The sequence below is a fragment of the Gallinula chloropus genome, assembly GCF_964237585.1.
Source record: "Gallinula chloropus genome assembly, chromosome: 13".
NCBI classification, from domain to species: Eukaryota; Metazoa; Chordata; class Aves; order Gruiformes; family Rallidae; genus Gallinula; species Gallinula chloropus.
This window is the reverse complement of record NC_140098.1, coordinates 4,481,489-4,712,877: the sequence shown is the minus strand read 5'-3', so window position 1 is coordinate 4,712,877 and position 231,389 is coordinate 4,481,489. Positions and strand designations below refer to the sequence as shown.

The 231,389-nt window shown below is 41.9% G+C and overlaps 8 protein-coding genes across 8 annotated transcripts; 4 read left to right on the top strand and 4 right to left on the bottom strand.

The window, feature by feature from the left end:
* Positions 1-633: 633 nt before the first annotated feature.
* SLC7A9 (solute carrier family 7 member 9) lies at positions 634-11,450 on the bottom strand (the record flags this gene model as incomplete). Its single annotated transcript, XM_084270150.1, has 12 exons — positions 634-777; positions 1,653-1,827; positions 2,461-2,610; positions 3,397-3,493; positions 4,256-4,359; positions 6,017-6,140; positions 6,449-6,493; positions 7,610-7,709; positions 8,049-8,174; positions 8,973-9,215; positions 10,123-10,270; positions 11,349-11,450. 12 exons carry the CDS (start codon positions 11,448-11,450, stop codon positions 713-715), a joined length of 1,479 nt encoding a protein of 492 aa, XP_084126276.1. The 3' UTR covers positions 634-712.
* A 13,477-nt stretch (positions 11,451-24,927) lies between these two features.
* CEP89 (centrosomal protein 89) lies at positions 24,928-55,677 on the bottom strand (the record flags this gene model as incomplete). Its single annotated transcript, XM_084270048.1, has 19 exons — positions 24,928-25,165; positions 31,606-31,775; positions 35,357-35,446; positions 38,248-38,389; positions 39,043-39,210; positions 40,009-40,189; positions 41,607-41,718; positions 43,226-43,333; positions 44,249-44,332; positions 45,424-45,474; positions 45,838-45,980; positions 46,353-46,571; positions 47,827-47,881; positions 49,019-49,047; positions 50,613-50,718; positions 51,813-52,014; positions 52,606-52,761; positions 53,948-54,054; positions 55,639-55,677. 19 exons carry the CDS (start codon positions 55,675-55,677, stop codon positions 24,928-24,930), a joined length of 2,400 nt encoding a protein of 799 aa, XP_084126174.1.
* A 1,059-nt stretch (positions 55,678-56,736) lies between these two features.
* FAAP24 (FA core complex associated protein 24) lies at positions 56,737-58,933 on the top strand (the record flags this gene model as incomplete). Its single annotated transcript, XM_084270154.1, has 4 exons — positions 56,737-56,848; positions 57,471-57,610; positions 57,914-58,066; positions 58,691-58,933. 4 exons carry the CDS (start codon positions 56,737-56,739, stop codon positions 58,931-58,933), a joined length of 648 nt encoding a protein of 215 aa, XP_084126280.1.
* Positions 58,934-60,515: 1,582 nt separating this feature from the next.
* Positions 60,516-86,447, bottom strand: RHPN2 (rhophilin Rho GTPase binding protein 2). Its single transcript, XM_084269955.1, has 15 exons — positions 86,364-86,447; positions 76,873-76,988; positions 75,313-75,441; positions 72,954-73,029; positions 71,886-71,963; positions 71,229-71,353; positions 70,164-70,330; positions 67,814-68,001; positions 66,396-66,552; positions 65,834-65,953; positions 65,545-65,739; positions 64,739-64,815; positions 63,824-63,970; positions 63,232-63,387; positions 60,516-61,967 (listed from the first exon to the last, which is right to left on the bottom strand). Exons 1-15 carry the CDS (start codon positions 86,430-86,432, stop codon positions 61,716-61,718), a joined length of 2,052 nt encoding a protein of 683 aa, XP_084126081.1. The 5' UTR covers positions 86,433-86,447; the 3' UTR covers positions 60,516-61,715.
* Positions 86,448-92,879: 6,432 nt separating this feature from the next.
* GPATCH1 (G-patch domain containing 1) lies at positions 92,880-109,160 on the top strand (the record flags this gene model as incomplete). The annotated part of the gene is made up of 20 exons (XM_084270251.1): positions 92,880-92,961; positions 93,968-94,102; positions 94,382-94,467; positions 94,734-94,894; positions 95,244-95,341; positions 95,506-95,564; positions 95,901-96,146; positions 96,870-97,017; positions 97,775-97,854; positions 98,877-99,081; positions 99,673-99,960; positions 101,486-101,667; positions 101,946-102,073; positions 102,299-102,432; positions 102,774-102,949; positions 105,030-105,234; positions 106,048-106,158; positions 106,625-106,749; positions 107,264-107,412; positions 108,616-109,160. 20 exons carry the CDS (start codon positions 92,880-92,882, stop codon positions 108,635-108,637), a joined length of 2,820 nt encoding a protein of 939 aa, XP_084126377.1. The 3' UTR covers positions 108,638-109,160.
* Positions 109,161-109,785: 625 nt separating this feature from the next.
* WDR88 (WD repeat domain 88) lies at positions 109,786-125,666 on the top strand (the record flags this gene model as incomplete). The annotated part of the gene is made up of 11 exons (XM_084270047.1): positions 109,786-109,881; positions 110,501-110,611; positions 114,061-114,149; positions 115,862-115,925; positions 116,415-116,553; positions 117,560-117,689; positions 119,961-120,145; positions 121,520-121,602; positions 123,597-123,665; positions 124,057-124,149; positions 125,532-125,666. The coding sequence occupies 11 exons, from the start codon at positions 109,786-109,788 to the stop codon at positions 125,664-125,666; spliced, it is 1,194 nt and encodes a 397-aa protein (XP_084126173.1).
* A 14,473-nt stretch (positions 125,667-140,139) lies between these two features.
* Positions 140,140-172,254, top strand: LRP3 (LDL receptor related protein 3; the record flags this gene model as incomplete). Its single annotated transcript, XM_084270046.1, is given in 11 exon segments — positions 140,140-140,155; positions 140,273-140,391; positions 147,426-147,967; positions 148,104-148,401; positions 148,404-148,497; positions 153,578-153,625; positions 159,137-159,275; positions 167,596-167,804; positions 168,084-169,170; positions 170,383-170,515; positions 171,417-172,254. Coding segments are annotated over 11 exon segments (3,498 nt in total). The 3' UTR covers positions 172,230-172,254.
* Positions 172,255-181,017: 8,763 nt separating this feature from the next.
* Positions 181,018-222,882, bottom strand: SLC7A10 (solute carrier family 7 member 10; the record flags this gene model as incomplete). Its single annotated transcript, XM_084270045.1, is given in 12 exon segments — positions 181,018-181,145; positions 182,104-182,281; positions 182,599-182,748; positions 186,421-186,517; positions 187,591-187,694; positions 187,790-187,913; positions 189,674-189,827; positions 190,814-190,939; positions 191,698-191,849; positions 196,333-196,537; positions 222,767-222,839; positions 222,841-222,882. Coding segments are annotated over 12 exon segments (1,533 nt in total).
* Between the last annotated feature and the right edge of the window lie 8,507 nt (positions 222,883-231,389).

The window sequence follows — 231,389 nt, the reverse complement described above, 5'->3', positions numbered from 1 at the left end:
AATTCAACTAGAGTTAATATGAGCTTCATATTAAGCAACTGCTTTATAGTCTTAATTTAGGGTGGATGTGCTTAGTTCTTGAGGGGACTTGTCCTTTCAATAAAAACAGCCTTTCTCAAATGGAGGACTTGAAAATGCTGGCAAGTGACTTGATAAATTCCTTTGTTTATCCATTTGCACCTCAGGAAAGTAGTAGTAAAGAATGTTATCCAGAAGTCTAATAGGCAAGGAATTTCTGGATACACAAGAAATTAAGATAACTGGTTTCAATTAAAAATCAATCTCTTGCTTTTCATTTTTACTCGATTCCTACTTCCTTAAACTTTTTATGGCAAGTTTCTCATAGTCAGAGAAACTGAGGAATGGAGTTGGTCTGGTTTTACAGTATTTCTGTCCTTTCTGTGTGCCAGCTGAATGTGTTGCTTTGTTCTTTCAGCAGTCTGGTTGGAAGCATCTTGACACTGTTGCAGGCAAGTTTTGCCATCCTCATTATTGAAAAGTTTGACTGAACAAGATACCATAGCATAGTGGCAAGCAATGAACACTGCTCTACTAGACACTGTGGTCTGTCTCAGAAATCTTTTATTCTTACACATTCAAGTAGTAAAGTGTTGCAAAAATAATACACCAGTATGAACAACAACTTAGAAAGTATAAACTCAATTGGTAACTTACATAGCACTTAAAAACAACTTGGAACATAAAAAATACTTTATTCAGTAGCTTCCTCTGCTGGAACAACTTCCATAAGCATCTGAAGGTGCATGGTGATAGGCTCTGTGGGGAAAAATAGTTGTTAAGAGGCTATGAGAAATCACTCTTCTTTAGAGTTAAACTATGTTTTTAAGTGAGAAAATTATCTTTGTGAGTAGCTGTCTCTTCTGTATTCATATCTCAAACTTAGAAAACAAGGGGTGGGGAACAGATATTAAAATCTAAGATGCAGCATTTCAGAGTTTCTAAACATGCACTTAGTAGTGTTTCTCATTGTATAATCATAATATCTAATAACCCTGGGGGGCAGGAGACAGATTTTTAATTTTTTTAATGTCTGCAGAAACCATTCTGTCCCCTTCAGCTGGTTCCACCTTCCTTTTTTAAAATGCCTGTGTATTCTGTTTTTCCTGGGGTAATTGCAGAGTCTCTCTTGAGACTGCAGAACCATTTTATAAATGGTCACACTGGATTCTTGAAACTTTACTCAGCGGCACTGTAACTATTTTTGGCCTTAACACTGTTAACATTTTCTTTAGTAAGTATAGTAAAGTTAACCTGAGCTGAAAGCAGAGTATTTTGTGGCATAACTTTCAGTTACTGGCTAAAGCAGTATTTTGAAATATGGACAATCAAAGCTCTAAATATGTTCATTTTACACATGAGGTTTTGTTCCTCTACAGTGATGTATTGCTTTTTTTGTCAAGTTTTGCCTTTCCTCAAGTCAGGCATTGCTTTTTCCACAGGAAGGAATAAAATACAGTCTTTAGTAAAAGTCACTGTATGCCCCTCCCTGCACATCTGGAGGACTGCTTCCACACCCCAACCCACCTGACTCTAGATGGAATGAAGCATAGAACGAGCTTCACTACATTAATTAATCTAAAGTTTAGCAATGTTCTGTTGAATTTGGAGCTGCCTGTCTGACGTATACTTACTTGATATTTTTTGGGGCCAGCTGAATTTATAATGAACAAAAAGCACGTAAACTATAAGTCCACTAAGTATAAATAAAACACAGTACAAATAGGCCAGTTCAGGTGCACTGATGATTGGTGCCAGGACCAGTAGAATGGAGACTAACGTCACTATGACTGGAATAACGATGGGTACCTGCAAGGTACAAAGTGCAAAGTTGTTAATTCTTTTGCAGTTTTTACAAGTTACATGTATAAAAAGAATATTTTAATTGCCTTATGCAGTTTTTAATTTTATAATTTGAGGAAGTCAGTGGGGCAATTCCAAGAGTAGCGAACATATGGATAGGGGAAGCTTCTCTGCTAAATCACTGACAAAGACATCTTTGTTTATATTGTACATGTATACATTATCTGCTAAGAAAAATCCCAGTCTAGATTGCAGTGTTAAAATTTGCATTTTAATGTATCTGGGACCAGAGTCCAGTGCAATGACCTGGGATATTATTTTAAGTACTCTTTCCACCTAGGTTGCTGACTACAGTTTCCCATCCCAAAGCCTGGAGTCTGCCTGTGCACTGTACATGATGAATGAACCTGGTGCAAGCTTTTTCCCAGTCCTTAGGAGCTTTTTCCTAGCTCAAAAGTGGAACAAAGAGAAGAGCTACAAATAAATGGCTAGGTCTCAGGTAAGGGCAGGGGGGAACCCAACTAAACAAGGAGGGATTTGCTTGAGGATGCTGTATGAAAATCCAGCTATTTAGGATGACTTTGTGTTTCAGTGCCTAATGGGAGTGGGGAAAAAAGCCATACTGGGTGCTGAACTTACCCTGATTGGTCTCTTGAGTTCTTTTCTTGTAAACCTCATAACAATGAGTGCAAATACGGTTAAACCATAAAATATCCAGACTGCAAAGCTGAAATAATTTATGAGTGTGTTAATGTCACCAGGGATAATATAAATAATGGCAATGGCCCCCTAAAAATGAAAACAAAAATTGGAGTGGTCTGTTACAAAAGAAGGCTACATTTTACTTATGTGTCAGTATAGTCATATGTTCAGCGTGATCTGTAAATGCTTTTGCTTAAACTTTTCAGTCTACTGCAGCAGCTTTAACAAGAATGTCCACATCCTGCCAGCCTGTGTTGGTGGGGTTTTTGTGTATGTGCAGTCTTAGTTGTAATTTGTATGACTGAAAATGGAATTTGCATGTATTGATCTGTTTTATTGTTGCCTCTGTATCTTGGAGGAAGTGGAGATAATAAATATATTTTTAGGCTTAGTAAAGTTACTGGATGTCAACAGAGTAATTGAATTTTGAACTTAACCTTGTTTTACCTTAGATAAATGGGTAGGTTATATAAAACCCCCAAGATTACGTAAATTTATTTTTAAATTATAATACTCTACTCAGTATAATTAATTTTTTTAGTGACTTGTGGATGCATTCTTACAGGGAGGAAATGGGATAGTGATAGCTTGCTTTCAGGCACCCTGTAAAATAAAGGATTTCCCCGTACTAATCATTCCTGTATTTTAATTTGTTTTCATGTTGTGAATTCTTAAAAGCATTTTGATTTTAAAATGAAGTTCTGGAAAGAAAACTGTTAAAACTGCGAAGTTGGGGAGTTTTTCATATAACTTTCTCTAACGTGCATTTTAGGGTTTTCTTGTGTAGACAGTAAACGTGGGTGTTGAGCTGCTGCTAAGAAATTGTGAAGCATTTATTACTGGAGAATTGTAGTTTGTTGTTTCTATACTTACATAAAATATGATAGCAGGTGCTGGTGTTAAACGCTTCACACTAATGTAAGAGAGCACCTTCAGCATGTGCCCTTCACGACCTGCTACATAAACAAGTCTGACAAAACAAATGGCAATTCAGTTAGTCTGGCACCCAGGCTTCCAAGTGACATTAGTAAAAAAACCCTTTAATTCTAGGCTTTCTTGTGGGGCTGCATGTGACTGTAATGTTGTCAGGGTTTCGCTTGATAGCAGTGAGACTTAGGGAATACTGTAGTAGACAGCAATAAGGAAATAACCAAACTAATTCTCATCCGAAATTCAAGTAGTGAATTAGAAACTTAAAGTTCTGAGTCATTAGTTTGCACACTTCACTTGCAATTATTTTAGAAATGAAATGTTAGCTATTGACTCCCCACTGAATGTGTTTTACATCAGTAAGCTGGGCTGACAACCTTGTGCCAGCATTGGTCTTCACAGCATTATTGTATTCAGACGTATGTGAAATTTAAACTATTTTAACTAGTAAATTGAATCTTTTGAACTGATAAAAAGGAATAGCTTTTTCCAATTCTTTATCCTTACTGGTAACTTCTTTAACTGTTTAATTCCTAGCTTTAAACTTGTTAAGACTTGGGGAAAAAAAAAAACACCTCTTGTGCTACACTTGTTTGGAATTAAGAATAAGACACTTCTAAGCAGTCACTGCTGCTTTTTGAAAATGAAGCATAGCTAGATCTGCAGGTACTTTTTAAATTACAACTTGTACATTTTGATCAGAAGAATGTCCATATATTTGTGTGTAGGTTCATAAATGTATATATAAATTATTCCATCCTTTATAAACTTTCACTACAAGATCTTTATTATGGAAGCTTACCTGCCTGCAGTGAAACAGGTCCCATTGGCAGATCCAATTGTAGAAAAGGCCACAAAGAGAGGAACTATCCATGAGGCAGGATAAAGGACTCTGTCTCCAAATGTCTGGGATGTGGGATTAAAAGGAATCACTTTTGTGATTATTTTTTTTTTTAACTAGCATTTGGTATGTTCAGCCACGTTGAAGCCTCTTTACAGTAAAAAGGGTATTTAAGGTATGTTACCAGTAAAAACATCTCTTGTATGGCTATTAAGGAATTCCTTGCCAAATGAAGACCCAGATTAATACATCAATCAGTCTAAAGAGTGGAATACTCTTTTGGTATGTGAAATGCAGTGTGTGTGGGAAACACTGGGAGGTGGGTTTTAAAGAACAATACAGAAATAAGATGCTGGTACTGGCCTGGGGTGCGTCTGCAAAGCAGAACAGAGGGGAGTGTTGAGCAGGTACCCAACCTGGCTTTAACCTACTATAGGCATACCAGTAGTAGTGACAGCACGACAGCCTGGGCCTTAGGGCTGAATGAGTAAAGGACAAACTTGGTCAGGTCTTCTGACCGTTGCTTTTTACCTGTGCCATGGAATGCTGGTTCTCACTGTAAGACAGGTGAGATCCATTGGAGGTGCTGTGAGCTACTGCAAGTTTGAGTTGAAACTTTTTGGATAGGTTTTGGGTGGGAGGTGCTCAGCTCTCCTCCTAAGCATAAAGAGCTCTGGTTTTGCACCAGTGTAACGTCAGTGGCTTATTTGTCCAGCAGTGGGACACTCAGCAGTGCTGAGCAGGAATCTGCTTAGGGATGTACAGACCTCATGCACCCTTCTGCCTCGTGCTGTTTGCTGTGCTCCTCCTGTGCTGCTCAGTAGCTGTTAGAACTTTGCTGTTATTTAGTTAAAGTGCTAGCTGATGTGTGACATTCAAGATTGTAAGGTTAGGGGTGTATTGAAGAGGGCTGGTTCTTAACATAGAACTCCTATATACATTGCTGCACTCTGGGTGCAAACAAGATGTTGAAATGCACCTAAAGTTCTACTTTTTTTTACATTTACAAGAATTTCTATGTTAATATTTTTCTTCAGCATGCATGTACATGACATAAATACTGTTGTTTTCCCAAAGAAACCTGACATGAGCAAACATTCCACAACCTCTCAGCACTTGTTTCAGAGACAAATCTACTGAGTGGACCTAAAGGGATAGATGCCTTTAAGATTTTAGAAAGTTATTTAATCCATAATTTTGTCTCTAATTAGTATCTGTTTCAAAAATGCAAAAAGGGTATTTCTCAGCTTTGTTAATACAGGAATAAGGAGGAGGTGAATTACAGACTGCTTTCTGTTATCTCCAGAACAGCAGATTTTCATCTGCTGTAATTTTGCATGTGGGTATTTCTCAGAAATCCCAGAAACACTGAGAAGGGTGCAGCAGCAGTCAAGAGTTACTTCTCCTTCAAGCTTTTTGGTGCACATGGAAAACAGTCAACCTCTGAGCTGCAGTGTTTACAAAACGTTAGCTGAAGATGGCATTGCTGTTGATTCCTCTTTTCCCCCCACCCTCAGGATATGACAGAACTACTGCTTAATGAATTAAATTTTGGATTAACAAGTGACAGTAGGTAACATGGAAAAAATGACACTAACCAGCTTATAAATTAATTGTATCTCAAGAAAAATTACAGGTTCCGCATTACTCATGTTACTGCTGCAGACACTTCAGTGCACACAGCCTCCTTCAGATGCTCTATTACAAAATAAAGTGGCTTACCACAGCAACTGCCTGGGACTGCAGGAGCTCTGTTGAAGTCATTACGGTGAAATATGAAATGTTTATCAGAACGTAACAAACTGTAACCAAGGGGATTCCAATAATTATAGATAGCGGTAGATTTCTAAAGGATGCAAAAGTAAGACTCCATCAGCATGGCTGGATCACTGGTAGAGTTGTCATAGTAAACTGTGGACTCTTACTTTTCCCCATACTCTTTTTTTTTTTTTTTAGGTGTATTTACATTTCTTATCTGTAGAGCCATTGCAATCAGGATTTTAATAAAAAATACAACTTCATGTCAATTTATGAAGCCTATAATAGATGCTGTTTAGCTCTGTTAGTGCTCAGACTTTGAATTGTTTTTAAAACCAATCCAAAATACATGTCTGCATCTACAATAATAGTGTTTGATTTCAGTGGTAGCTTTACCTGTAAGGATTTTTAAGTTCTTCTGTGATGTAATTGAGTTGATTCCTGGAAGGAAAAACATTAATACAATGTATTAGCAGTATTTTTTTTAAGTGGAAAAATTGCAGGACAAAAAAACTGAGCTCCTTATCCAAATGTCAGCCTCTTGATTTGCTATCTTTTCCTCCTCAGTTTTAAAATATCTCTGAGATTTTTTTTAAATGAGATTGTCTTGGATAAAATAGCCCAGAGTAACAAAAAATGGGCAGGCACTTCAAATTGACAAGCCTGACTTTGAACCTCAAGGTTTGTAACACCTGAGTGTCTTCAACTCACAAGCACACCCATTGCAAGGGCTGAACCAAATCTGCCAGTGTTCCACAGTGGTTGTGTGGGTCATACTACAAAACCTCTCTAAGGATTGCACTTAGGCGAATTATAACGTGCATTCCTGCCAGGAAACAAGTTCATTGTCATTAAAATAATCCTGGAAAACTCTTCTAGCATTAAATTTAACTCCTCTCTAGAACATAAGTGGAAGGTTAAAGCCATCCATGTTTGTGATCACTTCGCAATGTGTCTCTGTAAATCTACCGTGGTAGGTGGTAATGGATGAACAGATTTGGACTGAGAACTGAAGGCTTCTCAGGGAAGAGGACTTCAGGTGTTTTTACGTTAATTCCAAACGAAGCTGCATAAGGAAAAGTTACCTCCCAAATTCAGGGGTGGTGGTGGGTGTCCTGTAGGTATCAAATGCTTCTATGTATTGCCCAAGGAATAGAATTTGATGGGGCAGTTTGTAGGGGCTCTAGGAAAGCTGTTTTCCCTAATAATAGTATTAAACTCTTATATACTCTACCATGGTATCCAAGCCTCTTGAGCAGCAAAGCAGTAGCCCCTTCAGGATCTAATTCCCTAATTAACATTAACTTGAGGATTTGGGGTTGGGTAGGAGATGGGCTGGTGGGGTGGTTTGTTGGGTTTTGGGGGTTATTTTTAGTGTTCAGTTTTTGTTGGTGTGTTTTTAACCAAATTGATATTCTTTTTCCAAAATTCATTAAGAAATTCTTAATAAGCCAGATGATGTTTACTTTTTCAGATCACATCTTTGAGTTCTATAGCAAGAGAGAATAAAGCAGTGAAAGGCTGTTAAACCCATTAACACTTGTAAGGACACCTTACCATCCATCGTAGGCCCAGAGCCCGTTATAAAATGCCAGACTGATCGAGCTCACAGAGATTTTACTGTCCTTGAAAGAGTCCTTGAAGTTTTCAGTTTTTCCTGCAAATAAGACACAGATTACTGATGGATGTTGAGTTAATTATTTTCATTCCCACCAGATGAAGAAGCGTTTCACTACTGCATTTCATCTTTGAAACATCTCACTATTAAAGTCACTTAATACCAGTTTTTAATGAAGTGATCTCAGTGTTGCGTTTCTTCCACTACAGGAGAAGTAGTATAGTTCCCAAGAGATCTGGAACTAAACTAATCAGTAAAGAACTAAAAGAACCACTAAATAAACAACTTATTGTTGTGCCACTCCTGTCAGTAGGAAGTGATTTAAATGGTCACAGCAGAAGCTAAACTAACTTCTGCAAGTAAAGTGTGTTTTGTTACCTTGTGCAAGGAGAACGATTCCGCTTACAATGATGATTGTGACAATGATCATTTTAGCAGCTGTGAGAAAATTCTGGAGGTAGCTTCCCAGCTTCACACTCAGTGAATTCACTATTGTAATTACCACTGCAAGAAAGACATTCATATTTTTGCATTAAGTTTTTCAGAACTGAAAGAACTTGCCCCTTAAAACGTTGCCCCCTTATTTACTATATGTACTGCTTTTTTACTCCCAGTTTGTATTATTCGCACAGGTTTTTAATACACCATGTTTGGATAGCTTTTAAAATAGTGAGGGAAATGTTTTCTGAGTGAGACTTTGCTAGTGTTTTTAACAAAGCAAACCCACAGAAAAGTTGCACAGCATCCTGATAAATACAGGAGTAGTAACTCCACTCTTCAATTGTTCTTCCTTTCCTGGTAGAGATAAGCCTGCATTCCACAGCTGTATTTATAAGCATAAAAGAAGTGTGGACTAGGAACAAACCATTTTTAAACCCATCATTATTGTGAGGAAGGCTTGTGCTGTGTCTCAAGTTTTTCTTTGTTTTCAGCGTTGAGTCATAGGATCACAGACTGGGCTGGGTTGGAGGGAACCCCAAGGGTCAGAGAGCTCCAGCTCCCCTGCCACAGGCAGGGCCACCAACCTCCAGGCCTGGAGCTACACAAGGTTGCCCAGTGCTTCATCCAGCCTGGCCTTGAACACCCCCAGGGATGGGGCATCCACCCCCTCTCTGGGCAGCCTGTTCAGCCCCTCGCCACTCTCCCTGTAAAGAACTTTCCCCCAATACCTACTGGAAGTCCTGATGTCTTTGTGACAGGTGACCTGCTGAGGTCTCACTGTGCTGAAACAGCACTGGGTGGTGGGACTGAATGGGAATCGCTCTGCAGTTTGGATGAAGCCTGTTAGAACGGGGCTCTTACCAATGGCAGCTGCTGCCAGGCACTTGATGACAGCTTGGGGCGGGTCGCAGCCGGGGTAGAAAGGCGCCGACGCGTATTCTGCGAAGCTGAGGCAAATGATGGCGAATGAACTGGGCTTTGTGACCAGCAAGCTGGCCCAGGAAAACAGAAACGCTGGAATTGGGCCAAACGCTTCCATGAGGTAAGGATATTCTCCCCCAGATTTTGTGATCATCGTACCAAGCTCAGCAAAACAAAGTGCACCTGCATAACAAGAAAAGCACTTAGGGGTTGGTAATTAATGCACTTCTAGCAGAGATTATCACTTCTTAAGAGGTAGAAAAATTAAGGAAATGGGCATGCAGAACACGTCATTATTCACAGTTCTGTGTGTTTCACTGTATATCTGAAGTTTTAGTTACTTGTGAGCAATTGGAAAAAATACACTGTTACAGTCTAGAATTTGTTTCTGTTGGTGTTAAAGATTTGGATAAATAAAGCACAAACATTCTGGCTTCATATTAGATTTCTCTTTAAGGAACCAACACCATAAAATGCATCTGGCAGCTGCATTGGCTGACCAACCTGCCCTTTGGAAGCTTGGGCTGGGGGAAGGCTTCCTGCACAATTTTGCAGTAAAATGTCTACTAAAAACTTGAAAATAGGCAGCTGGCATCTGCATGGAGCCTTTCTGCCTGTGCTGTGTACCTGACACAATGCACAAAGAATTCCTTTTTGGTTTGCTTGAAATATCTTGAGGTGCTTAATAGTAAATTTTCAGATTATAGGATGTTAGGTCTACACAATTCCAGGAGTAGGAAAAAAGTAGTGGAAGTGCCTAATTCACTGCCAGTAAATTTGACATTTTACCTGTGATTTAAATAGAAAAGTAGCCTCTTTATTGCAGTTAATATTGCAAAATTAAAACTTGCCTTCACAATAAACTGAAAATGGGCTTTACAATTTTAGAAGCCTAATTTATCTTTTATAAACAGCCCGTTTATAACAGCTCATTTATTTTTTTGCCTGAGCAGTGCTACACTCATCTCAGGATGATTGATCTTGGCCTGGGTGCTATTAGCTCATTTCTCACATGTGCAGTACAGAGCAGTAGACTTAAGCAAATACAGAGACTTAAGCAAAAACTCAGAATCTTTGTTGACTCATTTACCTAATGTTGCAAGAATTCCACAGGCTGCCCAGATGGTTAAACAAGGACCCACAGCTCCAACGTTGGCAAGTACTGATTTTGGAGAAACAAAGATACCTGAGCCGATAATTGTACCAACAATCATACAGATGCCACTGATGAGGCCCACCTGGGAACAAAAGGAGACATTTGGGTAATTTCTAATAATTTAAGAATATTTTTTTTGTTTAGAACAATCGTAGTAATTGTTACTGCTGATCCTAGTTTTCAACACGGAGCTTGTACAGAGTAACAAACTATATGAAGATTCCCTCTTCTTTCCAAGATGCATACATGCCCTGTAGCAAACTCCTGTTTCCAAAGTGCAGTTATTTGGAGCTTTCCTGTGTATTTGCTTTGTTAAACCATCCTTTGGATTATGTGGGTCTTAGATCTAGCCTTGTACAGGTGAACATCTTTACATTCTTTGATTAAAGTCTGAAATTCTTCTGTAAGTGCTTTGGAAATTCTGAGTTTTGTACACTTCAAAACCTAGCTTTTGTGGATAGAGACTATATATTTTTTTCTTTCAAGAGGTTTTGTTTCTTTCCTCTGCTTGCTTCAGGTATTTGTGCACAGGAATTACCTTGATAGTGCTATGCAGTGAAAGATGATGTCCTCCTGACTTTGCAGTGACCTATGCATTGTGTGAAACTTATGCCAAAACTCAAGGCATCTCCTGCTAAGAAAAGGTGGCACAGGTTACTTGCACTTTCCTGTTAGTTATGGCTGCTCCAATAACATACTTTGCCAGTCTTGGCACCAAACTCAAAACCACTGAAGACAATCTTTTTCTAGGTTACTAAGAGGAATTCCACTCCCTCCTGAGAGGAATTGGCACATCTGCTTTCTAAAGCGTCCGTAACTTTCTGGAGGACGCGTTGCCTCGTCTGTCTGAGCCAGCGGCTGCTCTGTGGCCATAAATAGGGACAAGAAGTATGTTTGGAAAGCAGCAGTTTAGGTTTGTGAAGCGTCTCTACTTGATCAAATAATTCAGGGACTTAATGCACTTTCTAAATTGAGTTTCTATCAGAGCTATTAAACTAGTAATCAGCAGTGTCCTAAAATGTAAACTAAGCCCAGTGTGCAGGGATCAGTACAGCGCTGCTGGGCTGGGAGGGACACAGTGATGTGTGTGCCCCGGGCCCCCCTCCAGGCTGCCACCCTCCCTCGCATGCAGACTGAGGGGAGAAGAGAAAAAGGCTTGCCTGCTTTTGTAGGTTCATCGTTTGGGGTTCCTGGCTCTGAACAGACTGTCCATCCTCTTTTCCGTTGCTCTCTCTTCTCCTCCTCAAGGTTTCTTCCCCCATTTGACTCTCTTGTTGAAATCTCTGGTGAGATAAAACCAAAACATCAGTCCCGGAGGTTCAGGTTTCCCGAGTGCTGCTGCTGTGTGTGGGTCCGAAATAATGTAGTTAAATATTGTCAGAAAAGGTACTCTCACAGGCAGAGGGAGGACTTCTGCCTAACGTAAGGCGTCTGCTTCACCTTATTCCTCTGCCTTGCCCTGGATTCCTCGTACCCACCTGGCAGTCAGTGCCCTTCTGTCTCCGGTTACTCTCAGCTGAGGGCTCTCCTCACTGAAACACTCTGCCTTTTATAGCTAGTCCCTCCCTTGAATTCCTCCAGAGGTCCAGGCAGAGTCTTTCTCCTAAAAGCCAGCCTGTTTCCTTATCCAGGAGACCACCTGCGAGATCTTCGGGACACGGAGCCTTGTCTCACTCAGTTCCTTGGAGCTGCAAGTATCTGCCAACCCGAGCTGGCTCCTGGAGCTGTCTAATTAGCAGCTCTTTGCCTTAGAGCGTTGCCAGTCTTGTCCCTGTTGCCTCAAGGTGAATTCCGTCTGCTACGGAATGTTTCGTTCTGCGTGAACAGTTTATTTCCTAATGTAAATGGGGGCTCAGGGTTGTTTTGGGGAGGATCTCGCTTGTCTCCCGTAGCTTTGGGGTAGAACACAACCTGAGATAGTGAAGGAAATGCGGCGTTAGGGCCTGATTATTAAATTGATTCAATCAAACCTCTCCTTAGACATAATTACTCGGATCAGATCGCTCAGCAGGTACACAGGCAGTCATTCCGGAGTGCTCTGGCAGTTTAGCCAGTGGCCAGTAACTCTTGGCTACAAAATCTGTGGCGTTTTAGACTGATAAAGAGAGATTTCAGAACTGCTGGTCTTAAGAAATCCTCATAAATCCAACTTTGACCATTAAACCTACAACAGAAAAGTTGCCCGTGTAAGGAATGCAGGGAGGGCTGGGGTCACTGAATTTTGTTACAGCTTGGTGCCCATCTTCCCTCTCTAAAGTATTCAGAATGATTCAATCATCATCTCTTAGCAATTCATGCTCTCACTTACCTTACTTATTTATATTTGGTTGGTGTTACTCGGGCTCCAGGAATCTCTGCACAGTGTATCCCTGTATTTCCCCCGTTAGATTTACCAGCCAGTTAGACAGCAAGGCAGGTCCATGTCTGAAACCAGAACACGCAGAAGCAGCCCCAGCAGCTTAAGTACAGAGGTTATAAAAGGTAATCATTAAACCCATTCTCAGCCAAGAAGCTTTGAGATAGGAGCCACAGGTAAACCAATAGTCCAATTAGTTTATCTTTAAAAAAAAAAAAAAGGATTTGTTCCATTGGTGAGAATGTTTGTGCAGTTCCTAAGGAGTGGATCACAGAGTGAGAGTGAACTGCAATTTGAAGAGTCTGTTTCCATGAGTTTACATCCAGCACTTGGTCATTTAAAATTACTTTGGGAAGAGAACCTTGAAGTGATTGTTGTATTATGGGTGCGTTAAAAGCATCTGTCCAGGTGTCAGCTGCATCCTGTAAAAATGCTTTATTTCTTTTATTTCTGAGAAGGTAGAGAAGTGTGAGTAGAAATCTCTCCTTTGTTTTTCATTAACCTGAGGGCGGCTGAGTGTGCAGATTGCATTCCCTTCACTTGCAGCTCCCATTAATTTTTCATTTTTTGTAAATGTTTAAAAATCTTGCTTTAGTGAAAAATGCCATTTCTGCACTCCTATATCCAGAGAAAATGAATTCTCACCCTGAATGCTGCAGTAAGATAGCTGCTTTCATTTCTGCTACTCATCCCTAAAATATTTGCAAAATGCCTCTTAATCATGTTTCGCTTGATTGGTTTTGGCAGTGATGATGCACACCTCCTTTCTGTGTGGCATCCAGACCAGTAAGACGTGATCAGCCTGGTCTAACATCACCTGACTCTTAAATACACATCTGCTGTTAAAATCTGAAAGATGTATTGGTCTTAGTCACTGATGTTAAGATTTGTTATCTCGTTGAGATAAGCCTCCTGAACAGTAGTAGTGCAGGATTGGAAATAAAACCAAAGTGTTGGACCTAAGTATCAAAACAAACTGTATCCTGGCATGGTTTGACAATTGTTTGTATTTATTTTTTAACCTGCTGACCCATGCAGGCTTGATAAACAGGAATTCCTGTCTTTTGTAGTGTTGTTGTGAATCTGTGACTAAAATTGTGCTCTTAGAAAATGTGCAACAGACTTGTGTTGCTTTGTATTTGCCGCCTTTTGTGACTGCTGAGCCAGTCTGTTCTGTGAATGTTTTCTAAGATTCTATTTGCAAACTAATGCCAGCACTGAAAACAAAACTAAAGCTGTATTTTTCTTTATTTTCTTTTGTTTAATTCTCACAGAAATAGGGTTAAGCTTCAAGAGAAGCTCTTCCATCTTAACTAGCTTCTTGTTCAAGAGTTACCACCTGAACGATGGTTGGACACAAGTTCTTTGATTCCTACAGTCAAAAAGAATAAAGTGTGTTAAAATTATAGTCTTCTTAGAGGCACATGAACAGCCAGATACTTGTAACTTTACTCCTTTTTCTGCATCTTTTACAAAGCAAAATACTTTTCATGGGCATTATGTTGTAGGATTCAATAAGCTGATGTGTTTATATCCATCAGTTGCAGACACCTCGTGTGGGATGGGGTGTTACATAAAGTACTCTGATGTTCTCTGTAGCTGATGATTTTGCAATTGAGATTTGCAGTCTTCCTGTCGTTCCTGTGTTCTTCCTGAAGTGCCATGGGGACTATTGAAATGTGAAAAGAACAAAGGAAGGGGAGAATCATACTATGTGGATAACTTTGTCCCTCAAAATGAAGTAGACACACCTTTCACATCATCTCTATCCTGGACTTTCTAAGCAAAAAAGGGAGGGCCAGGACAGAACTGTGGTGACAAGATAATGGAATATGTTCCCTTTAATTCCTTGTTTTGCATAGGAATTTTTTTAGATTTAGTGTAGGTAATATTTGAATTTGTTGCACAGACATATGTTCTACACGTGATGCTTTCAGCTGTCTTTCATTCCTGCATCAGAGTTATACTCTGCTTTGTTTCTTCAGAAAGAATAAAGGCAGCATTGAAAAGATGGTGTTTGAATTTCTGCCTCAGTCAACCTGGAGTGCATGTTAGATGAGTTCTCATCTATTCCACAGGTGTCTCTAAATCACTGCTAGTGACTTGACCTTAACTTGCCTGTGTTTCCTTATAAAAATGGCCAAGTATATTCACTTATTGTCTGGTTTTGTTTTAGGGATTAATCTTCTTGGGATGCTATGAAGTTGTTAAAGGATTTGTGACTTTACCAGCAATCCTTCTCTTCCTCAGCCACTTCAGGAAAAGGTAAACGTTGAGTCCAAGGATTCTACTGTTGTTTTCTTCATGGACAAGAGAAATGGCACTTTTACAGCCATGGGAAAAGACTTCTTCCCCCTCAAATGTATACATAGATGAAGGGGTTCAAATTCCAAGGGGCTGCAGAAGCAAACACTCTGTGGGCTGGTCCTGTCTAAACAGTGTAGTTTGAACCTTTTCAAATACTATTTACCAATTAAATCGTAAAAAGTAATTTTCAACTTTAATTCGGGGAATGGCAAGGGCACAGTGTATAAATATACCTTTTATTGTCATTAGTCACTAATAATAAAAGTTAATGTTTCTTGGAGTTGGTATTTATTGCTTGCAGTAATGTACCTGTTCTGCTTGGACCAATGCTTAAGCAAATGGTAAGGATCATTCTAACCTGCAGGTTTTACTTGTAGCTTAGCAGTATCTCAGGATGGGTACTTTCCATTCTAACCTTGCTACTTCACAGGTTACTTAATTTTAATCAGAGGACCAGTCTGGGCTGTTTACTTGCACTTGCTCTTCTTTTAGTCCTACTGTGAAGAGATGTGCTGCTGAAGGTATCACTTGAGAAGCCATCTCACTGCTGTCATCCTTCAATGCACTGTGGTGTTTATCTGGCTAGGGGTGCTGCAGGTGGGGTTCTGAGAACACAGGCAGCTGTGCTGATGCTGGGTTATGCTACTAGACTGTAAGATCTTTGCTTAGATGTCTGTGAAGTTCTTAATGTCTGTAGATACGTGTGGAGTTTTTTTAAAGTACCTGCAGCATTTCCTTCCTTAAGTGTTGGTTACAGCGTAGTTGGTTTTGCCCCTGTGACAAGTAAGACTTGTGAGAAGATCTTCAGGTTTGCTACAGGTTTTGTGCTGCACCTGCATCAATAGTGCCCCTGTTTTCAGTAAGAAAAAGATTTTCTGTTTTGTTTATGTGTTTTAAGCACAGCTGTTTAGAGACTCTTCATGAACTTGTAAATGCTGGGGATGTCATTCTGTCCAAAAGATCACAAAAAATTAACAAACCTCTTCCCAAGAGTATCCTGAAGGAATTTTTATGGCCTCTGAAGAAAACTGGCTTGAGTGTATCGAATTAGTTTTTATCAGAGCATTCAGGAGCTGAGGTTTCAAAGCCTGCTCAGAATCTGCAATGTCCATAACACACAGTCAGCTTCTCTTCTTTTTCTGACGGAGGAGTGAGCGCATCACTCTGCTCTGCTCTTGAACCCAGGACTCGGGCTGTGTTCCACCCGTGTTTCACCAGGGAGGGATCACCTGGGAACGCTGGCTGTGGAAGCCATATGGTGTCTTCATTGTGCCCACTTCCAGCTGGAGAAGAAAGCAGGACATACTGAAGCTCTCCCTGGAGGTCACGGGGCTCTGTGCTACCTACTTTTCAAGTCTTGGTGCCATTTTACATTTACCAAACCCAAACACTTGTTATGTACAACAAGTTTAAATTACTACAGTATTACATCTTTAGATAGCATAGCTGAACGTGTGCATATAGATATGTTGAAATTACTGACATTTTCTTCCTATATGGAAGAAAATTCACAGCTAAAAATAATCTGGAGATCTTGGGGAGAAAAGAGGCTTTAACAAAGGTAAAAAAAGCCATCAACATGGATCTAGATTCAAGCTGTAGAATTTTTACCCTTTTTGTTAGATGTGCAGAGTAGGTCCTGTGCTCAGAGCTTTCCTGAATGGCAGAGCTGTGCCTGGTCAACCAGGGATTTGTAGTGCCAGAGGAAGAGCTCCTGGAACTCCTGGTGCAGTGTGCCACTGCAGAGGCATGGATTTTTCATGGTGACAAATCTTGGGCATCTCTCTTTTCCAAGCTGTTAGCGAGCAATGTTTGGCCAGAAAGATAACAGCACCTTTCTGGCCTCGAAGTAGGGGAAGGAAAAAGGAAACAGCCTGGTTGATATGACTTCTAAATGGGTCAGTTATTCCAAGAATGTATTCCTTTATACTGCAGATAGATTACAGGGTGCCTTCGGGCAATCATTACACCACCACGCTGAAACATCAGTGCCTTCTGGTTTATCTCAACTTAATGATAAGGTTTTCAGAGAGTCTGTGACCAACTTCCATAGGTGATACTTTTCTCCTGTTCTAACACTTGTGGCCAGCAGTTCACAGGACATTAGGGCATCCTTATCTTAATGTGTCTGTTCAGGGTCAGAATCTCCCTGGTACTTACCCCAACTGAAGCACAGAGTAGGAGATGCTTTGCTCTGATAAAGCCAATGTACTTGGAAAATGTTTTGGCACTCCTGAGGTTTACTCCAGACTCTCCAGTGGGTTTGGAAAAGTGGTGGTGGTGTTTGTTTTTCAATTCATAATCACATTAATCCAAATGGTTTTCTAGGGAATAATTATGTTCAATTACTATGGACAGAAAATGCTCTGGCTCTGTAAATCCAGCAACAAACTTCAGTGTGATTACAGTTCCACAAATTCTGAATTGTTTTCCCAGTTTCCTATCAGGAGGAAAATCCCCCCTTGTGTTTCTATGTGTTTTTGTGAAAGGAAGCTGAAACTACTTCATTGGCTCCATTTGCAAGTGGAAGATACTGTAAATAGAAGGTGCTGTGTGTCAGAACCCGTGCTCTCTGTCAGCAGTGCTCAAGGTCAAACAAAGTTGCTCATATCAGGTGGGGAATGGAAAAAAAGAGATACTGGAATGGGTAAAGTTCTTGTAGTACAAAACCCAACCGAACTGTTTATCTGGTATCCTGCCTATATTTAGTATCTGTGAAACAGGGAGAGATAATGTGATTGTAAAATCTCATTAAGTTCTGGGACTTACAAGTAATGAGTTTTCTTCAACACCCAAGTACTAACCGAACTCGTTGGCTAGATTATGCAAAAATCCAACACAGTCACATTTGAGCATGTTTGGAACTTGTTTCTAAATACAAGCTGATCATTTACTCCAACAGGTTAGTTAATTTGTCATTCCAGCACTTTAAAGATGCATAAAAGCTGTTACCTGTGTAAATAGGAAGAGTATCCTGTTTGTTTCTTTGTAGTACTGTAGTGCCTACCAGCTATAGCTGTGACACTGGACTGGAAAGAATGAGTTGCAATGAATATGAATTTGTCAGTAATTCTGTCAAACTGGTTTTATTTCTGAGTACTAAGCCAAGGGAATAGGAAAGAAACAGTAATATATACATATGTACATGAACATAGGTGCTTTGGAAGGGCTTTTATTATTTATAAATATATATTATTTTTTTATACAGGGCTCACTGTATTCTCACCAGTAAACTGCAGGTGTATTAAACCAAACTGAACTGTAACAGAGCTGGTGAGGACCCAGTTGAGACACCGGGGTAGAAAGCAGCAGTGGGTGGCTGTCAGGCTGGGGGAGGGTTCCTCCTGCAGCAGCGTGTCCTCGGTCTGTTCTGCTCAGTGTTGTGTTGCTGCAGCTGATGGGAAACACTGTGAACACAGGAATCACCCAACAGTGCAGACCAGGGAGGACGCAGTAAGGGAGTGGGCTGGTGAAGGGCGGGGATGTTTTGCCCCAAGAAGTTAGAAGGATTCCTTGATCACACACTTTTTGATGAGAGACCAAGCCAGCATCTGCCAGTAGTGGCCCAATAAATCCTTCTCTAGGGATGCTTTTCACTCATCCTGAAGCTTGTGGAGTGGGCTGGAAGCTACACCAAACGTGCAAGAGAAATCGGAACAACTGTCGCGGCTTCCTAAGAGGTGACGCTCGAAATCACCAGCCAGTAGCTTTCCTGGCTGCTTAATCACTGTGTGTACAAAGCATCCTACAAGCTTTTAACACGTGCTTGTGAACACCGAGCAGGACGTGCAGTATGTGCTTTGGTAGGTGTGGGGTGACTTGTAGGCAAATGGTGGCAGCTGGAGAGAAAAGGAGACTTGTGCTTCTCTGTAGGATCTGCAGCAGGAGGTACAGCTTCCAAGGTTTGCAAGGGGTGTAGTATGCTCAGGGCACACAGCAGTACTTTGGAGTTTAGGTAACCAGTTCTGGGTACTTTTACCCAATGCCATTTTCTTCCCTGAACTTCATCCCATTACTGAGTGTGGCCTGGTTCAAAGGTTACTCAAAGTAATTTATTTCCATCCTCAATGTTAACAGAAAAGTGAAGAATGATTACAAGTTTTGTTTCTTCCTCAGTTTTCGCCCACTAGTTAGGGAAGAAATCTGTAACTTTGTGTTTCCAGGAGCTCCCTCCAAAGATGACTCTTCAGTAAAGGAGCTTTCGTGGTGGTTTAGTGCTATTGCTGTTCTGTAGGTAGTAGGAAGCAGTGGAAACAAACTGGTGATGGGTAGTGGTGTGTTTTTAGCACTAGGGAATTAAAAAATCCTGTAGTGGGGGAAGCCATTGTTCACTCTGTGGAGAAAAAAGGTGAGATAACCAGATCCCAGTCGTTAATATGGGGTGAACTGCAGCCATGTCTAATAGTGGAAGAGGTAATAGATTTGAATTTTGTAATTATTTGAGGATGTTCTGTAGTTAAAAAGACTAAATTGTTTACTTTTTTTGCACTGTTTGCTTTCATTGCTTCTCTCAGCTGGAATGAGGTGAATGGAGCTTTCACTTGTGTTGGGCCAGGTCAGCTGAACCACCTTTTGCAGGAGCTGGCAGAAGGGCTTCACCGTGTGTCAGCTGGTGCCTCTTAGATGTTCATACAAAAGCAGCAGGCAGCAGGCCCTGTTACATGGTGAGCGCTTCTCCAATGTCCCTTGCAACCAAAAACACCCTTCAGAACTTCCAAAGGTGGTAAGATCATACAAGATCAGCTACTATTTGATAGAGTCTCCAGGAATACTGGAAGCTGATGGCTTTGGTCTTAAAGACCATTTAATGATTTAAGTCATTGTCATAATCTCTGTCCATAAGGGTCACAGACTTTGTGAGGGCAACTCCTCTCAAAACTAAAGCTTGACATGTGAAGTTGGAAAGAGAGGTGAATTCCTACCACTTCTGACAACATTTGTGTTACAATGTGTGTATTTAAAGCAGGGTGACATCAGTCTCTCAGAGGAGAATCCTGCTGTTTATGTGCTGTACAACTATGTCAAAGCCACAAAATGCAGATTTCTCCTGATACATTATCTTATCACCCAAGCACTTCAACCTCATAAAAATGCTTGTTTCCCCTTGCTAGGGACACGCAGGTCTAAAGTGGATGGGTAGGAGTTGCTTTAGTTGCTCTTTGCTTTTGTATCAGGAAAAAAACAGTCGCACTGGTAGAACAGCTGCCTCTGATTCCCAGCAAACACAGTGCTGTGAAACACCCTACTCACTGCCAAAGGTTTCTCTGACAAATGTGGGGTTTAAGTTGGTATTTGAAATACCTTCTGTCACCTGTACATTGTGATGTGCTAACGCAGACTGGTTTAGTTCTTGTGTTGGTGCTAATAGTTCTAGTTAGAATGAGTTCTGTGCCTTAGCTCCCCAAGCCATCCCTAGCCACTGCTGAAATGCAGGGCATGAGAAGCAGGTGGGAGCTATTGTGTAGCACTGTTTTGATCCCCTGTCCTTCTGGCTGCATTATTTTAGATTATATAGGCTAATGAAGCTTTCACAACAACATGTGAGAAGTGAGTGGTGTTCTGCTCGGGATGGCAGGATGATGAACATCACTCAGCCAGGGGCAGATCTGAGCAGGACTAAATGCTTGCACGTATGTGCCTGCAACCTGACTGCCACAGTGAAGATGGAAAGGTTCAGCTAGACTTCTTGTAGTGAAAGTGATGCACTTGTCACCTTTGATCTTCAGCCCACAGTTTATCCTTAATTAATTGGGGTTTTGTAAGACCATTCTCTTAAAATAATCTGATCCTCTTTTGAAGGGAAGAACACATGCCAGCAACTTGTCCCACTTGCTCCCAAGTTCTCTTTCCTACCTGCCTGTGGAGCACTGTGCAGAGGGTAAAGGGTCACAGTCCTCTGAAGCACAAGGTAGCAGCGTGGTTGAGTTGGGGTGTGAATGTGGCTGTAAAAGGAAATGAAGTTGGATCTGACAGAAGAAGGGTGGGATGCTGCCGTGCCTGGCCAGCTCTCACGAAGTCTTTGGTGGCTGTTCTTTAGAACTGCCCAGCATCCCAGACCTTTACTGTTTCACACTAGGGTGAGGTGCCTCTCTTCCCTTAGCACTGTCTGCCTGAGAGCCTTCATTTAATCTGTCTGTTTTTGCTGCTCCTTGGATAATATAAAATCAGGAACACTGTGTCAGCCTCTTACTTCACTGGAACATAATTTGAAGTGTGTTCTAGACTGGGCTTTCCAGCAAAGGTGTGTAATTCACTGCTTGTGTTGTTACCATGTTAATGTTCCATTGGCAGTGCATCTTTGTGAAATTAATTTGTAATGAGAAATTAATACCAGAGGAGAGTGTTGGTTGTTCATTTGTAAGGGATGGATCTTAGCTGTGTGGTACCTTGTATCTGGTATGAATACACAAAACAGAAGTTTTCAGTTTTCCACGTTTAAACCTAATTTTAACCTTAACCCATTTGAAACTTCCTTCTCTTAGTTCGATCAGAACCAAAGTATCCTGTAACCTGGTTTAGTTACCTGACCTGGAGCAGTTCCTTCCGCTGGGTAAATGCCAATTCTGTGTCAGCAGGCAACTTTCCCTTTTTGAATAGTGTGTAACTGCCCATAACTGGACCTGTAAAGGTGAGCTGTGGAAGTGCTCAGTGCTGCCTATCTGTGCTGGGTGCTGGCAGGAGTAGCACCTGTCTTGGTGGCGTTTCAAGGAGCTCACTTCAGCACCGTGAGTGCACGTATTGGGGGATGGATGCTGAGTTCAGTTACCAAATTGTGCAGTTAAATGCTCCTTAATTGCACCTCCAAGAATTACTTCAGTTTTCAATATCCTGAAGCTGGAGTCAGTAACTGCCAAATTACACAAAATGCCTCTACTTGGGTTGGTTTAGAATTATCATAGAATCATAGAATGGTCTGGGTTGGACAGGACCCCAAGGATCACAGAGCTCCAACCCCCCTGCCACAGGCAGGGACACCAACCTCCAGGCCTGGAGCTACACAAGGTTGCCCAGGGCCCCATCCCTGGCCTTGGACACCTCCAGGGACGGGGTTTATGGTGGTTCAGTCTGTCTCTTTTTTCAGTGCCCGAAGTTATTTTGCTTTTAACTCCTGCTTAAGGGTAGGAGTGGTGGTGAGCCTCCCTGAAGCTCTTTAAGGCTTTTCTTTGAGTTTGAGATACTGGTTTTTTGTTTGGTTTATGCAGTTGTATTGCCTGCTGGGCAACTCTGAAAATCAGCAACTTTCTTAGTAACTTCAGTGAGATTATTTTTTTTTTGTCATGTTTTATTTTTAGTGTTTAAATGCTGTGTTTTAATAAACATACTGGACTTTTTCCAAAAGAATATTTATGCCTGTAATGCCTGTCTACGTTTTTCCTAATCCTGAAGTTGAAGGTCTGCAATAAACATGTTGTACATAAAAGCAAATTAAAAGCAAGTGTTTAAATGCAAGGTGAGAAATAGCCTTAAGGGAAAAACAATTCTTTTAGCTGTTCATAAAGTAGAAAATCAGCTTCTGTCCTGTCTGTCCGAAGGAACTGGAGAGAAGCACCTGTGTAATCATTAATTCTATTTGAACAATACTTGACACTTTCACAGATGCGTTTGGTTTTGTTAACCTGAAACAACTCCAGGATCTTACTGTGCAGGAGTGCCCAGTGGGTGCCTGTCCATGTGTGTTTAAAATACCTCTTCAGAGGATCCTTTGGTATGCTGAGAAGGTGGTCCTGAGCCACAAAAGGACTTTCATCCATGGGACAACGTGTTTTCTCCATTATCTTGCAAAACTATGGAAAACAAGTATGGATCATCTGCTGGGGATGTGATTAAATGTTAGCTCATGTAAAGTTTAACATCATGTTTTAACGATATGCAAACGAAAAAGCAAGGGTAGCATTTCTGAAGGGTAGCAGTAGTGTCACTGGCAAGGTGCTGTCCTTTGGCCCATATATTGAAGCCTACTCTGAAGTGAGAGCTGCGAATCCGGGATGCAGGTGTGTCACCAGTGTAATGCCAAGATGTTCCCAGTTGCTTTCAGTGGAAGAACAGATGAGCCAATACTGAGGGAGTTTTGAAAAGCTCACTTCTATTTCTAAAGAATTACCAACATGTTTAGTTTTTTCCCTGTGAAGTCATTTATTTTTACAAAATCTTGAGACTTATTCAAAAGGCCAATGAAGAACAGACGAGAAGACTCATTTACACATGCAGCTCCAAGGTGGTATTTGCACACTTAGAGATAGATGCTTAGCTTGAAAAATATGATATATGTGGGTATAGCCCTGTTTGCTTTATGTTCTCTGGGAATTGCTGAGCATACTTGCTGGTTGGAGCTTCTGTGGCAGTTCGGGGCGGGTGTATGTCTGTGCAGTCTCTCTACGACTTGTCTGACTGGGGATTTCAGACCTTCCATTTCACATTACTTATGGTAGACAAGACATAGAACTGGTTTAGCCATAGACCACCCCCAGAAACCTTGCAAACCATCCCCCTCCATCAACAACTTGATGTATTCAGTTATTTAAGGCTTAAAGATCATTTCTAATGTTTTAGTGGTGGTTGTGAGTTGCTGAGGAGACTGTAAGTTAGAAGGGCTGGTTTCATTAGTCACAGTGCTCATGTGGCATGTGGAGGTTTTATCCTGCAGAGCTGGTAGGGTTGTTGCACTGGTTTTATCCCAGCCAAACTTAAAGTCCATAGTAAAACCCCACTGTTTATAGGACACCCGTATGTATTTACAGCTTGGCTGCCTCTGTGGCTTGTCTCCCAGCAGGGTGATACCTGACTGTGCTAAGATTCTGCAAGTGCTTTCAAAGTCTGTAGAGGCTTCTGCTGTCCTACAGCAGAGGTGGCTTTACAAATGTTGCACGTGCCCCACACTGCAAAGAAGGGTATGGTAGGAGGTGTCCTCTTCTGCTGAGTCACGGCCTTACCCTGAAATAAAACACCTCAGCAAAGCAGGAAACTTTCTAGATGCAAACAGTACATACTCTTTTCAGTATCTGATGTTGTTTTCTACTCTTTTTGTTAACTTTGATCAAAGCCAAAGAGATTCTTCCTTATTTCTAATGTTGTAGGGCTACTATACATACAAGGGGGTTGTACAGTTAGAGTTTCCTTGTACTGCTTGGGTTTCGTTATGGAAAAGAAGCAAAAGCGAAAGGCTGATCCAACAAGTTAGATGTGAATCCGAAAGAGCCACTTCATGGTGGCAGAGGCTGCGCAATGCTGATGGGCAATGCTGAGAAAACCCAAACGTTAAGAAAGCCAGGACAAATCTGTGCTGTAACGTACAGGCTGACACTGCTGCAGAGTGCTTCTGGAAGGAACATCAGCGGCTTCTAAGCTACTGAAGTGGGGTGAAGACGACCGTCTGGAGGAAGGCTGCATCCTCTGCTGACATCTTGTCCCCTTGGCAAAACTGTGGTAGGAACTCGCTGACTCCTGGGCTCCAGTAAATCCACGTACTGGACAGTCACAGGTTCAGGCACCACCCGTCCTCACCAGGAGGTTCCTGCCCCGTCTGTTCCGCAGCTGAATTCTGCTCCGTCCCCGGGGTGACGAGGCCTTCGGCAGACAATCTGGTACCAGCACACTGCAGGATGTGAAGATGCTTCATCACCAGCACTGAGGACAGGCAGCACGTGTTTTTTCCAACTTTGGTCATACTCCATCTATGCTCTATTTGGTGAGAATTTACTGAAATTTGTCCTTTTAATTAAGACATCTGTAGCAGACACAGCATCTACCACATGGGAGGGTTTCTGTCTTGCTGTTTGCTTTGTGGCAAGGTGTGTGTCTGCGCTGGGACACTGAGCTTCACAGCTGTTTATCTTAACAGGGTACCTGTGTTTTTCTGTTAATTTAGAGCTGTGCTGCACTTTGCCTCAAGGAACATCCTTTTCTTCAAAAAGCTGAGTTTATTTTAGACTGTACTGTTGACAGTACAGCTGGAGAAAATGCTGTTGGCACTAAAATAGAGGGTAAAAGTTCGATTATGTCTTGTGTTGTTGAAAAGGTTACAGTCAGGCACTGAGGTCTCCTCCCTGGATGAGATGTGTAACACATCTTTATACTTATCACTGAGATCCCTGTAGAATTTCACTTTTAGAAGAGGACGAAGGTTTCACATCACAATAGCTAAAATCATGTCCATAAACTGGGTCTCTGAGAAAGATTTCATCCAAGTGTGGCTCATGCACTGCAACGGTGCTCCCCGTGTTGTTCTTCCCTAGGGATTCATGTAACAGTTCTCTCATTCTCCTGTTTTCTTTGGATGTGGATTCCCAAATGATTTCAAGTTCCCCTTCCACTTTCCTAGAAAAAAAAAATTAAAAAAATCATAACTTTAAACCCACTTTTCAGCAGTGTGTCATTCCAGCACTGGATAAGCACGATACAAACCACATGTATTTAGGTGCTGGGGATTATCTGACTGAGTTTTGTTCCTGGTTGTTCCATCAGAGCCCGTGTTACCCAACACCTCGTGGTGGAGGTCAGGCAGAAGTGGTGCAAGCTCTTATTTTTTTGGAGGGGAGGTAAAGATAATGAAGGACAGTCATTAAGTCAATCTAACCTTATGGCCGGAGTTCTCTGGCTGCCCAGGCATAAATGAATGAATGATTTAATGTTTTTCTCAAGGAAAAGGTTATTTTTCAAATACAGCAGCTAAGGTGGGTTAAGGAGGCCGTGCATTCCAGGCACAGGCATTTCATAAGTCATATTTGGTCAAGATTAAACTCTTGGGTTTCCTCTGACTGGCTTCTAGCAAAGGTCAAAACAGAAGACAGTCAGGAAATGGAGGTTGTCTCAAGTGGGAAAGGAAAGCTGTTGCATGGGGAAGGAGCACAGACATCTCAATGCTACAGGCTTCTCCAGCAGAGAGGCTCCAAGCTGCTCCCTGAAGCACTCTGATAGAGCTAGGCTTTTGTACCAGTTCTCCTGAAGACCAGGTTCAAAAGGAGGAATGAATCAATGCAGTAGGTAAGCATGTTGAGATGAAATACTGTTGGGCTGTTTCTGGCAAAAGGTGTGTAATACCAAGTAATCACCAGTGGCCCAGCCACAGCTCCAGCTCATCACAGTGGATGGATGGATGGATGGATGGATGGATGGATGGATGGATGGATGGATGGATGGATGGATGGATGGATGGATGGATGGATGGAAGGAAAATGGACACACCTTATTGAAAAGGTTTCAAAACACATGTTTTCCTCATATGTATTGCTTGGAAAGAGCTTGGGTGGTGGTGGTGGTGATCATTAACCACTACAAACGGAAGTAAAGCAAAAAGCAGCATGTAAAAGCAGTGCAGCAGCTATGAGTAGCCCAAGACTCTGCCAAAGAACATGAGAAGACACTTTTAATGAGTTGGACCGTTTCTTTTCTGCCAAGTCTCTCAAAGCTACCAAGAAACAATCTCATTTTTTGGAACACCAAGAGGGCTGATGACCTTGTTCTCACAGAGTGTTTCTCCTTGAGCCAGCAGTGTGTATGGCTGATAGTACCAGTTACTCAGTACACGTTTTACAAATGCAACTGGTGTTGTCCTCAGCTTACAGCTGGGGGGATGAGGCACAGAGTAAAATTACATGACTTAACTCCCCCACAGAGCTGGGCTGTTTCACGCATGGGTTGACTCCAGCCCTTTGCGCCGTCATCTGGGAACGTTTTCAGCATCTTGGTTTGGTTTTTAAATGAGCTTTTGTATCTTGAAAGGAAGTTCCTGTTCTCTATTGCTGCTTCTCTCCAACTGGAGTCTGTATGCAGCATGCACAGAACTATTCTGTCTTACTAACACACGGGAGCTTAATCTGGTTTACCCTTACTGTAGTGCCCAGGTTTTAGTTCACATGCTAATTTCTAAAACCAAGACATTTTTTTAAGATTTCATTATTAATGTTTGTGTGAGCTTGAAGCAAAGACAATTTGAAGCAAGAAGGTGAAGCTGAATATCAGAGTTCTGAACTGCAGTTTGATGCTGTCAGCAGGCCAGAGCAGCAGGATGCTCGTTTTCAGCCCCTGTGCTCAGTGCAATGGTGACCACGCTGAATGATGGAAAAGATAGTTCAGAGAGATCACTTTAACAGTACCCATGTGGTTGAAGTTCCTTCAGTGGCAAGGGCACAGGTGCCTTTAGAGGGTGTCTGAACTCTTCTTGGAGAATTAATTTTTAAACAGAGCTGAGAGACACCGAATCTGAACGTGCTCATTGACTTTGCTTTGGCATGGGCAGTGAAAGCTGCGCTGCCGGCGCACACGGCGGCCACCCCGGCTTTGCCCGTGCTGCACTGCAGTCATGGGTGAGTCTCCCTGGCGTGGCAGCACCTACTGCTGTTGTAGTTCTGCTGGTTTCAGGTGAGCATCCCAGCACTAGTAGTTTTGACCCCCACCCCGTAGTCAGACAAGGGGGGGGTTGTAACTCTGGGGTTTTTGCTTTAAAATTCTGACCAAAACAAAATCTAAACCCACTCAGCAGATGAGTAGGGGAGGGGGTGTCTTTATTCTTGTTAGTCACAACCTCCCTGCCCTCAGGAACTCAGTAAGCAAGCTGCTGTGCAATCCACAGCTGCTGAAGGTCTCTCTTGTCCTTCTCAAAACTAGGATGTCCTTGTCCCGACTTGCAAAGGAGCTCAGTGCCTTCTCTTGCATTTTTCTGGGTATCACCAGAAATTCCCTGCCACTCTGCAAAGCATTACTGTCCCTGACAGACTGCTGTGACGTTACCCTGTACAGATCACAGCCTGACATGAACCCTTGTTACTCCACGGGGCCAGCAGCAGATCCTTCACCTCTTCAAACGAGTCTGTCACTTGGCATTTCAAACCAGATCTGGACTCAGTAGTAAATGCCTCTTATTTCCAGGCAAAAAGCAATGAAGTTTGTTTTTCTCCTAAGTGTAGGCTGTTGTTACTTATGTAAGTAAAACTTCCACTCAACTCCAACCTAGCCAAAATGTCAGGGTTTATATCTTGTTAAGAATAAGCAGAATGCTAAGGCTGCACTGATGTTTGAGGATAAAAAGCTTACTTAACAGGAGGTCTGAAAGTAGATTCTTCTTTACCAAAGTCAGCTTTCTGCCCTCACTGAACTGAATTCACTCAGCCTTCATCTCTGCAAATCATATTTGGGCTGTTGGCTTAAGCATTAATTTCTATGTATCCTGCAATAGTTTATTTACATAGTCCTTATCACAAAGATCAACATTTTTATCATAACTACAATCTTATATGTAACCTTAGAGGTAAAAGCTGCTCTCCTTTGCCTCTGCATGGCTGCAGAGCTTTACTGGCTCTGCCCCTCTTCCAAGGACAGGCTCAGGCAGTTTCCTTAGTAAGGCTCTCAAACCTGCATGTAACATCCAAAGTACAGCAGATGCAGGAATCCCAAAGGACTCTCCCTCTGCAGAAGATGCAGGAAACACCTTTATGAGTTTTCTATGTCACAACGTGAGTGTCCTGTGAAATGAGACTTGAGGCGCTCACAAACCTGGCTTCCTACCCTAGAACCACGTTAGTAACTTTGGTCATATCTGAAGCATGCAACATTTAGGGACAGGTATGTGATAATGATGACTTATAAATCATCCTGTAAAACAATAAATGTCATAATGATTATTAGCTGTCAGAGGAGCAGAGAATGTAACTGCTTTCTCATCAGTCCCTTTAGGTGAAAGGCTGTAGCTATGGAGAAGGGTCTGAAGATCCACTTCTAGGAAGGTAACACTTCCACATCTCTAGACACTTTAAAAGCCCTTATTTATCAGAAGAACACTGATGTCTCTATGCATTTCCTTTTGGAAACCACATGGAAAAATTCTGTTCCTTGGACACAACGGGTAGGTAGTGCAAGCCCTGATTTGTCATCAGGTGAAGGGCAGTGCAGGAAGGAAGCAGATTTCCAACTCAGGTCACCTTTGTTGTGTCTGGTGAAGCCCATGTTAGTTTGGAGACAGGCTGGTTAGAAGTGAGGAAGCACAGGTTTGCTTGGACATGTGCAGAGTCATGACACTCGTTGCATGTGACTGTGCTGCACTCCGCAGTGCCCCCACCTCTGGGCATGCTGGTGCTGTGCCGCGTGCTGTGGGAAGGGGCCCGGACCCGCTGCAGGTCGGGCTTGCTGTAGTCCTGTGCAGATGTACATGGTGGGGCTGTTTATCCCCAGTGCAGCATCTTGCTGAAAGAACTGTGTTTCAGGGTTTACAGCCCTGAAACAGTGGTTATTTACCCTTGTTTTACAAGGAAACTTGTCCCTGCAATAGAGCTGGTAAACCTTCATGATAAAGGATTTCAGGCAGCAGCCAAGTCACACTTGGTAAACTGTCCCAACTCCAACACTATAAAACAGAAGTGCAAAAGCAATCACATTAAGAAGTTTCCAGTTTTCACCTCCTTAAAGTGCTTTTGATGAGACTGACCGTGGTTGGTGCCTTTAAAATAGCTCCATTTGGTTTACAGCCTCCCTAAAGAAAACTTGGAACTTTAATAAAATACAAAGTCAGTTTTAGACATTAGGAAGAAATTCTTCACCGAAAGGTTATTGGACACTGGAACAGGCTGCCCAGGGAGGTGGCTGAGTCACCATCCCTGGATGGATTTAAAAGGTAGATGAGGTGCTCAGGGATATGGTTTAATAGAGGATGGGTATGGTTGGACCTGGTATCTTCAAAGGTCTTTTCCAACATAGAGATTCTGTGGTTACCACAACAGTCAGCTAGATTTTGAACAAGACCAGCTTTCCTGCTTAAAATATGGCATGCTGCTCTGATTTTTCATTACTTAAGCACTGAAATGAGATCATCTATTAGACAGTGTAATTACTGCATGCACTCACCTTAATGCCTGTACTTTTGCTGTAAATGAAACCCTATCAGCTAGACAGTCTTTGGGACTATAGCACTATCCATAAACAGCGGGTGGAAGCCAGTGCGAATGGTTGGTGCAGCACGGGTGACCTTGGTTGCCAAGATCTAAAATAAAAATAACCTTCCCCTCCCTACCCCTGGGCCTGGGTGGAGGGAAGGGTGGGAGAAGATAATATGGTCTATAAGACCAGAAATACAGGCAGCTGGCCAAATGACAAGTTGAAAGTCTTGTAGATAGACATTACAGGGCACGTACATATTTGGATTCCCCTGGGAAACTGTATCACCACAAGACTTGAGAGTAATGAAGGAATGTGGGGAAACTAGTTTATAATTACTACAGTATGTGGTGTTGGTTTATTGATTTTTTTTTAATAAGAATATAAATATATTCTTTCTTGCACAGGCGTAGAATTCAGCTGACTTCTCAGTGACATTTCACTTTTGTAATCTAGATTTTTTAAATACAGTTACAAAGGAAATAGCAAATGATGAGATGAACCAAAATACAACTTGAAAGATGAGCATAAAAATTATTTTTTTTACTTTTTTGTGACTTTTTACTACCACTAGAAACAGGCAGTCACCAATTGCACTGTTCATTAACGCTGGAGATGCTCATGAGGTTCATCCTGGGCTTGTTTCCATAAAGTGTTTTTCTACATCATCATGTTGTCAAATTGACTACTATGGTGTAGTGCCAGGTGCAGACCTTGCTTCCTAACTCTTAGCTGCAAATACTAATTTTGGGTGTTTACTGAAGGGAAAATGAGTCAATTCAGACTTGAGGGGAAGAAATGATTTCATGTAATTTGTGTGGAAAGTCTGATTTTTGACATGGCTGTGTTGTATCATCTCATTTACCTATGTGGGGCTCAAAAGGTAAATGCTGAATGACCATGTGATGGGACTTTGATCTGTGCTCTATCCTATATTGAAAAAACTGGCTGTTCTCTACTATAAAAAATTGTAACCAGAGGTATGAAAGGCACTTAATTAGTTACAAATCCTAAGCATTTCCAGAGAAATGTAGAATATTCAAAATACTGTTTTCTCAAATTTCAAATTTTAGTGGGATGTTTATTGTTCAATTCCCAGCTACTCACACCTGTTTAATGCCCTGTATAAAGTAATTGAGAGGAGGAACCCATGATACAAGGATATCAAACCCTGGTTTTCTGTTGTATTTAACTACTATTTCATAATGGCAGAGATGACTTGCAAAACACCTGCTTAATTACCCCTCTTCACTTGTAAAAAGCCTTTCCTGTATGCTGGTAACATGACTGTGCTGTGAAGCTTTCCATTGCCAGAGGGAAAATACCTTTAAAGAGTTCTCTGGCAGCCAGTGGTGAAATATCTTTTTAATATAACCTTGAATAAAGCTGTTAAATTATGTTTTAATCTTTTTATTCTGCATGCAGCCAGTCTGAGTCACTTATTAACAGAACAGTGAGGTAGACTCAAAAGGAAACCCATCATATGTGTACTCATTAGGTTATTTTAATTTCCCATTATTCTGGAAACGCTTGAGGGCTGCAGAGGGGGTAATATTCAGTAAAAAATGCCATTAAATAACTGACATATGCCTTGATGAGTTATACACAGCCCCCAAACTCATCAAAGATTAGGCTCAGATTGATATTCTTGGGAAACTGTTGCAAGAACAGTAGCAGCCACCCAGAATAAATTCCTCCTTTCCTGGAGCTGGGAATTAGGAAAAATGCTTCAGCACATTCAGTAGAGCTACAACAGGAGAGACACAACACAGCTGGAATAGGCCATGTGGGGCTCTGACAAAAAGCAGGAGCTCACACCTGTGTATAGCTGCCTTCCCCACCCCTTCTCCCATCAGATCTCCCTGGGCTGTTCCTGCTTGTGCCTGTCTTACCTCTTCTGCTGCAGCACTTCATCAAGGGTTTCCTGTTTGTCTTGCAGGAGGCACTGGAGGTGCTTCATTTCTTCCAGGTACTGAGCTGTCTTCCCAGCAAATTCTTTCTCCTGCTCAGACATCCTGAGACTGATATCTCCAAGCTTTCCAGCTGCTTTCTTTTTATATACCTGTAAGGGTTAAAGATAACAGGAAAAGTGTGATTGAGGAGAAATAAGGACAATACACTGCCAGCAAAAGAAACAGCTAGAGATACTAATTTGCAGTTTAATCTTTACATTGCTGCTGCCTTGCTTAGGCATATCAGGTAGGTTGTGTTGTGGGGTTCTTACCTATTTGTTAATTTGAAGACATTACGCTTGTGATTTGTTCTGTGCATGAAACCAGTGTGTATAATGACTGTTACACCATATGTCTCCTTTATGAGTGAAAAGAATTAGCTGCAAAAAACCTGGTTGTTTTCCAAGATGCAAAGCTAGACTTCATAGCATGTCTTGCTTACCACTTGTCCAACAGTCATGTTTATTCATAGAACCATAAAATGCTTTAGGTTGAAAGCAACCTCAAAGATCATCTAGTTCCAACCCCCGACCTGCACAGGGATTGCCAATCCCAGTGGATTTCCAATCTGTTGATTGTTGATGCATTACCAAGAAAATGTGTGTGCTCTGTTAGTTGTTTAATTTCAATACTTAGAGAAAGAAAAGAGGGGCTTCATATTCTAAAATACCTTGCCACTTCACACAATGGTTCCTTCTATGCAGTGAAGCACAAGTGCTTTTTTGTTCATTTGCAATAATCACAACCAAAGACACTGGGCTAATCTCAGAAACATGAAATGCTTTTTGTACAACGTGATTCTGCTTTCTGAAATAACTTCCCCATTAAATTACATCAGCACGTGAGGAACTGAAAAATACAACTTGTGTAGTGTTATGTGTTACTACATGCTGGTGCTCTCCTCAAAAACAAGAGGTATTCTCCAAGGTTAGCTTTGTTCTCACCATTACAGAGTGCTGAAACTGTTCCTGTATCTGCAGAATGCTGTGTTTGATACAGGCTACAGGATGGAAGCACTTTCTTTAGTAAAAATACAAGCTACTTAGTGAAGCTTTGAAAACGTTACTCATTCATATCTTGTTAATGCAAGGTTTTATTTAAGGTGTTAACCACTAAGGTGTTCTCTTCATCTGAGTTGGAGCAGAGTATGCCTTTTGCAGTTAGATGCTTGCAGCTGTAACGCTGTGGGAGGATGCAGGTGCTCCTCCTGAGCAGGGCATTGCTTAGAGCCAGCCTGGAGGAAGTGCAGAGCCAGGAAAACTGCTGAACTTTCACCTGTCAGTAACTCTGGACCCAGAACCTGGAATGCTCTTGTTAGGGCAGGTTTCTATCTTGCACAGAACTTCCTCTCTCTTCTAACAAATAAAAAGCTGATAAATAGTAATGATGAAATCCATCTTTCATCTAGTGGTCACAGATCATCCAGCTACTGAGAGGCCTGTGTTTTAAGCTGCACTGAGATGGTTCAAGCCTGCAGCTCCTACATGTTTTATCCCACCGCTGCCTCCAGCTTGGCAGAACGGTTACAAAATCAGTGGGGCACAAAGGGCAAAAATGCACCACTAATTTAGGGCATGAAATTAGATATGAGGGATACACAGTTCTGATCTTGCTCCTATGACTGGTTAAGTCTATTTGAAACATGTACATGACCTCAGCAGAACTTCAGCAGGATGGGTGACGAGTGCCCAGGCTGCCCCTTACCCCTGTGGGGGCCAGGTCAGGGCGGTGCTGGGCACACTGACACACATGAGCTGCTGACACTTATAGAATCCCAGAGTTCATAAAACTGCTGTCTGTGCTTAAAAAAATTCCCTTTAGGATCTTTCCCTGTGAGTGGTTGGGGTTTTTTAGGTTTCTAGAATCAACACACAAAATACCCATCGTGGAAGAACAGCATACAGGGGGGAAAAAAGGGTATTTATGTCAAGTTTCCTGTCAGGGCTTGTGCTGACTTTTCGGGAATTCAGAAAGTCTTAGAGGGGTTAACTTTCTGCAACTTGCATCTTTGTCACCATGAAATGACTCTGTACTGCAGCTACAGGCCAGGATTATACCTGGAACAGCCCAGAGGTCTGTTCTGACTGAGAAGAAAAGGACAAACTGTTGGAGAAGGCACTGAAGTAGTGCACTCCTCCATTTCCCATGGACAAAAGCCACTTTCTAGAGATGAAAGTGTGTTTCTGTGGAAACCCAAGGTGACTTCCAGCTGCTGGTCATCCTCACAGTCATCACCAGCGTTAAGCACAGTGATTTAGATGGAGCAAGGTACAATTAATCTGCTGTGACACAGACAGTGCCTGTTGCAAACTTACATGTGTTAGAAAACTGCCTCTAAAATGAATACACTGAAACAGGTCAGCAGCTTTTAGTGGAGAAGTTTATGGTACTATCCTGTATGCTCAGAACAAGCCACCTGCAGTCACACAGGGTCAGCACTGTGTAATTGTTCCATCTAGTCCAAGAGGACCTTGTTTCCTGGGTTTGTCACAGCAATCTTGTAAACTGATGATTCTGCAGCAATGATAGAAAGACAGGTTCCACTTAGCAGGTGGTTGAGAATGCCACAGTCACATGGCCAGAGTTCCTGGGGATATCCACCTCTTCTCTGATTTGCAGCAGTACTTTTGACTGGCAGAGTATGTGAGAAATTCAGAGTTACAGTGGGAGTAGAGGTATGAGGAAACTGAAATGGTTCAGACAAAACTCTAAGTAAATTTGGGCACGTGTCTCCCTTCTGTGCATATAGATCATTGTGCGTGCGTGAAGAGAAAGCTTTGGGGAGAAGTACTTGATGATGATGATGTTTCCTTACCCATAAGATGAATGACTTTCCTTTCAACTTCCATTATAATTCCCATTTTCTATGCAAACACTGTTAACTCTGGGGAATGAGCTACCTAGTACACAAAATAGTGACATACACAAAGGAGACTCTTTAAGGGACTCTTTTGGAGTACTGTGTGCTGTGCTGCTTGGGCCTTTGTTTCTCAGTTGGTAATTTGGGACAAAATACAGGTGTGTGTTCTATCAGATGCTTTCCTGCCTGATAATTAAAAAATCTGGACAAAAATAGTTCTGTGGGGGTTTTTGGTTGGTAGGCTTTGCTGAGGGTTTGCATGTAAGAGAAATGTATTTCATGCTACACACTGTTATACTGTGATTACACACTATGCTTTGTATTTGTTTAGGCAGTTGTAAAGATAACCTACAGTCTCTAATTTGGCTACGTCTCTACATCCTCTGAGCTTCCAAACCTCCCACCCTATGGCCATATGAAAGTACCTGAGGGTAACTGCACACTTGAGAGATGTTTTTCATTTTCTTAAATGTAATTGTAATGGACTTCAAGTTGAAGCGTTAGTACAGCCCCAAAAAAGCAGAGGAGAGAATAACAGGGCTACCCTACAGAGCAAGAATGAAATACAAAGTATAGTTGTTTTTCTCTTTATAACTAGTCATAATTCTCCAAGTACTGATATAAATGCAATGATCTGGCAGACATGCAATGTACAAATATGATGGAAATAGATATTTCTAAGAACTATAATGATGATATATTTTGCTTTTTTAAAACTTTTAATAAAATAATCTGTAAATCTCATGAAACCCCTGACAGATTAACTTCTGTCTCTTCTCACTGAAAAACCAAAACATTTTACATAACATTTAGCTCAGAAAGACTGCTTACCTTAACTTTTTCTTCCAATCTCCCTAAGCGTTGACTTCCTTCTACCATTTTGTTGAGAACACCATGGTTCTCCTTTTCCAAACACCTGGCCTGCAAATATACAGTATATGTAACTCAGTGTGACCATTACTTCAGACAGGGCAGACAAAATACATGGAGGAAGACAAAGTTACTCCCTTTTGAGCTCCAATAGTCTGAAGAACCGAGATGGAAAAGGGATCCTGAAAGTTATTCTAATAATGGCTTATTAATAATTTGTCATCTGATTGCAAATAGTGTCTCACTAACAAAGTATCCTGAAAGGGTTTTATTCTGAAAGGATCAGAGCTGCTGATGATGTAAACCCAAACAATTCTGTGTATTTTTCCAGAGATATATATATGTGTATTTAGGGATCCTGTTTGTGTGCATGAGACTCATCCTTCCCAGTCAGATTGAGTAGTCTGCTCTCAAGAGCCCTTGAACTCGGCAGGGGTTCAGCCAGGGCATCTGACACGTTGCATATGAAATGCTTCTGGCTTTTGATTGTTTCCATTGTTTATAAGCATTACATTCTCTCTCAGATAGAAAAAGTAAATCAAAGGAAAACTGTAAACAATTAAGTAATTTTAAAACTGTAAGAGGTTTCAACTGTTAAATCCAGTGAAAGCTACAATAACCAGGTTTAGGAATCAGTGATGTCTTGCCACCTTGACCTACCCCTACCACTCCAGAGACACTTCTCCTTTCATGGAAGTCAAAATTAACTAGCATCACTGGAGCCTGTGAGCTTTGTGCTCAGTGACATTTTGATTTACTGTGTGGTAGCTGAATCATACAACACAATAAAAACCCCCATTTTGACAGCAGCTAACTTGGGATTACAGTTCATCATCAGTGTTGCTCTACCAAAATTGTTTTAAATATAAATTTGTGCCTGCTCTGTTTTCCAGGATTTATCAGTAGGCTGTCACTGTTCCTGGAAACTAAATTTAAAGCTATCCATTTATGTTTGTGGAGATGTGGTTACTACAGTTTTTGATTTTCTGAATCCTGCAAGTAAGAATATAGGTTAATTTCTTTGAGTGCTGTACCCTTTCTCCTCTCCCTGTTTTCCTGGATTAAATCTGCATTAAATTAATTTAAATGCTTTTATTTAGTTAGTGAATTAAAAAAAAACCCATAGGGCAATAGCAGTAGCTGAACTGAGTAAATAAACTTGGTATTAATGAGTTTTGAGGTTGGGGGAATGACAATACATTTTTAATTATGCGTTATGGTCAGCAATGGCTCTTCATAATCATTAGGGTCCAGCTCTACTTAATTATTTTATTTTTTAGGCCTTCCCTTTAGACAACCAAATCCGATCACCTGACTACAAGGTATGTACACTCTGACTTTCAGCTAAGGTAGGTTTTAAATTCAGTGATTAAAATTAGGAACAGATTGTTCTGATTCAGCTCTACGAGTCAGCAAAGTAAATTGGCTATTTAAAGGGTTTGCTGATATTAAACTATTTCAATGGAGAAGTTTGTCTCAAGGTACCTCTGCAGTCAGCCCAGACACAGTGAAATCATAAAAAAGTAAAGCTAGACTGTGGACTGACTCATCTAAGCCACAAAATGGAGAAATGATGGACAGCAAGTAAGTGTATATCATCATACACGTACACACAAGAATGTGATCCAAAAGAAAGACAGAAATTCTGGTTTCCACAACAGACCTGGGTTCCAGTTGCTGGATCAGCTCATACCTATCTAAAGAAAGACAGCCCAGAGCTGACTGCCTTTTGGGCTACTTCCCACACAACTACTCTGAACTTTTTGCACATGCATGAAACTTTGTACTTTCAGGTGCAGGTTTCAGAGGGAAAGAGTATGATGTCAAATACTGCACACATGCAAAGATGGGGTTTCTACCACCTTGTGGTAATTAAGGGTATGTTAAGACACCTTTCCCTCTGAAACAGGCTGTTACTGCTAAAAGTATTCTGAAGATCTACTAGGGTGCTATTAAGGCAAATGGCACACCTTGCAATTCTGGATGTCTCTGGTATTTCTAACATGGTATGCTGAGTATTTGAAAGTAGCCATACCAGAGACTGAGAGATAAGAACCCATCCCCCTATTCCTAGGAAACATTTCTTGTGCCTAGTTTCACAATCCTGAAGTCGTTTGCAGTGGACAAGGATTTGAGTTGGGTCACTACAGTTACTCTTCTAGAATTAGGAATGAACCACTACAGAACGGTTTTACCCAACGCTGATGACAACCTTTGTCTACTACTTGAACAAGGGAGGCAAAATAAGCTTTACTTTAAGAAAGCTTTGTGAAATTGTTTTCAGGACCAATTTGAAGTACCAATATGTAAAACTGAAATTGTGTTTGAAGAAAACCAAGTGTGCTTATAAAAGGCCCAGTAACTTTCATACCAGACACTTTCTCTGAGAGGACTGCACCAAACTTCTCAACCACTCTGTCGAAATGACTGCTCGCCACAAAGGAGCAATAACGTCCATGTTCTTCACAGTAGAAGGTCCATACACATCACTTCAAGGATAATAGTTTAACTTTAGATTCAGAATTGTGTATTAAAATTTTATGATTGTGTGCCCAACACTAATATCAGATTAAAAAACACTCTTAAACTTGATGTATATCATTGCAAACCCTAATACTGATATGAGTTAAGGTTTAATTATGTTATCTCCAGAAATCAGCATAGTTATTTTTAGCCACTCCTCTAGAAAATAATCTTTTGCTGCTCCTGTCCTTTTATTTAAACAGCTAAATCCTTAAATGGAAATTACAGCTTTCTTTTTTGGTAATTCAAATTAACAATAAATTGTGCTAATAGGATGTTAATTGTGTAAAATGCCAACTAAGTCGTGTTAATTATTTAAAGGTAATTACCAAAAAAATAAGATGATCACGTTCTTGAGCTATCTTCTCCACCAAACCAATCAGGTTTGTTAGATAGTGATTGGCTGTAACTTCTTTTTCCATTGCTTCCTCTAACCGCAGTTTCAAAAGACCTATTTTCTTCTTTAATCGCCTATAAAATTAACAGGAAAAGGAAAATCTTAGATTGGGAATTAACAATGGCATTGAAAGAACTTCCACTGCATGTGCAAATCAGCTTGTAAAAGTCTCAATCAATCTCAATTGTTAAAGATGTGCTGGCTCAAAGTTATTTGCAGCACTGAAAGTGTAGTTTCCCACTTTTGGAGGCTGTTTTTCTTTACAGTGTGTTGTGTGAGTAACAGTATTCAAAAGAACAGTTTGTGCAATGGCTAAAAGCTCATATTTCTTCAGAAATATGGTAATAATACTGGTTTTACTTTTTAAAGTACTGTGAGCCCAAGCATGAACCACTTGCGTGCATAAGAAGGTCTGCAAACAGTTTAATAGCCTGTTTTTCAAGTGAGTACACGAATGATTGTTATAGCTAACTGCTAGCAGCAAAGATATATTCTTAATTGCACGTAGAGATGGCAAGTATGCATGAAAATACATAAAGCTTAGGAAAGTTGCTTAGTGACTAGGCCTTTAGATGTGACAAAGACGTATTTAGGAAACATGGCTTTTCTGCGATAGGTAGAAATTACACACTGTGGGACGTCAGACAATACTTTTACAGGTATTTCGGCTATTATTTTTAGAAATACAAGATTTTCATTATATAAGAAAATGAGAATGTGAATTGACCTGTTTGTCTTTTGTGTCGTTTCCAACTCAGTTTCCAGGATCTTCTTGTCAGCTGTGAAGTTATTTTTCTCTAAAAGCAGTTTCTTGTTTTGAGTTTGCAGTGATTCTATCTTTCCCATCAGATCTTCCACCTCACAGCGCTTTTTCTCCTGCTCCCGTTGTAAACGGCTGCAAAAACCAACGGTGTAAATGGGCACCACGTATAGAGCTACTTCACTAAAAAGCTACTTTACACTTAAGTAAAGGTATGGAAAAGATACATTGAGAATGCTTAATCTTCAATGGTGATGTCAGAGAGGTATTACAGTCTTGTGGTATGAATGAAACATAATGCAAACAAAACAATCCAAATAATTCAGCCTAACTGGAGAATTTAAATTATGGAAATGTTGTATGTAGTCTGAATCTATTGGCTTCAGGGAAGAACTCCTCCTCAGGAGGGCACTGTGCCAAGAAACAGTAACTTGCACTATCAGACTATCTTTAGGAAAAATGTTACAGACTCTGCTAAATGACAGCACTTTTGTGCTGTTACGTGTTATTTCCGTATTTGCAAAGATTGGAGAAACTTAGTATTTTTGATTTATAATTTCAGGTTCCTTCAGACAAAAGATGGGAACAAAAGAATGAGAACATTTTACATACAATGTTGACAGAAGAAACGAGGTTTGACAAAAATTGCTATTTAAAAAGGTAGGTTTAGCAGTACATACTCCATGGTACAAACACTTGTACTGATGGCTCTAGATCTGGGATTTCCTTCTGTAATTGTCTCTAAAAAGCAAGACAGTACTTTTGAAACATTTCTTTACCTTTCTTTGTACTTTAGTAGTTACCTTCCTAGATTACCAGCCTAAGTTTCCACTAGCTTCCTACCTTCAGAATGCTCTGTGTGTGTCATGAATGCTTAGCAGACATGAATGCTTAGCAGAATTGTTTCTCTGTGCACTGTATGTAAACTCATACCTCTTTAAATCATTCACCAAAGCAAAGTGCTCCTCTGCTGCTATTCTGCTTTCCAGTTTGCCTTTCAGCTCTTCACAAGTAGAACGCAAAGCATTCAGCTGTTTCTGGTATTCTGCTATCTCCTCTTCTTGACTCCGTTTCTTATCTTCTAACATTATTACCTGCTTGGTCAATTTTGAAGCTTTTGGGAGGGGAAAAAGAAAAACAACAACTGGGTACAGCACAAGTAATTCAATCACCTACTGAAACTCCAACTAAGCCAGTAATACGTTTGTTCCCAGTTATTCACAGGATCATGTAACAGTAGATTTATCAGTTTGGGTTTTATGTTAAGAGTTTAACATCCCCCCTACCCCAAGCAGCCTGTCTTGGCAAAGTGCCCAAACTTAAAAGACTGCTTCTTTTCAGGGCCCTCAGTTACTTGCTCACTGAAACCTCACTTCACTCTGACAAATCCTCTGATGCAGATTTTACTAATTCATTACAAGAACCTAAAACAGAACATGACTTTTGTAGCCTAGTCGGTGAGGCACACATCCAGACACTGCCCAGTGATCAGAGTTCTTCCTGTAATATAATCACTGGATACACTGCCCAAAAAGTTGAATAGAATATTAGGGCTCCTGTTTCCTTGTGAGAACTCCAGCAGTAGATGACACAATCTGTCAGTCTTTCGGAGGGATGTTCTGACAACTCATACCAGATCATGCTATTTCAAGATTTGGAAAGAGGAACACCTGATTTTGGGGTCTTGTCTGGCCTTTGGCATCACAAATTATCTTCTAAACACAGACATAGAGATAAAACTTCACACAAGAAACTCAGAAACTTTAAAAGCAGAAAGGATTTATGCAATTAGGTGGCAGATTAATGAAAAATTTCAGAATTGAAGTTTTGCTATAAAGGTTCCCTTGAGGAAACTCTTCTCATCAGTGACATGTTAATTGCACATAATTAAATGTTTTTCAGAACATCCTGATGTGAAAATTAAGATTGAATTTTGCTTTTAAAAGTTCATAAAGACATCTCACTTTCAGTTTAGGGATTTTATTCTATAAAATGCTTTTCTTACTAACATTCAATCAGAAAGCTATCCAGAGCAATCTGCCAATGCAAAAAGTAACTCCAGAAAAGTGGTCCAGAAATAATATATACAGGTAAGACAAGGAATATCAATTGTTCTGAATCCAAGCAAACACAAATCTCTGATTAAACAGCAATAAAAAACAGATTACTTGAAGGTGCTTGTGAATTTAAGCAATATCAAATTATGAAAGTGTAAAATCAAATGCTGCTACTTACAATTGCTTGTATTAAGTGATATGCATTGATTACAAAGCAGAAAAAAAAAGAAAATTAAACAAATAAGCAAATAGAATACCCATCTGTAAAGTTTAAAGTGTTCTTTAAATTATGAAAAATAGCATATCACTGTGTTACAGGTCTTGTCACTTTTTCAGAGGAAGCAAGTCAAAATGGAGTATGCTGTATAGTGTCCATAGGCAATACTGACTCTTCTTGTCACTCCAAACCAAAAACCCAAACTTGCAGTACCATTTTTTGTGTAGTTCAAATAACCACCAACTCAAGCACTTTACCTTCTTGAACATGTTGTCTGTGACTATCTTTTGCTTTAGCTTGCTGAATTTTAAGTTGCTCCATCAACAGTCCATTTTCTTCCAAGACGAGTTTGGCCTGAGTTTGCAGCTGCTGCCTGCAATGACAACCAGCTTATAAATAAAACATAACTCAAATATTATTTAAATATTTAAATATTATTAAACTGACTTTTACCAGAGTAAATCTGATAATTTTTTGGACAGGATTTGGATCTACTTGGCTTTGATCTCTGGAAAATACTGCTGGTGTGTTTTATAGGCTTTTAAAGAAGATGGACATTTAAACCGAACTATACTCACCAGAGAACTTTGTTCTTTACAACAGGCACTAATTAAGCTTTCAAGAAAACTAATCCCATTCTTTCTGATGTTAATAAAAGCTGAAGGAACTATTTGCTGTTCTAGTAACAGCTTAAAAAGTTGAGAAGTATTAAGCAGGGTGCAAGTAGAAATATAGTACAAGTGCCAGATAATATCACATAATTTAAACTCAAGAGTTTCCATTAATCAATCAGCAAGAGTAGCCTAAACCCAAACAGTGTAGCAAAATAGACTGACCAAGGGTTTCTGATGACACTAACTAACACAGTGTATATCTACTGTGTTCATGTGTGGTCTGACCTTGATAAAAATGCATATATATAAGTGTATAGATATAGATAGGGACAGTTGCCCCTACATCTAATGGTACTCTGACTAAAATCAAGCTGAAACATATAGCTAACAATTTCTGTCTGGCATCTGACAAACAGAGTCTTACACAGCCTATCCTGAAGAGCTCTGCACAGACATGGAAGCCAGCTCACATTTGTATCCATGAGAACATCTACATGCAGGAACTTGCAAGTTTAGCTGACTGACTTAATCTACTCTGAAATTTGCTGCAGTGGGCATAGGAGAAGGAAGCAAATACACATTTGTGACAGGAAGGTCAGTGCTGATGAAAGATGCTAAGCATTACCAGTTGAAAGAAAAAATGGAAGCTTTTTCCCCATCAAAACTATCTAGGCTGGAGTTAAGGTTGAGAAAATAGATTGTGTATCCACTGTGTATCTTACTGGACAAGCCTTTGAAGTATAATAACTGTAAACAAAGAACAAAATAATTCTCCAGGTAAAACAGTAACTTTCAATTTGTTATCACTAAGATTTAGGTTTCAGCATAAGGAATCTCTCCCACACTGACAGGCTACATCCTCACCCTCAGCTACTCCTGGCACCACGAAGCAATGCTGTGAATCAAAATTTTTAAAATTGCTAGAAAAAGGAGATAAGGGGAGCAATGCACTGCAACACTGAGCATGAAGAAGCTGGTGAAGGTACAGAGAGAGCAAAAGCTTGGAAAGATCTGGGGCAATTCTGTAGTCTTCAGCTGCAAAACTGCACATTCACCATTTAACCAATACTCCAAAATTTTTCTGGGCTGATTGCAGATCAGCATTGTTCCAACAACACAGAATCATGAACCTTCTAACTCTTCAGCAAAACTTCATTTGCTTGAGGAGAACGAAATTTTTCATTATGATCTGTAATCTTAAAAGTTTGCATCCAACAGGCAAAATAATGAGTAGCTTTGAAATTAACTTCTTGAAGTATAACTTGCCATTCTGTAGGGGTAATGAAGTTATTTTTATTTAATTGCTCATGCAGGTCTTCATTCTCCTTCACCAACTCTTCAACTCGTACTTTAAAATTCTTCATATCCTCCTGGAAGGCAAAGGACTCCACATAAAATTCTTCAGAAGTATTTCAGTTTAATTTTTATATCAACAACAACATTTTATAAATATACATGACCAGGTACCTTCTAATTCTTCTGCCAATGGGATATTATCTCACTACTCATCTTTAATTCAAATATTCATACTTCTAAATTGCTTCATCAATCAAACCTGATTGTGCCAGATATTTGCCAAGTGTCATTTGAATTAAGCAAGTTGTAGATCCTTAAATGTTGATTTAAAAAAGTTAATTATGGAAATTACTTGATCATACGAGATTCAGTATGAATGACATGAATTTGAGTATGGTTGGACAGTATACTGAATTTACAGTAATTTAAGTCCCTTGGTGTTTTCTGCTCATTTTATGGTTTAATTTTTTTGAAGGAAATGAATTATCCTGAAAAGCTATGGCAGTTCTGCTCTGAAGCAAATCACCATTTTTTAAAGATTCAGTGACAAAAAAACCAAACCCAACCTACTTCTGAAGAGCAAAGAGTACTTATTGCTTCATGTCCATTACTTAAACAACAAGAAATAAATATTCTTCTACTACAAAATCCACAGGCCAGTAACTGGAAGAGTTACTGTGCCCTGGGCTCTGCATCCCCATTAGCAATGACAACAGCAAATTCCTTCTACCACTGATTGTGTTTATGGTTTACTCTATTCAGTGAGCACAACTCTTGTGTATCTCAGGGCAGTACCTGCTTCTCCACGTGAAGCTGACAAAACCACAGAAGCCACGCAGGGTAAGACAGCACAATAACTATGCATGGAAGAGTAAAACTACATCACTTCTAATCTTAGGCAGAAAACAGCTTTGACAAATTCCTGAAAAAATTCACCAATTCATTCCTACTTTAGTGTAGAAGTGCATTTTCTTTAAATGGCAACTTGCCTCATGTTCAAGATTTAAGTCTTCCTTTTCTCTTATTCTGTCTTCATATGCCAACAGAAGAGGTGACAAATACTTCATATCCAACTTTAAAAAAAAAAATCTATATAAGTAAATTAAACCATAATCTCATTGATATTTTTTCTACTTCTCATGCTATATATTGCCAGTTTTAGGAATTATTAAGGGGTGTTGTATATGCCTTGCAGACAAAAGTGCAGGACATATAGAACCATAGAATCACTAGGTTGGAAAAGACCTTTGAGACTGTGTCCAACCTTACCTGTCCTCTACTAAATCATATCCCTAAGCACACAGAGCCATATGCAGAATGATGCTGCAGAAGCGCTTCCCAGCGCCACTTCAGCAGCACGCTTTGGAAAGGACAAGGCTGGATGCTCCACTTCCAAACTAAAAAGCAGCTATTAATTATGGGTATATGTAACACAGCAGAACAGTTGCAAAAGAATATAAAACCAAACTGAAACACTACAGTGAATACAGTTAATAACAATACTACAATTTAGCCCAGATTCCTTAGTAAGTGGGAAAGGATTTTTTATACTCTCACATCTGTATCTTTAAAACTGAATACACAGATGTGTGATTCTTTGATGTCACAGCTAGAAAGAAAAAGCAGAAGCAAGACTTTCCTATTTCTGTATAGTTCTGAATAGCAATAAGGAAGGAAAATTTAATATCTCATTAGGATTTCAAGGAGAAACTGCTTCACATTTTAAAAATGCATTAAATTTCACAGACTATTTGCCTTCTATTGCCAGAAATTCATAGGCCATTAGTGGACCTGTGACCATTCCTACCACCAGAATCACTGAAATATAGTATTTTCTTTGCTTATCATCTTTAAAAAAAAAAAAAAATCACAACACATTAGCAATTAACCAATAGACCTTGAAGCAAACTATATGTTAGGCAATACAAAGGGAAGGTGGCATCTGTGTTTCTCAGGGTAACAGTACTTCTACTTAATTTGCATTCAGTAGTTCAAAGTTGGTGATTTTATCCAATCAGTAGCATATTGTAAATTCAACTGGAAATGCACACATTCCTTGCAGAGTAACAAAATAATATCCTGAATATCTTGGTTTCAGTAAGGAAATTCTACTACTTTACTTAGAAAAGAACGGACAGGTAAGTGAAAATATTATTTTACTTACCAGCCATGGTGGTGGTGGCCCTTTCATGGGTAAACTTTTCAGGTTTAGATGCTAAAATAGATTTTTAAAAAGGTACTGAAGTTATTTCCTGCTTTTTGACGAACCAACCTCCATCCACCACAGTCACAACCACTACCCCCAAACAAACTTTTATTTCTAACTACACATGTGGCATATGTAACACATGCTTAAAAACCAACAAAACTGGAAATCCAGTATCTTACTAATACAGGAAAACATCTAACTTCTTAAAGTTAGACTTAATGATAAATGGTAATTTTAACTTTCAGAAAAAGTGAATGCCATTTGTAGCCTTCGTGGCAAATTTGGAGTAAACAGTCTCAAAAAGTCATAGATGAATGAAAGGACAATGGATAATTCAGTACAAACTGCCTTTATAACCAAGATTCTCACCTCTTCCTGGGACAATGGCCTGAATTTAGTTTGATAGCGACTTAATTCAACATTTAAACGATGAACTGTCATTTTCAAAGCATCATTTTCATCTACCAGTTCTTGTGCTTGTTGTCTGAGACTATGTAATTCTGTAGACTCCTCTATTAAAACAAATATCCAACAAGAAAGTTCAATCAAAATTCAAGAAATGTTCACAATAATTTCTTAATTATAAGGAAAATAAATGAACCTCAACGAGCTGGAATCATAAGAGAACTTATCTCAAAATACTATAACAGAATAATTCCATGAAAAATCAGTAACATGAGAAACGTAAACAACCAAGTAATTATTTTGTTTCATGATCACAGAAGTATTCTTCCAATGTTCTATAAACATAGAAAATACTGTTCAGAAACGACTTCTGCACAGATACATTGCTCAAAGGAATGGGTGGAAACCTACTACTGCTGGAATAGGTTGTAAGAAATTAGAAAAATCAAACAAGGTAACAGCTTATACATTTCTCCCACCTTCACTATCTGACTTCTCTGCAGCTTCTTTAAGTCTCCTGTTTTCTTGTTCTAGTCTCTTCAGCTTTAATTGCTGTTCTTCCATTTGCTGTTTTGTTCCTTCAAATTGTTGAACCAGAGCCTGGTATGCCTTGTTCAGAGACCAGTTTTCTTGGTTAAGTTCTCTGAGCTTTTCTTTAGTTACATTTTCTCGTGCTTGCCTTGCCCGAACAGACACATCTGCAATGCCACAGTACCTTATATTTAAATGGTGTTCAGACTTGAATACAAGTTTCAGCAAAGTACAGTAATTTTTTTCCAGTATTAGCATTATATGAGTGATACTTTGTAAGAGAATGAAGAAAGTGGATTTGTAAAGAGAGCTGTACAGTGGAGTGGCTGCAAGTTCCCATCTTTTCTCTCAAACACTAAAAACATTCTTTCCTTAAAGGGCAAAGAAAGCACCACCAGATCTCCCTCTCCCTAGCATGGGTGACTAGAGAGATGAAACAGACACATCCACTGCCGTAAGCAAGTCAGTCCTCTTGCCCCCTTCTTAATCACTTATGCAATGAAAGCTTTATCCTCCCTCCCACTGAACAGACTTCAATCTGTTATCGAAGCAAAGCTACTTAACAGTCCTTGCAAAGTTAAAGTTTTAGATCACCTGCAAAATCATTAATATATTGTTGGATCAGTAATAATGCATCACACTTCCAAATTTGTCTTTTCATCTGCATGGGCTAAAAAGCTTACTGTTTCATAAATGAAGGCTGAGATTTTACCTTTCCCATCAGACTTCCAAGAGCCAGTATAATCTGATAGTGTACAGGGATGAATATAACTTAGTACAAAAGAGTTCCTTAGTATAGAATGTATTTGAAACCAAATAATTGGTTTTGAAATCTACGCTTCAAGCGTATATAGTCACTGTTAAATTTCATGTGAGAAGACGTAAGATACTTGAGACAGCACAGAAATACACAAACTACACAAAGACTCATGACCTTGTGATAGGCACATATCCTGTCCATGTGACAAAATTCAGAGGTGCTGTGCCTGGAATTGTTACATGGATGCAGTAAGAGACAAATAAGGCACCAGCTGAAGGTAGACCACCTTTCTCATATGACTGTATGTTTACTACTTAAGTTGCAATGGGACATTTAATAGCTATGACATCCTCTACTGTAGATAAAACTTAAGCAATTGGAGAGATCCAGTATAATTTTATCTTCATTATATCAGTTCACAGTCATTTACCTAAGACTTCAAAAGTAACTCTGATTGGAAAATACAAACCTAACAAAAAAAGCTACATAACTGTTGTTTTTATATGTATTACAGAGCACTCACCACTGTACAGCAGAAATACATTTCACAAACACACACACATGTGGCTTAGAGAATACAAGCAAGAAAATGGATTTTTAAATACATATGTATATTATTAAAGTGATGTTTTATAGTAAAGTCACAGAAAAATCAGAATTACCTGGAGATGGTGGAGGCTTTTCACATATCAGATTTTCAGCTGATGACTTTTCTTCCTAGTAGAGAAATTTTTTAAATGAGACAATTTGCTTTAACAGTCACCTGTTCTGAAGTACTCTCAACAGCATCACTGTTGGAGAACATAAGAAACAGTTTATTTAAACAAAAAAAATTAAGGTTGGATTCACTGCTGACAATTCACTACTCTCACTGTCATCAGTCACTTGTGGACACTTGAAACTGGTAAGATTTTTACTGATCATATTGAGTATAGTCCTCAAAACCTTTTTATGGCTGACATAAAAGCTACAAAAACATAAAGCTCCTTGACTAAACAGGATGTATATTGCTCCCACTTGTTAGGTTTGTATAAAGTATGACAGTTGATTATGGTATGAACTTTCAGTCCCTAACTGGGAATCAGCAAATAAATTAAAAGATGTTCTCCCTTTCCTGGTTAACAGAAAAAGAAAAGTACCTATGTTTACATTTTCTGAAGGTTCTTCCCTTAGGTAGGAACCACAGGCTGAATTTATACTTGATGTATTTACTTGAGGCGAACATGATAAATATATAAACTTTCTCTGTGTTTTTATGAAACAGGAGTTAAGTACTGTAAGGATACAATGCCATGTAATTTAATGTACCAAGACACTGATGACTAAATGGGTCAAAACTCAAAACAATTCTGAAAGAAAATATATGTGGTAAATAACATGAAGGGAAAAAAAAAAGGCTATGTTGACAATGGAAGAACTGACCATTTTTGTAAATAATATTCCATCAAGTTGATCTGAGAAACTAAACTTTTGGATATTATTTTTCAAGCTTATAAGGCAGCCAGATGGGCCCAGCTGGAAAACTGGATAAAAATCTGATGAAGCCAGGCTCAGCTTTTGAAAATTATCAGTAAGAGCTATCTCTTGCTATAACATGATGACTCTCACTCTCAGTTTCTTTCTTGCACAAGGAACTACAAAAGATCTATTTTTAGAAAATAAGACTGTTGTGTGGCCTATTTACCTACATAGTGGGGTTTCTTAGCCATTCTTGTACTTCAAAAGAAAAAGATTATATATTAAATAGAATTGATTAGGCAATATATTAGTTTGAAGTGACTGCAAGTTACGAGCTCTTTATAACACCCTTTTTTTCCAAAATCCGTCACAAATGAACCTTCATGTAACTCCTACCTTTATATTCAAGCCATGATGTTGCTCTTCTGGCAAAAGAAAAAAACAGATCTTTCAGCCAATTAAAAACAAAAGTATCTGTAAATCCGTAAGTTATACCAATTCATAGGGATGTGTAAGTATATCTGTTATACACTGCAAAAAATCCAAGACAGTTCTCCCCAAACCACAAATTAGATCACAAACTTCCTCTCTTTCATGGTGTGTCAGGAACTGGTGTGAGACCATACTTTACCTCACACTGTATAGATGCAACTATAGAAGAAATTAAGTTGCATTGTTGTTTTCCACTGCTGTTTAGAATTTGACTAAAGGACAAGTTAAGTATTTTCACTGATTTTACTGGGCTTGAATCCTATTGTATCTGTGAACAAGGCAAGTGCAAATTTGACAGTTTCTGAAATCTGCAGCACTTACTATGTAGAAGAGGGATTAGAAATAGTTTATATAGCCTATTCTTTTCAGTTTAATGGTTCCACTTCCCCAAATGGTTTTATCAAAGCACCCTATTCTTTCTGGATATTGTTCTCTATAAAGCTTTACAAATAAGTCCACTAAAATAATACTGAAACAACACACTGGGATCCAATATGCATAGAACTCAGAATGACAGGGATTTTTCAAAACACACTTGATCTTGCTTTCTCTTCCTATCCCATGGCTGTTAGAGTGCTGCCATCCTCTGTAAAAACTGAGTTTTGCAGCTCTGGAGCAAATTCTGGTTCCTTGTTTTTCTGATTTTAAAATAACAGATATGCTAATTATGCAACTTTTATGCAGTTAGATTTGTCTTGTTCTCATCATATTCTTTTCCTCAGGATATTCTATTGCTACAAGAAAACAGCTTAGTGACAGATCCAGTTATGAAACAAATATCCCTGATCTAATCAAGTTACTTATTGCAAAAAAATTATGTGTGAAGCTTAACAGCAGTTCAGAGCTTAGGGTGATAAGTGGAGACAGATTTTCATGTTCTCTATTCTGGCAGAACATCCTGTGTGACCTGATGTACAATTTTAAGGTTCAGACTTTAAAAGACAAGAAAAATGGATAAATAATCCCAGTCCTGTGCCATCTGATTATTAAAAAACCCCAAAGTTCTTACTGCTGACTTTTTTAAATCCAAGAAAAATGACTGTTTACAAGTGTCATCTTCTCTCTCTCTTTGTTTTTTGTTGTGGTTTTCTTTTACCAGTGGTAGTTTCTACTTTTGTCCATGTTTTGAGCACAGTAACACTCCAACAGTTTACAGAGTATAAACCAGATGGATTCTGGCACATACAATAGAGAATGACTGTACTAGACAACATAAAGAGTTCACAAAACTTCTCCCCACACACACCTCTTTTTTTTTTACCCCATCTGACAGTGGATATCTAGGAATTTCAGTTATACAGTGAATATAGACCTATCTTCCCTCATTATGCACGTTACATTTTCTGTAATTACTAGAAATGGTAAGTATTTAGTAACGTTTCTTTCATTGAGTTAAAAAAGAGAATATATCTTTGTCATATAGTATGAAGTTTTATTAAGACATTTTTCCCCATGGTATTAAAATGTACAGCATTTTGACTACAGGAAGTTTATTTACCTTTTATTTGCACGTTTGACTCATCTACCAGCATGTGAAATTCAGTTTCATGAGAAGGTGTCTCTTCCTTGTCAGCTTTAATACTAGGAGATGGTGGAAACTCTTCCTATGTAAAAACAAGACAAGCCTATCCCATTATGAGACTGTTAAAATAGGTGACGTGTCAGTATCTGTATGAAACCTTTAGTGTACTCATGTCCTGGTAACATTCAGAACTGTGCTCCAGTATTTTAAGGTAATAAATAAGACATACATTTTTTAGTTTAATGTTCTATGTAAATAAAATATAAACCATACATTGATAAACAGCAATATTTCCTTATTCAGTCACAAGTCTATAAAATTATCCCACATTTGCTTGTCGTGTGTCATAACCAAACTTGTTCTTAAAAGATCCACCACTTATCTACTGTATCAACTGCAGGGTTTCATGAATAATTTTTAACATTACCTTTGCTGATTTTCCCTGTTGACTGCATATTAGTGTTCCACATATTCCACTCACTCCCTTTGCCCTCCCTTTCTCTTACTGACTAATATTTTTTCACCTGGGGTGTTTTCTGATTTCTTTCATATACATAGCATGTTATTGCCTCTCTCCTTTTCAGTTACTTCTTCCTGTTTGTTAAATTTTTTCTATCATTTTGGACAGAGATGCAAACTGAACTTTAAATGTGCCTTAGGAGTATCAAGCTACTCATTGCTAGCTAGGAATATCAAAACCTTAACCAGAGAAAAATGCACTGGTCTTCAAGACAAGATAATTCATTTTGTTTGATTCTGAATCTCCCTGCCTCTATATAGGTCTCTGCTCTGAATCAATACTGAAGCAATAACTAAGCTTTCACCATTTGTAAAAGTAAAGTTCCTAGCACTTTTAACAAGTAACCTACCACATATCACATTCAACATAAAATACTCAATATTTCACAAGACTAAATTATGCACAATAATTATGCACAATACTAGTGTTTTCCTAACAAGGAAAGGTTCTTAACCATCAGAGATACAGAATCTGTGAGGATCAACAAAGAAATTTAACTTGTTTAGGAGTAAACAAACCACTAAAAGAAGCATGTGAAATATAAACTCAGTAAATGTCTACAGAGTACAAAGATAATTAAAAGCCTTAGAAATAGTTAATATTTGCATTAATATATTAAAACATGGTAAAGGAATTAACATATTTGAAAATGCTACCTTTTTTTTTTTGCAAGGAACAGCATAAATAGCATTGGTGCTAAAGCTTTCTCCTCTTTTCTCATTACTCTGACAGCTGGACTCAGCCTCTTTATCAGCATCTGAAAGGTAGGTAGCCATGTCCTCATCATCACAATAATTTCCTGATATTTCCAGTGATTGTTCAGGAGATCTGTCACTGCCATCACGTTTCCAGTTGGGCCTGCAAGTAGAAAGCAGTTTGAAGACTGTTCCAGTGTTGCTTACTCTTCCAAAGCAATCAACACTTGTCAAGTACAATCATCCATCTCAGAATATACGCAAGTCCACACAGCTGACACAAACAGACATCTAGGTTTCTGCCAGCTGCAAACAAGGAATCTAGCTTATACATATGCTTTAAAATAATAGTACTGAAGATACATTTCCTTCTCTACCTTAAAGAAAACGCCAGATTAGAGATAGAAGTTTGCTAATTCTACTGAAAGAAGAGTCTGAAATAATTATTTAGCACAAAGGAAATATCTGACGTGAATTCAGATACCTCCCCAGTAACTGTCTGTATAACTGACAATCATTTAGCAGAAATAATACGTTTTCATTTGTGACTGCTGTACAATCCAAACCTCCCTCTCTAAAGATCACAGGTGTAGCATCACTTTATAAGACTGTAGACACTAAAGACCAAATTTATGCTGTGGTGAGAAAAAAAGTAAGTGGCTGTAACACCTGGAGTTGAATTAGTTTGCTGTAAAATTACATTGTTGACAGATTCTACTTCTCATATAAGACATCAAACCAGAAACTATGTTACCCCATTCCGAGCTCTGTGACTGTCGCATATGGTTCGAAGCATTCTTGTTCCACATAGGTGGAATCACTTTCAGAAAGTGATCTTTGCCGAGGCTGAGGAATAGCAACAGTGCGCCCTGTTAGTGTTGTTGCAAGGATAGCTGCTGCTAGAGCAGATCTGGAAGAAAACAGAATAAAGCAATGAGACAATACTGACGTCTTCTTTGTGGCCCACTTTTTTTTTTCACTGCAAAATGTTCTAGCTATTAAAGCAAAGCGAAAGGTTCACAGTCAACAAGCATAAACACCACTGAAAGTGCTAAGGAACTGGTTAAAACTATTAGCTCCTAAAGTAAAACACAAAACTGGGAAAGGTCTTTAACACATCTATCTAAAAGGAAAGTACAATACCTATCAGTTTTCCCAAATTACATGCATGGAAATCATGGAATATACAGTTACATTCCCAAAATTGACATCAATAGTTTACAAACTTTCTATTCATTTTAGCCATAACAATATTACCTGGTGCTGTGTTGAAAAAGTGTTCCATGTTCTATTTTGTCTCCTACTTTATGTTATCCTCTACTCTGAACCTTTTATTTGTGACTTTTGAAGCTGTTAATAAATGCCGGTGAACTGCAAACTAGGGCAAGCATAAGGAGATAGAAGTGCCTATTTATGAGATACTGTAGAGTAAGATGAAGATGAAAAAACAAGTAGGAACAAAGATTAAAGGCAAGAAACAGTCATGACTGTAACAGGAATGACAACTGGAGGTCAAAAAGGAAATAGAATTGAACTAAGATTAAGTAGGAATGTTACAGATGGTAGAAAGACCATGGAAAACAACCAGAATTAAACACAGACAAAACGAAAAAGAAAAACTGTAAGGTGTTACAAATTAAAAGAAAAATAAACTGAAATCTACTCCAACATGAGTTTACGTGCTAGATTTCTAAGTCCCAGCTTTTTTTAAAATAAGCAATAAAGTGATACATCAGTAATGTTTAATTTATGCCTTTCTAATGAATTAAAATTTTCTGACTGATGGTACTAGTACTGCTAATGTCCTACTAGAGTCTAGCAGCCAAATTAAAAATGGTCCTAGCTTTATAGAGTGCATTTTTCTTTAATTGTCTCAGATTTATCATGGTCATTGTCCTAATTATCTAGCATGCTTAGGAGAGGGGAAAAAATAGCTAACTTTAAAGTTCAAAGAAAGAAACAGTCCCAATGAAAAAAGAATCAGTTTATGAAAAGTTTTATGTAAATACTGAAGGAAAGACATGCAATTCTTCTAATCATGCTTTTCTAGTATGCTATTGTAGTTGATGAAACAAAATAAAAAACTCAAAACCTACCTGGGCCTTTCTGGAGAAGGGTTTGGACTACGAGGGGGAGGGGTGCGGGGAACTGCAGGTTTAGGAGCTATGGTAGCAGCAGGGACCAGGCCATGAGCTATATGTTTCTAAACAATTTAAAATAAAATTAGTTGATGATGACTTTAAGGAACACAATGAAAAAAACCACATAATTGAACGTGCACAGAAACTAACAATGCAAAATAATACAAAAGGGAAGAACAATTACATGCAATAAATGTAAACAGGAGACTTGAAATGGTTCCAAGTTTAAGTTTTTGATATGTATGGACAGCTGCTAATGAAGGTTAGAAATGTAATTTATGTAAGACCCGTGACTGTAGGTTCTCCACCCACTATATCCATAATAATAGAACTTTTGCTTCCTCAATTCAAGCTTTTTTTTTTTCTTCCTTGTATGTACTGGAAATTAAGCTTTTTCCAAAATATTTGAAACCTAGTTTGGAGTAACAGTATTAGTCCCTTTCTTTTAGAAAGAATCTGTCAGTCAGAAGTAATCTGCAATCATAGCCATATGAGATGGACGAAAAAACTATTACTAAACAAGCCTTGGAATCAAAGTTTCAGTCTGGATAATAATAATAATAATAATGATAATGATAATAATAATGATGATGTTGGAATGGAGCTCAGGACACTGCCTGGTCCAAGTCAACTAGAGAGGGTTGCTTGGGTTCTGGCCAGTTGGGTTTTGCGTATCTCCAAGAGTGAAGACTCTACAACCTCTGTGGGCAACATGTTCCAGTGCTGGACCACTCTCACAGTAATTTTATTGGGTTTTGGCAGGTTTTTAAGTCGACTTTTCTGTGTTTGAGTTTGTGCCCATTGCCTGGTCCTCTCTCTAGGCATCAAAAAATACTATGTCATAATAAAGTCCATCACCTACTGATAGATACTAAGTACCTTTTTATGGCATAAAACAGGGTAAATTTCTGCTGCAGATTCTTTTGTTGTTGTTGTTGCTGAAATTATAACTATCTTCTCCAGGAGGATAATGAACAAGTGAACTGGGAAGTACTTCTGTCTTTACAGGAAGCCACATCAAATAACTAAACGGTGCATTACGAAGACTGTCGTTTTACGCAGACCTATCTTGCAAAGTATTACTTTATTGTCACTCTAATATTATTTAAAAAAAAGCTGGCAAACCCCAAACCCTTCGGTTAGTTCCAGCCATTAAAAGCCAGCATCTGCGCCGTCGCTGACATCCCCGCAGCCCGCGGCTGCTCTAAGCTTTCGCCATGGACTTTCAGTAGCCCGCTTTAGGGCAGCGAGGATGTGCTTCAAGGACCATCACCTCGGCAAGAGCGGGAAGCGAAGGATCTGCGCTTCCACATCGGGGCTCCGGCCCCCGCCAGGCCCCAGGCACCTCCCTGGAGGGGCAGGGCGCCAGAACGCCGCCCCCGCCCCGCCACAGCCGGGCGCTCCTGGAGAAGAGGGGCAGGCCCGGGGCTGAAGGAGAGGAGAGCTGGTGCACAGGCCTCCAGATGCCGCCTTTCCTCTTCCCGGGATTTACTGCTCTCCCCGTCTCCCGCAAGGCACACTGCTCAGCCATCCCCCGCATCGGCAGCGGCCGCCTCCCCGGGGGCCTCCGCTCGTCCCGCCCGGACACGGTCCCCTGCCTCCCCCGGACGGGCTGCTGCACCGGCCCCGCACGGGGCGATACTCACGAAAGGGCCCTTCCGGCTTCTCCTGAAGCTAAACGCCATCGCGACCGGGTACGCCTGAGAACGGAGCTCTCCTACCGCCGCCTGACTAATTTCTGCCGGCTTCGGACGCTTCTCCCGTCGCGACCAGCCTGGTAACAACGGCGCAGCGGATTAGCTTCGACTTTAAGCTCCTCCAATCAGCACACACCTTACTCATCCCTCCTCCGGCCATAGCAACCTACCAGCGGAGGCGCCCGCCCCAAGCCGCCTCCTCACTCGCTCATGGGAGGCGGCGCTCTCGCTTTCTATTTGCCGCCGTCGCTGTCAGCCAGGCGCGCGCTTTGAGGCGGGCTGTTCGTCCGGTAGTCGCGAGGCTCCCCTGAGGAGTGGCGGGGTCTGCATCTGCCTTTCAGCTGGTCTTCGCTGCGTCCCGTGAGGCCTCCGAGGGAGAGGCGGTGGCCCTGCGAAGTCGAGACGCCCGGCCCGGAGCTCAGCCTTTTCTGGGTGGGTCAGCGGTGGGCCGGTGGCCGCCTTCAGGGCCGTCACCTGCTCCCGCCATCGCGGGCCTGCGGCGGGAGCTCTGGGCCGGGCTGCAGGACGGGGCTCAGGGCGGTGGTGTTGGCGGTAGGACGGGCTCGTCTTTGGCTCTCCTGCTTAGATCGTGCCTTAGCCTCAGGGAGTCCCGTTTCCCGCTTAAAGTCAGGGCACCGCGTAAAGCTGGCAAACCTGAAAGCGATCTGTCCCTGCAATTGCTTCTAATCTGTCTGGAGACGCCTCTGAAGTCAGCTCAGTAGCTGAGGCAGGCTTTCTCCCAGCAAGGGCGGGAGAGGGCATAGAGAAGGCGGTGTCGGGCTTCTTGTGGTGTTTTTTAGATTGACAATGTTGGGAGTGGAATTTGCAAGCTAATAGCCTGTGTTCAAGTGAACGGCGTTGCTTACTGATTTTGATACCTTACAACTGTAGGGTAGCTTTGGGGAGGAGATAGTGTCTCTTCCAGAGTATTAAGTCTTTTAAATTTTAATCATTAGGTTTGGAACAGGTTTATGAAATTTGTTAATATCTTCCACGTTTCTTTCTAAGGCATAACTGCTACTGAACTACAGATTTAAAGGAGGCCTGATGACGACGAAAGCAAACTTTCCCGTGACAGCAGGATCTGTAATCGTTCCTTTTGGGCATGTGATTGGAAATGAGAAGTGGAGAGGGTCAGAGATAGCCCAAAGGTTGCAAGGTAAGCACAAACAAATTAAAAGAGGAAAAATAACGCAAGCAAAGCATTCCTCTTAGTCACTCATTATTAAGAATGGCTGGGATATCCTTTATTCTATATTTGTGGTACAGCTTATGATAGCAGACTGAAAATTCCTGTTTGTCTATCATGTATCTACATAATCAGTTCTGTCGTATTTGCTGAGCACTGTAGAGGATAAGCAGAAGTATCTGTTTCTTGGGAATCACAGTAGTGGGACTATGCATCTCCACTGACGTCCCTTCAATTTACATAGGTACTGGGACTGTGCTATCATCACAGCAAAGTAAATTAAGATGATTATTTCAGAATAGCATGTGAAGTTTTTGTTCAGGTCCAGAGTTTACTGACAAGCTATAGCAGTTTTCAACCTGTTATTTGAAAGTGCTATTAATTGGCATTGCTAAAGCCATCACACAGTACTTGGGATCTCTTGTACTAGCTTTGCCTAAAGAAAATAAAGGCTTTCAAAGAATATGAAGTTTGTTAAGTCACTAATACTGCTGACATTAGGAAGGTTGTGCTGCAAAGTAGTTATTCAGTTTTGGTTAGGGTTTTTTTTAACTACTGTATTTTTTTTTTCTTTTAACAATCTCACCCTAAGGAAAAGTTAGACTCATTTTTGAAGATGGCTTGGGGCTTGTGGATTTTCATCTTTCAAACAGAACATGCATTTTATATGTTTCTGAAGCAGATTTGGTTGCAGGGGATGAATTCAAACGAAGATTGGTTCGGTTTAGAAATGTAAGTACTTCATGAAGAAAAAAGGAAAAGTTCTCAATTGGCATTTGTTTATTCCATGCTTTGGAAAACATTCTTGTGTTATCTTTTAAATTCTAGGGGAGCTAAACTTTGGGGTAATTTCTACCAGGAAACTAAAAAAAAAATAAATGCAGGTGTGTAATAATACTGTATTAAACCTCAGTACTGTTGCTCCGATTACTGTTCTCTTTGATTTGCTTTGGCTGCTCATACTTGACAGAATTTTGTGCTGCATTGCATCAGCTTCTCATTAACATGGTCTTTTCTCTTTTCCTTTCAATACAGGCCAGTAGTCTTATGGGAATTGTAATCGTAGAGAAAACCCAAATAAGTGATCAGTACTTCTTAGCAGTACAAAAGCTTGTTGTGCTGGAACTTGGAATGGTGTTGCTTCCTGTGGCAAGTCAAGGCGAAGCTGCTCAACTTATTACTCAGCTAGTAAGTTGCAAATAGCAGACAAACACTTACAAAATGTGGGGCATGAGGAGACTGACCTGTTTACCCACAATCATCACTCATTTCAGAAACAATACCTGGAATCTTGTTGTTTGAATGTAAGGAATAAATACCCTGCAGCAGTAATATGGTAGTGTAGTTCAGTGGAAGGGCCTTATTTGGGAACAAAGAAAAAAAGTTGAAGAATATGGTACTGGATTTTTAATGTGTTCTTGTACTGAGCTGCTAGTGTGTTAGGCAATCTTCACTCAAGTTCTTTGAAAACAGACTCGAGAGATTTTGTTTTGTCTCAGGCTGGAGAAACTGTGTTCTCATGTTCTATTTCTCCTTTATCCTTCCTTTGATTACATCCAAATGCTGTGAGAAATTCATTGTTTTATTACACGTTTGTTCATAAAACTGTTGGTTTCCTAGTGAGACTTTGCAGATATGTATCAAAAACCTTAATAAGGGCACACACATAAGGAGGGATCTTATTTAAAAAAAAAAAAAAACAAAAAACAAAACTTCCTAGTAATTGAATTGAACTCAAATGTATTTTGAAATCCCAAAGCAGAGCTCCAGTAGAGGGCACTCATTGTCACTTACGGTTTTCTTTTGCTTCAGGTCCGGGAACAAAGTAAGGATCAGAACAGTAACCCCTTTCTTCATAAACAGTGTTCTCAGCTGGCAGAGCCATCAGTTTTTCGAACTGTGCAACAGATTCCAGGGGTTGGCAAAACAAAAGCTCTGCTTTTACTGCAACAATTCGGAAGCATCCACCGGCTTTGTAATGCGTCTGTCAAAGAGCTTGAGCTAGTAGTGGGACAGACCCTAGCACAACAAATTGATGCTTTTTTATGTTCCTGATGTGTATGTGTAATGCTGTTTTGGAAAACAGACTTTTTACTTGTTCATTTCTTGTGAATTATAAAATTTTGGTTTTAATATTCACATATTATGGTAATTTCTGTAATACTGGTAACAACTAGAGCACATTAACTGCCTTCCAGAAATAAAGACTTTGGTAGTATGTGGGTGGTGTTATCTTCTCAGTAACTGGAAATGTGAGTTGCAGTGCTTTAAAGTTAGCATGTGTTGCTTTATAGTAATATTTTGGGTTTATGACTTTTTGGAGTTCCTTTGGGAAGTCCTACTAGAATATATCATTGACTTCACACCAACTTACTTCTCTGGTTCCTTTTTCAGTTCACAGGGTGTTTATCAAATTTACTCCTTTGTGTATAACAATGAATTGTCATTAAATCATGTGCTTTTGAAAGAGGTTGGGATAATTATTTTTAAATTATATATTATAAACTGTAATTCACAATTAATATATCAGAAATAAATTATAACATACAAGGCAAAAGATTGGGGAAGCTTTGATAATGTAAACATCAGTATTTCCAGGACAAGATACTTTTTTTTATAACTAGGGAATGCTTAACTGATTTATGAAGATGTTTTAGATGTTATTGCCTCTCTTTCAGGTTTAGTCAATTTGCTATGGCAACCAGATTTCACATCTAAAGGTATGTGGCTATTGATGTTGCAGGGCAAAAGCCGTTTGACATTGTAAAAGGTCAATCAGTGCATTAAATGAAGTTCAGTTAAAGTAGAAACAATTAGTACTAATGAAATTATTAGGCTGAACTAGTTCTGTATTGCAAATCTTTATTTTTAGGGCTGTGAAGCCTTGATGTAGCCCTTTACATACTTTTAGATAGAAACTTGTTCCAAGTATCCTTACGGTGTAAGAGAGAATGCATCTTGCTGTGAAATTAGTATTTGCTGATGTGCTCCGTGTAGAATGAGTCGGTTAGCTGACAGTGCAATACAAACACAACATATTTGAGAAGCTCATTTTGACCTGAGGGGGATGGCATAGTTAAATATGAAAGACACCCACTCCAAGCCTTCCTCAAGGATAAGTGAATGTGATAGTAGAAAAGGCATTTAACTGTGGAGGAGCTAAGAAGGAAGATAGTTGTAGGAAAACTCTCACAGTGGGGTAAGAGATTAAGAGCTGGAAGGGTCATTCAAGTGACTTTGCTAAAGATTTCATTAGCAGGACAGTAACCTTAGCCACACACACAAAGTGAATCTCTTCTATATGGAATATTGTATGGCAGGATCTTGCATATCAGTATGAGACTACTGCTGCTCATGATGTGAAATAAGTGCTACTACCAACATGAAGAAAAACTACTAAGGACAGGTAAGTCATAAGTAATTTACAACTTCTGTAACCTTTCTAGGGAAACTGTATAATGCTTTTTGGAGAGGAGAAGGTTTTTAAGACTGTCCAGATCTGGGTCTAAGATGGGGTCTAAGGAGGGCAGACTAGAGGGGGAGAATTGCCTTGCAATAATAGGTCTGGCTAGCACATAGATACAATACTAACTTTTGCTGTATCACCCAAGCTGTAGCAGAATCAAGAAGCTACTAGTAAAAGGCAGCAACTGATTTTTATTCTTAAATAAGCATCATCAATATATTTACACCTATTACAAAATAAACTAAAAATGAATGACAACTTTAAAGTTCACACCCAGATGCAAACTTCCCCTTAAGTTTTGAGTATCAAACAGCATATATCTACTCTGTAGATGGCAATGTTAACTAACACTACAGTGTTAGCAGTTCTTAATTTCAATTTTAGAAAATAGAAGAATCTCAGAGAAATGCTCACAGATTTTGTCTCCTTCCTTATATATAACCACTACTCAATTGTCTAAGAGGAGGAGAAAGGTTTTCTTATCTATTTGGTTTTTTACTTCGTGTGGTAGTAAGTATCCTGCTGCTTAGACTCCCAAGCACTTGTTTTCTCATGTGTTAAAAGCATCACCACAATTTACACACTCTTGATCAATGTACTAGAATAGGTCAATTTTGTGACTTGTTCCACAGCTATCAATTTTATCAAGACTAATGAGAAGTCTTATGGTAAGTAGGTTAAGTAATTTCAAGTTGGAATAATGCCTGTTTTTAACAATTGAATCAGCAGGCATTTAAAATGTTCTTTTTCTGATCTGGTTACAAGAGTTAGAAAGCTTTTTGTAGTTCAAAAGATCTTTTGACTTCTAAGCCTTCTAATTCTCCAGAATTAAAATTAACTATTCAGTTTACTCCCAGAAAAGATAGTGTCTGTGCATAAAAGCACCAACTATGTGACACTGGTACTTGGCACAAGGTTAGTTACTCTGAATATTCTTTTCCCTAGGGTTTAAAATAATTCATTTAAATACTGCTAAGTGATTTATTGACTCAACTTTTATGGAAAATCATCTTTTAGTGTCTCCCCTACTGTTTTTCATGCAGCATCAAGTTTGTAATAAATAATTCCCATCTATCATAGTTACAAAAATTACCCACGATACTGTATTTTGGAATTCCAAAAGGAATCCAGTCCTTATTTAAGCAATTTTATCAGCTACACACTGTTACTCCATACCTCCCAAGCCACTTTGTTCTAACCGTTTTACAGTTTCTGCCAGTCTCTGAACTTCATTGCGGCTCAGTACACAGTAAATGAAGTCAAATGGCATTTGTCTGAATTTACACACATAGATCTAAAGGTAGAATTGATCAATACTGTATATACATTTTAAAGAAAAAACTTTCATGGTAACAGATCCTTCTGAAAGATTCAATACAATGAACTCTCTGTATTCAGAAGCGTGAAGGGAGAAAGCTTCTTCTTAAACTGAGAACTTCCAGCCACAGCTGAAGGAAGGCAAAGGGTACTTGCAGCTTTCTGTCTATTTTTAGTTCCCCAACTTAGAAAAGGTAGTTTCAGTGGGGCTTTCTTGGTCTGATCGATCTTATCCTCTTCCATGGCTAAACAGATTAAGGAGTAGGTCTTCTGCATTCCCACAGAGTAAGTTGCGCTCTTACTATGCTGTAGGAAAGAAAGAAGCATTATAAAAATGAAGTCACCCAAAATAGGTCAAGGTTATGAAGATAACAAAAGATTACTATGCAAATAGTTTTCCAATGCAGATTAGAGCAAGCTTTCTGTGCTAATGACATACTAATGGGCACAAGGCCCTTGAGTGCTGTGATTCTGGGATTTTGCCCACATAGACTCAAGGGTATACTATGCAAGGCGTGAAGGGATTCATCATTTTTTTTTCATGGGCTGTGTTGTAGTAACCACTTGCTGGTATCTTTTGTAAGTTTAGTATATACTGTACACTTAAGTATGCAGTTCTTGCACAAATCTATGAAGGGGAGTCTTTTTGCTGTCTTTGGACAGGTTTCAGGCTGACTGCAACTATGACAACAAGAGCTACTGTAAGACATTGTTTTGAGATACCTGAAAGGCATGACCTCAGTGCTTCAAGGCACCTTGAGCTGTACCTTAAAGCAATTTGACTATATTCTAGCCTTTTGTTTCCAGTAACAGGTTCACAGGGCATCTGTGCACTTACTGCTGTCTTGTTTTGTTTAAGAAGTTGTGTTTTCTTAGTGAAAATAAGTAAGAGCACCTCTATCACTTCTAAGGCGACAATACTCCAGTGCCTAAGCTTGCCAGGGAATGTCAAAAGCACAAAGCAGTGGATTTAGCATAACTACAGGTTCTCTCACGCTACAAGTAACTAAGTTATTTGGAGCTTAACATTTTTAAGTCTTGTGATAATTTTTCATAAGTCTAAACCTCCGATAGCACCTTACTAATGGGCTAGACTGTTAGAAGTCCACGCTAGAATATACATACACTGCTATGTGATCTAATACAAAAGCCACATATGCACTGCTACCAGTGCACTGAAAATAGAACATTCAGGTCTACATGTTCATTTTGTTCCATTACTGTTTCACTGTGGCTTTTCCAATGTTAAACAGGATAATATCTTCATACTCTGGGACAAGTTGGGGAAAATAAAAATATTCCCTAGAATTTATAATGCAATGTGTGGTTCCATTACAAAAAAACACCTTATCACTCAACCCTCCTTATGCATACAGACATACTGTACTTGATCTTGCTAAGGCATGATAATTTAAATGGACTGTTTAAAACTGAACACATGCTTTATATAGTCACTGAAGGGGGGGATATCTGACTACATGAAAGTAAACATTAATCAGGGACTAAAGCTGGGAAACAGAAAAACCTCTCAAACATTCAATCTGTAAATCATATTTGCCTCATTGCATACCATAGATGCTGCTGTATCCTGGCAACTGATAACCTCCATCTCAATGGGCTGTTCTCCCATGCTTCTGAGTTTTTCCAGCACCTCATTCACTCCAAGCCACTTGCAATCCACACCACCTACTGAAACAATGTAGTCACCTTCTTTTAGGCCCATCGACTGCAAAAAAAAAAAATTGCACAGGTTATTGCATGAAATTATAAAGTATTTGTGTCATCATACAGTATCTGCCTTAAAGGCATTTCCCTGTTAGATGCCATAAAATCATTGCAGACCTTTCCTTCCCTTCCTGAGCCTTGTTGTTGTTGTTGCTACTTTCCAAAGCCTTTACCTCTTCTAACTTCCTGAATTAGACAGGGAATAACACTTCCTATTTAATCTTTAAGTGTGAACAGAAGAAGAAATCAACTCCAGTTTGATATGATGTATGGGATACGGATAGTCTAACATCTAAGGTGTATAAAGCACTGAAAACATATTCAGGTTATACAGATTGACTATGTATAGTAAAACTCAGTAAATACTCCATACAGCAACGTGAACAAGCTAAAGTTACCATTAAAGGACTGTATAGCTAGAGCTTGGATGTACTTACTGCTGCAGCACAAGCTGGATCAAGACAATAAATCTGCACTGGCGAACCTCCTTTAAGACTGAATCCTAGTTCTCCTGCCTCGGGGTGGATGTGAATGGTACGTGGAGCTGTCCATCTCTGCTTGGCTGAGAACACCGTCAGCGGGCCCTGGAGGTAACCAACATAGCAACAGGCACGTTATGGCTACTCTAATTCGTAAGTAACCATTTCTATTCTTTGAAGCTATAATGCTTTAAGCTCATCTGGTGTAGGTTTTACTCAGGTTAGCTTCTAGCTATTTCCACTGAAATTGAACAGTGAGATTTATCCCAGAAGTTTAGGATGGCCCCCTGAAGTGCTCAGCCCTATTGCCTAACTGTTCAGGTGATACTTCAAACAGTAGGATGATAGCAACTGTAAAGTCTTCTGAGGTATCTGTTAAGGGGTGCAGTCTTCTAGTTGCAGTAGACTCTAAGGTCTTCTATTACTCCATTTTGGAAGAGACAAATTGATTCACGAAACACAGATAGTTGCATTTAGGACCAGTATATGCAATTCCCTTTGTCCACCAACAGAGAGTTGTCTGAAAGACTGGCTTTGTAGCATACATTACGTATTCTGCACAGCCATCTCCAGCTACTACACGTTTCCTCCCAGCCTTTAAGTTGAATGCAATTATCTATTGAAGCTTTGTGGGATGTTTATAAAGGTTATGATGAATAAATGGTGTGCAAAGCCATATGCAAATGGAACTTTTATTCTAGTCTCAAGTTGATTTATACTTCTGAAGCTAGGAGTGATCTCTCCAGTAACTTTTGAAGAAAGCCCAGTTACTAAAGGACCATTTTTCAGGCTAAAATATTTATGCCCCATGTCTCAGAGTGCATTTACACTTGTTAACAAAATGACAGAGGTTGATAGAAGCATGTTACGTACCAGCCTGTGGAAGAAGTCTTTAACTTTCACCTTGGAAAACTGAGGAGCAATTGTTTCTATTTTGTGCTCTGTTTTAGCTAAAAAAGAAAAACAAATAATTTTTCTCTCAAGTATTAGTTAAAAGACATACAAGTTGGTTTTGCTTGGAGTTTTTTTTCCTCACATTTCAAGCTAGATGAAATTTTCTCCTAATCTCTTACCAGGCTTTAGAAATACTCATTTTCATGGAAATGTTTAAAACAAGTACCTGAATTTCCTTAAAAATGTCTTTAGAGCTCACAGTATCAATACAGATAACTTAAAAATAAATCCAAACAAAACTATGCTATTCTCCTCTTTATTTTTCTTTAAAAATATTTAAAACCAGCACTCATTCTTTCCTACTGCTTTCAAAGAGGAATGAGTTGGATGAGCTGGACTAATGTAGGAAGAATCAATAGCAGTCAAATTGAGTTACATGAGTCTGAGAGTTGTTCTACAAGAAACAGTTGTTAGTTTTCCCCCAAACAATTTTAGCTTTTAAAGTTTCCCCACTTCTTTCCTCACTAATGAGGTAGATTCCAGCTTTTTGGTTTTTGTGACTAAATAATAACCATTGTTACCTATCCCAGAAAGTTACATGGCTAGAGACAGAAACACTATAAAGCATCTATAACAAAATAATTTATCTGTGATTGAGGAAACACATAGTGTACAGTATTTAACTTGTACATTATTTATATTATGTATGTATACATATATAAAAAATAAAGGCATATCCCCCTCCAAGCTTATACACGTATGGTTAGATAGTTGTGTATACTTACGAACGACATCTGGAGCCTGGATTAGACTGAGGAAGTCATCTTCTGTCTCTTGCTGAGCATATTTAAGAAGTGAGCGTTTGTGTGCAGCTGTCAGAACCTCCTGAAGAACATCAATGTTTCGAAGCTTTTTGCACAGACCACAGACTCTTAGAGCTTCCTCATGGTAAACAATGGCTTTGCGTAAATGTGCTTTCCCTGAAAAACATTAGAAACTTGTTTGTGGTCCTCCACAGGCAATACAAGGTAACTTTCAGACTGTATCCAGTAGCTGTGTGAAACTGGCAGTTACCTAATTGTTTCCTTTGCACTTTGTCCTTTAAAACTGAGAGAACCGTCAATCCTTCAGGCACGTTGTCATATAACTGGGACAAGGCTTTCTCCTGCTGATCTTCATCATCACCGGGCTGCACTATAGTAATTGATACAGAACATAAACCATTACACATCTCCTGGTGTCCTGTTCCTTTAGGTGTATTGTTGTGTGGTGATTACTACCTTTTTTCCACATGCATTCCCAGATTGGTGGGAATTTCAAGTTTTTAGGAGTTTTACTATTTTTATCATCTGCAGCATGCAAGTAATACTTCTATAACAGAACATAGTTCAATTCTTTTCTATACTTAGTAGCAAGTAACAGACATGTTTCTCTTGTTTCTGCAAAAATTAGTGTTGAGCTTTCACATTCTTCTGTTAAGGACAAAAAAGCAGGGACTCACATCAACACGAAAATGTCCCAGATATATATATAAACATCAAATTTTCTGGCTCCCAGTCTAATTCATAAACAAAATTATTACTGTTTACATGTTTATATTCATATAAATAATAATAATAAGTAGTATAATTCTTACATTCATGGTCACACAGAATAGTAGCAATGAAGTAATGTGCCAGAGCTTTGTAATGGTCTGACTTTATTTGTGCCAGTTTTGACCAGGAATAGGGAATATTCTCTTTCACTGGTTCCTGATTCATTGCAGTGTTAACCAGCATGTAAACCTCTCCCACCTGAAACAAAGCACAGAATCAAAGTATGAGAATTTAGCACAAGTTATTAGGAGCTCAAGTCAGGGATAGTATATTCAGCCTCAAGATAATGCACTTAGCCCATCTGTTCTTGTACAAAACTGATTTGCTTTTCTTGTAGGGGAAAAATCAGAGATGGAATTTAAAGTTTTCCCCAAACTTAATTCCAGCCCTTTTGAACAATGTTCCCCCCACCCTCTTTAATGCGATGCACATTAAATTAGTCTATATGGCTTCAGAGTTCAATAAAAACCCCATATAAACAGGGTTTAATTTACAAATCTATTTCACCAGGTTACTTGAGCCAAGACAAAGGGTATAACAGTAGGCTTGTGCTTCGCTTCTGAAGCTGTGGAGTCATACTTAACTTGTGTGGTCTGGTTAGAACTGGGTTATTATCCTTTACGCAGAAGAAATACCATTTTAAGTAGTGAATGCTGCTTTAATGCATCAAACTACTCCACCTGCCAGAAGACAAAAACCCTTCCCCTCCGGCTGATCAATCCTACAGATAAGTCAGGGTGGCCTTACAGGTAGGAGAGGCTTTGCCTGTTTATCCAGTATGGAACCAGTTATATGTCTGCTACTATGAAATAGCTCAGAAAGCATGTGAATATTTTGTTGGCATATTCAATTTTAGATGCCAACAACCTCAATCAAATATGAACACTACTGTCTGGCACCCCGCCTGCCTCTCCATTCTTCAGGCACATCCCAAGACAGCTCTGCAGCTTCCAATCCGACTCTGCTCATCAGGGTCCCTCCCCCAGTTACAATCCAGTTATTCTTTTCGACGTAAGCTTTTTAGGTTTGCATAACCTCCAGCTGCTAGGAAATAACAGACAGGTTGTGTTCAATACTTTGAGAACTACACAAACAACCCTGTCCTTTTGTACATTGTTCTGTGGACAAGATCTGTACTGATTGAAAGAGCAATATGATAAATAGCCTGGGGGAAAAAAAAACCCTTCGGTCAATTCACTGCTCAGGTGTTTCTATTAAACTTCATGAACTAGGAACTAATACCAAATAGTAACAGTTCTGAAATAATGATATTTAAGTTGCAGCTATTTGCATTTAATCTTCTGAAAGGTTGTGAGCTGTCCCTCGATATTTTTGTTTCAGTAACAGTTGGTAACATTTAGGTTTAATAAATTCTGTTAATATTGCTAGAGGCTGTAGTTAGTAACACAGCACTGTAAACAGTTATCTTTAAGACTAAATTTAAAGTCTCTCATTTTACCTTGGCAACTTCCTGTGTCATTTTCACTAGTGTGAAAAACTCATTGCGTATTCCAGGAAGACCAATCTGCTCAAAAACACACTCTTGAGCTTGTGCAAGCATCATTTTTACTAGTACATTCAGCATAGCTGGGCTCATATCGTAACTTGGTGTGTGAGTAAAGGTCTCCTTTAAGTAGCTTAGGACTCCTGAAATTACAAAACGATTTTGTCAGCATTACAAAGAGAGAAACATGTGAACTTAGTTCTAGCACGTACCATAATTATTAAGACTGAAAGCATGCTTTCTAGGTACTGCACTACAGCCATCTGAAGGAATTCTCAGTAAATATGAAATTAAACTGACTTAGAGGTTTTGCTTTGCATTCCCAACATCTCCAGGCAGAGTTCTCAAAGTTACAAATGAGAAGAGCAAGTTTTAAGGGCAATACTTCCAGTTTTGTTTGTAACAGTTCTTGTAATTGACCATAAAACTGCTGAACTGAATGCGACTTGTACATGGGAGTGCTAGTCTAGGGCTTATACATGTGACAAGAAAGAGAAATCTACACCAGTGTAAGGAGGCACTCCTTGGATGGAAGGAAACTTAAAAAACCCACACAAAATTAATTATTAATCTCTTTGCAGATGTTGCCAAGTACCTTGTGTGCCCAAATGAAAGCTCAGTTCTATCCCTGTAAGTAACCTAACAAGGATATATTCAGTAGGGTGAAATTAGATTCTGCTCTAGACAGAAATATTAATTATTTCTATCATTTATCAGATTCCAAACACTAAATGTAGTGCAAATATTAAGTAACAGGGGATAGGAGCGTAATCTTCAGCATGCACGTCATCCAGCTGGTTCAGTGAGGTCTAATAGCCTGCTAATTGCTGATAATACTACAGAAGTATTGCTTTTTAAGTGTCCTAGCTTCTATAACCTACTACTTGCCACTATATGTGGTTCTGTCCATGTTGTGCTGCATTTCCCTACCACCAGTTTCTAAGGTTTTTCATTTTTGTTATACTTGTATCTTAACTTATGTTCTGACACGAGTTTGATTTATGGCCATCCCTGCACATCCCAAGTACTGACACAGCACCCTACTGAAAGGGCCTGCAAGCACAGGGTGGGGAAAAAAAGTTTTTCTTCAACATATTTCAGCTTATGCAGTAAGTATATACACACTGAGAGCTTTGTTGAGGATAAACTCTGTGCAACAGTTTCCATTCAGTACAGAGAAACGGTTAATTCATGCTCTATATCATGTCTCTACCAACATAATGAACAGTGTTACAGAGCCATGCACAGGTACAATGAAATGCCTCCTGAGCACATTGCTTTGGGGCCCTGCAAAGGTATTGTGGTAGCAAGCGATGCATTTCAATTTCTGAATTAATTCTGTTCTACAAGAACACTGCAGTGAAAAAGCAATTTTTTTTTAATTTGCAAAATGGAAGAAGTTCCTCCATTTTGTTGCTGCTCAAGTAATGAAATTTCGATGAAATACAAAGGTTGAAAATCAATTTTTAAAATAAATGCATAAAGAAAGACTTTTTTTGTTTTTCACTGCTGTATATCAAAGAGTTTTTATGACTTCAACTCTGGTCCACAGTTTGCAGCTGATAAAGCTACCCATACAGTGGAAACCAACAGCCACAGATGGTTAGTGCAGAAATAAGTTTTACAGTACATATTAATTATGTAGGTCACGTTGTTAAGCATTATGTGTAGCACAGATGACGTTTACAAAAAAAATAGAGAAAAGAAACTACTTGGGGAAAAAAAACCAAACAAAAGCTTCTATAACATTGTAGTTCAGCGGATATGATTCCCCTTATTAGAATTTGTATTTTTGTTACTTGGGACAGAGATAGACTGAGTATTTTGGACATGCTTGCCTTCAGAATCTATGAAAAATACGTAGTCAACTTCCAGTGAAATGTAAAATTCACTAGAGAACACAGTAAGATTAAAGAGACCATATGGAAAACTAGGTTTCAAGTAATTTATCAGCCCTTTAAATTGGTTTCTTTTATGGGTTTTACATCAGTGTAGTAACACTGAGGTAAAAGCAGCTATGTTGGCAAAATGAAGAACGAACAATGAAGCAGTTAATATTAGGGCTATTACTCAGACCTTTGAACTTCAGTTCATTAATCATTAACCACAGTATTCACTGCATGTTCAGACTACAGTTCCAGGATTTGAATTAAAGCTTCACTACAGCTCTTCACCAGGCTTCCTGAATTCCCCTATTCCTCCTTTTTGTGTAAAGAAGTCAGTGGGAAATTAAGAAATCTGCAGGGTGTCTGAATGAGATTAGGACATTTACATAAAGATCTTCCCAGTACTTTTAATTTTATACCTGCAGCTCTCTGAAAAGCCTCAACAGCATTTTCAAGTCCAGCCTGGGTTTGACGATTGCATCGTGTTCCGATCTGTGTGTAGAGAGCTCCAATATTGAATAAAATACTAGCTTTTTCAAGAGACAGATTTTGCTGACAAACTGGGACACCTGTAAAGGAATCATACCTTGGGAAACAAAATAATTGTTAAGATTAGCAGAATCCAGCAAAACTACAGATATGTTCATTTGTTTTTTTCCAACAGAGCAATAGCATTCTTAATTGTTCTGCTACAGCAAAAATGAAGGTGAATAGAAGATACCTTTATGTACTACTGCATGTTCAGTTTACGTGCTGCAAGCCAGGGAACAGCTTTATTTGGGGCTTAGTTTCCAGCAGGTTTTATACTATGCTTATGGAGGCACTATTGCATCAAACTCAAACATGCCTATAGAACATCACAGAGGCTCCAAGTATACTGGGGAAGTATCCATATGTGCTGCTATGTTCTCGTACTTGGATGTTGCCAAATATAACTATTGCATGATTAGATCCTCTACAGCTTGCATTTTAAAGTTTCTTTTTGCAGTTATGACTCAAAATTTAACAGTTCCTATTGGCTGCTTGGTAACCATCTTTTCATGGCAAAAAATTCTGAATTCAGTCAAAGCTTTGCTCACAGATGTAGTAAACACTCCACTACAGTAAATTAAGCTACCTCTCTTCTGGCCCAAATATTCTTCAACAAATTGAAGAAGGGGAATTAAGGTCTGACCCATTCCCCATCTGCTTTGTGCACCAAAGTTCAGATTCCAGGACAGGTCTGCATATTGTACCCCTCACCCTGCTAACCTGTAGCCCGAATCATAATCTAACCAATGGCTTCACTCTAAGAATGAACAGGGTGTATTGTAGTCTGGTTTACTCGTAACACTAAAGTTTTTAAAAGAAATTGACAAGGCACACTTCAGGGAGTGGGGAGGGAAAAGGCACACTGACATACCTCAATTTAAACATTAATCATTAATTGCCTTCTAATGTTGGGGGGTGGGGAACAAACAAAAGCATCACTAACTACAACTTACCATGTAAATAAGATTCCCATGTGTCGGGTGGGTGGGAAAAATCTGTTTTCTACATAACCAAGTTGAAGGAAATAGCTTATCAACATCTCAATGCCAGCTTCATCTCGGCTCGGGGTGCGACAGGCCTTAAAATACAATAAATTAAAGTGTATTCTCTTGAGTTACATAATGAATACTGAAACACCAAGGATAAAGCTCCACTTCCTTTGGACTTCTGTATGTCAGAGATATGTGGAAGCTGAGAACATTAAGCTTAAGGCCATATGGATGCAATCCAAATAAGAGTTTTTCAGCTGCACAAAAGTAGCACATAGGGAAGCAGGAAGGATCTGTTTGGCAAGTCTGAGAGTTAATAAAGGTTGTAGGTATTTTATGAAAGCAACGTTAAAAAAAAGTAGTTAAGACAAATCTTAACTTCAAAATATTTACAAAGTTGTGTCAATAACTCAATCACTGTATAATTTAATCCTTTTCTTCACCTGTTCTTTACTCAGATTGTACAGCTCTTGGACAATGGAGATTCATGCAACATATCTCCAAAAAAGTCAATAAGAATACGGTAAGGAGTAATAACAGAGGCATATTCTGATTTCATAAAAATGTTATTACTTGCAACTTAGACTGAAAGACCTCATGGTATGTCATACTTGAACTTACTTGTCTCAGATCCATGAGATCTGCTATTTCATCTTCATACTCGGAACTGTCCTCACTATAATGTTCCAAAATAAAGTCCTAAAAAAAAGGTAAAAAATTGGCATATCAAAAATTAACCTTAGCTATTCATTTTTTTTTCTGCAATCACAAGCAGTACAAAATTGATTCAGTTGTGATTTGCATCTATTCCCTTCCAGTCAATACTATAGCAACATGTATCAACAAGACTACAGGACAACAGAACTAATAATTTGATATCTGAGACAAGAAATTTCAGTCTGGTGTAAAGGAACCCAACTCCTATAACATCAACTCCATTGGATTTTAAAACAACAACTCTTAGTGGTTTTGAAAGGGACAAATGAACCCTGTTAGCTAAAATAACAAAGGAACCAAGTGACCATAAAAACTTGTTAACAGAAAGAGACTGCCAAATTCTTGTCGGCTATACTAGGGCAATTCCACTTAAATTAACAAAGCTGCAATGGCATCACATAGTACTAAAATCTGACCGTGGAGATTACAGAAGTAAAAGCAGAGACACATTCTATGGTGATATAAGATGGTTTACCATGAGGTAGAATCTACATTGCACAATACAGGGTAGTCAAAGGAAAAAAACCAACACAAAACCCCAAAAGGTGGCTCAAATAGCTAACAACGTGTATTAGCCAACAAACAAGAAGTGTTAATGCTAATAGTTTGGTCAGTGCAAGTTGGAGTGTCACTGCATAATGCAGTGTAAGATCTTCTTTACTATTTGCCTTCACACTGAGTAGTAATAGTCTTACTGGAACCAAAAACTGTAGAAGGAATTCTTATTCTCTTTGGTTAAACTCTGCTGATTCTAGAATGGGATTATTTATCTTCTGACTCCTTGCCATAGCTGGATGCTAGCAGTGACCCAAATAATTGGTGGTTAGTTTTCTAACATATTGGGATCTCAGTTTTAGGGCAAATGAAACAAAAAATAATTTGTACATAAATTACTTCTGCTTCTTTGAACAGATCTGAAAAGGAAATTATTTCTTTTAACTATTCATCCTGAACTAAGTCTCTGAAATTTACCTTAAGGGGAAGTGTAAAGTCTACTTCTTTGGTTTCCTTCAGGCCAAGAGGTACCAAGGGAATGCTGAAAGTCTCTCTATGGGGAAAAACAAAAACAAACATCAAAACAAAAATATTCAGAAATACTTATTTTCTGTTTGTAAGATTTTTGTTTCATCTGATGAGAGAAAGTTAGTATAGTGATGGCTGTTCAGGTAAAAGGTACATAAAAGTTCCTTCCTGCCCAAGAATGTCTGCTTCATGTCCTTAAACTCCTCAAAAGAGTGAGGAAAGCTACTTGCCAGCACTTTAATTTTCTTCAAGGAAAGAAAGAGAGACTCTCAAAGGCTGGCTTACCACATTTTAACTCAACTGTTACACAAACAGAAAACAGCTCTACAGCTGCTAGAAGACCTGTGATGGTAAGAGCTATGGATCAATAGCTATCATCAGTATTTTACAGGCTAACAATGTTTTCATATGTAGAAGTGATACATGTCTAACAGAGAGAAGCAGGGCCAAAATATACAAACTTTAACAGCGAAAGGACTAAGAGCAGGAAGTATGAGAACGACTTAGTTTGTAGACAATGCTAGGTGTTAACTACTAAACAAGTCAGCCTCTAAAATACCACTTTCTGACTTGAAAATTCCATCTTGGGAAGGTGGGAGTAGGAGTGCAGCTTCCTCAGCAGAGGAAGAGTCCTTAAACTCTGGCACAATCCAGAAAATGGCTCGTCTAGCTTGAAAAGGACTTCCAGGATATAAAGCCAAAACGCTACTACAGGTAGTACAAGAGGTCTGATTTCTACTAAGACCTTTGGAGAAACCACAATGCTTTTAGAACAGTGTCTTTTTTCCTAAAAGGAAGTGAGACACATGCACAAGAAATCCTAACTTACTGATTTAATGAATTCTAGTACCACCCACGGTCCCTGTGGACAACAGCATTTGTCATTCAAAGGAACTGAATTTCTATTTTTTAAGTTTCTAGAGGGCCACCACCCATAGTGTCAACATCATGGGGGCATTGAATGGGGAGGTGATCCTGGATTTCCAGAACTGAGTAGAAACATCATCATGCTTAATACAGCTGGACATGTGTGCAATTACTGGGAAGGCCAACCCTTTAGGTTACTAGGCTAAGCTGTAATGTGTTAATTGTGGGTGTGACCTCATACTGATGACTATATGCGCAGTAGCTATTAATAGCTGCTCAGTGAATTTATTTGCTATTAAAGGCTCAAGAGCAATTACAGAGGGAGTGAACTATTTTAGCTGAACATTAAAAGCATTTAGAGCTCAGAATGAACAGCATCAAAAAGGTAGAACACCATTCAGAACAGACTGGGGAAGCAGGGTCAGGAGAGAAAAAAGCCTCCAGCTGCAAGGTTTCTACCTGCCTTGGGGTCTGATCTGCTGCTCACCCTTCATTGAGAATCCAAATATTTCAAATATTCTTTAGCTTTAAGGAACAGTGCTTCTGGAGTCTTGTTTTAATTCACAAAGCCATAACTTTCATATGGCTCAACACTTTATATGCCTAAAATCTTGGAACCTCCCCCTCAACCAAAAATAAACCAACCACATTTTTGCATAGGGATGGAGGGCAGCAACTTCAGCACAAGTTTCTTTTTGATAAAAATGAATGTAAGTATTCTGCAGAGTTCCCTATAGTCCACCTGGAAGTTAACACCTAGCTAAGAATAGTGCTAAGGAGGACCCAAAAATTATACCACCCTCATATGAAGCACTTCAATTTCTGTCTTAAGCTGCTAATGGTAACTGAATAATAACATGTTTACTTTTAGGAGTAGCGAGAGATCTAACCAATACAGAAATCATCACAGTATTCAGGCAGTTAATAATCTTTAACTTTGAAGTTTGATCTCTGAGGCACCCATTTCAATTTGAAGTTTAGTGTACCCTTTAAAGTTGGAAAAATGAAGTTGCAACAATTCCGGCTTAATCTACTTAAAAAGTCTTCTGCTTTAGTCAACTAGCTTATGGATTTCTATCACTAGGTTTACTCACTCCAGAACACACAGAAGCAATTAGCCATTCTAGTACTGGAAATTCTACTAGGTTCTATATATGTGTCTCCCATGAAGTCCCCAGCGCTTTCAATTCTTGCAATACCCTCCTCCATGGAGGAACTCTGTATCTAAGGATTAGTGGTACATACCTTTCCCAAGTGAAAGACAAATATGCAGACTAACCCTTAGTCAACAAATCTACCGTCAAGTATGTTCTCTTCCTATCAAGCTCTCTGTTCCTTCACGTATTTATTGTCCAGCATTCACATTCACCTAGAAGCAATTTTGTTTCCAGTGGTAAGCAGAAGATCTGTTAATAACTGAGCAACTTAGCTTTATACTTACTCTGTATTTTGATAAACCTCTACTGAGATATTCAGTCCTTCCAATTCCTCCTTTAAGATCTGCAGGTCTGAGTTTACAAAACTCAGTTCCAGTAGTACCTGTTCTCGTACTTTGTTGTTGGTGGTGGCTCTGCAGAAAGTAAAAAACAGATAGGGTGGGGTTTTTTCAAATTGCTGAGGAAAAGGTTTTCTACATAAGCCTTGTTGACCTCCTTGCCAGCATTCTCAGCATTTTTAAGATTTTTTTATTTATCTTCTTAAGAGATGATACAAAACCTCATGTTTCAGAATTTATTAGGTTTTTCTATCAAGAGCGAGCCTGGAATAGTTTCCAGATAAGAACAGGCAGACACATGGAAGGTTTTCTATGCTAAATTTTCTGTTGTGATTAAGGGTCGGGCTTATTTTCAGACAGATTAATCAACAAAACTAAAGCATCTTAAGCAGAATCACTATCCTCTTTTTATATTATGTGATCTTTTCCTAAGAGATACAAGGGTGGAGGTGGGGGAGTCAGGAGAATTTTTTTTCCCCAAAGACTTCCTCACTTTATAAATCAAATAATGATCTGTTGAGACTTATGAACTTTTATTCTTAAGAAAACAACTTTCTTGTAAGACTGTTAGTACAGGATATTTTACAACCAAACATACAAGTAGAAAGATATTTCCTGCTAATACAATTAAATTTTCTCTAACTTTGTTTTATCAGATGCAAATAGGATTTTATCAAGTAATGGCAAGTTTAAGAAAAGTTAATTTATCCAAACATTTTCACTTCTCTAAGGGAAGTATATTGATTAGATTTTTGTCCTTGGAGACCCATTGTTGCTCCAGTTGCAGAGAAACAGACTCTATAGGACACTATTGCAGATAGATTGGGGAATTTTTCAGTTGTTCTGTTTGCTAACCAGTTAATGACTGGATGTAATAGCCTCGAGACAGGGTCAGTGTAAGGCCATTCCTATGGAGACAGCCACATAAGAAACTGTGGCTTAAAAAAAAATAATTTATTGTTCAAAATATAATAAAGGGCAAGTCTTCCAGTTACTTCAGACTGTAGGAGAATTTGGTGGTAACTGTAACCCAGTTCAAATTAGATGTGTGCTACCCTGCTACTCCTCCATCACTACTACACAGAATAAAGGTAGCTGATGGCAGAGCCCAGATCTAAAGGATCTTGGAAAAAGCAACAGTATAGCAACAATACCTTTAGTTGATCGAAGATGTAAGGAGGACTCATTACAATATTCAGCAAGGTTCACTTGCCATTATCAGTAGCAATAAAGCTGATCAAAGAGATCAACACAAGATAGCCTAACATTCAGCACATTCGTGGAAACCAGCAGCTTTGAAAGTGCACTTTATAGCAGCTAATTGATTCTACAGAGCTACAGCATTAAGAGAACTTCAGGGAGATTCACAAAGCACCCACCAGTAATTCATGTGGCATGTTAGGGGAACAGTTAGGCAGACCAGGGAAAAAGCAATAGCTAAGAGACAGTTAAAAATTTATCATTTTTGTCACTCAGCTAAGAGGACTATGAAGTTGTGACACATACCTTAAAAGGTTTTCAGCACCAGCTCTCATTCTTACTGCTTTTAAGATCTGTTGGTTTAGGACAGCTCTTTGATTTTGCAGTTTGCTTCGACCAGTCTCAGCAAGAGGATTACATCCCTAGAATTTAGGAAAGAAATTTCTCGGTTGCTGTTGGAAGAGACTGAAAAGGGACTGAGTTTGAATGAACTTTAATGGCCTGGGCTCTGTATGAATACAAATTAACTACATTAACATCAATAACGAGTGACTGACAGTGTTTCTTTTCTCAGACCCTGGTTATGGCAACCAAAGTATTAACACCGAGGCTAAACTTTTTTTTTTAAAAGTTTAGGTACATGTGTGAGCCAGTCTGTTCTCCCCTAAAAACCTTCTGAAGCTATTTTTCAATTACAACCAAATCTGAGTGTTACTACGTTTCTGTAGGCTTCAATAAAAGCAATTATCTGGCAAGGCTTTTGCTTAACCTTTGCAAAATACCAGAGTGCTATATTGGGATGTATGCAGCTGTACAACTTACCAAAAACAGGCTTTATGTGGTGGCACCATTGCTCACACTTCTAAGAAGCTTTATAAGGATCAGTGTTCATGTTCCTTCAGATGCCCAGACATTCAGTACAATTCCTAGTCCTTGTCCCCTAGGTTCTTGCCTTTAAGCCTCAAACTTGGTTTTGACACAATACTATTGACCTGCACAGCTCTTCTTTACACCCAGGAAACACTCTGGAATCTTTAGGTCTCCCCTGCCCTAACACACCAGCACCTTTGAATACCACACCAAGAACATGACTGAGTTTCATAAGTTATTTTATCTGCATATGATCACAGCACCAGATGCAGCCATTTATCTGCCCATTAGTTTTTCTTGTTACCTGTTGGCCAAGATTTCCCGATAGCTCAGTGTCAAGCAAGATGGGATAAGACAGAATATAGAATAACACAGTTTCACAGGGTTAGGTGATGATTACACATTCAGATACTAATCAAATGAAGCGCCTTACAAAGTAAAGCACAAAATCCAGAATTCACAGGACATGCATACCTTACACAAGCATCAGACTCAAACTACTGCAACCTGTGTTTGAGCAGGACCGGGCCATTGTATTCTGGTGAGTGCTGATAAGCTAAAACTGTTATACATGAATAGGACTGCATGGGTGGGGTTTTTTGTTGGTTGGGAGAGGGTGTGTGGGTGGTTTTTTTTTTTTGTTTTTAAGAAACACAATATTAACACCTTATTTAAATAAGTTCCACTTATTCTTTGCCCTTCTCCACCCTCTTTTTAAAGCATCAAATGTCTTTGGATATTAATACTCATTTATAGGCAACCAGCACATTACCACAGCCTTAAGTACTGATTTGAAGCAAATGAGAGCACTCTGCTTAAGGTTTACCCTTAAATAAAGCATGTCCTCTTGAGTGGCCTTGCTGAGTATTATTACAAAGCTTATCAGGATCCTACTGGATTGTGCATTACTCAAGAAGGAAGATCAGATGTATCTGATACAAGTCTTCCCTCAAGTACCCCACGACTAAGTTATGCACTATTTTGGACCATTTACTTCAAGCAGCCTTCCTAAACATATCCTTGCCTTGCCCGTTTTCATTTTCTCTGTTAAACTGAAGCTTCTTTCCAGCACTCCCTGCCCTTCCTGCATGCCAAACAAGTTTCATGACATCATTCAAATACTTCTTTACTGCTCTGCTACTGGAAAATTTTTCAGGCAGGTTAACTGCCTGCTTCCCAAGACCACGTAGCTCAGTAGAAGGGTTGTGTTTACTTCAGTGGACCTTTGATCAAGCTCCAGCCCAAAAATCAAACAAGCTCCCATTGAGAAATGAGATTAAAAACTGTGGTGATCTTAAACTCTGCAAAGAGAAAAAGCAGCAAAGATGTTTCCTTGCATTTCAGGACCAGGCACATTAATGTCTGTATAAAGCTCTAATGCAGAAACAGCCCTGGTGCCTAATAGGACAAGGTATGGACACACTGAGGGATCTCTATTCCCTCCCATGTACCTGGAAGCACTGTGCTGTGGTTTCTTGGAGAAAGGCATCTTGTTTTCAGGAGAGGGTCACCTGCTACCAGCATATACCTCCCATCTACTTCAAAGCTTGCAAGGAACTCGTATTCTATCTTTTGGAAAGTGTTGCTTTTTACATCTCCTGCACAGGGGGTGTGGACACTCAACTAGTTGGTGTTCATTTGCAGGCTTAAACTCTTTATTGTGATTAGGCTGACAGAAAACTCATAGCTAGAAATCTGTATAGAGGACAGTGAAAATAATCAGTATCTGCAAAAAGACATGGACAATACACAAATGGGAGAACACACACCCCCCCTTCTGTAAAAGTACAAAATCTATATACTATAAAGTTACTTAGCAGACAGGTCCAAGAGAGTGCTTATTTCGGTTTTCCTCCACGTAGAAGATCCCTTTCCCAGACAGTATTTGTACTCATTTAACATTTGGACAATCCCAAGAATGTTAATGTTCAGTTCATTATAGTATCTGGCAGCCAAATTTCCCAGTGGTTTCCACACCTACTGTTTAATTTCTTGTCAACAGGATGCTAGATGCTTCATTTAATTACTGTTTATATCTTTGCAGAGTCAAGACAACTGTGAGACCTAACTGAATTTTACCCTGGCTTTTATACTATCAGTAAAATTACTAATGAAATAGCAACAAAAGATTGGTTGCAAACTAAAGAAGTTGCAAAAGTGACCAAGAATGGAACATGATTTAAGCTTTCATTCATGCTTTTTTCCCTTTGGGGAGAGGGGGCAGAAGTAAACTGAGCATCTTATCTGTGAAGACAATTCAAATGGTAAACTCAGATGTCAGTTTTAGAACTTTTTCCCCTTTCAGAACACTGCTGCACTTCATGAAGAAGCATTTAAAGTACTTAAAAAGCTTTTATTGGTTGAGGAACTAATAATCATAATGATGTTTAAAATCTAAAGTTACTTTATTTCTTCCTGCTTGGTTGAATAGTACTATTATACTGCAGAATTAGGAAGCTGGTATGTTTTATCTATTATCAGAGGCAATACCTACACAGAGTTATAGATTCTTGCCATGTTATTTATGTACCTGGTCAGGTAGCATCTTGAAAGGAGACGCTGATATTATACAAATATCAGGCCTCTATGTTTAACAGCAATCCTCTGACTAATCATTGGGGCATGCTGACAGATTCCAATGGGATTGCTGCCCATCTCTCTTTAGAATCTATGCCTCATTTTAGGTGGCAGAATATCCCACTGAATTTTATTTTTAAGTTTGTAAATATTATCACACACATGCTTATTTGGCAAACAGTTGTATTATGGATGTCAGAGGGATGTCAGTGTGATGCTGTCTCTGACAGACCAGGCACAGCCAGCCCAACAGCTCAAGCTGGGTTAAGAGACAGCTGACTGACTGCTCAGGACTTAGGTGGGATTTGGGAAGATGGTATTCTGCAGATGGCAGGAAAGCAGAGGGTAGCAAGGCAAGCCTGTAGTCAGGTACTTCAGGTTAGTTGTGGATGGATGGTATCTTGACCCTGTACAAAGCACCAGAGCTTTGAGCGTCCCATGTGAAAGAGAATTAAACTCCCCCAGTCTAAGTGGTATAGGGAGTTATATTTGTGGTTTTCCAAGTTTAGGCTCTAGGCCTTGAGAAACAACATGCCACAGAGGGGAGATAGCTGTCAAAAGCGTGGTGCTCAAATAAAGAAGCAGTTCCATTTAATTGGGATGCCAGGAAGTTCTTTCTTTAAGACAGAAGTATTTTTAACATCAGAAATCCAATTGTGAGGGACACCTAAATCATGACTGTTTGCTAAACTATGAGTAATCACAGTAAGCATTTGAAATTAACATAAATATGATTTATGAAGTAGTGGTTTGAACTTTTAAGATGAGCCACACACTATCTGAAGGTGACACAGAGTTGAAACTGGGTGTGCCTTCTTACTTAAACGAAAGCATTCCTTTCCAGCCCGCGCAACTTGTGCTGCCTGTCAAGCCCAGCTGCGTACGCAAATGGCCATATCCTCCAGATATTTAAACATTTGTGTCATTTAACTTACGTGCTTAACTTCTTTGGCTGTAATAACAACTGTAAACCGCATGATTCACACAAGTATTTCTAGAACTGATCCTAAGTCCTGCTAAATTATTACTTTTATTTCCTTACCTTCTTCCACAACTATAATTAAAGTTTCTCCTTGCATGTTTTTACTGGTTTGATTTTGACATTTTAGCTTTGCACTGCAAGTCTTTCGATAGTATAAGGTCCAAGTTTAAAAAAAAAGTAGATGGGAGAGAGGAGGAAAGTCTGGTCTTCTAAAGCCTGGTCTACTTGTGCTATGAACATGTATTTTTACAGTTCTAAGTACCTACCACCAAAGGTCAGTATGAAGGTTTAGAAGTAATTATTATATTAAATTCCAAACACACATTTTCTAGACAACATTCTATCTTGCCACACTTCTCACTAAGCAAAGTGAGAAGCAGTATTTTGTCCGAGATGCCATGTCTTGACTAACCAAGTTTCAGATGATTCTTAGTTTCACAGGAAGGCCTACTTTCAGTTTTAGGTTTTATGAGTGTCTGTATGATGAGTGGACATGCATAATAGAGGGGGTATGAATCATCACAACATTGTTTCTGTCCTGCCACACAACTGCAAAGAGAACAAACAGGCAAATAAATATTCCTGTGCTAATGCTAATGTTGAGGTTGCCTGGCTACTAATGACTAAAAAGAACCACATGAGTTAAACCCCAGTGGAAGCACAAGTGTAGCAGGTTGGAAAACTGATACATTAACCACAGCTGAGGGGAAGCCCTGCAGAAGAAACCCCAAAAAGTTATGGGAGGGAAAGAGAGAGAGTAATTAGGGAAGTGCCAATTCATGAGCTGGTTACCATACCTATCATCATTTTCAGCCTGGTGTTTCATTTATGGGAGTGATTGCTTTCTGGTTTTAGCCTTTTCCCCTGAATGGGAGGACTAATATATATTGCATGTCTTTCTGAATCACCATCTTGGTCTCCAGGTTATCTACCCTCAAAGATAAAACCAAAGCTTTAGAAAAGGTAAAAGAAAAGAAAATAACCATCTTCATTAAACTGGTTGAAATCTAAAAGACTTATTAAGCGAGCTGTCCCACTGCTCTACCTCTATACAGTATGATGGACTGCTACCCAGAACAGCCAAAGTGAAGACAGAAAGCTTAGTGCTGCTTGGAAAGGTACAGAAAGGGTAACCCTGGAAAATTAACTATGGCTTTTTTCTTATAATTTATTGTAACTCCCTGACTGAGTAGGAAATTTGAAGAGTTATGGACTCTGTAAGGTTTTACAAAGCAGCAAGCTAAGATGGAAGAGATAAAATAACTTGATAGATATCTATCTCTTCCTTGCTCTGCTCCTACCACCAAAAAAGCCCCAAACCTCCCACTAATAGAGAGCAGGTGTAGCCCTACTAATAGGTCCCCAACACAAGTGCTGGATCCTGGGACTGGATGAGTACTACTTTGTAAACATCCCAAGTTCTGTACTTTGATTGCCATGGTTTTGGGGATATGTATTTGTGAAAGCTTACCAGTTACATGGAGTGGTGTGTTCAAACAAAAGAGGAAGAAAAAAAAAAGACAGATAACAGCTTGAAAATAAGAGTTGCTTCTCCCACAAAAATTCAGAAGTAACTAAAAAGAAACCCAGGAGGAGGTCTGAGAGGCCAAGCAATCTACAGAGATAGAGCAGGCTTAAGGAATAACTTTCCCAGATGTAGGAGAAGCATCTGGCAAAAGGAAAGCAGCACACAAGGACAAAGCTGCTTTAATTACTATCAGTCTGTTGAAAAATCTTTTCTATCTTAAATGCCTTGCTCTTTTAAAACAAATTGTTCTCTGGTCTTATCAGTAGTTTTGTCACTATTTTCTGCTGACCACAGACTCTTTCACAGGGAAGAAAGACTGGAAGCAGAGCTTGGATGGACATGCAGGATACGCATGGCTAGTTCACAGGTTGCTGCCAGCAATACTGAAAGAATGTGGAACTCCACACAGAGGAGGTCGAGGCATGAGGCTGACCGTCCCAGAGCATGTGCACCACCCCGGAGTACAGGTACAGTTTGCACTGGCAGTGTACCATGGAACACACTGAACTAAGCTATCTGCATGTGATGGCTGAGATAAACAAAACAGTAGCAGAACCAGTTTCCTGGTGTGTTATCTTGCCAGAAAGTAAAAAGTTCTAGACAGAAGCTCTATCTTCCTCTTGATGGAAAGGAAGGTGCCATATGCTCTTCAGGACACCAGCGAGGATTTTTTTGTTGCTGCTGGGTTTTGTTTTGTTTTTAAAACTAAAATCCTTCTTACAAGCCAAGTTGCAGCTAATGAAATGGTTAAAGAGGGTTCTTTTGGAGGGGAAGATAGAAGGGGAAGGGAATAAGGCACCACAGTCAGTTGCATATACCCTATATGGCAGCACAGGTAATTGCCTCAAAACTAGATATTTAAAAAAAAAAATTCCAAGCCAGCTCAAAGCATCTTACAGGTTGAAGGAAAACTTAATTTTGCCTACATAAATGACAAACCTTTGCCATGGGGGAAAAGGAGATAATGGACAGAGACAGGGTAAGGGAATGAGGAAAAAGGTCACTACAGAACAACTCTGACATCACTGGAAGGGAAGGGAAAGAGGGAGTCTGACGAGTTAATGGTGCAAGCAGAGTGCAGTAGCTGTCACATCTCATACTCATCTACCTGTGTCACAGTAAGCCCAACTTCCTAGTGTGGTAACAGAAGTCAAAGCAGGAAACAGGATCATGTATCTCTTTTGCCCGTTTCTCATCACAGCCCTTTACACAGAGCCTGTCATAGTTTTACAGGGCCTCCTCCCTACAGGGAAAAGAGCACACTAAGCAGGAATTAAGTCATTTTACGTATTGCATCTTGGGTATACTTAGGGTGTTTTCTGGTATGATGAATTTAAGATTTCAAAAAGCATAATACACAAAAGGGGCAAAAAAAGCCAGGTTGAACCTGGTTCCTACAGTAATCTGTTTTATTGAAAGAAAAATACCAATATCCTGAAACATAGATACTGTGTGAACTGCTCTATGTTCCTCAATTACAAAATTGCATTGTGTACAGTGTTCTTGAGAAGTATGGAAGGCAATCTCATTGTGGAAACCCTTTTCTGAGCAGGACTGACACAAAAAAAAAGTGTTTTCACATTGCTCCACGGCTTATAGAATAAAAAGGTCAATTTAGCATCCTTTAATCTTTTGATGAGGACTAGCCTTGGAAATTTATGTGATTCTGCACCAACAAAACTGGTAAATCAACCCTCCAATTCTTTCAGAAAAACAAAAGCAGTATGACTTTAAAAAGAGGGGAAAGTGATACAAAGGAACTGGGGGGTAGTTTATGGACACACGTGAACAGCTCAATCACTAGTTGCCAGTGCAGGAAATCACCTAGCATACCATTCAGATGAACATGTAAGACCGTGTACAAAGTGTCTTTTTAGGTTCCCAACTTTATGTGTTCAAGATTCCAGGAGTGGGTTGTTTTGCTTGGGGTTGTTTTTTTCCTCCCCCCCTCTTCTAGAGCTACTGAGTCAGAATGAAAGCTCTGATCTTTGAGACCATTCCACTAATGTATAACAAGGAATACTGGTTTCCTGCTTACATCTAACATTTAGGGACAGAAGGCTTTGAGCACCCAGCCTGATCTGAAGTTTACAACTTCAATACAGACATTTAAGAGCCAGATGAACTTTTCAAAGATCTGAAAGAGCAGAGGAAAGAATGTTCTACTGCAACACTGGCTTACCCAGAATTACTTAATATTTGATTCGTATAAATTTTCTAATGCTTCAAGACATAAGTAATTGAAAACTGGGAAAAATGCTTATGATTAGGTATAAAATTGATATTATGGTATTTTCATGTGAGAAAGACTTATTTCCCATCCAGGAGATGGGGTTTACACTGATCTAATGCCATTTAGTGAACTTAACCCTAACAAAATTTAATTGAAAATAAACTCAGTCCTTTAGCGAAACCAAGTATGGAAGATCTACTGCTCTTACGACTTACGAAGCATAATTTGACTAACTTCAGTTAGTCCCTATCAGTAAAAATGAATGGGTGGAAGAGCTGATTTATCGAACTTGACAAGGTCATGAAAACACAACTTTTACTAAAATGCCTCAAAGCAGCCTATGAGCATCTCATACTACAGAAAAGAAATGTGAAAACTAAGTAATTACAACTTTGCCACACGTTTCCTGCTACAGACTACTAGGACAGAAGTGATTACTCACTAGATGTTACAGTAGGATTACTCAAATGAACAAACCAGACAAGATTTGGTCAGTTTGGTTTCACGCTGTCTGTTTTATATAGAGCAGTACCGATTCCTTGCAGCATGGCTGGCACAGGTAAACCTTCACTTTCAGCTGCAAGCAGATCTGCTAAAGGGAAATGTCGTTGCTTAGCTACTGCGGGCTTGTGAATTTGGTAAATACTGGGGGGACAAAAACCAGACAGCCCTTAAAGAGGGCAACGGAGCAAAGCCTATGTGACCCCCTACCACGTAATCCAGGCGGTAGCTGAAACGCGTGCAGCAATAACCTGATGTATGAGGCGCTGTATTTTTCCCTATAAAGAGCTTATGGTCTCCACACGAAAATCCAGTGTACCTACACCCCTATTTGAAGCCCATCAAGAGAAGTTACAGGTGGACCAAACCTAAACAGCGAGGGAAGGGTGAATCAAAGCTCCCTGAAAACGGCACTTACTGCCCTTTACCTCCGGTGAAGTTCACAGAAGCCCACAGGGCTGCATTAGAGGCGATACTTAACTATAATTACGGCTGTGCAGAAAGAATTCAGGTGCAGGCTATGGCATAAGCCGCCCACTCAGTCTGCAAAGTAATTAGGGCAGATGTTCATTAAAAACTTCCTACGGAGCCTGTTAACTTCACCGCCTTACTCCAGTAAACTTTCTTACAGGTACACAAGGCAATTTACTAGAGAGCGAGCGAGGGGACAGAGCGAGGAGATAAGAGTGCAGGGAAGAAAGACAGAAGGTGGAATCCCGCTCGCTTTGTTGAGGCATGAGCGTTCCAGGCCTACGAGGTGAGGCGAAGCCCGGGCCAGCAGAGGGTCGTGCGGGTGTCGGCACCGCTGCGGCCGCCCGAGACCCCGCGGAGCGCCCCGTCCGCGCCGCCGCCAGCGCAGCGCGCACCCCGCGGCCGGAGCCCGGCCCCTGCAGACACGCTCAGCCACAACCGAGGTCCGCATCGCTCTCCCGCCCCCCTCTCCGAGGCCGGTCCCCGCTGCCGAGGGACGCGGCTCAGCATGCTCTACCACGAGAAAGCATCAGCCCGCCAGTGCCCTAAGAACCCACGGGGGAGCTGCTCAGGCCACAGATCCCACCGGACACACTGCCCACCGCCACCACCGAGCCCACAGCCGCGCCTCCCACCTTCCGAAAGTAGCCGTCCTCCGCCGGCTCCGCTGCCTGGCAGCCGCGGGGCGGCAGGGTGTCTGTCATCTCCGGGCGAGCGAGCCAGCTGTCCCTCCGCTGGTTCTACGAGGTAAGAACTGCTGCGGGAAGCCGCGACCCTGCGGGAAATGTCGGCGCTGCCCCACGGCGCCGCCCCGCTCCACCTCCGGTGGCGGTGGGGAGGAGCCGCCCCGCCCCACAGCGGTGTCTCTCCGCCGCCCTGACGGGTGACTCCAGCGATGTCTCAGCGGCGACCTTTGAGCTGCTGCCCGTGGACGCTCCAGGGCCGGGCAGCTCCTGGCAGGGCGGGTGTTTCCCCTCGTGCGGAGACAGGCGGCGGCTGTGACTGACTGGCAGCGGAGCTCGGTGCCCCGACGCCCGGTGTCGGCTCAGCCTGCTCCTCCCCGGCCCCTCTGGCTGTGCTCCGCTGAAGCGTGGCGAACTCTGGCGGGGTTACCCCGAAGGGACCGTTCGCCTCTTGCCGCTTCCCCACAGCCTCCCCTGGCCGCCGTGCCCGGCGATGCCCCTCTGTTTCGGCAGCCTAGAGCCGCCGCCAGCTTTCCCCGGGGCCCGCCTTGGGGAGATAAGGTGTCCCGCGGGTGGCTGTCCTAAAGCGTGGCCCTTGTCCCTCCGAAAGGGGTGCCCCCCAAACCCGGCGGGTGCCCCTCGCAGCTGGGGGAATCACTGGGGCGGTGCCCAGCGCTCGCACGGCCATATCGCGCTTCAGTGTTGGGCTTTGCCGTGGTACAGGCCTGGCCTCAGCCCCTCTTCCTGGGGGAGGGCAGGAAGCCTGGAGAGCTGAAGGGGCCCTGGCCCCGGGCCCTGATAAGGGCAGCATCTCGGTGAGAGGCAGAGCTGGCCCCGGCTCCTGGAAACTGCTGTGGGATCAGCCTCAGCATTGCAGAAATCTGCAGTGTTTGCACTGAAAGCCTTCTGTCTTCAAAGCACTCTTGTGTAACCAGTTTCACAAATGTTGTTATTGGAAGCTCATGTAAGGAAATTGCCAATATTGGTTCCTATTACTAGCCAGGCCTTACCTGCAGTTATGTGGGTATTTAGCATTTAAAGGTGCAATATAGGAAAATACTAAAATCACTTCACCAAACTTCTCTTTCCCCTTCCCTTCTTTTTTCTTTTGTCATCTCTCTTAAAAGTATGGTGTAGATGTGTCAGGAAAGAATCTGCAGAGACACTGCTTCTTTATCAATGGAAAGCTATCTTTGGAATTACCTCTTTAGCTGAAACTGTGTTTGAAAATGCTGGAGTCTCCACAGGGTTAGGGAGAGCAGTCCAGTTAAACTGTCTACTGCCTGTTTTTAAGGAGGAAGACTAGAGCCAGCAACTCAAAAACTGGGATCCAAAGATCTGCTACTGTCTTTTGAAGTCAGGTGAATTTTGTTCTTTCTGATTTTGTTTGCTGTGGACATGGTACTTCGGGGTTTTTTCAGTAATTCTAAAGATTCTGGACAAATCTATCCAGTTACATGTTAAATAGAAATTGCTAAAAGTAGAAAAGTTGTTTAATTTAATTTCTATGTAGATGGTGTAAACAGTTATTTTTTTATGCTATTAGAAAATATTTATCTGGCAAATTAAAAGGGATTTAAGAATGTAAAGATCAGTGTAAAACTCCAATGCATTACATATAGTGTAAGCTAATACAAATGAGCAAGAAATTAGTAATTTGCCAGCACAAGTCATGCTGATACAACATGGCAATTAAAACAGTATCAATGTGACCACCTTGGGAGTTTGCAATGCTTTCATTGGCTTTGTTGAAAACTGGGCTCACTGAAAGGCTGCTACAGTTAGTAGTCTACATAAAGTCCTATGAGCTTTTAGCCAGGCTGAAGGGTCAGGCAGTTACCAACATGCTGAGTGACAGTTATCGTGGCTGTGTGTAAAATAGGTGTTCCTGCACGCAGTAACAAAGCTGATCAAAATGCAGCCTTTATTCGTTGCTGGTGGAGTCGTTGAATAAAACAAAGTCAGCAGTGCTACATACAGCAAATTTCCACAGCAAATCCAATAGTCTGAGATCGTTCTTACAGGTCTCCTCCCCCAGCGTTAGTGTCCAGGGCTCCCACAAGTGCCAGATTTGACGGTGCCTTTCCCACACTTGGACGAAATACTTCACCGTGGCTGCGCCAGGGCTGATGTATTGCTTAAGGAAGTCGCTGTAGATTCTGCCTGCACGTGGTGAATATGCTTTTATTGCAAAAGGGACACGTTGATTGTATGGTCTGAGTAGTTAGGGCTGAGCTGTGTGATGGCTGGGTAGGAGTGCTCTCTGACCCTGGAATGTAAATTGCAGCTTAGAACATTCCAACACCTGATTTGCTCTCAAAAGAACTCACGACCCTGCTCTTCTCACCAGCTGATTAAACATCTTGTCTCCAGTAACTTTTTGGTTGCTATTAGAATTCCTAAAGAGGTGGGTTCATGCTGCAGACTTTCTCAGTTTCTCACGATTATGTTAATTGTAAGGTTTTGTTTGCTGCGTGGTAAAGATTGAGTAATAACAGGATAGGAATTCAGAACACATGCACCCAGAAAAAGGGGCGTGTAGAGGCAGATGTTTCGCTGATATTTAATATTAGAAGAGAGCAAGTTCAGTGATCTGGTGCACTGGATGTGGTACTATCTCTGAATCTGTATCCAGAGACCAGATTGTTGTGTCCAAGTACTGAAACTGAAAGCGGTAAATCTTATCTCTGCTCCAAATCTCTCTCTTTGTTTTACAGATCCCGGTGCTCTCAGGCGCTGTGCATCTTTACAGATTAACCAGCTAGGTGATCCCAACAATGACCACCCGAAAACAGGCACAGAGTGTCAGAGGTTCTCGCAAATTTTCTCCCACAATAGTGAAGGTAAGAGAGACCAGAATTTAGATAGCCTGACCACAGCCACCCGGTACTGCACGTGTACACATTATGTGCCATGTTGCTATGATGTTTGTATTACTCCACTTACTCAGCCAAGCTTGTCCTTATTCCCCTCCCCCGTCTTGAAGAAAAAAAAAGTGAATATATGAAATTCCATCTTTATCCTTCTCTTTGGCCACTAGGAAATGGTCTCCCTTTGGGAAATTAATTTCCTGCTGGGATGTGTTCAGGCACTGTTACATACTGAAGAGGAGAATCTAGTTTGACTTAGTAAGGGCAGGTACTGTTCCCTGGAAAGGGAATGTTTCTTTTCTGTGATTTTTACAGACCTTGCAGCTACAGAGTGGTGAAAGGTGCCTCAAACACAGCTTTTGTCCCAGATGGACACAGGGGCTTATCAGCAAAAACGTTAGCATGGCCCTGTATGATGGGAGAAGTACCCATCCACACTCTCTGCTCTCAAGGTAGGTTGTAGGTTGAGTTCTGAGCCTGACACACGCTTACATTTCTCCTGTTGCTGGTCGCTTTGAATATTAAACCTCTGTTCTGAGCCAGAAGACCATAAAACCTCCCAAATTGTCAGTAATCCTGGCAGCCTGTAGCTTTACAGTCAACGAATTCACTGCAGGGGGGTAGTGTCATCCTTTATTTCTGAAGTTTGTAGTTCTTAATGAGCACACGTCTGACTTTCCTAAGGGAAATTTTAGATGAGAATAGAGAAAAAGGGATCATAGGTTGATTTTCCTCCCCTAAACTCTTTCCAAAGATTTATTTCGGGGGAGAGGGGAGAGGGTAGAGAGAGATTGTGCATTGCAAAAATAAAAACTAAAGAAAGGCATAGAGGCACAGCAGCAATAATGATGTGACTCTGCTCTGAGGCCATTGTAAATTTACAAGATGTAGGAGATTTTCAAGTTAGAAGTTTGAGAGTAAATAATGGGAATGTGTTCTCATAAACAAAAGAAGTTCTTCTGCATTTTATGAGGGGTGAATTGAAAAGTGACCAGACAGGAACTGCAAGTAACAAGTGCCAGTAGTTTTCCTTACCAAGAAAATCACTAAACAATAGCAAAATGTTATAAAAATGGTGCAGAAACCAAATATAAGGCCATTTGGTGGCTGTGATGATACTGGCCATAGCTGCAGCATTTCTCGGCTGCTTCTTCCAACTTAAATGTGGGGCACGTGTTAAAGGTAGGTTTGTCTTCACTGACAATAAATCCCATTTGCTATCGAATAGCTAATACGCTTTCCCTGTCCTGCTGTGAGCTCATATCGGGAACAAGACATCGCAGTTTCAGTGGGAATTCAAATGTGTAAGGCCAAAGGCGGGTAAAATCATCACCACTTCTCTTAGATAAGGCCTTGCCTTTAGATAAAAATCTGGGTACTTAAGAACAGTATTTGTTATCTCCTTTTTTTGTTGTTGTTTTAAAAATGAAAATTAGCACTTTGTAGAAGCTAAAACAATGCCTCAGGGTCTGTACTTCTTGTGTCTGTTTCTTCAACTGATACATAGCCATGTGTCCGCAGGGAGAATATTCAGAGTACTCCCACTGAACGCTAGATAAGGCAGAGGTGAAGTCAAGCCGTTTGTCACTTTTTGCTACTTTTCGAAGAATAAAAAGGTACTGTATTAACATTGTATTTTCACGCTCCCTGTACTTGTTCTCCCATTTCAACGTATTTTTAACACCCCTGTAAAAGAATGAATTTTCTGCTTCCTCCTTTTCTATATTGATTATGGTCCTTTTAGCCTAAAGTTCCAGTGACTCACATCACTTAAAACTAACAATCAAGAAGTTACACCGGTTTTAAAAGATATAGCAAAATATGTAGCAAGACACTTTTATGGTAATCTTGTGGATGCACCGATTAAAAACCAGATGTTTAAAATATACTGGGAAACCAAACCCTGAAATCCACCTAGGTTAAGGGCTCACTTTCAGCCTTGTACTGGCAAGTATTTGAGCTTTCATTCAAAAATGTTGACCTTTTTTCCACCGGCCAAATGACAGTAAAAATTTAAATGTAAACTATCCAGCCCCACTGATATTTTAGTTTCATAACAATTACCAAAACACAATGACTGCCTTGTTTAATAGCTGCAAATAGCAATCGTCACTTGGTTTAACAATTGTAAACAGAAGATGGAGTTTAGCGTGGAGAAGGAAATACCACTGGGGTGCAAAAGTAATTCTAATCTGATGAAAGCCTTAAAAGGAAAAAAGTCAATATTTGGTTACCTCAACTCTTTGAACATAACAGACAAGACCCCCACAAGATTTTCTGTTAACATTGTGCAGAAAAAGCCTGTGTGTTAAATCAAAGTTACATAAAATTGACTATTCAGGAACAATTATTTCCTAAACAAAGAGCGCCAGCAACTGTGCTAACAACTCATTGTGCCACAGTATGTTCTAGCTAACTGCTTACTAATGAGTAATGATGAGAAAAGATAATACACGTAGATAAATGTCTCTATGTATTCTATGTAACTCTACTAGATTGTTTTTAAGCGATCTAAATTAAACAGAGTACTCCCTGTTTGCATGGAACCCTGTAAATATTTCCTCTGGAAACCTGAAACCACATGAAACTCGGGTAGTTTCACTGCGAAGGAAACCAGCTCTGTGTACACAAACAGAGACAAACAGGGGACTGGAGAACCCGCCACAACCCTGCGAGCGGCAGCAGCCGCTCAGGGCAGCGCGGCGACTTGTGCGCGAGGATATCGGGAAACCCGTGACACTCGCTCACCGGAGTTGGGGATGGACAGACTCTGTCTCCGGGTGGGTTTTGTTGGGGTTTGCTGTGGTTTGGTTTTTGAAGTTAAGAGTATATTGCGATGAGTTGTAAAGCCTGAGGAGTCACAGGGATGGGTATCAGCGGGTGAGGTTCCCCGGGGTAACGCTGGGGAAAAGCTGCAATTTAAAAATATATTTTTTTTTCTCAATTAAAACGCAAACTTTGAACCTTTGGGTGTTGCTGGCTAATAATGAATTGGTCCTTAGGCGGTCTGTGTGTTGAACACAGCAGCAACAGCTCCCCTCCTGATACGGGACTCCCGAGGGGCGCAGGGGCGCCAGAAGCCGTGAGGGATTTTACCAAGCGTCGGGGCGCGGAGACTTCGGCACTGACTCCTGCGCACGTTCTTATCAGCTTTTGAAGGGCCGTGGCTAACCAAAACTTGCCGTGTACCCGCCAGCGCCTGTCAGTCGGGTAACCCCGCACCTCCCTCGCTCGCGCTGGGTCAGGGCTGAGTTCGCTTCACCCCCGCCGGTTGCCCTTTCCCAGCGCTGCAGGAGGCGCCGCGCAGCGTTCCGCGCGGGACCCGGGCTCGGAGCGGCGCTTCCCACGCCGCTTCAGGGTTCTGCGGCCGAAGGAGCGGGGCTGGAACGCGCTGCCTGTTCTAACCCCTCACTGGACACCGGTTGTGCCGGAGGGACCCCGCGCGGCCAGAGCGGCCGCCGCTCCCCGCAGGAAATGTCCCCCGGCGACCGAGCGGGCTCCTGCCGCTGAGACCTGCGAGGGACGCCGGGGTGCGCGGCGGCGCCCCGCCTCCCTCACGTGAGGAGCTTTGTCCTACGCGAGCCACCGTCCCGGCAAGATGGCGGCGGCGGCGGAGTCCAGTGACAGCGATGAGGAGGATCTGGTGAGCTATGGGACCGCGCTGCAGCCCCTGCAGGAGGGTAAGGGAGCCCAGGGGGCTCGTCCGCCGCTCCTCGGTACTCCGTCGTGTGTTGTGGTGGGCGCCGGGGAGCAGCGCGGGCCGGGAGACAGCCTGGCGTGGGGCGCCGGCGTGTCTCGGAGGCCCTGCCCGGCCGGCCCAGCCCGGGGCTGCTGTCCGTGTCCTTACGGCCTTGGCTTTGGGAAAGCAGTGGTGTGCGGGCTTAGTGCGGACCTGCCTCCTGCTCCCCAGGGCCGTAGGGCGCTGCCTTGGCGGCCGTGCCGGCCTGCGAGAGGGCAGCCGGCACCGGCTCTGGGCTAGGGGCCACGGGGTGCAGCGGCCTGGGAACGGGAGGCAGGCTTCCCGCGACAGGCGTGCGACAAGGGCCCCAGCACTGCGCGGCTTTGCGGCATCGGGCGTGGGCTGGCGAGCCCCAGGGCTTGTGCCAGTACTGCTCTGGGGGGAGCTGGGGGCCTGTCTGTCTCTTTCTTTCAGAGGAAAATAGTTACAGTGCACATACAGCTAGTCACATGGGTGCAGTTATACTGATGTGAGTGTCCTGCCCTTCTGTTTGTGACACAGACTCACCATTGTCCAGGGGCTTCTGCTCAGCTGTGGCTAACGAGTTTGTGCCACTTAATTCACAGAAATAGTGAAGAAGGTGCAAAAAAAAGTTTATAGCTTTTGTGGGTTTGTTTCAGCTCTAGATACTTCTTCTGTGGTGTAATTTCTCCAAACGGTTGCTTAGGTGATGAAGCGTCGTGCGTACTTGACAACTAAAAGTGTTCTTTCACAGAATTTAGGATTCCTGTTTGAACACCACGTGCTTTTAACTTCAGCAGTGTCCAGTGACAGTGTCTTATTTAAAGCAGGGTGGGAATAAACCCAAATTGCTGATGCTTCCCCTTTCAGAGTGGCTACTCTTTGGTCCAGTTGTTAATTATAAGGAAGAAATGGTGTCTGGAGGAAGTGGAGAGTCCGTTCTTTATCTGATGTTGTGTCTTAATTTCTGATTTATTTGACTGTAGGTGAACGAATTAAAAAGCCAGTTCCTCTTCAAGAGCAGACTGTTAAAGATGCAAAGGGACGATATCAGCGTTTCCATGGAGCATTTACTGGTGGTTTCTCTGCTGGTTATTTTAATACTGTTGGCACAAAGGAAGGTTAGATACTTTTTTGTCTTCTGGGAAATTTTAATTGGTTACTGTAATTTAATGTTAGTGAAAAAAAATTAACTGTTGGTAAGTGTTATTTTTTTCCTGCTGTTCATTATACAGTAGGTAGCTGAAACAGTATCGTTAAAGATATTTCCCCTTGAGTTTTTGGACTGTGGTTTTATTGATATTCCCATGATATCTCCTTAAGGTAGAAGTGTTTAACTTGTTTTCAAATATTATGTTGCAGTTCATGGTATCTTACTTAGATAGTTACTTTCTTTAAAGGATGGACTCCTTCAGCTTTTGTATCATCACGGCAGAAGAGAGCAGACAGGACTGTTCTTGGACCAGAAGACTTCATGGATGAAGAGGTAAATTTAGAAAGGAATACAATTATTTTGGAAGTAGTTGCCATGACAGCAGGTTTTTCAGATGGTGAATACTTGTACAGAGCTTAAGTAGTAAAAATTGAAGTAACTTTAAAATTGTTATACTGCTGGGTCCTATGGAGTGTTTCGTAGATTCACTTAGGAAGCTCCTGTAATCACAGTATGAAGGATAACCCCAGAAGTACCATTACAGTAAGTAAATGTTTGATGTAAACAATATTTTCAATGTTCATTTTTCCATTTTCCAGGATCTTAGTGAATTTGGGATAGCACCAAAAGATATTACAACCACAGATGATTTTGCATCCAAAGCTAAAGACAGAATAAAAGAGAAAGCTAGACAGATTGCAGGAGTAGTTGCTGCCATTCCAGGAACCACAGCATTTGATGACTTAATAGGACCATCAAAGTAAGTATGTTTAAATAAAAGTTAACCAAACAATTCCTTTCACTTTGAAGAATTGTATTGGTTAGAAAAGCAGTGTTTGATCATTTTAACCCTTGCAAAAGACTGGAAGATCTGCAGTTTTACACTTTTTGAAAGTAGTACTGAATTTTTGATTGGTATGTGCAGACTTGTACTGGGCAAGCATTGATGAACTAGGATGTAGCGTATATGCAGATGTTGATACATTCAGGTTGGGTTTTAAAGTGGGCTATAGGAACATAATTTTGAATTATAAGTTTATATGTTATTTCTCAAGAAATATTAAAAATGTGGCTTGAGGTAATTTTTTTTCTCCCTTTTGTTTTCTTAGAATAACAATTGGTGTTGAACTGTTACGAAAAATGGGCTGGAAAGAAGGACAAGGAATTGGGCCGCGAGTCAAAAGAAAGCCATGCAGGCAGAAACCTGGTAAGCTCAGTGAAGTTCCTGAACTCATTAATAGAAAGTTAACATTCGTAGACTGATGAGAAAGTTAATTTTAAAGCCTCTTTTTTAGTTGGTCTGCTGGTTTAATCTTGGAGAAATGTAATAAAGAACTGTAATTTAATATAGTGCTGCTCTGTCTCTTACAGACCCTGGAGTGAAAGTATATGGTTGTGCCTTACCGCCTGGGCTATCTGAGGGTTCTGAGGTACTGAACAGGCAAAAGTTGTTTGTTGACTTATGTAAGAATGTGCTGATGCACTTTTTAAATAAGCCTGATGATGTCTTGGAAGAACATGTTAAAATACTGTTCCAAGTTTTGTTAAAAGTATTCATAAAAGTTCACTCTGTTTATTTGGAAGAAAGGATTTAATGTAAATAAATTTATTCATTTGCTATCTAAGCAGATATAGTTCATAAACATTTTCATATATAAATTAGGAAATGCAAACCTGCCTAGTCTCATGTTAACTAAACATTGTAAAAGGTCAAGATACAAAACTTTTAGTTACATTTGCGCTGTTACAATTCTGTTCTGTGCAAGGATGAAGAGGATGAGTACCAGCCAGAGAATGTGACATTTGCACCAAAAGATGTAATACCCATAGATTTGACTCCAAAAGAGAATGTCCATGGACTTGGCTATAAGGGTTTGGATCCCTCACAAGCTTTGTTTGGTGCATCTGGAAGAGAGCACCTCAATCTTTTCACAGGTGGTTCTGAAGACACAAGCAATTTACTTGGTGAACTGAGACACAGTAAAGGAAGAAAACTAGGTATTACTGGTCAGGTAAGGGCTTTTTTTAATATGCTTTATTATTAGTTCAGTAATATTTTTTTTTTTTTCATTGTGGAAGTCACCTAGTTGTTGTAGGGTTATTGTAAGAAATCTTTAATGGGGTTTGAGAACAGGATTTTGTGGGATTTTGACTTAATATGAAGATTTGGGCAAATATTTAGACCTCTCAAATGCCTTTACTTGTTGATATCGCTAAACCAAACTATAAAATAGCACAATCTGAGCAGTATCAACTGAATCCTTTTGTAAATGCTGAATCTGTCAACTAGAAAGATTTTGCTTCCCTCCATGTATTTGTAGTTCTTATGTAGAAACACTGTCAATTTATATTTCTGTGACTTCTTTAAATTTCATGCTGACTTACATTTTTTCCTTTTGAGAACTCAATCTGCTCTTAGATTGTAAATGTTACCTCATGGTAGATAATACGCTGCTGTCCTTGCCCTGTACAGGCCAAACTCACTGTCCTTCCCTGCCAAGAAAGTGGAATATATTTGAGTGTGTGTTTGGTGGGTTGATCAAGTTGGTTTTGTTTTGTTTCTTTTTCACTATTTGGTAGTACTGGTTTTTGTGAAGCTGCATGTTTTTTCTGAGTGTATGTATAGATTTCTATATATGTTTACTGTACTGTAGACATGTAGGTATGCTCTGACATGGGACTTAACACTACTATTTTTACAGTTTTTAATTGTCTTTATTTAACATACTTTTTAGGCTTTTGGTGTTGGAGCTTTAGAGGAGGAAGATGATGACATTTATGCCACTGAAACACTGTCAAAATATGATACAGTTCTAAAAGATGAGGAACCTGGAGATGGCTTATATGGCTGGACAGCACCTAAGCAGTATAAATCCACAAAGAGTAAGACCTGTAGTTCTATCTAAAGAGCTAGTGTAATTTGGGTTTTGGGGGAAAATGGCATAAGTGTGGTAAATCATTTTCAGTGGACTCTTCTAGCCGTGATATCTGAAACCTCATCTAGTCTTCTTTCTAAATTCAAGTCTTCAAATCTGGAAATAATTTCCAAAGTCCTTCACAGATCCCAGTGTAGATTAAACCTCCAAATTAATTTTTAAAAGGACAACATATGCTGCTTTGTGAGAGACAGCATTCAATTTCACTGAAGGAAAAGAACTATTTGAACCATGGCTACAAAATATGAGCCAAGACTTGCAAAGAGTTTGGGTTTTTGATTTTTGGGGGTTTTTCTTTTAATAGATACTGTATTTTCAAATAACATTTTAAAATTTTGTCTTGATACTATTTTTAGTGCAACTTTTACGTGTGTGAAATACCACAGTTATTTCTAGAGTTTCTGTTGATGTTAATTGTACACAATTAATAGCACTGATGGTGTTTGCTATGCACAGTAATGATGCCGTTGCCTCGCCATTAGCCGTGCTCATTTTACAGCAGTTGAAAGACTGGTAGTAGTTCTTGAATATAGAACACTAATCCAGATTCAGAGCCCTTAATTTTAAATGAAAGTCATTGAAGACAAAGAACTTCAGTTGTGCTCCATAAAATACACTGTAGAATGGAAAATATTCAAGAAAAAACCCTTTTTGCCAAACGTGCGCATTTTACGTACTGACCAACTCTGTGGTGGTTTTTGTAGGGTCTGAAAGAGAAGTTAAATACATAGGCAAAATCTTGGATGGTTTTTCCTTGGCTTCAAAGTCATCAACTCCAAGCAAGGTAAGCAGATACTGGTATTTTTATATTAAGATTAACATCAGAAGCTGACATGTAAGCTGTATGGACTTTACTGTAGCTCAATGGTTTTTATGTTCTTAGAAATAAAAGTTCTGATCAGCAGTGATGAATGCTGAGTGAGCAAAATTATAGCACTGGAGGCTATTCAATACAAACATCAAATTTTTCAGATTACTGGCAGAATTTAAACTTTGTCTGTTTACTGGCTTTTGAGCAAATGAATTCCTGCTGTCCACTGTCATTTGGTGTAAAGTTGGGCTAATGGTTTGATTTAATTTTGAAATAAAGAAAAAAGTACATATTTTGCTTCTAGATTTTTCAGGGGTAAATACTGAGTTTTCTGTAAAAATCAGGCTCCATGCTTTATCCACTCACTGTTTTGGTGACAGGTTAATTTGTTAGCCTGCTTCTCAAGTTTGCATCATTTGTCCCATATATATTTGTATAAACTAGAATAACAAAAATAGTGTGACATGGTCCTTTTTCTAATGATGAAAAAGGAAGAACACTTGTGTCATGTAAAATTACATTGTATAGGAGGCACAGGGATAACATTTGAAGTATCATCTTCAATGAAGAACAAGAGGGAAAAGGACTTTGGAAGGCATTGAAATACTGTAAGCACAGAAGAACTCAATACTCTGGTTAATTGATTAGATCATGTGACTTCTGTTTAAAAAAACCCATAGAACTTACTAAGCAATACCAAGAACATACGTTCAAAATTGATGCATAGTAAGACTTGTTAATTTATATGCATTGCATATCTTCCTAGTTTTCACAATCATTATATATTAATAATACAGGTAATTTTTGCCAAAGTTTGTATTATGCTACTTGCTGACTAGGTCTAAAGGAATCAGTAGCTTGTAGTATCTGTCTCTACTACTAACATGCAAGTGAGGAATTTTTAGATTGAGGTGACTTTTCCTGAAACACGTTTCTAAGTGTTACAGTTGTACCTCTCCCTCACTGGATTTTTGTTTTGTCTTCCCCCCACCAAGATTTATCGAGCACCTGACCTGCCACGAAATTACAGACCGGTCCATTACTTCCGGCCTGTGCTGGCAGCTGGGACTGAGAATGCCCATCTACAGAAGACACTGGAGCAATCAACAGGAAAGCTTCAGAGTGACTCAGCGCAGCAGAGCAGGCATGCCTTGAACGCAGCTCAGAGGAGGGAACGACTAGGAGAGACTGGTCTAAAAGGTATTGATATATATGACCACAACTTGCTTGTATTTCAAGTCCCCTGTTTGCTTGTAGAATGCTAAAATTTGGTCTGGCCTTGAAAAATGTTTCCTAATACAAAATGTACTAAATCTACTTGGATCAGCTGGAATACTTTGTCACTGTTTGCTTTCATCTCAACAGATGAATTGTTTACTTATCTCCTTGAGTTCTCACTTAAATCCTTTAAAGAAGAAAAGGTGGTGTAGGATTGTGTTTTGTTGATGAATTATGAGTATAGTAGGTTACGAGGTTTTTTGTTTTTCTGTGTAAAAATGAGATTTCACTGAAATACATGCAAATTCACTAAAAAGGTAGTTTGTAAATGTGGTTTGCATTTATATCTAAAATAAGAGTTTACCAATTAATATGTCAATATGTAGTAAATAGCGTAAAAGATGCACTAGTGGCTAATTTTTTATCTGCTCTGTTTATAGATGCTTAAGAGCATTTCCTATGAATGTATATGCATAGTGGTAGACTTTCTTTTTTTCATCCACTAAAGTGGCAGAAACAGTTGTTGTAATTTTTCATTTCTCCTCATCTCCTACTGCTTTTCTTTGGTTCTAGGTCCAGCTCCTTCTGTTTTAGAGTATTTGTCCGAGAAAGACAGAGAAAGACTCAAACAAGTCAAACAAGCATCTGAACAACAAATGAAAGCAAAAACGTTGCCTCAGCAGTCACAAAATAGCAGATTCCAGCCGGCCTCACCAGATGATGCTTCTCACAAATGGCAGATGTTGTTGGGGGGGCAGTTAGCAAATGCTGGAACTAGTGACTTCAAACCATTTGCCAAAAATCCAGAAAAACAAAAAAGATACGAAAATTTTGTGAAAAGCCTTAAACAGGGAGAAAAAGGTAACTTAATTATCAACATTGTAATTCTTCTCTGAGATTTTTTCCCACTTTTTCTCCCCCATTGCATTTTATGTTCATTATGAATTCCACAGCATTTCTTCCTCTACTTCTTTGTAGCACCAATATTAAAATAAATTTTTACTGATACTTACTTACGTTGACTTCAGGAAAACTGCTTAGTAATGTAAGTGTAGGCAAGATTAGATTTTATGCATGCCTTTATGCTGTAGCAGAAGTGAGGCTCTCTGTGATGTTCTATTTAATCACCTGTATTTTGGGGTTTCCTGTCTTTTAATCTAGCAAAGTAGACTTCAGCTTTGGCCGATACCATAAACCATACATGGAAGAAACGTTTTCATTTGTTTCTGTTTGAGGAGTAAAATTAACAGATCCTATAGAGGCAGAAAGATTATTTTGTCACAGGAGAACAGCAGTTTTTTTGCCTTTCCCCACACAAGACAGGAAAAAATCAAATGAAAACCCATGCCACTTCCAGAAGGTATATGGACAAAAGTTGTTCACACTTGTCAAAGCTTGTTCCATGTCCTTTGACATGAACATTGTCAGTTATGTTCTTCACAGAAAATTTGTGGCTGTAAAATTATAGCATACATGAGGACCACTTACTCAAAACAAAAAACCTTAAACAACCCCCTTCATCTCCTTTTTTTGTGGGGGTTTGTGTTTTTTTTGTTTTGGGTTTGGTGGTTGGTTTTTTTTTTTTTTTCAGATAAGAAACCTGCTTTTGTTAGTTTAGGGGTTTTTTTAACTACTATTTTTCACTGTATGAAAAAAAGGTTTTCTGTTCAGTAACCGGGTCTGGGACAGAGTACTTCAGCTTTGAACCTGTAGCTCCTCTGTCAAGGACTGGCATTTTCAGTGTGTAAAACTGAATATCCTCTTAGGATAGTAGTGCTGCCTTAGCCATAACAGTGAAAATGCAGAAATATTTAAATAACTTGAACGATTAAGATTCTGTTTGTAAGAGTGTCTTTCTTTTGCTGGTGTTAACTTCCTACTCTTTATGGGAGCAAATGTTGCTTTAAACAGGGTCTGTATTGTTTACTCAAACCTCTGTCCAAATTCTGTATTTGAGTGGCACTTTATGTACCAGGCCCTTGAAGTTACCAAAGCCTGCCCAGGCTTACTCACTGCTTAACTTTTTTTGTTCTGTGTTTTAGTTCTGTGACAAAGCTTTGGTTTGTACTATTTGTTTTAAAACACCTATTAAATATGTAAAGTATTTTGAACATTCATTAGAGGGCAATGAGTAAAGAGTCAGCATTACAAGTACAACTGTTTAACATAACTATCTTGCATTTAATAACTGCTATCATCCTTGCTATCTTGAAAAATTACCTCTGATTATCAAGAAATAACACAGTTGAGATTACTACTGTTGTTAATATAAATATGCATTAAGTACTAGCAAGGATGTTTGCTTATTATCTTATTTTTTGCCTGAAAAGGGTCACACCTAAGTAAGCTGTAATCTCTTGCTAAGCATTTCTCTCCTATCTTGTAGTAGATACACTGGAGCGTTACTTAGACCCAAGTATGACAGAATGGGAGCGAGGAAGGGAACAGGAGGAGTTCTTCCGTGCGGCAATGTTGTACAAATCCTCCAGTTCAACGCTGGCGTCCAGGTTTACCCGGGCCAAATACGAAGATGATGTTGACAAAGTTGAAGTTCCTCGGGACCAAGAGGTATATGCTGTTTGCTCTCTCTTAATACATTGGACATACAGTTGCTGCCTGTACTCTGACTTTCAAAACTCTTTTCCTTAAAGCTCTTCTGTAGATGTAATGTCAATATGCCTTGCCCTTCTCTTTAGCAAAGTTTTGGCAACACTGCACACAAAGCAGCGATTTGTTAAACTGAATTTAAATATTTGTTTCTCTTCTGTTCTTAAATCTTACAAGTAGTATAGTCAGTTTAATAAGTTGTTACTTACTTATCAGTTATAAATGTTTGCCTTTTTCAGAATGATGTTGATGATAAGGAAACTGCAGTGAAGATGAAGATGTTTGGCAAACTCACAAGAGACAAGTTTGAATGGCATCCTGAAAAGCTGTTGTGTAGAAGATTTAATGTTCCTGATCCATATCCTGAGTAAGATGATTGATAATGATATTTTTAACACTTGTTGAAAATGCTGACTTTTTTATGCTTATGGAAAATCTGGTTTGATATTTTCGTATTGTGTCACAATAGATTGAATATGGAATGGTGTAGTGTTTCTATTTGCCTCATTAAACCTGGTGACCTCTGTTAAGACAGTATGTGATTTAAAGACTACTCTGGGTTTTTCATCTTTCATCTCTTACTTCCATCTAGTTCTTCCATTGTTGGGTTGCCAAAAGTGAAACGAGACAAGTATTCTGTGTTTAATTTCTTAACTCTGCCTGAACCCACCACATCTGTAACTCAAGCAACTAATGAAAAAATCCAACAGAGTAATAGTTCCAACAGTAAGTTTGTTGCTACTTTATTCATTTAGGTATAAATGAGATACTATTATAGAACAACTGTATTTTTGTCATGGAGATCTTAGCCACCTGTTTTGGTTTCTTTTAAATTAAAAAAATACCCAAACAAACTAAGAAATGGAACAGTGATACAAAAACTGAAGTCAGTGATATTATGCTAATTTTTTTCATCTAAAAGACTTGCATAGGTATGGTATTCACTAGAAAGATTTGAAAAATGCCAAACTACTGAAAAACAAGGTAATTAAAAATCATGTAAGTCTTGAAATGCAGGATAATTTGGCATGCAACTGATTTGAGTATCTGTGATTTTTTTTTTTTAGAACCAAAGAAACCATCAAGATGGGATATGTCAGATAAAGAGAAGGAGAAAAAAGATTCTATCAGTGAATTCATTAGTCTTGCTAGATCAAAAGTTGATCAGCAGCAGCAACAGCAGCAATCAGTACCAGCAACACAAGAATGTGGAACTGGGCCAAGTGAAACACTTCCTACTGAGGTGAGTTTGCAATCATGTTTGAACTTACAGGTGATTAACTGTACACCATCACAACCCTGAAATAAAATTGGGTAAGACATGAATTGATTCAATACAGATCAGTTTGCAGAAGAGCCGACTCAGGATATGCAAAGAGGAGATTGTTCTGTGGAGAGTCTTGGAAGTTACAGTTCCAAGATGTAAAACATGTATGGTGTACAAGGACAGCAAGAGCAACTATACTTGAAGTAGCAGCTTGAGATAAAATGCAAGATCAGTGGTCTGGGAGTTAAATTCAGTCCCTTACCCCCGCTTTGCTAACAGACAGAGGGGTAGAGGGGGTGGTGGTTTCTGCTTTCAATGAATAAGGGTGCATACTTTAGGGAGAAAGGCAGTGTTTTCCTTTTGCTTAATTTTAGTAGTATATAACTGAAGTTTCAATTAGCATTTTTACTGTCCTGAGGTCTCTTTCTGGTTGTCTGCGTAGTACTGCCCTTTACAGGACATTGACTTAGTGTCCTGGTTTAGCCCTGGCTGGCTGCCAGACGTCCACCAAATTCAGTCTATTACTCCCCTTCTTAGTTGGACAGGGGAGAAATTATATATTAAGAAGCTCAGGAATCAAAATAAGGACAGGAAGAGATCACTGTCATCGACGTGGGCAAAACAGACTCAACACAAAGTGAAGAAAAGAAAAACTACTCTACTTTATTACACTACAAAGAACAGTGAAGAAACCGGAGCTGAGAGCACGACCAGATCTTAAAACAAACGTACCCAGATCTTAAAATACTTTCCCCCCACCATTCCCTTCTTAGCAGACTTTAGTCAGGATTTTGCTCCCTTCTTCCCCCTCGCTCGCAGTACAGGGGGGCAGGGACTGGGGAAGATGGGGTTCTCGGTAGCACCTTCCCCCCACCCCTCCATTCTAATCAGACTTCCCTTTGACCATGATCTTGCTCCCTTCTTGCCCCTGCTGCAGTACAGGGGGGCAGGGACTGGGAAAAAATGGGGTTCTCGGTTACTTCTTCATGAGCTGTTTTCCTTTTCCAGATCTTAAGACACCTCTAATCTCCCTCCCCGCTCCCTTCTTAGCGGACTTCACTCTAGTCATGATTTCACTCCCTTCTTCCCCCTGCTCACAGCAGAGGGGGGCAGGGACTGGGAGATGGGGGCTGTGCTCAGTCCCTTGCAAGTTGGTTTCCCTTTCGGCTTGGGTGGGGGGGGGTAGGGGGGAGGGGGGCATTCATTCCACACCTTCCCCCTGCTGCACCATAGGGTCTCACCCACAGGAGACAGTCCTCCACAAACTTCTCCAACATGAATCCTTTCCCCAGGGCTTTATCTATTCACCAGCAGCCCTGGCGTTGGGTCACTGCTCTGGTGGGCAGTCATAAATCACAGTGTCTCTCAGTCCCAGTCCTCTGTGGGGTCACCAGCCTCCCCCAGCAAACCTGCTCTGGTGCAAATCTCTCTCTCACTCATCTCTGCGTCTCTGTTTCTCCTCATGGCTGCAAGTGCTGGTGGGGTTTGTTCCAGTGTAGGGTCACAGCGTCTCCTCTATGTCTCCACCTGCTCCATCCAGCCTGGAGCCCCTCCACAGGCTGCAGGTGGGGTCTCAGCCTTTTCCATGGGTTTCTCCACGGGCTGCAGGGGCATCTTTCTCTCCAGCACCTGGGGTGCCTCCTCCCCGGCCCTATCCCGGCCTTGGTGTCTGCAGCTCGTTACATCTTCTCGCTCCTTCTCTGGTGGCAAAATGCAGCTGCTGCCGGGTTGTTTTCTCCTCTGTGTGATTCTCAGAGGCGCTCGACTGTCTCTCGGGCCATGACTTTGGCCTTGAATCGCTCGTTGATAGTTTAGGCTGGCAGAAAACTCTAACTGCTGCTTAAAGAAACCGTCTCAGCAGCACAGCCTCACAAAACTGCAACACTTAGTTTTAGCAGAGCTTTACTCTAGCAGTTCCAAAGACCATACATTTCACAGCTATTATTTGAGTGTTTTTATAAACACATGTCCACATGTCTGAAGCTCTTACTTACCAGATAGAGATTGTTAGTTTCTTTAGTGTTCAAATAAGGTTTGTTGTCCTGCTGTTTTGCAGGTAGCTAATGAAGACAAGGAGCAGGAAGAAGAAAGCAGACCATCCATGGACTTATTTAAGGCCATCTTTGTGAGTTCCTCAGATGAAAAATCATCATCCTCTGAAGAAGAGAGTGATGAGGAACAGCAACCAACTACTTCAGTAATAGATTCAGAAACCACCAAGCAAGTTGATCTACCAGACAGTTCTTCATCTAATGTACAAGGTAGTACTTAATAGATGTTCATTTTTATTAATACCTTGTAATAGCTTAATTTATGACTCAGATATTCCAGGACTGCGAGGACAGTGCTATGCTCTTGTGCAGATCATCTGGGCTGGAGCTGGGTAGGTAGAAAATGTGACTAGTACAACACTGAATAAGACCTTGCCTGTTAGAGTGTTATTTACGTTGCCTTGTGCAGATTTTACAAGCAAGCTGCCTTATGGAATATGCTTGTGAAACAGTGAGGGGGAACAAACTATCTAATGTTAGAGCATATTTCACTGTGAAGTACAGGGAAACTTTTATACCAATCTTTTACTCCACTTCTTAGTGAATTTTACTGTGAGCTATAAAAATTCCCCCATTTTGAGGATGTCATTAAATTATCAAAATGTATGATATACTTGGCTTGCGGTGGAAATAGTGTATTCACTTCCTGTTCATTCTGTACATCTGACTTTTAGTGTGTATTAGGTTGATACATCTTGTGGAGTCTTTTATTCATCCTAAGTAGTGGAAAAGTAATAGTGTGCTACTAAATTAAAGGAAACACGTAAACTAATATTAATTTAATTAGCAATTATCTAGTGTAAAAGGTCAAATTTATGTGTTTTTTCTTAAATTAAAAAAGCTGTATGTTGACATGTTTCAGAATGTCAAATGCCCAGTTGGCCAAAGCAGTCCACCGACATAGATTTTGATCAGGTTTTTTCCTTACAGGTTTTTAGAAAGCCTCCTTTAACTTTCTTCAGCATGTCTTAGAAAAAGTGTTACCTTTTCTTTCAAATAAAGAGGTTTTTTGTTTTTTCATAGAGAATGCAGCTGCTACGACTGATCCTGGTGTTTCTTCAGTGCCTGCTTTAAAGCAAGAACTGGATGCAGCAGAGGAATTTGGACCAAAGTTGCCTCCAGCATTTTCTTCCGGTAGGTTCTGTAAACATAAGTGTGTAAATTGTGCACATTGAAATTGTGCATATAAGATATATTTTTATTTAAAAACAACTTCTGAATAGATACTTCTTAAATGTCTGTGTTATGTCAAACTTGGAGCAACAAATGTTCTGATACTGTGCTATGATTCAGTAGAAGGAACCTCTTTCTACCAATTTTATTGTAGCTCTCTTGAGGCAATGTTAAAAAATTGTAGTGAAAATACAGGGCCAGCCTTGCAAATTCTTTTAATAAGAGATTGCAAAGGCATTAGTTACAATAGGGAGGTTGTGGTTAGAAGTTTTAGACATTTCATTTCCATTTAACAGCTTAGATTTGGGTTTTTTTTCAAGCTAACCTCTTAGATTAAAAGTAATAAAGAATTTAACAATAAGTTTACCCTTTTCTGATCATGGGTTTGTTTTGGGTTTTTTTTCTCCCACCTTGCTTTGTGCTCTAGGCCCTACTTGGCAACAAGAACCGGTGATGCCAACAACTTTTCCTGGGCCTAGTAAGAAAGAAAAACATAGAAAGAACAGAGAGAAACACAAGACTAAGAGAGAACACAAACGCAAAAAGGAAAAGGTATTGAATTTAAATAAACAGTTTATTGATTCTTTCATCTGCCAGTCAAGTTTTTTCATTTATGCTGAGTTCCAGAAAATAAATATACTGAGACTAGAACTTAAGCAACTGAATGTCTGAGTTTTGAAACCTGAACTTCAGAACAGAAAATTACTCAACTAGGGTGCTGCTTTTTTCCACGTATATGCAATGTGGCTACAGATGTAATATGTGTAGTTTAAGGTCTACTGAAGATGTCAGGCATATTCTGAGACCTGCATGTAATTCATAGCTTGTATACAAATAGTAATAAGGAAATTTCTGGGTTGGGGGTGGTTGGGTGCTTGGGGTGAAATGGGTGATTTTAGTACATTTTTTTAAACTCAGTCTGAGTAGTAGCAGAGTCACTGTTAAGTGTGGGGTTTTTTTCATTTAAGCTTGGAGTTTACACTAAAATCAACTTTTTGCTGATGTTGCCTTTCAGAAAACCACAAGGCTTTCACGATGAAATAAGGGATTATTTCTCTTTTTACAGAAAAAGAAACATAAGAAACAGAAAAACAAAGGAAAACACAAGAATAAAAAATCAGAAAAAGACAGCAGCAGCTCAGACACTGAAGACAGCAGTGACAGCCATAGTGATTTAGATACCACAGGCTTGTCGCCCAAAGAACTTCTAAGAAGGTAAACAGAAGGGTTCCTTAAGCATTTGCAAATTTTGCTCTGGACAACCAAACCTCAGTTTATGAGTTATCATTCTAGTGAATTTATTTGCAGGAAATATGGATCAGCCAGTCTTGTTTGAATATAAAATACTGCTCAGGCTTTTTAATAAAGCAAGGGAAGATTGCAGGTAATAGGTATCTTGGGCTAGAGGGTAAATAATTTTAGGATAGAAGCCTCTTAAGGTAAAGGGTACTAAATACACAACTCCGCTAGTTAATGGAGTTTATAAAGATGACTGTATTTCTGGAAGGTATTTTGAATGGGCATTAAAAATTGAGCATGTGCAGGTTAAGATTCATATTTCCATTACTCTGCTTCTCCTTATTTGGAAACATGGGAAGTGACATTGTCTGCTTCAGAACGTTTTGAGTCTGCTTTGGTTTATGCATAATTAGCGAAAGGTCTGATTCAAATAGATCTGTTGTGCCACACTGACAATTAAGATGATTCTGTGCTTGAGGAAGGAGCAGTGAAGCAAGCAGAACAATGCTTGAGTCATGTACATGTCTGCTAAATTTAGACTGTGCTGTTACAGTTTATAAAATTGAGACTTCAACATAGTGCCAACAGAAACGTGAAAATTGAAGAAGAACCGTTTGCAATTTCAGTTTTCTCACACACTTGAAGTACAGACAACAGTAACTGTCTCGTTCAGATCATAGTCAACTTCAAGCATACCCTTGTGGAACAGTTATTGTGTTGACTTCTGTTTAGCATTTACTAGCTGAAGGAGAGGTCTCAACATACGTCAGATATTACAACCAGCTGGCTTAATGGCAGAACGATTGGGGTTTCAGTGGTTACAGGAAGGGGTTTTATACCAAGGGAAAGGTTGGCATTGCAAAGGACTCCATTCCTTTGGAAGTGAGCATTGTTTAGGTATCAGGGTTTTCTTATTAAAAAGGAAACTACTCCTTTGATTTCTGAATAGCTAAAATAGGGTTTTATGCATTTTCACAAAATAGATTTCTTTGTACAAGCTGTTATTTTGGAAGTCTTCACATTTGCATGTCCCTCTTTATATCACTGAGAAGATGTTTTTATCTCACATTACTCAGATCTTTCTCTTTAGGTTTAAGAAACTGCTCAAGTAATTAAATGTTCTTAATGTTGCATGTTACTATTCTGTCTGACCTCTTTCTTTTTCTTTCCCCCTTTTAGATTAAAACAACTTCAGTATTGAAGAGAGAGCTTGCTTTCTTCAGTGCTGTGTGACTTTTGATCTCAAATTTTTGATCTCCTCTGTGACGGTAGATCAATCGTGTACTTTGAAGCATTGTAGATACTGTATTCATATTGAATTTGTTAGAAAGTAAACGTGCATATGTTTATTTTGTGATGCTTTGTACATTCAGAATGTATGGATTATGGAATCTTGAAAGGACCCCTCTCTGGCCAGCATAATCTGAAATACTGCAGGTTCTGATTTAAGTAACATGAAACAAGATATTTTAATAAACTAAGTCTTGAAAATATTTTTCAGTGGTAAGTCATTGCTTGGGACCTCTAAAAAGATAAAATTTTGGTCTGAATTAAGTTAAAAACTAATGCAATATAAAAGTTTTATTGGCTGCAAGTATTTTTAATGAGTCTAATGCAGAATTTCCCATTGTGTTTTGCAGTGTCTGGCTGTACGTGGAGTTACTTTCACATCTCTAAATGGTATATAGCATTTACCATAGCCATTTTAAGCTAATTAAGGCTAATGCACTAAAAGATTAGCTCCATAACCTGCCTTATTTTGTGTTGTTACAATAAAAAATGTTTATACCACATGTAGTACACTTAAAAAAAATTATCTTGTAGAACTTTTTTAATATTAAGTACAAAATAATACTGAACTTCTTTAGAATGGTGATGTTGAAATAGACCCCCAGCACTTCTCTTTCTAGGTGCACAGAAAGAGAATATTCCTGCTTAAAACAGTGAACAAAAGCCCTAAATTGAAGTTCACAGTTGCAGATGGCAGCTCTCTGGGCCCTGGTCAAGTGTATTTTTCAGTATCCTCAGCTCTGTGTGAGCAAGGTGATGGAACAGCCTTGCACTGACACACAGGTTATGTGGCTTCAAATGTCAAGGCAACAGGAAGACCTGACAGATGGAAGGACAAGTAAGAAATTGGGCCTGGAAGCTGCCTGTGTTACAGGAAAAGCATCCCGACAGCTGCCTTTCTGGGCAGCGGCTCGGAGTTTGCCCCCCTTTTAGAGCTGCCAAGGTGCTCCGGCGGGCGCAGGACCGCAGCCGGGGCAGGATCGAGCCCTTCGGCGGCGGCGGCCAGCGGGGCCGGGCCTCGAGCGCTGCCCCGCCGCCTGAGGTAGCGCGCGGAGCCCGATGGCGGCGGGGAGCAGCCCTGGCGGGCGCTCGGCCCTGGGGCTGCTGCCTTCCCCACCGGAGGCTCGCTGGGACGACCGAGAGCCGGTGGCGGAGGTAAGCTGGAGGTGGGAGGGGGACACTGAGGGAGGCTGGCCCCGGGCATGGCGGGCCGGGAGGACTGGGGCAGACAGGGCTCCGGACCCGCCGGTGCTCAGGGGCTGCTGAAAGCAGGGGGAGGAAAAGCTGCAATTTCGTGTGGTTAATGCTTGCAGCAGCTGCAGTTTCCTGTAGCTCTCTCCACACAAACGCACACGGGACAGTCACGGGCGAACTCCCTGCAGGAAACCCATGTCGGAATGGCTGACAAAATCTGTAATGGCCTCGGCTAAAACGCGTGGCCTGAGAGGGCGATAGGCTGCTCCCTGAGGGGTCAGAACCAAGGACGGGGGGCTCTGAAGGACTTGAGAAGGACGATGAGGTTTAAAGATAAATACTGCTTTTCACGAGAGGAAGAATAACGAGCAAATCAAACCAATCCACATCCATCAACCTTCCTTTCTCAACCCAATTTGGTAAATGAGCTCCAAGCTAGTATCAGGAAGAGGATGTGAACTCTGCTCAGATAAATGGAACTTCTCCTTCAGTTCCCGCTTTCATACTCCCCCTCGTGGACTAAGCTGTCAAAAACAATTTTAAGGAAAAATACTCCTAAACTTCGAGCTTTCCTTTACAGATCCAGTTTAAAATTCTGAGAGGACACAGCGATACTGTGAGCTCCTGCCATTTTTGCTTTGAAGACACAAAAATACTTTCGTGTTCTTACGATAGAACAGTGAAGCTCTGGGTATGTTATGAATGCAACAACAAGAATTTTTTTTAGAAATTTAAAGCTGAAATGAAACTGTTATCCAGGCATGAAGAGTGAATCATCACGGAGCTTTCTGAAGAAATTATATTTAGCTTAAAAAATAGCAACTGTAAATTTTTTGCAGTCACAGATAAATTACTAAAACTGCTATTTCAAACTTGGAATATATTCTTGGAGGTTAAGGGGTGACCCTTGCAAATCAGAGCTGTACTTAATTAGTATTTAAAACTAAGTTGATTGACATAGTTTACTCTTTTTCTCCTGAAAGTTCTTTTTTCTGAGTTATGTATATGGGTGTTTGCAGAGAAGTGGAAGTTAAGGATCACAGTTGTTAGCTGCACGAGTATGGTGTTTTGATACTTGTCATGTGCTTTTTCCTTTCCTTTAAATCTTGATTTGCACCCTTATTTTCTTGCCTTTCCAAGTTTCGTGTAGTTAGCTGGGCTTTCCCTAAAACTCCAGCCACCCTGGGCAGGGCAATGGCAAGATCTGAACTTGGGAAGTGTGCAGAGGATGATCCATCTACATTTAGTCTAAAACATAGTTTGCATACACATAGCTGAGCCCTTGAATTTCATGAAAGCAAATAAGCGAATGGCAATGTAGCTGTGTTAAGTAAACTGTAGTAAAAGGTCAGGACTTGATTCAAGGCTTGGTAATAAGTTATAGCAATGCCTTAATATGGTATGAATACAGATGAAATAATTTTGTAAAGGAACTAGTGTTGACTTCTTACCAGTGCAGTACTTGGTTTCTACTATAATCCAAACATTTTTTCCCAAATGTACTGAAAAAACCCAAGAACCTTAAAAATGTAAAAAGCCCAGTCAGTGTTCAGGGTTAGCAGTGTTATTTTATCCAAGAGCTGTGGATGAAGAGATCCAAGAAATCAGGAAGTCCAGAGTGGAAAATGTCCTGTCTTTTAATGATCAGTTCCAAAGCAAATACACATGTGGTGATCTTAAGCAAATATTGCAGATAGGAAAAATAAGGTGCAATAAAAAGAAGTACCTCAGTGTGTTAGTCATAACGATTACAGCATAATAAATGTTGGGTTGACAGTTCCAAACATTCCTCATCTGTCTGAACTCAGAACAGGAACTTGTATTTTTCTGTCTTTAGTGAGATGTTGTTCAGCTGTAAGGTAATCTATTCATTTTTTTAAGCATGGTACATCCATGAATGTTCTTTTTGCTGGAAAGGCTGCAATGTGCTCTTTGCCTGAAGTGTGGAAGGTGTAATCTAAGACATTTTATCTAAGAAAGATTTACTCAACGCTTGTTGAGCAATACTGACTTTTCAGAATCTATGTAAAAGTATTTGCCTAAGTATTGGAAACTTTCTGTCAAGCAAGATTATGTTCATTTATTTTGATAAGATTAATTTCAGCTGGACAAATCTAATTTCCTCTTATGCAGGAGAAGCTGAATCAATTAGAATTTAGGAGAGCAGGGAAGATTTGGTTGCAGGGGGCTAAGTCTGCCCTGACAATTTCCCTTTGGGGTTCTCTTCCCCCCCGACCCCCTTTTTTCTGTCCTCCCTTTGAAAGAGTAGATATCAAATGACTGAGTGTTCTGAGAAAGCATTTGAAGTTCCTCTTGAGAACCAACAGCATCTCACTGACAGTCCACACATCTTTTGGAAAACAAAGACTAATAGGGCACACAGCAAAGGCTAGGTAAGTCTAGAAGGACAGTTGTGACTGCCAGGCTTTTCTGACTTAGAAAAAAGAGAAGAATGACATATGGTAACTTTGATCTATTTTTTTTCCTTTGGTCTTAGAGATGTTCCTAATGATTCTGGTGTTAGATGTTAGGCTGCAGTACACTGACACACATTTAGAAAATAAGTGAAAAAGTGAAAAAATAAATTTAATTTAATTCCTGTGTTTCATTACTGTGAGCTGCCAAGTTAGCAGGGTAGCTCCTTGAAGTGAAAGTCCTTGTAAGGAAGCAGCTCTAGATCAGAGACTTGACAGTTGATGCTAAAAAGGGGTGTAGCTGTCACAAGTGCAAGTTTTTATTCTCATAATGTAGACAAATGAAAGAACACACACACACACTGAAGGGATTTCCTGTTGCTTCCAGACTGATGCTGAAACCTCCTGGTACTTACACACAAACAAAAACCTAATTGAAATAGAATCATGGAAATAGAATATTATCTACCTAGATGAAGGTATGATGACTGATCTTGTGATACTTTGATCTGTGAGTTACCCTGCATATGAGCAGTCCTTCTGTTTGGGTTTTTTTGGTTCTGATGTTTACACTCAGGGACCATGATCCATTTGGAAAACTTGATTTTTATTTGTATTACTGAAGAACTTCAAGGCATTACTCATGGGTTAGGACTGCGCTGCACTTTAACATTATGGGTATGGCAGAAAGAGTGTCCCATCCTGAAACTGCTTAAAACTCTGTTCAACAGACTAAGTAAATAGAAGATGATGGAGAAATATAGTGACCTCAGGCTGCACCAGGGGAGATTTAGACTGGATACCTGGAAAAACTTCTTCACTGAAAGGGTTGCCAATCACTGGTTTAGTGGTTGGACTTGGTACTGCTAGGTTTATGGTTGAACTCGATCTTAAAGGTCTTTTCCAACCTAAATGATTCTATGATAAATGGACCATGTAATGCAGTATAGGTTATCATCTTAGCACTTCAGCAATCTGTTGATTGCTGTTGTGGGAATCACAAAACAGACATGTAAATGGGATTTTGTATTATGAGAGAGCTTTCCAGTTATTTATAGGTGACTCCTTCAAAGCATCAAGGAGTGCAAAAGGGGACTCATAAATTTTGAAAGAGTAACTGAGTGACAAAGGCTGACCTCAAAGGTAGGGCAGAAAGGGGATGATGTCTGGGGATAAAACACTAAGAGCTTTCTATTTGAAGATGAAGCTTGTGTTTGTGACTGAAAATAAGGAATCAATTAAGCAACACGAACACATGGGCTCACATAATACAGACAAGTAAAGGAAAATCCATGAAGAGCACAGCACCTGCGTACAAATGGGGGGCAGCATTTATGAAGAAAATAATGTTGCAGTAGTTGATACAGGGATGGCAGGCCTTGAGAGTGAGAGTTTTAACTACTAACGAAAATGGAAAGTCATGTATTACTTTATTAAGAAAGACTTGCCAGGACTTAGGTACAGACATGGGTGTAAGAGTCGAAGGAAAACTCTTCAAGAAATTTCTGGTGAGAACGGTTGTGATGGGAAGAAGATAAACAGAAGTCTGGGTGTGATAGATAAAGAATGCTGTTGCAGTTAGTCTTGAAGTTAAGGAATATAGAGTAACTAAAGTAAGAGTAACTTATTTTCACAAGTTTTATTTTCCCTTACTTTGTGATGCTTGATAATTTTTTTACAACTTAGCAAAGCACTTCCTAATCAAACTCATTTGGATTTATTCAAGGATGTTGAGAAGGGTTTTTCTGTTCAAATTTTTGAAGAACACCACACTGCCCCAATTTCTGAGTGTAACGTGACTCCTGATGACAGAAGGTGACCATTTTCTATTTGAATTTATTTTTTAGAGGTGGGGATTTTCTGTGATTTCAAGCCTCAATTTCAGTGCATGTGGAAATGCTCAGTACAGAATTTAAAACGAGTTAGTTTTCCAATCCTTCCCATGGTTTCCTAACATACTATGTGAAAGTCAAACTTCTTTTGCTTACTTCTGTGCTCCATAATAAGTCATTCTGTTACAATTCTGGTTTACATCTCCTTTCTTCATACAATCCTCCTCTCTGTTCTTGCACTTTCATTTATGCTGTCCATACTCTGCTAGCAGAGTCTTTACTGCCAGACTTACCTACATGAACTACCATAAATCTCACCTTGTTCTCACCCACAGTTTGTATGGGAGCTCTTAAATATTTTCTGGTTTGCACATGATGTCAGCTAAATGAAATACAAATCTTTTTATTGTCTTAAATACATATTGCAATAGCCTGATAGATTATGACCTCTTTTAGGGCAAAAGAATTTAATTCTGTTTCTGAGTTATACAGAGCTGAAAGTGTTACCTTTTCTGTATGTTCTGAAAGGGGTCTATAAATATATAACACTTTTATAAAAGAACAACATTGAATTAGCCAAGGTTCAGAGGTTCAATTGTCAGTGAGATTTATGCCTTTCCTAAAAGTTCTCTTTTGTCTGTATTGTTTATTAATATTCTATAGCCTTTCCATTAAGCCTGTCTTGTCAATTGAAGAAGAAATGCATCTTAATCCAGTGTCAATCTGTGGAACTAATAATTAAAACAGCAGTAGCGTATATTAACATTTGGTTAAGAAGGGCATGCAGTGCCTCCAGAGGTACTATTTCTGCCATATTTTATCATTAAGTCATAGTTTAAATCAATTTTTATCAGGTTGTAGGGTTCACTGATTAGGTTTTTGATCACAGAGTAGCACACACGATATGCTGCCTATTGCATGCAGTGTATATGTTTGAAACTTGCTAAACAGCAAGTAAAATGCCATTGTGTATAGCAATGGAAATAACTTTACAATCAAAACCACTCCAGTTCATAAACTTCATGTGATCTTTTGTGTTACGTGTTTCTGTATAGGAGCAGAGATTGTATTTCTTGCAGGAAGTATACACATATGGAGAAAATAAAGTTTTTAATAATACAGTTGTATATTTTTAATTGTTAGAGTGTTAATGCATTAGGGTTTTTTTGCAAAATATTACTGTAGGTATTTGGGACTATGAGAATAAAACTGTCAGGGGAATAACTTTTGACCTCCCATTAATGGAAACCTGCCAGTTTTAGTTAATTTTATTGAATAGCTTTGTTGTCTAATGTGGCTTTGTGTTTGTGCAGAGCAGCCTTTGTGGTAGAGGATTACTCAGCAACCACTGAAAAGCCAAAAACCTGCCTGACAGAACACCTGACGTTCCTTAAAGAGAAGACACCAGCAGGGCTCAAATGTTTTTCTAACGTTAGAAATAAATGAATATCTTGTAATGGATGAAATGAAATTGTGTTGACTGCTTGAACTGAAAATTACATACAGTTTCTATCTGAAATAATCCTTTTTTCAACTAAGCTCTGCAATAATTTCTGTTGTAGCCTTTAAAAATCCATTTTGAATTAGTGGATGTGAGGATGTCAAATCATTGTCAGAATTAAACCTTGTCATTTATTTTTTCAATACCTTCTTTTAAGTGGAGATACTGATTGCTGTTTTCATTAACATTTTTAGAGTGGTAACATCATCATATGATAACACTGTCAAGGCTTGGGATATGGAAACAGGAAAAATGCTTGTATGTATCCTTTTGAGTGCATCTTGCTGAAGGCACAACGGTAAAATTCAGATTTATGGCTTTGTATTGAAAAATAAGAAAACACAACATTCTTTGTTAGCACCATATGATACAGTTAGGGCAGGTAGGGTTGATTTTAAGTTCTAGTTTTGGTGCTGATGATTGCTTGATCTTGGGTAAGTCTCTTGATGAGCATGGCTCAGTTATTTCAGATACAAATAGGCATGATAATAATAACCTGTCTCAGAAGATACATTTAAGATTGATCAAATTAATGTTTTAGGATTTGAACAGGGTGGCTTTGTCTAATTTAAATTTTATTGTTAATGCAAAAATAGAAAAACTGAATGTGAAGACATCTATCAGCTTTCACTAAAATAAAGTAACATCAAAAGCCTTCTTTCTGAACTTGCTTACAGTTTATAGCAAGTCTGCTGTAAAACTCTAGCCCTAAAGCATGTTTCTAAAACCTTCTATTTTTTTCTTTAGTGGACAGTAGAACATGAAGGCCTTGTAACTTCATGTAATATTTCTTGTGATGGTAGATATGTGGTATCTAGTTCAGACAAAGAAAATACCATACATGTTTTAGATGCAGTAAGTGCAACAGTAGTGGCAGACATCCCAGGTAAGACTTGCCTCTTCTATGTCTTGCTTATGCAGCTTTTGAATTTTTTTAATGTCTTACAAAAAGTTGAGAAAATTAATTATTTTGGTTCAAACACCCTTTCCTGAGAAGGATAAAATAAACTTAGCTGTAAGACATTAAGCTCAGTGTTTTTCAGAGTAGGTTTCTAAAAAGGAATGGGCCAAAATTAGAGCAACAGTGATTTTTTTGTTGTTGTTTTGGGGGTTTTGTGGGTGGTTTTGGTTTGGTTTTGGTTGGTTGGTTGTTTTTGGGGGCTTTCCTGGGTGGTATTTGTTTTGTTAAGCATACCTTCCCTTTGAAGGTAACTTCACTAGTGAGACTTCAGTTCCTTGAGGCTTCCACTTAGGACCTACAGGTCAGGGAGTTTGCCATTGCTGCATAATCAGCTTCTAAATAGATGAGCAGTCTTACAAATGTTAAATTAGCATATGCTTAATATAATTCCCTGAATTGGAGCCTGATGGTAAAACCACTTCTGTTTTAAAAGTGCAGGGAAAGGATTGAAATAGCTGCTTTAGAATTGTCTCTGTTAGGTGACACTATCAGGACATAGTTTGTTTATTTTATGTTATATTATTTTAATGGAGCTATTTGCAGTTTTAAAGTATAATTACATGTTTAAGTGCTCCCTAAGAGTCTGAGCAGTTAGCTGTCATTGGTATCAGGTGGCCACACTTCCAGACTTCTTCTCAGGAATGGAGCAGAGGAGTAAGTTACTACAGTGAATTTGCTAACAGTGTATGTGGAGTGCTTGGGTACAGGTTCATATTTCATACTAGTCTGCAGTAACTATGAGGCTTCTCTTTCATTGAGAGGTAGGTGAGGAGGCGTCCTAGCCAGTAAACCAGCAATTTGGAAGTGACAATGTTTTGGAAATAGATAGATGCATATATTTTATGGGTAGTTCTGCCTTTCAGACCTGTTCTGAGGTCCAGATGTAATTATTTAAAATAACTAATAGTCTCACTTGATGTTTTTTATATAGGTCATCACAAAAGTACTATCACAAGATGTTGTTTTGACCCTGAGAACCAGAGAGTGGCTTCAGTATCATACGATAAGACTATAAAGCTGTGGGATATGATAAAACAATCCACCTCAGCTGCAATCAATGAGTAAGAAACAATACCATAGTTAATTATGCATGGTATGATATGTATATTTGACAATTGCCAGTGAAATTCATGCTAAGATTTGTACTAGAGAAAACGAACAATAATTGTTGAACTAAAAGCAGTGCACAAGCCAATGGCGTGTATAGAAAGTGTGAACAAAATGATCTACTAAAGCTTCCTGCTGTAAATAACTGAATAATTGTATGTTGATGATTGTAAGCATTTCTAGTGATGCTTTTTTGGAGCTCCTACGTTCTTTGGGGTATATATACAGGCAAACGATAGCATATGCAATATGGTACTGCAGAAAATAGAACCCTTGTTGTAATTTCTTCTAATTAGGAAAAATGTATAGTCATTCATGAGGGAGATGTTGAGAATTGGTAATTAGTCATGAGTTCTTACAGAATATTTTGTGATACTTAGGCTTTCAATGGCAATGAGATGACCTTAGCCCTTCATAAAATTCAGGGGACTCCGAGCAACCACTGGATGATCCACCGTGCTTCTAGTGAGCTCCAGTGAAGACTTGACAGGCTTCCAGACATTCTGTTCCGTTGCCTCACTGTGTTGAACTTCTGTTATATCTGCTGAGTCATCTTTTCAGTAGATTAAACCATCCTTAATAACTTAATATTTAATTATAATTTCCTGGTTTACTGATCATTCTTCTTGTTAATCTCTGAGACCTTTCCACTTGGCCCACGTTTTTCTTGAATTGCATGAACCCATAACTTCAACTTTTTTCCCTCTAACTGGGAAAAAGTAAAAGTGAATTATTATTACATGCTTCTCTGTTGATGTGCCTCTGTTCATGCATCCATCAGTGAGATTTACTCTTGACAGTATGACAGTGAAGAGAACTGTATTTGTTGCATCCTTTTTTTCCAGAACTGTGATGCACTCCGATATTCCCACCCTTTATCTCTGCAGTTTATTATTTGCATGTTACTATGGAATGTCAGACTGAGCAGGCAGCACTTGTATTGGATAATTGATTGAACCCTGTAAGATTCCTACAAACTGCAGCGATAACAACTTTGCTTCCTATGGAGGCTGTTAGAACCCTTTTGGTTCTCTGATAATTCCTGAAGATAGCTTTGAATTTTAATCTTCTCCCTTGTATAATAGCTGCAGACCCTCTTTGGTACATCTGTACCCTTTATCTCGTTACCTGCATTGTTAATGGAAGTATGAAGTAGGATTCAGGACAGATGCTGTGTGCCCAACACGTGCTTTGGTTTTCACAGTGAGGCCATCGGGGCCGTTCCCTGAGTGCAGAGAATGTTTTTCCCAATCATTTTTCTTTACGTGCTCTTGGTGCAGGTCACACCCAGTGCCAGAAGCTTTGCTCTGTATGATCTCCTGAGCCTGCACATGCTAAACTCTTACATCTCCTACTGAAGTCAGTAATACAGTAAAATCATGTCAGTTCAGGATATTTTTATCATTTGAAGGAGGCAGTACGCAGCCATAGAGATGTCAAGTCAACCATTACAAATCTCAATGGCTTTAAATAAACTCGACCAATTTAGCTTTGAATGTTTAAACAATAATCAGAGAGGGAGTATGCCTTTAAACACTGTAATAAAATTGTCTTTGAGGGATTAGGAATTCCTCTGGATGGGAAATTTAACCTGCAACACTGTAATGTTTATTTTAAATTGCAGAGGCTCCAGTATTGTTTCCTGTTAAGAGATGTTCATAACCCTTCCCCACTGTAGATTTCAGGAATCACTAGAGTCCTTGCCCACTTCTGGAACATCCAGGGTTTTTTTTCTGTTAGGTATCACTGCTTCCAAAATGAGACTTTTCTCTAGAATTGTTTAACTTTTTTACCTCGAAGGGCTTGAGTTGAAATTCACGTGTGAAGATAGATGCATGCTATTTATATAATGAAAATTGGGTGGCTTTTTTTGGTAATTTGCTTTCAGGAAATTGTGGTTGTGTTTTAGCTGCTTAACAATTCCTTGTTAAACTGCTTTAAAAAAAAAAAAAAAAGCCAAGCTGGTCGTTTGTCACTTTGTCACTTAACAGCTGGGGTTCAGTCCTGCAAAGTGACCTCATCCTGTAAGAGATTAAGCCTGTGCTGGCTGTGAGGTTGTAAGCAGCTCCAGAGACTTTACACAACTATTCAAATAAGTAAAATTCACCACATGCTGATGGTCCTTTACTGGGTGGAGACACCGTGCTCAGTATTGCAGGAGGCTCTCGGGGAGATTAGTAACGGTGACAAAAGCTCGCTCTGGCTGCTTTCTGTCTGCGTTTCAGGGGACACAGCAATGCTATCTCAGATTGCTGCTTTACCTCTGATGGTCATTACTTGTGCACAGCGTCCTGGGACAGAAGCTTAAAAGTATGGGACATAAAGACAGGAGACTTCCAGTGTCATGAACCCATTTCCTTGGAGGAAGGACACGAGGGTGCTGTTAGTTCCTGCGTTTTTAGTCAAGATGGTGAGTTATCCTAATACTAGTGCATGGTGTTTCTCTATAACTCTTTATAGGACATCTCAGCTGAACCATGAGTGACCATTCTAATCACGTAGGTAATTAATTCATAATTTCCAAGATAACATGGTTAATTATGAGAAAATGATGTCCATGTAAATAAGTAAATTGAGGTTGATGGTCTGTGTTCTGTCTTAATCAAGAAACTAGAACTCTTGCTTAACTGATATATTCATCAAGAAGTATAATGAAAAGATCTTACTGGAATAAAAGCACAGTACTGTGTTAGAAGATTAACTTGGCACTTGCACATATTCTCCTAAAACTAGTCAATTAAAAAAAGTTATTAATTAAATACTGTATTGATCTGTAATATTAGGAAAATGTGTATGTCTTTGCTAGTACCCCCAAAAGTAGTGTTACTTCTCAGCCCAAACAACAGATGCTAGTAACGTACTTCTGAAAAACTCATCAGCTACACTGATGGAGCACATAAACTAACAACTTCAAATTAGATTATATTTATGAGTTATAGCAAGACAATTTGGCATCTGGAACTTGATATTCCTTTGACACTTAAATGAATACAAGGAGAACAGGAGGAAGAAACAAGACTCTCCAGTTTGCCTGTACCTGAGTGGAGGTAGTGAGGAGCTACTTCTTACTGCCCTAGTTCCATTACTCTCACAAGGTCACAGACAATTCCTAGTCCCTCCACAGCATGAAATTAGTGTTATGCCAAACCTCTACTGCACTGAAAGAGTTTCTCTTCACTGGGATGGACTAGTATGAACTTCTCATTGTGATCTAATTGGCTGTCTTCTTTTGGAACTTCACATCTGACTATTCCAGTGAAGATGACCCCCAAAGTGCTGACAGGAGGTCAGGCTGCAGTGACACCCAAACAGTGCCTTCTGAGTTATGTCACTCAAATAAGTAGCAACTCTCTGGGGAAAAATGTACCTGTGGCTTGAAGACATGCAAATGTAGATGGGCCTATGAATGCTGAAATCTGAAAGCATGTTTTCCACACTTAATTCTACCTTTTTTATTTTATTCACAGTTGACCTAGCAATTCTGAATGTATTCTCTGTAGATTTTAATTTTTTAACAAGGTACCCTTAATTTTCTAAGTCAGCAAAGTTTTTCATGTATGTTTTTTCTCCACTCGATGTGTGTTTGCTAAATTTATACATTAATATTTACAAAATTAAGAACATGAACAACAAGTAGCGGAAAGGAACTTCTGTTAAGTCATGACTAATAGCTCATTATTTAATGTTTTTAATAAAGTCTGACTCACTGTTAGAACCAGCCTCTTTTATTAGTTCTGTATGACAAAGCAAAGATAAAATATAGTGTTCTGATTTTATATTTCAGCATCACTTCTTGTGTCTGGCGGATATGACAAAACTATAGCTATATGGGATACAGAGCCAGGCTATAAAAAGCTAAGTTTAAAGGTACAGAGATCTTAATTTGGTCACTAGTTTGATGAGATGGTGCAAAATGTGTTGCTGGTTTAAAAACATTGTGTGTCTCATTATCAGACAAATACCCTTGACTGTCTCTAGATATGGCCATTAATATGTCCTGCATTTGCGTGATTTAATTTCTTAGAGCACTGTATGGTTTGCTATAGAGATATATATGAAACATGATTATGTCCACAGAAAACAGAACCTTAAAAGAGAAGCATTCAAAAAAAAAAAAGGTAAATATTGATGTTGAAGTTGTCAAGCTTAGCTCAGTCTGCAGGTTACATAGATTACATTACTGCTGATAGTGGGGATGTGAGCCCCAGTCTTACAGTACTTTCTAGGATGGACAGTTCTGTACATGAGGCAGCTATTCAGTATGTAGCTATCCATGCTTAGAACTAGGCCTCCTCTTCCATATCCATGGTAATACAACCCACAATCTGAGGCAGAAATACCTGCACTAAAAAAAAAAATAATCCAACTCTTGTTAGTTTTGGGGTGTTTTTTTGTGTCATCGTGACTTTGTTTTGCAAACACACCTTATTGCATTACATTATCTTTCACATTTTGCTAGAAACTATCCACAAGACTTGAACTAATGATCAGACACATATTCGTAAAGCTACGTGCAAGCATTGCACCAGTGTCAATTCACAGAAGTCAAGCAATGTCAGAGTTCATATCTGCACCCTTGGCTCTTTCCTATCTTATAAAACATGATTTTAAGGGACTTTTTTCGTACTCACTGCAAGCGGTATTCAGGGCTTAGCTAAAATACTCATGAGTAAACCACCTGGAAGATCTCAGAAAAGACTACTTTCCTTTAAAACCTTGGGCTTAAAACTAGCCTTCATCTGCTGTTGCATTTGAGATAGCATCTTCATACAGAAGAGCTCTTAAGCCTGTGCCTCACGGTGTTATTTTAAACCTAAGCTGCCTAACCCCTGGAATTGGAACTCTACTGTTTAAGCCTTTTCAGCAGTAACAGTAGACATTCTCCACCAGCATTGGTGCTTTATGTAATACAGCTACTGCAAATTTCCCAGGTCACAGCAAACACTGTAAGTAACTCAGTTTCCCATAAAAAACAAGGCATCTGTTTAAATGCTAATAATCTGTGTAACTATGGAGAATTCCAGTTTTGTATCTCTGCCTTGGTATAATTGTATTCTGGGCTCATAACTAAATTTAAAAACATGTTTTAAAGTTCTGCTATAAACCCCACGTTCTGTGTGTGTATGTTTGACTACAACCCTGTGTAGTTCATATTTTTATTGTATTTCTCAGGTGTGGCATTGTCTATCAAAATGATACGATGCCTTCCTCAACTCCAGGAATTTATCTGTTAATACCATTCATGTTTGAATAACCTTCCCAGATGGAATAAATAATTAATTTTTGATTTTAACCTGTTTCTGTTCTTATGCCAACTCAATGCTGTTAACCTCAAATCTGCTGTGTTGCTGTTGTCAGAGCAGGGATATCTGATACAGCTGCTTGACTTGGCCTGCTTTCAGAACTCGTTTCCTTCCCTTAAAGCTGGGGGGAAGCTGCTGTCTGTTTCCCTAGCTCTTCCCTCCATTATCACATAATAAACATAATTTTTTAGATAATGAGTATTAGAAGTCAACTCTCTCCTTACAAATCTTCAGTAGTATTTAGAAAAGATGTATGTTTAAAGGGAGCTTAGACCTGTAACTGTGTAGCTGTTATTTTTTTTTTCCTGAGTGCTGCAGTTCATACTTGGGTTTCCAGGGTTCATAACAGCCCCTGTTTTCAGGTATATGTAGAAAAGTATGAACTTCAGCCCAATGGTTTTTTTCTTCATTGGACATGAGGAGGTCTAGATAAGAATTTTCTCACTGCATTTCAAAATGGATTTATGGTATAAGTAGGTTTTTATAAAATTATGAAACAGAAGGGTTGTTTTTTTTCTTTTTCCCCTTGTGTTATAGTTAAATTTGGCTTTATCCTAGGGTCACTGGGACTGGGTGACAGATGTTGCGATTAGCAAAAGCAAGAAATGGATTCTTTCAGCCTCAAAGGTAATCCCTGGTTCCTGATGCGGTTTCAGGAGTTGACTTATAAATGGATGTGAAGATTTCATCCCTTGTTTGCAGCTTTTTTTTAAGATGAAATTTAACAATGCTGAAGTTGTTCACAGAAGTGCTAACTTGTAAATGTTACTTGCCTCGTGTAATTACAGAAAATCTGTAGAAGAATATGATAAGTGTGTTTATTTTTTGTTATTTTAAAATGTGCAGGCAGTTTTTAAGATTGCTGAAGATTGTTTCCAAAGATGTGATATTTAAATGTGAGAGTTCAGCTCTCATATTGAGAGGGTTCATATGATGAGACTGCACCCTTATGGAAATTATCTAAATCACTCTTTTGGTAATATGCAAATGCATCAAAATAATTGCATCTTTTTCTCAGGATTCTACTTTGAGATTGTGGAATATTGAAAAGATGGATCATAGTGCTCCAGTGATAGAAAGCAGGAGAGGAAGAGGCTCAGAAATTGCTCAGGTTCTCTCACTTTGGTTTTTAAACAAACTGCATACTTTATGCAGAAGGCAAATCTGAATGTTTAAGGTGTCAGATGTCTAGGCTGAAAACAGTAATTCATTGTGTTTGTTCTTTCTTTGCAAAGACTGTCAAATCCTTTTTTGGGAGTGGGATGTAGTAATAACAGCTATTTTTAAAAAATTATTTTGGTAAGGACACCAGTTTTCATCCAGGTGTAGTTTAGTTTTTAGAAAACAGAGCCATGTACGTGTACTTTTAAAAGTAAACATATTTGGGTTTTTTACACTTGATGCTTGTAATTGGCCACTTACATAGGAGTCTGACTAAGCCAAGGCAGGGAATATTCATGTGCTCCTGGACATAAATCACCTTATACAAATTCTGAGGAGTGTCTGTGAATTATAAATAGATGTTAGGAAAGAACATTAACAAGCTTGGTACTACTGAAACATGCTTTTTATTACCATCCCTCAGTTGGTTTTGGTGGTGGATTTGCAAGATCTTGTATTTTTCTCCTTGTCAGTAACCATTAGGTGAAACTGCATGAAAAAGAACTAACTTTTTTTTAATAATTTCTATAATATTTTTATCCAACTTCCTTGTTGCATAGCAGATATTCAAAAGCAGTGTAGAGTGGTTTAAGCTCTTAAGTAAGTTTTGTAAATGTGCCAGCAGTGAAAATATGTTCATTTCTTAAAGTATCAGTTAACAGAAATTTGAGAGTGTGGTTAAAATTGATCTGGGAAAGGATTTTTGATGCATTTTAGCAATACTTAAACAAACCTAACAATTAGAAAAATGTTCTAAATTTTAAAAAATATTTTCACAAGTAGTGACTTGGGAATTGACATTATGTTGACTCTGATGAAAGTGGATTAAACTTTGTGGCTATGCATGTAGAAATCAGAAAAGCTTCTTTCTACCGACTACAGTGGGTTAATATGTATTAATTTTCCTTTTTTAAATTTTCCTTTTCACATTGCTCCTTTAGTCAGCTATCAGATTTTAAAAAGAAAGTAAACAAAGCCCCAAACCACCTAGTGATTATCACCATGACAGAAAGCTAAAAAAACAGGTACCCATCAAGCCATCCACAAAATAAAGCATGCTGCTACATTAGTTGAAAAGAAATAAAATAGGAACTCACATAAAATACAGTTTTATTGAGGAAAGAAAAAGACTTCATCAAAGGAATGAATTTTGAGGGGTGTTATCTGTGTCAAGATCACAACAGCTATGCAACAGCATATTTACAACAGCAGTGCACCTCAAAGATCAGGCCTGGATATCTGTGTATGTAGTGCTGTACCTTCATGAGTGAAATAATACACGTCTGTCTCAGATATTAACTGCCCTGCCATTTTTTGTTACATTTACACCAGTGTGAAGAATGTGGAAAACCTTTCTTATGCCTGCAGCAAAGTGACTCTGAAATAGCACCCAAGTGTGTGTTCTGTCGTCTGGCTTCTCCAGTGAAAGAAATTTTGCCATTGCCACCTGTTTTTCCTGATCTTTAAATTAATCCAGCAGTCTTGGGATGTTAACACATTTAATTATAAATGGAGGTCTGTACATCTTTATGCAATACGTATCTAAAACTAAAACTCTCCTCTAACCTTGCTCTACCATAGTATTCTGCATGGAGAATAATAAAATTCAGTGTACAAATCCATTAAATAGCTGTGAAGTATCGGATAAAGAATAAAATCCCAGGAGTAGAAATCTTATTTATGCTGCATGGTACCAGAGAAGAAAATTACTTGCATGTCCTTTGGGAAACATTAAGCAATTTAAATGAATACACTAGTTCCCAGTTACAGAAAATGTGGATAGGTAAATTATTGGCAGGTTTCCTTCTATTCTTTAGATAAACAACTCTATTATGGCAAATAAAGAGTCTTTGCTGTCAGTAGACATCAGAAGGAGTTTTATGAGTAAAACCATGAATAAGACCATGAACTTTTTTTCTAACTTGTTGCTATACCCCTTACAAAGAGTTTGTAAAGGAGCTTTCAGGCATTGAGAGTAAGTTGTGGTTTATAGCTGACATGATGCAGCACAAATTAGTTCTGTGTAATAAAGGCTCCCTCCAGAAAGGAGCATGCGATTTTTTTCCCTACCCCTAGGAGGAACCCTGAGAGGATTGTATCTATTCAGTCTATGTGAAAATGTCAATTAATAAAAGATTAGGTGTTTCAAAATGTTTGGAAGCCTTATTCCTAAAAATACTGTTCTCAACCTTTTCAGTGCTTCTTTCTAAAAGGAATTTAAAATGGGGAGAAAAGTTGCAACTGGGCATGTAACAGCCTGGAATGCTGTCAAGCTGTGGAATACAAAGAAATCCAAGTAGGTAGATTTATTTTTTTTTTCCTTGTTTAAATTATGTGAATTGTGTAGTAACAATTACACTTGAATCCAAGGTTAAATGAAAAATATTCTAGGCAGTAGTATGTTTTGTACAGATTTATGGTTTTGCATAAGTGTTAGGTGATAAACTGTATTTTTTTCCAGCATTCTTTCCCCTTTACTTAATATTGTTTTGTTAGAGAAGCTAAAAGAAAATGCTGTGTCTACGCTTCTCGTAATTTTTGGTTCTGTTTTTAAACACCACAAAATATGCATTTAGTAGCTGAATGAATTTGGCTTTAATGTAGTTAGTAATACTGACCTAATTTCTGTACGTTAGAAAAGATAAGTCCTAGTATAATTAATGTCATATTGGAATTGAAAATGTTGGGTTTTTCTTTGCCCTTTTCAGCTGGAAAAATCAAATCTCCACTTTTTTCCACTGAAACATGAAAAAAAGCCAAAACCCAGTTGCTATACAAATGCTTGGTTCATTTTCCAGCAGTCATTTCAATGGGTTGCACATTTCCTTTTGAATGACTCCTCTATTTCCCAGTTTGAGAAACACAAGGAAAAATGTATTCTTGCATTCTGGTTTTAGTAAAATCAGGAAGTTTAATGACTTCTGGCTGGTTTCTGTCCATTGCCATCACCTCTTTAGTGACTGGGTGCCGTGCGACTCAGCTTGTCTTCAGCCTTGAACTGATCTGACCTGCAGCAGTAGGGCTCATACCTGTATGCAGCAGAGGGTTTGCAGAGAATGCTGTAATTATGGACAGTTTAAAAGCTGGAGATTTTACCTGCCTTTTTTGTTATTGTTGTTTTGGCTCAGTACCCCTGCAGTTTGGCTGATTCGCTCAGTCCCTGTTCTAACCTGACGAGAAAGCTGTAAGACTGATGTAGACCAAGTGTGTGCGGCTGCCCTTCTGTAGCAGTTATTTGAAGAGTAACATCTGTAATTTGGCTGTAAATATGCTTCAGGTGCCTGTCAAATTGCCGAAGCAATCTCTACGCTTTGCAGATTGATTACACTCCAGGCCTGTAATCAGGTCTATTCATGAAGATGATCCTTTCCCGATGCCGTTGGGTTGTGGGCCAGGCTCCATGGACTCTCACAGCTCATTCCTACCGTAAACCCATCCGTTTCTTGGTGTGGCACACCCCCTGTTGTGTCTCTGTGCAGGTACCGGCCTGGCTCTGGCTCCCTGAGGGAAGGCAGCATCACTTCTGTGTGAGAATTCCAGTGTGCTCTGTAGATTCCTACCCACGCTGCTTCTCCTGATTACTTAGTGTGTGTGTTTAGTCAGGCGCTCTGGTGTTAGGTGTGTGCACAGATCAGCACGGTGCAGTTAAACTGATCGCAGGATGCAATCGAGGCCTGGCCTTCCCTTGCTACCTTCTGCTGTGGGCAGTGGAGACGCAGAGGGCTGAGGCAGGGCTGGAGCCCAACCCGAAGCGATGGTGCCTCAGTGTCTGTGCGAGACGCGGGCAGTTCTGTGTTTCCCCAGCCTGTCCATACCCTGTGCTGACGTGTGCAGCGGGCAGCCCGGCACTGGGAAGTCAGGCTCGCCGAGCAGCAGCCGCAGCCCTTCTTTTCCCAGCTGCTCGTACCCCGAGCCTGTCGGAACTTCATCAGGAGCTGAGCATGCCGGACTGCGCGGGTGGTTCCGGGCCGCGGTACCGGTACAGAGCCATGGCAGGGACGGCTGGAGCGTTGCTGGACGATGTATTGGGACCACGTAGAAACTGCGCCTATCGCCTGGCGCCGTGGCTTAGTTGGTTAAAGCGCCTGTCTAGTAAACAGGAGATCCTGGGTTCGAATCCCAGCGGTGCCTGCGCGGGGCGGCACTCGCCTTTTGCCCGTGGGCTTTGTTTTGCCGCTGTTGCGCGGGGGCGGTGCGGGGGGTGGGCGCCGGGCGGCAGCGGCCGCTCGAGTGCCGAAGGGAAAACCCCCTGTGCAGGTGGGAGTCAGGGCTCCGGTGCCGCGTGTCCCCGCGGAAGGGCGGAGGGTGCAGCGCAGGCTGCAGCCCCAGCCCCAAGGAGCCGCCTCCCCGGCGCGGCGCCTTCCCAGCCTGGGCAGCCGCCCGGGTGAAGGAAGCGGTTCGTTGTTTTCCCTGTTACCACTTGTGCATCTGGCCCGGGGTCTGATGCTGAGGCTCTTGTCACCCATCAGACCGACCTTCACCTCTTCTTACTGTGTTAGGGAAAGCCTGGCTTTTCCAAGGTGCAGGGGGCAGGAGGTTTTCCGAGGTATCTGTAAAAACCAAAGGGCAAATCCTGCCCCTTAGGTTTGTGAATTAGTGAAATCATTCCAAATTTGTGTTCCTGTACATGAAGCAGAATCTGTGCTCAGATCTAAAGACAAAAGGCTGAAATCCCGTTAGTGCAAGTCCCAGTCTGGCAGCCACACCCTGGGCGTTCTCCTGGGCTGCCACAGCAGAGATGGGAGTAAATGGATTTAGGGGCATATTTGGTGGGTCAGGTTTCCAGGACTCTGATCTGAGGCCCCATCGCAGCTGTCAGTAGTTCCACGTGCAATGTGTAAGTCTAACGTCCAGAATGAGCATTTTTGGTTATAACTTTTCACCTGCAGTAATCTTTCCTCAAGTAGAGCTTGCTGCAGAAATGCAACACAGTATTTGTGGTAAACATAAGTAAACCAGAACTGCAAGTTGCAATATGGTGTTTGGTTGGTTTTTTTTTTAAATAGTATCTTGGGATTAACCTCCTATAGATTGGCATTGTCTAAAAGAAAACGAAAAGAACAGGAGGTTGAGACAATTGGAAAGTGCAAATCAAGGAAGATTTGGGGTAAAGAAGCTGCAGTGAATGTCAGCCAGGTCCCCTGCTGCTCCTCAACCAGCAGCAGCTTGGATCTTGCAGGAAACAAGAATTTTGAAAATAAAAATCCTATGAGGATGCTTCTGTTCCTCTGACCTTTGTAGGTGATACAAAATCACATAACTTTCTAGTGCTGATTTGGAGCCCCAGGTGAGGTGCAGAGTCCAGAGACCTGTGGAATTCCAAAATCCAGAAACTCCAGTGTCGAGTAAATCCTGCAGGGATGGACAGTGACACCATGGGACCAAACTCTGCTCTGTAGGGAAGAGTTAGCTGGGGTGCCTGCTGCTGCACTGGGGTGTGTAACGTGTTTTAATGCAAGCGATAGAAACCTCTGTTGAGGTGTCAGAATGCTGGTCATGCCAAAAAGACTCTATCTTATCGTGTGAAATTCTATAATGATAGGTTGATAGGTTTCTGAGGTAGTTTAAAATTGTTAAACAAACCACTAACACAAGCTAAATGTACACGTGGAGTGCGTGTGTGGGGTTTGGTTTTGTTTCTTGATTTTACATTTGCGTGTGGGAATAGGCTACATGAAGGCCACTTAAATCTGAAGTGAGGATGCAGCTATAGATTTGTCAATACTGTTAAAACTGCATTATAGCTTATGAGTGGTTTGCCAAGCACCAGGTAGTAAAAGCTGTCTTTGCATAAATATTTGTATTTTTATTTTTACTGTCATCTGGAAAAATTTCCTTCTCCCACTCCTCACCCATCAATACCCAGTGACGTAAAGCAGGGTTACTCTGTATATAATCATGTCATCAACTGCTCTAAAATACAGCAAGTGGTGCTCAGAGAGCCCTTGGCCCTTACGCTACTGGTATTTGAAAATACAATTATAATCAAGCATGATCAGTTTAATTCCCAATAAGTGAGAGAGCCTGGTCAGGCTGGCCTTGCACATCGAGAGACCTGCTCTTTGCCCTTCAGCTGCTGTTTGGCTCTGGACACACTGCTCTTAACTTTTGATCTTTTTTACCATCTGCAAAATTATAATAATACTGATCTCACAGCGTTGCTGGGAGAGTTAATTAATGTTGTATGAAGCACTTTGGGTTTTGGATAAAATCGATGTTATTAAAGCTATGGTTTTACTTTGCTCAGTAGCTCAGTTGTTCTGCAGTTAGGTCATGCTGGTCCTGAGCCTCTTCAATAGCGCTGGCAGTGTCCACAGATGCATTTGGACTATGTGTGGGGAAAGGGGCCTGACTGACTTCGTCTCACTGGTGGGGTAGAAAATCCAACTTGCAAATAAAAAATTTTTAAAGGTTTATATAAAGGTGGTCCTTGAAAATTTGCTATGTAGGCCTGTTTCAGTCTTTTTGTTGAAGATGCTCAATAGCTATTATTTTACACTTAACTACAGAAATATATGCAATGCATGTTTTTACAGGCTGGTGTTTTTCCTTTTGTAATATCTCAGAATATTGCAACAGTTTACATGAAGGTGATTGCTGTATCTGTATATGATTGATATTGCCTGAGAAGAGGCAAGTGTATTACCTAGCTTATTATGAGTATGTAGAAAACACTTTAAAACCTTTCTAATTTAAAATAAAAGGAAATGTTTTCATGCTAAGCCCAAACCAAATGTCCACCATTTGTAAGAAAGAAGGATACATACCATCTGTCTTACAACTTGTTCCCATAATGACTACCTCCTGCAAATGGAACCAATTAACACCTGGTTAAAGACAGGGGCTCCTGGCAAGTTAAGTAACACAGAACTCCAACATTTTGTAAAGGCTCATGTAGGACCCTGACCAAGTCATGCGATAAGCACAAATCCCTAGAATTGTTAATTGTGCTCTGGTCTTTTTATCCACAAACCATAGAGTGTTTGATGCTTTTAGATCTGCAATGACCCTCTGAAATCATATTAAGGTGGAACCAAAGAATAACTTCATTGCCAATAGTAAATATACTGTTTTGTTGTTGAAGTTGGGAAAGAAAATCCACCTGCCTTTTAAAATTTGGGATGAAATAAATCGTGTAAATTCTTGAGAAGTAACTGAGTCCTCACTCTGGATGTTACAGGTAATTTCACCATGATTTTTTTCCTACTGGTTCCCCTAAAATGCTCTATGTTTCCTTAATTATTGTTCATCTTTACCTTAATTTTCTAGCTGGTGTGGGGCAAGGACAAAATATGTGACACGGATTCAGCCATGGGTCAGGAGGCTGTGGATTGTTCACGTGTGGTCTGTAACCAAAGCCCCATGTGAGTAGGATGATGCAGTCTCAATCTTGGTGAAAATGGTTTCAGTTTAGAAACACAGAGGTTTGTATAATTAAATATTTGCCTTTGTGTATTCAGTGGCAGTTTATCTGACACCTGCCTTTGACTTGCTGTTGTATGGTTTAAACACAAAACATGAAAAATAGATGCCAAAAGAACTTGGTGAGGTGATACCAGCATGAAGCAGGTATGGCAGTGCTCTGTCCAGCCTGAACCTGCTTAATGGTTTTCATGTGACATTCCCATCTGTTATTAGTTGAAAGTGAAGCCTTGTCTTGAATTAGTCTAATAAAACCCTTTCCATCTGGAATACAAAAGACCACAGTTCTGGGCTTTTATGAAAGTCTTAAAAATTAACTTTGGGTGAATAAACAAAACATCTTTTTGTGTGTGTAACTGGAAGAAAATTCTATGTTCTAACAGCTTTCCATGCTTTATCCCAGTGGTGATGAATTTACAGAGGTGAGAAAGAGTGAAACAAGGAATCACAAATAAAGTATGTTTCCTTCTGTTTCCTAACAGCAGCTGCATCACAAGAAATTGTGTTCTAATGAGAACACTTATATTTTATACAGGAGAGTAAACAGCTGAATTAGAGCTCTGGATTGGGCTGAGTGATTTTGAAAGCCCAAGAACTACATTTTGAGATGTCTCAGCTTAAATTCTAGCTTTGTTCTCAGCTGCTGCTGCTGCAGGTTTTCTCACTGACATAATTTGACTTGCATATGTAATGCATACACCAGTGGTGGAAAAAAATGATGTATTAGCAGACTTTATTTGACAGAACCACAGCATATGCAGTACCTCTGAGGAGCTGTAGGAGTTATCCTGGTAAGTATATTTTTAATAAGCAAAAGCCTCACAGTTTGTACTCCTTGTTGGTTTACAGCTGAATTCAGAACACAAAATTAACCTGGTTTTGAGAATCAACTGTTGAGATTCTGTTAAGGTGCTACAGAAGAACAGCATGTGAAGTAGTATCTCAACAGCTTACCATTTATATAAAAATAATGTGAAACAGTGAAATAAAAAGCCAGTGTCTGACACTTTAAAGAAGTCATGAAGTGGCAGGAGTTGCTCCAGATGATCTTTAGCTCCTGTGCTGTTGTGACTAATAGTTTGCCTTGGAGTTTCATAACCAGCTTGCTCTGTGCAGTTGTATCCAGAACGTACCACAGTCATGAAGACTCAATGAAGCTGAGTATGTTAATAATCACTTACTTAAGAAAATAACTATACTTAAATTGAATCAGACCAAAGGTGCATCTAGTCCAGTGTCCTCTCTATAGCCGTGGCCAGTGGCCCGTGTCTAGGACAGAATATAAGCATAGGGCAAACATGCAGTGATATTTTTCTGGAAGACCCTGCCAGCCTCTGGTCATTTCCAGCTCAGGGTCTTCAACTCTCACATACAAACCTGATCAAATTTAATTTTTCATTTCTCCCTGTCTGTGAATATGGAAAAGTGAAGTGACTCCTTCAGGCAGATGTGTATATCAGAGACGTCTTCATCACAGGGACAGTTGCCTAAAGAAGGAAAATATTAGAGGCAGTGAAATGTTTAGTGGCTGTTTATTGCAGCAGTGACTATAGGCTATGGGGAAGATATTTTCCAGTGAGCTGGCATTGCTGCCTGCACGTTATTCACAAAGATTTGGGTGAAACATTTGATGAAAACATCGAGTGAAGCCACATAGCCTGTTAACCCCAGTTTGCAAGGTTCCCTTCTATATTTCCTGACACTGTTCTGTGATGTGTCATGCTTCGACAGGCATGTCGAGCTACACGGCCTCACATCTGTATAATGTGATGTGATGTATGTGTCATGAAAGGATTTGCCAGAGTGTAATGTGTCAGCTCTGAACTTTGGGGTGGGGGGATCTGTTTGGGATACTGTAGTCCGCATATGCAGAGACACGCAGTTACTGCTCTGCTGCTTGCAGGGAAAGGTGGGGTGGATGGGTCAATTTGTGGTTTGCAGTAGTGGTACCTCGTTAGTGCACCTGGTAAAAAAATAATTATAAAAAAAATATCTTTGAAACCTTCTCTGCATTTCAGTTTGGCATGAAAAATAAGATTCTTCAATCAGGGAGACAGGCTGGAGAACTGCAAATTGTGGGCCTTCCTGCAGCAAAGGGGGGAATTTTTCATCTAAAAGGCTGAAATCCATAGCTACAAAACGTGGGGTTCTGTGGGACCAGTGGGAGAAGTGAGGCAGTTTTGGAGATGTTCTATGACCACTATGTAAAACGTTACTTCATTAGCTACTTTTGGCTCTTGTTCTTTCTTGAAGGTGTTTTCTCTTCTTGTGTGTTAAATACACATTGCCTATCACGGTAGTTTGGATTTGGTTCATTAGGTGGTGAAGCCATTACAATTCAGTTTATTTTCAGTTTAACTTTCTGTTGCAGTAGGATATGAATGGATTGACAAATGTGTACTCATAAAAATTATTTTATATCTTGTTTTAGTGTAGGAGTAGTATAGATTTGAAAGCTGTGCAGCCTGACATCACAGTAGACACGTCCTTGGCATGCTCTGGGTAGTGTGAAGATGGAATGTGCAGTAAGAAATACGAGCCTCTAAAAATGTTACCTAAATCTCTACTACATGAATGTAGGCTTATTGTTCATTTTGAGAACTGTTTTAACAACAATGACCTTGATCAAAGGAGGTAAGTGTTGTTAACAACAATGAAATAAAATCCACAGTGTTAAGGCCTCCCACATGTAACATTCCTTTTCAGCCAGAGCGCCTTTCCAGCTTCAAATGAGTTGAAATTTGGTATATTTTGAATGTATTTATTAATGGCTGTGGTCTCTGCTTGGTCTCTGTGCATCTCTTTCATGATAGTTAAGGTAGTGAGGGGCAGACATTGCACACAGACCTGTGGAACCTGCAGCATCATTTCTGCAGATGAATGATGAGTCTTGTTCCAGGAATGAGTCTTGTTCCAGGACATTGCTTTTCTCATGCTGGAGATGTAATAATGTGCAGAGGCACATGTGATACGGTTGTGGGAACTTCTGTTTCATGGATTGGAAGGGCCAGCATGCAAGTTACCATACATTCAGCAACAACAGAGGAGCCAGCATCTCTGGCTTAGCTCTGTTCTAAGCCATTTGAAATGTAATGCCTGAGGTAGATGAAACAGAGAGTTATCTGTCTGTCTTTTTTGCAGCAGGTCTTTTCTTTCCTTAAAAAAACTGTAGTTAAGCCATGATTAAGGTTTAAATATACAAGGATATTTTTGATATTGGCTGGTGAGGTAATCAAGAATTGACCTCACTGACGTCAATGGCAAAACTCCCACTGACTGTGCTGTAGTCAGGTTTTCATTCAATAAAAAGATAATAATGAATCTGATTCATAATGAAGGGAAGAAAAGATGAATCAACCCAAGCTGTGTGGGTAGAGTGTTTCCTGTGTTATTAACTGTGCAATGCCATCAAAACAGCGAGGTCTGTCCTTATCTGCTGCAGTATTTATGATTATTCTTTACTTACATACAACTGAATGCTATTAGCCCTCACATTACTCCTGCCAAAGCGTGTTGAGGTCTCATTGTCGTCAATGGAAACTGTGAGTGCCAAGTTTATCTGAAAGTCTCTGAAAATCTACACAAGAACTAATTTGAAATTGCCATCTGAATTACAGCTTTTTTATGACATAAAGGTTGATTAGGTATTGTTTCTGGGTGCTTTTTTTAAAGAAAAGTGCTTTTTAACAGGTATACTATATACACTGAAGATCTTTCTCCTCTTCCCATGATAGCAAAATATAATGGTTGAAACTATCGGAAGAGCAAATAACATGACCACTTCAACCTGTAATTTTATTTGATGTTTCTCACTGAATAAACATGCTAGAATGTCATGGCCTATAAATAATTTACTACATGTCACTATTTAGTATGGATTTGGGTTAATATTTGGAAAAATACCTGATAGAAGCTATTATTCAATTAACTTTGTGTTTATTTTTTATGACATATGTAGTTCTTTTTTGATAGAATACATATTCATTATCAGTAACAGAAATCGTTCAGTAACATGTTAAGTCTCCTGTTTGGCCAGCCCTAAGTGGCTATTATTTTTGGTACTAGACTTCCTTTCTTTTCCTTTCTTTTCCTTTCTTTTCCTTTCTTTTCCTTTCTTTTCCTTTCTTTTCCTTTCTTTTCCTTTCTTTTCCTTTCTTTTCCTTTCTTTTCCTTTCTTTTCCTTTCTTTTCCTTTCTTTTCCTTTCTTTTCCTTTCTTTTCCTTTCTTTTCCTTTCTTTTCCTTTCTTTTCCTTTCTTCATGTGAATTTGCATGCCATTTTTAGGCAAAACAGGATCACTCATTTCTATGGTACAAGTTATGCTCTTCTGCTAGTGCTTCTCGTGGTCATTTGGATTGTCTTTATATGATAAACATACATTGATGCATTATCTTAATTCAGCAGGGTATCAGTAACCTATAATTTCTATACCTTTAAAGCAACCCAAGTCCAATCCTTGTACAGTATTATCTGTTAGCTGATTTGTAAAGTTTGTTCTTTGGTTTTCTAATATAATGTCAGTGAAAGTGTAAGAGCTGTGTGTCCTTGATGACTAAACCTGCACACATGTGAGTGGTGAAGGTTGTGATTGTGTAGACTCTTCAGGTACCATTATCACACGACGCCCTTTTCTTTTGCCTGGGAAAATGTATCCAAGGTATTTCTATAAAATTTCTTAAACAAAACCACAGTATGTAAGGTTTGCATATGGTAAAAAAACCAAACCCTCATGATTTTTACTTCTCAACTGTAACTAGCTGAAAAGATACATGGGTGTCTGTGTCCTGCAGCTCTTTCACTACCCAGAAAAATAAGCTATTTGGGGAACAGTTACCTTGGGGCACTTGGTCAAAATGAGCATACTGACTCAGTTCCCGTGGCCCAAGTCTGCCCCTTTCTAAGCCTGCAAGAACAGGACGAATTCCATGTGCTCCTTTAATACTGTTTCCTGTGAGGTCAATTGCCATTTCTTCTGGCAGTCTCTCTGGCTGTGGTCTCTGGAAACAGAACCTGGAAGATTAGGGGAGAATTAATGAATTAGTAGTTGCAAACAGAGATTTGGAGAGATTAGAGCCCAAGGCTGCTATGAGTTAGCACATCGCTTAGAAAGATGCTACGAAGACCCATCACACAGTAGTTTAGATGCAGTGGTCCGAATTGGGTGTTACATGACTAGAAATTAGTGAAGGATTTAGTCACTTCTTTTGACACCATCTTGTTGAATCTCTGACTTAATAATTTCCAAATGACTTCACATAAATTGATTATACAGCTGCTGCTGGTTTCTGTATTTCAGCAACTCTGAATGCAGGGCCCTCAGGAGAGCATAAAAATAGGTTTGGGGCTGTCTTGGCACCACTGGCTTTAGGCCTGCATGACACTCATCATAGCTAATTCGGCTTCAGAGCTCCTGGTTGGTACTGTGCAATGTGAAATTGGTCCAGATCTTTGCTCTGTGTCTTCCCCTGTGAAGACCTTCAGGAAGAACATTCAGTAACCACCACTGGAGTGAAAACTGACCACAAGGAAGAGAGCGTTTTCAGTATATGCAAATATTCCTGAAGCCAAGTTACAGTATGGTCATACTTAAAACTGCAGATACTTGCACATCAGGATTTATGTATCACTAATGTTTTCTGCATTAACTTTTGTCCTCTGCACTGGAGGTTGCAGAGCTTTGCAGAAGTTCTGAGGAGCACTTCTGTGCTGGAATGCGTCACGCCAACTGCCCGCAACTGCAGCGAGGCTCGTGCCGAGCCAACTGCGGGCACTGCACTGAGTCATTCTAATTGGTTCCAACTGGGATTACTGGACTTTCAGTAAGCACAGACATGGGATGAAATATTTAAAATGGCTTGGCAGTTAAAATATTTGCTGGTGTGCCTGGCTTCTGAGAGACGGGAAACCTTTGTGATTCAGACCTCTGTATCGGCGCAGGCACCGGGCACGGCTTTGCCATTAAGTTCAGCGAATGCAGGACTGGGAACAAACGAACTCATCATTGTACAAAGGTTCTTTGCAATAGGGGACACCAGAAGAGCTGAATTTGCGACTGTGACGCCTGTGGCTTTGCAAGTGGATCAATGCCATGTTGGCTTATGAAATGATGGTATTAAACATTATCTCTTTGGATTGCTATTCTTTTTCAAGCTAATAGAATGCCATTTTTATGGACATAATTACCACTATTTTTTTGCCGTTAGAGCAGAAGAGCATTGCATAAGATGAAAAACCCCCCAATTACCATAATTACTGTCACTTATGAAAGTTGACAAATTACTGTAGCAGAATAATATTTTAAAATGCATAGGTTTCCCTAAGTTGCTTTGAAATTATATGTGAGCTGCCATATTTTTAGTAGTCAACAATGTGAATGCATAGAAATATTTTTGTTCATTTGTTCGTGAATAATGATAGATTCATAAAAGCTAATTACAGTGAACTCTCAAAGCAACTGGTTGGTTGAGTTAGTAACTGAAAAATCAACACAGCTTGTCTATAAATGGTTCTGACAAAGTGAAGTATAAATAAATACTTATTCCTTTATTCTAATAGATTTAAAAACTGATTTAAACTTCATAGCACCTCCCCAGACATGGACAATCCAAAGAATATGCTGCCAGGGGAAAAAGTGCTGTAATGAATAATATTTGAATACTGATGGCTGTAAATACCATATGCCAGTGTGGGTATCATGGGAATTTTTGTGGTGTATATTGCATTACCCTGAACTCCTCTCAAATCTGTACAAAATGAAAGTACGTTTGGGTTAACTACTTTTAATTTAGAATTTGTGACCCTGCTGGTTTTGTCTACCAGCTCAACTGCTTTCTTATTAAGAGAATTCAGAAACATGTAATGTATAAATATAGAGAAACCCATGTATAAATTGGGGGGGTTTAATTGTTGCTTGCTGCAGTATTCAACCCCCAGCACCTTTGGAACATTAGGTTACTTTTGAGATGTCTCAGATTGAGAACTCTGTACAGAAATGATGTATTTAGGAAAGGTAAAACTATCTCCATGTAATGCTGATTTTAAGGAGGTACCATTTTTGAATGTTCACGTTCATCTGCCTACTACTCCAGGTACTGGTGGATATTATTTTAAGTTGTTCTAATTGCAATTTTTATTTCTTTATTTCTGTTAAAATAATATTTTCCATTAATTTAGTTGGCTTCTTTATCTGGCACCTTTATCTGCCACTGAATTAAGGGAATAGCTGGAATGTTTTGACAGTCACATAAATATTCCAGGAAGGGATGACTTCTCGGGGCAGTAGTGCATGCAGCCATGCTACTGTTGCCCTTAAGGATAAATAAACAAATGTCAGCTCAGGGGAGTACCATTGATCCCCTGTGAGAGGTTGATGCGTATCAAAGAGGATCTTGAGAGACTCTACCTTCAAAAAACGAGAAGTGCAAGGGGTAGGAATTTTCTCATATTTTTCTTGACTTCCTCTTTCAATCTTTGACAAATATTTTACTGCCTCTGTTTAGCATCATGTTGTATTACAACAATGTACAGTTACATAGTTCAGGTCTTAAATTGTATGAAGGATTTCTGAAAAATCTCTGGAAAGCTTTGTGAAAACAAGTACCTATGCTCTCTTAAAACACTTCGATCCTCTAAGTCACTGAGTATCCTCATACTCCTTTTTTTTTTACTCTCTCTCTCTCTCTCCAGACACTCTTAACACTGTGTGTATGAATCCACAGGCCCCTGTCTTCTTCATTCACCTACTTTCTTATGATGTGGTCCTTACACAACTGTTGTGACGATTTTCCCTTCACATTCTTTAGCCCATTTAAACAACTATTGTGATGATTTTTCCCTTCACATTCTTTAGCCCACTTACCACAGGTGGTTCTTTTTTTTTCCATGCTTTGGTCAGAATATACAACTGGCATTCATAGCCCTGCTGCACAGTCTGAGTCATAGTTAAAGGATATATTGGATTACAGGGTTTTCCTTACGCAAAAGAAAATGCAAATTTTCGTGGTTTTAAGCTCCATTGAAGGTTGAAGCAGCTTTGATTCTTCTGTAAATCTCTTGACTTGAGGGTTTTTTCCATGGTTTATGCTTATCCTCTTTTTTTTTTTGTTTTTCTTCTTCTCTTTCAGTAATGCAGTCTGAGTTAGCATGCTCATCTGTCAAAATGTTATTCAGTTTTATATTAATCAGATAGAGCTCATGCACATGCTTCAAACAGCTTTTACTTTTTAGAGATTTTCTACACTATTCAATACTAACAAACCAGCCCAAGCAGCAAGGAATGGAGATGAAATCATTACACCATCAGGGTAAGTATAATTTCCTGTATGTAGCTACTGTCCCACCATCCCTGATGACACACTTCCAGGTTTCTTTTGGGACACTGAGTGTGTGTACAATACCCATTCTTGCTTTTCTTGCTAACAGTTGGTAGAATCACTGAGGTGCAGGAGAGACAGTGTTTGTTTCTTAAGTGTGATGCAGCAGAGAGCAGAGTGTTTTGTATCACAGAAACATACCTGGCGATGGACTCGACATGTGGTGTGTCCCTTTCACAGCAGGTGTTGGCACGGGGTCTGTGTAATGACCTGACATTCAAGTGTGAACACATCTTGGTATTTCTGTTTCCTGGTGCTTTAAGCTTGCTCTGACTTTTAGTGAAATTGACTGAACAGAATATTGTCCTGGTGACCCAGTGCATCGTCATCCTTATGTCCTTGTTAATACAACACGAAGAGTCTGGCTGTATTATCCCTGTGGAAAACAGGGAGAATTTGGTAGGTGAGCTCATGCGTTCCTTTACAGCCTTTCTCGTTCTTCTGTGGAACAGCCTTGCTTGTGCATAGTTGCAAATTCTTGCTGTGCTTTCCATCTATGCATGTTAAGAAGAGCTTTGCAATCATTTGGGAAATAAGCTGTAATTTGCTCTTTTACGAACCCAAAAGTCTGTGCTATGAATATGTATGGAGAACTTGGAGGAAAAAATGTGGAAGAATTGTTAGTAAGAATGATTTTAGCTGATTCCAAGGAAACCTTCACACCATAAAATCTTTAGGACCTTTAAAACTGTATGGGTTATTGCAGTGAATAAGTGCAGTCCTTTGTGCAGAATGGGTTTAACAGAAATTCATACCAAAACACGTGGCACTGGAACTTTAAAAATACAACTGTAGTAGACAAATAAGGGAAATGAAACCATAAATCAGTATTAGTGACAACCCCCTGAGACAGGTGGAACACAAGTTACATTCTCTAGGACCAAGTAAAGCCTTTAAGGAAGTGGGTAGGCCAAATATTAATGAAAAAAAAGTAACCTTAGCAGCTACACTTAAGATACTGGTAATGCAATGAGTAGTAGGAAAAAAAAAAAAAAGAAGAAAAAGTATTTAATTGACAATGAAACAGCAGAAGCCTGGTTATCCTTACCCTCTGTTGTGCTTTTCCTGCTGAACAGGTAATTGGTAAATGGCAGTCTGTAAGGAGTACACTGGATAGTACAGAGCATACTGGAATTGCTGCAGTGCTGAGCCCAGCTCAGAACTGTACTGCAGCGATTTTTACCCCTGTGCTTGCAGGTGGCACTGGCAGAGCAGCAGCTCCGAGTTACCTGCCGTGACATTCCTCAGACCTCAGCTTGCTGGATGCCATGCTCTGGCTGGTTTGTGTCAATCTGAAGCCTTTGCAGGAGCTTCCCCGTTGTAAGGGTGGACAGAAGACAGCTCTAAGTACTCCTGGGGTTCCCAGCCAAGGGTACTGTTGCACCGGAGGGGCTGGCAGAGGGAACACTACAGGCTAGCGTGACCGGGGAGCTGCTCTGCCACCTCTCCATCTGCTGTACAGTGGTGTCCAGCCCTTCTCCACCCAGTACAGAAGCCACTCTCTGAACTCATTTGAAGGTGGCTGTTCAGTCCCAATTACGTTTTGCTTTTTTCAATGCATGCACGATTTTCGATATGCCTGATTGCATGCAACACCTTATTTAATTCTGTTTGGGTTATTTATTTTTTTTACCAGAATTGGAGGCTGTAAGCACATTGCTGAGCAACCTCATGCAGCTATTTTCATCTGCTCCAATAACAATATGCATACTGAGCACAGAAAATATTTGTTCTCTCCCTAGGAGATAGTTTTAATGCACATTCACTGTGTTCATCCTGTGACTTAAGAGAAGCTTTCATGTTTCTAATTGCAATCTGTTTGATCTCCTACTTAGATTCTAAAATAAGTCTGTAGTAATTCATGCAGCTAGTGTATGTTTGGCTAAGAGTGTATTGATAGGTTGTTTCATTTTCTTCTGTGCAAAAGAAGTAAAGTGATAAAGACAACTTCAGGCTTACTGAGCCCATTACTCCCCTGAATTTCAGTATGTGAAGGGGAACTGGAAATTATATTCATACACATGAAACGTGATTCAGCCTTATTTTGGCATTGCTCTTCTATCATTAACAGGTGGAAGATACTCACTTCTGAGTTACTTTAGCCCTTATATACCACAGATTGTGTATGTCAAGGAGAATAGTACATACTTTAAGGACTCTGGCTACCAGAGTAAGCCCCTAGCATAACCAAAGCATAAAAGGATTTATCATAAACTAAATTAAATCATCCAAACTTAGCTCATCAATAGATACAAAGGAACAGGCAGAAGAGAGAGATCAATTTAGCATCTTAGTGTATCAGGGTACTCGCTGTTGTCTTGCAGTGCTTCTCCAGAATGCAGATAATAAAAACTAGCATCACCACAGTTTAAATCAATCCAAATACAGTTATTAAATGATAAAGTCACCAGGGAGGTAGGAAGCGTGGTGTTGAAACAGCCTTTTAATGTGGAGTCACAAGTGAAATAAATTTCTGGGAACTCACGGTACTGGCGTGAGCTGCGGAACCTCCGCGCAGGGCAGCAGAGGATCCCGGGAAGCAGGCCCGGGGAGCCTGCTGCAGGCCACCAGCTGCCTGCATTGGCAGGTGACAGACAAGAGCCTCAGGAGACAACTGACGTCATTGCTGGCATAAAACAGCACCATGAGATTACTCTTTTGAAACTGCACCAGCTGAAGATTTTTAAAGGCAAAAAGAGAAGTGATACCGTGCCGGTCTTGGCCTGGCTTCTCCTTCAGGTGTCCGGAATGACTTGCTGTCCAGTGGAGCTTCTTGATAAAGTGCAGTTTAACAATTTTGATAAGGAACCTTAATAAACTTCCTCAAAGTATTTTTGTAAGGATTAGAAATGAAGACAATTCCTTTCCTCTGCTGTAGTTTATGCTGCATGTTTCAAAACTCTGATCTCAGTAGCACTGTTGAACATGACCCCTAATTTATGTAACGGAGCAGGTTATGTAGGCCTTCATTGAATTTTGTTTTGAGAGATAAGTTAGAAGCATTTAAAAAAACATACAATTAATGCTGCCTTGACAATAGTTACAAAGACAACTGAACCCTTTCAAGAGAGAATGATTTTATTTTATTTTTCAAGTAATTGCCCTAATGTAATTGCTACTCATAATCTGGTCTGCTTGATACAAATTCAAGATTTCATTGAAAACTCAGATTGTCACAGAGGAATAAGACTGCTTTGCACTCTCTTTGGAAAAATGCCTATACATTGGTGATCTTATTATAGCATTTCTCCATCAAACAATTTGATTTGCTTTCCTGTAATACTGAGTTGCTTATATTTATTCCAATCACATTTAAGGAAATGAATGTGAATTACAATGGAGGTTTTTTCAGCTCTTCGTAGAATACATGAATAACAAAATCCGAAGGAAAATAGTTCACTGGGAAGTTTAGTAATGATCTATAATGGATCAAGACAGGAATAGCATGAAGTCGGTGCAGCAAAGTACCCCTGAGAATTTTCTTCTCTTGCAGGGAGAGTGTAGTTGTCAGTAAACGTAAACCTTATTAAATCCAGGCTGATAGCATTGTGTGGTGGTGCAATATGAACCCTTGTAAAAACAAAACTATGGGAGATAGAGACAAATAATGCATGTTACCACATCTAATGTTTTCTAAACAAGTTTTCATTAATGCCAGATTTCAAAGGAGAGCAGCGGTGATTAAAATATATGGGATTGCAGCCTTGCTTATCAACACACCTCTGTACGGACTACCTTTGCGTTGAACCTGATTTACAGTGAAGAAGAGATAAATGCATAGAAGGAACTTGTGGAACAGGTAAAACTGCAGTCTTAAAGAAATCTTGACCAAATTAATACAAAGAAAGAGATTCTTATAAAATAAGCATAAGATTAAAAATTCAATTAGATACAGAGGGAACTGACACGGAAAATGTAAAATTATATGTAGTCAAACTAAGGTAGAGATTACAGGACAAGGCTTCAAGTTATTTTAGCATTTTTTTAGTACTAATATTGATGAAGCCCATAATCTGTTTGGCAACATTGCTGTATCATTTTGTGATGTGTTCATCTTTTTACTGTGTATTTTTAAAAATAACTTGTAATATGAATATGCTTTGATTAGACTGGGTAAAACTTTAGCAGAACTTTATCTTGGTGGTGTTACATGACTTTTTTTTGTGATCCAGTTCTGTCAGAAGCATTAAAATGAACAAATGTGCCTACAGCTTCAGCATATGTAACTTCTACTAATGAAATTTCCTAGAGCCATCTCTGTATCACGTTTTGAAATGGGATATGAAGCCTTGACACTTGGCTTGCAATGATGGTTTATAGCTTAGTGCAACTCTTTTAAAGCAATTTAAAAATGATCAGCAAACCATCCTGGAGTAGAGCACCTAGAAAGGGTGGTTATGTTTTCATGGTGTTTGTGTGTATCTTGTAGTATGATCATGAATTCCCCCTATGCCAGTAGATGCTGGACCATATGTATATGTAATTTTATATGTACTGTTCTGATTTGCACATGTATTTCTGTGAACACAAAAGCGTGTGACTGAAAATTAGGACTCAGAATTTTAAGTTAGTCTCACATGAACACTAAAGTATAAGAATAATTCTTAAACTGAGTGGGTTTAATCTTAACAAGAAGTTGATGGCATGGATAGGATCTGCTAAAAAAGAACGTGCATCTGTTGCTTTGCTTTCAGTCCTGTATACTGTTTCAGTGAGATGCAAGGATTTTATTTAATGGAAACGAGAGATGCACCTTACTCATAATTATCATAAAAAGGGTTAATGCAGAATGTAGAGGTGACTAGATAGATGATTTTATTACAATAATAGACTCACTGAGGAAAAACTTTTATGACGCATTCCATTATTGCTGTTACAGACCCGTAATTTGAAGATTACTGCTCAAAAACCCAGACAAAATGATTTTACAATCAAGGCCCCATTAAAGGTTTAAGAATTGTCTGGTTAGATTAGGAAGAATTTAGTTGTGGAAAATGTTGTGTGATTTATTATGCTACTTAAAAAGCGCACAGACACGGGTGCTTGTAAAGCAGGCTCCATCTGCAGAACTGCCAGGTCCCCTCTGTGCTGTGTGTGGGGCCTTCTCACCTACAGGTAAACTTCATTGGTATCGATCCACTTATTATTTCTACATTTTTAGCATAGCAGAAATATTTGTTTTAGCATCCAGTTCTCTCATCCCAAGTAGACAAGACGTGATACTATTGATCCTCAGGCCAATCATCCATTAGGCATCCATTAAGATCCAGAGTGATAGACAAATGTGAATTACAATTATTATAATTCCATCAAAGGGCTGCTAAGATAAGGCACAAGTCTGTAGCTCAGTGAGGATAAGGATCATGTGAACCCCTGAGATACTACTGCAGCCACACTTCATATTGTTGGAAAAAAAAGGCCTAAAGCAGTATCAGAGTGTGCTGAGATGTCCTTTGGTGAACTGCCGTGCTTCCAGGGATTAAAGCCCTTAGCCCTGTTTCACCACTCTGCCAGAGTTTTTCACTATCAAATAAGAATCAGCAGAAGGGAACCTGAGTCTGTGCTTCAACTTTCATGTGTTTTCTGTGTCCAGTGTGATCTGCTTCCTGTAGACAGTCCAGAAAGCATCTGTCATCACTGTGTCCCTAAAATAGCTTCAGCCTGCCCTGGCATTTTCTCATCCAGTTTTGCCTTTTCTTTCTTATCTGGTGTTTCCTTCCCAAGTTATAATTGTGGTCTTTTTCTCTAGTTCCCTGGCCAAATCCGACTCTGAAACTTTCTGCCGAGTGGATTAATTTCAAACAAGATATGGTGCCATGAGAGTAGCTCTGCAGAATGTTTTTATTGTAGACAGATTTTAAAGTATTTGTTCAACTGAGCTGTGCGCTTAAAATTACACTCGTGAGCTCATGGGCAAATGAAGATCACAGTCCTAATTAATATTTTTAAACTGTATGCCACCCCAGGCAAATTAAGCGTGCTCTTCGCTCGTGTTTTAACCATATAAACAGATGTTTAGAGTTGTGCAGCTGTTTTCCTTGCTGGGGCACGTGTAATTAACAAATATCTGTCCAATTGTGTACCTTCAAATGTGTGCATCAAAGGGTATGAGACCTAATGAAGTACACAGCTGGGTGAACTGTCATGGGCTTGGGAAACATGGCCGCTCTGTTCTCCCCACAGTCACTTGCTACCCTCTGCACAGCCACTTTTGCTGTTACACACTTACTAGCCTTCTGCATGTGCTTAACCTGGTTTTGTGCGGTACCTGTTCTAAACCCAATTCTTATGATGACAGTCAGAAGTTTGAAACAGCACAAAGCTCTCAACAGGGCACAGCACCTGCAGTTTGTTGCATTTCTTCAGTCAGAATCTTAACTCAGGGCATGCGTCACGTTCACTGCTGTATCTCAGCATCCCAGGGCCTCTTAGCATCGTCTCTTGCTTTTCTTATTCTTCTCCAGAAATATCTCCCTTTCCTTAGGGTCACCCCACCAGGTCTAGTCAGAGTGAAGAGCTGAACCTGGGCCCCTCGATGACAGAATAACCGAATCCCTGTGTTTCTAACTGAATTGTGCCTACCGCAACTCACCCCGAGGGCAGGCCAGCCAGCGCCTGCCCGTTCCTGCCTGTGTGTCAACCAGCACCGTTACTGCCGGGAGGAAACCCCTTAAATGGGAGTCGTACTTGGGAACTGCATCCCTCAGTACAGTAACATATGTTACTGTTTTATGATGTTGATTTTACCAATCAATATTTAATTTAGTGATCAGAGAGTTTCTGTCTAAGTGCCCACAGACTGTATGTCAGGTATCTCTCTTGTGATACAGCTACAGAATGCAAAGATGCATTTTTTAAAAAAAAAAAAGTTCAGGGAGATTCTTCTAAGGTCCCTTCCAACCCCAACCACGCTATGATTCTTTCATGAAATGCAGTAAGACCTCCTCTTAGCCCTGGAGAATTCAACTGTGCCCTGTAGCACAGCCCACATTTATGCGGTTAACAACAGGTGCTGTCACGGACTTTTACACTGTAGTTGGCATTGGTAGTGGAATTAAACTGCTGCTCAGCGTGCTGCAGCACTCACACTTCGCTCCTTGGAAGAGAAGCTGTGCCACCAACAGCTGGTACTGGTTTTCTGGGGGTGGATGACAGCATCCGCACATGGAAAACCAATGGGAAGTTCAGGCAATACATGAGGTAGAGGGGGTTCGATTTAGCAGTTTGTCACCTGAACAAGGGTGTCTTCCATCCTTTGCTGGTTTGCTGTTCTGCTCAGGAAGCTCCCCAGTCAACTGTCATCTTGCTGCCTGTTGTAGGCAGTGAGCCTTTGTCCATTTTCAGTGGAACAGGACGGTTTCACGCCGCTTATATTGATCCACGTTGTGCTGCCTTGCTGTGTATGTGTTGACCCTGTTAGCATCACCAGGTAGCTTCAGCCTCACGCCGCAGGGCCTGGGAGCATCTGGGTGCTGGCCCTTCTGTCGAGTGACCCGCAGCGTGCCCTGAGGGAAGCGGAGCACTCCGGGGACAGAGGAGTTCCCGGGGAGGCTCTCCCAGCGCACGCTGCCGCTGATATCCGATTTAAAGCCTTCCACGCGTTCGCTTCCGTGAGCCGTGGAGGAGGCAGCTCCGGCAGCCGCTCTCCCGAGTCCCCGCTGCCGCCCGCGGGCCCGCAGCGCAGCTTCCGAGAAAACTCCGACAGGGAAGGGCAGCCGGGCGCGCCGGGGCCGAGGGGGCACCCCAGCCCGGCTGCGGCAAGCCGGGGGGCCGCTTCCCCCGGCAGGGGGGGCCGGCGGGCTCGCGGCGGCGCCGGGCGCGGCCTCCCGCCATGGGGCCGCGGGCTCCCCCCAGCCCGCCCGGCGGTGGTTGGGGGCCGGCTCCCGCGGGGCGCCGCTCTGCTGCCCCCTGCCCGGCGCGGGTGGCCGGGGCGCGCCGTGGCCGCGGGCTCCCTGGCGGAGGGGGCCGGGGCGAGGCGGGAGCGGGGCGCCCCATGCCTGACAGGAAGCCCGGCGCCCTAGCGCTGCGCGGTCGGGCCCGGCCCTCGCTTTCCCTTCCGCCCCGGGCCGCGCTCCGCCTGCGCCGCCAGCCGGCTCGCGGCAGCCCCTCAGGTGTGCGCGGCGGGGCGCGGAGCGGGGCGGCGCTCCCCTCGCCCTCCGGCCCGGCCGCCGCAGCTGCACGGCGGGCCTGTCACGTGGGGCGGCGGAGCGGCGGCGGCGGCGCTGCGGTCTGTCCTCTTCCACCTGCCCCGGAGCGGGGAGCGCGGGCTGGCCATGGGGCGGCGGCGGCAGGCGCCAGCGCCACTCCCGGCCCCCCGGCCTGCAGGGGCACCGCGGGCTGGCCGTGCCGCCGGCTCCAGCGGCTCGGCGTAGAGGCGAGGCGGGCGCGCAGCTGCCGTGGTTCCCCCCGCGCTGAAGGGCAGGCGGCGGCGACCCGCCATGGAGAAGGCAGCGGCCGCGGAGCTCCGGCAGGGCGCGCTGGTGCCGCTCACCGCCATCTGCCTGGGTGAGTGCCGGCCCGGCCGCTCCCCGTGCGGCGGGGCATGTCCGGGCACGGCGGGTGGGGAGGGGGCGCGGGCATCCGCGGCGGGGCTGCCGGGCCCCCCTTGTCCGCTGCGGGACGCTGTCGGGGATGGGGTGGGGGGGAGGCGGGACGGCCGCACAGACCAGACCGGTCGGCGAATTTCCCCCCCCCCCCCCCGCCCCATCTCTCTCTCAGACGGGGCCGGGGGCGGTGCGGCCGCGGGTCCCGCAGGGTCCCTGCACGGGTGGGCACGCCTGTCCTCTTCCCGGCGGCGGGGAGGCCGAGCGGACTTGTGCCCGGTCCTGCGGGAGCCAGGCTTTCGCCCTCGGCTTTGAAACCGCTACGGTCACCCCGCGTAGCACTTAAAACAAAAAAAAAGAAGAAAAGTTTGGACGCTGTGGGTGCTTCTCCAGACTTCGAGCGTGGCGAGGCGCGGGCAGCGGCTCCGGGGCGGTTACGAAACTGCCCGCGGTGCCGCATCGCCGGCCCGGCGCTCGGTCGCGTTTCTCGCCCGCCTGTCACTTCTCTGAGTGGCAGGATGGAAAAACATTCTCTCTTCCCCCCCCCCCGCTCCGTTTCTCTGCCATATTCTGCTCTCCTCCCTCCCTTCTGCTTGAAGCAATTGCTCTCCGCTCTGCTTCGCAGCAGGTGCTAAGTTATGGCAGCGCGATGAAGCGCATTGCTAGTTCCCAGTCTGTCAGCCCTCTCTGTCAGGGAAGATGTTTTTGGTAAGGGAGGAGCGGTGACGCCTGCGACTGGGATGAGCGAGCGAAGGGCCCGGCGTATTGAGCAGGGGCGCGTAGAAACGGGGAGTTCTGGAAGCTGAGCGCCCCGTGCCTGCGCGCTGCCCAGGGCCAGGCGGAGCCGCGTTGGCAGCCGCGCTGTGCCCGCCCAGGGGTGCTGGGGCTGCGCTGAGCTCTCCGGACGGCTGCTTGGTAAACTCTTTACACCTCCTTCAACTAGGATGTGCTAAAGCCACAGCTGTTTGCTAACGAGGTGGATCAGAGCTCATTTTTAATAATCCCAAAGGACAGTACTATTTGTGTTGTAAATTATCGGAAACGGGTGTCTGTGCCCAGGCTGCTCCATCTATTTTTGTAGAAGTTTTTTGGTGGTTTCTTTTTTTTTTTTTTAACATCAGGGCTTGCCTAGAAAAATGTAGGAAGCTAAAGTTGAGAAGCTGCTCTGGTTACTTCAGATGTATCTATTTTAATTAACGGAAGTGCAGTGTAAAAAGCTATCCAAACTGCAGCGCAGTGTGAGCATCCGTTCTAGCTAGCACAACTCTCTTCTTCAGAGACTTGAGGGGATGGCAGCGATGTGCACAGCATGAGGATAATGTCTGCTGCGCTGTTTATCTAAAGTTAGAGGAAAGAGGCAAGTTTTGCCATGTCTCTGAATTTCTTGGGGTTCTTTAGCAGCCTGGACAGATCTCTCTGGAAAATTCGTTATAGCTTTTTAACAGAAATAGCACTGCTATTATCAAAATGACTAATAAGGTAATAAAAGATTATATAAACTCTGGAGTTTAAGTGAGAACGCTTCTTATATTTAGCTGTGGGTAATGCCAGGTTGCAAGTTTAGTAGATTTCTGCTTTCTATGACTTCTAGAATTTCACTGTCTGGCTCTTCTTTTCAGCTGGAATGTATTATTCCTATTCCTTGCACAACTGACAGTAGTGGAAGTTGAGAAACATGAGAGGTGGGAAGCTTGTAAGGTATTCCGCTTCAGTGAACCCATAAGAATATAACGCTGCTGCTTTAGCTATTTTTGTATTTTACTTCCTGCTTGTCTGCCCTTTTCTTTCATCCTTATTTTTGGTTCTTGCTTCTCGCCACTCTTTTCTTTTACTCTTTGTTTTTGCATAGGCTGTACGTGGTGTTTGGTGTCTGTATCAATGCGCTGCCCCTGACCATTGCTGTGTGTGACCTTGTCTGTAAACTGCTGCTCCAAAGATTGGGACTGGGTTTGCTGCGACTGTTCTTTCATGAGGCCGTTTTGTTTCTCATTCCTGAGAAATTCTGGAGGACATAGAAAGTTATCAAATGGGAAGTAATCAAAACAGTGACGCTGATGTCCCTCCTCCTGGCTGTGGGAAAAGCCTGGTAGCTGTCATTTGGTTTGGAGGTGCCAAGATGTAAATTTCCCTTTTGATCCAAATAACCACTTTCCCGGCTGAAAAACCTCACCCTGAGAATTATTTAGCAATCCAAATGAATGGCACAGTAAGTTTCCTACACAGAGTTCAGGCCAACTGAACCACTTCTGGTTTTGGTTGGTTGTTGTTGTTGGTTTTTTTTCTGGCTTTCCCATAACTGCCCAACAGTTAAGAAAAGGAGCATCTAGAAAACCTTATAGTATGCCCCTAGTCTCTCACCTAGTTTTACTTTGACAAGATCTTGTTTTGACAAGAGACAAGAAAGCCATCAGGGAATGGCTGTTCTTTCTTTTGGGTCTCTGACACTTTTGAGAGCTGAGTGCTTCAGAAAATGCTGGTTTACAGTGTTCTTGTGGTTTGATTTGACGGTCTTGAGTAAGACTGAGACTGAGGAAAACAGATACTGGAAACCATAAGCTTATTCAGCTGCTGGGGAAAGTACCTGATGCGAAACTTGGCCTTCATTTTAAAGACCTGTTCTTGTCTGTTGACTTCTTAGTGTGACAGTGTTTGAAAATGAGAGCAAAGAACTTGCAACAGCAGCCAATAGTTGTTTTGCATTTGCAGAGGTTAAAGCATTTTTAGGGGTTGTGTTTCTTGGGTATCTGCCAGGCCTGGTGTGCATAGGTGCCTCTAACTTTGTCTGACAGTCCTCAGGAGAAAATTATGTGGCTGTGAGCCACCTAATGCCAGCCTATCATGCTCCTTATCTCCGTGCTACTTAGTTCCATTAAAAGGGTGTAGGGCCCCCTCATCAGCCGTGTGAGAGAACCTCTGCTTGGGAGTGTTTTGTTACGGTCATTGGGGAGATTCAGGTAGGAAATGTGAACAAAGATTGTAGAGTGGTAGTACAGACCCATCTTCAAACACTCCCTTCATGAAAGTAAATTTGTGACACAATCACCAGTTAATTTCTTCTCAGTCTTTATGACTGTATTACTATGGTTACAGGAATAACAGTGCTTTAATACGGTGTGAGAAAACATCTTCTTGCCCTTATTGCTGTGATCCAAGGTTTGTCACAAACGGAGGGGCTGCTCTGTCACAGAGCGGGAGTTGGCAGAGCTGAGTCGTTTCCTGGCACAGGATGATGGTGTAGCTCCTAGGTGTGCTTACTGACCTACCAGAGCAAGGTAGCACTGTGGAACAAAGGAAATGATTACATGGCACACTGTCATTATCATCTAACAAATGTAACTGTACATTAATTATATAATAAAGTCGGTGCTGTTGAGGTACTTTCAACATCGTGTTAATGCTTATTAATGCAAATCTGCAGCTGAAACCTGTTCCTTCTCAAGCTGCAGCATACATACACTGCCTTTTGGTTGCCCTCCTTCCCTCGTGCTCAGTCCTGCGATCCCTTGTAAGGAGCGAGAAGTTGCTGCCCTTTGTAGTAGTACCCTGACACCCTCTGTGATGGGTGGCTGCAGGAGAGGTTTCTCTCTCTGCTTTGCAGAGCCTGGCCTCAGCGTGAGGTCGGCAGCAGTCTGTGGACCTGCCGAAATTGCTGTCTGCACTTAGCTGTCAGAGCTCTGGCCTGAGGAAGGAGAAAGTCCAGATTGTGGACAGCCAGGCTTAAGTTAGGGAGTGACTGCTGTGGGCACCTGGGCTGCTGCGGTTTGGTGATCGCTCAGATCCACCACTGACTGAAAGCCACGAAAACAGACAAGCTGAGGGGTCGGTTGAAGCTTTTCTATTTCCTCCCCGTTAGTGGTAGGCACTTTTTTCCCCTTGTGCTGGTTTAAGTTATGCCAGAAGGTGGTCAGGGCAAGGGCCATTGTTTTGTGAAGTGTTTGGACGTGTGGAAGACAATGGGGGCCTGTGCTTGTACATACTACTCTGAGACATAAATAGTGTTAATTGTCAGCAGCTTCCCAAGTGACTGTTGGGAACAGGGACAGTTTCTCTTCCTCTCTTCTATTGTTCATTTTTTAATGATGTTTTTCACTAAATACGTGCCAGCAGATTGACTATAAAAAGATTTAGGACATAACACATGCAAAATAAAGCCAAAGCGAGTGCTTGGGCCGTGATGCTGTGAATTAAGTTTTGGTAACCTTTTAAACCTCTCTAATTCTTCTGAACATGTGTCATTTTATTGATAGCTTGTCTTGGTAGATACTAGAGTATTGCTGAAATGGGAGCGGGTAGGAAATGTGCTGTATTTGTTAGAGAAGTGCCTTACAGACTGTGTGGGGAAGCTGAAGTGGAACTGGGTGTTGACACTGACCTCTGGATGAACGATGACACAGGAGAATTATTCTTTTTTTCTTGCAGTGGCCACTCTCTCAACTGTAGATACTGAGAGAGGAGATTTCTGAGAAAGTATTTGGAAACTAACTTGTCAGTCAGATGTGTGTTGCAAGCTCTGCCTCATCCTGTTTTGATACTACCAATGGGCTGCTATACGGCTTTTTTTTTTAAAAAAAAAAACAACCCAAAAACTTCTGACAACTTCATTGCATTGTGTTAGCTTTAGCAGGTGACAAGGTGACATTCACTTGAGAGGAGATGTATTTAAAGATAATCTCATTAGTTATTTTCCAGCATTTCAGGAGGTAAAGTGACTAGCTGTGATGATGAAGGTTTTAGTGATACTGTTCTTCTGTCTTCCCCAATTAATTCCTGCAGAAGACAACCTAAAATACAATGGCAGTTGTTTCTTTTGGTTGCATATTTGATGGGTAGTAAACTAATGTCATGTGTCGACTTTATGATAGTTACAGCAAAGGATAATAGTTGATTACATGACTTGCCTGTGTAGATAAGCAAAGTTCTTGTTGGAAGACTGCAATGCATTTATATTAACACCCCAGCAAACACGTAGAAATGGTTAAATGCTGACTGCCACCCTGGGCCCCTGGAATCTGTATCAACATTATTTTTCTGTCTTTACACAGTGAATCTCTTCCTGACTGGGAAAACAGAAAGTGCTGTTACCTCATTAGGTAAGACATACTTTTCTAATTTGTATTTTCAGTGCTGTTAAGTTGTTTTTTCCCCCTGCAAAGAGATCTTTTAACAAAACAGTATGACCTTCATTAGAGAGGGGGGAACAGTGATGTTTTAGGAAGTTTAGGACTTCTGAATCTTCCTAGGATTATGGGCTCCATCAGTTTCACCGTGCTAGGAAAGAAATCATAAGCTTGATGCTAAAGTCACAGTATGTTCAGGGGAAAACTCTGTGTTTAGGAAATGTGCCTGGGAGTATCAAGCCAGGGACAGTGGCCTGTTCCCAGGGGAGCTAAAACAAGAATGTTAAAAATGCCCTATGAATGTCAAAGTGGAAAATGAACCAGAATCGTAGCATTTATTGTGAGTTCCTTCTGCATAGCAGTACTGTGACTTCCTGACATTTTGGGAACATTGCAAGCAGGGTCCTCTAAGTGATAAGGAGCCTCTTGTGCCCGTCAATCCACAGTCTGTTGGTAGGCATACTTTATGCCTGAAGAGGTTGCAATTTAAATTAAACCAGAAAAAACAAATAAGGGAAACAGGAGGAAAGGAAATGGGGTAACATGGAAATAATTCTAAGGCAGCAGTTGATTAATGAGGGACCTTGAGCCTTCAAGTCAACATGGGGGTTTGAGACAAGGTTTAAATCAGGAAAAGGTAATTTTATGATTAGGTAACTTCCTTAAATTTAACTTAGGGGAAGTGTGGATGAACCGTATAGAACGTGGTGTTTGCAATGCAGTGTTTCCAGTCTTCCATTGCCAAAAATCCGCAATGTCATCTGTGTCCTGGTCTCTTCTGCCTGGATGGTTCTTGGGCTTTTGATGGAGTTTGCTGCCCACTGTCTGTATCATGTATAAGTTTACAAAATGTGAGGTTAGTAATTATGCAGTGGCTGGCCTAGAGTGGTGATATTTTTTAGACTTTTTTGGCCTGAAATATATAATGCTTCATCCAGTAGGCTCTGCTGCTTTCTAATGCTGTTCTTTTGCTAGAAGCAGAGAGTGAGTTGTAACATTTGGCTTTTATCCTTTCAAGTGTGCTGAGAACCTCAGAGTATTGTAGCCTTCATGTTTTCTTGCACTGATAGAATTTTGAGTTACTTTGCTTCCCGATGGTGTAACTGGAGCAGGGAAGAAAAATGATTGTAAAAGGTCATTGCAATAGTGTGATCCATGTGTAGCTGCTTTTACCTGTGCTTTTGAGGATAGCAGGTTAGGGGAGTGCAGTTGTAAGGCAGATGACCCTGCCAGGAATCATCTCACAGGAGTTGTTCCTTAGGAGCCCTGATAAAAGTTGGGAGGAGTGCTTGCTGTCCTCAATACATCCTGACAAAGCAGCTTATTACAGAGGAGATCTCTCTGATGAGGTATAGTGCAGTTTCATTTTAGAAAGTAGGTAAGAGCAGAAATAATGAGTTCTGGAGAACACAGGTTGAGCCACCATCCTGGAGATATTTGTAAAACGACCTTAAGCCAGAAAAGCTGCAGACAGGGAGCAGTCCTCCCCCTGATCCCCCTTGCCCCAACTCGTGGTGAGCCACTTCAGCCTGTGGATCTAGAGGAGTGTGAACTTGGATTTTGTCAGACCAGTGGGTTGAACTGTTGGGCTGTGCCTTTGCTGGTTCTGATAGCGGGGCAGAAGCAGTCTCCTAGAGACTGGATAAAGTGATGGGGAGCCTTAAGTTCTCTTTTTCTCCACAGGCATGAAGGGGTCTGCATTCAGCAACGTGTGTAAGCCCTCATTGAGGGAGCGTTTGGAGAACTTGGGGAGGCTTTCCTGCTGACCCTGACATAGCTACTGGGGAAGTGTATGTTGCCAAACGTTTGGTTTTGAGAGAAGGTTCCTTGTGGCAGGTGCAAGCTATCCTTCATCCTGGAGCAGATGGTTGGGATGTGTCCCTTGGGGCTGGGACAGGCCCTGGGGCGTTGCAGAAGGGTGTGAAACTGCATGATTTATTTTCTGCTGGGATCCTCTGAAAATTTATTTCTGCACAGTTTAGTGTTCCCAGCACTGTCCTCTGGTGGAACTCAACGTCTTTTCTGTTACAGTTACTGGAGTTCTGTTATAGGAGTAGTATTAGTCATGTAAAGTTCTGGAAACTTTCTTGCAAGTATTTGTGGCATATTTAACTGGCAGGAGGAATCCGCTGCTGTTTACAGCGGAAGAAATCCGTTTGATTATTGCAGAAAGAGCCTCATGAAGATTTATACCTGTTTGACTGAAACTCTCTGAACTTACATGATTTCAGGCATTCGTTTAAGGTTGGTTTTTTTTAATCTGTAAAAATTCATTCTTTATCTTTTAAGCCCCAACTCAGAAAAGATTTTTGATGGTTAATGATAAGGCTTTCGGAACCCAGGACTGTACCTTTCTATTTAAAGACTTCCCTTTCCTTTAGATGTTTTGGCAATTTGAAAAGGCTTTTGTTTATTTTCCTTAAGGAATCACACTGTCATGCCCAAGCCCAGCTTGTCTGTGATTCTGCAAGCTTCATGGCCAGGAGCTGAGGAGGGAAGTGGGGCCCCTTTATTGACACTGAAACGTCAGCAGTACGGAGTTGTGCCCTTGTGTGGCTTTTCTGTGTTCTTGCCAGCACTGAAGGCTTTGTTTTGGTGTGGGTTCTCTTGCAAAGTGTGTGTAGGTGAAAGAACAGCTGCAGAAAGCAGCGCTCAGATACTTCACCTTGTCTGCCACACACCAGTCAGTGCACAAGGTATAATGAGGCAAGTGACTGGTTAGGACGGAGATCGATTGATTTATTGCAGATACCATAGTAATGAGCATTGATGGGAACTGAAAGGCATTTAAATGAGGTTTGGGTAAACCCTGTAGTAGTTTTGGGGGATGGATGGGTGGGTGCCTGTCCCCAATTTGTTCTGGTAGGTTTAGGGGACCATGGACAAGTCCTTAAAATAGTGTAATTAACGTTTTGGCAATATGAACTCACGTTAGTGGTCCATTCAAATCAGGAGCCTTTGTAAGACCAAAGCAGTTGTCCTTTTAAGTTTGAGTAGGGCAAGTCTGAAATGTTTGTTGTGTGTCAGAGGGGTAAAGCCATGGGAAAGTATTGAGTGACAGTGGCCAGTGCCAGATGAACTGCCCCAAATGGCACATCATGTCAGCGCAGCCCTTACTGTGCCTGTGTCCTTAGACTTTCACAGCTACAGTTCTTCTGTTAAGATGGAAAAAAAAAAAAAAAAATTCCTTTTTTGGTCTGTTCTTCCTTCCATGTTCCACATTTGTAGCAGATGTTGGATTTTAATAACAAAACACATTTCTCACTGACAACCTGAGTGGCCATGTTACATCAGATCCACTGCTTGCAACTTCAGAAACTATACATTATTGCAAAAGAAAAAAGTGCTTGTAATCTTAAAAAAATCCTCTGGGACCCTTCAAGTAACTATTGCTTGAGATCTTTGTAAATCCTTCCTAAAACTGAGAAACAAGTATTTGGGGGAATAAAAGCTCTGCTTAACCACACTGGTGAATCCTTGAGTAGAAGTGCTCATGCAGAGTCACCAGCGTGTCAATGGGATATCCTCAGAATGGAAACTAAAATAAGCTTTGTGTAATTATGATTCTGTTCTGTGTTCTAATGCATATACTATGAATAAGGGATATTAACTGAGAACACTATTTCACACAGGGTGAAAAGAAATGTTTGCAGAAATGTTGCTGGCAGCCTCTGGATAGTGCTGTCTGGTGTATTTGCTCTTTCTGCTTTGTGCATTCTGTTTCCTTCCCATTGAGAAGTTTTAGTCATCTGGCAGTTAGGAAATGCAGTCTTTCCAGCTCCTTTGAGATTGCTAGCTCTAGGCCCTCTTTGCTGCTGTGATACGTTGATGCAGTGACAAATCTGTGGAGGAGTGCAGTTACAGACCTGAGCACTCTGAGCTGGGAAGTCCTGTGGGTCTCAGGTTTGCTTCTCTAACTCTGTAATTGCATCTGCATCTCTGTGTTGTGCCAGCACCTAGCACGGAGCCTCTCTGGTTTTAGAAATATGGTAACAGAAATGATCTTGTTTTTCTAACAGCTTTACTGCAATATCTTCCTGTTGGAGGTAGATAGTTTTGCCTGTTGATGGATGCTGTATGCTTTTGTGGGGGCCTTCTAAACTATTAGGAATTACATGCATGCGTTTCAGCAGAACGCCCTGCTTGGAGAGTACAAATAACGCCTTTTTATATATTTTACCTCAGGTAAGTTCCTCCCCTCGTGCTTTTCATATTCCTGTGGCTCTCACTTCAAAAGTGCTTACTGTGAGCAAGCGGAGTAGTGCCAGGCACGGGTCTGCTGGTGGGGGTACCGCAGCCTGGCCCCGGCCGCAGCCGGGAGCTCCGCAGGCAGCCCTGCCGCCTGCCTCCGGTGCGGCCGGGCAGCTTTGCCGGCGCTGCTTCACCCTGCCTGCCCCTCCAGTGCAGTGAATCTGATCCTGACTCTGAACTGAAACGTTTCCACTTCTGTGGCAGAATTTCAAGCAATACTGTAAATCTGTGGTTTGTAACACGGTATTTGGATGCATCTGAGGAAACCTGAGGTGCAGGCAGCATTTATTTTGCCTTGCCACCTTTGAAGCTACAGGGAAGTAAGCTGCTCTCAAGAATTGGAGTATTCAGCTGCAATCCACAAGTCATGCTCTGGATAGTCATTTGTTTTAAAAATAGTTTTAAAAATATTTTTGGAGAATGTTCAGAATAGCAATTGCATTACACAGAATTTCCCCTCTTGTAGTCTGCTGAGAGTACATTTTCCCATCAGAGCAGCTTTCCCACTTGTCCTTGGAACATTTCACTTTCATTTTTGAATTGCTTAATTACAAATTATAAGTATTTGATGTAGCCTTAATTGCCTGCTGTTTTACATAGGAAGATGTGAAAGTACTTTGAAAATACTGAGCTTTATTTAGCCCTGTTTGCTCCTTTCCCTGTCTGGAAAATTTCTCCTATCTATGGGAGTTCAGAAGGAATTTCATAGTACTGAGTAATGTTCAGTGAAAACATTTGACCAATAGTGGGGTTCAGTTTACTTTTTCCTTTCTTGCTGGAGATATTTTTAAAATCAACTTCAGGTCTGCTGTATGGTTAGGAAAATAAACATGTCCAGGAATACGTTGCAACAAAATAATCTTCTAGATACTTTACATTGAATATGGATCCTCTTCACTTGCTGGGTGATGTACCCAGGCTTTGGGAAGCCGGTAAGAAGGATTTCTGCACTACATCCTCCTGGCAGATCCATGCAGTAAAATTGATTGTAGCCTTTGGTACATTCATGCAAGGCTATTGATTGATCCTGAATTGAAATGCAGGTTATGCTTACCTACACTGAGAGCGGGTGTCTTAATTAAAATCTGGGGCAGGGAAGAAACTGGTAAGAGGATAAAACTGTTGACTCTCGTTTGTCTGCAATCCCCAGAAATTGATGAAAGCTCTTGTAGCTAATGTGAATTGTTGATTAGGCAAAGCATTAACAAGAATATTTTCCCCCCTTATTAACAGCTGCTTGCAGTGGAGAACTGGAACAGCACACAGAGAGACGAGGAGTCATCTATAGTCCTTCTTGGCCATTGAACTATCCTCCAGCTGTAAACTGCAGCTGGTACATTCAAGGAGATCGAGGAGACATGATAACAATTAGGTATGGCTTGGTACTCCGTGGAGGTAAAGCACTGCTTTGCTGAAATGAAGCAAAATGCAAGTTCTTATCTGATACACCAGTGTGGGGCTGTTTGTCAGCAGCTACTGAATGAAAGGGGCTGAAGTTCATTACATGGATGGACAATTGCAGGTTGGGCATCTCATCTGAGAAATGTTCCACTGTGTCCTGTTTCTGTGGGCTTCTTTTGACATCCATTGTTACAGGTGCGAGTCACTTGTAGTCTTTTCTTGTATTTATCTGCATAATACCTGTGTGAGATTTCATCCACCTCTGATAGATGAGGAGGTGGGAAACAGTGATGTATTTACTGCATTAAATAACCCCCCTTCTCTTCATTGCTTATAAATAGGAATGGGTGAAAGCTATAAAACCTGGAACAGCCTCAGTGGGATATGTAAAATTCTTAGAGCAAAAGTGGCTTTTTCTGTACTGTCTTGAAATGGTGCTATGTTTAATTGTCAGTTGAAGGTAATGGTTCCTTATTGTTACTTGTTTACACAAAAGTACATGCTTTCCTGCTTAATATTTATTTCCCACAGAATTAAATAATACTTAGAATTTGTGGCACAATTTCCACTCATTCTATAAAAGTACTATTTAGAAAAGGTTAGAATAAATTACAAATGGTTTGTTAAGCATGTTTAGGCTATAATACCAGCATACTGCAAATGTGCTTAATTTCTCTGATCTAATCATAGTATCCTTCTCAAACCAAGAATTTCTTATTTTAAAAGGGGGGGTAAACCTAGGGAAGGGGTTTTTGTTTGGTTTTTAGTACTGTTGTATTTGACACCATCTGCTCATTCTTTGCTCAGCTGCTTAAAAGGACTGCAAACCTCTTCAACTGCAGATGCTCAGCAATTAAAAACAAATCTGCCACAGATGGAGTAATAGGAGGGCTCCACCATCCGTAGTTCAAAATAGGAACTACTCATCAAAAGTAAGGAAGTAGATACCTGCCAGCATTTGAGATCCATAAATAGAAACATGCTTTTAAACCCCATTAAATTGTATTGGACTTGGGGAATTTGTTTCAAAGCAGAGATTGTTGGAAACTCTGAAGAAGCATACAAATTAGACACAGGAGTTGGCTCTGGAGAATAGTGCTGCAGTTTATGCTATGGAAACCTCTCAGAGCTCCCGGTTAGAATTTGGATTATCTTCTGCAAGTACAAGTGTGACAGAGGCTAAGGAAATAAAACAAGGAAACTGGTAATTATGTGTGTATACAGTTTAGATGGGTGCACAGCAATATCTTTTGAAAAATATCTTAATGGGTTTGTTTTCTGTCACTACCATATCCTGCCCTCCTATGCACATACAAACAATGGGAGCTGCGTGTTTACATCCAGGGGAGTAGTGTTGTGGTGTTACATTTCTGACTATAAATGGACTCGGAATGACTCACTCTGCTGTGTGAGATGCAAAACGTTAGAGCATCAGAGGATTTCTTTAGAAGGTTGTAGCCCTTGTAGTGCCAAGGACGTACAAGCAGCAGCTGACTTGCCTAGGCTAACCTGATGTAGGCAAACTGGGAAAGAAGGTTCACATATAAACACTTTTTTCCTCTTAACAGTTGGGTATGCTTCTTGTCCTAACAGTCTGCTGATAACAGCATAAGAGAGTGGCTTTTTTAATTTTCCTATACAGTTCTTGTGATAGCATCTGGATTTTGAAAGGTTTTTAAAAAAACCACCTCCTTTGTGTTATGTTACACTGAATGCATTTCCTTTGATCTTGGATTCTCATTGACAGCAAGACAGCAATGTTATATAAGCATCATATTTGAGATACAGCAGGAGTCATTAAGGTATAAAATTGCAATTGAAAGTAGTTTTGATTTCTAAAACGTGCAGTCAGTGGTCATTTTTTTATAAAGCTATTATTCAGCAGCTTTGAACAGAACAGTGCCCAGATCTACATGTGGATATGAGATGCTGGCTCCTGTGGGCATGTCCTTTAGAAGCTTTGTCTTGATATCTACCTTCTATGTGTATGAATTGATTTTCTTCATATCCTCACGTTTCCATGCTTATTGTTTTGCTTTACAGTTTACTTTTAGAAATCCTTGGGAGAGACATCACAGGAACAGGAAGTAGATGCTCTTTGTGCTCACAGCCCGCTGTTAATTAGGCACATTTCAGTACTTTCTTCCAAGTCTGTGTGTCTGACAGAATGGTGCTGTTGAGACCTGGGAACCAGTGTGTAGCTACTGTGTTCCAGGACTGTGGTGTCACTTTAGAGTCAGTCAATCAGTCTGTTAGTTACTGGTTTGGAAACAAGGTGATCTTTCCCACCCATTTTCTCTATTTTTATGCCTGTTTTCACAGAGGACTGCATAAAAATCCTGTACAATCAGATAAAGATGTCATATGCAGTAACTGCCTTTGTACCATCCCTTGCAGGTGTTACTTGGTGTGTGTTTCCTCATATCTGAGAAAAAGATCAAAATAATTCTTGTTTGGCAGTTCCTGTTACCTGGTGGTTGTAATTAACCCTGATGTGGGCAGAGTATAAATAAATTGTGCTTTACTATAGGGATTTGTGGAACTGAGGGTAAAATGTTCTCAGTGTTAAGAATTCAAGATAAGAGTATTGAAAAGTGATCTACTTAGTGACCAGCCAAGCTGTCTCTTATTAATTGAGGCTGGGGGTGGGGGTGGGACATTACCTTCATTGGCTTTCACTTCAGTGACTCACGTCACTGGCTTTGAAAAAAGAAATTGTCAGCTACCATCTGAGCTTCAGTTCCCCAGCAAAACTGAGGCCTGTTTATGTAAAGGCTTGCTGGTCTGTAATTGTGTGGAGAATTAAAGGGACTGCTTCACAGTCTCCTTACCAAACTCACAGTGGTTCAGAACTTGACATTAATTGGAAAAACCTCATAATAGCCATTTATTTAATTCAGTTGCATGTGCTCAGCTTTTGAAAGAGCAGCCCCTGTGTCTCTTGCCTAAGGTTACCCAGTTAGCTGGTGCTTGGGAGCTAGGAGTAGAATAGAGCTTCCCTGACTTCCAGATCCTTGTGCTTCAGTGGTTAAGCAGAAGTTTTTAATGAGCCAATTAAGTCATCAGTTGTTCACAGCCTGCACTTGCTGTGAGAGGTTGGCAAATAGAAGTAACTTTTCTTGCTTAATTGGCTGGTCTGTTTTATTTTGGGAATGTGCTCCACTGGTTTACCCATAATATTTATTCTCCAATTTTTTAATGAGTTTAGAGGGCCAATTCGGACACTTATTTTTTTAATTTGTTTTCTAATTACTTTCATTCAGATTTTATATCCCATGTTTCTCCTTTTCCAGTTAAGAATACTTTTTTCCCCCTTTAATCTGTAGTTGCTTGTGCTTAAATTTCTAAGAGGGTTGTAGGGAATTCCCTACATTATTTATAGAAGTACTTCTTATTTTTTTTTCCCCTGCTGCTACTGCTCCTTTCAGTGCAGGTAGCAAAAGGTCAGCCCTGCTAAGCTTAAGCTTTGCAGATAGCATATTTTTTCATATTTACAGAGTGTTAATGTGTATTTATAGTAATCTGTTCTAATGAAGTTCTCTCCAGCAACATAAAAATACTTTTTTCAGTTAATAGGAAAATGTCATTGTAGGGTACTGTTGGTTCATTTGAGTAAATCAGGCAGGACCTGATATATATTTGGCTGATCCTGTAATTTTCTGTAAGCTCCTGTAGTCTTGCTCAGGTCTAGAGGTAGCCTTTTTGCAGTATTACATTGCTAAAAGGAAAAAAATAAGATTATTTTACCTATTTTTGCAGAATTCTGTAAAAAACAGTCTAGTGCTGCATTTACCAGTTTTCATGGAGTTGTGATCTGCAGAGTGAACGCTCCCAGCGTTTAATAGACTGTTCCTGTATCTCTGTACAAAATTCCAGAAGCAGGGCAACCAGAGTTAGTGCCTTTGAATTGCATCTTTCAGAAGAAACGAAATCTGCAAAATTTGGTCTGGTAATTTTGAGCAGCTCTCCTCCTCTATTCCTGTATTGTGTTGGAGATCACAGGTAGCAGTGAGAGCAGCCTAAGGGACAAAGCATTTTAAAGGATGTTCTGTGAGTTAGTGATGGGTGTTTTACTCTGTTAATATTGCAGTTCTGAGTGCTCAGAGTACCAGTGTTTGATTCCTTCGGGATGGAGCCCTAGTGCTCCTGCTCTCCCTGCCCTCTGAGCTTGAGTTGTGTGCTCTGGTTGTAGAGAGGAAGCAAAGCCTGGAGGAAAGCCAAGTTATCCTTCCCTTTGTCATCGAGTGCTGAGATGCCAAAGCAGAGGAGTGTTGCCCAGTAAGTGAAGCTCGTGAGTGGAAGGGGATGTCTGCGTCCTGTGCAGCAGATGTGGGGAAGGAAGGCTCTAGTTGAGGGGTGTAAGGGCTGGAGTTTGTTGTGGCTGTGCACTGCAGTTTGCACAGTAGGATGGACCTCGGTTCACATCCTGCTGCTTCAGACACCTCAGAGTGCTTTGCTGGAGGGGGTTAAGTGACTGAGTGGAGCTGTCTCTTGCTTTTTCTCCTTGCCTCAGGTGTTCAAAAATACTGCAGTAGTGACTGGTGCTGCGTGAGATACCGATGGCATTATCCGTTAGTACCCTGTGTTTCAGTAAGACTTCATTCTGTTTCTTGCTTTAATCACAGAACATGGTGTGGGTTTTGGATACAGAGGCCCTGAGACCTCCCTCACGAACCGTAGCTACAGACTTCATTAAGTGCTTTTCCAAAGAGTGCAAGATGTTTGTACAGTCCTACAAGCAGAAGACTTTGTCCCTTATTTCCGACACATACCATCACTCATTCAACCACTGGGCTAATCCTTTTGATAGAAAAAATTGCATTCCAGTTTGAGAAAGTTCAGCTGAATAAGTAAATGTCCCCATGCTCTATTCTGTGGGTAGCAGGATTAAATTATTCTTCAGAAGACTGTAACAGCAGCAGCACTAGACCTAATTACAGACGATGAAAGGAGTGAAGTAGCAAAGGGTGAGCGAATTATTCGGGACTCTCAGGTAAAATAAATCAGCACACTATTTAATGTCAGATTAGTGTGGCAGAAGCTCCTGACACAAAACCTTATTGCACACGTGTTATAAAGTGAAAACCAATTTTATATGCACACACGTATGTATTCATGCAGCTTTGTATTTCTTTACAAAGGAGTGTTTTTTGTGGTGAGGTTGGTTGATGTCTCCTTCAAATGTATCGTGCTTTTGGTCTTGTGTAAAATCACCATCAATTTAAATGGGCGAAATTTGCTTCCAGTGGAGACAATATAACTTAAAAGGGTGCTGGAACAGAGTGACAATGCCTTAATCAAACAAAATTTGTTCAAAATATGTCTGTTGATTAGCTTGCATGAGGTAGAACATAAGTGCTTTTGTAACTGCTGTGGTATTTGTTTTATATATAAAAAAACTTTACATCTGAACTAGAACATCTGCGTTTCAGAGAAATTGTGTTTATTCAGTGGTTGAAACTCCTAGGCACCTGGGATTAAGATGTTTATTGCTTTGGAGAAGGAGTCCATTCTTGTGAATATTCTGTATTGCCTGTTTTCCAGTGCCAAGGCATTGGTTTCAGTAGCTTCTGCATCCCTGAGAGGCACAGTGTTTTCAGGGAGGCTGACAGTGCTTCCTTGCAAGTCTGTTCTGCATCGTCACCCCTGTACTCAGCTGGTTTTGTGGCTAAAGCTTGGATTTCTTAGTGGAGCTGCGTGGCATTCTGCTCTGAATCTATTTCAGATCCACAGCTGGCACTTGTGAAAGTCAGTGTGCTGGTGCTTGGGCTCTCAAAGGTGGGACCACAGTTTCTTCCTCTTCCACAGCCTTTAGAATAAACAAACGCACACCCCCACAGCCTTTACTAGCAATATACAACAATACCTTCTCAAGGTGCAGATAGAAGATACTGTTAATTATATACAAGGTCTCCAGAGGTATCGCTGTCATCTGCAAACCAGTTTGTAAACAGAGCCTCTGCGTGGAGCTGACTTCTGTACTCCTCCTTTGTGTGAATCTTGAAAGTGTTACACCTTCCCCCGCTGCTCCCCGCCCAAAGAACACGTTTAATGCAAGGTACAAACAGTGTATTATATAGGCAAATTGTCCCCTGGGTGTGTGCAGTCTGTGGTGTGTAACCACACTAGGGGGGAATTATTTACTTGATAGACAAAAGTAGCTCCTTTCAGCAGAGCAGGGAAAACGAGTGGCTGTGGGGCTCAGCTGGAGTGCTGGGAACTGGGTAGGATATGAGAACAAATTGTTTAGCTCTTTAAGGTTGGTCCTGGTACATCTAAAGTAACTATAGAAGTAAGAGATCAAAAGATTTAATAAATGATCTCGTTAGTATCACAGAAGCATAAGTTTTTCTAGTCATTCTTTCCTCCCCTTCCCACTTCTGAGCTTCCATTTCTTGATTTAGTGACTGTTTTAAAAAAAATTGTTGGGCAGATAGGTATCTCTAATCCTTACCCAAAAAGTCTTTATGAAAAAACCCTACAAACAGTCCTCCAGGTAGATGATACCAACCCTTGTTGATGTCTGGTGCCAAAATGAGTTACAGTGTGCAAAACCAATGTGGTAGCTCCATAATGCTCACATCTCTCCAGCAGACTTGAAGTGGGTGCCCACAGTTTCACTGGTGCTTTGTATAATTCCTTTTCATGCTGTAGTGCTTGTTCACACACCACCTTGGTCATTAAAACTTTTTTTGTAGTACAGTTGGGACAGAGGTACTCTTTAGTTTACCTTTGCCTGGCTGAATACTTAAATCATTTAATCCTGACTGCAAAGCCATGTAAAGCTTCCTTGCAAAATATGCTGGTTTCAGAAGCTTGATGAGATTGCTTATAGCAAGGAATTAGGTGCTGTGGGAATATTTCTTCCTAGATGGGAAGACACATAGATCGTGGTGGGAGAAGAAGAGTTACAAAATAAGGAGGACATATTTCTGGGTGGATTGGCCTTGCCTGTACCATACATTGTTGGACATCTATCAGTTTCCCAGTGCTCTCTTCTCATGCTCTTGTTGATTTTATTTTTTTCTTTTTTGAGTTACTAAGCCAGTATGTTTGCCAGAACCTACAGGTCTGTGTAGGCTGGGTCTTCTGCTTACATAAATTGGCTAGTTTACGTAGTTGGCTGCTCTTTCCCTTTAACCTTCAAAGGGCAAGATCTGGCAGGCATTGGCAGCCTTTTGTAGAAACACAGTGATATCAAGAAATTATCTTTCTATTTATCTTTTTCAAAGAATTTGTCTTTTATGTTTGTGAAAAATCCTTTGTGGAAGGAGATGTGTATTTAATAGCAGCTTGTCAGCCTTTCTGAAACTTCTGTCCAGGTATTTGCTTGGAGTACATGCAGACTTATACCAGCTTAATTTTGCACAGCTGAGTTATTTGAAAGAGGAGCAAAATTAATTTCAGAGTGTTCTGATCAGCGTGCCCTTCCCTAATGAGCGAGCTCCTCTATGCAGTGCTACTGTCCTTGCAGATTACTGAATGCAGATGTAATCTGTTCCGTCAGACAACAAATACCCTGTATGGTTGAGTATTGCTCTGGTTGTGTTCAGTGTTCTGCAAACAATCAGGGCACTTCTTGGTGCCAGGCAAGGTACTTGTGAACAATCACTGGGCTTGGGTCAGCAAAGGGCTGGAGGTTTGACTGTAAAAGGTTTTTAGGCTTGTTTGTTCTGTGTTTGATTTCCCAGAAAGGGAATGTTTTAGTCTTTGAGTTTAAAAAATAATAGCATTAGGCTTTAGGTTCTATTTGCACCCTTTACAGTCCTGTTTTCTGCCTGCCCTCTCCCTTCCTGAGGAGTTGATTTTTGTCTCTAGTATTTATCCATTTAGTGTTCTTTGTACTGCTCCCTCTTGTTTTTTTACCAAAGCAGTAGTCTCTCCTCTTATCCCATAGTTTCAAAGCTTTTAAGGTTGGAAAAGACTGCTGAAATTAATCTACCATCTGTATAATGTATTCTGGAATGTTGCTTTTACTCATATCTGTATTTTAGGAATGAATTTTTTTTGTAAGGATTCAGTAAAAGAGGAGTCATCCCTTCAGCATTGGAGCTACTTAGCATGCTGTTTACTCTGGTGAGATGGGTGCTTTTCCCAATCAAGGGAATTTGAGTGCTCTGTTTATAAGTTCTCAAGATACCGTTGGTGTTTCATTATCTTTGAATGTGATCTCTTTATGTCAGCACTGCTTGGTGCAGAAAGTCAGTTATTACAGTCTGTTACTTTTCTGTTTGGCTTTGTTCCAGATACGTATCCTCTTTGTAACTTGTGTTTTCTTTTGTTCCTCACAGTTTTAAGAACTTTGATTTGGAAGACTCTCAGAAGTGTGCAGTAGACTGGTTGATGATTGGCCCGTCTTCCAAGAGGGAGGAGTACAAAGTGTGTGGGTCTTCCATCCCTCCGTCTTTCATCTCTGCAAGGGACCACGTTTGGATATTTTTCCACTCAGACGCGTCAAGCTCAGGACAGGCTCAGGGATTTCGCCTTTCTTATATCAGAGGTAAAAACAGAGTTTTGTTGGCTTCACTTACACTCTCTGGCAAACCTTGAAGACGGTAGTAGTTTCTGTTGACAAGAGTCTTGGGCCAAATATTGATGACTGTAAGGTGTTAGTATGGTAACACTGATATTATTTCCACTTGGCTTTTTTAACAGTACTCCTGAAGTGCACTGGCTTCACCGATTGGTGATGTGCAGGACAGCAGACCTTAAGAAGTGACACCAGATGGGTCTGAAAGTTTTGATGCTGATTTTTTTTTCTCCTTGCCTTCGTTCACAGGAAAGATAGGTCAAGCTGTGTGCCAGTTAGATGAATTCCGTTGTGCAAATGGAAAGTGCATTCCCAGTACTTGGAAGTGTAATTCCATGGATGAGTGCGGTGATAGCTCAGACGAGAGAAACTGCACCCTCCCTCCGACAGAGCCTCCGTCCAGCATCTGTCCCTCAGGAATGTTCCAGTGCAGTGCAGCCCACTCCACCAAGTGCTTGATGAATGAGCTGAGATGTAATTCAGTTAAGGACTGCAGTGATGGTTCGGACGAAGATAATTGTCCTGATCTGTCCTGTGGCAAAAGACTGGGTAATTTTTATGGCTCTTTTGCTTCCCCAGACTTATTCCGTGCTGATCACAGCAGATCAGACCTTCGTTGCACATGGTACGTGAACACTCAAGATAATAGACATGTTCTGTTGCAGCTTGATTTGCAGTTAGGCTACAATGACTACGTAAAGGTGTATGATGGAATTGGAGAGAGAGGTGATAAATTAATGCAAACGTTTTCATACCACAACAACAGGCATTCGGTGAGTGTGGAGTCATCAAAGGGCCAGCTCACTGTCTCATATCATGCCCGCTCCAAGAGCACTGGCCATGGGTTCAATGCAACCTACCAGGTGAAAGGCTATTGCCTTCCTTGGGAACACCCTTGTGGGAGCGATGAGGAATGTTTCACAGATAAACAGCATTGTGATGGCTGGTGGCACTGTCCTAATGGCAAGGACGAGGAGAACTGTCCCGCTTGCCAGAAGAATGAATACCCATGTGAAGGGAACAGTGGACTTTGCTACTCAATACTTGACCGCTGTAATAACCAAAAGAACTGCCCAGATGGCTCGGATGAGAAAAACTGCTTCACTTGCCAGCCAGGAAACTTCCACTGTGGTACAAATCTGTGCATCTTTGAGACTTGGCGCTGTGATGGCCAAGAAGACTGCCAGGATGGAAGCGATGAGCATAACTGCCTGGTGATCGTTCCCAGGAAGGTCATCACAGCTGCTCTGATTGGGAGTCTCGTGTGTGGCTTGCTGCTGGTGATAGCACTGGGTTGTGCATTTAAATTATACTCTCTGAGGACCAGGGAATACAGGTAAGCATCTTGCTTTTGTGATGATTTAGGAGCTGTCAGGGGTTTTCCCTTAAACCAACAGGAAAACAAGTCAGTTGTTCACAGTATTTTGCAAATTCTCTGGTTAAACCAGTCCAAGGAATTGATGACAATTAAATAGCAGTCATGGCATTAGGCTTAGAGAAGAGTAGTTAAGATTATTCAGGAGGTGTGAGGGGAACGTCAGCTCTTCTGCAGTCTGTGTGAAGTACACATTCATTGTGCAGCCTGGCAGAACCTGTGTCTAACTTAAATCAAAACTGTTTTGAGCAGTTTCCTTTCCCACCTCCTCCTCCTGCGGCAAACCCCTTGCACTGCCAAAAACTGAATGCTGAACCGTTACAGTGAAGTCTCTGCCAAATCTGAACTGAGTAACTCTCCTCCTGTTAGCCCCAAATGCTCTAGTTCTCAGTTCTACTAAAAGCCATGTCTCAGGGTGGTGGGGTCTGTTTTGACCTGGAGTTTTTGACCTCTGCTGTTCCCATCAGCATGTGCTGTGCCCCCTTCCCCCGTCATATGTGCCTCGCTGTACAGACAGTGTGTGTTTCCATGTCTGTGGTGTGTCTGTGTGTGTGCAAGCCTGGTCCTGCCCTTCGGGAACAAGTCATAAGGGACTTCCTGAAGCTTGTCTCTTGTCCTGTGCACGAGCTCTGTGCTGTGCTGCTGACACCGTTTGTGCTTTCAGCAGTCTGCTTTACATTCTCTCCTGATCAAATCTGCATGATTAGGGAGCTGGAAAGCAGCCGCTGTGCTATGTTGGGAACCTCAGTGCCTCGGTGTTCTGGCAGAACAGCCAAAGCTCTCTGCAGCTGCAGGCTGGCCCTGTTCTGTGATTGTTTCCAGCTCTTAACATTGTCTTTTCCAAAAATAACCTTTGGGCCTTTGCTGAACAAGTTACCACTGTTAATAGCATAAGCTGGCCAATTGAAAAACATTCACTTGCTATGGAGCCCAACCTGGGTCTGCACCAAAGTTTGCTGATTTGATTCAGCAAATGGTAGATGGTTATACCTTCTACCCTTATTCCTTTTGTTTATTTTATTTTATTTTATAAGGTTTTCATGGAGCTTAGTTGAAGGTTTGCATTTTTGCTGCTAGCGCAGAGCCCTCTGCACTGCTTTCATACATTAATGTGAGGGAGGCAGGACAAACTGTTACTTCTCTTCCATGTTTTCCCTCTGGCTCTGTTTCCAGGGCATTTGAGACCCAGATGACCCGACTTGAGGCAGAGTTTGTGCGGCGGGAAGCTCCACCTTCCTACGGGCAGCTGATTGCACAAGGACTGATCCCTCCAGTTGAAGACTTCCCTGTGTACAACGCATCACAAGTATGGAGACACAAGTGCTGATGAACCTATTTGCAGCCAAATGACTATAAATGAGATGGAATCAATCTGGAATTGTATTCTTTCAGTAGCTCTGCTAATTATATGGAAGACATATAAAAATGTGTATGTTTTTCTTGGAGCTGTAGAACCACAGTTAGGCATCTTGGTGCTGTGGGTAGTTTTGAACACATTAAATGTGTTTGCTAGGGAACAGCAGTGAGATAAGCACATGCTGTTTTGCTGTACATTCAGATAGAATGAACAGAGACAAAGGGCAGAAAGTAAACAGAAAAAAGGCTTTTGAAGCTGAAACTGTAAATGTGCCTGAAGCGATAAGAAAGTAAGGTCTCCAGCAGTTGGTTTGGAAAAATTGTGGATTATTTTTCATTTACAGTTACATTACACTGAGAAGCCATTAAGTCATTCTTCCATTTCATTGCTGAGGTCTCAAAAATCTCCCGTGCCATGTCGACAGTACCCAACTGTGATACAATTCTGAGTGTGATAAAGCTTTTGTAGTTTGTTACTCAAGTAGAGAAGTAGTGTGCCTTGGCCTTTCTTCTCTGCTGTTCTGAGGTCCTGTGCTATTGCTGATGATAGAGGACTTGGTGGTCTGCAGGCTGGTTCTTTAGTGGCAATCTGATCATGTTCGTGATCTTCTTTGGCAGACAAGGAGACTTCAAAATCATAAAGGAAACACTTTAAGGGAGAGCCTTTTGGTAAAGGCAGAGCTGTCTTTGGTATTCTTAAGTAGTGCTTTAAAAGTACACATTTAACAAGTAAGTGTAGGTACCAAGTCTGAGAATTCTGGTAAAGTGGAGATATTAGTGGAAGGAGCAGGGTTTAGGGGGAAGTCTTTTGAGTGTGTGTGAAATTATAGTTTGTTACATCTGTGTTACAGGCTTCTGTGCTGCAGAACATTCGGACAGCTATGAGGAGGCAGATGAGACGCCACTCATCACGACGGAGCTCGTCTCGACGGCGCTTGGGCAGGCTCTGGAACAGACTCTTCCACAGACCTCGGGTGAGAGGACAGATCCCGCTCCTGACGCCCGCCCGCACCTCACAGACTACGCTGGGTGATGGAATTATCAACCGTGCTGATGGGACTATTCGGAGTCCTCCACCTTCCCCTGAAGGACCTAGTTTAGAAGCAGATGCCCATGGCCCGGCCAGGGGCCTACAAGAAGCTGGATGTAGCAGTTTGCAGCCAGAGACTGAAGTCACAGAGCCATCACCTTCAGATGTCTTAGCCAGTACTTGCACAGCTGCACACGCAGAGCCTGAGGCTGGACACACTGACAAATCTTTAAGTGCTGAGACCTCTGGCAGCGAGCTTAAGCAGTCCAGTAAAGTGGATTCAGGAAAGGCTTTCAGAGATCCTTTGTCTGAAAGTGCTACAGAAACGATCCGTGGAGGGTCAGCGTCCAGGAGGACTGTCCCAGAGGACAGTAGTTTAAGTAGGAATCATCCTCTGAGTGAAGAGCCATGTAGGTTGCCCTTAAAAAAGTGGGAGTCTGCTTATTCAGACAGCCCTGTGAATGTTCATATCCAGGTGGATGGACAAAACCGATGTTGCCCTAATTCATACCGGGAGGAGCCTTTGGGTATTCATGCAGCTTGTTGCCATTCTGTGGAAGTGCCAATGTTAGAGTCCTCTACTCCCCTCTCTGAAATCAATACCAGTGATGATGAATCTTTACTTGTTTGCTAATAAAAAATTTTGGTTTCGCCCTGTACATTTTGTAACTTCCTTGTTTATACGACAGTGCACTTTGATAGGTGGTATGTCTGTGCTCTCAGCTTTGTCTCTGAAAACCAGTGTGCTTTGACCCTCCAGGGAGTACAGCACAAGACTAAATGGGACAGGGTTTTGTCTTCGTTGCTATTCCTGAAATTCCAGTGGGGCAGAAGTAGGCCAGTATGTGATGTCAGGGGCTAGGAGAGCAAGGATGTGTCACTGCAGTTTGGAGGCATCTCCATCCTCTGGTATTTCTTCTGTGCACTTATTTACCCTGTGTTCAGGGAATTAGTGTTTCTTTGTGTTTCAAGTGGTGTTACTGAAGCTAGAGACAACTCTGTTGGAACCTGGGGCAGGCACCAGTCACTGTAACTACGAGTACTTAAACTAGACATGACATTTTTTGTTGTCTTAGGCATGATAATTTAATTAGACTTTAACAATTGCAATTACTTAGAAGGAAATAAAATCCTTTGCAGTTTCCTCTTTACAGAAGTTGTTCACTCCCTTTGCTTCCTTCAGAAGTGCTTTGATGGCCATATGTCCCTGAGGCAGCCATGAAAACCAAAGTTCCTGTATAGAATACCCAGAATGATAGCAGGTGTCTTACCTGCTGCAGCTTGGTAGCAAGATGAGCTGTGTTCAGTGTAAGGAGTGCACTGAAGCCTAGTTGCAGCAGTATTTCTTTTTTGTGTTGTCCTATCTTACATTCTCTTCATAGTGACGTGAAGCTTAGATAACTCTTTGCTTTCTCCCTACCCTCTTTATTCCCTCCTCTCCTTTTGTTTCCAGGGACTTTTATGATGATACCACTTCGGGTGTGCCCTGAAGGATACTGAGGCTTCACAGCTCCTCTTGCTGCAGTAGGAAGCACTGAGCATTTGGTAACTGTCAGGATCAGACTTCTGTTTTGTTTTGAAATAAATTTTGTTTCACAAGTTTGCTTGTAAATCTGCTACCTAGGTGCAGATGTATATTTCCCCCCCCCTTTTTCTATGTAGAGATCTTGCTTTGTTTTTTTCTTTTGAGAGTCAAAATAGCTCAGTGGCATTTTCAGGGCTGACACTGTGTGGATTGTACCACACTTAAATGTAAACTGGTGCCTTTTTGGGTTTTGGAGTGCAAATAAAAGCAGGCAAGCTGTTTACCTGGAAGAAGTGTGGCATTGCTTAACCAGTGGTGTCTGGGTGCAGAATGACAGAACACTACTGTGAGCTTGGCCCTGTTGCAGTGGTTGGGGTGCTGGCTGAGCCCCCCATGCTCTAACAGGAGCTCTGCTTCAGTTCCCCTGTGACACAGTGACAGAGTAAAATGCTTTATATAGGAATTAATAAGGAAGTTGGTGCTGCTGCTTTGTAAATACCTGAGTGCTCTGAAGCCTGTTTATTGCTCTAGGAATTCAAGTTGCCCAAACTTATTATGTGAACTTGTAATATTGAGGTGGACTTTGGCATCCGTGGACCTGGGCTCTGCTGTCCACAGGCTTTCACAGTGAACAGTTATGTTCACATCCAAGTGTCAAAGATTGTTTTCCTTTAAACAGGCTGTATTTTGTCCTGGATCTTTTACTAGGACTCCCTTTGGGGGAGTCACTTACAAAGAAGGAATAGGACTTTGGCTTTACTGCAACTATAACATGAAAGAATTAAATTGCAGTGGAGAATTTTCTTGTCTTCAGTTGCAAATTGGTTTCATACTGTGCATTCCAGACGCAGAATATTCACATTCCTTAAGGGCATTGATAGCAGGAAGGGCTTGGGGCAAAATGCATAACAAGTAAAGGTGGTGGTTACATTAAATAAACACAGCTCACTCATTTTTTCCAAGTGCTTTTGTGATCAAATTTCATTTAATCAAAGGAAATGTAGCTCTGAAAAAGAGATTGCTTTCAGAGTATTTGTAAACATTTTAGGTACATTCCATCTTTGCAAGGCCATGTACTGTAGTTGTTACACTGCCAGGGCTGTTGTTTGCATCTCAGGCTACAGGGTTTTAGTGTTTGGGTTTTGTGGTGGTTTTTTTTTCCTTCTGTGTTTTGTCTTCTTAAAGGTAATTTTAAATACATAGGATTGTATGTGTAAAGCAGTTAATGATAATTGGGAGGAAGACTATATTTCAAGGTCAGCATTGTGCAGGAACGAAGGACCTTGAAAATAAGTGTATATTTAATTCTGTTACAGGTTATGGAAATGTATTTCTACAGTAAAATAATGTTTATCATACTATGCCTTAAACCATCACCACTGTAAGGCTCTTAAAGTTGAAATATGTACTTCAGAATGCTGCTGTACTTTGGGCGCAGCCCTGAAGAGCTAACACTGTATTTTATCTAAAGATGTGTAATTTCACATCATTTCTTACATATACATATTTTGTGTACTGAACCATTTGGTAACTCAGTGGCAACTTCATTGCAAAGGTTTTTTATTTTTAGAAACCTAAAAAATCCAGGTTAATGAAAATTTGATGCTTGAAGTGTACAGCAGTGTTCACAGCCCTCACTACTGGAGTGGGGAGCCTCGTGTCAGGGAGAGGTAGAAGCTTGGTGCTCTTTGTAAGCCCCTGGCTTCTGTGTGCTGCAAGGCAGCCTTCTCTACCAGCTCCCCCAGGACTTGGTCCTTGGAGGGAAGAGTCACAAATTCACTGTTAATTTTGCAGAAAAAAATCTCTGTGTCTGTGCTCAGAGCGTTGTGGTGCCCGGGAGTGTCAGTACCTGAAGGGACTGCAGTCTGCATTGGTGTGTCTGCCCTTCCTCAGCTCTTGGGGGCATTCAGCAGTGAATCCACGTCCTCCAAGACACCCAAGGTCTGTGCCATGGAAGCTGCCTCCTTGTATTCAGAACTAAAAAGCCAACGAGCCCTCCCTGTGGGAGACTGCTGCTGTGCTGGACCAGCAGGCAGGAAGAGCTCACTGTTGCATTGCTTTGCTCAGTGGAAAGCATCACACTTGATGACTGCAGCCTGAAGTTAATCAGCTAACAAACTTGTTAAAATGTTGTTATTTTAATAATGCTTTTCTGCACTCTTTACAGATTTTGTAGACAGAAAGGAAAAAAAGTATTTAAGGTAGTTTCTCCACCTTTTTTTTTTTTAGGATACAAAAAACTCCATGTCCAAACAGCCAAAAAATCCCAAACCCTCCCTAAAAACATATCTCTGAGTAAGTAGAATGCCCACACTGGTTTAAGAAGAACGGGAGCTCAAGTGGCATTAAGGGAAAAGTGACACAGTTCTGTTTTCTCTTACTGCTGTTAAAACACTGGGAATATTTCTGTTTGAAATTCTGTCACTTTCCAGCTTGTGTATGACCCTGTAATGTCCCTTCAGTGTACTTTGTTTTCTTCTTCTGTTCTGTGCCTCTTTTCTAAGATGTACCTGTTGTATATATTCATTGAGAGACAACGTTTTGCCGTAAGGTCTGTACGAGTATATGGTTCAGGTATGGCATCGTGGTTGCCAGTGTCTGCTGGTTCCTGGACAATGATACTAAGCAAGTAAGATGCTGGGCATCATCATACTTTGCTCTTGCTTTGGATCTCTTAATTTTTAATAAAATTCCGCGTGCCCGAAGATGGTGGGTTTCTGACTGTCACTCAACACCAGAGATGGAGGGAGCCTCAGTTGTGCTCCCACAGCCTCTGAAGCACCATATGCCAACCTGGGGCTCAGTGTGCTGATGTGAATATGAGGGGGGGAGAGGGGAGTTGAGTTGGGTTTTGACTGGGGGTTTGAGGGTTTTTTTAATCTCTTTTTTCTGGTAGCTGAAGCTGCATCGCTATTTTAGACACTACGTGTGCACTCTTAGCTGTAGCAATTCTGTTGTATATACCTGCCTCCAAAATGCATGTATGCCTGTACCCCAAATAACAAAAAGAAGCCCTGACTCTTTATGGTTTGAAAAAGTAATTCCTGCAGTACAGCCTCTCTTTCCCATCTCCCATCGCTGAGGGCAAGGATTGTTTTGCTGATGCTTCCTCTCCCTGGTCAGTGCTTCGGAGGGTACCGCTGGCTCTGCCCTGCTGTTTGTCAGTGGAAGGTGGAGGCAGAGTTATTTTGTGTTGACAGAGATTTACTCCGCAGGCTTGGCAATCGTTATCTGCATGGAAGAGAACTGGACAGACTTTATGGTCAATGAGGTTTATCCGTAGCCGCGAAGGCTGGGAGGCCACCGCTTGGTGCAGGGGGATAATACCTCCTGACCTAGTCGAAAGTGTGTTTGCTTTGCTTTGTGATGGAGCACAGACACAGCTACTACCAGCTGTGTCCCGAGGTAAGTGAGGCCGAATTGAATGTAGCCCATAAAATGGAAATAGAGCAATAAATGATACCGGTGCGTTTGCAGCAGTTTGTTGGCAGCCTGTGCACTGCAATGTCTTATAACAAACCAAGGAGCTAACTCCAAAAGCCTTGGGGGAATGATGTATTTTTGTAGTTTGCCCTTTCTCTGGGAGGCAGAACAACCCCTTTGGCATATTTAAGATTTTTGTTCTTTGTAGGAAAACGATTTTTAATCTCCAGGGCAGACATGAGGATTGAAATGACAACCTGCCCATGACCTGAACTCGGCAGGTAGCAAAGTTCATCTCCTGTCAGTCTTATCCCAGCAATCTGTCGACTTGGCCACCCTCCCCTCTCCACATTTCAGCCCTTGTGTGCCGGGCTGCAGGGGTGACATGGTGGCCAAGGCTGGTGGGTGCGGCAGAGGTTTAGGTTTCATTCCCTCATCATTCTATAGGTTTCCTGTAGTGTTCTAGGTCTCCCTCCTTCCTGTCGCTATCTCTTACCTTTGGACTTCAAGACAAATTTCTTCTTGGCCTGTCAGCATCTCTTGGTCACTTTCTAACCCTTTTCCTTGGATTTTCGTTTTTCCTTTGTCCAAGTGCAGAAGATTCTTGTTGAAATTGGAGCACTAGAGAGAAGTGTCAAGGAGCAAGGGGGGAAGGTTTAAAAACCCAAAGGGGCTTTGCCTGAATTCAAACTGGAGTTGGTGGAGGCAGAGCACACCTGTCCAAACTCTAAAGCTAAGGAAAGACAAATTCCAAGGAAGGTTTTCTTTTTTTTTCCCTTTCACATTTTCATTTATGTAGGGTCTCTCCCAAAGCTCCTCAGGAGCTGAATAATTGCTGAGTTCCTCTCATTTGGTGCTCAGTATAAAGCGTCTGGAAAGCAAATGTGTTTTGTTTTCAAGGCTTCCAGAATTCAGGAGTAAGAGCACGAAATGTGAGAAATACCTTGAGAAAGGCCTCTGGAAACGAAGCTGGGGGTTGTTTGTTTGTTTGTTTGTTCGTCTGTTTGCTTTCCCCTCAAAGATGAGTCATTTTGTTTGGCTTCATCTCTTTGGCAGGGAGCGGCTTGTTTGCTTTCACAGCGTCAGCTGCTCACAGAAAGGCAGCAGGCCCTGTCCCTGCAGCTCTGCACTAGGCCACAGTTGGGCTCTTCTGGAGCCTCCAGGCCGGAGGCTGAGAGGTGGCTGTGCTTTCAGAAGGGGTTGAGCATGGCTAATGAAATCTCACCTGCATGGTTTTGGATACACTTTTTGCAAAGATGCTTCTGACTCAAATGTATTATTAACTGCACGGTGACTCATCAATCCTCTTGAGTTGGATGAAAGCTCTGCACCGGAACGAGCCTCCTTGACCCTGCTGAGATCAAATTCTTCTGCTTTCTGTACTAACGTGGACTGAAAACAGCTGATTCCTGCACGGAGCAGCTGAAAATCCTTGAGAGTGGCTGGGCTGGCAGCAGTTCCCCTGCCTTGTTCTCCCAGTGCTTCCCACCGGTGCCCACCCAGCTCCAGGTCCCCACCGAATGCCGCTTTACCCGGGAGATGAGCTGACTTCCCAGGCTGGGTTTGCACAGCACGTAGCACAGTCCTGTCACGATCTGTTGCTGCTTTTCTCGAAGCTGTGATACTGCAGAGAACAGTCCGACACATCTTTCACTGACTGTGCACCAAGCTGGCATGCTGGTGACACTCCTGTGAACACTCACATCACCTCCTTCTCCCTCAGAAACGCTCTGAACACTCTATTATTACCAGCACTAAAAGGATAAACAGCACAGAGCATCTGTCTGTATTACAGCCTCTAATATTTTATGCTACATAAATATAAGAGCATATATCATCTCATATAGCACTGCATTGCTTTTAAAGCTTTCCTTGAACTCTCTTTTGGAAACAGCTTGTTTTTCCATATCAAGTATTGCAATATTGTTGGCAATCCTGTAGTGTCAGCTGTCTTGAGGCTTTTCTTTTGTTTGGTGGGCTTTAAAGTACTGGTGATTGCCTCTCTTTTGGGTGATGATGTCTCCTTTGGGGCTGTTGCTTCATCTTTTGGAAAAAATCACCCTTACGCAGGGTTTGAGCCCACCGCTAAATTTTATGTAGCATATGAATTTAGCTTTCTAGTTCTGGAGATTGATTCCTGTGGTTAGAGATTGTGCACGTTAGGAACTGGCTTTTGCAAACCCTTAAAAATAATGTATGTGGTGCTGGGAGCACAGATGAAGTTGTACCTAAAAATGAAATACGACATTGTGAAACACCTTTGGGGGGTTGGTATGTGATTTGAAGATGAGCTCTACTAAACCATCCTGTTCTAAATTCAGCCTTCAGATTTAAGGCCGAAGGTTGATTTTTTTTAAGGCATGGCAGTACGATAGGGAAAATCTGAGCCAAACCCAGTTAACAGTTGGTCAGGCAATTGGTCCTTTAATGTTGGCTTTTGTTTTCCTTAAACAATAGCCAAGTAAAGCTTTGGTAGCAGTTACAGCATATTATTACTACTGCTGCTGTTATTGTTGTTATTATTATTATAACTTTTCAATACAGACTTCTTGTCTCAAGAGCTGCAAAGTTTCTATGCTGACTGATTTCCATACCTTCATTTTTAAACAAACAGAAATAAAGCCACACCAAACCTTAGCAGTTCTGAAAGCAGTCATTGTTGTCGGTGCTGTAACACATTTCACTTCCCCACTAGATAACAGAGTTATTGAAAAAATTAATCTGTTGGAGATTATAGCACAGAAGATGGATTTTGAGTTATGGAAAATAAGACTCGGCGACGAGATCCTCTGCTGTGGGGTAAGTGTTGAGGTGCTGCTCAGCCAGTACGGGTAGGGGAGGTGTGCTGGGAATTGAAAAAAAAATGTTAAAAAGCAAGCTGAATAGGTATGATTTTCATTAGCAAACCTCATGTTTTACGTGTGGAACCTCTCTCCACGTGTGTGCACACATACGCAAGAAACCACACATTTTTCTTTTAGCTAAATGTATGTTTTAATCTCGCGACTGACAGCTTGAGACAAAGAGAAGAGCATAAGCTGTGCTTCCTTTTTTGAAAGGTGGAAGAGAGATATATAGATGTTTAAAAATAAAAATACTTCTGAATAATTAATTGTGTTGGAAAGCTGTGTTCCTTCAGCTCACTCCTTATTTTGAGGCTGTTCTTAAATCTTCAAACCAGGAGATTAACGAAGCCTTAATTTTTGTACCGGGGCCTGTCACACATGGAAAGATACTTTTAAAATTAAATTCACATGGCTGTTACCAAGGCTACTGAATGTGATAGGTTTTGTTTCCAAAAGTTGTAAAAGAATAGTAGTGGTTCAAACATTGCTCGGAGCCGTTCCCGTGTTTTGCATTTTCAGAAGACTCTCTGGTGTGAAAGTGCCCATATTGCTGCGGCAGGAAATCTTGAGATATTAATTAAATACACGAACTAGACTTTTTTCCCCTAGTGTTTGGCACAAATAAAATATGCAAAACACTTTCTAAAGAGCATCTGATGTGAGAACGGTTTAGGCTTGTCACTTGGCAGAGCACAGCTGAAGTGGGGAACGTGTCTCTGGAGCAGCGCGGAGTCACCTGCCGCTTCGGGAAAAGGAAGCACCAGGCTTCCTTCCCATGTGTCCCCTGAGTCCCCCTGCTGAGCCCAGCCCCCCGCAGAGCCCTCCACATCTCCGTCCTACCCTGTCAGCACCTGGATCGTCCCAGCTTCACGCTAGAGCTGCTGGGCAGTGCTGTGAGCCCCGGCTGGGATGCAGGAGCAGCGCTCTGTGAGATGCTTCGGCCTTTTATTGCACCTTCTGCATCGTTTTTTCTCTGAACAGTCAAGCAGACCATTGGGTTGGTAGCTGTTGCTCCAAGGCTGGCCCAGACCGGTCAGTGCTCAGCATGATGACCCTGCCCTGGCCGTGCTGGAGCTTGCTGCTCGGAGGGATGTGCTGTGTTTTTACAGGGATGATTCCTATGGGTTGTAACTCTGAAAGCTCATGTAGTTCCATGGGGATTCACCCCACCCAGGGACAGCACCAGGAATTTTCCTGCCGGCAGGGGTGTCCCAAGGTCTCCTTGCTTTCTCTTGGTTTCTCCACTTTGATTTAGCACTGGGAGCTGCCCTACTTTTGAAATGCCTAAATTTGCGTGTGTCCTCTGGACCCTCATGGCAGCTAAAATCAGTATTCCAGAGCTGTGTCTGTGCTGCTTTGCCTGGCCAAGCAAGTGTGCTGCCAGAATAAAAACCAACCAGCGCCGCATTTTAGATTTTACATTTTATTTCCTTTTTTTTCTTCTTTTTTTTTTTAAATTTTTTTGGGAAAAGCTAAAAGCTACGGCTGCCTTAAAGGGTGTAGCTCGTTCCATGGGCTTCACTATTAGAGCTCTAAAACCTGTTTTTTTTTCTTTTTTTACAGAAAACCTTTTGCAAAAATCAGCATGTAAACAAGGAGCCGCTTCAGCCTCCAAGGCCGCGTCGTCGTTACTTCCTCACGGCCCTGTCGCTGGCTGGTCGCAGCGAGCGGGCCGAGGCTGCCTCCTCCTCCTCGGCAACTCCCCCCTGAGGGTAGACCACAAAGCACAGCTTCTGTCCCCAGCAGGTCATGGACTCTGCGAAGAGGAAACGTGCTGGTTAATGGGGATGCTTGAGCTCTTTGAAACAAAAGGCGCGATGCAACATGCGAACGAACACACGTCTGCCCAGTGGGGCTGCCAGGCCCCACTACCCACTGGCTGCCCCTCCGACGCTTCTCGCCTCTGGAACAAGTCCATGGTTGTGAAGCTGGGGTAGGCTGAGACTGGGCAGCTTTCGGGACACCCACCCCCAGCCCTTTCCCAGCCCCTCGCAGAGCTGTCTGCCCTGCGGCAGTGGTGGGGACCACTGGTCCTGGGGCCATGCCAGCAGCGGAGCCCTGCTGCAGCTGGGGAAACCGTGGGGTTGGAGCAACAGGCGTGGTTGCTGCTTTCCAAGTCCTCACACAGGAGCAAGACACTTAAAAGCTGACACAGCCAAAACATAGGGGACTGGGGTGCAATTTTAATTTTATGTGAGTGATAAAGTAAGGGTTTCTTATCTTCTGAGTATGAAATAATTCATCATGCCATGCAGGGCTTGTGCATTGGGACGTGGTGGTGGCACAGCAGGAGGAAAGCGTGGCTGGGGGAGGCAAAGCTCCTGGCTATTTATTAGTCCTCTGCGATGGCTCATTTAGTCCTCCTATGCTAAAAGTTACTCCCCTGTGCATCTGCTTCGGGACAGGCTGCTGTGCACAAGTCGAACAGCAGGGAGATGCACAGGGACACAAAAGGAGGCAAACGTGCCCAGGCAGTTGCCCAAAGGCAAGCCCTGCCTGGCCACAGGAACGCTGCTGGAGCCCGGAGTCACTTGGTGCCCAGGGGCTGCCTGTGCCCAAGAGCAGTCTCCGGCTCATGCTGCAGTTGCCTGGCTGCTGCGGGCAGCTCCGTGGCTGCTTCAGCACTCATGCATCAGAGGTTAAGCAGATTCCTGCAGCACTGGGCACTGCCAGCAGCTCCAGGGTCCCGGTGAGGCACCACGGTGCTGGCTTACCTATTAGCCTATTTACACACTTTGGCTTATTTCTCCAGTAGACTCCAAGAAAAAAGACTGGCACTCCAGTTAAAATGATAATGAGTCCAACTCCACAGACAACTGGCTCGGAGTATAAGCTGAAGATCAGCAGAAATGCCCAAAATGCCAGGTAAGTGATGGGGACGAGGAGGTTCACCTGCCAGGAGAGAGCAGAGCAGAGCACGACTGTGCAGAGCGTCAGCAGCAGCTGACCGGTGATGGGGGGTTGTGGGGTCCGCAGGCAGTGCTGTGGCTTCAGGACCCCCCGTGGGTTGTTCACAGAGGGTCTGCCTGTGCATCCTGGTTTTACACTAATGGCACTCTGGGACATAGTTCGGGACCGTAAAGCATTATCACTACATCCAGAAACAAACAGTTCTTCAAAATGGGAGGATGGAGAGCGTGGTGTGCCTGTCCCACCCTCCGCATCACTACTGCCACTGAGAGATTTAACATTAGCTTTAACATGGTCACCTTGATCGGTCTGAAGATTTTGGGTTTCTTCCAGCGTAACACGATCAGGCCTATAATTGTCACTCCGTAGCAGAGGTAGTTAATAAATGACACGTAGTTGATTAGTGTGTATGTGTCTCCAACGAGCATGATGACAAGAGTGGCCAAACACTTTAAAGAGAGAAGCAGAGTCTTAATTGAGTTGTTACTATAAAAGGTACCTTAGAAACAGTAAAAACAAGCAAAACACCCTAACAGCCACTAAACTCCTTTTGTTTACGGCCCCGCTGAGCTTCTGCTGTGGTTCGGGGTGTTATCCCTGAGCTGTGCTGCCAGGGCTGGTACCACAAGGGGATTTGGGGCTATCTGGGGCTTGCTGAGGGCTGAGGCTGGCCCAGACCATAAATTCCCTGGGGTGCTAGCAGAGGTGGTCCCACTGCCCATGGCCAGCCATGACCTCACGCCATCCATTTCTGCTGCATGTTTTAGAAGCTATTGAACTCCGTGATGAGGGCCCCTGGCAAAAGAGGGCTTTCCCGCAGACTAACGTGTGGGTGGTGCCCCATGCTGCTGCGGGTGCCCCGTACATCAAGAAGAATAAGAGCTTTGCCCTTTCTCCCCAGGCCCACAGCTCATGCTGCAGATGGCTGGCATCTTTACTCTTTGGAGCATTGCTCACGTTTGGAACTGGCAGATGGAAAGTGGAAATTTCCATGCCTACGCTTGCCGGTGGGTACTGTATTTCTGTTTAATTCGGCAAAGCCAGGAGAGCTGCCTCGGGGGCCAGGGGCTTGGTCCTTGGGTCCCACATCCCTGCCTGTCGGTATCCCAGGGGCTGAGCAGCACAGGAGCCCCTGCCTGCACCACGTAAAAATGTCTGTGGGGGGCCAGAGCCCGAGGAAAAATAAATATCCAAATCCCTCCAGAGAGCACTCGGGATTTGGGGCTGTGTTACTCCAGGGTCTCTTCTTGTTTATGTCCCTTTTCTTAATCATCTGTTTCGGTGGCAAACCAGCTTTCACTGCAGCCAAATGCTCCTTTGGTCCCCCTGCTCCCCTGCCCAAAGCCTCGCGGGCTTGGGGGGGAGGACTTGCACACGTTGAGCAGTCTCACCGCAGAGCAGATTTAAAACAGGACAGTGTTTTGCATCAGTGTCACATAACAAGTTCCCCGCTTTCCTCTGCCAGGCGCACAGTGTCATATGCTTGTGCGACCCTCTCCTGCCACTGACGGGTTTTGCAGCCGCTGGGAGCGGTGAGATTTTGTGCGTAGGTGACAGTGATGTGTCAGACCTGCTCTGGGCGTGGGCGTGATGCCGGGGTGGTGCGAGGCTGCGGAGGGGTGTGCTGCTCCCGCTGAGTGCCTGGCCGCAGCCTCTGCACCTCGGCAGGAGAGCTGCAAACAGCCCCAGTCTGTTTATTTTGCATTTAGCTTGGCCCCTTGATTTTTGAAAGGATTAGTAAAAACACAGGGTTTGCTGGTGATGCTAAAAAGGCCTTTCTCTTTGTACAAAGAAACCTTTCTCCATGCGGGGTTTGCTGTGATTCACTGGGAGAGAAAAAGGAACCTGATGTGTTAATGAGGTTGGTCTGAAGCCTGGCCTGGTTTGCTGCTGTGGCTGCCTACACTGTATTAGTTCTGTATTTCTATTTCTTAAGGATTTAATATTTCCTGGCAGCATTTGATATTCCCTGAGCTGCATTAAAACGCCTTCAAGTAACGAATTGCGAGGTAGCGCTGGCTGCGATTGGCGCTGTAATTGCAGGGGCTGGTTTGGGCAGCGCGGGGGCTGGTTTGGGCAGCACGGGGGCTGGTTTGGGCAGCACGGGGGCTGGCTTGGGCAGTGCCGGGGCCTGGTTTGGGCAGCGCAGGGCCTGGTTTGGGCAGCGCAGGGGCTGGTTTGGGCAGCGCAGGGCCTGGTTTGGGCAGCGCAGGGGCTGGCTTGGGCAGCGCAGGGCCTGGCTTGGGCAGTGCAGGGGCTGGTTTGGGCAGCGCAGGGGCTGGTTTGGGCAGCACGGGGCCTGGTTTGGGCAGCGCGGCTTGGGCAGCGTGAGGCCTGGTTTGGGCAGCGCGGGGGCTGGTTTGGGCAGCACGGGGGCTGGCTTGGGCAGTGCAGGGGTTGGTTTGGGCAGCGCAGGGGCTGGTTTGGGCAGCGCAGGGCCTGGCTTGGGCAGCGCCGGGGCCTGGTTTGGGCAGCGCCGGGGCTGGTTTGGGCCTGGTTTGGGCAGTGCGGGGGCTGGTTTGGGCAGCGCCGGGGCTGGTTTGGGCCTGGTTTGGGCAGTGCAGGGGTTGGTTTGGGCAGCGCAGGGCCTGGTTTGGGCAGCGCGGGGGCTGGCTTGGGCAGCGCCGGGGCTGGCGTTCGTGGATGGCTCAGCCAGCTCAGCCCCGGCAGCGCGCTTGTGTCGGGCCTGTTACACAGCGAAACAGCCTCTTGAACTGAGGGAGTTATTTCAGCTAAGGTATTTTTAAGGACAAAGGAGTTGTGCTTCACTGGCACCAGCGGAGCGAGGCTGCCCAGCAGGAGCCTGTGATAGGGCCAGCAGGCACGGGCTGCCCAGGGCAGGGCAGATCAAGGGTGGTTTATCCCCAAAACCTACACGGGCAACACACAAGGTGTTTGTGATGGGGTATAAAGCCCTGGAAATGCTGTACAGCCTCAGCTATATGGGTGTTTAGTCACAGAAGTGAAACAAGCAGAAGGATTATTTAGTGAAATTAGGTTTGGGTGCATTGGGTGTATAGAGTTGCTGCTGGAGCCAGGAAACACATAGACGTGCCCCTTCCTAGTGCATCTGGGATGAAACCTTCACTGTTCTGGTACCAGTGTCAAAGCTGCAGCTGGCAGCAGCTGATGCAGCTGACATTTCAAGCAATGCCTCCGGGGAATTCCCTCGCCCAGGCCACTCAGCTGGGGACAGCAGCACCAGGGGCCACTTTCCTCTTCAGCATCTACACCAGAGGAAAACCATCACATATTCTAGCTGCACTATGGGGAAAAGTGTAGGAAACTCTTTGTTTCAAAGAATAACTTCTGTGAATGGGAACTTGCACCGTATAAAAAGTGAGATAAATGGTTTTCCCATGGGAGCACACCAGCATCCCAGCCAGCCCCAACCCTTCCAGTCCTTGGCCTCTTACTTCCAGGTGATCTCTTGCCTGCCTGATGTACCGTTCAGCAGACATGTCATTCAGGGCCACTGTAATCATTCCCCCGAAGTGTTTTTTACAGGCCAAGACAGCAGAAGCACCCGTGGTGCTCAGAGCATTGCTGCTTTGTCCCTCACATGTATTGTGCATTGAGTCTAAGTAACATTTGGAGCACTTTGCCTTCTCCCTGGAACCTGCTGTGTCTTTGGCTTTGACGGTGGGATCTAGACCAGCCCTACTTTTGCAGGAGGTTAGCAGCGACCACGGGGATTTCCTCCAGGTTGTTAGTGGAAAGCAGGCCAAACTGGTCAAAAGAACTCATCCTTTCTTAAATGATACACCTCCGTTTCCAGACAGAGTCACTCTATATCTCCAGTGTGGGAAGGGCAAGTGGTAATGGGCTCATAGTGCAGCTCAAGTTATGTATGAGGGAAACCCTCTAAGCCTCGGGGGTGGTTGGGATTGGGGGCAGGATTGTTTCTGAGGCCGAAGGCTTCCCGTCTCTAGGGCCACTGGAGCTGCTCGGCCAACACACACCCACCACCAGCAGTCCAGGCTGACTCACTTCTCCTCCCCTGGGGTCAAATGACCTCTCCAGGATTCTTCCAGCTCCCCTCTGTGTGACTCAGTATGTCTAAGAGCTTCCTCAGGTCTGAGCAGCTTATAGGGCGACAGAGCAGGAATGGTAGAACTTACGCAGACGAGCAGGGCAGGGATGGGTGTGCAGTGCTTGACGTGGATCATGGCAAGCAAACTGGGCAAATGGCCTTCCCGGGCACCAGAGAAACATAACCTGGAAACAGGAAGAGTAGAGCTGAATCCACTGGGTGTACAACAGCCTTCTCAGTACCTAGTCACATAATGTTTCTAAGCTCAACCACCCTCACCAGTCTTGGTGGGGAAGGGACCAGTGGGTGTTGGGCTGCAACTGGGGAGACTCTTACTAGAGACTGTGTGTGTAATCTGGTGTAAATTATTTAAATGAGACCTTTGGTATACAAGACCTTTCATGGCTAATGTAATCTGTGAAATGAACTGCTCTGAGATGCATGGTTACCTCTGAGGAGGAGGAACAAAATCTGTCCAGTCTCTGCTGGCTGGCATCGCCTCCTTACCCAGGGTTGGATGAACACTCTTAAGGCTCTGAGGTGATCAGCCATACGTAGACAAGGCACATTAAAAAAAAAAATATCTCACAGATAATATTTCAGGTGTCAAAAGGGGTTTAGATGAGGTTTAACATGCCTTAAGAATGATTTATTTATTGCCTAACCTGTTACATGGGCACTTAGATTTGTCGTATCTCACGATACTTGTGAAGGTGCTGAGAGAAATAACTTTCCCAAGGCTGATGCCTCAAAAAAAAAAAAAAAAGAACTTCTAAAGTTCAGATAGATCCATTAATATAAATTATTTTTACAGATTCTGGTCCTACAATCAGCAGTGTGCATGCAAAGCATCTTGCCTGGAAGGATTTTTTCCAGCACAGGAATGAAAATATCTGTAACTGGAAACAGCACCAGGCCCTAAAACTCCTCTTTGAGTGAAGCATTGTCAGCTTGCAGCTACTGGAGCTTTATTGATGTAAAATTACTTTGTGTCCACGCTGAAGCCATGTTTGGCTCTTACTGTGAGTTATTCCACATCTGCAAACACTTTCAGTAGCTCATAAGGATTATTTTCGCTCAGTATTACGTTTGCTGATTCAAAACAGAGAAATGCATAAGTGAACATATCCAACATGCCCAACCACGACCTCATGCTCTACAACATCCAAAACATCTAGCTAGCATTTCTTTAGCAAAAGAAATTAAACCATTCCCTCCCCAAATTAGATAATGGTCATAAAATTGTACTCCATCTAACCTTGATGAGGTAAAAAGGTATCCATTTATTCCTCCAAATGTAGATAGGGCCACTGAGACTGGCATAACCCAGGAAAAATAGCCCAGTAACTTTTCACCAAATGTCTAAAGCAACAGAAGGCAGAGAAACTGAAATACACTGCAAAGCATAGGACTGAAATCAAAGTGTATCATAGACATCCAGGGAATGGTTTACTTACTACCGCCACAGCGTTGGAGGACAAGAGCTCTTGGGGTGACATGGCAGTGAAATATGCAATGTTGGTGAACGTATACACAAATGTCACCAATGGGATGGATATGAATATGGCACGAGGTAGGTTCCTAATAAAAGAATTAGGAGGGTAGATAAGAAATTACAGTCATGCATAGAGAGACCACAACAACCATGTACAGCCCGGGGGAGGTCACCCAGCTGGGTGGGCGCTCAGCTCTTTCTCTGAAGGGGAGCAGCACTTTGCCAGCTCTTTGACCTGCTGCGGGCTGGAGAAGGCTGAAAGTGCTGTGAAACACCACCTCTGCAGAGGGGAGCTCCCGGGGACAGAAGCATTCATTTCCAGCACGCCATTTACCTGCTCTAGGTGGTCCTGCTTTAGCAGGGAGGCTGGACTAGATGATCTCAGAGGTCCCTTCCAACCCCTACCACTCTGTGACTCCGTGACAAGCACCACGTGCTCCCTGTGGGCCGTTGGCTGGGATTGCGGCGTGTGTTGCTGAAAAACGAAACAGCCGTTTCTCTGAGCCCCACGTGCGGGCAGCAGCGGTGGGTGGAGTAAAGCGCCCCGGCTTGCTTTACCTTCACCTGCTCTGACAGCGCCTGGGCTCCTGATAGCCAGGTGGCTGCTTTGGCCCATCCCATGCTGTAACCCTGGTCTGGTCATACAACACTGTGGAAACTTAGAGTAGTACGGATGTACTGGGCCTCCAACCCAGAGACCTCCTGAGAGGTGGACACCTGCACCCTTCGGGATCTAATGCAATAACACATTTTTCTCTGTGTGCCAGGTTTGGAAACAAGTATTTAAAACCACTTTAACTTTTCTCATTTTGCACAAATTTAGTAAAAGCGGGAAGTGTTCTTGGGTATTCAACTTTTTTAATGGATTTTTGTTTCCCTTCAAAGGCTGCCAAAGAATAATATTAAAGGCCACTCAGGCCTTTTTATTTCTCAACTGAGGCTATGTTTGCCTTATTTATGTCACAGTTTTTCATGATTCAGTTTTGAAATCGTGAGGATCTGGTAAAATGTTGGTGTTTGACTGAAGGAACAGATTACCACACCTTCTTTATCCCTGACAAGTTCTCTGGATGTGCACTTTGCCACTCACCAGTGTGAAGGCGTGTGCAGAGCTGCTCGTAAGGCTGCAGCTTGAATTCATTCCCACCCAGGCTGTGTAACCACTTAAACTGCTCCCTGGTTACCTGCTGTGTGCATTGGATGCCCAGCTAGAACTAATGCTTCAAGAGCCGATCATTTGTCATCAGCTCAGAAACACTGAAACATTTGAACTTTGCTTTGCTAAACTAAAATTCACTTTCCCTCCAGCTTTCCCAACCTGCCCACAATAAATCACTTCCAAGCCCCTTCCTGTGCCCAGGACCGGCAGAGACCCAGCATCAGTCGCCCCAGCAGACAGGTGCCCCCAGCCTCGCTGGGGCAGGGAGGAATGACTCTAATCCCCTCTTTCAGGTACCAGTGGAAGATCCCCATTTGGGTTAAAAAGCAAATCGACTTCTGCCATAATTCAACATTGTTCCAGTGGAAGTGATTCTCCCTCTGTGGCACCCCCTCAGCAGCTGTCTGCTACAGAAGCACTGTACCACTGAACACAGAGATACTGCTTTGCCTGTAGTCTGCTCTGATACAGCCGTTGCCTTGTGCAACACATTGTTAACTGCAATGTTTCTTTAACTTGTCTTCTATCTGCTATAAACAAAAAATAAATCTCTGTTTCCTCCAGAAAGCCCAGTCTCACAGACATGGAAGGCCGTTGCTGCAGCTTATTAAATGAATAATATTACCAGATGGCTCCAATGTCTCAGCACTTGAAGAAAATGTGGATGGCGTGGAAATGGATACTTGCCTGCGGGGATCAACCAGTTCTTCTGTTACATAGTTCAAGAAGTTCCAGCCACTGAATGCAAACGACCCTTGGAGAAAAGCTAATGCTAAATGTCCCACAGATGGAGTCATCCAAAAATTGAATGCGTTGCTTGGTGTCAGCTCTTCATAGTTTCCTGCACATAGAGCGCAAGCAAGACGTTAAGCCACCCCTACCTACCAGGGACACTGGAAAATAGGTAAACTTTTGCTTTTTATTCTTTATTTTTATCCTTTTTTCCTTATGGGATTTGGGACTTTGTGCTCTCACGTCCCCATGGGCTGGTGTTGCACTCGCGGTGCTTTCTGCCGGGCGGCATCCTGCGTAGGCAGCTCAGGCTGTACGCACGGGCATCCCTCGCTACCATCTGTGCCGTGGCACTGGTGTCCCCGCTGCAACTCCTGGGACCCTTTCCCAACCTGCAGTGGTCCAAGGATTGCTCCTTGGTGGGGCAAATTCCTACCTGTTCTTAATGTGTTTTTTATTATGGGAGGCTGCTGTTGTTTAGTAGAAATACCGAAAATTAAAATGTCTATGGGGCTGGAAGGTTTGTGAGGCTTGTGGGGCTCTAACCACTGAGAAAACGAGTTTTCTGCTCTCTTGTAAATGTCAAGTTTCATCTTCCTTTGTATGACTCATCATATACACAATAAAAACATTGTGAGCCGCTCGTGTTTTCTGCTTTCCATTCAGTTGGTGAATCAGTGAGACTTTTTTTGGCCTATTTTTAATCTTATAAGTGACCTTTTGTAGGAAATCGGACTAGTGCCCAAAAACGAAGCAGGTATTCTCCTGCCCTGAGCAAGGCATCGCTTACTCATTTTACACCCAGGGCACTTCAAATTGAAGGAGCATATACTAGATTAAAAAAAAATCAGTAACTAATCCAAAACCTCCTCTGCTGCCCTCCATTCTATCAAAACTGACAAGGTGGGCCAGAAAGGGACTTGTTTAAGGGGATACAGCTTGTTTCTTTGCTGTGCCATCCTTTCCACAGCCCGCAGCCTGGCTAAACCCAGAGCTCCATTGGGTCCACTTGTGAGGAGGAAACAGTGCAGGAAGTGGGAAAAATCAAGTCTATCGACAGTACCATACCCGTGTTAGAGCTGTCTCACAAAGTACCTTTAAAGATCTGTATGAAGCCCACAATAATGATAAGGGCCAGGGCTAAGAGTTTTCCTGCTGTAAATATATCCTGAATGCGGGTTGCCCATCGAACGCTGGAGCTGTTCACCCAGGTCAGGAGGACTGGAGAGCAAAAGACTGAATTCAGTGAAACGAAATTATGTTTATTTAAGAACACACAGTCAAAGCATTTGAAAGACACAAAATGATGGACACATTCCTGTGGGAGCTCTAGTGTGGCTGGTGGTGAGGGTGAGGAGCGTAGCCTTTCCCTAGGAGAGTCCCAGCTGTGGGAGCATCCCTGGCAGCCAACAGCCTTCCCCACTTGGGTGCTGCCAGTCGAGGTGCCCCCTGCTCTAGTAACAATGTCTGGGCAGTGCTCAGTGTGCAGGGATCGCTGCCTCCTCGCAGAAGCGGTGAATGTCTTCAGTCCCTGTAGCTCTGGTTTTGCCAGCTTTGTAGGTACTTAACACAGAGCTGCTGGTGTGCTGTAGTTCCTACAAGCTGGCATTTGTGAGTGTAAAAGGCCAGGAAGGGCTCAGTGGTAGTGTGTCACCTGTGCTGGTGGGTCACCTGTGCCGGGCAGCCGTGGGTCTGCAGGGAGCACAGCGCTGCACCATCCCACAAGCTCACCTGCCGCCACTTTCCCAGGGACCTGGGGGGATTCTGGTGCCGTTGTGTCCTGCTCCAGCCCCCTGTGCCTGCTGTGGGCCAGTGGGAAGGGTCTGAATGTCCTGCACCGGTCAGAGTGCCTGTCCTGAGACCTCTCTGCTTGCCTTCTGGGTTGGGGCCGTGACCCCAGCCTGGCTGGAGCGGCCCCTTGAGTGCTCCCGTGTAAACCCGAGGCAAGCTTTGTGTGCGCGCAAGAGGCAAATACTCACGTAAACACACCATGGAGAGGATCCTGGAGGCATTATAGGGGGGAATACAGTTAGGGAAGACAGGCTGCAGGACATAGTTTGAGAAGGTCAGTGCAATGACAGCCAGACTGGTTGGGTACATGATGAGCACTGCGCTCCACAGCAGCAGGAACCTGAAAAGACAAGAAAAAGCACAAGAGAGCAGTGCTGGGGGTGTGGTGGAGGAGGTAACGCAGTGCTTCAGGATGGCTTCCGTGGCATCAGCACCACGCACCTTTGTCCTGCTCACACCTAAGAGTCACCTCCTTGTGCCTCTCCTCATCCCTTTTCCCATATTCCCATCACAATCTGGATTTTAGATTAAACATTTTTAGGCAAAGCACGGTTTAGGGATGTATGGAAGAGTGAGGATTACGTGCAGTGGGAGTGCTTTGATTTAGCTCTGTATATCAAAGTGGAAACACCTCTGTTGCTCCTGGGCTGACACATGACTGTAGCAGACATTGAAGCCATCTCTGAAGGGTTTCAGCAGGGCTCCCAGCTGTAGGCCAGCTGCACCCTTGGGGCTGCTACCAGCTCCCCACAGGTCATTGTGGGGTTTCTTGTCACCGTTCAGGTTGGCTCTGTGACCTGGGCCAGGGCAGCTCAGTGCTGCAGTATTTGGCGATGGCTGGGCTGGGGTCTACCCAGGCTGGGTGTGTGCCTCCAGCTGCAGCTGAGGGTGGGTGCACCACACCAGGTACCCTTGCAAACATGAAGTGTGAGGTATTTTTGTTTCTCACTCGAGGAAAAGAAAAGCTTATAAAAGCAGCATTGAATCTGGTTAGTGGTTTAAGATGCTTGTAGCATTAGTATTCCTGGGTGAGAAGTGGCCACTGCAAGAAAGCGAAATCCTTCTTGCCAGGCACAGACACATGGAGATACATACACTTTAGTTCATTCATACAGAAACACGATGCATAGGGATACCCAGCACAAGTGAGCCTCAGAAGTGACATTTCTGTCTCTAAGCGAGCACAATTTCCAGACCACCTGGGCTGCCCCTTCCCAGCAGCTGCCTGCTGCCAGCCCTTAAACCCGGCACAGCTGGGGGAGCCCCTCCATGGCTGCTGGCTTGGAGAGAGGGGGAGTGCTGATCACTGGCTGCTCCTTGGGCTGGGGAGGTGACTGTCTCTCTAGACCATCCTTTACTTCTGTTTCTGGGAAGTATGGGGCAATCTGACCCTTCCTTTTTCTTACTGACTACCAGAGAGGTGACTGGGTAAACTGGTATGATGCAAGAGGTAGTTATGTTGCTTTGTGCTTCTTGGAGCTGGGGTGGTTTACCTGTAGATACTGCTGGCTGGGTGAGTTAACCCAGCTTGTCCCTACTGAAGACTAAATATGACTTAAGGACTGCAGTAATAACTTGCTGATAAGGTTAGGGTGCTGAGCAAGGCTGAGTTTGGCTCTCGCTGTCCCTGTGTGTGCCCAGCAGGGAACATGGGGCTGAGGGGTGGAGAGGCTGCCAGCTCTTCCCTATCACTTTTTTCTCAGCGCACACAACGTATGTAGGCCAAGAACTGTGTTTGGATAAAAACAGTTAGTGGGGAGAATGACTCTGAAAACAGCCTTTCAGGCAGAGCTGGCCCTTGCTTCCATGTTGCAATATGGAGTGCGTTCTGGCTGGTGTTGGGGCGAATACGGTTTCATGGGAACGTGAATAATGCAGCAGCTTTCTGACAGTCAACTTCTTTCATGCTGAACTAAAAAACATGCAGGGACTGATAACACCAATTCAAGTAAATGCAGAACTTTAGTGGAGGACAACAAGGTTCCACTGTCAGATGGGAAGCTCAGGTGAGAGATGGCATTAAAACAAGAAGGAAGCTTGCCTAAAATGCAGGCTTACTTTTATCTTGTTTTTCCAGGTAAGTTTTAACCCAAGCCTGGTTCTGAGAATGAGATATCCACTCTGGTCACTCAGATCATGCTCCTGTCCCTGAACGTCTATCTGTGAGCGCCGGGGCTGCACCACTGGGCACTTGCCTTGCTCTCACAGTGCCGTTTGTGGCTGCCAGGGATGGGATCAGGAGCTGGAGGCCCAGATTGCTGCTGATGACTGTTATTGAGTTTGCTTGCTTGTAGGGAGGTGGCATTTGCTGTGGCTGGCAGGCAGGTATTAATTCCAGTATGATTACTCAACGTGGAGTCTTCTAGGAGGCCTGAGCTTTTAAAGCACCACCTTTTATCATCTCTTGTCTAGGAAGAGTTAAGAGTACAATTTCCTTAGCAAAGAACAACTGTTCCAGATCAGCTATAAGTAATTTAAGTGGCACAGGGATGAAATTTCCAGCAGACATAACTGAGTTTTGGTTGTCTTTGCTATTGTGGTGCACGCAATGTGACGAATGGAGGTGTGTGCTGAAGGGCTGGAGGTGTGTGCTAAAGGACTGGAGGTGTGCTTTCTGCCCTGGCCGCTGTGCAGAGGGAGCACAGCCAGTGCTGGGAGCCCAAAGTCCAGCTCGAAGCAGGAAGATGTCATGGTGGCACAGGTGGGGTTACTTTCCCCAGAGAATTATTGCCCTGAGGGCTGAGCTGTGGCACTGAGGGTGTGGAGAGCTGAACCCTATCTCACAGGCTTTCACAGTTACTCAGTCATTTACAGTGCTACAGGAGTAGCTGACTAAGAAGTGATCAGATCTTTAGAAACAGGCTTGTGACACTTGAATGTAGAGAAAAAGGAGGATAGATCCCCTCTTGTGATTTTTTTTTTTTCTCCCTTTTTTTTCTGAGCATTAGAGTTTGTGTGGGGAATCTGAGCTCCTGCACCTGCTGATGGTGAAAGGGCTGGTAAAATAACCTCCCTGTTTTAGAAAGTTGGAGCTAGTTTGACTGTAATTATTATTATCTGACATCGCTGAAAGAAGTATTGCCTTTGGAGCCTTTATATATTTTGCAACAAGAAGAACTTAAATAAACCATGGAAGTATGTTTGAAGCATGTTTTACTTGCAGTTTGGAGTGACACCTATCAAAGCTTTGGCTTAGAGCTCTTTGCTGATTTCAATAGTATTGATTTCTATTAAGAACATACAGTCATCAGTTACTGCTGGCGAAGCAGCTATGTTAGCTGCAACAAGTAGTTGTACTGTTTTTAGTGAAGCTGAATTCATTCACTGCCTGCTGCAAGAACCCATATTAATCCTATTATTTACTATTTTGGGTAATGTTCACTTTATGATCTGTACAGACACACAAGGCTGTGTCCACGCAAGAGGAGCGTGCTCAGACTTCTCCAGCAACACAGGATGTGACACACTCCCTCCCATTAGTGTGCTCATACACAAATGCTATTTAAAACCAAGATGATTTCTAGATGGAGATCAAAGTGGGAATTCTGCTCTCTGGTACCAGGCCAGAGCCCAGTGCTACAGGAACCCTCCCACACCTCTTCCTTCTCCCCTGGCCAGAGTTGCAGGGTGATCACTGAGTTTTGCAATCACTGCCACTTGCAGTAGCATTTCATGTGCTGTCTTTTAGCTGTACTCAAAGCAGGGCTGCTGCTCTGTGGGCAGAACTTCTGCCAGCTCAGGGGATGGCCCTGTCCTGCCTCTTCTCTTTTACTCCATCTGCATTGCCTCACACCTAGCAGTATTGCAATCTTTCCTTTTAATCTGTGCAACCAGCTATCAACACTGCCCGGCACAGAAGCTGGAGCACACAGTACTCCAAGGGCTGTTGTGATCAAATAGTATGTCTTAGTTCCATATATCAATGCAGGGAAAGGTAATAAACTGGGAGGATCTTGTGGGGTAGGGACAAGACAACAGAAGTGTTGTGGTCTGGTTGGGAACAGCACATGCTCCTGTAATAAATAAACAAGCATCTTTGTGTGAATAGACCAAGCCATCCGGATTTGCCATTGGGAAAATTGTTTGGCAGATGCACTAAAGCTTTCTGTGTTTAATTTGATGCTCTTTGCTGTAGAAGGCTTAAATTGGAAGAGAAAACTGAACTTCTGGAGAAGCAGGGTTTTGTCCTCAGGGGAGGTCCTGTCCACAGGCTCCTGGAGGTCCCTTTTTGGCTCTGAGCCCCTGGCATGAGTGCTGGTGGGGAATGGGTGCTTCCAAATTGGGAAGCGGAGAGTTCCCCGAAGCTGCAGGCTCGGGGTGGTGGCTCAGCACAGAGCAGCAGGGCACAATCCCAGCCTGGACTGAGCCCTCCCTTTTTACACCAAAACCTCCCTGGAGCCCACTTGCCTTCCCATAGGAAGGTCTCGCAGTGAATGCCACAGACGTATTTGCTGCCTTCTGCAAGATAGTTAAAGGTGGGCTTTGCTTTATGGTAAGTAGCTCCGGCCTGACACGTGCAGCTCCTCAACACAAGGTGCTGATCACTCCTGGCTCACACACAGGAGCATCACTTGGACACAGTGACATTTACAGCATCGTTCTTTCCTGTCACGGATTTTATTGAGTCAGAGAGGAAAGTGAAAGCATCTGTAGCTCTGCGTAGGGGTGATTTGGTATTTCTAATGGGAACAGAAAGAATGACTTTGAAAAAGCATTTTATTGACAAATGTTCCCTGTCTCTTCCAAGTCAGATGTCGTTTCCACACTTAATATACTTAGTATAAATGTTTTTTCAAATTACTTTGTAGAGACGGGGTACTTACCCAGCTAACCCACCAAAAATCTCTGTGACGTAGGAATAGTCCCCTCCCGATTTGGGGATGGTGACTCCCAGTTCAGCGTAACAGAGCGAGCCAAGGGCAGCCACCCCGCCGCCAAGCACCCAAATAATAAGAGCAAGTCCCACCGAACCGGTGTGCTCCAACACTCCTTTTGGGGAAATAAAGATCCCAGAACCAATGATGTTACCTGGAAAGGACAAAACATTCACAATGAGGTATAGGAAAGTGAGAAATCAACTTTTTTTGGTTTGTTTTTTTTTTTTTGTTTTTTTTTAAATGAAAAATAAAGGCAAAGAAACCCACTGCCCCCTCCTGCCCAAACAACAATCCCCTCATGCATGATTCTATTGAATCTGATTATGCCCCGGGGAAAGCATTGTCATTTATTATCAATGAAGCACAACAAGTGTGTGATCGGCTCTGCTGAAGCATGGGAAGGCTGGTGAGCACCCAGGTTTGCAATTAGCAGTTCAGGGACACAGACTCGGACAGCTGCTGTCGGCTGTCGTGCCCAAGGCGTAAGAAATGTCTTTGCAATGAAGATTTTCATCTCCTCCTGAGAGGAAACTAAACAAGGTAAGTTCCATCTTCAGGGGGTCTGGGAAGTCAAGAAAGCCCACCCTGCAGCATTTTCTGCACCGTGGGGCAACAGTGGCTCCTGCCACTATGCAGGTTTAAGATCATGCTTGAAAAGCCATCTCAAAGTCTCAAATACTATAAATGAATTAATGTTTTATGTTTGCAATACCTGTGCAGCTAGGTCATCACCCATAGGCTTTTAAAGCGCTATTCTGGGGTGACTGAAATACTGGACAATATGGACTTTGTCCTATTAATGTTGTTTGATTAGCGTGTGAGGTGGTGCTGGGACTGTGGATCTGGAGTGCTGGATATCACAGATGGTCTTTGCATGGAGCCAGGGCATGGTTGCCCTCCCAGGCCAGTGGGAATTGCTCTGCAAGAGGTGCTTCACAGCTGCTGAGGGCCTGGAAGGAGAGATCTCTTTTGCCATTCGATGCACTTCTTGTGCGTCGCCTGAATAGCATTGTTTTCCCAAAAGGATGTGAAGACCCTGCTGTTGTGTGGATGGGAAGACTCTGCTGAGTCCTTTGTTCTTTTATGAGTTAGTATTGTGATCCTCACTGACAGAGTTGAGTTTCAGCCTATTTCTTATGAGGGTAGATATGAAAATAAAATAAGGGATATCGGTCGTTAATGAGGTATTGTCATCTAAACCAGCTTCTCAGCAGTCTGAACTAGTGTGTCATCAAACCTAGACTCCCATTCTTCCCTTCCCTACAAATCCTTTTCAGCATGCAATGTATAGCAAGCTCCCTAAATATGTGCAGTTATGCCAAATTTTGCTGCATTTGGCTTCAATTCTGTCCTCATGTTTCTAAATCAGCTTCTGGAAGTGCCTCACCCAGTCAGTCTGCCCTGGTTGTACTCACACGTAGCTGAGTGTTTGCAGCGTGTGCCTTGAAGCAGATACTCTATCTGATTTGAAATGAAATTAAGGTAGAAAATAGACAACTCTGGTAACTGATAAGCAAGTGGCTGCTTCCCAGCAAGAGCAGCATAGTGGGGGGGCTGTAAGGGCAGCTGTGCCGCTGCCATATCACTGTTGGATTGCACAGAGAGGTTTGGGCTTCTTGTGGCACAGGGGTTTCGCCATGGGTGAAGCATTTCCCGAGTACTGAAGTGTTAGTACAGCACTGCAATGGCAAACCAGAGAATCTGACTAAATACAACAATATGTAATGCAAAAATGATAGATTCCTGGGATGGGATGGTGGGACGTGTGCTGGGCCTTTCCCATTTGCTGGCATGCCAGGTTGTGAAAGGGCACCGCTGTGCGGGAGGGCTGTGCTGGTGTAAAAGCTGGCTTTTCAGTATTACCATTTACCCACATTACCATGTGCCCCCAGGCAGCTCAATTTGCAGTGCAGCAGCTTCAGTGAGGCTGGCCAAAGGCAGCAGTAAGGAAATATTGCTGCAGATTAAAGAAACTGATGCAGACCCCCCACAAGTCGTGAAATTGGTTTAAAAAGGCATGACATTGGGAAAAAAAATAATTCAACATTTCATTTTAATTTGTAAGCTTGGTGGCTGGCTGTGTTCCCCTGCACAAGAGGCTCTGCACGGGCACGTCTCTGGGAGAGTCATTTTTCTCTTCAGATGAAAGTTGAGAGTCACAGCTGCCACTTTAGGAAATACGCTGAATAGCGCCAGAATGTTGATAATGCCCTTAAAGCAACGTTATTAAATCTTGTATCGTCCCTGAAAGCCACATACAAAGAAAAAAAAAGATTTGCTAGTGTATTGTTAAAGAGCAAGTGAGCGCTGTCTGCAGCTGGCTGGTCTGGCTCTGCAGCAGCACTCTGCCTGTTCCTGCAGAGGATGGACTGGGGAACACAGGGCGCCTCTGTACTGGGGGCATGGGGGTCCCTCCCGCTACGTCTGACACCCACCTCTGCAGAGGGTGCAGCCCTACACGAAGGCTGAGGCCATCTTGATGGGTCTCATTTAAAAAGTGGCTAAATGCCAGGGAAGGTGGGCTTGTATTTGGGAAGGAGCTGCATGTGCAAGGAAACCAGTTACTGACATGGAGGCTCTCTTAAATTTCCCTTTTGACATGGGGTGTGGCTGTGCAAATCCCCTCTCTCCTCCCCAAATTGTGGCCCAGTGTAAAGGGATGCCCTTTTGGGCAGTACAGCTCATGTGCTGAGAAATGGGAAGGTGTTAAGGTGAGAGTGGAGAGCTTAGGAAGGGGAAGAGAACAGCCAGCCCTGCTTGCCCACGCTTTTCCCTCCTTCCTCCCCAGAGCTGGTCCCCATCCAGGGACTGTGAAATACGGTGTGAGGGACCTGGGTTCACTCTAGTGAGGAGCTGAGCAAAGGAAGGTAAGTCTGCAAATACACAGACAGCATTTGTAAGGAATGCACTTCTGTGTGCACAGACCACTTGCTTTAATGTTCATGATGCACAGATAGAATTAAGACAGAAATAACTGGCTTAAATGGTGATGGAGGAGATGGAGGGTAAAGCTTAGAAAAATCTTGGCAGTGTTGAGATCTTCAGCCATTGAGGGAATCCCTGAGGAAGACCGAGGCATCTCCCACCTGAGACCTCTTGCTGCAGGTGGGATGGATACCTTCTGGGGGCAGAAGCACTTTCTATGCATTTAAAAAAAACCCAAACCAAACAACAAAACCAGATCAGGGTTGTAGATGTTATCAAAACTAGATCATGCTAGAATAACAGTGAGATTAAATATAGCTGTCCCTTAGCTGAACTAGCACAGGGAGCGCTAACCACGGCTACAGCATTAATCACGGCAGCTCGTGCTCTAGGAAGGGGTTTTGATGTGGATGAGGCACACAGGATTATTCATAGTGCTAATAGATTTGTTCTGGGTCTTCCCTACTGGGAAGCGAGGCGGCTGGAGCGGAGTGGTGAAATCTTTCAAGAAGATAGATGAGGAGTTAATGTATTGCTAAAGCATTCATAATACTTGATAAAATTTATGAGGCTTTTTGATCATCGCTGCTTCTGCTGGCTGAAGCATTGCAACATATTTAAAACAAACAGGCTCTTCTGGAAGACTGGTTGTGCCCCTTTCAGGAACTGTAATGCATCTTGAATTTAGGCCGAAAAATAAATACCTGCCTTAGGAGTTTAAAAACTGCCTTGGCAAGGTCTCTGGCACTGTTGGTGCTACAGAGTTATGCATGCAGAGGAAGGCCTTAAGGTATAAAGGACCCTTAAAAATTATCCTCTACCTGCCAGCATAGGTACCTGTGTTCATCTGTTGTTGACAGGTGAATGCACCTAAAAACACTGCCATTTTGGGAGGAGTCTGTAGTATTTTGGAGACCATGCTGAATTTAGGACACACCACTTTTCACCACAATAGGTCTGTGGGTTTTAATTGCCTCTTCAGGGTGGGACAGTACTCATTCCTGTCCTGGTGACCCCAGTACTGAACAGAAAGGGATTACGCAAAACAGAATAATCCCCAAATGAGTCCCCTGGCTCCTCTCATGCCATCTCCTCCTGCTCAGTGCTCTTGTACCTTAGCTCAGGTTAGCTGATATTTTTGTCAGCAGACAGCAGATGCAAATACCCTCTGCCACCTCTTCATTGTGTCAGTACGTGGCAAAGGACTAAACGCAAATGTGGCATGGCACCCCCCAGTTGGGTAACTAGCAAATCTCCAAGGTGATGCACAATGGTACAGCACAGTATCTGCAGACCTGTGCTGTGTGGGGCTGAAGGGGTGACTCCTGAGCACCGCTGTGGCTTGGGCGCTGGCCAGGGGTTAGAGCTGACTGAGCGCCTGGCTTGCTGTACCTGCTTGGTGTGATGGGCAGACCTGCCAGGGGGCTTGGGAGGTGGGGAAACCAGGAGATAAGAAGCACTGGTCAGCCAAGCTGTGATGGACTGGGGAAAGAGGTGTAACCGCAGAGATAAGGTGGCGTCAGCTGTCTGGCACTGCGGTGATAGAGTGCAGTCTCAATGCATAGTCAGAAAGTCTATGGTATCAGTTTTTAAATGCTTGCATTTGGCCTTGTCAAAGCCCTGAGTTTCTCTGGTCTTCAGGTTTCTGCTGCTAGGAAAGGGCTTTGTTTCACCCCAGCTGCCTGGGCAGTGAGGGGCATTGGCTCAGGGCTGTTACTCAAACCAAACTGCCGTGGGCTGGAGGCGTTCATGGCACAGCACGGCTTGGAGCAATGCCCTCCTGTTATGGCAAGACTGCCAAAGCAGCCCCCTTTGTGTGCATGAGCACCTATCTGAAGTAACAGGGCAAGAAGGTACAGGGAGACTTCTGAATGGTCCTTTCATATAAACATTCACAGGTTTGGGGTTATTTTTTTGTTGTTAAATTAAGTTGTTAATCATACTTAAAAAATAATCTAATGTCCTTTATGAATGAAGGCAAAATTCTCTTCCAGCTTCATTATGGATTTCCTATAATTTTGCTCTTGCAACATGTGCAAAAGCCGTATCAGCAAGAGTGGAAGTGCTACACCCCTTCTGACAACAGAATGTTCTTATGGAAGCCTGCCATGAATGTGGTAAATGTGCCTGGAAAGTACCTTCGCTTCACTCCGCGTAGGACATGTTTAAAAATAGATACAGTAGGGATGCTGAAATGCTCCAAGAAAACGAGATGTCAGAAACTGCCTGATGAGAAGCAGAGTTTTCTGGAGGTCTCATGTTCCTTAGCACAAGTTCTTAAGCCAGAAGATTTAGCAGTAAGGCAGATGCTTTACCTACACGCAGGTATTTCAAAGCCAGCCTTGGTCAGCAGGAACTGGAGAGAATTTGGTGAGCAACTCTGGGGCAAGAAAGAAATGGGCTGCATAGTTCAGGGAGACTTTGATTACTGTGCTTGCCATGTTGCAGATAATTTGTTTCAGCTTTACTAGTGCTGGTACTCCTGATACTGATTTTTTTTTTCCTTCTAAAATGTGAAGAGCGGGAGAAAAATATAATTATTTCTTGTAAAACAGCTACTTTCTCTGCTTCTTGGTGACCTCTACTAGAGTTTCTTGCTACAAAATTACCTCTTTGAACCAAAGGAAACTAATACTTGACTGTCATATGCTCATGCCACTGACATATCTTACAGCACAGCCTTAACCCTGCCTGGGAGGTATGAGCCAGTTACTGGAAGTTGGGTCACCAATCCCAGCAAATCCATCCTAAATAATTGCAGTAAACAGCACCTCACTTAAAAATGCTAAATTGTGAGCTTCCCATGCAGATATTCTTACCACCTCCAGATCAAGCTGAAGGAGGGTCAGGAGCACTCATGCAGCAAGGTAGATCCATGCTCGTGTTGTGCTGCACACCCTAAGCCTGCTGCCAATGGTCAGTGCATCACGCCAGCCACAAAAGCAGAGGATGGAGATAGAGCTACTTGAAATGGGGCAGGTGAAGTTTGTCAATGTGGGGGAAGAGCAGGATGACAAGCCTGAGTTTGCCTCTGGCTGACGTCTGCTCCATTTGTAAAAGCAATGTGGGTTCTTTGGTTTTGTTTGGTTCACTGTTTTTTTGGGTTTTCCCTCTTTTTCCTTATTCATTACAACAGCGGTCTGTGACGGGGAGAGGGAGGAAGGTAGATCTCACAGCTACATCTGCTTGGTGTTAAAGAAAAGCATTTTGCTCTTAACTTGGTGAAATTGGCCCATAACATTTCTCAGGAGCTGCTTGTTGTTGTGAAAAGATGACCCTGGCACAACTGCCAGAGCCAGCAAGACCTTGGGGGATCTGCTCCCACTCTCCTAGTTGCACACATTCACTAAGACCCCGGGATGCTCTTGTCCAGTCACACAGCACTTCCACATGTCTTACTTGACTGAGAGGTGTAAAGACACAGCCAGTTCTTACTTTCTTTCTCTTCCTACCTTGTCCTGTACTTCTAGGATATGGAAATCACTCCCAACATTGTAAAAAACCCAAACAAACAAGAAATCAGGATCCTAAAGCTGTGTATTTCAGGCTGTTACACCTGGCTGCCTTGTTTAGTAGTGTTTGGGGGTTTTTTAACCTCCAGGGTTCAGGCTTTGGCAATTTTCTAAAACAATTAATGAGTGTTAGGAACATAATTTTTAAACAAAAGCTGGGGTTCTCATGGAGTAATCCTGCTTCAAGGGTTATTGTGATAGGGGAGGAGGGGAAATAGGCAACAAAGAGATGACAAAGTATCATGGTGTATATGGGAAAGAGTGCACACTGGGGCAATGGGCTATGGCGAGACAATAGGATGCAGGTAACAAAAGAAGAAAATCTATGATACAGGAATTTATGCTTTTAAAATTTTTTAAATGCTGAACAAATCTTTTCCCAGCTGCACTTCATGTGTGGCACAGTAACCTGCTGCTGGGGAGTTTTATCTGGGCATGGAGCTCAGCCTGTTGGCTGTGAGGTGCCACCCAGTGCAAGTACTGGTGCCACTGAGACCGTTGGAAGTCAGGCAAACCCACGGCAGCTGCTGTGAGATGGCAATGAACTGGGTGTGGAGGTAGATCAGCCTGGTATCAGCTGCTTCCACTAAGTCAGTGAAGACAAAGCATGAGTCCCACACTAGGCTTTTGCTAAACAGAGTGCTTGTAACTTTGAGACTGGACCCTGGGGTAGGTTTCCCAACCAGTCATGCTCACATGCAGCATCTGGTTTTGCCAGGAAGTCAGTGCCTCATGTAGAGCTAAACCATCCAAGAACTGTGGCACCGACACAGTTAGGGCATGGGGCTTTAGTGAAAAGTCCAGTGTTTTCAGTTTGCCTCTGGCTTTTGAACTCTAAGAGTAGATTTGGGATCAGGTTTTGATGTTTTTCAATGTAACTATAGGAGTTGAAATTCATCTTTTAAACAAAACCTGAATTCTCAGTAAAAATCTTGAAGAACTGTGCTTTGAAGGAAAATACTAAATATTACTGAGAAAATAAAGGGACCTGGTAATTCTTTGTGTATTCACTTAGCGTGCAAAGTTTTTAGGGCATCATTTATTTATCTGCAGCACACAGTCCACAGGGACTGTAAAAATAATGGATCTTGCAGCCTGTTGAAAGTATTCAGTAGTTCTTTAGGAATGGCCTTACTGATTGTATTTAGAGACTATATTTCTGATAAAACGAAGCAATTTCCTGTGCGGTTAGCAAAGAAAAATATCACTCATCCCATTTTACTGCTTGTGCATTTCATTAAAGACCTGTTACAAATCTGAAAGTCTGAATGGCCTGTAATATGGGTGAGAAGTTTGTCTAAGCATCTCTTTCCCCTACAAAGAAGTTCTACGCCTTTTTTTTTTCAGCCACAGTCAGGTAAATCACTTTGTGACCCGTTGTTCAGTGTAGTACAGCAGGTAACATTCCTGAAAAACTGCATGGCTCACAAGCATAAATCCTGCCAGGGTCCTGCTTTCCTCAAGTGCTGGTTACTGTCCTCAGGAGATGGTACTCCAGAACTTGAGGTGGGTCACCCAGCATTCGATGGCACGCTGTAGGTAAAGACATGATGTTTGGAGGCACCTTCTGGCAGGTAGCGCTGGCAGAGGGAAAGCTTGTGTCACCTGGGCATCCTGTTCCTGTCAGTGTCATTTCCGATGTGCGTCCCGTGTTTATTGAGTCAGAGTAGGAATTAGGAAGACAGTAGTCAGACACAGCTGTCAGCATTGTCAAGGATGATATCCCCAACTATATACGGGGTATTCATTGCTACAGGGGTAACAGATGGCCTGAGTATCTGGGTATCTTGGCTATGAAGGGCAAGGCCAGCATCCTTTCTCAGTGCTTTCTCAGAGAAAGTGAGCCATTACTTGTCACTTTTTTTTAATGAAGCTGTAGAAAATGAGATTTACATTTTCTTAAAGAAATGAAATGCTTGAGACCAACCTGGTTTCAGTTACAACTTTCTTTTGATGTACTGCCCCCTCAAGCAACACAGACCGTTTTCACCAATAGCTGTGATTAGAAGAATAACTAAAAGTCTACCCATCTTGTCAGGTCTCCCACATCTAAGTAGACTGTTGTTCAGGCCAACAGGATGACAGTTTGTGTCATTGCTTAAAATAGCTCTCTTATAAACAAGTGCTGAAGCGTTGAAACCTGCCTGGGAGTTAATAAATAAATATATTTTATCTGAATATGAAATACTACAAAGATTTGAGATTACTATTTAACAACAGAAAAAGCTTAGTCAAAAGGAATCATGCTTTACTGATTGTTTAAATCCAATTTAAATATGAGTTGGATTACATCAATAATGGTCATGACATCATAGATATTCATTTATATATTTATTTAGCAGAAAACTGTTAAGCAGCCTCAAGTCCTGTCAGTTACTAATCATCTTTCAGGAGTTAAGCACTTCTAACTGAGGCCATTAGTAACCTCTTCCGATTGTCACTGCCTGTTTGTGAACTCAGGGCATGGTACATCTACAAAACCAGCCAAGACGTAGCACATGTAGCTCTTAATTTTGGTGCTTATTGGATCTTTTGGCAGCACAAGCAGTTCCACCAGCTCTAGGTATTTGCAGTAAATAAACTCACTGCTTTCTGCCTTGGCTGACCTCAGGCTCTTCCCTGTTCACCGGCACTGCTGGGATCATGATGGCTGCTCTGTGCCAAAGCTGTGCCCTGGCACTTAACAGGATGGACGAGCTCAAGGTGTTTCTTGGCTTTTGCCCTGCTCCTCTCCAGTTTATTAACAGAAGCATAACATTTAATACAAGAGATTTTAAAAGCGCTCCCCTCCCCCCCATTCAAATACAAAGGGTAAATGAAGTTCAGAAGCGACAAAGCAGTCAGATCTAAAGAAATTACTAGGCTGTAGGGAATTAGAGCCAGCAAACACTCCCAAGTGCTTTTTCTTAAGCAACAGTCAAGCATGAGTTTAGTAGCAGGGTTTTGGGTATTTCATGCAATGGCCTTGAATTTCTTTGCTTTAAAATAGCATACAGAAAATTCTTAATTAAGAATGGATGAAGAATAAAAGAATCTGTAGAGCCTGGCATTAAAATAATAGCCATTTAATTTCATATGTGAATTAAAAATGTAACTATTGTAGCAGTGAAAAACGAATTGTGGCTCCTCTGCTAGGATAATTGCAAAAGAAAAACTGAAAAATGGCTATAAAAGTAACAGTGATAATTTAACATTCTACAGGCATCAGTATTTAAAAAATTAACTGATCTAAAATCTGACTTCAGTTCAAATATTTGTTGAAATTCCTAGCAAGTAAGAACATGCACAGCCATTATAAACTGTAATTCCAGCATTCCAAGTGGATTTTACTGCATTAAGAATTTATAATCTGATTATGCTATATCCAACTTTAAAGATTTTTAAAAATTAGGCTACGTGAACAGCAACAAAAGTATTTTCTTTAGCTTGTCATGGATTTATAAATAAGATATTTGCCTTCTGAGCAAAGAAATGCAGGTGTAGTCCGTGAGGATGTGAAGCACCAGGTTTTTCTAACAATGAAGGTCTGGTTAGAATAGAAAATTGAGTAAAGTATTTGTGTCATAACTTCGCTGTTAATAACTGATGCGGTCTTACAGAGGGTGTGATAGTCTGGTTTAGACCTAGGGTTAGACTTTGTTGTTGCATAAGATACTAGAGAGATGTCAGTCGTTGTAATATTTATAAAGGTAAATGCAGATTAAAATGAGCTGCAGCACCCTGACAAGGATGCTTGCTGTTCGCTGCATTGCCTTTGCCGGCCAGAGTATTCAACAAGCCGGGCTCAGTCTCCTGCGAAACTGTTTCAATTAAGAAAAAACCCAAACATCTTTAATGCCTGTGTAAACCCAAAGAAACATGGTCCGGTCTTACCCCCCGTCCCTCTCCGGAACGCAGGGCGGGCGGGAAGGGCCGTCAGCCCCCGGTTCGGCCCGGCCCTGCCCGCGCAGGCAGCTGCCTTCCGCCAGACACTCCCGCCCTCCTGAGGCCGCGCCGGGCATCGCCAAGGCAGAGGCCGGGCCGGGCCCCGCCGCGGGACCGAGCTCACGAAGGGCAGGAAAAAGGCGCAATTAGGCCGTGGCATCGGCGGGGAAGGATGTGGAGTTGAAAGTGCCTTTTATCCGGGTAGCTGGGGAGCTGCAGCCGGGGTGGAATGTCGTTCTTAACCTGAACCCGGCTGCGGCTGTGGCTGCCACAGTTTGGGTTTCCGGCTTTCCCTGTTTTACCATAACCAGACTGTTTGCAAGGTGATGGCATGTTTTCTTTCCCCTGAGAGACAACCACCTCTGTTTTCTTGTCTTTGATGTTTTAAGAAAATAGAAGACTGATTAAATTGCAGTGGGCACCGACGAGCAGAAATAGCAAGTGGCTACCGCTTGCATGGTGGATTTTTTGGGGGGGGTTGTTAGGCAGCTGTGCTCATAGTAGTCACAAAATTCACAATCTAGAGGAAAAGCAATCAAAGCAAACTTGTGAGAACTGCAGACCTTTAATACAGCCGGGGCCATTTGAATAGTCCTTTCAAAGCAGTAAGCTGCACACTTGACTTTAGCTTAAGGTGTATAAACTGCTTAATTACTACTGTTAATTTGGAATCACTCTCTGCCAGCAGTGGGAAGTGGGAAGCAGTCTTTGAGGAAAGCAATACTTACAAAACCTGCAAGGTGTATATGGGACTGTGTTGCTTTGCTCAGCTGAAGCCCACTGAGGCTGGCCATGCTCACAGTAGCAGAAGCCCACCCTCTGCCAAAGTATCCAATAGCTTCAAACCAGAAAATGTGGTGGTTTAAAAAAAACAGCCTTTCTGAAAGGGGATGCTCTTTAAAAAAATCAGCCTTTGTGAAAGGGGATGCTCTTTTATCTACTATCTGTAAAATTAATGATAACTTGTCAATTGCTTTTCTTCTGCACAAGAAGGCTAACCAAGAGAAACTTCATCAAGAAAGCTTTTAAGCCTCTGTTTTGGTAACATGATGGTCACAAAACAATCTGCCACTTGAATAGCATTCAAAGGAGGTTCCATTGACATGTGCTGACTGTACTTGGAGTGAAGGCACATCTGTACTGTAAAGACCTCACTGCAAAAGGTATGATGTGGGATGTTATCACTGTAGCACTTAAGAGTCAAATGGAAATGCTCCCTTAATCAAAACCACCACTGGAAACTCTGCTCCCATTCTCTGGCCTGCGAGCATCATGCTTTCCTGAGTACACATATGGGCAGACAGTGGGTATGGCATTAATTCACAGACCTGTGTGTTCAAAATTGACGGGCCCAGCTGAGTGCCTGGGAGGAGACAACACTGTCTCCATCAGTTGGGTGATGCCCACATGTGTGATGCCTCCCTGGATTGGGGACCAAATGTTTAGATGACATGTGTAGAGGGAAGACCTGCACTAAGGCAGACAGATGCTGAGGAGATGCTGGGGATCAGGCCTCTTTGGAGCTTGAGAAATTAATAGAGGATAAAAGTCTGCTAGTGCATCGTTTTATTCTGTTTTCTTTGAGTAGCACTGCTGCAATGTGCTTCTATCAAAGGAGAAGTTAAAGCATGTATGATAGGATTTCTGTTGTTCTAAATTGAGAAGTCCTTTTATTCTGCTAATCCTTTCACCAGCTGCAGGCTCTGTCTGCTCCTTTCAGACACACAGTCCACTGCTTTATTTCCTGCTCCTCTGTTCTGACTCTTGTACTTGGTCTGATTTCTCTACTTCCTTAACTTCTGACTTGTTCTCCTCTTCGCTTGCCAGCGCTGGGATATGTGGGCTGCATTTCATTACCACGGAGAGCAACCCGCGGCCTCCCGTGCCCTTCTCCATGCTCTGCAACAAATACACAGATAAGGCAGAATTACAGTGAAAAGCCTTCTAGGGACTAGGAGAGATTTTCTCTGGGACTTCTCTCAAAGGAGCTCCAGCATGCTGCCATGCTGAGAGCAGTGTATGTAGTAAGTAGGAGGGTTGTGTCCAGGCAGGCATTAGTACCAGACACCTTTGCTGAGCTTCATATTGCACCTTGCTCTCCTGCCTTCTTCCCTGACATCATGGACCTTCAGTAGGGTTTATGGCAGGGCAGTGCTGTGAAGTGAAGGTGAGGGGCTCCCAGCAGGGAGCTGTAGTTCTTTTTGGTGGGTCCCAGTGCAGCACCCCTGACAGCAGTGCAGGGGGCTGCAGGGCACAGAGGGTCGAAGTACCCCTTGACTGTGGAACTTCTGCATGTGCAGGAAGCTAAACTCCTGTGGCATTAGAGAAGGCTTCAATCTGGAAAGAGAAACCAAATGCCATACCTACCTCGGTGCTGAGAGAGGGATGTGCAGGAAACCCCTCTACGTTTCCTAAAATACCTGGGTTTCCCTGGTAAGAAAGTACAGCACTGCTCTCCATAGTGTAGCTGTATGCTGCTTAGCCCTTGCTATCTGTCTGACATCAGTGTCACTAGAAAAGAAATGGGCAGTCCTAATGGACTGCCCTGCATGTGTGCTGGAGGGGGTCTTCTCTTGAACACTGTGTGACTGATTACTACCAGATAAACCCAGGTTTTAAGAAAGGCAACTGATAGTGGAGCAAGGTTTCCCTGTAGCAGCTCAAGAGGCAGATGCCAGCCTGTGCAGCTGATTTAATGTTTGTCCCCTGGCTGAGAAATTCCACAAGCTGTGTCTCTGGGACAGCCCTCGCGGTGCCCTCTGCACCTGCAATGATTTTCAGTATTTATCAAGAAGAAAAGCAATTACAAAATGCTGCTTTAAAGCTCACCAACTTAGCTTTAACAACAGCCAAAACAGTTTGGCTGTGTCGGGGAGCACTGTGGGTCAGACAAGGCAGTATGATCCATACAGCTTTTTGCCAGCCCATGCTCTTCAGCCCTACTCATGCCAATGGCAGGGACCCTCGCAACATCTTTGAAGTATAATTTATTTAATGGAAAATGCTATGGTTTTATATTCCCCCTCCCCCAGCTGCATTCTTTTTGCTCATTGTGACTGAACATAGTAAACAGATTACTTGAACAGCCTGGAAAACTTATCAGCAACTGTTGCCCAGTGGGAAAGCTTCTTCTTGTCTATTCCTGAAAGCTGTCAGTTCTCACTGTTTGCCTAGTATGAAATAAAATGGCAGTATGAGATGTCAAGTGTTACACAGTACACTGACACAAGTGCACAGAAGGAACTTTTTTGTTAGATGAATCTAGGGTCTAGCAGAAGGAACCAGCCTGGAAGCTGGCACCATCTCTCTGGCCGTTCCCCAGGCACTGCAGCATCTCCCTGCTTACCTTGCAGAGCATCATTTTGCAGCTTTTTACTTGGGAAAATGTTCCCCTTTGAGAATTAATGACTTTGTTTGCATGCACTGGTGCTGTTTCAACCCTTGGCTGTGGCTACTGAGAACTCACGTGTGAGCCACGTTTGCCCGAGGGCTCTGCAGCAGCACAGGGACAGGGAGGACTCGCAGGGCAGCAGTACAGGAAGGGGCAGGTCTGGAGAAAAGGCACAGCTTCCAATGGCTTGCTCGACTGTAAGCAAGGTGAAACTCAATTCCCACTCTTGCCTCTGATTTTTCTCGTGTCTATTGGGTTTTATGTCTTCTGCTCTGAACCCTCAGAGACAAACCCTGCAAAAGTGTGCTCAGACTCAGGCCAGTTGGTAGGTTTTTGGACCGTGCTTCAAACCTGTGACATTATAACCAGAGATCCATTAAGAAGAGCATCTTAAACTAGGCATCAGTTGATCCTTAATCTCTGAAGTGATATAATGGGAATATAAATACTTTAAAATGTTAAGGTAAAGCTGAGTCTTCAATATTGTCCTGAACAGCAAAGGGTTAAATACTGAAAGTGCCTCCTTGAATCAAAATTCCAAGCAGTACATATTTAAAGCAAATATGAAAATTACAGTATCCAAACACATCAACTGTTGTGTTATAGCTCAGGTTATGTTACTGGGAAGAAAGATTGATCAAGAACAGCTGCCTGGGATCTTAGACAAACCTTATTTTGGATGCAGCTGTAAACAAGACATGAGCTCTTTAGCAAAGTTTGCTGTTCTTGCTGGTTTCACAGCTTCTTCACCGGAAATCATTCTGTCTCTCAAGTCTACATTCTTCTGTTTGTAAATCTGTATTAGCAAATTCTAGTGTGGTTAGTTTTACCTCTATCAGCATGGTATCATTAAATCTCTAAATGGCTTTCTCTCTGGTTTAGCTAAGAATAAAAAGGTAGGATTATGTTTCACTACGGTAGACAAAAAATTGGTATTTATGATTCCTGGGTTGTGATTTAAAGCTTGCATTTAATTTTAAGTGCACTTTGGTAACTAGCTTAACCTGAGTTTAAATGAGAATTATAAATACATATCAGCTTAGTATACACTTCTACAGGCATCACTTAGAATGCTGTGTGGCTGTACTGGTGCATTCAGAAATCGGTGCTAACTTGTATTTTGATTGTATTTTAAAATATTTTATTTATTTTTAAAGAATAAATTTAGATAATTTTACTCACAAGAACTAGAAACGTCTTGATTTCCAAAAGGAATGACAGCTTTTCTTGAGACTCTTAAATACCTATGACCAGGGAATTTCAGAAAAATGCCAGGCCTGTTGTACTATGGTCTCAAGAGTTAGCAATATTACTATAGAATTTTCTTCTATGCACATGAATTATTGTTATTAGCAAATACCACAGATATCTCTTGAAATTAAGTACTGTTAGGATTGAGAGACTTCATGTTGCCCTCTGATGTTTTTATGTATTTGGTTTGTCTAAGCAGTTGACCATATATATAAAAATTTAATTAAAAAAAAAAAAGTCACTTCTTCCCTCTGGATGGAAGAACTTGATTACAAACTTACAAAAACGTGGAATTTAATTAGCTAATCCTGCAAAATATAGATGAACAGAGACCTGAACACCCCAGCCATTGCAATGCTCGGAACCTTGGGTACAATACCTTCTGTTCTAGTTCTGCCACAGAGCGGAGATTTTGGGTTTGTCTTGAGTTTTCTCCTACCACAGTTTCCCATTGCAACAGACCTCTGCCAGAAGTAGGGTCTTTATAAATGTCACTTTACAGAAGCTTTGTCATGAGTCTGGGGGGTTTTAAGTTCTGGTGCTTCTGAGCAGCTCAATCTCAGTCCAAGGACTTCCTGGCTATCTCAGAAAGCCACAAAGAGAAATGTAGGGGCATTGCTAGGTGGTGTATTCAGAGACTTGTCTTCAGGGAGGTCCTGTGAATTGATGGCTGGAAGAGAATCTGCTCGTCTTGGCCTTTGTGTGCCCCTTTCTGTGTCTCTGAAGTTGAGAGGACAATCCCTGCAGAGGGCAGCTGGGATGCTGGAGCAGCTCCTATGTCCTGCCTACGTTTGGTCAATGACAAGCATTTTCATTATTAGATTTGTGGTGAAAGGAGTATACAAGGCTGGCCTCCTATAACTTTAATTAATGAGAACAGGTTCCACTTGCTGCTGTCACTCTCCGCTGTGCTGTGCAGCCTGAACACAGCACAGACCATCCTGACTCAACTTCACTGCAGTAGGACTGCCAGCCTCGGTCAGTTAGGTGGGTAATAAAAGATAAATGTGCTTCATACTTAGCTGCTTTAATTTGATTATTTAGGGCCTGATCCTACGAGGCAGTGAAATCCTATGCTCTCCTTGATTTCAGTAGCATTTGAGGGACTTGGGGGATCTGTTAAGAAAAGAGTCTTTAAACCTATGTCTGGAGCCTGAGCACACGAAGGGGAGCTGTTCCTTCTGTATGTACTCGTTATTATCTACAGGATTTGGGTACCTTTTGTAATAAGTCTGCTTAAATCTTAATGTGTTGCTAGGGAATTGGTCGTGTCCACAACCAACAAACATGTAGACCTTGTGTCCTCTTGCTCTCTGGCAGAGTTTACCTTAAGAAATTGCAACAAGATCTACTAGCAGTAGTACAAAGAAGTAGTTCATTAGCTTTTTTTAATAAAAAATATTTTAATTCTATCACACAAATAGAAATCCCTTCCAACCTGAAGGTTAAGCCTGTGAGGGCACCACCCAGAATCAAATACTTCTTTCCCTTATTCTTTAAAATATTGATTCAGCTATTTTTTAATTTACTTGGGTCTAAGTACAGTGTTTGGAAGCTTAACAAGCTTGGCTACTTTCTGTTCTCTTGTACTAACTAATGCTATTACTACTTTCAAGACACTTACAAAAAGAGCTGATTACTTATGTTTCCAACATGTATGGCTTTCAAGTTTTCAGACTGCATTTTAGAGTATCAGAACTGATGAAGCTTTTGTGTTTATGGAGTCCTAGAATGCTGTTTCTGAAATGGTTTCATCTCCCTTTCATAGACATCAGAACGGTCTGCGTTGTTTTAAATCAGCCATAAAGCAAGGCCTGAAACCTCCACTACCAAAGACATAACTCTGCTGTCAAACCAGGACAAAATCTAGGCAGAGAAAAAAGAAAAGTTATGGGAAAATGGAAATGAAATATAGTCTGAGATGACCTCCCTAAATACAAGCAAGCAAACTCTGTTCTATTAAGCTCTCAGGAGAGCTGCTAAAGAATTCTGAAATAATCCAGAAAAGGAAGTCAACCTCTCATTTTCATTCTTCTCAGTCCATTCCTTGCAACTCCCTAAGAAAAACTGATCCCTTGGGTGTTGTGTACAAAAGAATGATTTATTTTTTTTTTAAATCATATAAAGTTGTAAGTCCACATATTCCTTGGCAGTCATTATCTTCAGGTTTATGAAGAAGCACATATTGATCCTTTCCAGGGCATGGGTTGGCAGGGAGGCAAGGAACGCTCTTCTGGATTCATCAACCTTCCTCGTGGGGCCTGAGCAGGAATGATCTTGCAGCACAATATGGGACTATTAAAACCCCATCTTACAAGACATGTTTTGCTCCTTGTCTCAGTGTAAAAGCAAATAGATGGAAGACACTTAGGAACTACAAGAGACTAGCCAACTGATGGCGCTTTTTCCTGTCAGGCTTGTAGCTTATTACATCATGCACGTGTATTCAAGTGCAATGACCTTTTTGCAAAGCTGCTTAAGTTAGAGAGAATGTGTTTCAGTATTCGCAGCTCAACTTTTGTCCTCCACTCTCTGAGTGCATCTCTACAGATATAGAGGAACTTTTTCTGACCTGACCGCTCATCCCTGCGTGATTATCTACCCACGGTTCCTGTAGCGTAGTTAACACGTCTGTGGGTTGTCCAGTGTCACAGGTGAACTACAAGTTTTGTGACTGGCAGCCTTATGACGTTCATAGAGAGTGTATAATATTGTGGGGTTTAGTTCTCTGACCCAGTGTACTCAATAGAATGAGATTCTTCCTTGATTTTTCCTGGCTTTTGTGACTCTAAATAAGGTCCTTATATGGTTCAAACATAATTTTTGTGGTATATTATATTAAGATGTTTGGCCTGATTTAGATTATGCAGCTTCATGTAACTGATGAAAGAGCTATTGTTTTTCACAGCAGAAAAACTGCCACTCATCCAGATCATTGACCTACTTGGAGTCAGAAGTAACCTTTCTGAAGTGATTTTCAGTGATTTTCAACGCTGTTTTACACTATTGATCTTGAAGCTCCATGTTTGAAGGGTGATTACAATAGTGTTTATGGATCAGATAAAAAATTTCAACTTCATTTTCAGATGCAGAGATATTTTTATTTTTCTGTAGGTTTTGGTACCACTCTGAAGACGGTGTTAAATGAATCGGAGCAATTCAGCCATGGGGGTTATTCCATTACTCAATGATACAGAAATTCCTCAGGCTTAAATATCTCCATTGTATATTCCTCTCCACCTTTCTTGCTCTGAGATCCAGTGAAATTTGTCATTATTGTCTGGAAGAGATGATGAACTATGTCCAGGAGCAAAAATTTAATTGGCTCACCCTAATGCTAGATTGGGCCATTCATTACCCTGAAATCAGAGAAACAGAAGCTACGAGTTCCTGGAGATGGGATCAATTTTTAGACAACCACTCTTCTAATCTTGCTTTTCATCCCTGACTTTCAGAGGCCAGTACCATAAGAACACATCATAAGGATAAACTGATAGTGCATGAAGAGATTTCTGTGGAGGCTGGCACGTGAATAAATGTGTTTATCAGTACATACAGCTTTCCTCTGCGGGAGAACGGGGCTTGCATATTCTCTACACTTTCTCTCTAAACAGAGATACAGGCATTTAAAATGGAATTGGGATGCTCAGATGCTCAGTCCATGCTGGATTGCTGGCTCCCTTCTCTTTGCCATGGAACATCTGCTAAAGAACTCTTTGGGAGACTTCTGGGTTTTTCAGGACCAGCAGAAAAAACAACGCTGCTAGGATGTTTTATATTTGGGGCACTTTGGTACTGACAAATGCCTTCTCATTTTATCATGCTGCAATCAAGATGACAAAAAAGTGTGGCAGCTAATAGAACCTCCCCCAGCAGCGCAACAAAAAATGGGGTCTTGAAAGGAAAAGTTTGGCACACAAAAACCTCCAAACACAAAAAAGCTAAACCTCTACCAAACCATTTCTGCTTGTTGTGAGCCTGCCAAAGCAGAACAGACTTTCTCAACAGAAAAGGCTACATTATGCTAGAAGGAAATGAGCTGCAAGGCACAGGAAAAGGGAACACGAGTGGAGATTTATGGCACTGCTGAAAGCAGGCACTGTACTGCCAGATCAGGAGTAAGACACTACCAAAGGATGCTACCTTTGTTTTTCCATCTATCGAGGAAGAAGGAGAGTTTCTGTTGCAGGGTATCTGAAATACTGACATCCACTGCAGAAAGTCCATCGCTTCGGCCTTCTGATTCATTGTCCCAATCAGAATTTTCTACTTTTGTAGAAGTTAAGAGGGAAAACCCCCCAACAACTAGCAAAACCCCCCAAACTAAACCCACCCAAGCAAAGGCCACCAGTCAATGAATGACCTGACAGTTAATAAACAGATTTTGTTACAACGTTGCAAGTTTTGCTTGTGTATAGCTGAAGTATAAATTGAGGTTTGTTTTGGTGTTTTGTTTTTCAAAAGACCTTCATTATGCCCTACTGCTGTTCCTGAAGACCATATGGGAAGGATTTGTTCACGTTGACTTTTTATGCTGCTGTTTTGGCTCCTGCTCCTCTCCTTGCATATGAGGGACTTCACATGCTGGATTCTCCTGGGTATGGACTGCAGCAGAAAAGTGTGCATGCAGACAAACAAAACTGATTTCTATGTCCAGAAAGACTCAATTAAGAAAAAAATATAAAGTTAAGGCTTTTTAATTTTTCTTTTTTTTTTTTTTTTTTTTTTTTTTCTGCCAGGAATTTCTAATCAGAAATTAGAACTCCTTTTTGCCTCCCTCTGTAAATTCAGTCTCAGAGGTAAGCTGCTGCCCCAGAGAAGCTGAAGGATCTCCCTGGATTTTTACCAAGTTTAATTTGAACTTTGCCATGGTTTTTACTTGCAAGTGAAACTGCAGCTTGTTCAGCTCCCTAAACTCAGGTGAAAGGCTACCCCAAACAATTCTGATGTATAGCGGTATGTTGGAACAGCCTCAAAGAAGATGAGAACACAGTATCACCCCTAAAATGTATTGTGCCATAAATGTAACCTGCATGATGCATTTTGGATGGGCATCCCTAGGTTTCTTTCTTTCCAAAAGTCGGGTCTGGTATTTCTCAGTTGCACACACCTTTGTTTCATCCTGGCTGTAGTACTGAATCATGGACACCTGTCAGCTCTCATGTGCGTATGAACCTGGATAGGTAATTTTCAGTAGTTTTGAATCTGAACCTGAGCCTCTGGACTGTGCAGAAAAGAAATCTTCACAAATGCCTCAAAAGTGTCTCTCGTTTGCTGCTAGCAAGGAAGATGTGACATTTGTCTTGAACAAAAATTAACTGCTGCTTTTATTTAACAATAACTTGCATTTATCAGAGGACAAGATGTTGAATTACATGTCTCTGCAGTCCAGAGCTAGATACTGAACTACTGCCCTGAAGAAAGATCAGTCATGTATGTGTAAACACTTTGTGTGTTATGTCAGCAAATGCCATATGGAACTGAAGGCTCAAAATATTAGTTTGCAAGGTGTGCAATGGAGGTAAGGAAGACTTTATAGAAACTTTTTTTTTAGATAGAGCCATTGAAGTAATCTGTATTGCTCTCACAAGCCAGCAAACAAAAGTGTGTCCTGCAGCTTCAGCTAGCTATAAAAGTGAAACGCTCTCACACAGATTCTCAGAGGGAGAAGATTCTTGCTGTAACACCAACACTTTTCCTGGGTAGGATCACAGAAATCAGGATAAGTCATACAGAGATACGGGTGTCTTTCTCATACGTCTTTCTGCTGCGGTCCTGTAAGTTGGGTACTACTCTAGTGAAGTTCATTGGGCCTGACTATAAATTATCTCCTAATTATTTGATACATTGCTTGATAAAGAGATGGATCTCATGGGTGCCAGTTGACTCAGTGAGCAGTAATCAGTCTCCTTAAGCAATGGTGGCCTACGAAACATGACCAGAGAGTACTCATCAAGCATCTCGCATTAGTACCCAACTATTTCCACTTAAGTTCCTGTATGTTATAAAAAAGAGGACTATGAAGGCTATTCCCAGTTCCATGTGTTCTTACCACTGCTAAGCTAGCAGCCTGCTGAATCCTGCACTAGGCTTCTGTGTATAAAGGGTCTCTGGGATTTAGGGTGTGTTAGATTGGCCAGAGTCACAGCAGCAATGAGAGCGGACTGACACGCAGGAAGGCTGGTAAATACTTTTCTGTTAGTGCCAAGGAAGAAAAATCGTGTCTGGTGAATTTATACCTCTGGACTGGGTCTTACCTTGGAGTGCTGCCCTTGGAGGTGATATTTATGTAAAAGAAAACTTCCCTGTAGATGCAATTGTTAGTAAATAAGTACCATGCCAGGCAGGTATAATGACAACCAAGGAAATGTATTTGATTGTTCCCCTTGATGAATTATTACGATGTGGACAGTAATTTGCACTCCACATTGGGACAACCCTGACATAAGGAAGCCTCTCCAGTGCAAGGGAGTCTTTCAGCTTGTATGCTTTCTGCTGGGGCCACTGATATTGGCTATGGAAGAAAGCAAGTGTGTGCTGTTTCCCAGGTGATGTGGACAGATAAATTTCAGAAAGCTACCTCCAGAAGTAGCAATAACTGAACATACTGCTCACTGCCCAGCTGAACATGGTTTTGATATTATCACTGGACTTGAATTGGGAACCAGTTTTTGAGGAATTTTATACCAAACTTGTGTATGAGTAGAATAAGTACAGCAAGCATTTTTTAAGTAACACCAAGCCAGCTGATGCAGATAACTTGACTACCTGTGCTCCCCAAAACAAGGTGTAGTTTTAGCTGACAGCTTTTATTGTGATTCAATTTATAGGTCCTCTAATGGGTCTTATAGTCTGACACAAAATCATTCATGTGTATACAACAGACTTTACCATAATATGAGTTTGACCCTATGGCTACTTCTATGTAGCTCTACAAGCCAGATAAATGTTTTAAGAGATGTTTAACTGTGTGTTTTACATAAAGCTGCTTGCTCTGTCTTAAACAGTCAAACATCTCTTGTTTAATATCTTATATATGCAAGTTGTGGATAGTTCCTAACATACGATGGGTGAATTTTGTTATTCAGACCAAAAGAACCCAGCAGGTATCAGGCATTCATCAGGTTGCTGTTTCTAATGCTTGTACTTTTCCAAGGAACAGTGGAATGTGGTAGAAACTACACAGAGCCAAGTCGTGGAGCTTCTTACTTAGCTTTTCATGTGGACAGGCAAATCTCTCACTGAAAGCCCTGAGTAAGTTTCTCTGTATAGTTCATATGCCTGGGTTCACAGAAAAGATTCATATGCAACGATCTGAATTCCACATGATGCTCAACAAACGAGATATGGAGCCAGCTATGTAGAAAGTGTATAAAATAACTGTTGAATTAAATACAGGAAAGGCTTCTGTATCTGCTAAATAAATACTAATTCCGTTTTCAAGCAGAAATACAGTATTTGTAAGTTATCTGCTAGATAATAAAGCACATATGTTACTACTTTTTAAACTGTATCACTTCATCTGAGTATTGGCAAGCTTAATTTGCAATGTAATTGAGTACATTAGAAGATTATTAATAGTTGGAGCCTGTGAGAGGTTTGTTTTCACTGTACATAACCATGTTTGAGACAAAGCAGTTTGGGGACTCCTACAGCAAATCTCAGGCACTTTCCAAATTCTGTGACAGAGATAAATTGGCAGAAAGATTTGTTACTATTACTAAACACTGTGTTCGTTTTTACAGTGATTAAGTATTGCTTTCCTTTTAGCAGCATTAAATCAAAAAGGTTTTGTATCTAATAACCACATTTCCATTGGGATACTCCAAAGAGATGTCTTCTGCCTGAACACAGAACCCCCCCCTGTGGAAACAGCTTTCTTCTCTAATTAGGATTAGTTTTATGCAAAGTTAAAAATATAAATAATGAAGTAATGGAGGTTAGCCTTATGTGCTGTGAGAAAGCTGGGCTACTCAAAGAAATCAGGAGACTGACCGATGGGGTAGATATAGGACGGGCATATGATATTCCTGATTTGATGTACTTTGTTCTGCTATTTTTTCCTGAATATTTTCTGCTACGCTTCTTACAGCAAAGCCTTTCAAACCTTTATAAAGAGACCATAAATATTTGAAAGGATGAATTTTGTGAGTGCATTAAGATGGCATAGCAATTTATTATGCTGACAAGTATCTCAGTTGTAAAAGTGGTAAGAAAATTGTCCTATAATTCAATATACAGAAGGAAGATTGGAAAGGAATACCTGTTTTGCAGGGAATTAGCACACACTATGGGAGCTGCAGGGCAGCTGGCAGGATGAGGGCTGCCTCTGCCTACCATAATAGAGATGTACCCTGGACCAGCACTCATCCCATGCTCACAGGACAGGCTGAGTGCATCCTTAGCTCCAACAGCCAAAAGTCTGTTATATTTAAGCTGGATGAAGTGATGTACCTGCATCTAGAGGTAGTTTTTATTTTCTCAGATGCAACTGTGAAATTTCACGGAGTCCTAATGGACTGTGAAACCTTGAGAGATCCTGACGCCACTGGAATACTCTCAAATATACAAGGTGATGGTGCTCCCACCTCCTTCTCTTTCACTTCATTTCATTGCACTTGGGAGCACTCAGAAAACTGATTTTTTGTTTCCCCCTCCAATTGCAAGTCATATGATGCTTTATTTTAAACAAGCAAAATTATTGTATAAAAGGCAACCACGAGCTTATTAATCACACATTTATAGGCTCATATTTACAGCATTTTCCAATTACTCCCTTGTATTTCCTCTTCCTGTTACTAATTACTAGAAGATTACAGTTCTCTACATCCATCCTGTAGCTGATTAGAAGTGTAGAGCAGTTAGCTAAAGCAGGACATTTGTTGTAATGCTGGTAGATCACGGCATCAAACCTCTATTTGATAATGCAAAAATATCCTCTTACATTTCCTGTATCTGCAGCACCTTTACATTATTTGAATAAAGATGACCTACATGAAAAATTAAAGCAAAAAGAGAGAGCATAATCTTCTTTTAGTTGCATGCAGAGCAAGAAGAGATTTTGGTTGTGGATTTTGATTTTTTTTTTTTAACAGTGACTTTTTCTGGGTGTTCTCAAGGAATATGACTTTCCAGGGGACATATCTGTTTGATGTCAAACCCTTGAAGGAACGAGGGTTTCCCTCCCTCACTATTAAACTGGAAATTCACGATGATTGCTGGCACAAGAGTCCTGTCTGTCATAGGTTCAGAAGGCTATGACACTGACTGCACCCCACACTCAGTCATTTAGGAAGAAGTCTTCCCCTTACATTAAATTTATTGTACAGAAAATGTACAAGCTAAATGGTATTGTCTAATACTGATTTGGATCAAGTAGTTTATAGTTTTTTTGCTGAGAGTCTTAAGATTTCTCTGCTGAACTCTAATGGTGTCTTGCAAGCAGATTTCGTACAACTTACTGTATTTTAATTACTGGCTATAATGTCTTATGTAGTGACATCTACAAAGTTATACTATACTTCTACTATGTATCACTTTGTTAATGGAGACTTTGTGATACGTGATGTACTGTCACACACCTGCATACAAACAGACCCAGAAATAGCATCCTAGCTTGTTCCTCAAACTTTTTTTTAGTCAGATACAGGGGAATTTGAAGGAGAATTGTTAGGCTTATGCAGATAGCCTTTTCAAATAAACTGCTTGACACTTCTCAAATTTATCATAGATGTCAATATTTTTCCCTATGCAAATGTGTTTGATTAGATGAGAGGCTGTTTCACAAGATTTATTTTGTGCAAGAGTTACGTGTTGCAAATGAGACAGGTTGATGAAAAGTTGACTGGGAAGGGGTCTGAAAGAGCATGGTAACAGTCTTGAGATAGAATTGTTTCATACCAGGACTAAGAGATGCCATAAATTTTCTCTAGGGTCAGTAGCAACTCCGGTGATATCTAACCCTGGAAGTGCTTTCTTTATAGGTTACCTAGTACACACAAGTACCTGATCTTACACAAGGTCACTGAGATCCAGAAACTTGATTTCCCCCCTTAAAAATGCCAAGGGATTCAATGTAAAGGTACGTCTGTATTCCTAGAACACATCTTCCCACAAACAACAGTTACAGCTGTCCATCACCTTTTAGTATTTCACTATGGGAATGGAATGAATGATTTTCCTTTTATATAACAGCCTTGCCCATGATGCTTACAGAGTCCAATAGCATTAAAATTTGTATTTTTCTAAGTAAAAAAAAACCTGGCAGTTATGTAGTATGGAAACCTATAGAGAGCATGCAGTAAAGTCCTCTTCCTCACCTCTGGGGACAGACATCATTTGCACGGACACCACAGGGTGTCCCAAGCAATTCTGCTACTGCACAGTGTGTTCCCACTGATGCAGCAGCTCCTGTCTTGCCCACTGCCCTCTCCCCGTGCTGTCATGGACCTTACCCCAGCTATCAGGGTCTTTGCAACAGCTTATGTTGGAGAAAGTACTGTCTGGGGCTTCCCATGGGGTCCTGAGGCTCACCGTGTACGTACAGACTGCTTGTCTGCAGCTGAGAAACCGCTCCTTCCCCAAGCTTACTCAAAGGCCGTGGTGACAGAGCACACCGAGGGAAGGTGCTGAGCACAGCCTGCCTCAGTTTCTCGGTTGTGACTCTATTATGGGAGAATCAGACTCAGTCGCGCCGGCTGACAGCTCTGAAACACGCACCAGGCTCGCTGGAACAGGCAGGGAGCGGCAGCGGCGATGCGGGTGCGGGATGCAGGAGGCACATCGCTGCCCACGGCCATGCTGCCAACTCCCGCACCGCCAGCGCGGGTCCCGCGGGCTTTCCGAAAGCCCGAGCTGCCACCTTCATTGCGAAGAACCCCGATCTCCGGCAAAAGAATCAACTTTTGTTCCGGCCTTAGAAAGAGCTGCATAAGCCGCCGCAGCTCAGGGGCCGTCAGAAAAACGCTTTAGGCGGTCTCATGATTTCGTCTGAGCGAGGGGGACGGAGGCGGCTTTCGCCTCTGCTCTGCTGGCACCCCGGCAAGGACCGCGCCCGGCAGGAGCCAGCCAACCGCCGTCCCACCGCCCCGCTCTCCCTCGCCCAGCTCGCCGCTGTCCCACGCAACATCAGCCCGTAACCTTCTCGGCACAGGGCGGGGAGCTGGCGCTCCGCTACACCTGCCTGGGGATGCCGTGCCGTGCCTCGCCGCGCCGCCGCCACCCTCCGCACCGCACCGGGCTGCGCCGGCCGGCCCCGAGCCCCTGTCCCGACGCGGGAGAACCGCGGAGCGGGACGGGCTGCCGGCGCTGCCCACGGGCGCGCAGCGGCGGGACGCGCTGCCCCGCGGGGGCACCGGGCGACGGCGCGGGCCCTTACCGATGATGATGGCACAGGCGCTGACCAGCCCGATCTCCTTCTTCAGCGCCACCCGCCCGGGACCGCCGGCCATCGCTGCCCGCGCCGCTCTGCCCCGCTGCCGCCGCCGCGCGCATGCGCCGCCCCCGGCCGGCCGGGTGGGAGGGGGCGCCCGCGCGGGGGCGCGCGGCGGGCAGGTGCGCGGGCTGCGGCTTCCCCTGAGGAGGGGATGGGGCGGCGGGGAGCGGGCGGGAGGAGCTCTCGGCCCCCGGTGTCCCTCGCAGGGGGCCAGTGCCCGGGAGGGCGGCGTGTCGCCCGAGGCGCGTGTACCGGACGCGACAGCCGCCTCCGAGGAACGAGCAAACGCGTCCCCCGAGGAGCGGGGGCGGGCGACCGCGGTAGCGCCCCGGTGAGCGTCAAACGCCCGGCTCGGCCGCTCGGTGCCTGAGGCAGCGGGGTCTGCCCAGCCGGCCCCTGTGCCCTCGACCAACCTAACCCCGCGTAGGGCTCGCGTCCCCGGCGCTGCCTCCCATCAGTCTTCTCCGCGGTGGCACACCTGCTTGGTGATTTGTGGTAGTGCAGTGAGGGAAAGGAAGGTGCTGGCTGCGTGGCTCAAAACGACGAGGCGCTGCCCGAACGCCGGCTGCTCGGTGGCTGCCTTGACGTGTCTGGCAGTCGCGTCTTTCCCGCCTCGCACTCGGTTGCAACCCCCTCAGAAAGCGGTTAGACCCCAGCCCCTGCGTGCACCAGCTCCCTTCGCAGCTGGTGGTGCTGAGGAGCTGCTGCAGCTGCTGGGACCCCCTCGCCCCCAGTCTCCCAGGCGCCCTGCTGGGCAGGTTGGTGGGCTGCAGCTGGAGTCATCCGTTGGCAAGCTCAGGGAAATCCTGAATGTTTCCTTCGCTCACACAGGGGATGGAGCATAAACGTTGGGATGCTTCACTGCAGGAAGATCGTAGGAATACCAAGGTAAATGTAAGGAGCTAATGTTATGTAGTAGCTCATGATTTTTTTTTGCTCTGTGAGCAAACTGCCTTTATAAGAGCATTTGCAAGATGTTGTCTCCTCTGCTCTCAGGTGTAATCAGAAATTTAGATTGTAGCTTAGGTATTTGGACTCTTTCCTCAAGCTGTAACAGCAAAGGTCTTATTGATGGAAATCCCTGCTTTGTTCCTTGTTTGTACGTCAGGATGAACACCTTTCTAAGGGCAGCTTTGCATTCAGAGAGGATCCCCCCATGGGTGACCTATCCTGAAAGTGCATACGTTTGAAAATTGTCATAACATGATGTGGTATCTGGGAGGTGTGGGAAGGAGATAGTGTGCATCAGTGAGGCAACCAGTGTGGCAATGGAAACTGGATGTGGTGGAGTGGTATCAGCAGGAGAGGGAAGGTCTGTCTGGTTCTTCACCTCAGTGAAGGAAGGTGGGAAGTCTCAGTGGTGATAGCAGTCTGATTTTGTTTTAGTTTAGAGTTAAAAGTATGACTTAAAAACTGGCAAGTCATTTGAGGAATTCAGTGGACTGTTCTTACAAAGCTGATAATTATAAGTGATTACTGCTGCAGTTATAGAAAGGTTTATTGATTTTCAGAGGCCGAGACTTGTTTCCTAAATTGATCTATTGCTCTGTGGAATCATTGCTTCTAAACAAACTGCCTCACTAACTACTTCTAAAATGTAATTTTATTGAATCACTATGTACTTTTCATAAGGAAGCTTTTTACAAAAAGTATTACTTTCAGAACTCTGTAAACAGGTCTGCTGTTCTTTTAAAGGTAGGGAAATGTGAAGACTAGAAATGAAGTTTCAGATATTTAAAATTAACCCAATGTCTTAGGTATTTCTTCAAGGTGGTTTAAACGATTACTTCAGAGCTATGTTTTCCACTGATAGCAACTCAAGTAATTTCTAGTATGTCTGAAAGCCTCTATGTTCTAGTCTTATATGTATGTTATGATTTGCTCCATGAAAGTTGTCTATGGTGGTCTGTCTCTTTTGTAAAAGCTAAAAAACCCCCAAAACGTTGAACTTTACTCAAAGTACAGAAACGAAAAATATGGGAATTAATGGTGTTCCTAATTGTATTGCTAAATTCTAGGACCCTAATGGTGTTTAGAATCAATTATCCTTTACAGAACAACCAAAGTAAGCGACCACTTAGAATTATAACACTGCAATTTTCTCTTGCCGTGGTAGCAATGCTTGTTATTTGTGTATAATCTTAATGGCATTGTGTCTTATGCTGATTACTGAGGAACAGTGCATGCTGGCTGTGGGATGATGAAAAGGAATCCAGTTAACTAATAATCTTCTTCAATTCACCTGTGCAGGATTTTTTATTATTTTTTTTTAAACATTCTGGTCAGTTTAGGGGGCTGTGCCAGGGAAAATGTGAAGTATTCACACCTGTGCTCTCTGCTGATGTAAATACTTTGTTCTGTAATTGCTCCTCCTTGCTGAAAGCCATGAGGCCCAGCTGGGTGACTTTACCAATATGTTTTCAAGTATTTCACTGGTGGTAAGAAAGGCAAAACAGAAAAGCACCAGAAAACTCTTCTTAGGAGAGGTAGCCAACAGAACGTTAAAACTGAAGAGAACAGAGGAGCCTTAGAGCATTCCTATCCAGCTTCATATCAGGTGCATTCTGAACATGGCTGAAAGAACAGAATTGGTGCAGAACCACCATGGCATGAAATATCAGCTTTGTCTCAAGAAGAATTCTTGTAGCAGGAACATTAATGACCTGGCACGTCTGATTGTGGCTCAGCAAGGCCAGGTTGTTGTCCATTACAGCTTCAGCACCAGATCCTGTTTTATGGGTTTCATCCTGGAGGGCAACATCCATGCCCTTGCCTTTGCGCGGGGCTCTTCCCAGAAGGCATCCTTTGCTCAGCGTGTGATCCCTGGGCCCTCATAGACGCCTCTGACAGTAAGACCCAACCCCCCAGCTGCCCACCCATGAAGGGATCTTACAAATGTCCCTCTGAAGGGACTTGTAGCCTTGCCCTGGGAGATGAAGATAATGGTATATGACTGTATTTCTCTCAAGACTCATAGCACTTACTTGGTAGGTGCTTGCTTGTGGCATCTCTGCTAGAATGCACTTCCTAGTACAGGCAATGAGCTTGTAAGCAGCCTGGGCTAGTTACCAGGTAGTGTGGGTAATAAACAGGGTGGGCAGATGGCATTGGGTGCAGCTCTGGTGGTGATGGAGGAGGGTGGTGGCTGTGTCACAGCAGTGCAGCCTTCATCTGCCCTGTGAGTTCATGGTGTGTGGTATAACAGTGATGGGCAAGGGGATGCAGCCAGGAAATCCCTGTTAGTGACTTAATTTAGGTTTGTAGTCTTGGGTGCCTGTAGAGTGCTTTATTTCTCATTTGTTCTTGGAGAAAGGATAAATTCTTTATCTAAATCCATATAAAGAACACTGATTTACTAATTCTTTTCCAAGTGTGTACATAATAAATGAATTCCCTTTTCAAAGTTTTAAGTGTTTTAATACTACTGAAGAAGTAAGCAGGTGGTGATTTACAACATGAGTTTCGATATGCCCACATTCATAGCAAAACACAAGAGTGTAAAATAGCAGTGGGCCAGAAACCTGTTAGAAAAGACAGCAGTGACAAAGGTTGCCCACATTAACTGCCAGAAATGCTTTTTTTCTTTCTTTTTAGGCTGAGTGCCTGCCCTGCTTCACTGTGTTCTTGCATGAGGGTGAAGGGAGGACTTTTCTCTTTTTGTGGTAGTGTTGGCTGCTTACTTAGGTTGTATATTCTGTCCTATTGTTAATATAGTTCCAAAATGAGCAAGTTAGAGGGCATGTACCTTCTAATTAGTAGTTATCTGAGACAACTTTCAGCGCAAAGACTTCTTTTAACTGGTATTGGATCTGAACATACTGTATCTACTTGAATGACGAAATGTTAGTAAGCAAAAAAGCCAAAGTTCTTTGTAGGAAGGCAATTGCTGCGTAGCAACTGCACAGAGAGGATGCAATGAAGCTTGCATGTGTTCTCTTTTGTTGCTATTTTTGTCCTCATTTTCTCCATGTTCTGAAATGTACAGAAATCATTGAAGTTGTTGGAACCAGTTGTTTCATTCATTGCTGCTTATGCTCAAAAAAAATGTAGCAAATGATGAAGTTTGGGTTTTGTATTTTGGGAAGAAATAATAAAGGGAATTTAATGTGCCATTTATGAAGAGATACTGTGACTGAATTTTCAAATGAATGTGGTCTTTAATGCATATAGGAAGAGAGTAAGGTTAAAGAAATACAAAGACTCTTCATGACAGTAGATGTTATTTCCAGTCTCACTCTAATTTTTGCACCCCTCTAAACAAATTTCTATCCTCTTAAAAGACAACTAACCCTACAAAACTGAGAAGTATCATAGTTGTTAATTAAACGTTTAATTTAATGGAGTCAGCATAACCAACAGCTGGAAAATAGTTACTTGAAAGGATCTTGTAGTGTATCTTTAAGAAAAGCAATGGGCTAACTGATTTAGTCCATCAGTGGGAGGGAACCATATGAAGTCTTTCCATTTCAATGAGGATGAGTCCCAAAAGGCATCCCTAAATGTAGCCAGGTGCAGGTGTATCAATTACTTGTTGAAAGCATCCCATTCTCCATCACTTTGCTCTATCGTGTTCAGTCCCTATTAGATAAAGGTGGAAAAAATGTTGCTCTTTGTATTTCTAGTAACATGATACTGCACATCTGTGTATTCAGAAAGCTGTAGTAGAGGAAGCCACACTAGTGTGTGACTCTGCAGTAGCTCCCCAAGAAAATGGGGAATGTACTTTTGAAAAGGGAAACCAGAATCTTCTCCTCTAGTCTAATAAAGGAGGAAATTGTTAAGAATGGCTTTTTTTTTTTGGGGGGGGGGGGGAAGCTAATCTTCTCTGCTATATTGGCATCAGGAAAGAGGTTCCTCCAAGTATGGAACAGTTCTAGAATAGGTCAGAGGCTAATTAGCTCATACAAATGAGCTAAGCATCTGAACCAGGTACAAGTAATTCTTGTGATTAAATATAATCCTAATAATTTGTTGCCTATGTTTCTTTCATCCTCTTTTATTACAGATTCCATTTACATTAAATAATATTTATAAACAATGTCCTCTTATGTTTATACCTTGCCAAATGGGCATGTGAGAGCTGAGTAACCGGAATGTGTGATCCATTCTTTACCAACAGCGATGAGGATCCTTCAAGCCCTCCACTGGCTTGCCCTAGCAAAGCTCTGCTCTCCAGGGCAATTTAAACACTGTGTGCCAAGGCGTTAGTGGAGTTCTCCACTGGTCCATAAGTGTTAGTGTGGGTGCAGGGAATGCAGGGCTATGCACAAATCCAGCAACCATCTCAAAGGCAAAATGCCTCGTGGCTCGCAGTCAGGCAGCGGGAAGGCAACTCTGGGTTTATAATAAAACATTTATTTCAAGTTTTTGGTAAGGCTGTCTTTCAGATCAATGAGGGGGCAGGAATGTAGCCAGGAACTGGAGATAGCAAATACCTGATCTTCAGACTTGCAGCAGTGGCTTGTGAGTGTGCTGAGCTCTAAGAGTATGTTCCAAGCTTGCTGAATGAGGACCTGGATGAGGTAATTAGAAAAGCAGGGTGAGAATTGAGTCTTCTGCAAAATGTTCTGATCTGAGTTAGTTCTGACAATGAAGTACACCTTCTGTATTTTGTAATGTACTGCATTCATTAGGCATCAAGAAGGGGGGGGGGAAGGTGGGTCTTGTATGCATCAGTGGCTTGCCTAGTATTAGTAACTCTCTCCACAGCCTCTATAAAGGGCAGTATTTTGGCAATGTACAGAAAAGTTGGGGCGAGATACTTCATTGCACTTACATCTCCCTTTGAGCAGCAAACTTATCCATACCTTCTGGGGACCAGAATGTTGGCATTCTTTTAGGTAAATTATCAGGTGTGAACTGCTGGACACAGATACCTGTGTAACAAGTCTATTTCTAAATTTCCACCTATATGAACTGGGGCCTTGCATGTTCAAATTGTATCACCTCCTTCAAAGATATTTCATGACAGCTCATAAGTAGATGAATACAAGTAGATTATATAAAGAGCTGTTTGTAGGCTGTTGATGAATGAGGTTTTTAGAGCTAGTGTTATTGAAAGAATGAAGTTTTAGGTAAGTATTCAGGCAGTTGGCTTGTTATCAGAATACACTGAAATGCAGTGGTTTGAAAGGGACCTGAAAGCACAACCAATTTCAGAACAACTCTTTGTTTTATGCATATTTTACAGCACTCTGAAAACACTGTCGTGTTTCAACACTGCACCACTGTAACAACTTGTCCTTAAATCACCAACATAAATTTTCTTTGTTATGATTAACATAATTTTATCATTTCTTTCTCAGTGGTGACTGGGAACCTTTCTGGTTTTTTTTGTACTATGTTTAGAACACTTCTTTTAGTCTCCTCTTTTATAGATTGCAACAAACACCCCTGGCTTCTTTTTTCTTTTCTCTTTCTTGAAGAACATGCTTTCCAAACCCTGTTCTTATTGCTGTCATCAGGAATGCCCTCAATTTCTGAAGATGGTGTCTTAAGTTGGACATAGTATTGAAGCGAATGCATTACAACCGCTAACTGGGTTGGAATATTCAGTTCCACTTCTAAGAAGTGACATTTCTCCGAGCTTGGGACTTCTGTGTGTGTGTGACATGGTTGTGCTGTGGTCTAGCTTTTAGTCTGAAATTCACCATTGCCTGTTTCACATCCTTTTCAGAAGGAAAAGTACCACCAGATCCTTTTCCCTCTGCACAGCTACCTACCCTGTCCTTCCCCATTTGGCATCTGTGTGCTAGATCCCTTCTTTTTTCTCGTACCACTTGTTCAGCTGAATATCACCATCCTGACTTTATATCATTGCACTAGTCAGCTGAGATAATACCGAATTTTATTCCCCACTTCTGCATTTGCAGTTGCCCACAGCTTGGTACACCTATGAATTCTTAGTCTCTGTTTGGTCACTCAAAATGAATAATACTTGTCCTTGGGTAGATTCCAGGGGCCCCACTTTGAATAATTACCTTGAAAGGGCTTTAGAAAAACCCAACAACAAAAACCCCACAAAACCCCACCCAACTGTTACACAAGTAACGTGAAAATTATCACTTGGCTCTTATTTCGAATTATCTTGGCTATGAATATGACACGTTCAGCAGAGTTAGAAGCTCCAGCTTAGGGGAAATTAGTTCCCATCATTGCTCCCCCTTTCTCTACCCAGGCAAGTTCCGTGTCGCACACGGAGACCAGAGCTCCTGCCGCCCTCGGCGCAGCCCAGCAGATGGCACTCTGGATCTGCAGCTCCGCGTTTGAGGTGACACTGCCCGCACCCGCCTCCTGTGCCGCTACTGAAAGTACTTGTTTCTCAAAGTTTGACATCTAAGTTTGAGACCAGAATTCCTGTAGCAGTAAAAGTCTTGGTGACGTGGGTTTGAGGTCACGCTCTCGTTAAATAAATGTAACAGTCCCTCAGTGAATATTTGCAAAGCTCAGTTTTGTATGGTATGTCATTGAGAGTGTGAGCCAGCTCTGTGAGGGCAGCTGGAACGTGTTCTGCTGTTGGCTGTCCAACACACTGGTGTATCTGTGCCTGATGCATGAAGAATCAAAATAGGAGGAACAGAGGACCAGCGATCGTTCTGTCCTGTGTACTCCCAGTCTGAGTATGGCCCAGTTCTAATTTGGATAAAGGGATGAAGTGTTCTCACACAAGCATTATCACCATGGTCCACAGCCCACAGACAAGGAAGGTATAGTATGTTTTAAAGACTTTCAGTCTTAGTTCTGCTAATGGCATTAGCTCTGCAATTCTGCTTCGAATTGTGATTAAGTTGCCTGAAACCATACCTACTGAGTAATCTTGATAGCATCAAGTGGCCATAGTTGGGATCTTCTGGCTCTGCCCTTCCTGAGTGCTTTGTAGGCTTCTGCATTGGTTTGGGGAATGGAGCCTGGCCCCTGCTTATGTAGGGGCCCAGGTATGGCTGTGTGGTTGTGTTGGTATGCTGTGGGGCTACACCTGAGATGCAGGGGTAAAGCAGCTCTCTGTGTGTAGAGGGTAAGTCAGCTGCCTCAGGAAATCTCTAGTCTGCTAGTCCAAACACTTACAACTGAGCCATGATGGAGCAGACTGCTGCCTTCTGCCTATTTGAATACTGTCCTCCTGATAATCGCTTATGTCAAGGCAAAGTCAGTGGTGTTTAACCTAACCCATCTCAGCTTTGCCTTCAAAGGGATTGATACTTAGGATGCCAGCTAACTCCATTCATACAGGATTGTGGAGCTCCCTCTCAACTCCTCCTGACCTGTGAGCACTCCTGAGTCTTCCAGGACAAAATAAAACAAGTTAGCTGAGCCACTTGGCAGTGGTTTGAACCAACTTGTTTGACTTTGCCCTGGAACTGACTAGAAGTGCTTACGCAGCCAGTTACTGGGTCTCAGCTGGAAGGTGTTAACTAAAAGCTGAGAAACAGAAAGGAACAGCTTTCTAAATAGCCTGTGAACTGTATGCCCTGGGTGACAAGCATTATGTTAACCTGCTGGCTTTCCCTGGAAGAGACAAGGTGTTCTTCCATGACCTGCTCCAGTGAAGGGATGCTATGAGATGCTT

Coding starts and splice junctions, on each gene's coding strand:
- RHPN2 (XM_084269955.1), bottom strand. CDS start 86,432: ATGACAGACACCCTGCCGCCCCGCGGCTGCCAGGCAGCGGAGCCGGCG. Junction 76,989..86,363: donor AGGACGGCTACTTTCGGAAG/GTGGGAGGCGCG, acceptor CCTAAATTCTAG/GGATGTAATCCTCTTGCTGA. Junction 63,388..63,823: donor ATCCAGCTTGTGCTGCAGCA/GTAAGTACATCC, acceptor TTTTTTTTGCAG/TCGATGGGCCTAAAAGAAGG.